Source organism: Somniosus microcephalus, chromosome 2 (genome assembly GCF_052327205.1).
Source record: "Somniosus microcephalus isolate GS21.2 chromosome 2, FLI_Smic_1.0, whole genome shotgun sequence".
NCBI classification, from domain to species: Eukaryota; Metazoa; Chordata; class Chondrichthyes; order Squaliformes; family Somniosidae; genus Somniosus; species Somniosus microcephalus.
In genome coordinates this window covers 188,172,135-188,460,492 of record NC_140988.1, presented here as the reverse complement: position 1 = coordinate 188,460,492, position 288,358 = coordinate 188,172,135, and positions in this window count along the sequence as shown.

Below are 288,358 nucleotides of genomic sequence, written 5' to 3'. Positions count from 1 at the left end.
GTCTTCTAGCGCTCCGTTCCAGCTGCCGGGGTATCGCAGTCGGTCGGACAGACTCGTCAGACCCCCTTCTCGCCTTGCCTTCTCTGTTAAAAGCAATTCTGGGGGGGCGCATGTGGCGGAACCACCAGAGGATTACGGATAATTGTATATAATTCCTTTTACAGCAATGTAGTACAGCTGGGGGCTGCACCTTTAATATATCTGTTAACTGTACTTGGGCTTCTTTCCTGTACTCCGCGTGATGACGTCATGCCGTCCGTCACGTGATCTCTCAACGGTGGGAAGAACATGATGATGTCAGAGCTTGGAACCTTCTAGCAGTTGAGCTAGGAACCTGCTAGCAGTTGAGCTCGGAACCTGCTAGCAGTTGAGCTCGGAACCTTCTGGCAGTTTCCAGAGAGGCTTTCAAGCAGACCAGACCTATTTGCATTGTATCCTACAGTTTCCTGTACAGCTTCGTTTGTTCATTAAATTTTATTGTTTTTGATTTTCTGAGTCGATCTCAATTCTTTGGCTAGGAACCCCAGTTCCTACAATGGTAGCTGCCTGGGAATCTTGTGCACACCTGCATAAAGATATTTTTGTGGTTGCACACCAGCTGCACATTGATGGAGTAGAAGCCTTTGTGGTTGATGAATCAAAGAATCATAGAATCATAGAAAATTACAACACAGAAGGAGGCCATTCGGCCCATCGTTTCTGTGTTGGCCAATAAAGAGCTTCCCAGCCTAATCCCACTTTCCAGCTCTTGGTCCGTAGCCTTGTAGGTTACGGCACTTCAAGTGCATATCCAAGTACTTTTTACATGTGATGAGGGTTTTTGCCTCTACCACCCTTTCAGCCAGTGAGTTCCAGGCCCCCACCACCCACTGGATGAAATAAGTTCTCCTCAACTCCCCTCTAATCCTTCTACCAATTAATTTAAATCTATGCCCTCTTGGTTATTGACCTCCTGTTAAGGGGAATAGGTCTTTCCTATCCACTCTATCTAGGCCCCTCATAATTTTATACACCTCAATCAAGTCTCCCCTGAACCTCCTCTGTTCCAAAGAAAACAACCCCAGCCTATCCAATCTTTCCTCATAGCTAAAATTCTCCACTCCTGGCAATATCCTCGTAAATCTCCTCTGCACCCTCTCTAGTGCAATCACACCTTTCCTGTAATGTGGTGACCAGAACTGTATGCAGTACTCTAGCTGTGGCCTAAATAGTGTTTCATACAGTTCAAGCATAACCTCCCTGCTCTTATATTCTATGCCTTGGCTAATAAATGAAAGTATCCTGTATGTCTTCTTAACCACCTTATCTACCTGTCCTGCTACCTTCAGGGATCTGTGGACATGCACTCCATGGTCCCTCTGTTCCTCTACACTTCACAGGATCCTACCATTTATTTCCTTGCCTTGTTAGCCCTCCCCAAATGCGCTTCACCAGTTTAAATTCCATTTGCCACTTTTCTACCCACCTGACCAGTCCATTGATATCTTCCAGCAGTCTACAGCTTTCTTCCTCACTATCAACCACACGGCCAATTTTTGTATCATCTGCGAACTTCTTAATCATGCCCCCTACATTGAAGTCTAAATCATTGATATATATACCACAAAAAGCAAGAGATCTAGGGCTAGATTTTCAGTTGCTTGCGCCAGCAGTTAGCGCCTTAAGAGAAGTGATTTTCGGGCGCTATTCGTGTAGCGCCCGGGCGCAGCGCAGTTTGTGCCCCGCCCCAAATTAAGTTGCACGTTAGCGCCGGCGCAAAGTTTAGCGGCCGCCCGGATGCGCGCGCAGAAAATGACGTCACATCCTCGTGCAACGCCCTTCGGCCGCCCCGAATCCAAACTTCAGTCGGACCGCCCCATTGTGCGGCTGGCGTCCAGAGCGTTTGTAAAATGGAACGCAACACACCCTGGGGAGCGCAAATTAAAGGGCACTCCTCCTGCACTATAAACGGCAGTCTGCATGTGCTGTGTGGAAGGATCCAGTGTGTTGTTGTGAACGGTGTATTTATGTTTCCCTCCTCCTCCTCCTCCTCCTCCTCCTCCGTAAAAAACACATGCACCCTTCCCCTTTAAGAGCTCACTGGCACCAGAGTGTCTGCCGTGCGCTGCGCCCGAGCTCGGGCGCTGCGCTCTGCACCGCCGGCTTAGCGCCTAAAGATAGTAGTGGAACGCCTCTTTTAGCGCTCCACCGACCTCTTAGGGCGAAGCCACTGAATTTCCGGCAACGGGGCGCTACTTTGGGGCGGGCGCTAAGGTTACCGCCCCAAAACTGTCTATACTGAAAATCTAGCCCCTCGTACTGAGCCCTGCGGAACCCCACTGGAAACAGCCTTCCAGTCACAAAAACACCCGTCAACCATTACCCTTTGCTTCCTGCCACTGAGACAATTTTGGATCCAACTTTCCCTTGGATCCCATGGGCCTTTACGTTTATGACCAGTCTGCAATGGGACATTGTCAAAAGCCTTGCTAAAATCCATGTAGACTACATCAAACGTGCTACCCTCATCGGCCATCCTTGTTACCTCCTCAAAATATTCAATCAAGTAAGTCGGACACAACCTTTCCTTAACAAATCCATGCTGACTTTCCTTGATTAATCCGTGCCTTTCTAAATGATGGTTAATACTGTCCCTCAGAATTTTTTCCGATAATTTACCCACCACTGAGGTTAGGCTGACTGGCCTGTAATTACTCAATAAATCCCTTTCTCCCTTTTGAAACAATGGTACAACATTAGCAGTCCTCCAGTCCTCTGGCACCACACCAGTGTTAATGGACAGAAAACAGAGAGTAGGAATAAACGGGTCATTTTCGGGTTGGCAGGCTGTAACTACTGGGGTACCGCAAGAATCAGTGCTTGGGCCTCAGCTATACTCAATCTATATCAATGATTTGGATGAGGGGAACAAATGTAATATTTCCAAGTTTTCTGATGATACAAAGCTGGGTGGGAATGTAAGTCGTGAGGAGGATGCAAAGAGGTTTCAAGGGGTTATAGACAGGCTAAGTGAATGGGCAAGAACATGGCAAATGGAATATAATGTGGAGAAATGTAAAGTTATTCACTTTGGTGGGAAAAATAGAAAAGCATGATTTTTTTTAAATGGTGAGAGATTGGGAAATGTTGGTGTTCAGACGGATCTGGGTGTCCTTGTACACGAATCACTGAAAGTTAACATACAGGTACAGCAAGCAATTAGGAAAGCAAATGGTATGTTGGCCTTTATTACAAGAGGATTTGAGTATAAGAGTAAAGATGTCTTACTGCAATTATATAGGGCCCTGGTGAGAGCACAACTGGAGTATTGTGTACAGTTCTGGTCTCCTTACCTAAGGAAGGATATACTTGCCATAGAGGGAGTGCAACAAAGGTTCACCAGACTGATTCCTGGGATGGGGCGGATTATCCAATGAGGAGAGATTGAGTAGACTAGGCCTATATTCTCTAGAGTTTAGAAGAATGAGAGGTGATCTCATTGAAACATATAAAATTCATACAGGGCTTGACAGGGTAGATGCAGGGAGGATGTTTCCCCTGGCTGGGGAGTCTAGAACCAGGGGTCACAGTCTCAGAATAAGGGGTCAGCCACTTAGGACTGAGATGAAGAGAAATGTCTTCATTCAGAGGGTGGTGAATCTTTGGAGTTCTCTACCCCAGAGGGCTGTGGAGGCTCAGTCATTGAGCTTATTCAAGACAGATATCGATATATTTTTGGATATTAAGGGAACCAAGGGACATGGGGATAGTGCTGGAAAGTGGAGTTGAGGTAGAAAATCAGCCATGATCTTATTGAATGGCGGAGCAGGCGCGAGGGGCTGAATGTCCTACCCCTGCTCCTATTTATTATGATTGGAAAATTATGGTCAGAGCCTCCGCTATTTCCTCCCTTGCTTCTCTTAACTGCCTGGAATACATTTCATCCAGGCCTGGTGATTTATCTACTTTCAAAGATGCTAAACCATTTAATATTTCCTCTCTCACTATGTTTATCTCATCTAATATTTCACTCTCCTCCTCAACTACAATGGCTCTTTTGCGAAGACAGACGCAACGTGTTCATTAAGAACCATACCCACGTCTTCCGCCTCCACACACAGGTTACCATTTTGGCCTCTAATAGGCCCATCTCGTTTTTTAGTTACCCTCTTGCTCTTTATGTATTTATAAAACATCTTTGGGATTTTCTTGATGTTACTTGCCAATTATTTTTCAAAAACTCTCTTTGCTTTCCTAATTTCCTTTTTAATTTCACCCTTGCACTTTCTATACTCCTCTAGGCTTTCTGCAGTATTTAGCTCTCGGTATCAGACATAAGCTTCTCTTATTTGCCTCTACACTGTATGCCCAGTGACATCCCGGGGGCTCTAGATTTGGGAGCCACTCCTTTTTTCTTTGCGGGAACATATTTGCTCTGTACCCTCACTATCTCCTCCTTGAATGCTATCCACTGCTATTTCACTGATTTACCTTCAAGTAGCTGTTTCCAGTCCACTTTTGCTAAATCAGATCGCAGCTTAGTAAAATTGGCCATTCCCCAACTGAAAACCTTTACTCCTGGTCTATTTTTGCCCCTTTCCATAACTACGCTAAATCTAAATGAATTGTGACCATTACCACCAAGATGCTCTCCCACTGAAACCCCTTCTGTAGTGTATGTACCTTGAAGAAGGAACTATATTCTGCAGCCCCTGTATACTGCAGTACCAGTAGTGACCACCCCTGTATATAAGCCTGTGCAGTAACTTTGTATAGTAGTTCCAGTTTTGTCTCCATTCAGTAAACACCTGTTATAACCAACTTCTGCAGTCCGTGTCTCAATTACACACGGACGTTACATTGGCGATGAACAGATCCGAACTTACCTACAGTTCTGCACCACCTCATGGGGATCCATCCCTGAAGCGAAGTTGTTCGAGGTCGAGGCCAGAAGGAAGAAATCAAAAAAAAAAGAAAAAAAAAACCAGAAGAAACGGGCATCGACCGTGGGCAACCGCCCTCTGATTCATCGAATTCGAAGATTTGCAGGAGAGGCTGTCGAGAGCGGGGCTTGGTTATCCGGTCTATGGTGTTCCAGCTAATTGGGCTGGTGGCAGGTAGTAACACTGATCCTCCCTGGGCTGCGGCAGGCTAGAGCTCGATCGGGTGGCTTTTCAACGGGGCCGAGCAGCATTGTCGGGAAGAGGAGAGAGAGAGAGAGGGTGGAGCACACAGGGCGCAGCCGGTGCTACGAAGCCAGGCAACGTACAGACCCGAGAAGAGGGAGGAAAGTGTCCCATAGGGACTGCTCTGACGACGGGAACAGTAATTAAAATAAAAGAAATTAGAAGCGCAGAAAGCCGCGAGGAGCTGCAGTTTGCCACGGGGACCGCGGAGAGCGGCATTGGCAGCAGCGCGGGGGGGAAGTGCGCGAAGACCATAGGGCATCGCCATCAAGGCATAAAAACGCCAGCAACAGCGCTGGCAGCAGCGAAAAAGGCAGAAAGCGCGGGAGGCGCCATCTTAATCCAGCGGGGAAGAAGGCAAAGCGCGGGAGGCGCCATTTTGTTCAATCGGGGAAGAAGGCAAAGCGCGGGAGGCGCCATCTTAGATCTCCAAGATGCCGAAGACTGGCAATATCACTGCCTTCGATAATGCAACAGAAGACTGGACCACATATGTGGAAAGAGTCGAAGTATATTGCAAGGCAAATGAAGTAGCCGATGAGAAAAAGGCATCGGTACGACTAAACTTAATGGGCAAAAGAACGTACGGCCTATTGCAGAACCTGATCACTCCAGTCAAACCGATGGAGAAGAGTTTTAACGAAATTGTTGATATCCTACAGGAACACCTAAATCCTACACCGCTGCTGATAGCAGAAAGATTTAAATTCCACAAGAGAAATCAGCATAAAGATGAGAGCAATGCTGATTACCTTACGGAACTACGCAAGCTATCAAAGCACTGCCAGTTCGGAGCAGAACTGGCAGATACCCTACGGGACAAATTTGTCTGTGGACTCCTGAGTGAAGGAACCCAGAAGAGGTTACTCTCAGAGAAAGAGCTGACGCTAGATAAGGCTTTCAGCGTGGCGGTATCGTACGAAGCAGCAGCAAGGGGAGCTGCGGAAATACAGCAAAAGCCACAGGAATACGGCGCCCATGAAATGACACGGGGATTTGAAAAATGTTATCGCTGCGGCAGAACAACCCATGACCAGAAGGACTGCTGGTTCAAGGACAAAACATGCAGGCAATGCGGAAAGATGGGACACATTGCACGAGTTTGCAGGTCCGGGAAGAAGACTAACGACAACAAAAAGACTACTAAGGAAAAGTACAGGAAAGTACAAAAGAGGACGGACAGTAGTTCCGAAGACCAGAAGAGCGATAGTGAATCCGGGAACAAGAGACTAAGCTGTCTCAAACTACACAACGTAATCACAAAAGAGGATCACCGAACCATTTGGGTCACCCTCACAATAGCAGGGTCCCAAGTCAAAATGGAATTGGATACAGGATCAGCCCTGACCGTCATGAATCGACGAGACTACGAGCGGCTATTCTCACACATACCCTTGAAAGACACATCCATTGTCTTGAAGACATATATGGGGCAGAAAGTATACCCCAGAGGGAAAATAAGGGTGCCTGTCGAATACAACGGCAAGGAAATACAGAAATTGTATCTGTACATACTGCAAGATGGTGGACCACCATTATTGGGACGTGAATGGATCAGAAAGATAAGTTTAGACTGGCACTCCATTCAGGCACTGACTGTGGCTGGTAAAAAGGATGATGACGTCACACCTGGACGATTGTCAAAAATCTTGGCTAACGCTAAAGAGGTATTTCAACAAAAACTGGGAACTCTTAAAGGCGTAACCGCCTCGATAAAAATAGAAGAGAATGCAATTCCCAAGTTTTTCAAAGCAAGACCGGTACCGTATGCAATTCGCCCAGCCGTCGAGGCAGAGCTGGAGAATCTGGAGAATGCAGGCGTGTTAACTAAGGTAGACTGGAGCGAGTGGGCGACACCCATCGTTCCTGTCATGAAGAAAACGTTAAACAATAAGTCTGAGGAGCCAAGGAAGGTTCGCATCTGTGGGGACTTCAAGGTGACTGTGAACCCAGTCCTTCACACAGTACAGTATCCTCTTCCGAGGATAGAAGATATTTTCGCCTCACTATCTGGAGGGAAACGTTTTACAAAAATTGACCTAGCGCAAGCATATTTGCAGATGAGGTTGAAGAATCCTCTAGAAAATATCTCACGATAAACACTCACAAAGGTCTTTACCAGTATAATCGACTGGTATTCGGAGTTGCATCAGCTCCGGCTATATGGCAAAGAGCGATGGAACAAGTCCTGCAAGGGATTCCGGGGACTCAGTGTTACTTGGACAACATCCTAGTGACAGGTGAAAATGACAGTGAACACCTTGCCAACCTAGAGCAGGTGCTCACTAGAGTAAGAGAACATGGGCTATGAGCCAATTGCCCCAAGTGCGACTTTTTAAAGAAACAGATATCGTATTGTGGCCACGTGATTGATGAAGAGGGGTTACATAAGTCCCCTGACAAAATTGAAGTGGTAGTTAAGGCTCCAGCGCCTGAAAATGTGTCGCAACTGAGGTCATTCCTCGGATTGGTGAATTACTACCATATGTTTTTGCCGAATTTGTCCACAATTCTGCACCCACTGAACGCCCTGCTGCAAACTGGAGTAGCATGGAAATGGAGCGATGAATGTAAGCGGGCCTTTCAGAAGTGTAAAGGCCTGATCACTTCAAGAGAAGTATTGGCTCACTACAACCCATCACTACCGATAAGACTGGCGTGTGATGCGTCTCCCTACGGCGTTGGAGCGGTACTGTCACATAAATCCCTTGATGGTTCAGAGAGGCCGATAGCTTTTGCGTCACGCTCGTTAACTGCAGCCGAGCGTAACTACGCCCAGATTGACAGAGAGGCCCTCAGCCTGGCGTGGGGGGTGAAGAAGTTCAATCACTACCTGCACGGACAGAAATTTACTCTACTAACTGATCATCAACCTCTTGTCTCCATTTTCAACCCTAAGAAGGGCGTCCCGATAATGACAGCACAACGGCTACAGAGGTGGTCCTTTTTCCTAGGGGCACACCAATATGACATCGAGTACAAAGGAACTAAACAGCATGGGAATGCTGATGGATTGTCGTGCCTAACGTTGCTGACGGTGGAAGAAGCACCTGCAGTGGATCCTGTGGAGATATTCCACTCGACCATCGTCGAATGTGTACCTGTGACAAATACAAACATAGAAAAGGAAACACGAAATGACCCGACACTCCAGGGTCTATGATTTAACGGTGAAGGGATGGCCAGCACATGGCGAACCACTGTTGCCAGCATTCTCGCCGAGAAGAGAACAGCTGTCAGTGTGCAGAGGAACCTTGATGTGTGGATCCAGAGTAGTAATTCCACCCAAATTGAAGGATAGAGTGCTCAATGAGCTTCATGAGGGTCATCTGGGAGGGGTAAAAATGAAGAACTTAGCCAGAGCATTTGTATGGTGGCCGGGCATCGATAGAGAAATCGAAGAGATGACCAAGAGCTGTACAGGATGCCAGAAGGTCCAAAACGCCCCACCACAAGCCCCTCTACATCCATGGGAGTGGCCCTCATCTCCATGGCAAAGGGTACACATTGATTTTGCTGGTCCATTTATGGACTCGATGTTTTTAATTGTGGTGGATGCACATTCAAAGTGGCCAGAGGTAATAAAAATGTCCTCAACCACCACAGAAAAAACTATCACAGTCTTACGAACCATATTCGCTAGAAATGGGCTGCCTGAACAGATTTGCTCCGACAATGGACCACAGTTTGTGTCTGAAGAGTTCCGGAGGTTCTTAAAGAACAATGGTGTTAAGCATTACACATCCGCCCCATATCATCCAGCCACCAATGGATTGGCTGAGAGGTTCGTTCAAACATTCAAGAAGGCTATCAAGGCAATGTGTAATGAAGACATACCCCTACAACACAAGGTGGATAACTTCTTGTTTGCCTACCGGAATGCGACACATGCGGTTACCAACCAAACTCCAGCCATGATGTTCTTCAATCGAAGACTAAGATGCCGCTTGGATTTGGTTAAGCCAAACATCAGAAGAGATGTGGAGAACAGGCAGTTTCAGAATATGAATGAAAGGCCAACCAGGAGTTTCAAGATAGGTCAACCAGTTTTGGCCCGGGACTACCGCACAGAGAAATGGCAGCCAGGAACGATCTGCACACGGCAAGGACCTCTAATGTATACCGTGGACGTTGGAGAGAGCATTGTAAGATGCCATGCTGACCAGATTCTAGAGTCATTGGAAAACGTCAAATCTACACCACGATCCTATACACCTGGTGATGAAACCGAAGTACCAATTGCATCTACCTCAGAATCGGTGATAATGGAAGCAGACGAACCAAACAACGACGTTGATCCCGAATCAACTTTGCCAGAAGAACCTGATACCCCAAAAAGGCGTTATCCGGACAGAATCAGGAAGCCTCCTCAAAGACTGAATTTATAATTGATTAACTTCAGCTAATGTATATAGCAACTGTAATTGTAAATATGTTATTTAATTATTAATCGAATGTTATGCACTGTTTAGCTAAAAGGGGAGGAATTGTAGTGTATGTACCTTGAAGAAGGAACTATATTCTGCAGCCCCTGTATACTGCAGTACCAGTAGTGACCACCCCTGTATATAAGCCTGTGCAGTAACTTTGTATAGTAGTTCCAGTTTTGTCTCCATTCAGTAAACACCTGTTATAACCAACTTCTGCAGTCCGTGTCTCAATTACACACGGACGTTACACCTTCCACCTGCCCAGCTTCATTCCCTAAAACTAAGTCCAGAACCATACCCTCTCTTGCTACGTACTGGCTAAAAAAGTTTTCCTGAATGTATTTTGAGAATTCTGTGCCCTCTATACCTATACACTGATTCTAGCTCAGTTAATATAACCCCCTCCTTTTTTATCCCCCTCTCTAACTCATCTGAAAACCGTATAACCAGGAATGTTGAGCTGCCATTCTTGCCCTTCTTGTATGATATCATACTTCCACACATCTGTCTGAACCCTCAGCTCATTTGCCTTATTTACTACGCTCCTTGCATTGAAGTATGTATCATTAAACACTGCCAAACCCCTTTGTTGTCTATTTTCTAGCCTTTGTTTCTTCTGCCCTCCAAACTCACTTACTAATTTACTACCTTCTGTTTCCAGCTTTGCTTCTCTCCCTTCTGAATATACACTCAGGTTTCCAGGCCCCTGTCAAGCTAGTTTAAAACCTCCCCAACAGCACTAGCACCAGCAGGCCTCCCTGCGAGGATATTGGTCCCGTCCCTGTTGAGTTGCAATCCAACCGGCTTGTACAGGTCCCACCTCCCCCAGAATCGGTCCCAATGCCTCATGAATCTAAATCCCTCCCGCCTGCACCATCTCTCCAGCCACGCATTCATCTGCGTTATCCTCCTATTTCTGTATTCACTTGCTCATGGCACTGGGATTAATCCGGAGATTACTACCTTTGTGGTCCTGCTTATTAATCTCTTTTCTTGCTCCCTAAAATCTGCCAGCAGGACCTCATCCCTCTTTTTACCTATGTCATTGGTACCGATATGGACCACAACCTCTGGCTATTCACCTCCCTGCTCAGAATGTCCTGTAGCCATTCATTGACATCCTTGAACCTGGCACCAGGGAGGCAACATTCCATCCTGGAGTCAAGTCTGCGGCCGCAGAAGCACCTGTCTTTTCCCTTAACTATTGAATCTCCTATCACTATTGCTTTTCTGACCTTCCTCCTTCCCCACTGTACAGCTGAGACAAAGATCGGACAAAGTCAACATGGATTTACAAAAGGTAAATCATGCTTGACTAATCTACTGGAATTTTTTGAGGATGTAACTGGTAGAATATATAAGGGAGAACCAGTGGATGTGGTGTATTTGGACTTTCAGAAGGCTTTCGATAAGGTCCCGCATAAGAGATTAGCGTGTAAAGTTAAAGCACATGGGATTGTAGGTAAGGTACTGACTTGCTTGGATAGAGAACTGGTTGGCAGACAGGAAGCAAAGAGTTGGAATAAATGGGTCTTTTTCCGAGTGGCAGGCAGTGACTAGTGGGGTACCGCAGGGATCGGTGCTAGGACCCCAGCTATTCACATTATATATTAATTATCTAGACGAGGGAACTAGATGTGATATCTCCAAGTTTGCAGACGACACAAAGCTGGGTGGGCGTGTGTGCTGTGAGGAGGATGCCAAGAAACTCCAGTATGATTTGGACAGGTTGGGTGATTGGGCAGATGCATGGCAGATGCAGTATAATGTGGATAAATGCGAGGTTGTCCACTTTGGTGGCAAAAACAGGAAGGCAGATTATTATCTGAATGGCAATAGATTGGGAGAAGGGAAAGTGCAACGAGACCTGGGTGTCCTTGTGCACCAGTCGCTGAAGGTAAGCATGCAGGTGCAGCAGGCGGTTAAGAAGGCAAATGGTATGTTGGCCTTCATAGCGAGAGGATTCGAGTACAGGAGCAAGGATGTCTTGCAGCAGTTGTACAGGGCCTTGGTGAGACCACACCTTGAGTATTGTGTGCAGTTTTGGTTGCCTTATCTGAGGAAGGATGTTCTTGCCATGGAGGAAGTGCAGCGAAGATTCACCAGACTGATACCTGGGATGGCAGGAATGACGTATGAGGAGAGATTGGGTCGATTGGGCTTATATTCACTGGAGTTTAGAAGAATGAGAGGGGATCTCATTGAAAATTATAAAATTCTAACAGGACCAGACAGACTAGATGCAGGAAGGATGTTCCTGATGGCGGGGGAGTCCAGAACCAGGGGTCACAGCCTAAGGATAAGGGGTAAGCCATTTAGGACTGAGATGAGGAGGAATTTCTTCACCCAGAGAGTGGTGAACTTGTGGAATTCTCTACCACAGAAGGCAGTTGTGGCCAATTCATTAAGTATATTCAAGAAGGAGTTAGATATATTTCTTAAGGCTAAAGGGATCAAGGGATATGGGGAGAAGGCAGGGACAGGGTACTGAGTTTGGATGATCAGCCATGATCTCATTGAATGGCGGAGCAGGCTCGAGGGGCTGAATGGCCTACTCCTGCTCCTATCTTCTATGTTTTCATTGCTTAAAAGCCTACATTTCGTTGTACTGCACTTGTGCACTAACAATGACAATAAAGTTGATTATTATTATTATTATTTTCTACGTTCTATGAGTTCTCTGGTGACTGATGAGTCCAATGCGGGACCTACAGTCTCTGTCACAGGTGGGGCAGATGGTGGTTGAAGGGATGGGTGGGTGGGGTGCTTGGGTTGATGTGCGCTCCTTCCGCTGTTTGCGCTTGGTTTCCGCTTGCTCCCGGCGAAGAGACTCGAGGTGTTTGGTGCCTTCCCGGATGCTTCTCCTCCACTTTGTGCAGTCTTGGGCCAGGGATTCCCAGGTGTCGGTGGGGATGTTGCACTTTTTCAAGGAGGCTTTGAGGGTGTTCTTGAAGTGTTTCCTCTGCCCACCTGGGGCTCTCTTGCTGTGTCAGGGCTCCGAGTAGAGTGCTTGTTTTAGGAGTCTTGTATCGGGCATGCAGACGATGTGGCCCGCACTTTAGGAAGGATGTGAAGGCCCTTGAGAGGGTGCAGAGGAGATTTACCAGAATGTTTGCGGGGATGGGGAATCTTAGCTACAAGGACAGGTTGGAGAAGCTGGATTTGTTTTCATTAGAGCAAAGGAGATTGAGAGCTGTTTTGATAGAAGTGTACAAGATTATGATGGGTTTGGATAGGCTAGACGGGGAAAGGCTGTTCCCACTAGTTGATGGTACAAAGACTAGGGGACACAGATGTAAGGTTTTGGGCAAGAGTTACAGGGGGAACGTGAGGAAAAACCTTTTTACGCAGCGAGTGGTGAGGACCTGGAACTCGCTGCCGATGGAAGTGGTGGAAGCGGAGACACTCAATATTTTCAAGGGGAGACTGGATAGGCACTTGAAGGAAATAAACTTGCAGGGCTACAGGGATAGAGCGGGGGAATGGGACTGACTGGATTGCTCTATAGAAAGCCGACTTGGACTCGATGGGCTGAATGGCCTCCTTCTGTGCCATTATGACTCTATGGCCTAGAAATTGGGTATAGCCCCGCTTGAGGCTTTAGAACTGGCGCTGCGCAAAGTTTATAGCCAGACGAAACTTATCGCTGCCTGGCGAGATATTGGGTTGCATCGCCCCCAAAGGGGATTGAGGCGCGAACTCAGACGTTGCACGGGGCTCCTAAGGCGCAAAAGTTCAGGCGCTACCCAATATCGGTGTGGACGGGCGCAGCGCAGGTGATCTTAATTACCGGAAACCACGAGACTTCCAGGCGCCGGCCGGCTCTTAAAGGGGTGGGTCAGTCAGCCTGAGCTGCTACACTCAACGCCCTGTAGGCCTCAGAATCGGCGCTCGCCCTTCTCTGGCGCAACAAACTTGGTGAGGATGCAGAAGATGAGACAGAGAGCAGAGCGCTTCAGCACTGAGGCTCTGGACCAGTTGGTGTCTGCAGTTGAGCGCCGTCGAGATGTTCTGTATCCTGACAATGGCAAGAGGCCGAATCAAAAGGCTTACCGGCGATCTTGGAGGGAGGTTTCTCAGAGGGTCAACTCCAACAGCATGGCGACCAGGACCCCTGTTCAGTGCAGGAAGAAATTCAACGACCTCACTCGGGTCGTTAGGTTGAGTGTTGGTTATGCAAACTTCTGATTCCCTCCATCTGCACCTAACTTCGAGGACCCTGTTGCCATGATGCCCCAATGGCCAGCTGTCAGCAAGCACCCATGGCCCTTTCTGGGCACACACATGGACATTTCACTCAAGGCCACATGTAAGGGCCCTTGCACAATGGGGGGCATGAGATGATCTCTCAAGGCATCATGTAAGGGCTCTTGCACCATGGGGGGCATGAGATGATCTCTCAAGGCATCATGTAAGGGCTCTTGCACCATGGGGGGCATGAGATGATCTCTCAAGGCATCATGTTACAGAACTTCCCCTTCTTTCCCCTGCAGTCCAAGCTGGCGACGATGCGAAAGGAGCAGCATCGAACCGGTGGCGGACCTCCACAAGTGGTCACTCTCACGGATCTTGAGGAGAGAGTGCACCAGATTCTTGGAGGACGTCTGTCTGGTCCTGTTACCACTGCAGCTGCCGACCCCATTCTCGACAGCGAGGGTAAGGCTCTCACCTTTTGCAGCTGTCTCCTTCCACTTGGTCCCCCCGCCAGCATGCTTCCTCAGTGTGCCGCAATCTGCCATGCCTTTCCGCCAACCTGTCCTTTTGCTAAAGCCACTCTTCCACCTCCCTGCTTTCAGATGATGCATCACCAACTGGGGCTCCACGCCCTGAAGCTGCCAGTGCCAGTGCCTCCGGAGGCGAGGATCAGGAGGAAGCCGGACCATCCGTTCCAATCTCAGGGGAGCATACACATGTACAGACTGGGGATAGTAGTTTCGTGGAGGGGCGGGGGGGGTGGTGCTCTGAGGATCAGGCAGTTGCCGGACCAAGCGGCATGCAGCAATGCAAGGGGGGCAAGGCAGGTAGTGATGACTGCTGCACAGAGTGCAGAGGAGGTGCATTGCCTGGCTGAAATGAGCACCCAGGCCCGGCTCAGGCACACTGAGCTGATGGCTGCAGTGGGGAGGATGCCTCAGTCAATAGATACACTGGCAAAGAGTGTGTTGGACTTCGGGGCAACAATGGAGAGGACTCTCCAGGGCTTCGGGGCAACAATGGACAGGGCTCTTCAGGGCTTCGGGGCAACAATGGAGAGGTCTGTCGAGGGCTTTGGGCCAACAATGAAGAGGACTGTCCAGGGCTTCGAGGCTGCTATGGAAGGGACTGTTCAGGGCTTCAGACAATCCCTGGAAAGGTCTGTGCAGGGCTTGTCCGAGGCAGTGGAGCGGTCAGCACCGGCCTTGTCTGAAGCAATGGAAAGAACTGTCCAGGGATTCTCCAAAGCACTGGCACCTGGCTCACAGGTCCTCACTGCTGCCACGCAGTCACTCGCCGGCCTCGACCACACCCAGATTGAGGCAACGCGAACTCTCACTGCAGCCACCCTATCTGCATCAGCTAGGATCACCCCGGACCCTTCCAGTCCCATACAAGGCCAGGAATCAGTGGAGCATGCGATTGTGGCGGATGAGCCGAGCCGGTCCCCTCAGAGAGCCAGTGTGTCATCCGACCATGGTGCAGGTGTCCTCTCTCGGCAGGTGACCATTGCACATGCCAGCGCTGGCACATCTGCAGTGCAGCTGCCACCACCTGCAGTGCACACTGCTTCCAGCCATGCTCAGATCAAACATCCTGCGTCCGCACCCTCCAAGCCCAGAGGTCGGCCAGGCCGTCCCTCAGGGGCTTCTGCACTTCCAGACAGTCAGCAGGCGTCCCCCAGCCTTCACCCCGCCACTGGGGTTCAATTACGTAGGAGCAGCAGGGAGGGAAGGGGCCGAGCGTGAAAGAGAAGTCGTTCTCCATCAAGGGGCCAGCAGTAGAGGGAGGTGCTGAGACGTTTCTTTGGCCAAAATCAAGGAGACCCTCACCTGTTGGAATTGTTGGAAATAGTTTGTTTAGTTTGGCGGCTTTGCCGAAAAGTTAACTGTTATTTTGTTAGTTATGGTTTCTGTTGACATGACGTTGTTTTGCTGTAATGAAAGACTTTTGTGACAATAAAGAGAAGTTTAAATGTGCTATGGTGTACGTGACTAATTACAGCGATGCTGGCCTTCAGAGGCTTTCAAACATCCAAAGTGCGCAGCAGTTAAGACACTCATCATTCCGCCAGAGGGGCCTCGATACGAGTCCTCATGAGCCTGTGATGGATGGCCCTTCCACTTTCAGGAGCCCTTCCATCTTCCTCCTCCTCCTCGTCCGCATGCTCCTCCTCCTCCGCCTGCTTCTCCAGGTTCAGAGGGAAGGTGATGAATTGACGCCTTCGCCTATAAAGGGCAGCTGTAACTTGCCGGATGCAGCAGTGGACTGCAACCTGAGAGATATTCGCGATGTCCCCAATGGCTCACTGAAAGGATCTGTTGCCATAAAAATTGAGGCCAACAAGTCAGTTTAGCGGCCACCGACAGAGAGGTCATGCACCGTAGACACGGCTGCAGATCCTCAGCAAGCAGGTGGCACAGCTCAGTAACAACGTCCATCCCGAATCGGAGCCTTCGCACACACTGCTCCTCTGACATGTCAAGGTATGACACCTGCTGCCTAAAGACCCTCGCAGCATACCCTCGGATTGGCCGACCTCCATTGCCCCTCCTCCTTCTGGCCAATCCCGGCCCTCTCTCCCGCCGTCTCTCTGCCCCTTCATAGTGTTCGGCCATGAGGCCGTCGCCCTCCAAAGCATCTCCCATTCCGATGCCAGTTGGTCAAAAGGCTGTTAGGTCTAGTGCTCCAACTGCTCCGGACAGGTTTGAGGGTCCCAAGTACTCTAATGCTAAATTCCCAAAACTCTGCTCCACAGTAGCTCACCAACTCTCTCCACCAACGATCGCTATGAACAGGCCAAGTGGCTGAAGCTTCTGTACTAGAGCTGTCCCCTTTAAATAGCGCCCCCCGACTCCGAGAAGTGCCTGCTAACGCTCCTTCGAACTGTCACTAATAGCGCTAGGCGTAAAAGCTCCGGGCGCCACCCAATATCTGCTCAGGCGCACCTAAAAGGCGTTGCACAGTGAAATGACGTCATGATCTGCTTGCGCTCGTGGGCACGCGCAAACACTTAGTGCAGGCGTTAAATGTATAGTCAATATGGGAGTTGTCGCTATCTTCATTGCGCCCGCCCCAACATCAGGTTACGCCCCAATTCTCGGTCTCTTTAGGCGCTAACCGCTGGCGCAAACAACCGAATTTCTAGGCCTATGACTGTAAATGCTGACAGTGTATCTGTTGGTCAGCTGCACCCTCATTTTTCAGAGTGTTATGTCCGTGTAATAATAAGAAAAGGACTGCAGAGAACGGAACAACAGGTGTTTACTCAACGTGGTTCAAACTGCAACTGAAACAGCAGATTACTACTTAGCATTATATACAGGTGTGGTCACTGCCGGTACTACAGTATACATGAGCTGTAGAAAGTAGTTCCCCCCTTAAAGGTACATACATTACAATTCCTCCCCTTTTAGATTAACAGTACCATAACACTCATTTAACAATTAAATATCAAACTAATTACAATTAACACTTTTAACATGCAACATTAGCTGAAAATAGTCTATTTATAAATTCAGTCTTTGGGGAGGCTTCCTGATCCTTTCTGGATAGCGCCTTTCTCGAGTGTCTTGCTCTTGGTGCGGAGGCGATTCTGGACCCCTGTCATCGGTTGGTTCATCAGCTTCCGATGCTACTGTTTCTGGGGTAGATGCTACCTGTACGTTGGGTTCATCACCAGGTACGTATGGGCGAGGCATGGGGTTGACTCGTTCCTGTGACTCTAGGATCTGGTCAGCATGGCGTCTCACGATGCTCTCCCCAACGTCCACTGTGTACATTAGTGGCCCCTGCCATGTGCATATCGTTCCTGGTTGCCATTTCTCTGTTCTGTAGTCGCGGGACAAGACTGGTTGCCCTACATTGAAGCTCCTTGTCGGCTTCTCATTGATGTGCTGGAATTGCTTACTCTCAACATCTCTTCGTGCATTTGGTCTGAGCAAATCCAGGCGAGATCTTAATCTTCGGTTAAAGAACATCATGGCCGGGGCCTGGTTGGTGACTGCATGTGTCGCACTTCTGTAGGCTAACAGGAAATTGTCCGCCTTATGCTGCAGTGGAATGTCGTCATCGTACATGGCCTTTACTGCTTTTTTAAAGGTTTGTACAAACCTCTCAGCCAATCCATTTGTGGCTGGATGATACAGCGCGGATGTGTAATGCCTTACCCCATTCCTTTTCATAAATCTTCGAAACTCTTCGGACACAAACTGTGGTCCGTTATCAGAGCAAATCTGCTCTGGCAAGCCGTTCCTGGCAAAAATGGTCCGTAGGACTGCAATAGTTTTTTCCGTGGTGGTGGAGGAAATTTTGATCACCTCAGACCATTTCGAGTGCGCATTCACGGCTATTAAAAACATTGAGTCCATGAATGGACCAGCAAAATCAATATGCACCCGTTACCATGGAGATGAGGGCCACTCCCATGGGTGTAGAGGGGCATGTGGTGGTGCATTTTGGAACTTCTGGCATCCTGAGCAGCTCTTTGTCAGGTCCTCAATTTGCTGATCGATCCCTGGCCACCACACATAAGCCCTAGCAAGGCTTTTCATTTTCACCCCTCCCAGATGACCTTCGTGAAGCTCATTGAGCACTCTCTCCCTTAACTTGGGTGGAATTACCACTCGGGATCCACACATCAAGGTCCCCTGGCATACTGACAGCTGTTCGCTTCTGGATGAGAATGCTGGCAACAGTGAGTCGCCATGTGCTGGCCATCCCTTCACCGTCAAATCATATACCCGAGACAGTGTCGGGTCATTTCGGGTCTCCTTCTCTACACCAGCATTAGTTACTGGCAAGCATTCAATTATAGTCGAATGAAATATTTCGACAGGATCCACTGCTGGTGCTTCCTCCACAGTAGGCAGTGGCAGGCGTGATAGCCCATCAGCGTTTCCATGCTGTTTCGTGCCCTTATACTCAATTCCATATTGGTGCACCCCTAGAAAAAGGGACCATCTTTGTAGCCGTTGCGCAGTCATCACCGGAACGCCCTTCTTTGGATTAAAGATGGAGACAAGTGGTTGGTGGTCAGTCAGCAAGGTGAACTTCTGCCCGTGCAGATAGTGATTGAACTTTTTCACTCCCCACACTAGGCTGAGGGCCTCCCTGTCAATCTGGGCATAGTTACGCTCGGCTGAGGTTAGTGACCGAGACGCAAAGGCTACTGGCCTCTCCGAGCCAACCGGGAATTTGTGCGACAGCACCGCTCCAATGCCATAGGGTGATGCATCACACGCCAACCGAATTGGTAGTGCTGGGTTGAAATGAGCCAACACCTCATTTGATGTGATCAATGCTTTGCTCTTCAGGAAAGCTCGTTTACATTCGTCACTCCACTTCCATGGTACCCCCGTTTGCAGTAGGGTGATCAGTGGGTGTAGTACGGTAGACAAATTCGGCAAGAACTTATGGTAGTAGTTCACCAGCCCGAGGAACGACCTCAGTTGTGACACATTTTCCGGTGCTGGAGCCTTGACTACTGCCTCAATCTTTTCAGGGGACTTATGTAACCCCTCCTTATCAATAACCTGGCCACAATACGAGATCTGCTTCTGGACAAACTCGCATTTGTGCCGATTAGCTCGGAGCCCATATTCCTTCAATCTAGTGAGCACCTGCTCCAGGTTGGCGAGGTGATCACTGTCATTTTCGCCCGTGACCAGGATGCCATCCAAATAACACTGGGTCCCTGGAATCCCTTGCAGGACTTGTTCCATTGCCCTTTGCCAAATAGCCGGAGCTGATGCTACCCCGAACACCGGCTGGTTGTATTGGTAGAGACCTTTATGAGTGTTGATCGTGAGGTACTGTTTCGAGGCTTCTTCTACCTCCATTTGCAGTTACGCCTGGGCCAGATCAATCTTAGTGAAGCGTTTCCCTCCAGATAGCGAGGCGAAAATATCTTCAATCCGCGGAAGCGGATATTGTACAGTGTGAAGGACTGGGTTCACTGTCACCTTAAAGTGCCCACAGATGCGAACCTTCTTTGGTTCCCCAGGTGTATTACTCAATGACCTCTTCATTACAGGAACGATGGGTGTAGCCCACTCGCTCCAGTTCACTTTGGACAGTACTCCTGAACGTTCCAAACCCTCCAGCTCTGCCTCGACGGCTGGGTGGATCGCATAAGGTATCGGTCTGGCCTTAAAAAAACTTTGGGCTTGCATTTTCCTCTATTTTGATCATCGCTGTTATGCCTTTTAGTGTTCCGAGTCCCTGCTGGAACACTTCTTGTGCGTCAGTTAGCATTTTTGACAGTCGTCCAGGTGTGACGTTGTCATCCTTTTTGGCATCTACAGTCAGTGCTTGTATGGAATGCCAATCTAGCTGTATCTTCCGGATCCATTCACGTCCTAGTAATGGTGGTCCTCCATCTGGCAATACATATATGTCCATTTTTGGTGCTTGCTTGCAGTTATATATAACGTTCACCCTTATTTTTCCTTTGGGGTAGACTTTTTGCCCCGTGTACGTCTTCAAGACAATCTTTGTATCTCTCAAGGGTATATGTGAGAATAGCCGCTTGCAGTCCCTTCGGTTTATGACTGTTAGGGCTGATCCTGTGTCCAATTTCATTTTCACTTGGACTCCGTCTATCTTGAGCGTGACCCAGATAGTTTGGTGATCCTCCATTTTGATCACATTATGTCGTTTCAGACAACCCAGCTCCTTGCTTCCGGAGTCTGTATCACTCTTCTGTTCGTCTGAACTACTCTCCGTCACCTTATGTACCTTCTTGTACTTGTCCTGTGGAGATTTCTTGCTGCTGGTTTTCTTTCCCGACCTGCAGACTCTTGCTATGTGTCCTACTTTTCCACACTGTCTGCACACTTTGTCCTTGAACCAGCAATCATTATGGTCATGTGTTGTTCTGCCGCAGCGATAGCACTTCACTGTTCTGTATGACATTTCATTTGTGCCATATTCTTGTGGTCTCCGTTGTATCTCTGCAGCGCCCCGTGCTGCTGCTTCATGTGATACTGCAATGCTGAAAGCCTTGTCCAGCGTAAGATCCTTTTCTGATAGAAGCCGTTTCTGGGTTCCTTCACTTTGAAGCCCACACACAAACTTGTCCCTTAAAGTATCTGCTAGTCCCGTTCCAAACTGGCAGTGTGTCGATAGCTTGCGCAGTTCTGTTAAATACTCAGCATTACTTTCATCTTTATGCTGGTTCCTTTTGTGAAACTTAAATCTTTCTGCTATCAGCAGCGGTGTGGGGTTTAAGTGGTCCTGTAGGATTGACACTATGTTTTCAAAATCCTTTTCTGCTGGCTTCTCTGGGGTTACTAGGTTTCATAGTAAGCCATACATTTTTGCACCCATTGAATTCAACAATGCCAGCACTTTCTTGTCATCTGGCACTTCATTCGCCTTGCAGTATACTTCTATGCGTTCGACATATGTCGTCCAGTCTTTGACTTCATTGTCGAACGCTGTAATACTGCCACTCTTCGGCATTTTTGGGTGTGGTTAGACTGGCTTAAAATGGCGTCTCGCACGCTTTCCTTTCTTCCCCGCTGTGACTTAAAATGGCGTCTCCCGCGCTGCTGCCAACGCCGCTCTCGGCGGTCCTCGTGGCAAATGGCTACGCCCTGTGGATTTCGTGCGCTGCTCCTGCGCTGCTGCCAACGCTGCTCTCTGCGGTCCTCGTGGCAATGGCAGCGCCTCGCGTTTTCCTGCGCGCCTCTCTCCCCCGTTGACGCTGCTCGGCCCTTGACCACCGGCTGCGCTCTGCTCTCTCTCGCCTCTCTCCCCTTTGACGCCGCTCGGTCCTGAACACCGGCTGCGCCCTGTGCGCTCTGCCCTCTCCCCCGTCGACGCTGCTCGGCCTTTTTCTGTGCCGCTCGGTCGGGCTCTAGCCCGTCGCTGTCCGGGAAGGGTCTGCGCAGTACCTGTTGCCAGCCCGTTTCGCTGGACCACCGTGACTGGAAAGCCAAGCCTGGCTCTCGACAGCCTCCCCTGCGATGCTCAAATCTCCGCTGGATGACTGGGCGGTTGCCCGTGGTCGACGCCCGTGCTTCTGGACTCGACCTTCTTCCACTGTTCTCCAGGAGCGAATCCCTGAGAGGTGATGCAGAGTTGCAGGTAGCTTCGAACTTGCTCATCGCCACTGTTATGTCCGTGTAATAATAAGAAAATGACTGTAGAGAACGGTACAACAGGTGTTTACTCAACGTGGTTCAAACTGCAACTGAAACAACGGATTACTACCCAGCGTTATATACAGGTGTGGTCACTGCCGGTACTACAGTATACATGAGCTGTAGAAAGTAGTTCCCCCCTTAAAGGTATATACATTACACAGAGCGAGCTTAGAACCCAGCTCTAAACTCAGTGCAAAGGCCCAAGTTCGCAGTGCGTGGCATTATGTCACCGTTGCACTCCAACTGACGTCACACTTTCCAGATTTGCATGTCCAGGGCCAGCACTGCTAACGGCAGTGCTATGGCTCTCACCAAAATGGCAACTGCCCAGTCTCATGCCAGAGGCGGGCATTAGAGCAGCGGCCGCCATTTTTTTCAGGAATCTGCCGGTAAAGGGTGGCGGTAAGTAGACCAATGTCTAGGCCTTAAGCGACACCCATGCTGATCTGATAGATCACAGCTCCAAATTAAAGATCAAGGCCTAGAAATTCAGTGGGCTTTGCGCCCAGTTACCGCCCAAAGAGGGCTTCTGCGCCAGTCTGCAAACTTCGGGCGAACTTCATTGACGCGCTAATTGCGGCGGTAGCCGTTAGCGCTGCGCCGCCACCGATGACGTCATCGGTGTGCGCAGCGCCCCGGTTCCGCCCCGACACCAGCCCGATCCCCATCTTCAGTAGCGGCCGCCTCTTCCGTGGCGGCCGCTAATAACATTCGGTGACCGGGTCCGTACAGCAGCCTTAGTGGGGCGCTTTAAGGTGGAGGTGCGGCCGGCCGCTTTTTCGGCGGCCGCCTGCCCGCACCTCCTTCCCCGGCCTCCTCCACCCATCCCCCGCGGCATTGCCGGCTGGTTTCCGGGAGCCCGGCACTTCTCCGTTGTGCCGGGCTCTTTTGCCGGCACTCGCGATCGGGGCTCCGGCTGCTGCAGGCACCTCCCCCTTAAGAGAGGGAGGAAGGCCTGCAGTACCGCAGCCTGCCGCTCCGCTGCGGGTGGCGCTGCGGCCACTAGCGCGCCGATATTCAGTTTCAGCGCCCCAAGCGGGGGCGGCCACACCCTTGAACAGCGGCCGTCCTCGACTTTGGGCGCTGAAACTGAATATCGGCTGGGCGCGAGTGGCTCCGCGCCCAGCGGTAAATTCTGGCCGCCAGCGAGCTGGCGGGGCTATAGCTAATTTCTAGGCCCAAATGTACAAACATCCAAAGTTGTGAGAGTATCCTTTCAGCACAAGTGCTGTGAACAAAACCTTTCACACAAGCAGGCAAGAAAGCAGCTGTGAGGTTTCAGTACTTATTGGAATATTTGCCTATCATGTCTTCAGCCCCCTCAATTGCCGTTGTTTTGTCACCTTGCTTCCTCTGGTGAGTTCCAGGAAGCCCGGGAAACCCATGCATCCACTGTTAAAACCCAAAACCCATGTTACTATTGCTGTAATTGACCTTTTAATATATTGAAATTGAGGGGGTTGCTCACACGCAGCCAAACCTGCTGCAGTTAAATGCGGAATTTGGTGGCTTGGAGCCGGCTTCCCAACATGCTGTCAATTTCTGCTCTTTTAACCGCCCCCCCAACCCGCACCCACCCACTCCCAAACCCACGTGCTCCTGCAAGTTAAAATTCACCCCATAGTTATGATAATGACTACAGTTGAAGGTTTTAGTCACATCTGAGGGTTTTAGAAGTGACTAAGAAAGTACTATAATGTTTATCAAGCCTTTGTCTTCATATGTTGTACTGCAGTAGTATCCAAGCCTGTTGTATTCATAGACCACATATATAACTAACGAGGAGCATAGGCCAGAAATAAAGTTAAATCCATATTGCCATTAATTTGTTGTTAATCTTGCTGTTCTGATTTCCCAAACGTTTAGGCCCACAAAATTCAAACTAAACAAACTAATGAGTAATCAATATAAATGCAAATAGAGCAGAGTTGCCTGGGGTTCATGGGTGGATTTTGAGGGTTTGTGGGCTGTATGTGCCCTACATGCAGACACCAAAGTGGAAAAAAGAAAGAACTTACATTTATATAGTACCTCAGGACATACCAAAGCGTTTCAGTAAATTTAATACTTTAGAAGTGTAGTTGTAATGTAGGGAATCACGACATCTAATTTGCTCACAGCATGGTCCCACACACAGCAAAGACATAAATGACCAGATAATCTGTTTTTAGTAACATTGTAACATTGATTAAGGAGGGACAGGTGATGGCAAGGGTACTGGGAAAATGCCACTGCTATTCATCAAATAGTGCCATGGGATCTTTTAAGTCCATTAAGAGGACATGCAGACCTCAGTTTATGGTTCCAGGTGGGTGGGGAGCGCACATGGCACCACAACTGTGTGCAACAAGCTGGATGGACCAGTTGGTCCTTTCCAGTCCTCCATTTTCATATATTTTGTATGTTCAACAACAACAACTTGCTTTTATATAGCACCTTTAATGCAGTAAAACATCTCAAGGCACTTCACAGGAGCGTAATCAGACAAGAAATCAAAGGGACAGTGGCAGCATGGATAAGAAATTTGCTAAAGGACAGAAAGCAGAGAATAGTAGTGAACAATTGTTTTTCAGACAGGGGGAAGTATACAGTGGTATTACCCAGTGGTCGGTATTAGGACCATTGTTCTTTTTGATATATATTAATGATCTGGACTTTAGTATACAGGGCATAATTTCAAAGTTTGCAGATGACACGAAACTCAGAAATGTAATAAACAATGAGGAGGATAGTAACAGACTTCAGAAGGACATGGGCAGACTGGTGTGGTGGGCAGACACATGGCAGATTAAATTTAATGCAGAGAAGTGTGAAGTGATACATTTTGGTAGGAAGAATGAGGAGAGGCAACATAAACGAAATGATACAAATTTAAAGGGGGTGCAGGAACAGAGAGACCTGGGGTGTATTTATAAATCTTTGAAGGTGGCAGGACAAGTTGAGAAGTCTGTTAAAAAGGCATTCAGGATCCTTGGCTTTATTAATAGAGGCAAAAGCAAGGAAGTTATGCTAAACCTTTAAAAAACACTGTTTAGGCCTTAATAACAACAGAAAATGCTGGAAAAACTCAGCAGGCCAGGCAACATCTGTGGAGAGAGAAATAGAGTCAACGTTTCAGGTCGAAACCCTTTGTCAAAACACTTGACAAAGGGTTTCGACCCAAAACGTTGACTCTATTTCTCTCTCCATGGATGTTGCTCGGCCTGCTGAGTTTTTCCAGCATTTTCTGTTGTTATTTCGGATTTCCAGCATCCGCAGTATTTTGCTATTTTACTGTTTCGGCCTTGGCTGGTGTGTTTTGTTTAATTCTGGGCACCACACTTTAGGAAGAATGCCAAGGCCTCAGAGATGGTGCAGAGGAGCTTTACTAAAATGATACCAAGGATGAGGAGAGTCTGTAGAAGCTGGGGTTGTTCTCCTTAGAACATAGAAGGTTAAAGAGGAGATTTGATAGAGGTGTTCAAAATCATGAACAATTTTGATAGAGTAAATAAGGAGAAACTGTTTCCAGTTGCAAAACAGTCAGTAACCAGAGGACACAGATTTATGATGATTGGCAAAGGAATCAGAGGCAACATGAGGAAACATTTTTTTACACAACGAGTTATTGTAATCTGGAATGCACTGCCTGAAAGGGTGGGGTAAGACGATTCCATTGATAACTTTCAAAAGGAAATTTTTAAATACTTGAACGTAAAAAAATTACAGGGCTATGAGGAAAGAGCAGGGAAGTGCAACTAATTGGATAGCTCTACCAAATCAAATCAAATCAAATCAACTTTTATTGTCATTGTTAGTGCACAAGTGCAGTACAACGAAATGTAGGCTTGCGGCTCCCGAGAGTGTACAATTTGGATTAGGACACTTAACATTTCAACATACATTTGTACATATATATTAGCATAAATATGACCATAATAAAGTGCATCGGCAGATGTGCAGGCTTTAGTGTTTATTTGTGGAGTTCAGTAGGATGACAGCCCTGGGAAAGAAGCTGTTCCTAAATCTGGTCGTACGGGTGCGAATGCATCTGTAGCGTCTTCCAGATGGTAGGAGCGCGAACAGACTGTGGCTGGGGTGGGTAGGGTCTTTGATGATGGACCGTGCCCTCCGTAGGCAGCGTTTCTGATATATATGTTCTATGGTCGGTAGCCGGGTGCCGGTAATGCGGCAAAGAGCCAGCACAGGCACGATGGGCCGAATGGCCTCCTTCTGTGGTGTCTCATTCTATGATTCTATGACATCACCTGAAAGGCAGCCCCTCCAACAATGCAGTACTGAGAAAGTGTCAGATTTTGTATGTTGTCAGCAGGCACTGAGCAATAATCTCCATTCTGTTGCCTGCAGAATTAAGATTATTGTCCACTTGCATTAATGAGCAGTTAATACAGAAAACTATTTTTCATAAGTGATGGATCTTGGTTATGATGATCAATTCAGCCGAAGGGTTCATTTCATATATGTTCACAAATAAAAATCAAAGGTGGTTTGAGACTGTTGATTTGCTCAAGCAATACATTCAACCTGTCTTAGCAGGAGAAGGATAATGGTTCTTTCTAATAAACCAGCAGGATAATGCCTTGTTACGCCATCTGTGAATCTACATTTATATGGCGTTTTGCTTGGAGGAGATAAAAATTTATAGACATTAAAGCCATTTTAATTCTGATTTGCTTTTCATTCTCAACATGGTACAGTGACGGCATTAATGTTCCAATATCATAAAGGAACAGAATGATTATAGATAGACTACACTTTAAAAGTAGCAATGATTTAAGTTCTGTATACCTCCATCCCTGTCAGCTTTTTCAATCAGTGCTTTTATTCTAATTTTCTCCCATCTTTTCCTGAAGCTGATAACTTTTGCTGGTTTACAGCTCCAATGAGCCCAGCAGCCCGTTGTTGCAGCACATGCACATGCTTTTTCTCCATTTATTGGGCCAGTAATTCCGGTCCCAACGCGTGAGTACGGACGGGGTACTCACGCGTGGGCCCGTTGGAAGTGCCGGATTTCAGCATGCACAGCGCATGCGCGGGAAACTGGCATTTCATGTCCTCTGAACCAAGGGGTTCAGAGGACGAACGCGTGCGCACAGGAGTCTGCGCGTGCGCGCTGAAATTCCTTTTTTTCCAGAGATTTGCGCGTGTGTAAGGGCCTCTCCTTTTTACAAATGTAAAAAAGAGACGTAAAGACTTCATTCTTTAAGGTAAGTGGTCTATTACTTAAAATTATAACATTTTTCCACAGCTTTATTGTTTTTAAGGACTTTACAGTAAGGTAAGTGTAGTTTTAGACCCGATTTTTTTTTAAATTATTTTTTTCAAAAATTTGATTAATTGTTTAAAATAGTTTTTAAAAGTTATTTATAGTTTATTTAATTATTGGGATGTTTTTTAAAAATTTTATTTAAAGTTAAACTAGTCTTTTGGGCGCCCGTACTTTTCATGAGTTTGACAGTTCTTACTATCAAACTCATGAATGAAGTTTCCCCTCCCCTGATTGGCTGCACAGTGCTCACCTGATCCCAGCTGGCATATCGCACTAACTACACCGCTGGATCAGGTAAGCACATCGCGCCGACATCTGACCCGGGCCAGTGACAGGAATTCCAAGCAGGCCCAGGCTTCAGATGTCAGCGCGCCGGGTGAGTGCACATCGGGGGCTTGCACGCGCGGCAAGCCCCCGAACCTAATTTCTGGGCCAATATCCTCAACAGTAAGTACTGACAGACTATACAGCCAATGAAGAGGCATCAAGGCTGACCTCAAACCTGATCACACCCTCACCTGATGTTCACACACACACAAAATTTCCAGCACAAGTTGGTGATCCAGTAGTGGAAAGGCCAGCTGACTTGTTCTCTCTAGCTCAAAGTAAATTAAGAACATAAGAACATAAGAAATAGGAGCAGGAATATGCCACTTGGCCCCTCGAGCCTGCTCCGCCATTCAATAAGATCATGGCTGATCTTGGGCTCAAAGCCACTTCCCCGCCCACTCCCCATAACCCTTCACTCCCTTATCTTGCAAAAACTTGTCTATCTCCACCTTAAATGTATTTAATGACCCAGCCTCCATGGCTCTCTGGGGCAGAGAATTCCACAGATTTACGACCCTCTGAGAGAAGAAATTCCTCCTCATCTCAGTTCTAAAAGGGCGACCCTTTATTCTAAAACTGTGCCCCCGCGTTCTAGATTTCCCCATGAGGGGAAACATCCTCTCTGCATCTACCTTGTCGTGCCCCTCAGTATCTTATATGTTTCAATAAGATCACCTCTCATTCTTCTAAATTCCAATGAGTATAGGCCCAGCCTGCCCAGCCTTTCCTCATAAGTCAACCCCCTCATCTCTAAAATTAACCTAGTGAATCGTCTCTGAACTGCCTCCAGTGCAAGTATATCCTTCCAAAACTGTACGCAGTACTCAAGGTGTGGTCTCACCAATACCCTGTACAGTTGCAGCAGGACTTCCCTGCTTTTATACTCCAACCCCTTTGAAATAAAGGCCAACATTCCACTTGCCTTTTTGATTATTTGCTGTACCTGCATGCTAACTTTTTGTGTTTCATATTAAGATAAATGCAGCGTACTTTTTAATGCCCAGGCTGAGATCAGCTAACATGGTGCAGACTGGAAATCAAACTTGGGACTTTCGTGCTGTATGGTTCAGAACCGCATCATTAAACTGTCACGGAAGCTAATTTTTCTGTGATATATATTTACACTGTTACTGAAAATTACTAGTTAATTTTCAATTATGTATTTTGAGGAAATGCCATATTTAAAGGACTATCATAGAAGTACCTAGGCCAAGTGAAACAAGTAAGGACAGTTTAATAAGGACAAGTGCATCATACCTAATCGGAGCTGTGAAACAAGATTTGTTTTGGCCTATATCAGGGCATGTCAGGGCAATTTGAAAGAACAAATTGTCGCAACTAGAACTTCAAATGACATTTAAAAATGTATACTGTTTTTCAAATCACTAAACAAAGTAAATTATGTTCTTAATTATAATTTTTCTTCAAGCTGCATGACAGTGAAATAACAAGGTAAATATCATAATTTGACTTCAGAGTATGGATGGAAAATTTTGCTCTTTCATATGCCTTCAGACTGCATACAACCAGTCTTCTGTAGCAAAGATTAGCTTCATTTCACTGGCTTCACCAATGGCAGCATTAAGGTGGTCATAAGCTGTTTGAAAGCTTTATTAGCTGAACACCATGCTAGAACAGAGAACAAAGCAGTTAGTAAAATAAATCTTAAAACAGTGCATGGTTTGAATTCATTACAATTTCTAGTTTACTCTCATTAACTGGGAGCCGTACAGGTTTGCACATTTTAACATGAAAATGGCCAGCCTTAGTGAATGCAAAGCTCGCAGTCTGCAAAAATAACTGTCTCCAGAGGCCTTTAAGGCTCTTGTTGAAATGAATGAAGTGACATGGCAAAAAGTGAAACTGCAGCAACTATCTGGCATTTGGCTCTCTTATGAGACTTGTTAGAGTCCGATAAGCATGTAAAGGAATATTTTAGTATTGAAATTCGCAAATTGATAATGGATGGTACTTCATTTCCCAGTGATCTTCCTTGTGTGTTTGATGAAGTGGTGGAAATCTTGCAGCTGCTTTTAGTTTAAAAAAGAACCCTGCTATTCCAGACAGAAGGAAAATGACAATCCTTAACTGCTGAAATTGGGAGTTAACTTGATTATGTTATCAGTTAGAAAAATAGCATTCAAATCGCTCAACTCTGCACTTACCTGCCTGATCAGTAATTTAATTTATTCTGCATATACGCTTAATAAAAGTTATTTTATGTTGTTTCTGGTCTTATCCTATTTTTCCATTTATTTGCCTTGTGTTTCTTTTCTAAAACCGTCCACTCTTTGTGCAGTTTCAAACTGTGAGGCCAGAACAGTCCAGGACAGAAACCTTTATGTTCAACTGCCAACTGGAGCACAATTTTCATCTTGATGCTTATGCCAAGACTAACCTATTGTGACTCCAGCACGGAAGCAATTGGAGTGTTGCTTCCTACAGAGTCAGTGCCATAAGCCTGTTTGACACTCTCTCATTACCCAAATGCCTTCCCCTCCATCCCAAAGATAAAGCTGGACCAAGATTAGGATAGGATGATGTGAGCACTGATGTTATTGCTCATACAATGCTAATCCCATCCAAAAATGAGGGAACCAATTTAAAGAAAAGCTCCTCCTCCCAGCAATACCAATGCCATGCTGCCCAACTTTAAGATTAAAATATTGAGCATGTTGCTCCCACTTTCTTTCTCCACGGCTGATTTCCCTCACTGCACAGACAAAGCGACTATCAGCGTGCAACAGACACTTCTGTGCAAAATATATTTTGTTAAGTAACTTCTGTTTTTATTTAGATAGTGTAACCGTATTGACATAATGCATGTAGAAACCAATGCGCTCTGGAATCAGTGGGGATCATTTTGACTGTGCGCTAGTGTAAAATGAGTGATAGCGAGTCGGCAGCTTGTTTTCATCTCTCCCAATTTTTATTTCCAGTGACTTCAATGGAACTTAAAATTGTGAGAGATGTAAAATTGGCTGCGGACTCGCTTTCACCCATTTTACACTGTCACACAAAGTCAAAATTACCCTCAATATGTTCTGTCAAGATGATATATGGGTCTCCCACCTACTTTAAGTACTCAATTTGGTTGGCATTTGAGGCCCTGATATTCTAGAGGGGGTTCTCTATGTCTCCTGCCATAACTCTGGTGGAATCTCCAGAGAAATGCCGGCGACCCTGTGTAACCTGAGTTACATCGGGTCTCTGCTGTTTCCCTGGGGGTTCTGCCAATCTCCTGGCGTGGATACAGTGGGAAACTGGGAGAACCCCTGTGGAATTTCAAGGCCTGGGTGTCTGAGCTTATAGATAAGCAAATAGAAGAAAGTTAGCCTTGAAGAAATAAAAAGTCACTGAGTAGTAAAGAAACCGCTCAGTGAATAAGATATTGTTTATTGAATAAATTGATTAAATGGAAAGAAAATCAAAGATTTTTGAAGTGCCAATCTTACTGCAAGATCTCCTGACTCAAAATGGCCGGATGACATAGTACATTGCAATGCTAATACAGTGTACCACAAAATAGTGGGATAGTTAATGCATCCCATTTCAAAGCTTTACATCTCAGTCAGTCTATCGAGAGAAAGATTACGTTTGCACATTGACTTTATGAACCCATTCTTTATGGAACTGATTACATTGACTGACTGAAGAGGAAGATCAGAGGCACTGAGCTACACTTGATGGTTCCAGGAAATTGAGAAATACAGAGAAACCCAAGAATATCAAAATTTTACATGCACTTATAATACCAGTGATGTATTACTTCAAACTGAACGTTCTTATTAGATTATAATGGATGAAAATTAAATCATATACAAGATGAATAAAAGGTTTAATTTTAAGTGATGTAATGTGAGTGATATACATTCATGACTCTTGGGGAGCAACTGAGTTCTGGACCCAACATTTCTGGGATGGTTTATTTTCCAACGCAGCTGATGCCCAATGCCCTCTATTTCTTCTGTTGACCTCTATTGAACATAAGAACATAAGAAATAGGTGTCGGCCATACGGCCTCTCGAGCCTGCTCCTCAATTCACCTCTTTACTAGCAATCCGACTTAACTGTTCAAATGAAGTGCGACTGAATATTTGAGAGCTTGTTCAGTCAACAAGAAATGACTGGAATTAAACTGGTAACTTATTGACATTTTCCAATGTTCTACAAAAAATAATGGAACACAGAAATATCAGCCCGGAATTTGCGGTCAGGACAATACAGCACTGGCGGCGTTTGTCGTAATTCTGCCTTTGAAATTGACCGTAACTTCGGGATTGGCGCATGTGCATGCAGAAATCCCAAAGTTGTGGTCTGTCAATGACAGCTCTGAAACTAGCCGAGCTGTGCGCACCCCCCCGTCCCCCAACAGAGTCGGCAATCAGTGAGATCTCTTAAATCATTGAAACTGACAAAATCTTCACCTTTTCCACAATAAGTGCGCTGTTAAATCCCCCACTAAACATTAGACCCCAAGGGATTAGGTGTAACTGGGGTTTTAACAGCGTATTGACTGCTAAACAAATGTTAAGGGCCTGGAAAACTAATTTTAATTTAATTAGCAGTGTGAAATTTGTCCATTTTAATAAAAATTACAATTTTTAAGAAACATTAAAAAATTGTTTTTTTTTTATGTTTGTTCTTCTTTATTTCAGGTTTGCCCTTTCGCCATGTGAGAGCCCTAATCTTTCTTTTGCTCTCTCTAACTATTTTTAAAAAGTTAGAATTTTAAGAGAGCGGAAGGAGCAGGCCTGGAGGGAGCACAGCAAGAGCGGAGCAGTTAAAAGGAGCGGCAGCAACTCAACAGAGGCAATTTTTGTAAAAGTGACGTTGGCACAAGGGAAGGAGCTGATTGGCGAGTAGCTGGTGAGTGTATTTTTTTTTACTTTTATAAGTTTATTTCTGCTAAGTTAGTTAATAGCCTATTAAATAGAAGGAAAGAGCTGAATGGTGAGTAACTGGGGAGTGTTTTTTGTTTTAAGTTTATTTCTGCTGGGTTAGTTTTTAGTCTATTGAATAGAGGCATGGCAGGGCAGCTCAGTCCCGTGGAGTGCACATCCTGTGCCATGTGGGAAGTCCTGGATGCTTCACGTAGCCTGGATGATCACATGTGCGGGAAGTGTCGCCAGCTACAGCAACTCGAACTCCGGATTCCGGAGCTTGAGCAGCGGCTGGAGTGACTGCGGTGCATCCGCAAGGCTGAGAATTACGTGGATAGCATGTTTCTAGGTGTGGTCACCCCACAGCTTAAGAGTATGCAGGCAGAGAGGGAATGGGTGACCACCAGGCAGAAGAGGGGGACCAGGCAGGTAGTGCAGGAGTCCCCAGTGTGCATCGCGCTCTGCAACCAGTATTCTGTTCTGAGTACTGGTGAGGGCAATGGTTCCTCTGGGGAATGCAGCCAGAGTCAAGTACATGGCACCACGGGTGGCTCAGCTGCACGGCGGGGGAGGGAGGAAAAAGAGCAGAAGAGCAATAGCGATAGGGGATTCGATAGTTAGGGGAGCAGACAGGCGTTTCTGCGGCCGTAGACGTGACTCCAGGATGGTATGTTGCCTCCCTGGTGCCAGGGTCAAGGATGTCACTGTGTGGCTGCAGGACTCTCTGAGGGTGAAAAGCCAGAGGTCATTGTCCATGTCAGTACCAACGACATAGGCAGAAAGAGGGATGAGGTCCTGCAGGCAGAGTTTAGGGAGCTAGGAGAGAGATTAAAAAGCAGGACCTCAAAGGTAGTAATCTCCGGATTACTTCTGGTGCCACGTGCTAGTGAGTACAGGAATAAAAGGATAGAATAGATGAATTTGTGGCTGGAGAGATGGTACGGGGGGGGGGGGGTGCTTTACATTCCTGAGGCATTGGGACATTTTCTGGGGAAGGTGGGACCTGTACAAGCCTGGACAGGTTACACCTCAACAGAGCCGGGATCAATATTCTCGTGGGGAGGTTTGTTAGTGCGGTTGGGGAAGGTTTAAACTAGCTTGGCAGGGGGATGGGCACCAGCATAAAGGAGTAGAAAAGAGGAATAAGATGCATAAAAGAGTGAGTGTGTTGGTTAGTACTAGAGAAGAAAGTAGTACTAGAGGCGGTAGTAGTACCATATTAGATAGGAGCAGACTAAGAAAGATTACAAAAAATTCAAAAGTGGGTTTAGAATGCATGTAGGTAAACGCACAAAGGGCAGGATTTTCATTGGGCCGTGGAGGCGGGATTGGAGGCATGTGGGGGGTTAAAATCTTGAAATCAGGGGACACGAACCCATCCCACCCCCAACCCGCCTCCATGCCAGTTTCAAAGGAGGCGGGTACCCGACCTGTGCTGGGAGCCGCCTCCCCGAGGCGGGAAGGGGATCAGTGCCAATTAACTGCCTGTTAACAGGTAGTTAACAGGCAGTTTTTAGCCTAATCCCTATTTTTATTGCTGAAGTGTGGGATTCCCGATGGCTCCAAACCACGCCAAGTTAGCGAGGCAGACCGTCGGGCTGAAGGGCTTGGAGGGTTCAAGATGTCCGGTGTTCAGGTGAGTGATGCATGCATGAGTGCAGAGGTAAGTGTGTTTGGTGTGTGTAAAGTGTTTAAAGAAGTTTAATTAACTTTATTTATCTTTACAGCCTTCCTTCAGATCTCGGGAGTCCCTCATCTCACCGGCACAGAAAGCAGAATGGCCGCGAGCTGTCAAAAGTTGCAGCATTCAGCTTTCTGTTCTGAAGAAATTTCTAAATCAGCCTGAGAGGAACGAATTAACTTGGAGTACAGATTGTCAGTGTTTTACAGCTTCAAAGAGCTGTGAAACGCTGATATTTCATCTGTCAAAAGTTTTTGACAGATGAAGTATCAATCTGTGACATCACCTGTTGCTGGGTGGCCCTTAATTGGCCTGCTGAGCCCGCTGGGTGGGCTCAACAAGGTCAATCAAGTGAAAATCGCGTGGGTTGGCCACAACTCGATGGAGGCAGAACTACAACCCCGCTTCCTACATGCCTCCAGTATCAAAATCCAGCCCAAAGTGTGCTGAATAAGGTTGGTGCGCTACAAGCACAATTAGCCGTTTGGCAATATGATGTTATGACAATAACAGAAATGTGGCTTAAAAATGGTGAGGACTGGGCACTTAATATTTAAGGGTACAAGGTGTTCACAACAGGTAGGGAAGGAAAAAAGGGAGGTGGGGTGGCAGTGCTGAATAAGGAAGACATTGTTGTGTTTGAAATGGAGGATGTTCTTGAGGGGACAAGTTAGAGTTAAGGAGCAAAAAGGGTATGATCACGCTATTGGGGGTAATCTATAAGCCTCCAAATAGTGAGAGGGAGATAGAGGAGCAAATCTGCAGGGAAATCACAGATATGCACGAGCTATAGAGTGGTGATATTGGGGGACTTTAATTACCCAAATATCGATTGGGATAATGCTAGTGTAAAGGGAAAGGTGGGGGAGGAATTTCTGAAATGTGTTCAGGAGAATTTCCATGACAAATATGTTCTTAGCTCAACTAGGAAGGAGGCATTGCTGGATTTGGTGCTGGGGAATGAGGTGGGCCAGGTCGACCAAGTGTCTGTGGAAGAACACTTGGGTACGAGTGATCATCGTATCATAAGATTTAGATTAGCAATGGAGAGGAGCAAGGAACAATCTAGAGTGGAACATCTAAACTGGAATAGGGCTAACTTCATGGGATGTGAAAGGATCTAGCCAAGGTAAAATGGAACAAAAGACCGACAGGAAAACCTGCAATGGAACAATATGTGATCTTTAAGGGGGAGATGTTCCAAGTACAGTGTAAGCTCGAGGAATAGTACCTCACCTTTTGATTAGGCACTTTACAGCCTTCTGGACTCAACATAGAGTTCAACAATTTCAAATCATAACCTCGGCCCCTATCATATATATATATATATATTTTTTATCCACTCTCTTTGCCTGTCTTTTTTTCTTCTCCCCCACATGGCAGCTGTCTTTCATTCTGCCAGCGCAATTTACACTTCATCTAGAGCCATCCTTTGTTTCTTAACCTGTCCCATTACCATCTCCTTTTGCCTTGAATATCTCTTAATGTCTCTTAAACTCTTCCACCTTCCATCCTATCACAGACCATCCCTTTTGTTCTTTCATCCCCTCCCCGCTTTCCCAGCCTCTTCTGTTGCTTAAAAATCCGTTCCATTTCCTGCTTTTTTCCAATTCTGACGAAAGGTCATCGACCTGAAACGTTAACTCTGTTTCTCTCTTCACAGATGCTGCCTGACCTGCTGAGTTTCTTCAGCATTTTCTGTTTTTATTTATGTTCCAAGTACAGGCTAGGTACATTCCAACAAGAGGAAAGGGTAAAGGAACCAATGCAAGGGTTCCTTGGTTGATGAGGGAGATGGAGAAGATGATGAAACAAAAAAAGAGGGTGTATGATGCATGTCAGGTGAAACCTTCAAGGGAGAACCAGACCAAATACAATAAGTTGAGAGGGGATGTGAAGTTTAAAATAAGATTGGCAAAGAGAGAATATGACAGTAGAATGGCGGTTAACATAAAAGGGAACCCCCAAATTTTCTACCGGCATGTAAACAGTAAGCGGGTAGTAAGAGGCCGGGCGGGGCCTATTAGAGACAAAGAAGGTGATATATGCTTAGAGGCACAGGGCAAGGCTAGAATACTCAATGAGTACTTTGTATTGGTGTTTACTAAGGAGGTGGATGCTGACAAAATATCAGCAGAAGTGGAAAAGGTAGAAGCAATGGAAGGGGTGTAAATTGATAGACAGGATGTACTAGAAAGGCTGGGTATGCTTAGAGTGGATAAGTCACCTGGTCCAGATGGCTTGCATCACAAGTTGCTAAGGGAATTGGGGGAGGAGATAGCGGAAGGGCTTGCCATAATTTTTCAATCTTCCCTAGATGCGGGGGAGGTGCCTGAGGATTGGAATGTGGCAAATGTGACACCATTGTTCAAGAAAGAGTGAAAGGACAAACCTAGTAACTACAGGCCAGTCAGTTTAACATTAGTGGTAGGTAAAGTTTTAGAAACAATAATCAAGGAAAAAATTAATGGGCATTTGGAGAGGTTTAAGCTAATTAAGGCGAGCCAACACGGATTTGTAAAAGGCAGATCGTGTTTGACTAATCTAATTGAATTTTTTGATGAAGTAATAGAGAAGATTGATTAAGGGAATGCAATGATGTTGTCTACATGGATTTTCAGAAGGTGTTTGACAAATTATCACATAGAAGGCTGGTTAAGAAAATTAAGGCTCATGGAATAGGTGGGTCAGTGGCAGCTTGGATAAGGAATTGGCTTAAGGACAGAAAACAGCGAGTTGTGGTAAATGGCTGTTTTTCAGACTGGAGGATGGTAGACAGTGGTGTTCCCCAAGGGCTGGGGCCACTGCTTTTTTTGATATATATAAATGACCTGGATATTGGAATACAAAGTAGAATTTCTAAATTTGTCGATGACACCAAACTTGGGGGTGTGGCAATCAGTGATGATGATATCAATTGACTGCAACAGGACATAGAAAGGCTAGCAGAATGGGCAGACAAGTGGCAGATGGAATTTAATACAGAGTAGTGTGAGGTGATGCATTTTGACAGAAGGAACTGGGAGAGGCAATATACACTTAATGGCACAGTTTTAAAGAGTGCGCAGGGACAGAGGAACCTGGGAGTTAATGTGCATAGGTCCCTGAAGGTGGCAGGACATATTGAGAGAGTGGTTAACAAAGCATATGGGATCTTGGGCTTCATAAATAGAGGTATTGAGTACAAAAGTAGAGAAGTTATGCTGAACCTTTATAAAGTACTGGTTAGGCCACAACTGGAGTATTGCATCCAGTTCTGGTCACCACACTTTAGGAAGGATGTGAAGGCCCTTGAGAGGGTGCAGAGGAGATTTACCTGAATGGTTCTGGGGATGGGGGATCTTAACTACAAGAACAGGTTGGAGAAGCTGGATTTGTTTTCATTAGAGTAAAGGAGGTTGAGGGGTGATTTGATAGAGGCTAGATGGGGAAAGGCTGTTCCCACTAGTCGATGCTATGTGAAGGAATAGCCATGATTCAGAGAAATATAAAATACTATGAACAGAATTCTGATATTATTAATACAGAATATACTGGGTTTAAAAGACACAAGTCTCAGCAGACAAGGCTGTGAACAGAAATGCAGGCTTCTGAGATAAGATCAGTTGATAACAAAGTTGGAAACAGGCTTTGAAATGGGAAAGGGATATTGACCAAGAAACTAAGACCCTATTGAAAAGCAAAGACTTGCTTCCAAAGAGTCTAGAGTTTGGAACAAACACAATGAGAATGCTCAGTTTAAGTGTTAAGAGCTAACACATTGGAACAGAAACACAAACATTAAAAGAGGCACATGCCTTTGAAAAATGACATCAAGTAAAGAAACATCTGCTGGTCAAATAGTTTTATGTTAAACTTGGATGACAGGAAACATGATTAAATATGCAACCAATTGAGATGGCTAAAAATGCATGAACCACCCTGGTCAAAGTGTCTTTAATTTAGATATAGTAAAAATCATACCAACAAGACTTTGAAGATATAACTTCAATAGAGGTACCAAGCAATTACATTGTTTTGTGTTAAACATGGACCACCACGGAGACTCAGCGCCTGTTAAAACCAGTAAAGCCAAAATTAAGAATTGAATGGAAAGCATTTTGTAAGAATGACATCAAACAGAAACCATAGCTGTCATTGTTTTTATGATGGTTTTTGGAACACCTAAAAGTAGAGAAATAATTATGCATGCAATAGTAGAATTGATAGTAAAATAGAAAGCATTCAAAAGTCGTATCAATAAAGACAATTAGCTGACATCAGCAGAGAACATCAAAGAAGAAACCACTGCTAAAAGAGTATAAAATAAGAGCTTTTCGAACAGAAAGTCAGAATTCGCTGAAAGGGCCAAGCATTTCTCAACTTTACAGGCACCATCTGTAAGTTTATAACTTTGAGTCTCAGGTAAATCAAGATATTGATTTTTGGCGGATGTTCTGGATTTAGAAATAAGTAAGAAATAAGAAATGTAACTAAGTAAAGATTTGAAAATAAGGATCTCTGAGAAATAAGGAATGTAAGCTAATTGTATTTTGAATTGTTAATGTTGCAACTGATTCAACAGATGTTAACTGAATGTCAGTTCTTAAATAAAATGATATATTATTAGAATTGTCTCAAAGAGTAAATTTGTATAGACTCGTGAACCCACAAATTCTGTACACTCTTTTGTAAGGAGTTGCAGAATTCTGGGGGGTATTCCAGACCCTTATAATATCCGGAAGGTTACAGTCTAGTTCAACTTATTAAAAGTATTATCTGGAGGATGGTAACATCTTCAGTCATTCCGTTCCTTTAGGGAGAGATAGCCTGAACCTTTAGACCCATTTAAGCGTCTTATGGAATTCGGCTATCTCTAACTTAAGTTGAAGGTGAACGTCTGGGGAATACGCCTGATCTGGGATAGCCCAAAAGGGCTAGGACTGTAATTATCCCTTTAGGTACAAGGACTAGGCGACACAGATTTAAGGTTTTGGGCAAGAGATACAGGGGGAATGTGAGGGAAAACTTTTTTACGCAGCGAGTGGTGATCACCTGGAACTCGCTGCCGACAGAAGTGGTGGAAGCGGACACACTCAATGTTTTCAAGGGGAGACTGGATAGGCACTTGAGGGAAATAAACTTGCAGGGCTACGGGGATAGAGCAGGGTATTGGGACTGACTGGATTGCTCTACAGAGAGCTGGCACAGATTCAATGGGCCGAATGGCCTCCTTCTGTGCCGTTATGACTCTATGGGGGAAAAATTCAGTATCGCCCCGTCTGGGGCGCAATTATCAGCCAGGTGCAAAGATTAGCACCTGGCGCTAATTATCACCTCCGACTGCAAACTTGGCTTTTATCGCCCCTGGAGTTGATTGGAGTGCTAAATCAGGCACTTCACACCTGTCTTAAGGCGCAAAGGCCGAGGAGCGAGGCGCTACCTCAGAGCACTGGCGGAGCTCACGTGATGTCAGTCAGCAATGGAACACAGACACAATGGCGCTGGCCAGTTCTTAAAGGGGAGGGTTCATCTTGCGCTCCATCCACATCCTGCTCATTGCAGCCTTGAATCGCGGCCTGGCGAGACCTGTTCATCAAATCTGCTGGAAAGAACAATGGAGAGACCCATGGAAAGAGCTCAGAGTGCAGCCCCCACAGTCTCTTCTAAATCAATACAAGGAAAGGCAAATCAAAATGAACCTGCAAAGTGCTGCTCAGTACCCAAAACTCCTTCACACAGCGTTGAATCTTCCCAGAAGTCTCTCTCTCTCAGAATGCGTGGTGCAAAAATGTCACCAACAAAAAAAGGCAGGAAGTGGTCGCCTTTAAATAGCGCTCCCCAGTCCCTTCCTGACTGCAGAACGCACCCCTCAACCTGTCGTTGCTAGTGGCAGGCGGTAAGGCAGGGGGTGCCACTCAATATCCAGTCCGGGGCACTACCGGGGTGTTGCAAACTCGACTGACGTCACGATCTGCCGACGCAGGGGATCGTGGCGGTAGTGTTTAGTGTGCCGCAAAATGTCTGGTTAATTTTGTGAGCAGCGCAAACATCGCTGCACACGGGCACTAGTTGCTTTGCGCCCCATTAGCACCCTCTTAAGACACTAACTGGAGGCGCAAACCAACTGAATTTTTCCCCCTATGACTCACCTCCTTGTTTGTGGTCTGTGAGAATTCTGCCTTTTGAATGGCTGCTTAGACAGCCTGTTGACATCACAGCAGTTTGAACAAGGAAACCCCACTACAGTTCGTTGAATTGAATTGAAGGTCGGAAAATCCAAAGTTCTCGACACAGGGATTGCGAGATCCTTGTGCGGAGCGTACTTCGGGGCCAGCAGTTAATGCCTTCGCCTCGCTGGTGACTGCAAATTCCAGGCCACTAAAATGGTCTTGGCAAAACCTTTTGGGAACTGTTTTTGTTTGGGGAGGAAGACAGTCACAAAATGTTATAATTTTCAGCACGATGATGCCTTGCACAAGTGACCCAAAAATGTATTTTCACACAACTCATTACTGTATTGTTCATTTTCAAACAAATGAAACAATGCCAGTATTTCATGTGATTCCAACTCTGTATATTTGGAATATTTTGTGCAATTTCAGGACTCTACTTTGACAGGATTTTAATGTGTTGGAAAAGGGTCATAGAAGAGAAACTAGGATGATGCTGAGACCTTTAGCTCAGAAAAGGTATGAGGAAAAATTCTCAGAACTAAACTGATTTTCTTTTTTTATTAGCAAAAAGAGGGGGAGCCTGATTCAGGTCTTTAAATGCTGAGAGGCATAAACAATATAAATGTAATCAGAATCTGGCTTAGACTGTGAACAGACAACTAAAGGACTCTATATAATGTTCAAGCTTCAAGCAAGACTAGAGATTGGGATAACTATATGCTGTCAATTCCGTGAAAATTAACTCATTCAAAAAGGAACTGCATAAATATTTGGTTGGAAAAGGATGGGAGGTTAACAGGGTAGGCTGAAACTGTCAAATACACCACAAGACTGTAAGATTCGCAAAATTTGCAGCACCCGGCGCCCACGTGACGACGGCAGGCTCCAGAGAGCACCAAGAGCGAACCCCGAACCCAACCACTGTTTTGAGTCTAGCAAACCCTTTTTATTGGTGAGCATGAATTCTGACCCCTCATAGATTAACCTAGTTAGGTATAGTGGGTGGGATAAGGATAAGGGGATTGTTAAGATAGTTGTTTTCCCTCGATGTGCCGTGTGTTCCCCATTCCCTGTATAAGTATAGTATTATTATGACTCTCTTGTAATTTTTGCCTGTAGAAGTGTACATCAATGATTTTCCATAAGATTGTATCAAGTTTTCCTCTTCAATAAAATCTTGGTTTTGTTTGCATCCAACCACCTGTCTACTCGAGTCTTCTCTGTATCGCTGCCTGTATCTAAGTCTGGTGTCTAGAACCCAGGGGGCGAGCGATTCGAACTGCTCAAGGAAGGTAGTCAGAGGCAAAGCTGACTGACCCGAACACGCCTGTGCAAAAAACCCCTGCAAGACACACAATGGTTCCTGTATTGGTGGGATGGGGTGGTGTAAATATTGTTTACGGTGGGCAACAGTGGAGATGTACCTATGATTAATATTCAGGAGGTCTGCTTGATTGTCATTGGGAATCAGGCAGTTTTTGTACAGACCTTTCTCTCAGCAGATTAAAAGGGTTGGATAGAGGGGAGGCGGTGGCGTAGTGGTTATGTCACTAGACTAGTAAGCCAGAGGCTTAGTCAAATGCTCTGAGGATATGGGTTCAAATCCCACCATGGCAGCTGGTGGAATTTAAATTCAATTCAATTTAATTCTGGAATTAAATGTTAGTCTTAGTAATGGCGACCATGATACCATTGTCGATTGTTCCAAAACCCATCTGGTTCACTAATGTCCTTTAGGGAAGAAAATCTGCCGTCCTTACCTGGTCTGGCCTATATGTGACTCCAGACCCACAGCAATGTGGTTGACTCTTAATGCCCTCTGAAATGGCCTAGCAAGCCACTCAGTTGTAAACAACCGCTACGAATAAGAATAAAACCGGACGGACCACTCGGCACCGGAAACGACAACGGCAAACCCAGCCCCGTCGACCCTGCAAAGTCCTCCTTACCAACATCTGGGGGCTTGTGCCAAAATTGGGAGAGCTGTCCCACAGACTAGTCAAGCAACAGCCTGACATAGTCATAATTACCGAATCATACCTTACAACCAATGTCCCAGACACCACCATCACCATCCCGGGGTATGGACAGACCCACCAGAGGTGGTGGTGGCACTGTGGTATACAGTCGGGAGGGAGTAGCCCTGGGAGTCCTCAACATTGACTCAGGACCCCATGAGGTCTCATGGCATCAAGTCAAAGATGGGCAAGGAAACCTCCTGCTAATTACCACCTACCACCCTCCCTCAGCTGATGAATCAGTACTCCTTCATGTTGAACACCAATTGGAAGAAGCACTGAGAGTAGCAAGGGCACAAAATGCCCTCTGGGTGGGGGACTTCAATGTCCATCACCAAGAGTGGCTCGATAGCACCACAACTGACCGAGCTGGCCGAGTCCTAAAGGACATAGCTGCCAGACTGGGTCTGTGACAGGTGGTGAGGGAACCAACAAGAGGGAAAAACCTACTTGATCTCGTCCTCACCAATCTACCTGTTGCAGATGCATCTGTCCATGACAGCATTGGTGGAAGTGACCACCGCACAGTCCTTGTGGAGATGAAGCCCCATCTTCATGTTGAGGATATCCTCCACTGTGTTGTGTGGCACTACCACCGTGCCAAATGGGACAGATTTCGAACAGATCTGGCAACTCAAAACTGGGCATTTATGAGGCGCTGTGGGGCAGCAGCAGAATTGTATTCAACCACAATCTGTAACCTCATGGCCCGGCATATCCCTCACTCTACCATTACCATCAAGCTAGGAGATCAACCTTGGTTTAACGAAGAGTGCAAGAGAGCATGCCGGGAACAGCACCAGGTATACCGAAAAATGAGGTGTCAACCTGGTGAGGCTACAACACAGGACTACTTGCATGCCAAACAACGGAAGCAACATGCGATAGACAGAGCTAAGCGATCTCACAACCATCGGATCAAATCAAAGCTCTGCAGTCCTGCCACATCCAGTCGTGAGTGGTGGTGAACAGTTAACAGGAGGAGGAGTCTCCAAAAATATCCCCATCCTCAATGATGGTGGAGCCCAGCACGTGATTGCAAAAGACAAGGCTGAAGCATTTGCAACTATCTTCAGCCAGAAGTGCCGAGTGGATGATCCATCTCGGCCTCCTCCCGAGGTCCCCAGCATCACAGATGCCAGTCTTCAGCCCATTCAATTCACTCCACGTGATATCAAGGAACGGCTGAAGACACTGGATACTGCAAAGGCTATGGGCCCTGACAACAGCCCGGCAATAGTACTGAAGACTTGTGCTCCAGAACTAGCTCCGCCCCTAGCCAAGCTGTTCCAGTACAGCTACAACACTGGCATCTACCCGGCAATGTGGAAAATTGCCCAAGTATGTCCTGTCTACAAAAAGCAGGACAAATCCGACCCGGCCAATTACTGTCCCATCAGTCTACTCTCAATCATCAGCAAAGTGATGGAAGGTGTCGTCGACAGTGCTATCAAGCGGCACTTACTCAGCAATAACCTGCTAACTGACGCCCAGTTTGGGTTCCGCCAGGGCCACTCAGCTCCTGACCTCATTACAGCCTTGGTCCAAACATGGACAAAAGAGCTGAACTCAAGAGGTGAGGTGAGAGTGACTGCCCTTGACATCAAGGCAGCATTTGATCGAGTGTGGCATCAAGGAGCCCTAGCAAAACTGAAGTCAATGGGAATCAAGGGGAAAACTCTCCATTGGTTGGAATCATACCTAGCACAAAGGAAGTTGGCTGTGGTTGTTGGAGGTCATTCATCTCAATCACATGACATCACTGCAGGAGTTCCTCAGGGCAGTGTCCTAGGCCCAACCATCTTCAGCTGTTTCATGACCTTCCCTCCATCATAAGGTCAGAAGTGGGGATGTTCGCTGATGATTGCACATTGTTCAGCACCATTTGAGACTCATCAGATACTGACGCAGTCCGTGTCCATATGCTGCAAGACCTGGACAACATTCAGACTTGGGCTGACAAGTGGCAAGTAACATTTGCACCACACAAGTGCCAGGCAATGACCATCTCCAACAAGCGAGACTCTAATCATCTCCCCTTGACATTCAATGGCATTACCATCGCTGAATCCCCCCACTATCAACATCCTGGGGGTTACCATTGATCAGAAACTGAACTGGACCAGCCATATAAATACTGTGGCTACAAGAGCAGGCCAGAGGCTGGGAATTCTGCAGCGAGTGTCTCACCTCCTGACTCCCCAAAGCCTTTCCACCATCTACAAGGCACAAGTCAGGAGTGTGATGGAATACTCTCCACTTGCCTGGATGAGTGCAGCTCCAACAACACTCAAGAAGCTCGACACCATTCAGGATAAAGCAGCCCGCTTGATTGGCACTCCATCCACCACCTTCAACATTCACTCCCTCCACCACCGGCGCACTGTGGCTGCAGTGTGTACCATCTACAAGATGCACTGCAGCAACTCGCCAAAGCTCCTTCAACAGCACCTTCCAAACCCGCGACCTCTACCACTTAGAAGGACAAGGGCAGCAGATGCATGGGAACATCACTACCTACAAGTTCCCCTCCAAGCCACACACCATCCTGACTTGGACCTGTATCGCCGTTCCTTCACTGTCGCTGGGCCAAAATCCTGGAACTCCCTTCCTAACAGCATTGTGGGTGTACCAACACCATATGGACTGCAGCGGTTCAAGAAGGCGGCTCACCACCATCTTCTCAAGGGCAATTAGGGATGGGCACTAAATGCAGGCCTAGCCAGCGACGCCCACATCCCATCAATGAATAAAAAAAAAGAATCCATGACAGGGTAGATTATGTAGGTCCTGTGGAAGGAGACAGCTTAATGGTCTTTTCTTTTCTCTATGATTGCTCAGAATCATGTTCTTAACAGTTAACAATGTGACCATTATGTGTATTTACATATTTCAATTAAGCAACAGCTGGTCACTTAGTGATATGAACTAAAAACAGAGAATGTTCTTTAAATTAATGCAGTAAACACAGAATACCTTTACATTCACAGTAAGTATGATGGGGTTTATATTTTAAGTTTCAGTTATAAGACTGGCTCTGATTTTCAAATCAGAGGGCCTTGACATTCTATTGCATAAGTAATATTACCTAAGAGAGTGGGACAAGTGGGAAGGGGATTAGTGCCAATTAACTTCCTGTTAACAGGTAGTTGACAGGCAGTTTTTAGCCCAATCCCTATTTTTAATGTTGAAGTGTGAGATTCCCGACGGCTCCAAACCACGCCAAGTTAGAGGAGGCGGATCGTCGGGATGAAGGGCTTGGAGGAGTCGAGATGTCCGGTGTTCAGGTGAGTGATGGGTGCATGAGTGCAAAGGTAAGTGTGTTTGGTGTGTGTAAAGTGTTTAAAGAAGTTCTACTAACCTTTACTTACCTTTACAGCCTTCCTTCCTTCAGGTCTCGGGAGTCCCTTATCTCACCGGCACAGAAAGCAGAATGGCTGCGAGCTGGCAAAAGTTGCAGCATTCAGCTTCCTGTTCCGGGGAGATCTCTAAATCAGCCTGAAAGGAAGGAATTAGCTTAGAGTACAGATTGTCAGTGTTTGACAGCTTCAAACAGCTGTGAAATGCTGATATTTCATCTGTCAAAAGGTCTTAACAGATGAAATGTCAATCTGTGACGTCAGCTGTTGCCGGGTGGCCCTTAATTGGCCTGCTGAGCCCGCTGGGCGGGCTCAACAAGGTCAATCAAGTCAAAATCGCGTGGGTTGGCTAGAACTCGATGGAGGCGGGACTACAACCCCGAAAGTTGTAGTCCCGCCTCCTACCTGACTCCTCAATGAAAATCCAGCCCATTATGCGCATTATTGCACAGTTTTAGTCATTACCAATAATAGCAGAATCAGCTGCACAGAACTGAGATCAATAGACCTATCCTTGTAACACTTGTACTGATAGAGTAATGCTGAGAGGAAGGCCAGCAGTAGCTGATATCACAGGCTTTAAGTGAAGCAGTCAAATGGAATAGCTTGACTTGCAAATGAACATTGGATTGTTTGAACAACAGGCTATGTAATGGTCATTTTGCATGTCATCAAGATTGCAAATATTTCACTATATTTTCTAAACTGTGTATTGTACGTCTGATCGACAATAATATCATTTTTGCAGAGATGTGGTCGAGGATCCAGTCCATTGCATGAATGAACAGGCTTGAAATCTGCATTACTCCAGATCTGAGGTAGAACCTCTGAAAACTTGTGGGCCTAGAAATTTAAATCCTAATGAGGTCGGCAACAGGGCTACAGGAAATGGGTTCACCAGCCTTATTACAGAGAATTACATAGAAATTACAGCGCAGGAACAGGCCATTCAGCCCAACTGGTATATGCCAGTGTTATGCTCAACACGAGCCTCCTCCCACTCTACTTCATTTCATCCTATTAGCATATCCTTCTATTCCTTTCTCCTCATGTACTTATCTAGTTTTAGCCTCAACTATTCCTTGTGGTAGCAAGTTCCATATTCTAACCACTCTCTGGGAAAAGAAGTTTTTCCTGAATCCCTAGTTTTGAACTCTCCACAAGTGGCAACATCTTCTCTACATCTACCCTATCAAACCCCTACATAATTTTAAAGACCTCTATTAGGTCACCACTCAGCCTTCTCTTTTCGTCTGTGTTTCTTCCTTGGATGATCAGACTGCTGTCATAGAGGCCCGGGGTTCCAGAGTGGAAAGCGTTATCGCTGCTGGCTTCAACAGACTCAGAAATTGGTAAGACAGAACCCTTAAAGAGGGGCTTTGCTGATCTCACTGGTGACATTAGGTGTACTCTCATGCAAATCAGTGGCCATGGCGCTCAGTAACATCTACAAGGATGGAGCGGCCATCAATAATGGTGCTGTTTCTAAAAACGGCAACACATTCAGACCCTCCAGCTAGCCCCTTCTAATGACGGCCCTGGTTCCAGTAGTAAACAAAACAGGAACAATGATGGAGCAAATGGCTTAGAAATTGTTCAAAGAATCTTCTTAATGGGCTCTTTAAGTGAACGTTCACATACAGCTCAGTCCCCGGCAGCGTGGACTCCCATTCTATGTGAGCAGGTAAGGCAAACATGCAGAAATGCCAGAAAATAGTGCAGATGACATCGTGGTGTCACTTTGGCCTTACTTACAAGTGCCAGCCCACAAACTGAGAGGTGTTTTCTGGGGCCCTAGGAATCACAATTGTGAAATTTGTCACAGCAAATATAGCCGGAGATCCAATGTAACGGATCTTCATCCCATTTTGCTGCTTGGTCACATCCACTTTGTGCCTGAAAATGAGCTATTGCCAAGCTGACAAAATCTATCTCAGTTTCTTCATGTCTCTTGCACCTCTATAAGGGGATGAATTTACTCTGTACATTAGAGCTGGCGCATACACTAATTTTCAAGCTTTGCACTCCTTAAGAATCATACGCAGAAGATGAGGCTCCCCTCCAGCAACGCAAATTTAAAAAATGAGTAAAGTAGTACTGACCTGCCTGTGTGCTAAAAAAATGTGCAAAAATTAATTCTCCTTTAATGTATAATCACCACACTAAGAGCAAATGAAACTCCTAAACAAGATTATCAATCTTGTGAAAACTGCTTCCAAATAAGGGTAAGGTTTTGCACTTGGGTCGATGCTTCCTGACAGCAGCGTTCACCTATGACTCCTTAGAGACAGCAATCTAGGCTGGATCAGACCCAGGACCTGGAAGTGAAAGTACAGTGTGCTCACCCACTACATCACCCAAAAAATTACATTTAGATTTTCTAGAAAAACGTATTAGATTTTACAATGTTTTCCAGCTAGCAAATCTGGAGCAAGGACAGTAGCCTTGCTTGCAGAGTCAACTATCACTTTGAGCAATCCTATAAATACTTAGCAACATTCCAATTTATGTAGAGTAAAACACACTTGCAGTGACACTTCATTAATTAAACCAATGCTGATGTCCCAAGTCATTTACTACAGAATGAGGTTCCTGTTATAGTACAATTACAATGACACCTTATTCATTTTAACCCCAGAGCTTATTTCTAGTGAATTTGCATACAGTGAAACCCATTGATAGTGGAAACAGTGTTGTCTCAATTCACTTGCTGCATAACTATATGCAATGAAACTTGTCTTATAGAAAAATTATGGTTGTGCCTTGTTATTTCAACTGACCTCATTTATAGACAAAAATCTCAGGTTATTAAAACGGTAGAATTAATGAGGCACAACCAGATTGTTTCCATTTCACCACTCATTTCCTACAACTTTATCCAGTCAGTGGAAGCTTAATTTTGCACAGGTCATTAAGTGCCAGCTGATGTTCTACTGAACATTGGCTGGATTATCCAAGTAAAATTACATTCAGAAAGTGCATTGTTGTTGCTGTCAGAATCTGAGGCTGAGGTTGTCAGATTATCGAAATGAAAGTCAGTTATATTTACTTGTTTCTGACAAATTTACATTGTACATCTTAGCAGAGGGTTTGAATAAAGTAGCACAATTCTGCTACCCATTTACAGTGAATGTCTGACACTAACCATTTATTTAGCCAATACGGTGCAGAAATGAACCTCATAAATTAATGGGAATTATTATTTCCAATCATAAAGTATTTAATTTTGGCCTATGTGCTAATTTATTCTCTTAATTACACTTTAAAAAAAAAATCAGCATTTGAGTTTAACGACAAAAGACAATCTTTGGATTGCATACTTGGGTCTGTGCTTTGTGTAAAGTGTACAGTCATTTCAGGCCTGGCTTACAACCTGAACAACTAGTGAAAGAAGCACTTTTTTTGGATTAGAGTTTTTGAATCAATGTCAAGAATTCAGTGATTTCAAAGCTGAGTTGACACTTAACTGTAACTGAACTTGAACTTGCTGCTTTCTCCGTTTTATCAAACTGTCAGTCAGTAATGTCCAATCACCCATCTCCTGACGTGGTGACATTCATTGCTGCAAACAAGAGTTCATTAAAGTCATCAAAGCAAATACATCCAGAATGATTTCACTTCAGCTTTGCTCACAATAGATTGCTTTAACACTTTTCACAGTGACTAAAAACTCTGTCATCCTAAATTTTTACTTCATGGAGATTACATGGTTTTGGAGTGGGATTGGGACTGGTAGTGTATATATTTGATGCACAAGGCATTGCAGTGTGTGAGACAGGCTAGATGGACTGTCAATGTTCATATGTTCAGATGCTCATCTACCAAATTAAGTCCAAATTAAACCTTGTGTGCACAAATTACAAAGCTAATCTTTAATGATGACAACAGGAAATGCTGAGTTCACATACTGCAATTCAATATATCAGAACTGAAGTAGTAACAAATACAGATATAGAAATTATATTAAATTCCATGGATATTTTGTTTTCATTCCGATTAGAAAGGTTTTATATTAGAAAGGCTTTATAAAAGGAGTTGCCTTAGCCTTTGCTATATCTCAAGTGCAGGATAACATCTGACCCCTTTCTTGTTGTCACATTCAAATGGAGTGCTTGACACAGCTGGATATAAACAAAAGCAATTTATTGAGATGCAAGAACAGCAGGTTAACTCTCAGTACAAGCCTGGTTACAAGCCAAGCTGCAAATTAGTCTGATATACTGTGCTGAAAGCAATCTCAACAATTCACAAAATCAGGCCTGGTTCATCATGCACCATTGTATGTACAGTTAAGCAAGGCAATATGAATCAAATGAAGGCTTCTATTTCCTACATAGTACACACCAAGTTAAAGGGGCTAGGCTGTAAGGGAAGTTACTCATTATGCCCAGTGTCACACCTTTTGGTTTGAGCTTTGTCTTGGGCCTTCAATAATCACATTGGCCCAGAAATTCGGGTCTCCACGGGTGAGTACGCATGGGGTACTCACCCGTAAGCCCAATGGAAGTGCCGGTTACCTGCATGCACTGCGCATGCGCGGGAAACCGGCACTTCCGTTCCCCTGAAAGCAGGGGTTCAGAGGTCGAATGCATGCGCGGGAGAGGCTGCGTGTGCGCATCGAACTTAGTTTTTTTTTTACAGGTTTTCCTGGGAGGGTAAGTCTCCAGAATTTACACATTTAAAAAGCAGGCGTAAGGCCTGCTTTTTACAAGGTAAGTGGTGAATTAATTAAAATTAAAACATTTTTTCCACAGGTTTATTAATTTTAAATACTTTAAAGCAAGGTAAGTTTATTTTTAGCCCTGTTAGAAAATAAAATTATTTTTTTCAAAAATTTAAATTATTGTTTAAAATAGTTATTTCATGTAATTTATAGTTCATTTAAAAAATGTGATTTAAAAAAAAATTATTTGAAGATTTAGTGATGTTTTGGGGCCGTAGTATTTATAAGTTTTGACAGCCCTTCCTGTCAATCTTATGAATGGAGCATTCCCTGCTCCGATTGGCTCCCCATGGCCCAAGTGATCCCAGGGGCCGCATCAAACTAACTGCGCCCCTGGGATACGCAAGCACTGTGCGCCGGCAGCTGGAGCAGGCCCCAGATCGGAATTCCACGCGGGCCCACAGCTCAACGGCCGGCGCGCAAGGTAAGTGCAGGTCGGGGGCTTGCACCCGCGGGAAGCCCCCGACCCGAATTTCTGGGCCATTATCTTACAGCCTGCTAAAAGCTAAAGAGCAAGAGAGAAGCCAGTAGGGAAACTACATTGCTTCCTCTTCAGGTGAGCACCTGAGCTACCAAGGAGAGTAATATCGCTTCATATATTTTACAGCATAAAGCATTGTTACTAAAGTCAAGGTTGGTGTTACTGGCAGCCCTGTAATGTAAAGGGTCCATGAGATTTATACACTGTTTTTTGTGTGGGATAGGAGGGAGAGAGACTGTTTCCTCTCTTTTCCCTGCAACTATTTTTGAACATTTATGCCTATTTCTTAAAATTCTATTCCCTCTTACAATGTTCTCAGCTTTATTAATGAATGTAATGTCCTCCACATAGTTTATTGTCTATCCACATACGGATACATGGCTGACTGAAATTACATCACAAGAAAAACCTTTCAGCATCAAAGTATTCAGAGTTTACTGAGTCGTTTGGATTCCATAGTATACCACATGCAAATTGTGAAATGTTAAAATACAACCAACTCCACATAAAGGTTAACGGCAGTCCAAACAGTAGAAGATAAGAACATAAGAATTAGGAGCAGGATTAGGCCATACGGCCCCTCGATCCTGCTCCGTCATTCAATAAGATCATGGCTGACCTTCGACCTCAACTCCACTTTCCCGCCTGATCTCCATATCCCTTGAAACCCCTAGAGTCCAAAAATCTACCTCTCTCAGCCTTGAAGATACTCAACGATTCCGCATCCACAGCTCTTTCGGATAGAGAATTCCAAAGATTCACAACCCTCTGAGTGAAGAAATTCCTCCTCATCTCAGTCTTAAATGGCCGACTCCTTATCCTGAGACTATGCCCCCTAGTTCTAGACTCTCCAGCCAGGGGAAACAATCTTTCAGCATCTATCCTGTCAATCCCCCTCAGAATCTTATATGTTTCAATGAGATCACCTCTCATTCTTCAAAACTCCAGAGAGTATAGGCCCATTCTACACAATCTCTCCTCATAGAACAACCCTCTCATCCCAGGGATCAATCTAGTGTAAGGCTCGCAAAATTATACAGATTCTCCCAAAGTAAGCAAAGAAGAGATATTGGACTGTTTGAAATAATTTTGGGCCAAAGAGAACCTAAAATCAAAACCCCTGGAAGATTTGGCTAGTTTAAAAGGCATGTTCAGGCCTGTGGAAAAAGCTGCAACAAAAGGAATGGGTTGGACACTGTGGAACAGACAGTTTGAGTATTTGAAAGGCCAGATTGTCTGAGAATGTTCTGGACTGTCCCAGTCATTCTACATAAAGACAATAAGCCCACGGAAAAGACTGTTCCCGCCAAAACCTACAGGGCCATAAGTACATGAATAATACAATACATGCCACTAGTCAACAAAGAGACCCTGGCCCCAACAGGAAAAGACAATCAAACAACAGTTTAAACCACTCAGAAAGATTTCCAAAACCACTTTGCACATTTAAACTGATTTTCGGAGCAATCCCGAAACCAGTTAAAGGCCAATTAAAAATAGATGAGACCAGCCCCGAAACTCGATGAGAATTTAAACCTATTAAAATTAATGAGCCCGCCAATATTAACAATAGGCCAGAGGAGAATTGGCGGTCAGATAAGCCAAGCCTCAAAACGGTATAATTAAGGTCTGCTTTGACACAGAAAGGCAGCTGAGAGACAAGACAGAAAAGAGAAGACAGTCAAGTCAGTTGAGGACACAGCTCAAGAGAAAGTTTAAGTTCAGTACAGGAGAGAGAAAGTACGGTTCAGACAGAGTACTACTCATTATCATCATCACCGTACACAGTCGGAGGATCGGAGACTTGAGGAAAGAAGAACAAAACAAAAAGAAAAGGAAATCACGGCAACCAAAGGCCTCAAGAAACCAACAACCAACAATATTAATACCAACTAGGTAATATTGGGCCACCGCGACCAACAAGAAACCAACCAACAAGAAGTCGAAAATTTGCAAGTTTGTTTCCACTCTACAAGCTAGTCTGACTTACCCCTGGGTAAGATTTGACACAAAAGACTCTAAAAACTATACCTAACCAAAGGAAATTGGGTACTTACCCGTTAAATGCAACTACGCATCCAACCGCATCAGCGGACAGGTGAAGACTGAAAACCCAATGCAGGTGCAATCTTCCACCACGTCCGGGGTATGGCAGGCCCCAACCGCCACAACTAAAGAGAACCCCAAAATCGCGAACCTCTACAATCTGTAAAGAAAAGTCGTTTGGTGAGCATTTCCTGGTCCTCTGGAAGTCAACCTAGTTAGGATAGTAGGATTGGGAGGGTAAAGTATTTTTGTCTATTGTCATCTCCCTCGCAGATTCTGAAGTGTAGAGTATAAGTTTTATTGTATTGTATATTTTTTCCTGTCTCAAAATAAAATCTAAATTCTTTTGAGCAACTCAGTTATCTGTTGCAATTTCATTACAACCCCAAATAAGTCCAAAGTCTAGAACCAAGGGAGTGGGAGTGATTCGAACCACTCAGAGTCAGAGGCAAAGCTGATCACACATACCACCCCTTACACTAGTGAACCTTCGTTGCACCACCCCTAAGGCATGTATGTCCGTTCTCAGATAAGGAGACCAAAACTGTGCACAGTACTCGAGGTGTGGTCGCACCAAGGCCCTGTACAATTGTAGTAAGACTTCCTTACTCTTGTACTCCAACCCCCTCGCAATAAAGGCCAGCATGCCATTTGCCTTCCTAATTGCTTGCTGTACCTGCATGCTAAATTTCTGTGTTTCCTGTACAAGGACACCTAAATCGCTCTGAACACCAACATTTTAAAGTTTCTCACCATATAAAAAAAATTCTGTTTTTCTATTCTTCCTACCAAAGTGAATAACCTCACAATTCCCCGCATTATACTCCATCATGATTTTCTACGTGCCCTGTTACCACTTCCATAATAATAGATTCCAGCATTTCCTCGACAACTGATGTCAGTCTAACGGGCCTGTAGTTCCCTGTTTTCTCTCTCCTTTCATGAAAAGCGGGGTTACATTTGCTACCTTCTAATCCAATGGGACCCTTCTAGAATCTCAGGAATTTTGAAAGTTCACAACCAATGCATCCACTATCTCTGCAGCCACCTCTTTTATAACCCGAGGATGTAGGCCATCAGGTCCAGGGGATATGTCGGATTTTATTCCCATTAGTTTGTCAAGTACTTTTTCTCTACTGATCTTAAGTACTTTAAGTTCCTCACTCTTATTAGCCCTTGGTTCCTCACTATTTTTGGTATGCTTTTTGTGTCTTCTACTGTGAAGACAGATACAAAGGGGGAAAAATTCAGTTGGTTAGTGCCTCCCATTAGCGACAGCAGCTGGCGCTAAAAGTGCACTGATGCAGTAGTGCCGGGCGAGGCAAATCCAGTGACGCTCGGCAAACCTGGAACCCCCATTGCGCCACCAGTATGAGTTACCGCCAGCGACTTCAAAGCCAGGCAGATCATGACATCAGTGAGTGTGCATCGCTCACTGGGTGCCTGAACTGCAAAATTCATTTTTGCCACCTACCTTAGCGTCTCAACCAGACAGTGACAGGGAGAGGAGGCATCAAGCAGGTGGAAGCCGGCTCCAGGGACGTTATTTAAAGGGACCATGAGAAATGAGTTGCAGCTGTCAATTTAGTGGAGTTTCAGCACTTTCTTGTCAGTTTGACATTGTGCAACAGCTTAATTCGGGAATTTAAATGTTCTTTAGTATAAGAAGTGTTGTGCTAACTATAAAGTAGATACATTTATTCTTAAAAAATATCAAAGTGCTATACATAGCTTACATTAATGGGTGCTGTACTGACAGTCAAACTGGCCCTCCAGGATCTACAACAGAGGGAGCGGAGGCAGTGAAAAAGACTGGAACATGTGGCCAGAGGGAGGAGGAGGGCCATCAGGGCTCTCAATAGGAGGCCTTATCTGCCGAGGGTATTCCGAGAGCACTTCGCCTACCTTCAATTAATCGAGGAGCAGTGTATTAGAAGGCTTCGTTTCACCAAGTTGGTGGTCACAGAACTCTGCCACCTACTGCAAACAGACCTCCAGCCTCAGATCAGGGCGACTACGGCTCTCTCAGTGGCAGTCAAGGTCACCATCGCCCTCAATTTCTTTGCCAGCGAATACTTCCAATCTGCAACAGGAGATATAGCTAACCTTTCGCAGTTTGCTGCCCATCGCTGCATCCTGGAAGTCACAGAGACTCACTACAGTAGGAGAAGGGATTACATTTCCTTCCTCATCATCACAGAGAAGCAAGACAAGTGTGCACGTGGCTTTGCCAGGATAGCGGGATTCCCCATGGTGCAGGGTGCCATTGACTGCACCTACGTGGCTTTGCGGGCACCACATAACAATCCTGACATCTTGTGTAACCGCAAAGGCTACCACTCACTTAATGTACAGTTGGTGTGCGACCACAGACAGCGAATCCTCAATGTGAATGCCCGCTATCCTGGCAGCAGCCATGATGTCTCCATCTTGTGCCAGACTGGTGTGCCAGCACTCTTCCAGCCTCCACGTCAAGCTCGCGGCTGGCTGCTCGGAGACAAGGGCTATCCTCTCTCCACCTGGCTCATGACTCTGCTCCGCAACTCCAACATTCTTGCACAGCACTCATATAATGAGAGCCATGCTTCCACCAGGAACATCATCAAGCAGACCATCGGGGTGCTCAAGCAACGCTTCTACTGCCTTGACCGCTCGGGAGGACCCCTCCAGTACTCAGCTGAGCGGGTGTCCCATTTAATAGTGGTCTGATGCATGCTCGACAACTTGGCCATCATGAGGGCCCAGCCCTTGCCACCAGAGATTGCGGGACCACTTCAGAAGGAGGAAGAGGGAGAAGAGGAGGAGGAGGACAAGGAGGAAGAGGAAGATGAGGAGGAAGAGGAACAGGAGCGAGGGAGGAAGCAGCCACTCAATCGGCCTTCCAGAAGGATGGTCCATAATCGCCTCATCAGACCGCGGTTCCAATAAATTAAACCCCAGATCCCTGTTGCTCACCACATCCCCATCATTCCATCCTGTCACAGGCCATATCACAGCGCAAAGCTGAAATGAGAAACAGCAACTATTCACCCTTGAACAATCCCTTAGTGCCTCTCGTTACTGTGTCTTTGCCTACTCTAGTGCTCCTATGAAGTGTTGGCCCAGTGGTTACAGCAGGGTTGGTGGAAGGCTGCTGAGTGTCCGTGCGGGAGGCTTCAGATGGCCTTGCAGGACGCCCTCGACCAGCTCTGGGCCTGGAAGGCCCGGCTGCAGACTGCACCACCTCAGGCTAGGCAGCAGCAGTCTAGGCTGGCTGGATGACAGGCAGCGACAAGGGCACTGGCAGAGTGGCAGTGGTGGGAGCAGGAGTGCTGTCATCCTGAGAGAGGACAGCAGATTCCTGCTTCACTGACCAACTGCCACTCCCCCAGCGCAGCACTTCAGCATCCCTAGCAATTTGTTGGAGCTCAGATTGCTGGACTGCTGCGACACCGTGAAAGCCCCGGCTGACGGTGGTAGACCCAGCCATGATGGCAGCAGTCAGAGCTTGCGTGGCACCAAGCTGAGACTGCATGAGAGCAGTCTGAGATTGGATGCCACCAAGCATAGACTGCATTACAGCACTAAGACATTGTGTTGCTTCTGCCTGTGCTGCAATGGAAGCTGCCAGATCTCCCATCACACACGGCATCAGGTCTGGGTCACAATGGTCTCTCCGGGTGTTGACCACCCTTTGCAGACTGGAAGTGATGGGCTCCATGGTGTGCGCAGAGCTCTGTGCAATGTTGGAGGTGGACTCCTTCATGCTCCTTATCATTGCCGAGAGGTTCTCGGGCACCCTTGCCATTGCACCTATCATCTCCGTGTGCATGCCCATCACCCTTCTTCTAAATGCCTCCCCATCGAGGCCCTCATCTGAGTCCTGTGCAGCAGAACTCGCGCGCGAACTCGCCCTCCGGGGAGCTGACTCCCGAGCTACCCTTTCCCCTTGGCTGTGCTGCAGCCCACTCATCCCTGGTGCCTCACCCTGTGCAGATCCCGCTACTATACCAGCCTCTAAAGAACACATAGTGCCAGTATCTGAACTGGTGTCTGCGGGTGAGACATGCAATGACATGGTGTGTTTTTCCTCCTCCTCTTCTCCCGCCTTGCTCTCTACGGTATCCTCAGGGACAGGCTGCTCAGTTGCTTGCTGATTATCTGATAAAGGCATAAGAGTCGGGTTAAGGTGAGGGGAGGGGTGTAGAAAGTGAGAAATGCATGCATACAGCATGATTAGCTAGAAAGTGCAAAATGCTTGTGGGGTGAGGGGGAAGTGGGATGTGAGAAGAAGGAGTAGGGATGAGCCACCTTGGCCTTCAAGAGAAAGGAAAGTGTGAGTGAGTGTGGAGTAATGAGTTTGGGTGATGTGCCTGCCATAGTTGAATAGCTGTCATTGTGTGCAAGCTGTGGGTGTGGGTGTTGGTAGGTAGATATTGTTGGTGGATGAGTGCTGGGGGTATGGTGCTTAGGAAGTGTGTGAAGAGGTATAGACTGTGGTATGTAGCATTTGTTGAAGCATTCACTCACCCTGACCACCCGAGTGAGGTCGTTAAATTTCTTCCTGCACTGTGTGTGGGTCCTGGGGACCACAGTGCTGCCCGAGACATGCTGCGCTACCTCCCTCCACATGGTGCAGAAGGCTTGCAGCAAGGGCTTCCTGCCACTTGTTGGGTAGAGCACCACCCTCCATCTCTCCACAGCGAACACCAACACTTCTAATGCTTGATTGCAGAATTTGTGGGCTCACTCTCTACGGCATGGATCTGCCATCAGTACAGTTGCTTGAGTCATCCGACTCCTTCTACTTGACCTGCTGCTGCTTGCTGAGGCAGTTGCACAGCCAGCAATGCTGAGAATGAGGTTCTGCAGCATCAATGATCCTCCCCTTTAAGAACTGGGAAAAGCCTGTTGCAATGATGCCTAGAATTAGACTGCACCTGATATTGGTTCACTGTTTGAGTGTAACGCCAATGAGCTTGGATTTTAAGGCATGAATTAGCGCCCCAATCATTTCTTTGAGCAGTGAGACTTAATTTTGCGTGCAATCTAAAGCATTAGCACCTGGTGCTAATTCTCCATCTTTTCTCATTTTACCGCCCATTCCTGGGCTATAATGAATTTCTAGCCCAAAATATTTGTTTAAAGTCTCTGCCATTTCCTTATTCCCCATTATAATTTCTCCTGTCTCAGCCTCTAAGGGACTAATGCTTCCTTTTGCTACTCGCTTCCTTATTACATACTTGTAGATGGTCTTACAATCTGTTGTTATATTTCTTGCTGGTTTACTCTCATTTTATTTTCTCCCTTTTTATCAATTTTTTGGTCCTCCTTTGCTGGTTTCTAAAGCTCTCCCAATCCTCAGGATGACTACTATTCTTCACAAAATTATAAACCTCTTTTAATCTAATACTATCCTTAACTTCTTTAGTTAGTCACAGATGGATCACTTTTCCTGTGGAGTTTTTATTTCTCTTGGAATATATATTCATTAAGAATTTTGGAATATTTCTTTAAATGGTTTCCAACGCTTATCTACAGTCATACCTTTTACTATAATTCCCCAATCTACCTTAGCCAACTCGCCACTCATACCTATGTAATTGGCTTTATTTAAGTTTAAAACTCTCATTTCCGATTGAAGTGTTTCACTTTCAAACTCAATGTGAAATTTTCTCATATTATGGTCACTCTTCCCAGAGGGTTCTTTACTATGAGATTATTAATTAACCCTGTCTCATTACACAATACAAGATCTAAAATAACTTGTTCCCTAGTTGGTTCCATAACATATTGTTCTAGGAAACTGTCTTGAATACATTCCATGATCTTGTCCTCCAGACTACCTTTGCCAATTTGAGTTGCCCAGTATATATGAAGATTAAAGTCCCCCATGATTATCGTATTACCTTTTTTACAAGCTCCTATTAATTGTTGATTACTACTCTGTCCAAAGGTATAGCTATTGTTTGGAGGCCTATAAACTACTCCCACCGGTGTTTTCTGCCCCTTGTTATTTCTTATCTCCACCCATACTGATTCTACTTCCTGATCTTCTGAGCCAAGATCCTTTCTCACTACTGTCCTTATGTCATCCTTTATTATCAGGGCTACCCCTCCTTTTCTATTCTGCCTGTCTTTTCAAAACACCAAGCACGCTGGAATATTTAGTTCCCAACCTTGGTCACCTTGTCTCTGCAATGGCTATTAGATCAAAACCATTTATCTCTATTTGTGCTATTAATTCATCTATCTTGTTATGAGTGTTTTGTGCATTCAAATCAAGAGCCTTTAATTTTAATTTTTTACTATTATTCCCTGCTTTCACCTTATTTAAAGATGCACTTTTAGCTTTAAACTCTCTGGCCTAGAAATTCATTAAGGTGCTGCCAGCTTTGCGGCCAGTTACCGCCTAAAGAGGGCCTCTGCGCCAAAAATGAGTTTGCGCTGATATTCAGCGCAGCGGTATTGGCGGCGGTAGCCGTTAGCGCTGCGCCGGCACCGATGACATCATCGGTGTGCGCAGCGCCCGGTTCCGCCCCGAAACCGGCCCGATCCCCATATTTAGTAGCGGCCGCCTCCTCCGAAGCGGCCGCAAACAGCGACCAGAAAACGGGGCTGTGCTGTAGCCTTAGTGGGGCGCTTTAAAGGGGAAGGTGCGGCCGGCCGCTTTTTCGGCGGCTGCCTGCCCGCACCTCCTTCCCCGGCCTCCTCCACCCCCCCCCCGCGGCATTGCCGGCTGCTTTCCGCTAACCCGGCACTTCTCCGTGGTGCCGGGCTCATTTGCCGGCACTCTGCAGCGGCGATCTCCCTGTTGCAGGCAGCTCCCCCTTAAGAGAGGGAGGAGGCCTGCAGTACCGCAGCCTGCCGCTCCGCAGCGGCTGGCGCAGCGGCGCCAAGAGCGCTGAAATTCAGTGTCAGCGCCCCAAGCAGAGGCGGGCACACCCTGGTATAGCACCCGGTTCCGAATTGGGGCGCGAACACTGAATATCTGACGATCGCTAATGGCTCCCCGCCCAGCGCTAACTTTTGGCCGCCCCAAAGTGAATTTCTAGGCCTCTGTCTCCTCCTGTCACACTCTGCTTATCTTGACCAAAATTGCTACATTGCTCCATTGCCTTGACTTTTCTCTTTAAATTTCCCCTCACCTGTCCCCCTCCACCCTTTTTAGTTTAAAGTCCTACCTAGAGCCCTAGTTATTCAATTTGCCAGGACGCAAGCCCCAGCCCAGTTTAAATGGAGACCGTCCTAATGGAACAGCTCCCTCTTTCCCTAGTACTGGTGCCAGTGCCCCATGAATTGAAACCCCTTCCTCCCACACCACTCTTTGTACCACGCATTTAACTATCTGATCTGCTTGCCCCTACACCAATTTGCGCGTGGCTCAGGTAACAATCCAGAGATTATTACCTTTGAGGTTCTGCATTTTAATTTTGACCCTAGCTCATCAAACTCTCTAAGCAGAACCTCATTCCTAGTTCTACCTATGTCATTGGTTCCTATATGGACCATGACAACTGGATCCTCCCCCTCCCACTCCAAATTGTTCTACAGCCGTGAAGAGATATCCTTAACCCTGGCACCGGACAGGCAACACAGCATTCGGAACTCCCGGCCACAGCTGGAGAGAACAGTATCTATCCCCTGACTAGACTGTCCCCTACCACTACAACATTTCTTTTGACAACCCCCCTCCCCAATTGAATGGCCTCTTCTACCTTGATGCCGTGGTCAGTTTGCTCATCCACCCTGCAGACTTTGCCCTCATCCACACAGGCAGCAAGAACCTCATACCTGTTGGATAAGGGCAAAGGCCGAGGCTCCTCCAACACGACACCTGGAGTCCCCTTACCTGCCTGAGTTGCAGTCACACCCTCTTGTCCCTGACCACTAACCAGACCTGTACCACTACCTAACCTAAAGGGTGTGACTGCCTCCTGGATCAAAGTGTCCAGACAAATCTCCCCCTCCCTGAAGCCCCGCAATGTCTGCACCTCGGACTCCAACTCAACAACTGAAGTTCCTCGAGATGCAAACACTTACTGCAGACGTGGTCGTCCGGGATCGCGATGCTCTCCACAAACTCCCACATGATGCACTTGCGGCACACCACCTGCATTGCCATCCCTTTATAACCTTATTTTATTTATTTAGTTAATGAAAATTTATGTATTTAATTAACTTAGCTTATAGTTTAGTTTTTAACTAATTACTCAATCTACTTTAAGTTCTAATGAAATTAAATATTTACCTGTAACACAAAGCCTGACAAGTATTGAAGGCAAAAAGCAACACCTCCTTTCCCCACTGCTCCGAATTGCCAATTTTAACACTGTTTCAAAGCACTCTGTTTAAGATCACTCTGTGCAGACCAGTAGTGCATCAAACTACTTCTCATTCACTTCCATTGCATTAGTAGAGTTCCTAATTGAAGCCTAATGTTTAAATACAAAATTAATCGACAATCATAAAACATTTCCCAATTTTAATCATCAATACCTTGAAATCACTTAATCTACTGAGAAATTCCTACTGGAGAGAACCATTCATTATAGAAATCAATTGCTTTTATGGAAAGCGTGCTGCATTGAATATTTTCTGCTGGTTTTGTTTAGATTAAATTGCTAAATGAGCAATTAGATTGACTGCGGTAGAACATAGAAACATAGAAACATAGAAGATAGGAGCAGGAGTAGGCCATTCGGCTGATCATCCAAATTCAGTACCCTGTTCCTGCCTTCTCTCCATATCCCTTGATCCCTTTAGCCTTAAGAAATATATCCAACTCCTTCTTGAATATATTTAATGAATTGGCTTCTACTGCCTTCTTTGGTAAAGAATTCCACAGGTTCACCACTCTCTGGGTGAAGAAATTCCTCCTCATCTCTGTCCTAAATGGCTTACCCCTTATCCTTAGTCTGTGACCCCTGGTTCTGGACTCCCTGACCATCGGGAACATCCTTCCAGCATCTAGTCTGTCTAGTCCTGTTAGAATTTTATAAGTTTCGATGAGATCCCCTCTCATTCTTCTGAACTCCAGCGAGTACAAGCCCAATCAACCCAATCTCTCCTCATACGTCATTCCTGCCATCCCAAGTATCAGCCTGGTGAATCTTCGCTGCACTCCTTCCATGGCAAGAACATCCTTCCTCAGATAAGGCGACCAAAACTGCACACAATACTCAAGATGTGGTCTCACCAAGGCCCTGTATAACTGCAGCAAGACATCCTTGTTCCTGTACTCAAGCCCTCTCGCTACGATTTGTAAATTGCCATATTTATGCGCTACTTATAGAAATTCTGATCCAAAAGTCAAAATAATACAAGCAGAAAATAAATCTTCCCAAACTGATTGTGTTTTTCATCATAAATTGCACAATGAAAAGATTTATCTAAATAGGCAGCATGAAATAATTTTGCAGGTGGTCCTTGGGAGATTTTAGGGATGCATTACTTGAAAATGAGGCTTGCAGAAGCTGGATCAAATGATGATGGAAATCACATTGAAACATCTCATTGCAATACAATTTTACTGGTGGGTTCCAAGATCGCCCGTCGTAATTTCGGTGGAAGATCAACTGAAACCCCCGAGAAACGGCTTAAATGGCCATTTACACCATTGTTCTGAGGTCTCCGTCGATCTCCCGCCGAAGTTAGAGCAAGTACCCCCGAGGACATTTGCAGGCTGTGTCATTTGCGAGTGATTGTGTGATGAAAATGATGTACGTTCCTTCTATCTTTTCTTCCTCTCCCAACAAAATAAGTCAGTGTTGCTTTGTTTAAAAGAAATTCTCAGTCAACATTTAAAAAAAAAACATACTGGCCTGGCCACCCAAATCAGATTCCTGCCATTTGAAACTGGAGCACTGAAGCATCAGACTTCTGTAGTCAGCCGTGAATTGCTATAACCCCTGCTGGTCATTGCTTTGAGTGGGGCAGTAGAGGATACTGGGCACTGAGAATCAGGACAGAAATATAATGGCCCTGAAATTAGGATCGGGAGCTTGCCGCGCGTGCAAGACCCGATCTGCACTCACCCTGCGCGCCGACATCTGAAGACCGGGCCTGCTCGCATTTCCTGTCACTGGCCCGGTTCAGATGTCGGCGCGATGTGCTTACCTGATCCAGCGGCGTAGTTAGTGCGATGTGCCGGCTGGGATCAGGTGAGCACTGTGCAGCCAATCAGGGGAGGGGAAACTCATTCATGAGTTTGACAGTAAGAGCTGTCAAACTCATGAAAAGTATGGGCTGCCAAAACACTACTTTAACTTTAAATAACATTTAAAAAAACATCCCACTGATTATATTAACTATAAATATGTTTTAAAAAGTGTTTTAAACAATTAATCAATTTTTTGTAAAAAATAATTTTTTAAAAAATAGGGTCTAAAACTAAACTTACCTTGCTGTAAATTCTTTAAAAATAACAAACCTGTGGAAAAAAAAATTCTACATTGTACTAAAAGCCCACTTACCTGTAAAACTAAATACTTACGTCTGGTTTTTCCACGCGGCCTTTACACTCGGACAACTGTGAAAAAAAAAAGGAATTTCACTGCGCACGCGCTGCCTGTGCAGTCGCGCACGTACTGCCTCTTAACCCCTTGGGTCAGAGGACAGGAAATGCCGGTTTTCAGCGCATGCGCTGTGCATGCTGAAAACCGGCAATTCCTCCAGGCACACGCGTGAGTACCCCGTCCTTACTCACGCGTTGTGCCCGGAATTACTGGGCCAATGCTTATTACAGAACCTCAGACGTTCCAAGAAGATGTCAGCTCTGACTGGGAAGGTGGGAGCGGAGGGATGTAAATACTAAAGCTAAGCTGTTCTTTTAGTTATTTTACTGTGAGTTTGTTATTATGGAGCTTTTCCTTAAAGTATTCCGTTAAAGTTTAGAAAATGGATGTCTTGTTAACAAAACAATGCTGCTTGACCCGCTCCACTTCGGTAGCGTTGAAGCAAAAAATAAATTTCCAGCCTAATATTTGCGACCCACCTTCTCCACCACCCACAATCTAAAATTCAGCCCTTAACTATTAGTGAAATAATAAATACGAAAGTCTGAATTTAAAAACAGAGATCACCAGCCGTAGGAGAAACATAAGGAAAAGCAGCTGGCATAAGTTTCTAATGTCTCAGGTAGGTAATAGAGCAATTAATATTTGTAACATTACGGTTGTCATGTCATGATGAGTTACCAGAATATACAGCATGGTACATCAAACTCTAGGAGTAAAGATCCCAGAATGACAGTGGTTGGAATTTTCATGCTGCTGTGCGTGTGGGATCGGAGGTGGGTTGGGAGTAAAAGTCATGAAAAATGGGAGTGCGTCATCCTGCCTCCTCGCGCCTTTAACTCGGGCATGTTTGCCAGCGCAACATGGACCCAAACGGCAGAGGCGGGCGACCTAATTTAGATCATTATTACGTTGTTATCAGACCTTTAACAGTATTTTTAACCAGAGCTTTTGAATTTCACTGGATGCCCACAGGAATCTCGCAGCTCGGGAACCATGTCTGTCAAGCTGAGGCGGAAGCTCAGTGGCCATTGATCAATGTCATTACTGCAGAGCATGGAAAGCACAATAAATACTTTCATATGACACCTGCTTACTTGCCTAAGGGAAAGGCTCTTGGTGAGTGCATTTTGAGCACAGATTTAGGTGTCTACAGTTTGCAAGTCTTTTCTGCAACTTCGGAAGCCATTCTCACCTCATTGCTACTAACTATCACACCATTGACAGATTGCTTCTCTGATCTCTACTTGACCAGCCATCTATTACATCAGCATGGGTGCAGTTTATACTGTCTCACCTTTGTCCTCAGATTCAGACCAGGATGAGCCCAACACCAGCAGCAGCAGGCACACCTGCAGCAGCAACAACAACACCACCAACCTTCTCCTCAACTACCTGATGCTCCACAGGACAGAGAGCATCAGCGCAGGGCTGCAGCGTGCTGGAGGCGATACCCCCAACACAGGGTATACAGGCAGAGAATGAGCCTCCTCAACATGACTGAGCAGCAGTACCAATGGAGGCTCAGGCTATCGCGCCAGGTCGCTGCAGACATTTACAGCTTGCTGGAGCAAGACCTGCAGCCCAGAGAAGCGGGTGGACATGCTTTACCAGTGGCTGTCAAAATCACCAGTGCCTTTAACTTCTTCGCCTCAGGTTCCTCCTAGGGATCAGCAGCAGACATTTGTGGGATCTCGCAGTCAGCCATCCATAGATGCATCACACAGGTCACTGATGCCATGTTTGACAAGTCAACCAATTATACCAACTTTGCTAGTGATGACGCCAGAGTTACTGAGCGGGTGCTGGGCTTTGCCACTCTGGCTGGCTTCCCATTGATGCAGGTCATCATCGACTGCACACATGTGGCCATCAGAGCACTCCATTATCACACAGGAGTCTTCGTCAACCGCAAATGCTTCCACTCCCTCAATGTGCAGCTGGTCTGCAACCATAGCAAGATCTTCATGCATGTGTGCGCCAAATTCCCTGGCAGTTGCCATGACTCTTTTGTCCTATACCAGTTCATCCTCCCTCAGCTCTTCACACCACCAAACAGACTTTCCAGCTGGCTGCTTGGAGACAAGGGCTTTCCACTGAAGACGTGGCTCATGACACCCTTGTGTAGGCCAAGTAATGAGGCCGATGAAAGACATAAGGAAAGCCACATGTCCACCAGATGTGTCATAGACCAGACAATAGGCATGCTGAAGATGCACTTCAGATGCCTTGACAGATCTGGAGGAGCCCTTCAGTACGCACCAGCCAGGGTCTCCAGAATCATCGTCGTCTGCTGCGCGCTGCACAACATATTGCAGCAACAGGGATTAGTGTTGCATCAGGAGCAAGGTGCATTTCGCACAGCCTCTTCAGAGGAGGAGGAGGAGGAGGAGCATCAGCTGGAAGAGAAAGAGGAGGAGCAGGAGGAACCTGAGTTCCAGATGCCAGCAGCACTGGAGCACATTGCTGCCCAGGAGGCATGGGATGGCCTCATCGTGGTCAGGTTTACTTAACTTCCTACATTACACTGATATGGCTACCACATGTTGTGCCAGTTCCCCCCACCCCAGCCCCCAGCAACACCATAAAGCATCCCTACAATGACCAAGCCATTCCTTTCACACTGACCCCCCCATTGCTGGAGGTAACGTTATGTCTCACCATTCACTCCAACTCACTAAGACACTTCCAAAGTAGCAGTCAAAAATGGGCATAACCGGAACGTGGTGAAAATAAATATTTTTATATGTGACATAACAGTAACGGAACCTTAACAAAAACATTTCTTTAAACACTCACGTGCTTACTCTTGTGCATCTACTTGTGTGTCATTTTTCATTTATGCGCGCTTCTATGAGGTGCAATCCTGGTGGCTTCAGCAGAGGTAGAGGCAGCCTGCTCACTTCCCTGCTGCGGCTGCATAGACACATTTGGCAGACATCCACTGGGGTTTGGAGCCTGTGATGGCTCTGCCAAACTCTGCTGCTCCTGTGACTGTGCAAGGGCAGATTTGGCCATCGTGATCCGAGGAGGCATCTGGAGCTCTGACTGAGGGGGAGGCAATGGGGGAGAAATGTGAGCACTTTGAAAGGAGCCCACACTTCCCTCTCACCTTTCACCATCATCCCTTTCATGGGCCAGCTGCACTTCCCTGCTAGCAAGGAGCTGGAGAGCACGTTGTTGCACAGGAGTGGGGACATGACGACCCACGTCTAGGTTGACATCCCTCCTAGAGAGGAGGTCTATGAGCCTCTGCCATCTGTCCTTTATAGACAGCATGTGCTCATGTGAGTTAGCTGCTGCATGTAGGTGGCCATCTTTTCCATGGAAGAGCATACAGTTGTCATCGCCTGCGACACGGTGGTGCTCATGTTGGAGATGGACTCCTGCATTCTTGGCACATTTGCAGACATCGCAGCCACAAAACCTGTCCAAGCCTCCTGCACTTCTACTTGCACCTCCAGGATTGCCCACTTTTTCGATGGCCCCCGAGGCTCAGCGTCTGCATACAGCTGAACAATGCTGGGAGCATCCTGGGGCCAATGGCGAGGAGTCTCCACTGCTGTCCCTGTCTCCACCATCTGCTCTTGCTTACTTGTGACTTGTGAGACACCAGGTGGTAAGGCTACTCTAGGTCGCGTAGGACCCACATGAGCTGGTGATCAGTCCGCAATGGTCTGGTGACAGTGCAGCCTCAGAATCTGGAGGCTCCTCTGAGGAGTCATCTTTCTCTTCTGGCTGAACAGTTGGGTGGGTGTGCTCATGATGGATCTGTGGGAGGGTAAAGAGACGATTTAGAAATGTTTCTTAAGAATGGCTGCCGATACCCTTATGCACATGTTGAACATTCACTGCCTGCTGACATCAGTCCCCATATGAGTATCTGCTCTATGCCATGTGGCTGTAGGAGATGTAATTCAGCCACCAGGTTCCTGAGAGGTCCCCATCTCTCCATCTCCCACCACCAGCTGCTCTGCAACCTCTGAGACCTCCAGGATGACCTCCTCTGTTGCTGTCAAAGTTTTTTAAAATTTGTTTATGGGATGTGGGTGTCGCTGGCGAAGCCAGCATTTATTGCCCATCCCTAATTGCCCTTGAGAAGGTGGTGGTGAGCTGCCATCTTGAACCGCTGCAGTCCGTGTGGTGAATGTACTCCCACAGTGCTGTTAGGGAGGGAGTTCCAGGATTTTGACCCAGCGACGATGAAGGATCAGCGATATACTTCTAAGTCAGAATGGTGTGTGACTTGGAGGGGAACTTGGAGATGGTGGTGTTCCCATGTGCCTACTGCCCTTGTCCTTTTAGGTGGAAGAGATCGCAGGTTTGGGAGGTGCTGCCGAAGAAGCCTTGCTGAGTTGCTGCAGTGCATCTTGTAGATGGTACACACAGCAGCCGCGGTACGCAGGTGGTGGAGGGAGTGAATGTTTAAGGTGGTGGATGGGATGCCAATCAAGCAGACTGCTTTGTCCTGGATGGTGTCGAGCTTCTTGAGTGTCGTTGGAGCTGCACTCATCCAGGCAAGTGGAGAGTATTCCATCACACTCCTCTCTTGTGCCTTGTAGATGGTGGAAAGGCTTTGGGGAGTCAGGAAGTGAGACACTCGCCGCAGAATACCTAGCCTCTGATCTGTTCTTGTAGCCACAGTATTTATGTGGGTGGTCCAGTTAAGTTTCTTGTCAATGGTGACCCCCAGGATGTTGATGGTGGGGGATTCGGCAATGTTAATACCGTTGAATGTCAAGGGGAGGTGGTTAGACTCTCGCTTGTTGGAGATATTCATTGCCTGGCAGTTCTGTGGTGCGAATGTTACCTGCCACTTATCAGCGCAAGCCTGAATATCGTCCAGGTCTTGTTGAATGCGGGCATGGACTGCTTCATTATCTGAGGAGTTGTAATTGGCACTGAACACTGCAGTCATCAGTGAACATCCCCATTTCTGACCTTATGTTGGAGGGAAGGTCATTGATGAAGCAGCTGAAGATGGTTGGGCCTAGGACACTCCCCTGAGGAACTCCTGCAGCAATGTCCTGGGGCTGTGATGATTGACCTTCAACCACCACAACCATCTTCCTTTGTGCAGGAGGTTGGGGGCCACCTCTGCATCTCTCTGTTATTGTGAGCTTGTTTCTCCTGCAAGAAGGGAAAGAAGAGATGTTTGAGTGAGAGTGATGGCATGAGTGTAGGGAATGTGTAGGTTACATCTTTGGAGGTTGACTCTGAGGGAGTGTGGTGCCAATGTCAAATGGCCTCCTGGTGTGGTGTTACTTGGTATGATTGCATTAGGATGAGGATGAGTGTGAGGGGTGGTTAGTCAGAGGGGGTTGTGAGTATGTACATGGAGAGAGAGAGATGGGTGGGCGTGCAAGGTATGTTGGTGTGAGGAATGATTTGCAGGAGCAGGCTTGGGAAGGCAGAGTGATGGGGATGTGATGAGAGGCACAGCAGAATGAAGTTGAGTGTGGCTTTGCACTCACCTTTCCTGATCTCATGAGATCACTGAAGTGCTTCCAGCACTGCACCCAAGTCCTCCTCACAACATCCCTGCTGTTCACCTCCTGTGCAATTTGGAGCCAGGCTCTTTTTGTCTCCTGGGGAGGTCTCTTCCATCCATCAGCAAGGAAGGGGGCCTCCCTGCGTGCTCTGACTCCTTCCACAAGAATATGTATGGAATCATCTGAAAACCTGGGTGAAGTCATCTCTGTAAGGCTGAGCAATAACCAATGGTGATATATCCTGCCTGTACACTCCTAGATGAACATTTAAATCCGATGTGGCTGCTTTAAATATCCCCACTGGAAATTAGTCCTTGATGACATCATCAGACCTGCACCATTTAATAGGGCCGGGAAACGTGCAGGCCTGCCTTAATAGGTGGCATTAATGGAAAGTCGCTCTGAGGAGCGGGATGATAAGAAGAACACGGTTCCGACCTGCCACGCCGACCGCCCGTACCCAACCCGCCCAGGTAATGAAAATTCCGGCTAACGTGTTATAACGCAGGGATGTAAACTACAGTAAAAAGGCATGAATCAGAGTGAAAATAGAGAAGAGGGTTACGGCGAGACACTTTGGCATGTATGCTGAAAAAACTGGTGTTAAACTCAGCACTTGAGTAGGGATAAGTCTCAGAGCTTGGTTGGAAAGTGGAGATGGGCAATTTCACTTGATATCCTTCAACAAAAAATTTACTGAAGATTTCAAGAAGGTATCAATGGGCATAAATATTATAGATATTGCTGGTGTATTAATAATTTTCTTGGGAATGATATACAGGCCTATATTTTTCAGGTCTTCCAGGTGGTGAGGACAAAAATCTATGCAAATAACTTCAACTTAGATTCAGAGCAACAAGCATCAGTGAAAAAATGTTCCATCCAAAGCAAAATCATGTTTAACAAATATATTAGAGTTTTTTGAGGATGTAATTAGCAAGGTAGATAAAGGGGAACCAGTGGATGTAGCATATTTGGATTTTCAAAAGGCATTCGATAAGTTACCACATAAAAGGTTGTTACACAAGATTAGGGCTCATGGGGTTGGGGTATTATATTAGCATGGATTGGTTAACAGACAGAAAACAGAAAGTAGGGATAAAAGAGTAATTTTCCAGTTGGCAGTCTATAACTAGTGGAGTGCCGCAAGGATCAGTGCTTGGGTCTCAGCTATTTACAATCTATATTAATGACTTAGATGAAGGGACTGAGTACTATGTATCCAAGTTTGCTGATGATACAAAGCTAGGTGGGAAAGTAAGCTGTGAGGAGGATACAAAGATCCTGCAAAGGGATATAGACAGGTTAAGTGAGTGAGCAGAAAGGTGGCAGATTGAGTATAATATGGGGAAGTGTGATGTTATTCACTTTGGTAGGAAGAATTAAAAAAAAGAATATTTTTTAAATGGTGAGAAATTATTAAATGTTGGTGTTCAGAAAGGTTTAGGTGTCCTCATACATGAAATACAGAAAGTTACCATGCAGGTACAGCAAGCAATTCGGAAGGCAAATGGCATGTTGACCTTTATTGCGAGGGGGTTGGAGTACAAGAATAAGGAAGTCTTACTACAACTGTACAGGGCTTTGGTGAGACTACACAGTTTTGTTCTCCTTATCTGAGAAAGGACATACATGCCTTAGAGGCGGTGCAACAATCACCTTCCCCACTGACCACAGCAGTCGACAGGAGAGAGCTTGTCGCTTTGCAGCAGTGGATGGCTTCCCTCATGTCCAGGGCATGATTGACTGTACACACTTGGCCTTTAGTGCACCGGAACACGAGCCAGCAGCTAGTCAACAGAGAAGGAGACCAGTCTATCAATGCACAGCTAGCGGCCCATCACAGGAACAACATCATGCAGGTCTGTGCAAGCTACCCAGGGAGATGCCACAATGCATATTTCCTGAGACAGACTTCCAGCTCCCCCATCCCCCAATATTTGATCCTGTGGTGTGTGCTGTCTTGGAAGTAGGACAATTTCTCTTTCCCCAATATTGCTATAATAATACAATCCTAAGCAAAAGGATGCTGGAATAGTTTGACTAACTAAATCATCTTAAAGCATTCTAACACTGGGGGACAAGAGATATCCTCTGCAGACCTGGCTGATGACACCCCTGCACAACCCGACCACTTCCGGGCAGCAAAATACAGTCTAATATAGGGCTAGGATCAGGAGTTGCATTGGCATTGCACGCATCATGTGGGCGATGCTGGGTTAAAATCGAGACATATCTAACAGATCTATATGGAAGTACCAGGTAGAAATGAAATAGCAGTGAAAGGAAAAGAAGAAGACGGCGCCTGCTCCCCATGCCAGATTTTCTTGCTTCTCTTTCCACCTGCCTCTGCCCCACCTCTCCAACTTCTTCACCACATGGGCGGTAATCTGTCACAAGGAATTTCACACTCATTATAGAACCAGTCTGATTTTCAACAACAAAATCGACTTGCATTGTATAATGTCCCGGAATTTGCGGTCGGATGATGGCGAACTGGCAGCATTCCCCGTCATTCCACCTTTGAAACTGACCATAACTTCGTTTCATGCGAATGTGAAAATCCCGAAGTTGCGGTCAGTCATTGCCAGCGCCAAAACTGGCTGCACTGCGCCCCCACCCCACACAGAGCCGGCAATCAGTGTAATCAGCCAAATAATTGAAACTGAGGAAAACTTCGGCTCCTCTGCAGTAAGCACGCTGTTAAATTCCCCACTAAAAGTTAGACCCAAAGAGATTAGATATAACTGGGATTTTGACAGCGTTATTACTGATAAACAAATGTTAAGGGCCTGTAAAACTATTTTTAATTTTGTGCTGTTTGAAATTCGTCCATTTTCATAAAAATTAAATTTTTTAAGAAACTTTTCAAAAATTATTTTTTAATTTCGTTTTAAAGTTTGTCCATCTTTATTTCAGGTTTGACTTTTCCCCATGTGAAAGCCCAATCTTTATTTTTCTCTCTCTAACATTTTTATAAAGTTAGAATTTTAAGAGCTTACTCACTTCCTTGTTCCCGATCAGTGAGAATTCTGCCTTTTAATTGGCTGCTTAGACAGCCTGTTGACGTCACAGCAGCTCGCACAAGGGGATCCCCATTAAGTTTGTTGATTTGAATTGAAGGTCGGAAAACCCAACGTTCTCAACACAGGGATCATGAGATCCTTGTGCGAAGCGTACTTCAGGGCCAGCAGCAAATGCCCTCCCTACAACGCTTACCGCAAATTCCGGGCCATTACCTTTAATGTAGAAACATGTCCCAAGTTGCTTCACAGAGATGTAATCAGGCAAAGGTGGGTGCCAAGCCAAAGATGATATTAGGAGATAAAAACAGAAAATGCTGGAAATACACAGCAGGTCAGGCAGCATCTGTGGAGAGAGAAACAGAGTTAACGTTTCAGGTCGATGACGTTTTGACCAGTTCTGATGAAAGGTCATCGACCTGAAAAGTTAACTCTGTTTCTCTCTCCACAGATGCTGCCTGACCTGCTGAGTATTTCCAGCATTTTCTGTTTTTATTTCAGATTCCAGCATCCGCAGTATTTTGCTATTATATGATATTAGGAGTGGTGACCGTTGATTTCAATGGAATGAAAATCAGGCGGGTTCTACAATGGGTGCATGATCCGTTCCATCAGATTAAAGGCCATGCAGTGAAGATGAATATTTATCTCTGTGTCGAGTCCTTTATTTCTTTGATGTCTCTCGTTAAGACTCCCATTGTGTCATTTTAATAGCACTTCTGCCACTTAAGCATCTGTTCTCCACTTAAGCAATTAACAGATCATTCTATTTCTTTGTGTGTGACTGTTTTCCTCTCTTCCTTCCCTTTATTCTACGGAGTGATTATTTGTACGAACAAATTTGAGTCTCTGTACATGCACACTGTATGGGAGCGGAGCCTAACCACCATCCCGCCCTCATCGAAACCGCGCCTTTCTGTGGAGAAGGTCAAGAGATCAGCGCGGGGAGAGGAGAGAGGGGACCGGAGGGGGAGAGAGGAAAGGAGATCGGAGGGGGAGAGGGGATCAGAGATGGGGAGAGGAGGGGATCGGAGGGGGAGAGGAGAGAGGGGACCAGAGGGGGAGAGGGGAGTAGAGTGGGAGAGGGGAGAGGGGATTGGAGGGGGAGAGGAGAGAGGGGACCAGAGGGGATTGGAGACAGGGAGAGGAGAGGGGATCGGAGGGGGAGAGAGGAGTGGGGTGAGGGGGTTGGAGGAGGAGAAGGGAGAGGGAATTGGAGGGGGAGAGAGGAGAGGGGATCTGAGGGGAAGAAGGGAAAGGGGATCGGAGATGGGGAGAGGAGAGGGGATTGGAGGGGGAGAGGAGAGGTGATTGGAGGGGGAGAGAAGAGGGGATAGGAGGGGAGAGGAGAGGGGAATGGAGGGGGAGAGAGGACAAGGAATCAGAGGGAGAGAGAGAACAGGGGATTGGAGGGGAAGCGAGGAGAGCTGCTCGGATGGGGAGAGCAGATCAGGAACTTGGGGGGGAGAAGGCCAGGAACTCAGGGGAGAAGGTCAGGATCTATTGGAGGGAGCAGATCAGGAACTTGGGAGGAGAAGGTCAAGAGCTTGAGGGAGAGAAGTTCAGGTGCTCGAGGGGGAAGAAAGTCTGGAACTTGTGGGGGGAGAAGGTCAGGAACTGGGAGGAGAAGGTCAGGAGCCCTTGGAGGGAGAAGGTCAGGAACTCGAGGGGAGAAGGTCACAAGCTCCGGCGGGGAGAGAAGGTTAGGAGCACGGGGGGGAAAGGTCAGGAGCTCGGGGGTGGGGGCAGAGGGAAAGTCAGGAACTCGGCGGGGGGCAGGGGAGGAGCACGTTGAGAAGAGTGGGGATGGGGGAAAGGTAATTCAGGTCTAATGGGGGGGCAAGGGGGGAATGAGAGCGAGAACATGTTCCAGGTGGGAAGACGGGTAACATTCTCCCCCCTCTGCTAGATGTGGATCATGCTATTCCCACCCCACCCCCTTTCCACCCGCACCACGTTCTCCCTCTCCTCCCCCCTAGAGCTGGATCATGAACGGTAGTGTGTTGATTTCTTGGAAAGCCTGGCACGTGTGTGGAAAGTGATAACATTGGACTGTGTAGGATTCGCAAAATTTCCACATTTCCCCAAGGTTATTAATAAAAGGAACCCTATGGACAATTTAAAAAGTGTACCCAAAGATGGTGTCCGCACCTCGTGACCAAAAGCCTGTAAGATTTTAAAAGCTTGGACTCTGCAGCTCAGAACAAGCAGCTTTGGGAAATCAAAACATAAAATGCATTTCTGTGAAAAGGACTTTTGCGTTTGAAGGGTCAGACAGCTAAGCAAACATTGAATATTCATTTTCGTCAAATTGGAACAGATCAACCCAGTTAGGCCTAAGCATGGAGCCATTAGTTTGTTCGCATAAATAATCGGAAACAGCTCAAGGAAGCCATCAAGGCTGGACAGGCCGATTAAAATGCATTAATGACAATACAGCCCGGACATCAGACCATTAGGTGCGATAAACGGCCATCTAAAACCAGTTACTTTTGATTGGTACAATCATTTAACACAGCCCGCCAAAAGTGAAACAATGGACTAACCTGATTTGGCGCGCAGATAAGGGCCATCGAGAGGAGTATAACTGTAGGCCCTTAGTAGCAACCGCTCTCTTGACTCTCGCTCTCTTCTCCTGACTCTGACCTCTCATCAGGCCTTGGGCTGCTGCCGCCCGCACTTGTGCCCTGGCCTCGTGGCGGGTTCTCTTCTCACTCCCTGCATTGGGTTTTTAACAGCCAAGGACATCCATACCAATTGCGGGTGGGGGACGAGACCCGAGTCCAAAGTCACCCAGGACACCCGGGCCACGAGAGAGGGCAGAGAAAACAAGGCGAGATGAACCGAGATGAAGAGTAAGGTAGACACGACAAAGAGCAGAGAAGGGCAGCAGAAGACACATTAATTAAGACCGAGCGCCGAGTTATATGCTGACACTCGGGGAAGAAAATATCTGAGGACAGTGAGACTAAGTTGGCTAGTTGAACACTGCAAATAAGCTGGTGTTAAATGCAGCTGTCCATGCCATAATGAATATACTGGCGTTCTAAGAATGGGTAGGAAAATCTAAGCAGTGACGACTGCCAACCGTCTCGTTGACGCAACGTTACTGCCGACGACCACCCGAGGGAGAAGAAGAAGAGAACCCATCGTGACGAGGCGACGACGGTAGCTGAGGATAAGAAAGGTGTGTCACAGCAGCAGCTCCAGCACCATGCCCTGAGACCACGTGGTGATGGAGTACCCCAAAGGACAAAGACCAGACCTCAAAATTCGCAATTGCTAAAACAACAGGCTGTGCTTTGGATTGGTGAGCATGAATTCCTGGCCCCTCATAGCATAATCTATTAATGTATAGGGGTGGGATAAGGATAAGGGGATTGTTAAAGTAATTGTTTTCCCTCGATGTGCCGTGTGTTCCCCATTCCCTGTATAAGTATAGTTATTGTTATATGCCTGTAACTGTTCTCTACCAGTAATTTGCTCATAAGACTGTGTTTTCGTTTCTGTTTTAATAAAATCTTGGCTTTCTTACACCAAACCACCTGTCTACTCGAGTCTTTCTGTATCGCCGCCTGTACCTAAGCCCGGTGTCTAGAACCCAGGGGCGTGGGAGCAATTCGAACCGCTCACAGGCAGTCAGGGGCATAACTGACTGGGTGCACGCGCCACCCACCACCCCCTACAAAAAATGGCGACCACGGCAGGACACCGGCAACAGGGCTGCGATACAGTAGACAATGGCCCAGAAATTCCAGAACGGGGCTTGCAGCGCGTGCAAGCCCCGTATTTACACTTACCCCGCGCTACTGCCGATCAGCTCCAGGGACGCCTGGAATTGGTGTTTCCAGAAGAAGAATCCCGGGCAGCGTATGACGTCACGCCGCCCAGGAGTGCAGCCAGCGCGAAGCCAGGAGCGTGCAGTGCAAGTGAGACACGCCCCTTGAGGTCTCAGTTTCACTGGACACGCCCCCAATGTTTCTGTCAAGCTGCTAACCATTTTTACATGCAAAGCAGCAGTTTAAATAGGTTTTTGGAAGTTTTTTGAAGATTTTGGTAACTTTTATAAACTTTTTAAAATGTTTACATTATTTTGAGTAATCTGAAGTAGTTTTAAACAGAATTAAAGCAATTTAAAGACTTTTAAAAGCCCTAAAAGAATTTTTTAAATTCCATTTATTTATTTAGCAATGTCGTCGTCATACGTGTCTTCACACTGTTCCCTTTGGGGAACTGTATGAAGTGGTGGAAGGATTTATGGCCATGATTAACGCTCATTCCGTGACCGTAACCATCTTTGAACCAGCCATTAGGGCGGTTAGTCCTATGGCGGGAGGGCTTTACGGGCTCCCACAAGCTATACAAGGAGGGGGGGCCACCCACACCCATGGACGCAAATATCCCACTGGATGTCAACCCAGAATTTAGAGCCGGTGCTCCGACTCCACTTGCCGAGACTGTCTGGAGCGGGGTTCGAAACCCTACCCTGATCTGGCCCAGCGGCGGGGATCCTACCGCTATGACAAAGGCCCAATCCGATTAGCAACGTGAAATGGCAGCATAGGGCTCCAGTCACGGGGAGGGAAAAGGCGCAGGAAACGTATGGGTGTCACCTTTTGTGCGGAGTGGGCCTTTTGCGTAGCAGTAAGCATCCCCGCCGCTGGGCCAGAAGGAGTAGGGTTTTGAACCCCACTCCAGACAGTCCCGGCAAGTGGAGTCGGAGCTCCAACTTTAAATTCTGGGTGGACATCCAGCGGGATACTTGCGTCCGCGGGTGTTGGTGGCCCCCCCCGTCAGATGGGCTGTGGGAGCCCGTAAAACCCTCCCGCCATAGGACTAACCACCCTAATGGCTGGTTCAAAGATGGTTACGGTCACGGAATGAGCGTTAATCACGGCCATAAATCCTTCCACCACTTCATACAGTTCCCCAAAGGGAACAGTGTGAGGATACGTGCGATGATGACCTCTTGCGCAATGCACCTCCTTGGACCCTCAGTCGCAGATGCGAGGGGGCAAGTCGTGCAATTGTTAAATTTTTCATTTTATTGACATGTAAAATGTTGGCCCAGTAATTCCCTTCCAAATGCGCGAGTACGGTTGGGGTACTTACGCATCTGGCTGGATGAAATGCCAGTTTTCAGCATGCACAGTGCATGTGGGGAAAACCGGCATTTCCTGTTCTCTGAACGAAGGGGTTCAGAGGCAGAACGTGTGCGACTGCACAGGCAGTGCGTGCGCAGTATAATTCGCCGCTTTCATTAATGCTTTCAGTGAGGTCAAGTCATTACAACTTACACATGAAAAAAGCATGGGTACAGTTGCTCCAGAGGCTGCGGAGGAAGATATTTATTATCGTGGAGCTTCTGAAAGTGTGTATGTCTGTATATATTCCTTTGCGTGTTATGTATATATTCCTTTACTTATGTGTATGAATGTATTATTTAATTATGACTTTCAGAGAAAGTAACTTATTGGAAAATCATAATTAAAAACATACATTCATACACATTAGTAAAGGAATATAAAACATACATACATATACGTAAAGGAATATATGTGGACATACATACATAACTCATTCTCACATTCCATTCACACAGCCACAATTGCTCCTTCTACCTACCGTTCTGAAAACCCTTTTAAAAAAAAAAAAAATTTTAACTTTAAAACTTACTTAAAATTTCTTAAAATAACTTCCCTCCCTTTCCCAAACAAAAATATTGCATTTCAGAAGCTCCACGATAAAATGTTTCTTCCTCCGCAGCCAATGAACCACTTTACACTTGCTTTTTTCAAGTGTAAATTCTGAGGACTTACCCTCACGGATTTCATGAATGAAATCTACGAAGTTCACTGCGCAAGCGCTGCCTGTGCAGTCGCACGCGCTCGAGGTCTGGAAATGCCGGCGTTCCCCGCATGCGCTGTTCATGCTGAACGCTGGCATTTCCAACGGCCAGATGCGTGAGTACCCCGAGCGCACTCACGCCTTTGGCCGCGAATTTCTGGCCCAATGGTTCGGATGAGGAAACCATGATGGAGGAAAGGATTTCTGATTATGTGTTTAGCACACGCGCCACCCGCCACCACCTACAACTGGGCGAAATGCGGAAGTCATGACAGTGTCACTATTCACTTCATTCCCAATAAACCTATTAACAATCCGTGACCCACACACAATCCCCCATCAGTCACCGCAGCTCTCAGCACCAGAGTGTTTAGTTTGATGGAGTGATTAGCGACAGTGTGGGTACTTCCTATTTTTGGTTGACCCGTGATGTCATCCTGTGCATGAGCCACTCGATGATGTCATTCTCAACGCAAGCTAAAAATCTACGGTTCTGCCAGTGATGTCACTTGCAATGACATCAACCTCGCCTGTTGTCGTTGAGTGAAATTCGCCTCACTAAACCAACCTGGCAGCTCAAATCATATAAAATAGTCACTGCTGTGGATTTCACGTCAAATCAGGCAACATTTACGGAAAGAGAAACAGAGTTAATGTTTCACGTTCTGATGAAAGGTCATCGACCTGAAATGGTAACTCTGCTTCTCTGTCCACAGATGTTGCCTGACTTGCTGAGCATTTCCAGCATTTTATGTTATATCACTCAACTGATAACTGGGAGGAGGTCGACAGGGCAGACCGCACGTGGCCGTGTGAGAGGTATCTTGCTCTTCTAGGTGACTCTCCACATTAGCAGGCAGATACCACTGTCAAGGCTGCACTGGAGCAGTTTCATTAGAGCAGCCTGCCTGTGACAATGACTGGATTAAATTACACATTGCAGAGATTTTGAATTACTCTCCAGCAGGCGGGATCAAATTACACATTTCAGACAAACTGTTGAGTGTGTCTTGTCCTCCAAGGGGACCAATCAGAAATCTGGTCCAACTCACTTGTGGTGCAAATAAATGCAGCCCTTGTTCTATCCCTTTTTAAATGCTATGGTGTGGAGATGCCGATGTTGGACTGGGGTGGACAAATGTAAGAAGTCACACAACACCAGGTTATAGTCCAACAGTTTTATTTGAAATCACAAGCTTTCGGAGCGCTGCTCCATCATCAGGTGAAGTGGAGAGATGCCTATAGACACAGATTATATAGTCAGAGAATAATGCCAGATGATTACAGGTAATCTTTCTAACTGCCATTTATCACACCTCGACTACTCCTCAGAATCGGTTTCATTTTTGGACACACGAATCTCCATCAAAGACGGACACCTCAGCACTTCACTCTACCGCAAGCCCACGGACAACCTCAGGATGCTCCACTTCTCCAGCTTCCACCCTAACCACATTAAAGAAGCCATCCCCTATGGACAAGCCCTGCTAATACACAGGATCTGCTCAGATGAGGAGGAACGCGATGGACACCTACAGACGCTGAAAGACACCCTCGTAAGAATGGGATATGACGCTCGACTCGTCGATCGACAGTTCTGATGGGCCACAGCGAAAAATCGCATACACCTCCTCAGAAGACAAACACAGGACACAACCAACAGAGTACCCTTCGTCATCCAGTACTTCCCCGGAGTGGAGAAACTACGCCATGTTCTTTGCAGCCTTCAACATGGCATCGATGATGACAAACACCTCACTAAGGCCATCCCCACACCTCCACTACTCACCTTCAAACAGCCGCCTAACCTCAAACAGACCATCGTTCGCAGCAAATTACCCAGCTTTCAGGAGAACAGCGACCACGACACCACACAACCCTGCCACGGCAACCTCTGCAAGACATGCCAGATCATCAACACAGATATCATCATCACACATGAGGATACCACCCACCAGGTACATGGTACATACTCATGTGACTCGGCCAACGTTGTCTACCTCATACGTTGCAGAAAAGGATGCCCCGGAGCATGGTACATCGGCGAGACCATGCAGACACTGCGACAACGGATGAACGGACACCGCGCAACAATCGCCAGGCAGGAGTGTTCCCTCCCAGTCGGGGAACACTTCAGCAGCCAAGGACATTCAGCCTCCGATCTTCGGGTAAGCATTCTCCAAGGCGGCCTTCGAGACACACGACAATGCAAAATCGGAGAGCAGAAACTGATAGCCAAGTTCCGCACTCATGAGGACGGCCTGAACCGGGATCTTGGGTTCATGTCATGCTACATGTAACCCCACCTGATGTAGGGTCATCCAGACTTGAGTCGTCATTGGCTTGTTCTCTCTACACAGATGCGGCCGGACCTGCTGTGATTTCCAGCAAAGTAAATGTTTTTTGTTTGTTTTTTGTTTTTCATACAGACCCCAGCATCTGCAACATTTTACCCCTTGTGACCCCACCTCATTGTTCTTTGATGTAATGTTTTCCTGACTGACCTGTTTGGACACCATTCACACCTTTGATTGCTGTGATTATCTCTCTGCCGAGGTGTGATAAATGGCAGTTAGAAAGATTACCTGTAATCATCTGGCATTATTCTCTGACTATATAATCTGTGTCTATAGGCATCTCTCCACTTCACCTGATGAAGGAGCAGCACTCCGAAAGCTTGTGATTTCAAATAAAACTGTTGGACTATAACCTGGTGTTGTGTGACTTCTTACATTTTTAAATGCTGTACATTGATAATATCCTCATTTCTGACAAAGGGTCCACACCTAAAAGGCTGACTTTTCTGTTCTCTCCACTAATGCGGCCTGTAAGATTTCGCAATAATAATAAGCAGAAGAGTACTGTAATGGACACTAAGTAGCTGTATTAAAAGAGCTGTATTTAAGTAACAGTGTTGTACTAAGCAAAAGAGTGCGGTAGTAAATGATAAGTGAACTGTGTTAAGCAAAAGTGCTGTACCAGGCATAGGTGTGTTGTATCGATTATTTTTAAGTTGTTTCTTTTTGTTTCAATAAATACTGGTCTGTTTTGCACCCAATCATGAGTCACGTTTTTCTGTCTACATCGCTACTGAATAAGTCCGGCGGTCAGAACCAGGAGTAGGGGAGCGATTTGAAACCGCACGGGGGTCGCTGGAGAAACTCCGAGGCTTCTGACTGGCCAGAGACAATAATCCCATCCCCGCTAGTAATTCCTACAAAATGGCGACCACGACAGGACCATCGGCAACGGTGTGCGATGTAGCAGATGATAGTTTGGGTCTGGAGAGAGCAGCAGTTATTGGTTTTCTTTTTATCCCACTGATTTGTTTGTGGTTAGGTGCCCGCAGGCTTGGGGAAGTTACCCGCAGGCTTTGGGAATCCAGAGCAGAGAGTTGAGATAGGGAAAGGTAGGTTGAAAAATACCAGGCCAAGATAGAGCACCTGGTAGTTCAGTTTAGTGAGGGCAAAAGACACACGAGGCATGAGTCAGAGTACCTGAAGTGCCTAGTTGCAGAGGCCAAGAGCAATGAGATGAGGGTGTGGGAGGAGAACGCTCGCCTCATACAAGAAATAAAAGAGCAGGAGGAAAAGGTCAGGGAGGTAAAGGCATCATATAAGCTGGCCTGCGAGCAAGGGTTTGAGGAAGCAGATCATGGCCCCTGTAGGGAAGAGATAGAAAGCTTTAAAGAGGGCAAAGGGGATGATATGTCTGATCAGCCTGAAAGCAGGTCAATCGGATTTTACCGTCAACCCAAATAAAACCGTCCCACAGGCAACACCCAGGAAAAGGCTGGTCAGGGAATCAGAGGTCCCACGACTGCCACCCGTGGCTCCGAGCTTTCAGGAGCTCTGGCAGCAAAGGGGGGTGGAGGATGAGGTGGTAGAGGAAGCACAGCAGGCCCCGCTAGGTAGGCTGGGACCAGGACCAATATACCCCCTCTGACAATGGAGGTACGGTCCGCCCGTTGATGAAGATGACCCAGGGGCCATCCAGAATCAGTTTGTGGTGCTGTATGGCACCCACCAGCTCAGGGACATGGTTAGCCACATCCCCAGGCTCACTATAAAGGGAGGCCCCTCTCTGCACTTCAGGGAGATAGAGCAAGCAGCTTGTGTTAATGACTGCGATGATGCAGAGCAAGCAAAAATGCTGCTGTTTTCCCTGGCAGGTGATCTCCTCCAGGCCCTATCTGGTGAGTGCAAAAGGGGGCAGAGGGATTATGAGGGTCTCAAGAATGAGGTATTGGAGGCCATGGGACTCAATGATGGTAGCCCGTTCGCTCGGGTGGAAAGAACGGTGCAGCTCCCAGGGGAGTCCCCGCAGGCATTCGCAGACAGGCTGTGGCCAGTCTACCAGAGCACATGCCCGGGAATGCCAGGGCGGGCAGCACTGGACCCAGTCCAATTGACTCACTGGCTCTGGTGTCTCATGACAAACAGCCTACCCCAGATCCAAGCCCAGGTCATGGCTTGGTTTGACCCCCAAAACCCCCAGACCACCGAAGAAGCGGTGATCCGCCGGCTCACAGTAGTCTTCAGGAACATGAGGTGTATCGAGGCTCCCCAACCCAAGGGAAGAGTCCATGAGGTTAAACCTGGGAGCCAGAGTAAGAAAGAGTCGCACCAGGAGGGGAACCAACCCTCTCAGGCTGGGTTAAATTGCTACGGGTGCAGGAAAGACGGTCACAGGAGAAGAGACTGTAAAAATCCTTGGAAGGACAAGGGAAAGGATCCCACAGCCCCAGCCCAAAAGGCAGGGCCAGACCTCCCTCCTGCAGCAATCGAGTCATTTTTACAGTCCCTATGGTCTCTTCTGACTGGCCAGGGGAGAGTAGCAGCCACCACCGGTGCGTTGACCCCATCTGCCCCACCTCTCTCCCAGCAATGACTAGAGGCAGCGCAGCCTGTTGACCTGTGTCCCTGCGAAAATGCTGAGGGGAACAGGCCCTATGTTGAGATGGGGGTGAAGATGGTGCAGGGAAGATATTCAGTGGACACTGGAGCCTCCAGCATGGTGGTCCACTTGGAAGACCTGACCAATTCACCCCGGTTTAACGAGGTCCCATCTAGCTTAATGGGACCCTCAGGGAAACAGGTAGCTGGGATTGAACCTGAGGACAGAAATCCCCAGCCCACAGCCGGTACAAGCTCACAGGCTGCACAGGCAGGTGCTGTGGCTTGTGTTAGGGAAGGAGCCATTCCTGACCAGTGTGAGTTGTTTAAGCAGTGGGACAGGGAAGGAGGGTTCTGGGACACCTGTAGAACAGGTCCAGCAACAATCTGGGATAAGGGGGGCACACAGGGGATAGCTTTGGCCCTGGACCAAAAGCAGGTCCAAGCCCAAGATTCCATCTTTAAAGCCACCCTGGTGAGGGAAAAGGATTTTGAACAGGATTACTGGCAGGCAGCCAGTTATATCAAACAATGCAGGTTGTTTGAGCTGGGGGCAGGGAAACAGGCAGCTGGGATGGTGCCTGAGAATAGAAATCCACAGCCTGCAGCATGCACACACACACACAGACTGCTAACGCAGGTGCAGTCGCGTGTCAGAGAGGAGAAGTCCCCCAGCAGTTGACCCGAGCAATTCCCCCTCTCTTGTGGGACTCCGGGAGGAGCTTGAACCAGGTTTTAGGCCTGAAGGGGAAGGCTCTCAGCCACCGGCAGCCGGTGGCAAGGGATTGCCTGTCCCCAGCCCAGGTTTAGGAAGGGAGGGACCCGAAGGAGGAGGTCCCAATGCCAGCAGGGATTGTGACCCAAGCTAAGGGTCTGCTCACCGGGGTAGCCCCACCAGCGACACTCCCTAGGAGGTCTCTTTGGGTACCCCAGCCCAAGAAAGTATGGTCACCCACTTTCCAGTGGAGTAGGGCGGACTCCCGAGTCAGGGAAAAGCCAAAAGGCAGAAGTCCCCAACCAGCAGCCATAAGCTGTAAGGGACTAGAAGTTGGAATCAGTCCAGCCACGCCGCAGGAAGCAGCCTGTGGCAGCCCAAGCAGGGATAAGGCTGACTGCCCGGAGATGGGCAGCGCTTGTATATAGCTTTGTGCAAGTAATGTGCAATAAAGGATTAAGGTAGTGCGTGTCAATTTTAGATTTCATATTGCAATTATTATTAGTGAATAAGTTTTGAGTATGGTACCATTCCAGAATTGTATTGTGAATTGAGGTGGGACCTGATCACACTCCCCCGAGCCAGGGGATCTGGCTAGATGATTTTTTAGTCTTTTCCAGAGTTCCCGAAGATACAGAGGACCATCGTGTTTTGGGTGATTCGAGAAAGGAAGCACCCCTAGTCCATGAAGGAAGGGGTCTGCAGGAAGCAGATGCCCACAACATTTAAACTGTTATTGGAAACTCAATTAAGATTAAGAATTTACAAAGCTTGTTAATTATTGTTTGGAGTTAAGGGTACAAATTGCATATGCCTATGAATTGTTATGTTTGCATGGTGAAAATTCAAGTTACATTTATGGCTGAAGAATAGTGCCATTTAATAAAGTGTCAGACAATTGCATTTTTTTTTAAATGGAAGCTCGTTTTCTTCCATTTTGTATTGTAGCAGATATGATGGCTTAGTGATAATCCCATTAAAGATGTTGTATCATGTTAAAAACTATGTCGCAAGTGGTGCAGGGGCATTGGACCCCTCTATGCTTGAATTATTGTGAATGCAAGTGGTGCAGGGGCATTGGACCCCTCTGTGTATTGATTATTTAATTAATCTTGGTTTTCTGTCGATAGATGCCTACCGTGTACTGTGATTCTCTCTGGGTAGGGGAGATGGAGGTGTCGGGGATCAAATATAGATCTAGATAAGTGTTAAGGGAAGGTTGTTTGTAGGGGGTCAGAAATTATTGCTCACCTTTGGACAGGATACTACAAGCAAGTTTTAGTATCCGATGGGGGACTGTAAGATTTCGCAATAATTTTGAAATTTTCTACAGTTCCGAAGATTGATTTTTGATTAAAGAATACCTGGGTAGAATATACCTTTAAAAATCCAGGAATCAAAATGGCCATCAGACCTTGTGGCAGAAGACAAAAGACAGTCTCTGTTCAAAGCATGGGCTGACAAAAAGGACTTGAAAGGCAACCTGTGTGTGTCTGTGAAAAAGGATAATCAAAGATGGCTGTCCGACCTCGTGGCAGAAGACAACACACAGTCTGTGTGCATATGAAAAGGGAAAATCAAAGATGGCTGACAAAGGATTTAGAAAAAAAAAACCAGCCCTGAAGCAATGGAGTGTTTAAACTGTCAATCAAAGGCAGTTTGGGGAGTTTCCCTGCAGGACAATCGATGTTTGTTTACAGAGAGTCTACAATGTTGACACAAAGGATTAACCACTTGAGACTGCCAATCAATTGCGGTTCCAGTGAACACAGGACAATCAGGTTGTTTACACTAACATTCAAGGGCTGTTTACTCAGCAATTAAGGAAATAGACATGTTTTTTCCAAACCAAGACAGATCTATTCAAACCCATCATAATGAATGGGGTTACATTCAAAAACCCATCATAAGGGAAATGGGTAATTCATCCAAACCCCATCACAGTCAATGGGGACAGTTTGGATCCCTTTTGTTCAGCCCAGGTACATCTGGATTTGGGCGGGAAGATTTCGGCCCCAAATGGGGTATAAGATAGCTTCTCAAGAAGCCATCTCCCTCTCTCTCTGCAACCTTGCCTCCGTGCCCCATCTACTACTCAGGAGCCCACCCAAGGGAGTGGAATACCAGCAGTTACTTTTAAACACTGGGGTATTTCCATTTTCAGGGTGGTGAAGAATCTAAGACCGCAAGGGCATGGAGCAGGCGTTTCACTGGTGAGCATAAATTTTCTGGCCCATTACAAGGCAACTTAGAATAGGTATTAAGGGGTGGGAATTAAGGGGAATCTTGTTAAACTGTAATTTTAGTCAATTTTCCCTCGTTGTGTCCGTTTTCTCCTCCCCTATTAAAACAGTGTTGTACTAAGCAAAATAGTGCTGTAGTAGACACTAAAGTGTACTGTGAGAAGTAAAGTGCTGTATTTAAGTAACAGTGTTGCATTAAGCAGAAGAGTGCTGTAGTGGACACTAAGTAGCTGTATTAAAAGTGCTGTATTTAAGTAACAGTGTTGCACTAAGCAGAAGAGTGCTGTAGTGGACACTAAGTAGCTGTATTAAAAGTGCTGTATTTAAGTAACAGTGTTGTACTTAGCAAAAGAGTGCTGCAGTAAACAATAAGTGAACTGTGTTAAGCCATAGTGCTGTACCAAGCATAGGTGTGTTGTATCGATTATTTTTAAGTTGTTTCTTTCTTTTTGTTTCAATAAATACTGGTCTGTTTTGCACCCAACCACGAGTCACGTTTTTCTGTCTACATCGCTACCGAATAAGTCCAGCGGTCAGAACCAGGAATAGGGGAGCAATTCGAAACCACATGGGGGTCCCTGGAGCAGCTCAGAGGCTTCTGACTGGCCAGAGACAATAATCCCATCCCCGCTAGTAAGTCCTACAGGCCTGACCTACTGAGTGTTTCTTCTTTTTGCTTCTACATGCAAGGATTTCAACATGGGTGAATAAAGCACAGCCCACTCCCAGCCCATCTCTCATTTAGTGATGGAGTTGAGTAATCTTGCCAAAGCTCCCCACTTGCTTTATTTGGTGCATTATCACTGTGCTTTAAATCCCATACCAAGAGAAATATTATCATAGAAACAGATAGGTAAAGAGCAGCTAATTCCACAAACAGCTCTATGTATTTTTTTAAATGTAAAATGTCTGCAATACCTTCTGTAATAAGAGTGATAATAAGGTTTGGCATAAAGTTTAGAATTGGAATGAATGGGCAGGATATAAGCTTTATTAACATATGCCCAGAAATTCAGGTCGGCGGCTTCCCGCAGGTGCAAGCCTCCAACCTGCACTAACCTTGCACGCCGGCCGTTGAGCTGTGGGCCCGCGTGGGATTCTGAACCTGGGCCTGCTCCAACTGCCGGCGTGCAGTGCTTGCATATCCCAGGGGCACAGTTAGTTTGATGCGTCCCCTGGGATCACATGGGCCATGGAGAGCCAATGGTAGCAGGGAATGTAGGGTTCTCAAAATTCCCACATTCCCCGAAGGTTATAGATAAAGGGACCCTGTATGGACAAGTCATTAAAAAAGGTACCCAAAATGGCTTCTGTAACCTCGTGACCAAAACGTACAGGATTTTAAAAGCAAGGCCCTGCAAAAGGCAGGCACATTGAAAACCTGAAACGAAAACTAACATGCATGAATCTCTGAAAGACTTTGTGAAGCCAGACAGCTAGGTAAACACAGAATATGCATTCTTCATCTTGGAACAGATCAAGTCAGGATGGGCCTAATCTTGAGGCCATTAAGTTTCTGCATACATAATCGGTAACAGCTCACAATAGCCACCAAGCTAGGAAAAGGACAATTAAATTTCATAAATAACAAACAGCCAGGATATCGGAGCCATTAAACCAGGAGACAACCACCCCAAAAGCCGTTAAAGTGGATGACCATAATCACTTTGGATGAGCCTGCCAAAAGTTAGATAAAGGACTGACCTGATTTGGCGCACAGATAAGGGATGAAGAACCGGGTATAATTGTAGGCCCACCGGTAGCCAAAGTCGCTTGCTCTTCACTCTTGCCTCTTGCCTCTTGCCTCGTGCCTCATCGCGGGCTCTCTTCTCCCTCCCCACGCCGCTCAACACCAAGGACGCCCATTACTACACCGAGGGCCGAACGTGGGAGGAGAACGAGACCCGATTCAATTACGCACAGGACATATGGGGCCACAAATGGGCAGACGAGACAAGACGAGATGAGACGAGATGAGAAAACCGGTAAAACCGATAAAGGCAGAGAACGGCAGCAGAAAGACGCGTTGGGGGACAAACGGCCTAGTTATAAGCTGGCGTTTGATGAATAAACTGGTGTTCGAAGCATGGGTAGTAAAATCATATTGACAATATAAACCGCCAACCGAGCCCCAACCGTAATAAAACCGTCGGCGACCAAACCGCCAGAAGAAGAAGAAGACCCATCGTGACAAAGTACCCAACGAAGCCGTTAACAGAGGAAAAGGAGGGTGCTTCACACAAACAACTCCATCACCGCGCCCTGTGACCACATGACAACGACGAACCTCAAAGGACAACAAGAGCGAACCCCAAAACCCACAACCAGTTAAATCAACAGGTTTCGAATTGGTGAGCATGAATCCCTGGCCCCTCATAGCTTAATCTGGTTAGGTATTGGGGGTGGGATAAGGTTAAGGGGATTTTAATATGTTTGTTCCCTCGATGTTCCGTGTGTTCCCCATTTCCACATAAGTGTATTGTTTTTATACACCTGTAATTATCCTAGTAATTCTCAGTATTGTGATTTTGTTTTGCCTTTAATAAAAATTACGGTTTTCTTGCACCGAACCAGTTGTTTACTCGATTTTCTGTATCACCGCCTGTACCTAAGTCTGGTGTCTAGAACCCAGGGGGTGTGGGAGCGATTCGAACCACTCAGAGACAGTCAGGGGCAGAGCTGACTGGGCACATGCCAAAAAAAAACCACAGGAATGCCCATTCATAAAATTGACAGGAAGAGCTGTCAAAACTATAAATACTATAAGCCCCAAAACATTACGAAAACTTCAAATAAATGTTAAAAAAAAAATCACATTTTTAAAATAACTATAAATTACATAAAATAACTATTTTAAACAATAATTTAAATTTTTGAAAAAATTAATTACATTTTCTAACGGGGCTAAAAATAAACTTATCTTTCTTTAAAGTATTTAAAAATAATAAACCTGTGGAAAAAATGTTTTAATTTTAATTAATTCATCACTTACCTTGTTAAAAACAGGCCTTGCGCCTGCTTTTTACATGTGTAACTCCTGGAGACTTACCCTCCTGGAGAAACCTGGAAAAAAAACGTAAGTTCCATGCGCACGTGCTGCCTCTCCGGCGCACACGTTCGACCTCTGAACCCCTTTCTTTAAGGGAACAGAAGTTCCGGTTTCCCGCGCATGCGCAGTGCATGCACAAAACCGGCACTTCCGTTGGGTCTACGGGTGAGTACCCCATGCGTACTCACCTGTGGAGACACGAATTTCTGGGTCATGATGTATTAAAGAATATGATACTTTATTACTATATCATGTGCTGTACATTGTGCATTGTATCATCTTATTTTGCAATGATAAAAATGTTATGAATCTAAGCATCCTGAACGAGTGTATAGTAAATGAGAAGTGAGGTCAGGATATATAAATTTAATCCAAGATTAGCATTAGCATGAATGATTGCATTAGAATTAATCTCATTTTCATAGATTTTTTTAGAAGTGTAACTGGATGATAAGGGCATTCAAAAGTCATTCAGTGCTTCATTTTTAACTCTTTGCCCTTTGTAGAAACAAAGGGGGAGATTTTCAAGTTGCACCCAAAATGGATGCAAAGTAGGCAGGACATCACCAGGAAGCAGGAACCATCTTCAGGTTTGTGCCTCATTTGAATTTGATGGACCAGCTGTCGGCAAGAATTGTTGTGTCCGTGTGTTGATAGAGACACTGAAGACAGGAGTTGGTTTGATAGGTGTTTACTAAACGAAGTCTGGAGGGGAACTAATGGATACAACACAATATACAGGCCTATATAGCCCGAGTGGCCATTACCAGCATTACAGTACACATGGGGCTCTTAAAGGCACATACACTACAATTCCTCCACTTTCAGCTAACCAGTACACAATATTTTAAGTAATTATTCATTACATGTTATAAGAAAAATAATATACACATTGCTGCAGTTAATTAATTATAAGTCAGTCTCTCTGGAGGCTTCCTGACTCGGTCCGGATAACGCCTCGGTGGTGTAGTAGTTTCTGGTGGTGTAGTAGGTTCTTGTGGCAAGGCTGATTCGGCTTGAATGCCAGTGTCGGGTTCATCGGTTTCCAGTATCACCGGATTGGAGGTAGATATGGGTATCTCTACTTCATCGTTAGGCATATAGAGTTGTGGTGTAGGTTGTCCCTTTTCGGATGACTCTATGATTTGGTCAGCATGGCGCCTTATTATGCTTTCTCCGATGTCCACGGTATACATCAGCGGTCCTAGTTGTGTGCAGATAGTTCCAGGCTGCCATTTCTCGGTACGGTAGTCCCGGGCCAAAATTTGTTGACCTATCTGGAAGGTTCTAGTTGGCCTTTCATTCATGCCTTGAAATTGTCGGTTCTCCACGTCCCTTCTGGTGTTGGGCTTGATCAAATCCAGCCGGCATCTTAGGCTTCTATTGAAGAACATCATGGCGGGAGTTTGGTTTGTAACCATATGTGTTGCATTCCTGTATGCGAACAAGAAGTTATCCACCTTGTGCTGAAGTTTTATGTCTTCATTACCCATGGCCTTTATGGCCTTCTTGAAGGTCTGGACAAACCTTTCAGCCAATCCATTGGTGGCGGGATGGTATGGGGCGGACGTGTAGTGCTTAACCCCATTGTTTATTAAGAACTTCCTGAATTCTTCGGACACAAATTGCAGTCCATTATCAGAACAGATCTGTTCAGGCAGTCCGTTCCTGGCAAATATGGTCCTTAATACTGTGATGGTTTTTTCCGTGGTGGTGGAGGACATCTTTATTACCTCCGGCCACTTGGAGTGTGCATCAACCGCGATTAAGAACATTGAGTCCATAAATGGACCAGCAAAGTCGATGTGTACCCCCTGCCAGGGAGATGAGGGCCACTCCCATGGATGTAGAGGGGCTTGGGGTGGAGCGTTTTGGACCCTCTGGCATCCTAGGCAGCTCTTGGTCATTTCTTCTATGTCTCCATCGATACCTGGCCACCATACAAATGCTCTGGCTAGGTTCTTCATTTTCACTCCACCCAGATGCCCCTCGTGAAGCTCCTTTAGCACTTTATCCTGGAGTTTGGGTGGAATCACCACTCTGGATCCACACATCAAGGTTCCTCGGCACACTGACAGCTGTTCTCTTCTTTGCGAGAATGCTGGCAACTGTAGGGGGTTTCTCTTGCTTGCTCTGGTCTCCTGCCAGGCTTCTTGCAATAATTACCCGTGAGTGGTTCGACCCACTCGCCCCTACGGTTCTAGACCTTGGACTTAGGTGCAGGGAGCTGTAGTGCAGAAAAACTCAATAGACCAGGTCGAATAGCACGAAATGGATGCCTTTATTGAACAGTTTGCAGCATTATAAAATACATGTCATATGCACAGATTAAAGCAACTACAAGCATGCACACATCTATAAACTTAACTCTATAGAAATGGGGAACACACAGCACATCGTGAAAGGGGTAACACATTACAATTACCCTTAACCCCCTCCCCTAAACCTAACTAAGTTTCGATTTGAGGGACTCGGGATCATGCTCACCACTTTAAGAATTGCGAAAAAGGCTTTGCAGCCTTTCGACACAGCTTTCCGTCGTCACGTGGGGTTGGAAGCTGCTGGCGCAGCTTGTTTTCCTCTTGGTTCTCCTGCGATGTAGGCAGCCGATACAGCCTTGGTGAGCGCTCGCCACGGATGGATCTGTTACCGATGTGATTTTTAAGAACTGGATGCACACTCCGGGACCTGAGTGTCTTCTTCTCCGGCCTGGGTCGTCGATGATCTCCCGACAAAAGTACCCGGGCCTCCCTTGTCGTCTTCCCGTCGTGGCCGGGCCTTGCCTGGCCGAGCCTCCCAAAGTCGCGGAACACGCAGCTGAACACCCCGCTGGACACCGTTTACCGAACCATGAACCGAACACGTTCCGAACCGAAAACGAGAGACCCCCTGGACTTTACTCAAACCACAGTTATACCTTTTGGAACATTCTTATCTCCCGCCAAATCATAGTCCTGTCTTTGTAATAATTTTGGCGGGCAGAACTCTCTGCAGGGGTGTTTTGTCTTCATAACGGGAGTCGGTGATAGCTTAACTGGCCTTCCTGGGCCGATAATGTCTTTGCTTTGTTACTGTAACTTGGTTTGTATATTGATCGGTCTGGAGATTGCCCTGGATGGCTGTTAAACGGCTTCTCTTTGTACAGTGTAATGGGTTAAAGCGTTCGTTCAATTGTCCAATTGTCCACCCATTTCTTGATGGGTCTCATCCTGCCACCCAAATCTGTCCTGTACTTATAATCTAATCAATATGTATGCTTAGTTCCATGAGTTTCGGCTTCCCGAAACTGGTTTTCGCGGGCTTTTAATGCCCTCAATCCACAAGCCTGTCTGGCTTGCAGTAACAGAAATTCAAATGGTCCCAGAAGCTGGTCACGAGGTCTGGCGGCCATTTTGTGTGCCCTTTTATCAAAGGTTTCTCTGTAAAAGCTTCTTTTGGTCAATAAAGCTGTTTTATTAACCCTATTTTCCTACGTGATTATTTAATGAAAATTTCACGAATCTTACAGTCCCTCCTGTGATACTGATAGCTTGCTGAAAGTATCAATAACCCTTGGTGAGCAAATTTTCCCTGATTCCCCACATGCAAACATTCCTGGTAATTAACTATCTATGACCCCCACGACACATGCAGTTCCCATTTCAGAAAAATTACATTGTGTACAGTTGGACAACCAGAGGCAGTACTACCTCAAACTATAACACATTCATCTTTCAGATGTGAAGGGGCCGATACCCCTTACACCACCTGCATACACATTTTGTTAATCAAAAATAGAAAACCGATCAACGGTTATAACACAACAGTATTCATACACTTAAATCATATAGTAACCAATACCAAGAGTGGAGGAACGCTTTATCCTTTAATACATAGCAGCCTAAGCGGGGTTCTCTTCACCCACTCGTACATAGCATTCTCTCCATTCTCCTGTGTTCTCGTGCCTCTGGAGGCGTTTGCCTCTCTTGCAATGCACGAACAGTAAATATATTACAATCAAAACCTGACACACTACTAGGATGTGGGATGCTATTCTAATCCAGGGCAGGATCTCTATATTAGTGAACAGGTCCCACCATGGTCGGGTGACTATGTCTAATATGTATTTCCCTATCTCCAATGTCTTCTGCTCTAGTGTGTAAAAATGCTTCTGTGAGACGATTACGGCTTTTAAAATCTTGGTAAGTTGTTCAGGGAGAGGGGGAATGACATAACCAAAATGCACAATGAATCGCTGCAAATCCGTGAAATTCTCTTTTACAGTGAGGTGAACAGTGGAAGGTACAGGAATGGGGACAATTCGCTGTTGTGCCACTTGAACTTCAGCCCTGGGTTTGAAACAGAAACTGCTGTCACTGACCGGACACCACCCGTGCTGTCCGTGGTGGTAGTGAGGCGCTGCACAGTATGTTCCACTTCCGATATATGCCACCTGCGGGGGCACATGGTCTTTTGCCATTGCCTCCATGGTGCAATTTACCGGCTTTGTGCTAGCGGCTCTGAACCCGCACTGTGGTTTTAAAAAGGCATTCAAGTGCTGGGGACACAGGATGATGTGTGCTCCCCAGCTTCGACACCCCAAGAGGTCGGTGCCTGTCATCGTACGCTCCCATCTGATGACATAAGGTGGGACCACTGCGTAACGAAGGTGCACATCCCCCTGAATGACTCCAATGTTCTCCACCCTGTATACCGGGGCGGGTTTTGCTGTGGGACCCAACACCGGCATCCTCACCACTATTCCCATGATAGTGTGATTCGAGCGTCCACAGTCCACTGGGACTGGGTACGCCTCTGCAGCTAGTCTGAGCTGGCACGGACTTAATGCGTTCTCAAAAGGGTGGAGCGCTTGCAAGTGCTTATTGCTGATCCAGGATGGGACCAAACCTTGTTTTAAATCCTCCAGATTACTGCGGCCCTCGCCCAGTAACCATGCCCCATATAGCACACAAGCCTTGTTCTGTGCAGCCTGATCAGACGCATTCCGATCCTCCCTAATGAGTGCATTTACCGTTCTAGCGTGTTTCTCCAGCTCAGCGATTATTTCTTTTAAGTGTAGTGTCATGGCCTGGTCCTCATGTAGCTCAGAACCCACTACCTTATTTTCGTTTGTCAGTATGCTCCTTAACTGGGCCTTTAGACCATTAATCTGTGTCTGCAGCTCCACGTTGTCTAGAGCGTTGACAACAGACGTCCCGGTACTAAAAGCAGTGAAGATGTCATTTACAGTCCCCCTTCTTTGCCTCCCTACCCGATCCAAAACTTCCTGTGGTGTGGTGTACAATTCGGCTTTGTCGATGTCGGCAAAGTCAAACTCATAAAATTGTCTGAACATCCTGGTTAACAGGACCTGGTACAATTGCTCCGTTTCCTTGGGACACCACTCCGGCAATCGTACCTCAGTGAGGTTTAAAATCACTGAGGCCACCGCGTAGTGTACCCCTTGGTACAGCATCTGACCGGTGGTTACCAATACTAAACCATTCCCGGGTCCCTTTGTGGTGGTGGGGCACCCTTCCTTCTGGGCTAGTGCTACCGGAATCGTGGGCAGGGGCTTGCGTGGGCGGGTGATGAGTTCAGTGGCGTTTACCGGAATCGGGGAGAATGGGACTCCGCACGCCTGGATGCTGACGTCCCACCTCATCCCTTTCCCGGCATCCTCCACTGCCTCTGGAAAAAGATGGATATGCCTTTGGGGCAAACGTACTTCGAACTCCACATGCAGACATATATCCCTTCATCTGGTTCCCACCACTTGTCCCAACACACACGTAATTGTCCGTGAGTCCCCGTAATTGTCCGATGGGTATTGTTACCCAGTCGCTCCCACTCGATTGTAGAGTTCTTCATATTCTTTCCCAGCTTTCGAAGCCACCACCATCTACTTAGTGGTACGTTCCCATTACACACCAAACAGATCCTCTTTCCCACGGTAACGCTGACTCTGGGTGCAATGATCCTCACCCGAGGGCACAGTAATGAAGTCTCTTGGTAGGCAAACCCGGATTTGCTGGAATATTCTGTAGAATTCGACCCCAGCCATCCTGGCCATCTCCCTTGGTGGAAGTAGGTGGCGGCTTCCTCAACCTCTCGCTTCCCCGTCCCATCCGTCGCGATGGGGGCTGTGTCCCCGGAGCATCCGAACACGACGACGTCCTTGGTGCGGCCTCGGTAGGCCAGCCCGCACCCGATCGCCGCGAGCACCACGAGAATCCTCTCCATTGTATTCCTGGTTTCTGTAACCGATAAGATGATGTAGCCAGGCTCCCAATAGGCGCTGGCCTAATTAAACGGACGCTCGGGTCCCTTGACCCCGCTTCCAAACAAACACACATACTGGGCAGACTTCGAAAACTACCTTTTAAAACACCCCCATCATCTTAAGCTTTACATGCCTTAAACTAACATTAAAATTACTTAACTTAACTTATCATTACCTAAACTTAACATGCCTAAACTTATGTACAGCTCCGCCCTCCTTCGGGCGGCCTACCTAATTCCTGTGAGGGCTGCAGCGTGCCACTCCCTGTGGCGGGGCTGCACTGACCTTCGGCTTTGATCCCCCGCAGCCTGTCACTGCTGGACGGGAATCGTGTCTTTCCTGGGCTACCCTGGATCGATGTTGGGGGAAGTAAGGAGGATCTGGCCAAAACTTTCTGGGCTGAGGCGTCCGAGCCGACCTACGAGGGGGCACCTTGGGCGAGGCTCCCAGGGCTAACGGACCGGGGACCGGGACCTCCACCGTCGCAGCCTGTGGTCCCACCACAGCTGCCGACTCCGGCTCCCTTCCCTCAGGCTCCGCCCCCCTGGGGCTGGGATCCGTGGCATCCGACTCCACCCCACCTGTCCCCACAGGTGGTGATTCTCTGCCCCCAATCCCTGCCTCCCCTATGCTCGAGTCAGGGGCGGGACCTTCGTCCTCCTCCTCCTCCTCCTCCGTGATCGGGTCAGGGGCGGGGTCGAGCTGTTCGGGCTCTCCCTCGTCCGAATCCCAAACTAACGGGGAGACCTCCCACTCCGATGGGATGACTCCTCCCCTCACGCAGGCTACAGTTCCAGCCTGTGTGGTCTGTGACCCTGTCTCAGGCTGAGGATTTCTGTCCTCAGACCTGGCCCCTGTTGTTGGCCCTTGTGCACCCGGCTTAAACAGTTTACACTGGTTAATGTGAAACCATTTAGTACGTCGGGGCACCTTCACTGCGTACACCATGGGGCTGGCCTTGTCTACAATGCTGTAGGGCCCCATGTACAGTGGTTCTAGACTCCCTACTCGGGCATAGTTCCTAACCATGACCTGGTCTCCGACTTCCCACTCTTGCTTCTTACGGGGTTCCAGCAACAGTCGATTGCCCTGATGCTGTCTCCCCATGTTCCCAGCCGTTTGCTCATAAACCTGTTTCAGGCGCTCCAAAAGGGTTTGGACGAACTTGTCCCGATTCACCTCTTGGAGCTGGCCCTCAGTGAGCACCGGGGCTAGTACATGGGTGGGTGTTCGCATGATCCTCCCAGTCATTAACTCGTGCGGGGAGTGCCCCGTACTTTTGGACTGGCTGGCCCGGATCCCCATGAAGACTAGAGGCAGGATCTCCGCCCACTTCTGGGGCGAGCCCATTGCCTCTTTCCTCAGCTTTTCCTTGAGGGTCCGGTTCATGCGTTCAACAATCCCGGGTGACTGGGGATTGTGCGCTACGTGCCACTTCCCTTCAATGCCCAAGAGCATGAGGGTGTTCTGCATCACTTGGTCAGTGAAATGACTCCCTCGGTCGGACTCAACAAACCGAGGGAGCCCCCACCGTGAGAACACTTCCCGGACCAAGATCTTGGCAGTACCCAGTGCCGTAGCTGTTCTACATGGGAAGGCTTCTACCCACTTGGTAAACACATCCACCAGGACAAGGCAGTACTTATAGCCTCCCTGGGCGGTGGGCAGGGGCCCTATGTAGTCGACCTGTATCGACTGCCATGGTCCCTCTACCCTCCTGATGTGCCCCATGGGCACCTTCCTTTTCTGGGGGTCTGGGTTGTTTGCAGCGCACACAAGACAGCTTGCACAGAACTCGCGGACATCATCTCGAAGTCCCGGCCACCATCCTGCCTGCTCTACCCGTTGCCAGGTAACCTCAGGCCCGGGGTGTCCTGCCCCTGGACCCTCATGGGCCAGTTGAAGGAATTCCCTCTGGTGCTGCTGCGGCACAACCCACTGTTCCTCCCGGAACAACATGCCTTCCTTGACGGAGAGGGCTGTCGTACTGTACGGACCCTCTACCTGCTTGCCCTCAGCAATAGCATTGAGGACTGTTTTCAGGGCGGAATCCAGGGTTTGGACGGTCTTTAGGTCTAGGGGCGGTGTCACCCCTGTGTTCCCTGGAGTCCCCTCCCTGCCTCGGATCGCTGCCACGGGTCCGGGTCCATAGGGGTCCCAGAAAATGCCGTTGCGGGCACCCTCCCTGGCTAGCGCATCCGCCTGCTGGTTACCCTGACTGCGGGGTTCTGCGGTGGAATGAGCCTTCACCTTGTGGATGAACACCTCCCCTTCCTCCCCCACTGCTGCCAGGATCTTTTCCAGCAAGGGCTTAACTGTTAAAGGTCGTCCGTCCGCGGAGGTATATCCGCGATGAGACCAAATGGCCAGGTATACCGTACACGAATTGCGTGTGAACATGCTGTCCGAGCGAATCGTGTATGGGGTTGGGAAGATCTCGGGGTGGGTAACCACGTACGCCACCGCGGACAGTTCAGCCTGCTGTGCGCTCATAGTGCTGGGGAGCCTAATCGCCAGGGCAATGTTTGCCGCGGGGTCATAAACTCCACACCCTGTGAGTCGTTCGCCAGCAGATACTGTGCTGGAACCGTCTACGTAGATCTCGCGGCCTGTGGGGTGTAGCCCGGTCCGTAAACCTATGTTGACCTCCCATACCCCTTCGACGGAACACCGATGGGCTGTTCCGGGATATACCAGGTTGGCCACGAGCTTCGGCTCGCAAAGACCTTTAACCTTGAGATCCATCTGGGAAAGGAGGAGGGTCCAGCGCGCAATCCGAGTGCTGCTTACAGTCCCATCCTTAATCCATCCATCCAGAAGCATCTTTGTGGGTGTGTGATGGGTGAGGAGAGTGATGGGAGAGGTTCCTGTGAAGATCGCTGATCTGTTCACAGCCCAATGCGTGGCCAGGAGATGCCGTTCGCAATTGGAAAAACTCCTCTCCACATCCGTAAGCACCCTGGAGGAGTAGACCACCGGCCTCAGCTTGCCGTGTCGCTCCTGGAGCAGCACGGCACTCAGGCTGTCTCCACTGGCGGCTACTTCCAGGAAAAACTTCTCCCCTCCACCTATGGCCCCTAGGGCTGGCGCGGTCTGCAGGTCCCTTTTCAACTTCTCGAATGCTGCCTGACAACCCTCGTCCCAAGACCACTCGACTCCCTTGTGTAAGAGTCGGAGTAGCGGGGCTGCTGTGGCTGCATAGTCCTCGATGAAGTCTCTGCAGTACCCGGTCAGTCCCAAAAAGGACCTCACACCCGTTACTGTGTTAGGAATCGGCAAATCTTGAACCGATTCCTGCCTAGCCTTATCTATGGCTCTTTCCCCGGCGCGGATGGTCAGACCCAGGAATTTCACCTCCTGCTGGCCGATCCGTGCTTTCTTTGGGTTTACTTTAAAACTCTTCCTTTCCAGTAGCTCCAATAATTCGGCTAATAGTGGGCCGTGCTCCTCCCTTGAATCCGCGAACAGGAGCAAGTCGTCCACATACTGCACTATCTGATTGGGCTGGCTAAATTCCTTTAAACTTCCTGCCATGCACTGATGGAAAATGCTGGGGCTGTTGTGGAAACCCTGTGGCAAGCAGTTCCAAGTGTACTGTTGCCCTTTAAAAGTAAAGGCAAACTTGTACTGATCCTCCCGCTGCAACGGAATGGACCAAAAACCGTTCGAGATATCCAGCACCGTGAACGTGGTCACGGATGCTGGAATACTCCCTATTAGGTCGGCAACTGCTGCTACCATGGGCGCGCAGGCTGGGATGTTACTGTTGAGGACTCTGTAGTCCACCGTGGCCCTCCATGAATTGTCCGGCTTCCTTACCGGCCATAATGGGGAGTTCACGTGAGTGGCTATCGGCCTCAACACGCCCTGCTGCACCAATGAAGATATTGCTGTCTCCATGTCGGGTTCTGCTTCCTTGGGGAAGTTATGATGCTTTTGGGGTCGGATCATGGGGTCCCCGTCTACGCTGACCTCAAACCCGGTGACCCTCCCACAGTCGTGCTTGTGGGTGGCAAATGCGGTCAGATTGTCCGACACAAACGCTTGCAAGTCCGTTGGGACGTCCGCGACCATAAGCTCGAGGTCGTAACCTCCTGACGGCTTCATGGTGCACAGGGTCCCCTTTCCTCCCTTCTCTGGGATCACGACTACCTTGCCTAACCCATTCTCGGCTCCCCAGAGACAGTGATTTCTAAGGTCCACGAGGATCCCGTGTTCCACCAAGAAATCAGACCCGAGGATGCCTTTACCACCCCCCTGGTTCCACTTCATCAGGATACACGTCCATGTGGTGTGGAGTGCTCCCAAATGAATGGAGAGCGGGATGGAGAATGCGCCAGCCTGTTCTTTGCCTGTGAAACCTGCTAATGAGAATGGAGCCTGGGTAGACAGAGGTGAGGCAAAAGGTTTAGCTGTGTGGATCACGGTACATGATGCCCCCGTATCCAACAGGTAACTACCTTTTTCCTTCTCTACCTCCATCTCCACAAGGGGTCTTCTCCACGCGTCATATCGGAGCGGACACAGGTAGATGGGCTGTGCGGGCTTTAGTCATTGGGGCGCTGCGGTTGGGGCTGGGGGAGCAACAGGGCCGTTGGCGACTGCCACCTTCCCCTGCGAGGTCATTAGAGACCGCATTGCCTCTAAAACCGGCTCGATCGCAGCGGGATGGATCGACACATCGGCTCCTTTCTCCCGGATGGGCGTTTGGGCTGGGGCTGAGGGACCTTTTCCCTTTAAATCCTTCCAGGGATTTTTACAGTCCCGGCACCATTGACCTTCCTTCCCACACCCGTAACAACTACTTTTGGCTTGGGGAGGGCGATTCCCCACCTGATGCCACTCTTTTTTAACAGGAGCTGCAGGCCTCACCTCATGCACCTTTCCCTTCGGGGGAGGCACTTCCCTACTCCTGCTGTTCCTGTAACCTATCGTGAGCTGATCAAGTACTATCTCCTCCGTGGAGCGGGGGTTATTGGGGTCAAACCATGTTTTGGCCTGCTCCCTCACCTGTGGCAAACAATTGGTGACCAGGCACCGGAGCCAATGAGCCCTTTGACCAGCGTCCAGCCCGTCCAGGGCCGGCCCGCTTGGGCAGCTGCGCCGATACACTGGCCACAACCTTCCGGCGAAAACCCGTGGGGGCTCTCCCTCTAGCTGTACCGTCCTACCCAATCGGAGGAACGGACTTCCGTCATCTTCCCCCATAACCTCCAGGACCTCGTCCCGTAAATCCTCATACTCCCTGTGCCCTCTCTTGCTCTCGTCAGAGAGACACTGGAGGATCGAGCTGTCCAGGGAGAACAGCAGCATTCTGGACTGCTCTCCCCCGTCGCAGTCATTAACTGCTGCGGTCAGCTCCACGTCCCTAAAATGGACGGAGGGATCTCCTGACTCGGAGAGTTTTGGGATGTGGCTTATCATTGCCCTTAGCTGTTGTGCGCTGTGGGGCATTACGATCTGATTCATGAGGTGTCCGTCATCGCCATTCGCGTTGTCCGGACCGAGCCTCCGGTGTCGAGCGGGACACATCGGTGCCGGCTTCGACCCTACTACCTGGGGTTGCTCTACCTCAGGAATCTCTTTGACTAACTCCACCGTTTCCTCCCCCACAACCCAAGACTCATCATAGCTTGGAGGTGCCGAGGGCTCGGTGGTTGGTACCCCAACTGCCTCTCACGGAATCGGTCTTTTGGATTCCCTGGCTAACTGTAGATGGCTCGCTGGTGGGTTTATGAGACACCCCAAGCCGTTTGCCTTTGCTAGGGCCGTTCTCAGGTCCTCTAGCTCCCTTTGGCAAGCGCTATGGTCGGCGTTCTCAGACCTATCCTCGATGGCCATCTTGTACGCTGCTCTAACTCCCAGAATACTCTCCTCCTGTGCCTTTACCTGCTGAGCTAGTCAGACACACCTGTCTCTTATTCTTCCTTCACTGGACTTGGCCTCAGTGACCTGACACTCCAAGTAATCTATCTTGGCCTCATGGCGATTGGTTACGAAGTGGCGTTCCTGATTCAGCGCGTTGAGCGATGCAATCAGTCTCTTTCCTCCCGCAACCTTTTCCTCTACTTCTGCTAGTAACCCTTTTATCTGGGCCGTCTGTGCTACAACGACTTGGTCCAAAAGCTACACTTGCTTCTTGTAGCACATCAGCCAGACCGCTTTTTCTACAGATCTTTTGTGCTCTTTGCTTTCTGTCCACCTGATGGCTGCGTCTAGCGGGCGCCTATCTCTTAATAGGTCGGATATCCACTGTTTTGTAAGGTTTACCTTCCCAAAAACATAATCCGCTATTCTCTCATCCATCACATTTCGTTCATTCAGACCTTGATCTAAAACACTACAGGGCCAGAAATTCAGTGGGCTTTGCGCCCAGTTACCGCCCAAAGAGGGCTTCTGTGCAAGTGTAAGAGGGTGCGCTGATATTCAGCGCTGCGGTAATGGCGGCGGTAGCCGGTAGCGCTGCGCCGACACCGATGACGTCATCGGTGTGCGCAGTGCCCCGGCACCGCCCCGCTTCCGGCCCAAACCCCATATTTAGTTGCGTCCGCCTCTTCTGCAGCAGCCACAAACAGCGATTGAAAAACGGGGCCGTACTGCTGCGCTACTGGGGCGCTTTAAGGTGGAGGTGCGGCCGGCCGCTTTTTCGGCGGCCGCCTGCCCGCACCTCCTTCCCCGGCCTCCTCCACCCCCCCCCGCGGCATTGCCGGCTGCTTTCCGCGAGCCGGGCACTTCTGCTTGGTGCCGGGCTCATTTGCCGGCACAATCCAGCGGCGATCTCGCTGTTGCAGGCACCTCCACCTTAAGAGAAGGAGGAGGCCTGCAGTACCGCAGCCTGCCGCACCGCATCGGGTGGCGCAGCGGCAATTAGAGCGCAGAAATTCTGTTTCAGCGCCCCAAGCGCGGGCGGGCCCACCCTGGAATAGCGGCCGGTTCCGACTTGGGGCGCAAAAGCCGAATACCTGACGGGCGCACCTGGCTAACTTTTGGGCGTTAGCCTGCTGGCGGGCCTTAACTGAATTTCTAGGCCGTACCTGCTGCCAAGGTCCTGCCGCGGTCGCCATCTCTGTAGGGGGTTTCTCTTGCTTGCTCTGGTCTCCTGCCAGGCTTCTTGCAATAATTACCCGTGAGTGGTTCGACCCACTCGCCCCTACGGTTCTAGACCTTGGACTTAGGTGCAGGGAGCTGTAGGGCAGAGAAAAACTCAATAGGCCAGGTCGAATAGCACGAAATGGATGCCTTTATTGAACAGTTTGCAGCATTATAAAATACATGTCATATGCACAGATTAAAGCAACTACAAGCATGCACACATCTATAAACTTAACTCTATAGAAATGGGGAACACACGGCACATCGTGAAAGGGGTAACACATTACAATTACCCTTAACCCCCTCCCCTAAACCTAACTACGTTTCGACTTGAGGGACTCGGGATCATGCTCACCACTTTAAGAATTGCGAAAAAGGCTTTGCAGCCTTTCGACACAGCTTTCCGTCGTCACGTGGGTTTGGAAGCTTCTGGCGCAGCTTGTTTTCCTCTTGGTTCTCCTGCGATGTAGGCAGCCGATACAGCCTTGGTGAGCGCTTGCCACGGATGGATCCGTTACCGATGTGATTTTTAAGAACTGGATGCACACTCCGGGACCTGAGTGTCTTCTTCTCCGGCCTGGGTCGTCGATGATATCCCGACAAATGTACCCGGGCCTCCCTCGTCATCTTCCCGTCGTGGCCGGGCCTTGCCTGGCCGGGCTGGCTTCCAAGCCGAATTCTTCTCGTCGTCTTCTTGTCGTGGCCGGGCCTTGCCTGGCCGAACCTACCAAAGTCGCGGAACACACGGCTGAACACCCCGCTGGACACCGTTTATCGAACCACGAACCGAACACGTTCCGAACCGAAGCTTGAAGTGTACCGACGTCTCCGAACCGAAAACAAGAGACCCCCTGGACTTTACTCAATCCACAGTTATACCTTTTGGAACATTCTTATCTCCCGCCAAATCATAGTCCTGTCTTTGTAATAATTTTGGCGGGCAGAACTCTCTGCAGGGGTGTTTTGTCTTCATAACGGGAGTCGATGATAGCTTAACTGGCCTTCCTGGGCCGATAATGTCTTTGCTTTGTTACCGTAACTTGGTTTGTATATTGATCAGTCTGGAGATTGCCCTGGATGGCTGTTAAACGGCTTCTCTTTGTACAGTGTAATGGGTTAAAGCGTTCGTTCAATTGTCCGCCCATTTCTTGATGGGTCTCATCCTGCCACCCAAATCTGTCCTGTACTTATAATCTAATCAATATGTATGCTTAGTTCCATGAGTTTCGGCTTCCCGAAACAGGTTTTCGCGGGCTTTTAATGCCCTCAATCCACAAGCCTGTCTGGCTTGCAGTAACAGAAATTCAAATGGTCCCAGAAGCTGGTCACGAGGTCTGGTGGCCATTTTGTGTGCCCTTTTATTAAAGGTTTCTCTGTAAAAGCTTCTTTTGGTCAATAAAGCTGTTTTATTAACCCTATTTTCCTACGTGATTATTTGATGAAAATTTCGCGAATCTTACACAACAGTGGTTCGCCATGTGCTGGCCATCCCTTCACCGTTAAGTCGTAGACTCGTGAGAGAGTTGGGCCATTTCTCGCTTCCTTTTCAATGGCAGAATTTGCTACTGGTAGACATTCCACTATGGTTGAGTGGAACATCTCCACTGGGTCTACTGTAGGTGCCTCTTCTATCATTGGCAATGGTAGGTACGATAAACCGTCAGCATTCCCATGCTGTTTTGATCCTTTGTATTCTATGTTGTATTGGTGTGCCCCTAAAAAAAGGGATCACCTCTGTAGCCTTTGCGCTGTTATAATGGGAACACTGTGGCGACACGCCACCACTGGACACAATCCGCTCACGGCGGTACGGACAGTTTAAGCAGATGCCCCCAACCGGGGGCCCTTTCCTCCAGCAACTTGTTTCCCACAGGGACAGGCTGCCGGAAGCACTTCCTGTCAGGGGAGTATTTAAGTCAGGCGCGGGCTCTTCCAGTTCCTGCTTTGCCATGAGGCTGAAATAAAAAGCTGTTCTAGTTTACTAGCTCTGGTCTCGACTCCCACGTTTGCCGCGGTATCTCAACACTGGTGACCCCGACGCTCAGGGCGAATCCTAAGCTAGCATGGCGGATGCAAACGCAGTCACGGTTAAATTACCAGACTTTTGGGAAAACTTGGCCGAAGCCTGGTTCGTTCAAGCCGAGTCCAGATTCCGGCTGAAAGGCATCACAGGCGACACCACGAAGTACGACTACCTCGTCTCCTCGCTCACGTACGCTACCGTCCCCAAAGTTTGGGCAGCGCTGCAGGACCCACCACAGACTGGCAAGTACGAACATCTGAAGGCTGCGCTCCTTAAAAAATTTCAAACGTCCTCTTACCAGCGCCACTGCCAACTCCTTGACCTCCCCGGTCTCGGTGACGCTTCACCATCAGACCTGCTTTCCCACATGCTGTCCCTCGCGGACGACAAGCCCCCCGGCGCCCTCTTTCGCACGCCTTTCATTCGGCAGCTTCCCGCCAGCATCCGCCCGCTCATTGTGGAGTCCGGCTCCACGGACCTGAATGACATAGCAGAAAAGGCCGACCGGCTGCTCTCTGCACAGTCCGCGCGCGACGTCACGCCCGACCTCGCGGCAACGACCACGCAGTCTCCCCGGCCCACCAGGCCCGCCCGCCCTACCACTCCGGGCCACTGTTACTACCACACCCGTTTTGGCACTAAGGCCCAATGCTGCACACCACCGTGTACCTTCAATTCCCCCCCCGCACCGGCCCCCGCGATGGCCGTGGGGCAAAAGGGGCCTCTACTGTACGTCACTGACGACAGAACCAACTGCCGATTTCTGTGCGACACAGGGGCCCAGCACAGCATCACCCCCGCCTCCGCCCTCGAAATCCAACGCGGCACACGAGATATCACGCTGGCCGCCGCCAATGGCTCGGACATCCGCACATATGGCACCCGCATGGTCACGCTCAACCTCGCGGGCCGCCGCTACCGCTGGGAGTTCCTCACCGCCGAGGTCCTCTGCCCACTCATCGGCGCCGACTTCCTACGCGCCCACGGCCTCCTTGTCGACATTCCGAGGCACCGCCTCGTCGACGCCAACACTATGGCCACCAACCCCGGCGCCTTTACCCCGGACCGTTCGGCCAGCCTGACGACCTACTGCCTCGCCAGGGCCGTGGACGACTACTCGGCACTCCTAGCCGAGTTTCCCACCCTCACCAACCCGACCTTTTCAGCCAAAGCCGCCAAACACGGGGTGGAGCACTATATCCCCACCACCGGCCCTCCAGTTTCTGCCCACGCCCGCAGGCTCAACCCGGCCAAGCTGGAAATCGCGCGGGCCGAGTTCGCCACCATGGAACAACTTGGCATCATCCGCCGCTCCAGCAGCCCCTGGGCCTCGCCCCTCCACATCGCCCCTAAGCCCGGCGGAGGCTGGCGCCCTTGTGGGGACTACCGCCGCCTTAACGACGCCACCACCCCCGACCGATACCCGGTGCCTCACATCCAGGACTTCTTGGCCCGATTGGCCGGACGAACCGTCTTTTCCAAAGTCGACCTGGTGCGCGGTTACCACCAAGTCCCCGTACACCCCGCGGACATCCCCAAAACGGCCGTCATCACCCCATTCGGCCTGTTCGAGTTCCTGAGGATGCCCTTCGGCCTCAAGAATGCAGCCCAGGCTTTCCAGCGCCTTATGGACTCGGTCCTGCGGGACCTGAACTTCCTATTCGTCTATCTAGATGACATTCTCGTGGCCAGCTCCTCCAAACAGGAACACCTCGAACACCTTCGCGTCCTGTTCGGGCGCCTAGCCCAACACGGGCTCATCCTCAGCCCGGCGAAGTGCCAATTCGGCCTAACCGAGATCGATTTTCTCGGTCACCACATCACCCCTGCTGGGGCCATCCCCCTGCCCAACAGGGTGCAGGCCGTCCAGCAGTTCCCCCGCCCCACAACCATCAAGGGCCTCCAGGAGTTCCTCGGGATGGTGAACTTCTACAACAGGTTCATCCCCAGAGCTGCAGCCCTCATGAAGCCCCTATACGACTCCCTCTGAGGTAAATCCGGCAAGATGGCCATAGCCTGGACCACTGACATGTCAGCCGCCTTCGATGCCACCAAAAACGCGCTCGCCGACGCCACTCTGCTCGCGCACCTGAGGGCCGATGCCCGGGTCGCGCTCACCACCGACGCCTCCGACCACGCGGTCGGGGCCGTGTTCGAGCAGTGGGTTAATGGCGCGTGGCAGCCACTTGCCTTCTACAGCCGCCAACTGCGCCCCCCGGAGGTCAAATACTCCACTTTCGACCGCGAGCTTCTCGCGCTCCACCTGTCGGTCCGCCATTTCAGGTTCCTCCTGGAAGGCTGCCCCTTCACCGTGTACGTGGACCACAAGCCACTCACATACGCGATGGCCAAGCACACCGAACCCTGGTCCCCTCAGCAGCAACGCCAGCTCGCGGCCGTGTCCGAGTTTACCATGGACATCCAGCACGTCTCCGGTAGAGACAACGTTTTCGCCGACTGCCTTTCCCGTCCCACCATCTGCGCGAATCACCTCACGGTCGACTACGCGCAACTAGCAGCGGCCCAGCTCACGGACCCAGACCTCCTCTCGGCGGCTACCAGCCTGCCAGGGCTACGCCTAGCCAAGGTCGCGCATGGGCCCGAAGCCACGGCAGTTACTTGCGACATCACACTCAGCCAACCCAGGCCGGTCGTCCCTGAAACCTGGCGCCGCCGCGTCTTCGACGCGCTCCATGGGCTCTCCCACCCGGGTTCCTGTGCGTCCATCAAACTCCTCTCCCAGCGTTTCGTCTGGCGCGGCCTCAGCAGAGATGTTCGGACTTGGGCCACCTCCTGCCTCGCCTGCCAACGGGCTAAGGTACAACGGCATACAAAAGCACCCCTGGGAGACTTCGAGGTACCCAGCCGCCGCTTCGAACACATACACGTCGACATCGTCGGGCCCCTGCCGCCATCGCAAGGCCAGACTTATCTCCTCACGATGGTCGACCGCTACACACGCTGGCCTGAGGCAGTGCCGCTGACCTCCACCACCACAGCCGACATCGCCAGGGTGTTCATTAACACCTGGGTAGCGAGGTTCGGCGTATCGGCCGACATAACCTCCGACAGAGGCGCCCAGTTCACCTCCGAACTCTGGACGGCCACAGAATGCAACCTCGGTGTGACGCTCCACCGAACCACGGCGTACCACCCGCAGGCCAACGGGCTTTGTGAACGCTTCCACCGGTCACTCAAGGCCTCACTCCGCGCCGGCCTGCAGGACAGTACCTGGACTGACCGCCTACCGTGGGTACTACTAGGCCTACGCACCGCGGTCAAAGAAGACCTCCAGTCCTCGGCAGCAGAGTTAGTCTACGGACAACCGCTGCGCGTCCCAGGCGAATTCCTTCCGGAGGCTACCAAGCCTTGGTCGGCCGACCAGCAGCGGCTCAACTTTTTCTCTTCCGCTCAGCAGTTCGCCCCACTTCCGGTCAACCGACACGGCGAACTCGCACCTCACGTTCCGCCAAATTTACAGCAGGCGCGCTTCATCTTCGTGTGACACGACGCGCACCGCGGGCCCCTGCGACCCCCCGTACGATGGACCGTACGAAGTACTACAAACCGGGGACAAGGTCTTCAAGCTGCGACTTGGCGACAGGGTCGAGACAGTCTCCATCGACCGGCTCAAACCAGCACACACAGAACCAGGGGAACAGATCCCCGTGGCCCGGCCTCCAACTAGAGGTCGTCCCACCAGCAAGCCAGCACAGCCGGCGGTGAACCGCCAGGCCCCGCCAACTAGACCAGCGATCACGCAGAGCCGCTGCGGCAGAACCATCAGACCACCATCACGACTCGTCCACTCCTCCTAAGCGGATTCTGGGGGGAGCTCTGTGGCGACACGCCACCACTGGACACAATCCGCTCACGGCGGTACAGACAGTTTCAGCAGACGCCCCCTTCCGGGGTCCCTTTCCTCCAGCAACTTGTTTCCCACAGGGACAGGTTGCCGGGAGCACTTCCTGTCAGGGGAGTATTTAAGCCAGGCGCGGGCTCTTCCAGTTCCTATTTTGCCATGAGGCTGAAATAAAAAGCTGTTCTAGTTTACTAGCTCTGGTCTCGACTCCCACGTTTGCTGCGGTATCTCAACAACACCCTTTTTAGGGTTGAATATGGAGATGAGGGGTTGATGGTCAGTCAACAAGGTAAATTTTTGTCCGTGTAGGTAATGGTTGAATTTCTTCACTCCCCATACCAGGCTGAGTGCTTCCCTGTCGATTTGGGCATAGTTATGCTCAGCTGAGTTCAATGAGCGTGACGCAAAAGCTATCGGTCGTTCCGAGCCATCAGGGAATTTATGCGATAATACTGCTCCTATGCCGTAAGGGGATGCATCGCATGCGAGTCTGATTGGCAGTGATGGGTTGTAATGAGCCAAAACTTCTTTGGACGTGATTAAGTCTTTGCATTTATGGTAGGCACGTTTACAGTCTTCGCTCCATTTCCAAATTACTCCTGTTTGTAGCAGTTCATTAAGAGGGTGTAGAAGAGTTGATAACTTCGGTAAAAATTTATGATAGTAATTTATTAATCCCAGGAACGACCTTAATTTTGAAACATTTTCAGTTGCTGGGGCTTTTATGACCGCTTCAATTTTTTCAGGTGACTTATGCAACTCTTCCTTATTAATTATGTGGCCACAATATGATATTTGATTTTGGAAAAATTCGCACTTGGGGCGATTTGCTCGTAGGCCCCGTTCTCTCAGCCTAGTGAGCACCTGCTCCAAATTGGCAAGGTGCTTGTTGTCGTTTTCTCCTGTTACAAGGATGTCGTCTAGGTAGCATTGAGTCCCCGGAATCCCTTGGAGGACTTGCTCCATAGCTCTTTGCCAAATAGCTGGAGCGGATGCTACTCCGAAAACCAATCGATTGTACTGGTACAGACCTTTGTGTGTATTTATCGTGAGATATTTTTTAGAGGCCTCTTCAACCTCCATCTGTAGATATGCCCGTGCCAAGTCAATTTTGGTGAAACGTTTCCCTCCGGATAGTGAGGCGAAAATACCTTCTATCCTCGGTAGAGGATACTGTACCGTGTGAAGGACCGGGTTTACCGTCACCTTGAAGTCTCCACAGATGCGAATTTTTCTCTGTTCTTCAGATTTATCATTATTCAATGCTTTCTTCATGACTGGAACAATAGGTGTTGCCCACTCGCTCCAATCTATTTTGGATAATACGCCTGCATTTTCCAAATTCTCCAGCTCTGCCTCGACTGCTGGACGAATTGCGTATGGCACCGGTCTTGCTTTAAAAAACTTGGGAATTGCTGCATCTTCCACCTTTATTGAGGCGGCGATGCCTTTCAAGGTTCCTAGTTTCTCTTGAAACACTTCTTTGGCGTTGGCCAAGATGTCTTTTAATCGTTCAAGTATGATGTCATCATCGTTTTTTTCCTTACTGGTCACTGTCAGTGCCTGAATGGAGTGCCAGTCTAAACGTATTTTCCTGATCCATTCACGTCCCAACAGCGGTGGGCCACCATCTTGTAGAATGTATAAATACAACTTTTGTATTTCCTTGCCGTTATATACAACAGGCAGCCTTATTTTTCCTTTGGGGTATACTTTCTGCCCCGTATATGTTTTCAAGATAATGGATGTGTCTTTTAAAGGTATATGCGGAAATAGCCGCTCGTAATCCCATCGATTTATGATGGTCAGAGCTGATCCTGTATCTAGCTCCATTTTAACTGGGGACCCTGCTATCGTGAGGGTAACCCAAATGGTCTGGTAATCATCTTTGGCAAGTACATTATGTAATTTGAGACAGCTTAGTCTCTTGTTTTCGGAGTCGCTATCGCTCTTCTGCTCTTTGGAGCTACTGTCCGTCATCATTTATACCTTTCTGTACTTTTCTTTATTGATTTTTTTTTTCCTGTCTGTGGATTTATTTTGTCCAGATCGGCATACCCATGCAATGTGTCCAATCTTCCCGCATTGCCTGCATGCTTTGTCCTTGAACCAGCAGTCCCTCTGGTCATGGGTGGATCTGCCGCAGCGATAACATCTCTCGAAACCCTGTGTCATTTCATGGGTGCCGAAGTCCTGTGTCTTTTGTTGTATCTCTGCAGCTCCTGTTGCGGCTGCTTCGTATGATACAGCCATACTGAAAGCCTTGTCCAGTGTTAAATCTTTTTCAGAAAGCAGCCTTTTCTGTGTTCCTTCACTTAAGAGACCACAGACGAATTTGTCTCGAAGATAATCTGCTAGTCCTGCCCCGAATTGGCAGTGTTTTGATAGCTTTCTTAATTCGGTGAGGTAATCAGCATTACTTTCATTCTTGTGTTGATTTCTCTTGAAGAATTTGAATTGTTCCGCTATCAGCAGCGGTGTTAGGTTTAAGTGCTCCTGTAAGGTATCAATAATTTCTTTAAAATTCTTGTTCTTTGGTTTGGCTGGAGTGATTAAATTTCGTAACAGCCCGTATGTCTTTGTGCCCATTAGATTTAGCAGTACTGAAGCTTTTTTTCCATCTTCTATTCCATTTGCAGTGCAATATACCTCCACTCTTTCCACATATGTGGTCCAATCCTCTATCTCGTTATCAACAGCATCAATATTGCCAGACTTAGGCATCTTAGAAAAGATATGGCGCTTCCCGCGCTTTTCTTTCTTTTCTGCAGAAAAGATATGGCGCTTCCCGCGCTTTCCCACCGCTGCTGCCGATGACAACGCTGTTTCCCGCGGTTTCCGTTCTTTTTTTATTTATTTATTTACAGTTGGAGACTCGTTCCCGCCGGACTTTCTCTCTAGGTCTGAACGCCGACCTGCTTGCAGCGCCGGCCGTCTCCCGAGTGTTCCCTCCCCGTCTGTCACTGCTTGCCTCCGCTTTCGCTGCTCGGCCCAGCTGTAGAGCCAGCCGCTGGAGCCCCAGCCTGATGCCCAGGAAGGATTAGCGCATTACCTGCCACCAGCTTGGCCAGCTGGTGAAACCACAGCTTCTTTCACTTTCTTGATTCTTCTGGACGCCAGAGGAATCGATGTCCTTGAGGTGCTGCCGAATTGCAGGTAAGTCCGTTTCCACTTGGTCGCCACTGTTGTGTCCGTGTGTTGATAGAGACACTGAAGACAGGAGTTGGTTTGATAGGTGTTTACTAAACGAAGTCTGGAGGGGAACTAGCGGATACAAAACAATATACAGGCTTATATAGCCTGAGTGGCCATTACCGGCATTACAGTACACATGGGGCTCTTAAAGGCACATACACTACAAGAATGATGCTGGAAATTAAACAACTCCCCAATGTGGCAGGGGTGGGGGCGGGGTGGGGGGGGCGGGTGGAGGGTTGTGGCTAGCCTGACATCAGTGGCAGCTATCCTTCCCCTCTTAAAGGGGATGTATAGTGTTTATTGTGGAGCTCAACTAAAGATGCTCTTTCTCCATTAGCTGCAGCAAAATGTCCAATGGGAAAAGACCCCAATTTTCAGATAGTTCCCTGGAGGCTTTAGTCCAGGAGGAAGACTATCCTCCTCCCATTAGATGGGAGAATGGTGCCCTGCCACCGTGCCAGACAGGGATGGTCTGAGATGCCAGAGCATGTCAATGACAGAACTTTAACCTCTTGGACCTGGAAGCAGTGCAGAAAAATAATTCATGATCTAATGGGCTACTACGGTAAGATTCCCATTCATAGCCTTCTTGTCGTTGTCAACACAGCCCTGCACCTGTTTACTGTAACAGCAAAACTGCAAATTTTGACATTCCCCCACTTCACATTCCTCTAATCCAACCATAGTAACACTCCTCAGTGTCCCTGCTGCCACTTCCACATTCTGCCACTGCCCTCACAATCATTTCCCTCTCTTGCACTCACCTGATGCTGCTACATAGCACCATCCAAACAATTCTGCTCTCACACACAGATGTTCATAGCTCTTCAGCAGGCCCCTCACTTACACAGTCCCCTTCCTCTTGCAGGACATACTTGCACACAATGCCAGAGAAAGTACCCACACTGCAGGATTGACACCTTCCTATCAAGTCCTCATGTCAATAGAAGAGGCAAGCATAGATACGCTGGCAGAGAGAGAGCCAGAGCTGCAGCTGATGTCGAGCCAGGAGGAAATGTGCCACAGCGTGCCTGGCCCTATCAACATCCATTTCTCTTAACACTTAACTATTCCCCTCATTCAATTTGGGTCAGAGCCTGACGTTACATTGAACAACCACTCTTTCGCTACAAGTCACCAGTGCCTCAAGCTACTAACCATTTTCTCTCTCCTCTCATTCTAGACCCTACAAAGTCCCAGCCCCATTGCCAGTAGAAGAGGAGGAGGACACTCCAACTGAAGATGCAGTATTACTACCCTTGCAAGCACCGGCTCAAACCTGACACCCTGTAACCTTTGGATAATGACTTAGAGGGATCAGCACTAGGTGATGCACCAAGCACAAGTGTTTAAAAGCAAGGGCAGGAGGAGAGGAATACCCAGGACACAGCTCAAAGAGTGGGGGAATTGAGGGCTGGCACAGAATGAAGGCAAACCTGGCACAGACCTGCATGATGCGCTACATGTCATCGCACACTAGCTGACCATTCAGCGAGTGACATCCTATTCATGTACACTTGAGGCCCTTCTATTGGAGCACGCAAGGCAGCGTGTGTGCAGTCGCTGATGCCCTGTGTAATGATATCAGCAAATAGTGATGGTATTTGCCTGTTTGATTATGATGCCTTACCAGCATGTTTGCATGTATTGATTTCTTTGTGGGTTCAATGACGAGACATTTATGAAAGAGAATGTCTTTTAATCTAAAGTCTGTTCAACTCTCTTTATACAGCATTACAGGAGACACCATGCTAGGGATCCATCTAGAATGAAACTGAAACTAAACTCAACTGCTTGTCTCTCACATGACCTCTGCTGGTCAGGCATAAGTAATCAATACATGCAAACATGCTGGTAAGGCATCATAATCAAACAGGCAAATACCATCACTAAGAGCATGCTTGTATACCGCACAACGCTGCTCGAGTGTGGTAAGTCACCAGCCCAACTCCTTATGGGACATCGGCTAAGGTCAAACCTACCCATCCCGGAGAACCTCCTGAAAACAAAAGAGGGGGAGAAAGTGAGGAAGTTCAAAGAGCAACAGAAAGAAAAGCAAAAGTACTACTATGACAGAGGAACACAAAACCTACCTGAACTCCACACTGGTGACCAAGTAAGGTTCAAAGACAAAACAAACACATGGACTCAGAAGGGAACTGTCCTGAGTGAAGTTCAACCAAGATCATACACCATTCAGACAGATGAGGGTGCTGTTCTGAGAAGAAATCGTCGAGATCTTCTCATGGGACCAGCCACAGCAAGTCAAAAGACTGATACTGTTGAACAACCTGATCACACAGCTGAGAAACCATCATCTGAGGCAACAACTCAGATTCAAGGACAATCAATCAGAAAATCCTCAAGACACGTGAAGCCTCCTGAGAGACTCATTGAGCAAATTTAAGGACTATTGTTATAGAAGGAAGTAATGTTATCTTATTTGTTCTTCAAGTTCTAGTGTATTTACATATTTCATGTGAACACACAAAGCAAGGTTAAAAAACCTTGATCATGATAATGATAATGTAAGTTCATTAAGTGTTACAGTTAAAATGCAGATGAATACAAAGAAAACATGTTGTTAGTTAAAAGTAAAATACTTTTGTTTTAAGAAAAGGAGATGTAATGATATCAGCAAATAGTGATGGTATTTGCCTGTTTGATTATGATGCCTTACCAGCATGTTTGCATGTATTGATTACTTATGCCTGACCAGCAGAGGTCATGTGAGAGACAAGCAGTTGAGTTTAGTTTCAGTTTCATTCTAGATGGATCCCTAGCATGGTGTCTCCTGTAATGCTGTATAAAGAGAGTTGAACAGACTTTAGATTAAAAGACATTCTCTTTCATAAATGTCTCGTCATTGAACCCACAAAGAAATTAGTACACCCTGCACCTGGGGAGCCTGAAATTCTGGAAAAGACCACAACCCTGTCTGCCTGCTTTGTGGCCTCCACTGGGGAGGGAGATGACATCATTGGTTTTGGTGAAGTGTGCATCCGTCACCTGCCTAATGCAGGCATGCACAGCTGATTGGCTGATGTTGCTAATGTCACCTACAGCAGCCTGGAATGACCCAGAGGCATAAAACTTTAGGGCCACAGCGACTTTCACAACCACAGGCAATGACGTATATGACCTTGTGTAGTGCTACAGTTGGAGCTGCAACAGGTAACATAGCTCTGTGAGGGACCTCCCTGGTAAACCAGAGCATCTTCATACACGGCTTCTCACCAAACTGCCGGCATGAAGTTTCATATTCTCAAGGGGGGTTAAGGTCTTCTGTGAGCTTCCCTCCTTTTGCCTTTTCTCTCTGCACCTGTGGGTCCCTGGACTCTAGTCCACTACTCTCTATGTCCTCTTCCAGTCACAATGGTTTCCAAGCACCAAACCCATAATGCCAACCTGAAGTATGCCAAAAGCTTCTGGTCAAAATTCAACTGTAGACTCAATAAAATAACTTTCTGAAACTATTAACCTCAGTTCTAGCAGACAAAATCCCCACCCCCAAAGCAAAATCAGCACACTAGCAGTCCAAATAAACTAACCAGCCATTTACCTGAGAGCAGCTGATGATTCATTTAACTATTGCGAGAAATAGCATCTTTCCAGCTGTTTAGAACATAGGAACAGGAGTAGATCATTCAGCCCCGCGAGCCTGCTCTGCCATTCAATTAGACCATGGCTGATCTGTATCTTAACTCCATTTACCTGTCTTGGTTCCATAACCATTAATGCCCTTGCCTAAAAAAATCTATCAATCGCAGTTTTGAAATTTTCAATTAACCTAGTCTCAACAGCTGTTTGGGGGAGAGAGTTCCAGATTCCCACTACCCCTTGTGTGACGAAGTGGTTCCTGACATCACCCCTGAATGGACTAGCTTTAATTTTAACCCTTGTTTTGAACTCCCCCACTAGAGAAAATAGTTTCTCTCCATCTACCCTATGGCCTACTCCTGTTCATACCCATGATTTCTGTGGCTATTGTAGAATTAACAATTAGTAAGCTAATGCAGTTTAAAATGGCATTTAGGTCTTTCAAGTAGTGCAGGACTCTATTTGCATGCTTAAATAGGTGCTGTAAAAAATGGCCCGACCCAAAATGGCATTGGGTAAATTTTTAGCACAGAAAAGGTGTGCTAGATTGCAACTTGAATTTTGGGGTAATAGATCATATTTTTTTGAAGGTAGAACACTCATGCACAAATTGAAAATCACCAAAAAGTTTCTGCAAAAGCTTTATGTTGGAAAATGTTTCGTATTGATTACATAGAGATAGGCCTGACCAGTGACAATGAATTACGTGATCCTTTTACAAATATGGAAGAACCATTTCTATTTCTTACATTGCATCCATGAGTTATGGGTCTAATTTATTTTCCCCCATTGGTGAATGAATGCCTCAAAATCATTCTGTTTATTCTAAGGCTGTATAGTTCCTGGCAGAATCTTAAATGCATCTTTAAATGAATGTTCTAACATTGCATGCAGCTGACTGTGGAGTGCTATTTTACGCCTGGGAATCTTCATTGCTGAATTTCACATAAGTGAAATCTCAATCTTGTAGACAGTCAAATTACTTGTCATGTTTATATTGTCATATTAAAAAAGTAAGAATAAAAACAAAATAAGAAAGTCAGGCCTAGAATTTGATTATAGCCACAAAACGGGCAGTGTTAAGGCCTAATGGGCTAGAAATGCGTCCCCTCAACTAAAACGTCAGCCGCTGCTCTTTTGCCAGCTGGTGGCGGGTCCTGCATCGTGGTGACGTCAATTGGCGTGCAATGCCGACTTGACATCACCAATGTGAACTTCACCCCAGCGCTGAATTCAGCACTGGATCCGAAGCACGCCAGACTGACAGAGGTGATGTCAGCACCTCTTAAAGGGACACACACATCTTTCAGGTAAGTTTGCATTTAAGCTTTTGGAATTTTTTATTTTATTGAAGTAGTGGCTTGCTGCAATACATGTTAAAAGTTTTTTAAGTGTGTAGGGAGTGCTGCTGGATGCTTGCAAGGGCTTGGATGATAATTGAAAGCCTTTGAGAAGACAGGAAATGCTGCAAATACTCAGCAGGTCAGGCAGCATCCGTGGAGAGAAAAACAAGGTTCATGTCTCTGGTTGACATGCTGCTGACTAGTTGAGTATTTCCAGCATTTTATGCTGTCATTTCAGATTTAGAGCATCCGCACGCTGAGGGAAGAGGAAAACACAGAAGAAGAAGAAGTTGAAGAGGAGGAAGCAGAAGAGGAGGAAGCAGACAGAAGGATGCATCTCAGACAGCCCCTTTGTGAATGGGATATCCAGGATGGAATCAGCCACCTGCGGTCCCAGTGATTGCAACCCCAATTCCTCTTTCAACATTAGTCCAAAGCCTTATCTGTTATTGACCATCACAGCGTCCTCTTGGCCACAATGATGAAATAAAAGCCACCACAAAGCAAACTTTCCAATCCAACTTTATACATCTATCCATCCAATGTGACATCAAGAAATCAACTCATCATCCTTATGCATTCTCTTAGTGACTGTCTTGTGTGTGCCTTTGCCTATCCTACTGATGTCATGCAGTGCTACCCCAGTGGCTGCAGCATGGCTGATGACTTTCTGTGGGGGACACTGAAAATGTCCTTGCTGGTTGACCTTGAGGAGCTGGTGGCTGGGAGTGTCAAATCAATCTTCTTCTTGTTCTTCTTCACTCTCCTCTCCCTCTTCTTGGTCACACACTGGCTGGGCAGGTTGCATTTCTTGGGTGTGTGAATTGAATAAGGCACAAGGGTGGAGTTGTGGTGACGGGAGAGCAGGAAAACATGAGGTGCATGTGAGAAGGAGGATAACGTAGGAGGACACCAGTATCTTTTATCCATTCAGCCCCACCACTGGCAAAGGGCTTAGCCATGCTCCTGTCAAGAATGGCCTGCACCGTCTCCTCCAAGGAGGTGAGGTGAGGCTAGGAATGGGAGATGTGCCTCTTGATTGTTGCAGATTGTTGGCAGGTGAGTGATTGCGGTGGGGGTCGTGCATTGAGCAGTGTGTGAGGCTGGTGGTGCAGTTGGTAGGAGGTGGCTTTTGAAGATGCATTCACTGACCTTGACCAGTGGTCTGAGGTCATGAAGCTTCTTTGGGCACTGGAGCCAGGTGATGGGGGCCACACAGCAGGCAGTGACAGCCTCCGTGATGTAGTCCCACATCCTTCTTTCTGGGGGGCATCCTGGCCCCTGTGTGAAAAGAATCTGTCTTGCAGTGTTGACCCCCTGTACAAAGCTGGAGTGCTGCTTGCCAGTCCCTAGGTGCCCCTTCCCTGGCTTGCTGAGCAATTTGTGTTAGTTTTTTTTTTTAATTATACGTTCACGGAAAGTAGGCATCGCTGGCAAAGCCAGCATTTATTGCCCATCCTTAGTTGCCCTTGAGAAGGTGGTGGTGAGCCGCCTTCTTGAACCACTGCAATCCATGTGGTGAAGGTACTCCCACAGTACTGTTAGGGAGGGAGTTCTAGGATTTTGACCCAGTGACGATGAAGGAACAGTGATATATTTCCAAGTCAGGATGGTGTGTAACTTGGAGGGGAGCTTGCAGGTGATGGTGTTCCCATGCACCTGCTGCCCTTGTCCTTCTGGGTGGTAGAGGTTGCAAGTTTGGGAGGTGCTGTCAAAGAAGCCTTGGCGAGTTGCTGCAGTGCATCTGTAGATGGTACACACTGCAGCCACGGTGCATCGGTGGTGGAGAGGGTGAATGTTAAAGGTGGTGGATGGGGTGCCGATCAAGCGGGCTGCTTTGTCCTAAATGGTGTCAAGCTTCTTGAGTGTTGTTGGAGCTGCACTTATCTAGGCAAGTGGAGAGTATTCCATCACACTCCTGACTTTTAGATGGTGGAAAGGCTTTGGGAAGTCAGAAGATGAGATGCTCGCCGCAGAATATCCAGCCTCTGACCTGCTCTTGTAGGCACAGTATTTATACGGCAAGTCCAGTTAAGTTTCTAGTCAATGGTGAATGCCAGGATGTTAATGGTGGGGGATTCACTGATGGTAATGCAGTTCAATATCAAGGTGTGGTGGTTAGACGCTCTCTTGTTGGTATGGTCATTGCTTGGCACTTGTGTGGCATGAATGTTACTTGCCACTTATCAGCTCAAGACGGAATCTTGTCCAGATCTTGCTGCATGTGGACATGGACTGCTTCATTATCTGGGGGTATGCGAATGGAACTGAACACTGTGTAGTCATCAGTGAACATCCCCATTTTTGACTTATGATGGCGGGAAGGTCATTGATGAAACAGCTGAAAATGGTTGGGCCTAGGACACTGCCCTGAGGAACTCCTGCAGTGATGTCCTGGGGCTGATCTCCAACAACTGCAACCATCTTCCTTGGTACTAGGTATGACTCCAGCCAGTGCTGAAGCAGTTTTCCCATTTTTTGAGGTTAGGAAGAGCTGAATATTCACATTTGGGACTTCTGTTAATTGTCCCTGAGGCACCATAGAGAGCGAGGTGGGAGAAGAGGAGGAGGAAGAACACACCACGTCACTGCATGACTCATCCGCAGGCACCAGCTCAGATGCTGGCACTACGCATTCTTCAGAGACTAGTATTGTAGCGGGATCTGCACAAGGTGAGGCACTGGGGACGTGTGGGCTGCAGTAAAGCCAGGGGAAAGTGTAGCTCCGGGGCCAGCTCCCCAGAGGACGAGTTCGTGTGCAAGTTCTGCTGCAGACTCAGATTAGGACCTCGATTGGGAGGCCTTTAGAAGAAGGGTGATGGGCATGCACACAGAGATGATGGGTGCAATGGCAAGGGTGCCTGACATCCTCTCAGCAATGGTAAGGAGCGTGGAGGAGTCCACCTCCAACATTGCACAGAACTCTGCTCACACATGGAGCCCATCATTTCCAGTCTGCAAAGGATAGTAGACTCCCAGAGGGACTATGGTGATCCAGACCTGATGCCGCATGTGATGGGCAATCTGACAGCTTCCATTGCAGCACAGATGGAAGCGATGCAACGACTTAGTGCTGTAATGGAGTCTATGCTCAGTGGCATCCAATCTCAGACTGCTCTCATGCAGTCTCAGCTTGACTCCTCTGACTGCTGCCATCATGGCTGGGTCTCCCACCATCGGCCAGGGCTTTCACGGTGCCGCAGCAGGCCAGCAATCAGTGCTCCAACAGATTGCTAGGGAAGTTGAGGTGCTGTCCCAAGGGAGTGGCAGTGGGTCAGTGGAGCAGGAGCCTGCTGTCTTCTCTCAGGATGACAGCATTCAAATAAAATAAAATCAACTTTTATTGTCATTGTTAGTGCACAAGTGCAGTACAACGAAATGTAGGCTTGCGGCTCCCGAGAGTGTACATTTAGATTAAGACATTTAAACATTCAACATACATTTGGCTTGTAATACATTAACATAAACATAACCATAATAAAGTGCATTGGCAGATGTGCAGGCTTTAGAGTTTATTTGTGGAGTTCAGTAGGATGACAGCCCTGGGAAAGAAGCTGTTCCTAAATCTGGTCGTACAGGTGCGAATGCATCTGTAGCGTCTCCCAGATGGCAGGACGGTGAACAGACTGTGGCTGGGGTGGGTAGGGTCTTTGATGATGGACCGTGACCTCCGTAAACAGCGTTTCTGGTATATGTGCTCTGTGGTCGGTAGCCGGGTGCCGGTAATGCGTTGGGCAGTTTTGACTACCCGCTGCAGGGCTTTCCGGTCATAGTAGCTACAGCTGCCATACCATACTGTGATACATTATTGCTCCCACCACTGCTACTCTGCCATTCCCCTGTCACTGCCTGTCATCCAGCCAGCCCAGACTACTGCGGCTGCCCATGCTGAGGTGGTGCAGTCTACACCCGGGCCTTCCAGGCCTAGACCTGATCGAGGACGTCCTGCAAGATCATCTGAAGTCACCCGCACGGACATTCAGCAGCCTTCCACCAGCCCTGCTGCAGCCATTGGGCCAACACTTCATAGGAGCACTAGAATAGGTAAAGGCATAGTAATGAGAGGCACTAGGGGATTGCACAAGGGTGAATAGTTAATATTTTTGTTCTAAACATGTGTTCACTGATTATTGATAAATTTATTAATTCACTTCGGTTTCTTTTGTGGTGCGTCTCATTTCAGCTTTGCGCTGTGATATGGCCTGCGACAGGGATGGAATGATGGGGATGTGGTTTAATTCATTCGAACCAGAGCCTGATGCAGTGATCATGGACTGCCCTTCCGTAGGGCAAACTGAGTGGCTGCCTCTTCCCTCATTCCTGTTCCTCCTCCTCTTCCTCCTCATCGTCCTCTTCCTCCTCCTCATCCTCTTCCTGCTCCTCTCACTCTTCCTCCTCCTGAGGTGGTCCTGCAATCCCTGGTGGCAAAGGCTGGCCAAGTTGTGGAGCATGCAGCAGACCACCATGAAATGGGACACCCACTCAGCCGAATACTGTAGGGCTCCTCCCAAGTGGTCAAGGAAATAGAACCATTGCTTGAGCATGCCGATGATCTGCTCGATGATGTTCCTGGTGGCAGCATGGCTCTCATTATATGAGTGCTGGGCAGGAATTTTGGGGTTGTGGAGGGGAGTCATGGGCCAGGTGGAGAGAGGATAGTCCTTGTCTCTGAGCAGCCAGCCGCGAGCTTAACGTGGTGGCTGGAAGAGTGCCGGCACACCGGTCTGGCGCAGGATGAAGACATCATTGAGGATTCGCTGTCTGTGGTCACACGCAACTGCACATTAAGTGAGTGGTAGCCTTTGCAGTTACGGAAGATGTCTGGATTGTTATGCGGTGCCTGCAAAGCCACATGGGTGCAATTAATGGCACCCTGCACCATGGAGAATACCGCTATTCTGGCAAAGCCACATGCACATTCGTCCTGCTTCTGTCTGGTGATGGGGAAGGAATTGTAATCCCTTCTCTTACTGTAGAGAGCTTCTGTCACCTCCCAAATGCAGCGATGAACAGCACAGTGCGAGATGTTAGCTCTGTCTCCTGCTACAGACTGGAAGGATCCACTGGCCAAGAAATTGAGGGTGACGGTGACCTTGACTGCCACTGAGAGTGCCATGGTCACCCTGATCTGAGGCTGGAGGTCTGGTTGCAGGAGGTGGCAGAGTTCTGTGACCACCTCCTTGGTGAAGCAGCTCCTTGGAACAAAGCTCCTCGCTTAATTGGAGGGGGAAGTGCTCTTGGAATACCCTCAGAGGGTAAGGCCTCCTGTTGAGAGCCCTGATGGTCCTCCTCCTCCCTCTGGACACATGTTCCAGTCTTTCTCGCTGCCTCCACTCCCTCCATCATAGATCCTGGAGGGCGAGGTTGACTGCCAGTACTGCCCCCATTAATGTAACCAAGTTTGAATTTTTTAAGAATAAATGTAGCTACGTTTTAGTTGCCACAACATTCCTCCTACAAAATAACCTTGAAATTATTGAATTAAACTGTTGGACTATATGAAACTTACAAGAAACCACTGAAACTCCACTAACCTAACAGTTGTGAATCATTATTCATGATCCCTTTTTAATAACTTGTCGTTTTTATTAAGAACAGCTAGCTTTTGCTAGACACTTTATTGAGCACATGTGGACTAGGTACAGTATCTGTAGAGGCATCCATCTTGACTACTGCCTTGTGGGTAGCCTGGTGCATTGTGGGTAGCCCACTCTTATATACATACAGCACCACCTAGTGTACAATTCCAGAATGACAGGTTACTGATCATTACATCCCCCTTTCTTTGAGGTTAAACAAAATCAGTATCAATCAATATCAATCAATCATAACAACATAAACATCTTCAATGTGGTTTTCTTTGTACTCAAAGATTAAGTCTATCAGGCTTTTTTACTTCACGTGTGGATCTTCTCAGCACAGGTAAGTCTGATGTGTTTTCATGAGAGCCTGTATGTGTATTTGTGTCAGATTGTTGTGGTGGTGAGTGACAAGATTCAGTTGCAGCATTGTCATTGATTTGCCCTTCGATAGTCTCTTGTGTTTTTAGGAGGGAACGGCGGTTCCTCCTGAGAATCTGTCCTTCCTCAGTTCTAACAGTGTATGACTGTGGTGATTATTTCCTATGTTTAATAAGAAGTATTGTGATTGGTGAATGGGGTGGTTGTTCTCTGTATTAGTAAGAAGTATTGTAATTGGTTGTTTGTTTCTACCTTGAGATATATGTTGTAAACTCATTGGTAGTGGATGTCAGGTGATTTGTGGTGGCCATCTTAAATTCAGTTCTCTCTAGTCATTGTTGGAGACTGGTGTTGAAAGATGTGCTACTGGGTTTTTTAAGTTAATAAAGCCTAGATTAGAAAGGCAAATCTATTCTTTATTTCAATTTATTAACTTTTTATCAGAATGGAGCGATATCTTCAACCGGAACGATTCAATGCTGACCCTAATTCTGCAGGAGTGGATGATAAATGGAAACATTGGTATTGTACATTTACAAACTTTTTGGGTGTGTTGGAACAAGAGTCTCTGAATAAGCTGAATATGCTGATCAACTACATTGCTCCGGGTGTGTATAAGTATATTTTGGACTGTAAAACTTACGAATTGGCTATTTCTACATTGGAGAAGATTTTTGTTGAACCAAAGAATGAGGTATTTGCACGTTACCTTCTATCTGCCTGTAGGCAGCAGGTGGGAGAATCTTTGGATACTTATTTACAAGCACTTAGGCACCTTGGTGCTAACTGTAATTATAAAGCCGTGACGGCCGAAGAATATAAGGAAGAATCGGTACGGGATGCTTTTATTAATGGACTACTGTCTAGATCAATTCATCAGCGGTTGTTAGAAAATAAGACTTTGGATCTCAAGAGTGCTTTTGAGCAAGCTTCTATATTGGATATGGCTCAGAGAAGTTCGGATTCTTATGCTCTTTCCAATCGGCCTGTGACTGTGGTTTCAGCAGTTCCGGACGAAAAGGAATTAAGTGGACTTAATGGGAGTGGTTTACTAGATTCTGAAATAGATTCTACTCCAACAGCTCCACTTTTTACTTCGGCGGCTGTTGCCTCTAGGATTCAGAAGTGTTATTTTTGTGGGAACGTCCGGCATCCTCGTTTGAAGTCTCCTGCCCGGGAGGCTGTATGTAGTAAATGCGGCAAGAGAGGTCATTACGCATGTGTTTGTAAATCATTAGGTTCAATTACCTCCTCTTCTGCGATTATTCAACCTGCAGAGAGGGCGTTTATTGCATCAATTTCTGCTGCATTTGCTCATGGCCTAAACAAAGCTATAGTTATGGCCCAAGTTAATGGGTTAGAAGTGAAGGCTCTCATAGATACAGGCAGTACCGAGAGTTTTATAAGTCTTCAGTTTGTGAAGGAAAAGTGTTTGAAAATCTTGCCTGTTACTTATCAGGTGTGTATGGCTCAGACGACCCTTACTTCACAAGTAGCTGGTTGTTGCCTTGTGAAATTGATTCTTCTAGGTAATACGCATACGGATATACGCCTATCTGTTTTGCCTAATCTTTGTGCGGATATTTTGATTGGTCATGATGTGCTTAAATTACACGAGAGTCTTAGTCTTTCATTTGGAGGGACTAAGCCACCCTTATCCATTTCTGGATTAACTTCTTTATCCATTTCTCCATTATCACTTTTTCCAATTTGATGCCGGAATGTAAGCCAATTGCTACCAAGTCAAGAAGGTATAGCAGTCAGGATAGAGAATTTATTAATTCTGAAGTCCAACGTCTTTTATTGGAAGGAATCATTGAACCTAGTTGTTCGCCTTGGCGGGCTCAGGTAGTTGTCACCACTAACGAGAGTCATAAGAAACGAATGGTGATAGACTACTCTCAAACTATTAATAGGTATACTCAATTAGATGCATACCCTTTGCCTAAGATTGATGAGCTTATCAACAAAGTATCTCAGTATAGGTTTTTTAGCACTATTGATTTAAAGAGTGCTTATCATCAGATTCCTATTGTTAAGAGGGATCAACCATATACAGTCTTTGAGGCTGGTGGAAAGCTGTATCAGTTTTGCCAAATACCATTTGGTGTTACTAATGGTGTTGCTTGTTTTCAACGGGCAATGGATGCTTTTATAAGTGATAACTCTCTCTCTGACACCTTTTCATATTTAGATGATATCACGGTGTGTGGGAAATCAAGGGTGGAGCATGATTCTAATTTGGAAAGATTCCTTCAAGCTGCGGAAAAAGTTGGTTTAACTTTTAATAAAGAGAAGTGTATCTTTTCGACTACTGAGGTAAATCTACTGGGGTATATTATCTCGGGAAATAAGATTAAACCAGATCCAGAACGTCTGCGACCATTGATCGATTTACCTTATCCTACTAATTCTAAGGCTTTGCAACGAGTTGTTGGACTGTTTTCTTACTATTCTAATTGGATTGCAAACTTTTTGCAGAAGATCCGGCCCCTTATACGGGTTACGACATATCCTCTATCATGGGAGGCCAGGACATGTTTTGATAAATTTAAAAAGGATATCCTAGGAGCAGTTGTGCATTCTATTGATGAGCAGGTTCCCTTTGTGATTGAGACGGATGCTTCTGATTTTGCAATTGGGGCTACTCTGAACCAAAATGGAAGACCTGTGGCCTTTTTCTCACGTACTTTGAACAATAGTGAAAAAAGGCATTCTTCAATAGAGAAAGAGGCATATGCAATAGTAGAAGCACTGCGTAAATGGAGACATTATTTATCGGGGCGACATTTCACGTTGGTAACCGATCAAAAATCTGTGTTCTTTATGTTTGATGTTAAACATTTTGGAAAGATCAAAAATGATAAAATAATGAGGTGGAGGATTGAGTTGGCATGTTACCATTTTGATATAGTTTATCGTCCGGGGAAGGATAATGTTGCTGCTGATGCACTGTCGAGGGCTTATTGTTCTGTGATTCACGGAGATACGCTTATTAATCTTCATAATGCTTTATGTCATCCTGGGGTTACGAGGATGATACACTTCGTACGCAGTAAGAATTTGCCCTTTTCAGTTGAAGACGTCAAGCGGATGACTTCATCATGTTCTATCTGTGCTCGGTGTAAACCGAATTTCTTTAAGCCTCAATGAGCTCATCTTATAAAGGCTACTTCTCCTTTTGAACGTTTGAGCGTTGATTTTAAGGGGCCTCTTCCTTCAACGACTCAAAATCGATACATATTTACTGTTGTGGATGAGTTTTCAAGGTTTCCTTTTGCTTTTCCTTGCGCAGATGTATCAGCTGCTACAGTTATCAAATGTCTGACTCAACTTTTTGTCATCTTTGGGATGCCTGCGTATATCCATTCGGATCAAGGAAGTTATTTTATTTCTTCCCAGTTGAAGGAATACCTTCAGAGTCGGGGAATTTCTACTAGTCGAACTACCCCGTATAACCCCCAGGGTAATGGACAGTGCGAATGATACAATGGGGTGATCTGGAAGGCAGTTATGTTGGCTTTGACATCCCGGAATCTTAAGAATACACAGTGGGAAATGGTACTGCCTGATGCCCTGCATTCCATTTGATCATTGCTTTCAACGGCTACTAATGTGACCCCCCATGAAAGGCTCTTTAATTACCCGCGGAGATCTACTACAGGATATTCGGTACCTTCATGGCTTACTATGCAGGGACCTGTGTTGCTTCGACGCCATGTTAGATTGTCAAAATATGATCCTTTAGTGGAGGAGGTGGAGCTGTTGGAGGCAAATTCCCAATATGCTCATATTCGATTCCAAGATGGGAAAGAAAGTACTGTTTCAATTAAAGACTTGGCTCCTTGTGGTGGCCAGCACTCTTCTGAGGATACTAATAATAGTCATGATTCAGATAATGTGGATGTTGTTATAGATACTACGAATGTTTCCAATCCTATTGCAGATAATTATACTTCTATAAGTCAGCCTTTGATGGATGTTCATGCCCGTCCTAGTTTACTTCCTGATGGGATTTCCAATCCGGAAACCGTTGATAATCGGGATATTGATAGCCTGACTGCAGAAGATACTTCGGTGCCTCCGGGTGTGGAAGGGCAAGGAATTTCACCAAGGTTAAGAAGGTCGACACGAACAAGATATCCGGTCGACTGATTGAAAATGGACTTTTAAATTGATAGTAATGTTTTAAAGTTGTTGAAATATTATATTTGTATTTTAGTTGTAAATGAATTAATTATAAATTGTAAAGGTTATTTAGGTTGGAGCATGTTTTAAAAGGAGGGGTGAATGTGGTGATTATTTCCTATGTTTAATAAGAAGTATTGTGATTGGTGAATGGGGTGGTTGTTCTCTGTATTAGTAAGAAGTATTGTAATTGGTTGTTTGTTTCTACCTTGAGATATATGTTGTAAACTCATTGGTAGTGGATGTCAGGTGATTTGTGGTGGCCATCTTAAATTCAGTTCTCTCTAGTCATTGTTGGAGACTGGTGTTGAAAGATGTGCTACTGGGTTTTTTAAGTTAATAAAGCCTAGATTAGAAAGGCAAATCTATTCTTTATTTCAATGACCTTGGTCCTACTTCCTCAAGAACTGTAGCTTTCCATTTCCATGCATCTGGATCTTCAATCCTGACAACATCATCCCTTGTCAATGGTTTCAGAGTTTTGGATGACTTGTCATAGTAGGATTTCTGTTTCAGCTTTAACAGTTGAAGTCTCTGTCTCAGTTCCTTACTCTGCTTTTCTTTTGCACAGCAGGGTAGCGTGGTAGGCAACTTGCGACCCATTAGGAGTTCAGCAGGTGAAGAACCAGAGTCTAAAGGTGAGGCTCGGTAGCTCAGCAGGGCGAGATAAGGATCAGACTTGCTTTCTGTCGCTTTCTTCAGTAGCTGCTTGAGAGCTTGAACACATTTCTCTGCCTTACCATTCGACTGAGCATACAAAGGACTGGATGTGATGTGTTGAAAGTCATAATGTGCTGCAAACTGTTGCCACTCCTTACAGTTGAAGCACAGACCATTGTCGCTAACGGCAATCCTGGGAATTCCATGTCTGGCGAAGATGGATTTCACATGCATTATGACACTGCTTGCTGTGGTGCTTGAGAGCAGCACCATCTCAGGATAGTTAGAATAGTAGTCAATCACTATTAGATAGTCTTTACCATTTAAATGAAAAAGCTCCATACCAACCATTTGCCATGGTGCTGTTAGTATGTTAGCTACTATCATTGGTTCCTTTGCTTGTTTGTTTTGGTGTTTCTGACATGTCTCACATCTGCCTATCGTGTTCTCAATGTCCTTATTTATGCCAGGCCAATAAACAGTGTCTCTTGCTCTCCTTTTGCATTTTTCAATTCCGAGGTGTCCCTCATGAATCCTTTTGAGCATGTCTTGATGTAGAGCCTGTGGAATGACTATTCTGTTCTGTTTTAGTAATAGTCCACTTGCCACACTCAATTCTGACCTTATGTGAAAATATTTTGGACAGGAACCTTTTGGCCAACCATGATGAATGTTCTCTATTACTGTTTGTAACACTGTATCTTTTACTGTTTCTTCTGCTATTTGCTTTGATTTTGTGTCTGACACGGGCAGCGCAGCAATGACCATACTCACATGAACATCCACGTCTTCTTCAGTAGAGCTCACATGACTCATTGTGGGTGCTCGGGATAGTGCATCTGCTTACACTATGTATTTGCCTGGTGTGTAGATCAGTTCAAAGTCATATCTTTGCAGCTTCATCATGAGTCGTTGAATCCTTGGAGACATCTCATTCAGGTTCTTTTTTATGATGGCAACCAGTGGGCTGTGGTCTGTCTCAACTGTGAAGGTGGGAAGTCCACATATGTAGGCATGAATCTTTTCTAGTCCAACTACCAAGCCTAGACATTCCTTTTCAATCTGGGCGTATTGACACTCAGTATCAGTCATAGACCTGGAGGCATAGGCAACAGGCTTCCAATCTTTACCCTCTGCTTGTAGCATGACCGCACCTAGGCCATCTTTTGATGCATCCGTTGACACTTTGATTTTTTTTGTTGGGTCAAAGAAGGTGAGTACAGGTGTGGTTGTCAGCACTGTTTTGAGGTATATCCACTCTTGTTCATGTCTTTCTGTCCATGCGAACTCATTTGTTTTACGTAGCAGGTCTCGCAGACAGGCTGTCTTGGCTGACAAGTTAGGAATGAACTTTCCAATGAAGTTTATGATCCCCATGATGCGTAGCACTCCTTTTTTGTCAGTGGGTCGGGGCATTTTGAGTATGGCGTTTACTTTTTCCATATCTGGCTCTATTCCTTTACCAGATGGATTATCTCCTAGGAAAGTGACTTCCTGGACGCCAAACTGACACTTGGCTTTGTTGAGCTTCAGTCCATTCCGGTGTATGCTCTGTAGCACTTTAGTCAGTCTCTCATTGTGTTCTTTCAGTGTGGAGCCCCAGATGATGATGTCATCAACATAGGTCTGAACTCCTTCCAGACCTTCAATTATGTGTTCCATCGCTCTATGAAAGATTTCAGATGCAGATATTATCCCGAAAGGCATTCTAAGGAAACAATACCTGCCAATTGGTGTTTTGAAGGTACAGTATTTGGTGCTCTCTTCATCCAGTTTTAGTTGCCAAAATCCATGTGAGGCATCGAGCTTTGTAAAGTATCTGGCACTTGACATTTCACTGGTGATTTCTTCTCGCTTGGGAATCTGGTAGTGGTCACATTTTATGTTTGCATTTAATTCCTTTGGATCCATACATATTCTTACATCATTGTTCTTTTTCTTTACACATACCATGGCTACCGACCATAGAGAACATCTATCAGAAATGCTGTTTACGGAGGTCGCTGACCATCATCAAAGACCCTACCCCCCCAGCCACAGTCTGTTTGCCCACCTGCCATCTGGGAAACGCTACAGATGCATTCGCACCCGAACGACCAGATTCAGGAACAGCTTCTTTCCCAGGGCTGTCATCCTACTGAACCCCACAAATAAACTCTAAAGCCTGCACACCTGCCAATGCACTTTATGATGTTTATGTTAATGTATTACAAGCCAAATGAATGTTGAATGTTTAAATGTCTTAATCTAAATGTACACTCTCGGGAGCCGCAAGCCTACATTTCGTTGTACTGCACTTGTGCACTAACAATGACAATAAAGTTGATTATTATTATTGTGGAGTTAACCCAGTCTGTTGGCTCTTTAACTTTCCTGATGACTCCTAGTGTGGTCATTCTGTCCAGTTCATTCTTGAGCCGGTCATGCAGGGGTGCTGGAACTCTTCGTGGAGCATGTACCACTGGCTGAGCATCCTCCTTTAGCTGGATCGTGTAAGTGAATGGTAGAACTCCAAATCCTTTGAACACATCCTGGAAATTATTCACTACAGAATCCATTGAGTCATCTGGTCTGCTTATGGCACAGTTTATACGGTAGACTCTCTTGACCAGTTCTAAGTCCTCACAAGCTTTGTCACCCAGTAGTGAATCAAGTCCTTCAGCCACAACAGAAAACATGAGATGATGCACTTTGTCTTTGACTGTCACTTTAAGTCTGCATACACCTAAGCTATCTATTTTCTGTCCATTATAGTCCTTCAGTAGTACTGACTTTTTCTGTATTTTGGGCATTTCTTTCATATTGTTAATGTCACTCATACTGATTAAGTTTGCTTTTGCCCCAGTGTCTAGTTTCAATCTAACTAATGCTCCATTTACCTGCAGTGGGATCATCCATTTGTCCTCTTTTACTGCATTAACTTTATGTTCAGCATTGTTAATTCCTGAGGGCTGCACATTTTCTGTATCCTTTTTGATTTTGTCACATGACACCATTCCTACAAAACATGTCTCACTTAAATCAGTGTCCTCAATCACATTAACTCATTGCCCTTTCTTAGTTTTTACTTTTGAAAAGCATTGTTTGGCAAAGTGATTTTTTCCATGACATTTTGTGCACATTTTTCCAAACGCTGGACATTGTTTTAACTGGTGTTTGTAACCACAGCGTTTACAATTTAAAATTCCTTCCTCCGATTGCTTTTCATTTCTGTTCTGCCCATGTTTCTTCCCCTTGAAGGACACAGCACCGACAGCAGCATTATCACTCATTACAATCGCATCATTATTGATTTCACTGAAAGTCTTCGCGTGCTTTCGAGCTAGCTCGCTGGCTTGGCATATTTTCACAGCAATTTCCAATGTTAGGTCGGTTTCTCTCAACAGACGTTCCCTGACTTTTTTTATCATGAATACCAAACACAATCTGGGCACGAATCATGGATGCTTTCAGCTTAGAGAAATTACATGTCTGTGCTTTCAGTTTCAGATCAGTCATAAAGCTATCAAAAGTCTCATTTTGCTCCTGTGACCGAGAACAGAAGATGTACCTTTCATAGGTTTCATTCTTTTTGGGAGTACAATGTGTATCAAACTTCTTTAGCACATCGTCTAATTTTTCTCTGTTCTGCTCTGGATTAAATACAAATGTATTAAATACCTCTGTCGCCTGTGGGCCTGCAACCGTGAGCAGCAACGCTATTTTCCTTGCGTCTGGCTTCGTACTGTACCCGATGGCAGCAATGTAGAGTTCGAATTGTTGTTTAAAAGTCTGCCAATTGTAGTCGATATTTCCTGTGAGTTTCAAACGCTCTGGTGGCTTCAAATTCTCCATGTCGCATTGCACAATATTCAGCAGATCTTACCAATCCTGGTACCATGTTATGTTCATTAATAACTAGTTGTTTTTATAAAGAACAGCTAGCTTTTGCTAGACACTTTATTGAGCACATGTGGACTAGGTACAGTATCTGTAGAGGCATCCATCTTGACTACTGCCTTGTGGGTAGCCTGGTGCATCATGGGTAGCCCACTCTTATATACATACAGCACCACCTAGTGTACCATTCCGGAATGACAGGTTACTGATCATTACACTCCTCCTCCCTCTGGACACATGTTCCTGTCTTTCTCGTTGCCTCCGCTCCCTCCATCATAGATCGTGGAGGGCGAGGGCGACTGCCATTACTGCCCCCATTAATGTAACCAAGTTTGATTTTTTTAAGAATAAATGTAGCTACTTTTTAGTTGCCACAACATTCCTCCTACAAAATAACCTTGAAATTATTGAATTAAACTGTTGGACTATGTGAAACTTACAAGAAACCACTGAAACTCCACTAACCTAACAGTTGTGAGTCATTATTGATGATCCCTTTTAATAATGTCACTGGAGCTAGCTTCCTGCTGCTTCACACCAGCTCTCCCTGTCACTGTCTAGTCCAGGCGCTAAGGTAGGTGGCGATAATCAATTTCACAGGTCAGGCAGTCAGTGAGCTTTGCATATGCCCTGACATTACGATCCACCTGGTGTTGAGTCTTCCGGCGATAACTGTTACCGGCGGCGCTATGGGGGGGGGTGGGATTTGGCATGTGGTGCTGGATTCACCTTGCCCCAGTGATAATGCTCTAGTGCCCCATTAGTGCCATCTGCTGGCGCTAACTGGAGGCACTAAGGGGTACAAATTTTTCTCCCAATATTTTTTAAACTAGCACAAAAGATCATGGATGATGGTTTCTATGGAAGATCAGCTGACATTGGGACAGAGATGGGTGATGTTATAGAGATGGAAGTAGAAAATCTTTGTGATGAATAAGATATGGGATTGGAATGTTCAGCTGAGGACTGAACAGGACACCAAGATTGAAAACAGTCAGTTTTCACCTGAGGCAGAAGCTGAGAATGAGGTTCAAATTGGTGACAAGGTACGGAGTTTGTGGTGAGGCTGAAGATGTTGGCTTTGGTCTTATCAATATTTTACTGGAGGAAATTGTGGCTTATCCAGCATTAGATGTCAGACAAGTGCTCTGGCAACATATAAACAGTGGAGTAATTGAGAGAGGTGGTAGAGAGGTAGAGCTGCGTGTCTTTAGCACACATGTAGAAGCTGACCCCAAGCTGTGCAAAATGTTGCCTGGTGCAGCATGTAGATCAGGAAGAACAAGCGGCCAAGGATAGATCCTTGGGAGACTCTGGATGTAATGGTGGTGGAGCTGGAAGTAAAGCCATTGCTGGAGATCCTCTATCTACAATTAGATAGTTAAGATTGGAACAAAGCAAGGGCAGTTCTACTGAGCTAGGCAATGGAGGAGACATGTTAGAGGAGGATGGTGTGGTCGAACGTGCCAAAGGCTGCAGAGGGATCAAGAGGATGAGAAGGGATAGTGCACATGGTCACAGAGATTTCATTTGTGAACTTTGTCAATGCTGTGGCAGGAGCTGAAAATTCATTGGAGAGATTCAAACAGGGAGTTGCAGGAGAAATGAGCACAGATTTTGGAGGTGACAACAAATTCAAGGACTTTGGAGCGGGGCAAGAGAGAAATGATTAAGAAAACAGTGGCTATTGAAGAAAAGAAGTTGGGGATTATCTTTGCCCTCTAAGATGATCCTGGAATAGTGGACAAGGGGAATAGAGTGAAGGTGAGGGAATGGTTGAGCAAATCAACAGCTGCAGAAGTATTGTTACAAATAGAAGGCCAATGTCTATGGACTTTGGAAGTACAGTTGTAATGACGTAAGGGAGAATTTTTCTGGGGGAAGATGTAGGAGGAAGTGGTTTTGAAAGGAATAGCAGGATGTTATGTTGAGGTATACATGGAAGTGATCAGAGATGGACTTGTCAGTGGGAGTAGAGTGGCCATGGGAGATGATGAGGTTGAGGGGATGGCCGTGAATATGGATAGGAGAGTTTATATGGAGGGAGGACAGGCGGGCAAGGAATTCAGAAGGATCATTAATGGAAGCTCAGCTGGAGATTGAAACCACCGAGGATGAGGAGTTACTTAGCACAGAGGCTGAGAGGGGAAATAAGGGAGGATTTCTCAGGGCAAAATTCAGGGTGGGGCTTGGGAGGTGGCTGTAAAAATTAGAATTTTAAAGGAGTGGAACAGTGTGTCATTCTGGAAGGAGGAGAAGGTACCAGATGCATTGGGGTATGAATTGGGGGTGGGCAAAGTACCTGAGAGGGTAAAAATGGAAGGTGACATGACTGGGTATAGGATGGGAGGGGAAGGGGAGAGAAAATAAGCAGACAAATAAACTTTTTTTTAAGCTATGCTGTGCCTAGACTTTTCCCTATCTGATCTACTACTCACAGTACTGCCAAAAATATACAACCCAATCCTTTATTTTATCCTCATTTCAGCATAAAAAATCAAATGTTTAAATGTTCAAGTGTCTTCCCAGTTGGTAAAGCAGATTGTGGTTGCTATTTTGCTTGGCAGCTGTCAGTATTGAGTGGGTGGAATAGATTGTGGACCGTGCAATATATATTCCCATTTGTTTATTTCCTTTTTTATGCACACTGATTGCCGCTGAGATATGTGGGTGGAGTAATTTCCTAATGAGGTCTGGAATCTAGCTATGAATGGTGCTTAAATGTACAGAAAAAAAGGCCAAGAATAAAGTTGACATGAAAAACTGGCATCCAAGCACCTTGGCAAATCGAATGGTGCACCAGTATTGCAGCACTCCTAACCCCACCTCAAGCTATAACATTTGCTCCCTAATCACTGGTACCAAAGAGAAAGATAAAAATCAGAAGCTGCCACTATTCAATATTTACAGCTACTGCCAGGTCAAAAACCAGGGTCGTAGCACTAGTCCAGGTGGTAGACTAGAAATCAAATCATGTGGCGCCCACTTTTCAAGCGTGAAATATAGAAACATAGAAGATAGGAGCAGGAGTAGGCCATTCGGCCCCTCGAGCCTGCTCCACCATTCAATGCGATCATGGCTGATCATCCAAATTCAGTACCCGGTCCCTGCTTTCTCCCCCTACCCCTTGATCCCTTTAGCCTTAAGAAATATATCCAACTCCTTCTTGAATATATTTAATGAATTGGCCTCTACTGCCTTCTGTGGTAGGGAATTCCACAGGTTCACCACTCTCTGGGTGAAGAAATTCCTCCTCATTTCTGTCCTAAATGGCCTACCCCTTATCCTTAGACTGTGGTTCTGGACTCCCCGACCATCAGGAACATCCTTCCTGCATCTAGTCTGTCCAGTGTCAGAATTTTATAAGTTTCAATGAGATCCCCTCTCATTCTTCTAAACTCCACCGAGTACAAGCCCAATCGACCCAATCTCTCCTCATACATCATTCCTGCCATCCCAGGTATCAGCCTGGTGAATCTTCGCTGAACTCCCTCCATGGCAAGAACATCCTTCCTCAGATAAGGCGACCAAAACTGCACACAATACTCAAGATGTGGTCTCACCAAGGCCCTGTACAACTGCAGCAAGACATCCTTGTTCCTGTACTCAAACCCTCTCGCTACGAAGGCCAATATACCATTTGCCTTCTTAACCGCCTGCTGCACCTGCATGCTTACCTTCAGCGACTAGTGCACAAGGACACCCAGGTCTCATTGCACTTCCCCTTTAACCAATCTATTGCCATTCAGATAATAATCTGCCTTCTTGTTTTTGCCACCAAAGTGGATAACCTCACATTTATCCACGTTATATTACATTTGCCATGCTTTTGCTCAATCACCCAACCTGTCCAAATCATCCTGGAGTTTCTCGGCATCCTCCTCACAGCACACACGCCCACCCAGCTTTGTGTTGTCTGCAAATTTGGAGATATTACATCTAGTTCCCTTGTCTAGATCATTAATATATATTGTGAATAGCTGGGGTCCAAGGACCGATCCCTGCGGTACCCCACTAGTCACTGCCTGCCACTCGGAAAAAGACCCGTTTATTCCAAATCTTTGCTTTCTGTCTGCCAACCAGTTCTCTATCCAAGTCAATACCTTGCCCCCAATCCCATGTGCCTTAACTTTACACGCTAATCTCTTACGCGGGACCTTATCGAAAGCCTTCTGAAAGTCCAAATACACCACATCCACTGGTTCTCCCTTATCTATTTTACCAGTTACATCCTCAAAAAATTCCAGTAGATTAGTCAAGCACGATTTACCTTTTGTAAATCCATGTTGACTTTGTCCGATACTGTCACTGTTTTCCAAGTGCTCTGCTATTACATCTTTTATAATGGACTCTAGCACTTTCCCCACTACTGATGTCAGGCTTACCGGGCTGTAATTCCCCGCTTTCTCGCTACCACCTTTTTTGAATAGTGGGGTAACATTAGCTACCCTCTGTAGGGGTGTGGTGTGGTTGATGCATGCACCCACTCAGTTATGCCCCTGACTGTTGGTGAGCGGTTCGAATCGCTCCCATGCCCCTGGGTTCTAGACACCGGACTTAGGTACAGGCGGCGATACAGAAAGACTCGAGTAGACAGGTGGTTTGGATATATGAAAACCAAGATTTTATTGAAATAGATATTAACGCAGTTTTATGAGAAGTTACTAGTGTAAAATTACAGGTAAATATAAAATAACTATACTTATACAGGGTCTGGGGAACACACGGCACATCGAGGGAAAACAATTATCTTAACAATCCCCTTATCCTTATCACACCCCCTATACCTAACTAGATTAAGCTATGAGGGGCCAGAATTCATGCTCACCAATCCAAATTCTGCTGAATTCAAACAACGATGGGGCTAGGGGCTCGCTCTTTGTGCTCTCTGGGATCTGCCGTCGTCACGTGGTCTCGGGGCGCTGCAAGGGCGTCGTCCAGGTACACGTACCCCAAGGTTAAAGTCTTTGCTTGGGTACTTTACCTCGCAGGAATGATGGTTCCTCTTCCACGGACGGCAGTTGGAGTTTGCATGAAGATACTCGCAGGTCGGCTGGATTGAAGGCCCGATTATTCGAAGCATTCTTCAATCGCCTTCCTAATTCGTCTCGTCTCATCTCACCACCTCGCCTCGTCTCGTCCCGACTCGTCTGGCCTGGTTTGTCCGTGTCCGCCTGGTGCAATGCCGGGCGTTCCTGATGGGCTGGGGAAAGGCACGGGCGGTGGCCAGGCGGTAAGCGCGGGACGAGGGAAGAGCAGCAGCCACGAGGGTGAGGGGCGAGAAGGAAAGAGTGAGAGCCAGAGAGAGAGATTGCTACCCGGGACCTTCAGTTATACTCCTTCGGATGACCCTTATCTGCATGCCAAATCAGGTTAGTTCATTGTCCCAATCTTGGCGGGCTAGTTTAAATAATTGTAGCAATCTAAACTAACTGTTTTTAGATGGCCGGTTATCACACCTAATGGCCTGATGTCTGAGCTGTATTGTTATTAAAGCATCTTAATCGGCCTGACCAGCCTCGATGGCTTCCTTAAGCTGTTTCCGATTATTTATGCAAACTGCTTGATGGCCTTAAGTATAGGCCTAACTGGTTTTGATCTGTTTCCGATCTGGCTTAATACATATTCAAAGTCATGCTGTCTGCTTTTCAAAATACAAAAGTCCTTCTTCACTGAAACTGCATTTTAGGTTTTGATTTCTCCAAAAGCTGCTTGTGTCACAGAGTCCAAGCTTTTAAAATCTTACAGGCTTTTGGCCACGAGGTGCTGACACCATCTTTGGGTACCCTTTTATAAAACGTCCACGCAGGGTCCCTTTTATTAATAATAACCTTTGGGGAACTGTGGAAATTTTGCGAATCCTACACCTCCAATCCATGGGTACTGTTCCAGATTCCATCGAATGTTGGAAGATGACAAGCAATGCATCTACTATTTCTAGGGCCACTTCCTTAAGTACCCTAGGATGTAGATTATCAGGCCCTGGGGATTTTTCGGCCTTCAATCCCATCAATTTCCCAAACACCATTTCCATACAAATACTGATTTCTTTCAGTTCCTCCCTTTCATCAGAACCTATGTTCCCCGACATCTCTGGGAGGTTATTTGTGTCCTCCTTTGTGAAGACAGAACCAAAATATGTATTTAATCGGTCTGCCATTTCTTTGTTCTCCATTATAAATTCCCCTGAATCTGACTGCAAGGGACCTACGCTTGACTTCACCAATCTTTTTCTCTTCACATATCTATAAAAGCTTTTACAGTCAGTTTTTATGTACCCTGCAAGCTTACTCTCATATTCTATTTTCCCTTTCTTAATTAATCCCTTTGTCCTCCTTTGTTGAATCCTAAACTGCTTGCAATCCTCAGGTTTGCTGCATTTTCTGGCCAATTTATATGTCCTCTCCTTAGATCTTATGCTATCCCTAATTTCCCTTGTTAGTCACGGTTGAGTCACCTTTTTTGCTTTATTTTTATGCCAAACTGGGATGAACAAATTTTGTAGTTCATCCATTCGGTCTTTGAATGTTTGCCATTGCCTATCCACCGTCAACCCTTTGAGTGACATTCCCCAATCAATCCTACCCAACTCGCACCTCAGACCATCGTAGTTTCCTTTATTTAAATTTAGGATCCTAGTCTCTGAGTCAACTACTTCATTCTCCATCTTAATGAAGAATTCAATCATATTATGATTGCTCCGACCCAAGGGGCCTCGTACAACAAGATTGCTAATTAATCCTTTTTCGTTACATAATACCCAGTCTAAGATGGCCTGATCTCTGGTTGGTTCCTCGACATATTGGTCCAGGAAACCATCCCGTATACACTCCAGGAATTCCTCCTCCACGGTATTGTTACTAATTTGGTTAGCCCAATCTATATGTAGATTAAAGTCACCCATGTTGACTGTTGTGCCCTTATTGCACACTTCTCTAATTTCCCTTTTAATGCCATCCCCAACCTCCGCATTACTGTTTGGAGGTCTATATACCACTCCCACTAATGTTTTCTGTCCCTTGGTATTTCTCAGTTCTACCCATACAGATTCCACATCATCAGAGCTAATATCCTTCCTTACAATTGTGTTAATCCCTTCATTAACCAGCAATGCTACCCCACCTCCCTTTACTTTTTGCCTATCAATTCAATTCAATTCAATTCAAATCGCTTTATTGGCATGACAAGTTACATCTTATGTTGCCAAAGCATCAAAAAACATTCATGTTTGTACACAAAAATACAGATCTATCCATACAGTGTATAAACAGATATATCCCTGAGTGTATAAATATACTTTCATATAATTTATAGATACTCTTTTCTTATATTTAGTGGTTGTCCCTCTGTTTATGGCAAGCTGTAACATAGTGTGCCGCTAGTGTTACACAATTTCTCTCTTCCCCTAGTAGGTATGGGAGTTTTTGGTCGTCCTTCAAATTTTTGAATTCCGGGCATATTTTTGTGAATTTTGGGTAGAAATTCTCCCTTATGCCCTGATATTTTCTACAAGCTGTGAGGAAGTGCATCTCTGTCTCCACCACTCTCTGACTGCAGTGAGAGCATATCCTGTCCTCTCTTGGTAGCCGGGTCTGCCTGTGTCTACCTTTTTCGATCGCCAGGCTATGTTCACTAAGTCTGTACATTGTCAAGGTTTTTCTCAGTTTGCTATCCTTTACCATGGTCAGGTAATCAGCCATGTTGTATTGTCTGTTTAGGGCCAAGTAGCAATTGAGTTTGCTTTGGGTTTTTGTTGTTTCTGCCCAATATGACAGATATTTTTCCTTTTGCTTAGCGACGATTGTGTTGGGTCGAATTCTTTGTGTTACGCTGTCACTGTCCTGGGGCTGGTTATTGTTAGTAGTGTTAGTAGTTACTTCACTGAGTCCCAGGACTAATTGACTGAGGGTATTCTTCTTTATGGTCCTCTCTTGGCATTTCAGGGCTTCGTAATGATAGCATTGGGGGTTGCTCATTTCTAGGTGTTTCCAAAATTTGGTGGCTCTTTTTTGGATAGTGATTATTAATGGATATTGGCCTAGTTCTGCCCTGCATGCATTGTTTACGGTTTTCCTTTGAGTCCGGAGGATACTTTTACAGAATTCTGCATGTAGGATCTCAATTGGGTGTTTGTCCCATTTTGCAAATTCTTGTTGTGTTAGCGGTCCCCGCACTTCACTGCCATAGAGTGCAATTGGTTCAATTACTGATTTGAAAATTTTGAGCCAAATGCTAATTGGGATTTCTATTTGGATTGATTTTTTAATGGCATAGAAAGCCCTTCTTGCTTTCTCTTTCAGTTCATTCACAGCCAGTTTGAAATTTCCCGTAGAACTGATTTTTAAGCCCAAGTATGTGTAGTTAGTGGTTTGTTCAATTTTGGTTGTTCCTAGTGTGAAATTTATTTTGGGTCCCTGATGTCTGGATCTTTGCTGGAACACAAGGACTTTGGTTTTTTGGGGATTTATTGTCAGGGCCCAAGTCTGGCAGTACGACTCCAGCAGATCCAGGTTCTGCTGTAGACCCTCCTTAGTTGGTGACAGCAGAACCAGGTCGTCTGCATAGAGGAGGAATTTAACCTTGGATTCATATAGGGTGAGGCCGGGTGCTGTAGATTGTTCAAGTAGTTTTGCCAATTCTATCTTTCCTGAATATTGAATACCCCTGGATGTTCAGTTCCCAGCCTTGGCCACCCTGGAGCCATGTTTCTGTAATCTCAATCAAATCATATTCGTTTACCTCTATTTGCGCAGCTAATTCATCCACCTTATTACAAATGCTCCTCGCATTAAGACACAAATCCTTCAGTCTTTTTTTTTAATGCTCTTAGACCTATTAGAATTATTATTTACTGTGGTCATGTTTGATTTAAACCGTTGATTTCTCTGACTGCCACTTTTGTTTTTCTCCTTCCTATCTTTTGCTTTTATCCTTGTTTCCCTTTCCTCTGTCCCCCTGCTCAGGTTCCCAACCCCCTGCCATTTTAGTTTAAACCCTCCCCCAGAGCACTAGCAAACACTCCCCCTAGGACATCGATCCCGGCCATGCCCAGGTGCAAACTGTCTGGTTTGAACTGATCCCACCTCCCCCAGAACCGGTTCCAATGTCCCAGGAATTTGAATCCCTCCCCCTTGTACCATTGCTCTAGCCACATATTCATCTGAAATATCCTTCTATTTCTACTCTGACTAGCACGTGGCACTGGTAGCAATCCTGAGATTACTACCTTTGAGGTCCTATTTTCTAATTTACCTCCTAACTCCCTATATTCAGCTTTTAGGACCTCATCCCGCTTTTTACCTATATCGTTGGTACCTATATGCACCACAACTGGCTGTTCACCCTCCCCTTCCAAGATGTTCTGCAGCCGCTCTGAGACATCCTTGACCCTTGCACCAGGGAGGCAACACACCATCCTGGAGTCTCGTTTGCGGCTGCAGAAATGCCTATCTATTCCCCTTACAATAGAATCCCCTATTACTATAGCTCTACCCCTCTTTTTCCTCCCGTCCTGTGCAGCAGAGCCACCCCTGGTGCCAGGAAGTTGGCTGCTGCTGCCTTCCTCTGATAAGCCATTCCCCCCAACAGTACTCAAAGTGGTGTATCTGTTTGAGAGGGGATGTCCACAGGGGACCCCTGCACTGCCTGCCTGCGCCTACTACTCTGCCTGTCCAACCTTTGCCTGCGGTGTGACCAACTGATCAAACGTGATATCCACGATGTCCTCAGCCTCGCAAATGGTCCAGTATGTATCCAATTGCAGCTCCAGCGCCTCAATGCGGTCTGCCCGTAGCTGCAGCTGGATACACTTCCTGCACACATAGTTGTCAGGGACACAGGAAGTGTCCCTGAGTTCCCACATAGCGCAGGAGGAGCATACCACAGCACCGGTCTGTCCTACCATGACTTACCCTTTAATTCATTGCAATTAAATTAAATCAAATCAATCCCGCCAATTACACTACAGTTAAATGGTATATTTAAGGGCCCTGGTTTATAAACAGTCCCCGCTACACCACAGAGACTTTAGAAACTATAAACCACAGTTAAAGTTTAAAAGGAGAGAAATACTCACCAACCAATCACTTACCTGCTTTCTGGTGATGTCACCCTTCAATTACTTTTTACTTCTCTCCCTCTCTGAGATTGGAGATTAGTACGCTCTGAGGCCTACCTGGTCTCTGGCTCCTTTAAAAGCCTTGCTCCGCCGCCAAAATTCCTCCTGCTGATGCTCTGAGGCCTACCTGGTCTCTGGCGCCTTTCAAAGCCTCGCTCCACCGCCGAAATTCCTCCCGCCGCCGCCGCTGATGCTCTGAGGCCTACCTGGTCTCTGGCGCCTTTTAAAGCCTCGCTCCGCCACCGAAATTCCACCCGCCGCTGACGCTCTCATGGGCACCTAAGGTACCAATATGATGGGCGGCGCACCCAGCCTGCACTGCAAATGCATTGCCCGGCATATTGAATTGGGCTTTTAGGGCGCACACTGAAAATATTCAAAAGCCTCATTATAATATTAAAATATGGGTCCTACAATTGTTCCATGACCTTTTTGTGAAATTGGTCTGCCCCAGCGCCTGACTTTCCACGCCATAAAATTGGCCAGCAACTCATGCTCCTAACATGTCAGCAATAACCCTGCAGCAGCATGACTTAAAAGGCTCATCCCCTCTGTACAGGTTAGTTGCTGGTTTACTCTGTTAGGTTGCTGGCCAACTTCTGGGGCTATTTTCTCCATTCCATCACTAACTGGTGAGTTCTGGGAACAATATTTGTTGGTACTGGACTGCTTGACTACCTTGCAAATATTTCAGTTAACTCACTTAACTCATCGATGGTCTTTTAGGTCTGCCTTATGAGCTGGAGTAGGAGGGGGAGTGGCAAAGATGACAGGAACGAGCAGGAGCAGCTGGGAAAGAGGAAGAAGGAGGGTACTGTACAAGGGGCCTTATCCACAGCAGGTCTTCAGGGGACACTTTTTCTATCTCAACCTGACCGAGGACCAGCTTGTGAGGCACCTGCGCTTCACCAAGGAGGCTGTAATGGAACACCTGGCTCTCCAAACCAGGGCAGCGACAGAACTGCCTGTAGCTCTCAAGGTCACTTTTTGACACGGGGTAATTCCAGGATGCAGCAGGTGACAATCTTCCCACCACCAGATATCTTATTCAGCAGACCACTGTTACCAGAGGCTCTATCATGGTGGTTCATGGAGCTCATCAGTCACTTCATGGTTGACAGCTTGGTCTCCATGTTCTGCACACAGGTTGCTGGACTCCTCTATGGTCTCAGCAATTGTGGGTAAGCTCGATGACAGGCTGCCCAATATACCTAGCATTTCCTTGTGTATGCCCATCAGCCTTCATTGGTAGTCTGGGCCTCCAAGTCAAAATCTGAGTCCTCTGCAGCAGAACCAGCATGTGATCTCTACCCTCCGGTGATCTGGCTGCTGTGGCATCCTATCCCCCGTGTCAAGTTCCTGCACATTTTGTTTGTTTAGGAAAGAGTATTTACGAGAATGTGATGCACATGCATAATACCACCTTTAATGAAATGCACAAAACAGCAGAGAACTGGTAGCTTTATATTTAACTCCAGTAAGCAGACAGCAGGATCGGAATTTTCCAGGTGCCGAGCGTCCGGGTTGGGGGCAGGTTGGCAGTAAAAGCCCCCCGAAATTGCCAACGCATCAGGAACCCGCCGTCATCCCGCCACCTCGCGCATTTAACTCGGGCGACCTCAGTCAAGTAATTAAAAGCTTGTTGCGAGACCCTTAAGAGGGTTTTTAACACCAGCTTTTGGTTGTCGCTGCAGGAGCATAGGATTCACGCACCTCGAGAACCTCACCTGTGAAGGGGAGGCGGGTGCTCAATGGCCATTGTGTGAGTCCATTCATTGAGAGCATAAACAGAGGGACAACCAGTAAACCTAAGAAAAGAGTATATACAAATTATACGAATGTATATTTATACACTCAGGGATATATCTGTTTATACACTGTATGAATAGATCTGCGTTTATGTGTTCAACCATAAATGTTTTTCGATGCTTTGGCAACATAAGATGTACCTTATCATGCCAATAAAGCGATTTGAATTGAATTGAAAATTGAGAGCTGGTAAAAACACAGATATAGTCCCACATTACGCCTCATTACTTGCCTGATGAAAAGGCTCTTGCTGACTCCATTTTGTGCACAGATTTAAGTGAGGTTGAACCCCTCATTGGGGGGAATTTCAACCTGAAAAAATGGGTGGGTTGGGGTTGGAGGGGGGAAGTTAAAGTATTAAAAATCTAAATCCCGACCACAAACTGCCTCCAACCCGCCTCCAATTTTCGGCTTTCACTCAGACGGGATGGCGGGCAGGCAGCCAACCCACTGCCAACAGGCAGGTTGGCACTTTAAATATGATAATAAGGCCCTGAAGCCTCTGCTTTAACCTGCTGTGCAGATTTTACTGCAGCCAGCCAGGAATCCCAGGCCTTGGGATTCCCAGTAGCAGCAGCGAGGTGAACACAGCCTCGCTGAGCAATCCTTGTGGGCCAGGAGCAGGAGTGCTTGCTCCCAGCCCCCCAGTTTCTCCCATCATCAGCCTGCCCCATACAAACACCACCCCCTCACCGGGGTCGGGGATTGGACCCTACCCGGTGATTGGAACTCCCCCCCCCGCCGGAGTCGGGGATCGGACCCCACCAGAGCTTGGAACCCAAATCTCCCACCCTCTCCTGCCCCGGGATCAGACCCTGCCACTACCTGTGGTTGTAGCCTCCCATCCAGAGTTCCCCGCCTGACTGACAGGCTGGCTTTCAGTCAGGCTGGCATCCGGGCGGGGAACGTGCTCGTGACGTCACACTCATGTTGTAAACTCCACAGCGTGTGGGAAAACACGGACTTCCGGGTTTCCCGCGGTCTGCCAGCCCACCTCCTCCCCTCCCCCCCCCCCCCCCAACAATCCCACCCCACTCCAGGCGGGTCAGAAACTTCAAAATTCTGGCCATTATGTTACTGTCTTTTTACTAAATATTGTCGTTACAGTTGCCATTCTGAGTCTCGTTTTGTCAGTCTGTAAAGATAATGTACAACTGGACTTGCCAAGGAATAGCACAGTCTTGAATTTTAGATGCACTGAGTATTTAAGCAGAAGAAGATTTGATCATTACAGTGATACTTCTGCAGCATTATTATTCAGGACCTCACATCAATAACCAATAGAGCAAATAGACCTCCAACCATTCCAGTAAGGATGTGTTCTGGTATCAATAGGTCAAATAGCTCACAGGCATGTTATCTAGTGATCAAACAAAATTAGATTTCTGAAACGACATGGAGCCCTTGTAAGCGTTACCATGTTATCTTAGACACGTTCCTACCAGCTACTGGGAATCCCGAGGCCTGGGATTCCTGGCCGGCCGCAGTAAAACCTGCCAAAAATTAAATTAAGCAATAAAACCCTTATTAAAGTACACAACAGTTAATAATAGGCTTGTTTGGCTAAAGGGAATTCTTCAGCTCAGAATTTAGATGAAAAGTTTAAATTAGCTCTCCTGTTTATGAACATATTTCTTAGCCAGTGTTATAACAGCAGACGTAATTACTTTAAACAAAAGCAATAACCAATTTAATTTGCACCATTTAATGTGACTTGGTGTGATAAATGCTAACTAGGATTTTCATAAGCACACAAAGTATAGCTAGTTTGATTCTGCTGACTCTTCTATACTGAAAACATTTGAAATAACAATAAAAGGTTTTTCAAATTATAAAGAATGAAAGAACAAACTTGCATTTATACAGCACCTTTCATAACCTCAAGATGTCCCAAAGCACTTTACAGCCAATTAATTACTTTTGAAGTGTAGTCACGGTTGTAACGTAGGAAAATGCACCAACCAATTTGTACACAGAAAGATTCCACAAACAGCAACGAGATAAATGACCAGATAATCTGTTTTAATGATGTTGGTTCAGAACATAGGAACATAGGTACATAGGAACAGGTGTAGGCCATTTAGTCCCTCGAGCCTGTTCCGCCATTCACTGAGATCATGGTTGATCTACGATCTAACTCCATATATCAGCCTTTGGCCCATATCCCTTAATACCTTTGGTTAACAAAAATCTATCAATCTCAGATTTAAAATTAACAATTGATCAAGCATCAATTGCTGTTTGTGGAAGAGAGTTCCAACCTGGTGCCAACATGGTGCATCATGTGGCAGTCAGGGTGTACAGCGTCAAGTGAAATAAATCTGGCCATGGTGAGGCCATCCCTGGCCGCAATGTGCTCGGGTGCTGATGCTCTGTGTCCTGTGCAGCATCAGGTGATTGCGGAGAAGGTTGGTGCTTTTGTTGGTGATGCTGGTGTTGGGGCTGATCGTGGTGAGATTCTGAGGACCAAGGTGAGATATTTTCAAGGGCACCGATGCTAATGGAATAGATGGCAGCTGAAGTTGAGATGACAGAAGTGATCTGTCAATGGTGAGAGAGGTTGCTCCAAGGAGGTGACACTGGATAGAGAGTTTGCTCCAAACACTTCAAATCTCCATAAAGCTGAAAAGTGTATTCCAAATCCTGAAGGCTCCAGCCTCTAAGATTGGAAATTGAAATGTGAAATGGTAGCTTTTACACCACTTTTGCAGCTGTCAACTATTCACAGCAATGGAGAGTCATTGAGAACCGACACACTTACCTGACATGATCCCTGAGCACCGGGAACCTCGTCAAAAACATGGAAAAATCGTTAGGACCTTTTGAAATGCTGCTTAAATACCTTTAAACAGCTTCTTAATTATCTCAATTGCCTGACCCGTCGCTTAGTGCCGGGTCTGCAAACCGCAGGCAGAGCCGACTCTTGGGAAATTAACAAGGAGGCGGGTTCAGAGCAGACTTCCGTCCCACTGTCAATCACTGCTATTTTGACAGTGGACCAGCCTCCGAACCCACTCTCGGAGCGCCGGCAAAATTCAGCCCTCTATGTGCGTCATTCTACAGTATCCCCATGCATATTTAGCATTTTAAGCCCTGTCAGGTTGCAAGAATGGTGTGGAGATGCCGGAGTTGGACTTGGGTGGACAAATGTAAGAAGTCACACAACACCAGGTTATAGTTCAACAGCTTTATTTGAAATCACAAGCTTTCGGAGCGCTTCTTCAGGTGAAGTGGAGAAATGCATAAAGACACAGCTTATATAGTCAGAGAATCATGTCAGATGTTTACAGGTAACCTTTCCAACTGTCATTTATCACACCTCGGCAGAGAGATAATCACAACAGTCAAAGGTGTGAATGGTGTCCAAACAGGTCAGTCAGGGAAACATTACATCAAAGAACAATGAGGTGGGGTCACAAGGGGTCAAATATTGCAGATGCTGGGGTCTGTATGAAAAGCAAAAAAACAGACAAAAAACATTTTTTTTTGGCTGGAAATCACAGCAGGTCCGGCCGCATCTGTGTAGAGAGAACAAGCCAATGTCGACTCGAGTCTGGATGACCCTGCATCAGGTGGGGTTACATGTAGCGTGACATGAACCCAAGATCTCGATTGAGGCCGTCCTCATGGGTGCGGAACTTGGCTATCAGTTTCTGCTCGACGATTTTGCGTTGTCGTGTGTCTCGAAGGCCACCTTGGAGAATGCTTACCCAAAGATCGGAGGCTGAATGTCCTTGACTGCTGAAGTGTTCCCCGACTGGGAGGGAACACTCCTGCCTGGTGATTGTTGCGCGGTGTCCGTTCATCCGTTGTCGCAGTGTCTGCATGGTCTCGCCGATGTACCATGCTCCGGGGCATCCTTTCCTGCAACGTATGAGGTAGACAACGTTGGCCGAGTCACATGAGTATGTACCATGTACCTGTTGGGTGGTGTCCTCACGTGTGATGATGGTATCTGTGTTGATGATCTGGCATGTCTTGCAGAGGTTGCTGTGGCAGGGTTGTGTGGTGTCGTGGTCGCTGTTCTCCTGAAAGCTGGGTAATTTGCTGCGAACGATGGTCTGTTTGAGGTCAGGCGGCTGTTTGAAAGCGAGTACTGGAGGCGTGGGGATGGCCTTAGCGAGGTGTTCGTCGTCATCGATGACATGTTGAAGGCTGCGAAGAACATGGCGTAGTTTCTCCGCTCCGGGGAAGTACTGGACGACGAAGGGTACTCTGTTGGTTGTGTCCCATGTTTGTCTTCTGAGGAGGTCTATGCGATTTTTCGCTGTGGCCCCTCGGAACTGTCGATCGACGAGTCGAGCGTCATATCCCGTTCTTACAAGGGCGTCTTTCAGTGTCTGTAGGTGTCCATCGCGTTCCTCCTCGTCTGAGCAGATCCTGTGTATTCGCAGGGCTTGTCCATAGGGGATGACTTCTTTAACGTGGTTAGGGTGGAAGCTGGAGAAGTGAAGCATCGTGAGGTTGTCCGTGGGCTTGCGGTAGAGTGAAGTGCTGAGGTGTCCGTCTTTGATGGAGATTCGTGTGTCCAGGAATGAGACTGATTCTGAGGAGTAGTCCATGGTGAGTTTGATGGTGGGATGGAACTTGCTGATGTTATCGTGTAGTCTTTTCAGTGATTCTTCGCCGTGGGTCCATAGGAAGAAAATGTCGTCGATGTATCTGGTGTATAGCGTTGGTTGGAGATCCTGTGCAGCGAAGAAGTCTTGCTCGAACTTGTGCATGAAGATGTTTGCGTATTGGGGTGCAAATTTGGTCCCCATGGCTGTTCCGTGTGTTTGGGTAAAGAACTGGCTGTCGAAGGTGAAGACATTGTGGTCAAGGATGAAGCGGATGAGTTGTAGGATGGCGTCTGGAGATTGGCTGTTGTTGGTGTTGAGTACTGAGGCTGTCGCAGCGATGCCGTCATCGTGGGGGATACTGGTGTAGAGTGCCGAGACGTCCATCGTGGCGAGGAGTGTTCCTGGTTCAACTGGTCCGTGGGTGCTGAGCTTCTGTAAGAAGTCTGTAGTGTCACGACAGAAGCTGGGGGTTCCCTGTACGATGGGTTTCAGGATGCCCTCGACATATCCAGAGAGGTTCTCACACAGGGTTCCGTTGCCTGATGCGATAGGACGTCCAGGTGTGTTGGCTTTGTGTATCTTTGGGAGGCAGTAGAAGTCTCCCACACGGGGAGTACGTGGGATGAGAGCATGTAGGATGCTTTGAAGGTCTGGATCGAAGGTTTTGATCAGTCTGTTGAGTTGGCGGGTGTGTTCTTTGGTCGGATCTGCGGGTAACTGTCTGTAGTGTTCCTGGTTGTCCAGTTGTCGGTATACTTCTTTGCAATAGTCCGTTCTGTTCTGTATGATGATGGCACCTTCTTTGTCTGCTGGTTTGATGACGATGTTGCGGTTGGTCTTGAGAGCGTGGATGGCGTTGCGTTGTGCTCGGGTGACATTCTGGACTGTCTTGTGAGTGCGGCTGATGAATCTGGCGTTGATGCATCTCCTGACAGCTTGAGCATACATGTCAAGCTTAGGGCAGCGACCCTCCGGAGGGGTCCAATTTGACTCTTTCTTCTTCGGTTGCTGCACTGCGGATCCCTCTGTCTGCTGTTCCGGATCATTGATTGTCTCATTGGGTTCGCTGCTGACATCTTGGGATTTGTGGAAGAATTCCCGGAGCCTCATTCTCCTGATGAATTCCTCTGTGTCTGCTGCGAGACCGATGGGGTCCATTTTGGTGGTGGGGCAGAAATTGAGCCCTCGGCTGAGAACTTCAATTTCGTCTGGTTGAAGGGTGTGGTCGGACAGGTTGACGATGGATTTCCCTGTGGTTTCAACCGTGGTACCGGGGGAGGCTTGGTTGCTGCTGCTGGTGATGCCAAGTTTCTCAAGCTTCCTGTTCTTGGTGTGCATGTAGGTAGCGTAGTTCCGTTGCCTTGTTTGTTTGGCGGTGTCTCGTAGCTGGTCTGCTGCGTCCTGAGCACAGGCTGAGAACATGGACTCCATCTCGGTTTCGAGGTTGCGGCATCTGCTGTAGAGCTGGTGTACGAGATGGTTGAGGAGTGTGCGAGAGGTACGACGGCAGAGTCTCTCAGCGTAGTCTGTGTTGTAGGTCGACTTGAGTGGGTTAGTGACCTGTAGTCCTTTCGGGATCTTGTCTGCTTTCTTGCATCTCTGTAGAAACTTGATGTCTGTGTCGATATGCGTGATCTTCTTGGAGATCCTCTCCACTTTGAGCCGGCAGTTTGTGGTGTCGATAGTAGCCATGGTGTGGAGATGCCGGAGTTGGACTTGGGTGGACAAATGTAAGAAGTCACACAACACCAGGTTATAGTCCAACAGCTTTATTTGAAATCACAAGCTTTCGGAGCACTGCTCCTTCTTCAGGTGAAATGGAGAAATGCATAAAGACACAGCTTATATAGTCAGAGAATCATGTCAGATGTTTACAGGTAACCTTTCCAACTGCCATTTATCACACCTCGGCAGAGAGATAATCACAACAGTCAAAGGTGTGAATGGTGTCCAAACAGGTCAGTCAGGGAAACATTACATCAAAGAACAATGAGGTGGGGTCACAAGGGGTCAAAATATTGCAGATGCTGGGGTCTGTATGAAAAACAAAAAAACAGACAAAAAACATTTTTTTTTTGGCTGGAAGCAAGAAAGCTTTGCAAAGGCGAACAAGCAGAACTGGCTCCGCTGAGTAGCATTGCCTTGGCACCTTTTTCCACATTTTCGGCCGGGTCCTCTGGGTGGTGCAGAGAGTAGGGCTGCGATTTTCTGAGTGGAGGTGAGTTGGAGGCGGCCTTGATGTTGGGCTGATTAAGCCCGTCGTTCGCGCTACCCGGCCCAACCAGTGGGCTCAGGTCTGCTGCTCGCCTCTGCTAGTTGTATTTAAGGGGCCCATGCAGCCTTGTTGTTTCTGCTCAATGCTATTCTGCTGCCTCTAGGTGTGGCACTTCTCAGAATGACTGCTGCAATACCTAAGGCATCTCCCAGATTTGATGAAGACTCCCTCCATGCTCTTGTGAAGGGAGTGACAGGGCACCAAGAGGTACTGTTCCCCTCAAATGGATGGAGGAAGCCTCCTCAGCAAACCACGGCAGCCTGGCTGCAAATTGCTGAGGAGATGAGCGCCAGGTCTTTGTGTGCTCGCACCTGGGTTCAGTGCTGGAAAATGTTCAATGACCTGAAACGCACAGCAAAAGTAAGTATAACATCACTCTTACCTTCAATTTGCTCCCCATTTCCTCTCATCACCGACACTCTGCATTGTCAACCTACACCTGCACATCCCACTTTACCCTTACATCCCTTGCACCCTTAACCATCCCTCTCTCTCTATGTACACAATCACTTCACCATTCTACTATGCATCCCTCACACTCGCTATCACTGTTATGCAATGACAACAACTAACAACGCATAGGGAGGGCCCTTGATATTGGCACCTCACTCCATCTTTGTCTCCCTATAAACATCTATGCTATGGATTCTCTACACTCACTCCAACATTCTCACTCAAACTCCACTTGTGTCCCTCATTGCAGGAAAAGAAAGCCCACAATAACAGGGACAGGGGCAGGACAGGAGGAGGGCCATCTTCCATTGCCCAGTTGACCACCGCTGAGGAGGCTGCTCTGGACATCCTCAGAGGTGCTGAGGACCTGGAAGTGGGGAACGGTCAGATGGGCACAGTAGAGCAAGCTGGTGACAGAATAGATTTGCAGGCCTCTCATTTAGATTGCATGAGTGACTGATATGGCATCTGATGTTCATACAGATTGAGTTCTGATCATCTGCACAATTTGACGTGCCTGCTGTGTTAATATCACATGTCTAACTCATGCCTTTACTCCCCCACAGGACCATCACGAGCCCTCCTCCCCACTATCCAGGAGGAAGAGCCGAAAGACACCTCAGAGGAAGCTGCAACCTCTGAGGGTGCAGTGTCAGCAGAATTGAGCGCACGCAGCACCAGCGCAGAGACGCACATCTCGGTGGGTCCTTCGTGAGATAGAGTAGTGCTGTCACCTGATGTATCACAGCTCACAAGTGAGCATCAGCAGATGGTGGAGACAGGGACAGCAGTGGAGAGCCCTCATCAGAGGCTGCAGGGCACTCCTAGCTCTGCTCAGCTGCATGTGGACCCTGTGCCTCTGGGGCCATCCAGAAAGAGAGTGGTGCTGGAACTTCAGCAACAAGTGCAGGAGTCTCTGACAGGTTTTGCATCGACGGTAGCTGCGAGTGTTCAGAGAATGGAGGAGTCCATCTCAAACATAAGCAATGCAATGGTGGAGGCAATGGCGCATCAACGCACCACCATGGATAGGATGGCAATCTGCGTGGAAAGGCTGGCTACGGCCATGGAGGAAATAAGTCACCACAGTAAGGAAAACATGGTGACTATTCAGAGTAGACAGGCATCTTTGGAGGAGTGATGGGCAGCTGTTGAGCAGAGAGGCCAGAGCTTCATTTGAGGAGGACTGCCAGTGCAGATACGGGTCCTCATGGCCCCCCTGAAGTGCAGCAAGGTGCTCTCCTGCCACTTGCCCGCACTGAGCTGCGGCTGACCCATGAGAGGGATGTTGGTGGTCGACAACAAGGAAGTGTGGGCTCCTCTCCAAGTGATCACACTCCCATGCCATTGCGGAGCCCTCGGTCGGAGCCCCAGATTCCTCACCCAACTGACATGGTCGTCTCAGCCGCTGCACAGCCGCAGGAGGAGCGGACTGTTGCCGAGCCCTCCCAGGCTCCCAAACCCAGAAGACACCCGCCAAAGGTGTCGAAGCAGGAGCAGCATGAAAGTGAGCAAGGTGCCTCCACATCTGCTGAAACCACAGGGGAAGCACCACGTAGAAGCACGTGTAAGAGAAAGTTAACATACAAATAGTCACAAGGGTAGTCACTTGGGTGTTTTGATGTGATACAAATTTAAGATTATCTTCGTCATTGCCCTTGTAATAAATAAATGCAATGGGAAACATTCAGAGTTGGCCTACGTGTGCCCAGAAATGGAAGTGTCACAGTGAGGTGTGTAATGTGTAATGTGTGCGCATTTCATCTGTAATGATGGTGGTGAGAGTGACAGGAACCCAGTTTATTGTGCAGATGGTGTTTGTGTGTTAAAAAGGTGGCAGCCACATGTGTTTGCTTCGTAAACTTAAGCAAATCTAGCATGGATTATTGCATCCCTTGCATCACAGCCAGCAATGTGCTCGTGTGCTGGTGGAACTGGCACATCCGCCTCCGCAATGTCCTCCTCCTCCTCTGAGGAGGAGGAGGAGGAGGAGGCTGTGCGCTGAGCCACTTGTTCCTCCGGCAGCGGTAAGCCATGCTGCAGTGCGATGTTGTGCAGTGCACAGCAGACCACGATGATTCTGGAGACCCCGGCTAGTGAGTACTGTAGGGCTCCACCTGATCTGTTGAGGCATCTGAATCGCATTTTGAGCAAGCCGATGGTTTGCTCGATGATGGCTCTGGTGGAAATGTGGCTGTCATTGTAATGCTCCTCAACTTCGTTTGATGGCCTCCTTAATGGCGTCATTAGCCACGTCTTCAGGGGATAGCCCTTGTCTCCAAGTAGCCATCCGGAAAGTTGGGTTAGTGGATTGAAGGAAGAGCTGAGGCACACTAGACTGCCACAGGATGAACGAGTCATGGCAACTGGTAGGGTACTTGGCGCAAACATGCATAATGTTCTTCCTGTGGTTACACACCAGCTGGACGTTAAGGGAGTGGAAGCCGTTGTGGTTCACAAATACAGCTGGGTTGTGATGGGGTGCCCTAATGACCACATGTGTTCAGTCTACAACTCCCTGCACCCTTGGCAAGCCTGCCATATTTGCATGCGCAGTTACATTTCCTTCATCCATGGAGAAGTGGATTTAATTAGGCACCTTTGCAAAGAGGGCATCGGTAACCTGTGTGATGCAAGTGTGGGCGGCCGACTGGGAGATGCCGCTGATGTCTGCTGATGATTCCTGGAAGGACCCTGAAGCAAAACAGTTGAGTGCGGTGGTGACTTTGTCAATCACTGGTAAGGGGTGTCCAGCCGCTCCTCTGGGCTCCAGGTCTTGGTGCAGCATTGCACAGATGTCAGCAACGACCTCTCGCGAAAGTCTCAGCCTCCTTTGTACTGCTGCTCACTCATGTTGAGGAAGCTCCTCCTCTGCCTGTAAACCCTGTGTTGGGGGTAACTCCTGCGGTGCGGTGCTACCCTGCGCTGATGCCCTCTGCCTTGTGCAGCATCAGGTGGGTGAGGAGAAGCTTGGCATTCCTGTTGTTGGTGCTGCTGTTGTATCTCATTCTGCTGCCGCCGCGGCTGCTCTTCCTCCGAATCTGAGGACCAGGATGAGAGGGTGTAAATAGTTCCCATTCCGCTGGTATATATCTCAGTTGAGGAATAGATGTTATAAGCGCTCAGGCAATGTGGAGAGAGGGTTTTCCAAGGAGGTCACAGTGCATATGGATCTCAGCTTAACCACTTACAAGCTCAATAGACCTGCAAAAAGTGTTCCAACACCTCAAAAAACAAAGTTCTGTCATCTGAAAGTCAGCCATGTTACAGGTCTGCTTTTATGCTGCAGGTGCAGCTGTCAAGAATTCAGGTACTTGCTGAAACTGGCACCATCAGCTGGCGTGTTTTGCGAACGGCGTGGAACACACTGAAAATGTCGTAAAATGGGAAGAGCCTTTTAAAATGGGATTATGTAGACAGTTAACAAGCTGTTAACTGCTTTAAATGCTTGTCCCACCGCTTGGTGGTGGCTCTTATCCAGACTTGGTAAAGTTGCGTGGAGGTGGGTTGATGGCGGGTTCGGGACCCACCGTCAATCAAAATGAATTTAACCTCTGACCCGCCTCCAAACCCGCCCTCAATGCCGGCAAAATCGTGGCCCAAGTATCCGCTCAGCTATCTCCTGCCAGACATTTTGTATTACCCTTCCCTGGGCAGAGTGCCACTGAATTCCAACCAAAACAACCCACTTTTGTCTCACTGAATAGATCAGCAACTCAAGGGCATCTCCCTCAAAAACTACCTGTGTGGTTTCAGGAACCCTCCATTGGTGCAAAATAGTTTGAATTTTTATACCCCGTCCTGAAACTGGATCTGCATTCAGATGATTCATTCATTTGAATTATAAAATGTTTCTGTTATTACTTTAAGCAATGTATATTATTTGTAGGTAACGAGAGGAAACCTTCAACTGTCTTCCGGTTGAAACATTAAACTGAGGCCATGCCTGTCCTCTCAGGTGGATGTAAAAGATCCCACGGCACCATAGAAGGATATGCTGAAGGGCGAGATGAAGTAGAGTGGGACAAGGCTTGTGTGGAGCATAAACATCGGCAAAGACCAGTTGGGTTGAATGTATTTACCGCACAAAAACAAGACAATGTAATTTTATTTTTTTAAGAAGACGTTCTCTTCACTATGCTCATCACTGCATTGGCAAACTATTTTTGTTGATTTTTAATGAGATCACACCATCTTACAAAGTTTCTTATGTTCTGCTTTTCAGTGTAAAATGCAAAGCAAATGACTACAAGTAATTGAAAGATGCTGCACACTCAGCATCATTACATTGAAAAATACCTTAATTCACAGTGTTCACAAGCTTGTGATCTGCCAGTCTTTAATACAGGTAACAATTTGCAATTAGATTTCTTGTTTGCAGTCATTGTCCTACGCTATGGTCTTCCAGCTGTAATTTTAATTTTCCTACAAATTCTATAATAATTTGGCCCAGAAATTCGGGTTCCAACGCGTGAGTATGCACCGGGTACTCACGCGTAGACTCAATGAAAGTGCCGGTTTCGTGCATGCACTGCGCATGCGTGGGAAACCAGCACTTCCGTTCCCCTGAAAGAAGGGGTTGACAGGTGGAACACGTGCGCCGGAGAGGCAGCGCGTGCGCATCGAACTTACGTTTTTTTTGCAGGTTTCTCCGGGAGGGTAAGTCTCCAGCAGTTACACTTTTAAAAAGTAGGCGCAAGGCCTGCTTTTAACAATGTAAGTGGTGAATTAATTTAAATTAAAACATTTTTCCACAGGTTTATTATTTTTAAATACTTTAAAGAAAAGGTAAGTTTATTTTTAGCCCCGTTAGAAAATGAAATTAATTTTTTCAAAAATTTAAATTATTGTTTAAAATAGTTATTTCATGTAATTTATAGTTATTTTAAAAATGTGTTTTTTAAAAATTTATTTGAAGTTTTAGTGATGTTTTAGAGCTTATAGTATTTATAGGTTTGACAGCTCTTCCTGTCAAACTTATGAATGAAGCATTCCCTGCTACCATTGGCTCTCCATGGCCCACGTGATCCCAGGGGATGCATCAAACTAACTGCGCCCCTGGGATATGCAAGCACTGCACACCGGCTGTAAAGTCTGTGGGTTGTACTGTTAATAACGACACAGACTTCAGGAGTAACAAACAAACAGGTCTTTACTATTCGAAGGTCAGGGCGAATCTGCCCCAGCAATCCTGCCACAACACTTATATACTGGTGTGGTCACTGTCGGTATTACAGTATACAGAAGCCAAACAAGTAGAGCCACACCTAAAGTAGTTCTCTTAAAGGTGAACGGTTACATACAATAGTTTCCTTAAAGGTAGACGGGTACATACACTACAATCCTCCCTTTTTAGCTTATTACTTACAGAGTCCCATTAACATACATATCTTCAACTTCATATAAAACACTTTACAGATATAATCTCGGTGGGAAACAGTTCACAAAGTCAGTCTCTGCGGGAACAGTTCACAGATTCAGTCTCCGATCTTGACTTGGTCCGAACAACATCTCTTTGGTGTAGCCGGTTCACATGGATAGTGTGACTCCTCCATAGCCTTTTCCTTGACGTAACAGCTTGAACTTTTGTCCTGTTGAACCGGCAGTGCCGACTTTTATAACCAACTGGCTGTCTTGATAATTTCCCACATTTCAACTAATTTAGCTCCTTTCGTAGGTCCCCTCCTGAGCTGGTAGAAGTGATAATATTTTAGATAGTTATTGTCTTCTGCCTCTTCTTTTTCTTTTCTGCCTTTTTGAGACTCTCGGGGCTCCTTTCTCGGCTGCCAGCTGTAGCGCCACCAACTCTCTATGTTCCTTAGACCTTAAGTGTTTCATCCTGATTTCAGCACTTTGGGAGTTTTCCTCACAAACTGGGCAGACCAGATCCTCGTAATATTCAGTGTCACTCAACAGGTCATGGTAATATTCGGGGTCGTCCTGAGTTAGGCCAGCGAGAGGGCCTTCTACTTCCTCCTTACCCATCTGGATGTTAGCCGACTGTGGTTCCTTCCCTAGACATCTTTCTTGAAAAGACTTCCTCATACATTCATATTCATCACGCTCTTCCTGGGTTGTCTGCCATTCCTTCACTACTGTCCTCATTTATGAGTTCAATACCTTCCCTTCCATCGGGGATTGCGTTATCCGGCTATTTACTCCTTCTACTGGAGTAGCTGTTTCCCCATTCTTCTGTTCAATTTGACGTAATTCAGCGTCCTTTTGGCATCCTTGTAAAAGCTGTGTTGCCACCTCAGCTATCTCCATCCCTTTTGGAAGCTCCGAATTCCTTCCCTTTGAAGCCTGAAGCTCGTGTTCCCCTTGTGGAGTCTTGTCACTCCGCCTGTGAAGGAGTTGGCTAGTCGTTAACTCTTCCCCGGGGACACTGTGGATCAGCTTCTTCTCTATTTCATCCACCTTTCCCTCTGGTGCTTGGGTTTTAAGCGCTCGAAGAAGTTGCGCCTTGATGCTCTCTAGCTCCAGTTCAGGGGCCATTCTTCCAGTCTCTGTTTCTCTTCCAGTTGCCTTTCCTTCCACTGCCCGGATTCCCAGTTGACTATGTTCTTCAAGTTGTTGAACCCTGGTCATTTCCGCCTCATATTTGTCTTGGGTTTCCTTCAGTACTTTTATGAGTTCTTGAACCTCTTGGATTCCATGTTCTGCCATGTCTTCCACCTCCAATTTTTCATCGATGGATGGAATCTCTACCGATGAGTCTGTCTTGGCCTGGAGCTCCTCAAACATTTCCTGCATCCTTTGGACTTCTTGCTCATGTTCAACCTTTAGTTGCTCATATGCTTTCACTAAAACTAGCTTTTCGGAGGTTGCCGAGTTAACCCCCTCCAGAATTGTAGCCTGGGCCTGTTCATACTGTTCTTTCAATTTCTTACACTCTGCTTGTAAGGAGTCGTAGAGAGGAACTGGGATAAAATCCTGGCTGCCTGAAGATTCCTCTTCATTTGTTTCGTTCTGCAAATATTCTAACTCTTGAACAGCATCAGGGAGATGTGATCGATACTTAGCCATGATGGCCCTATGGTCGCTCTCAGCTTGAGCTAGCTGCCTCTGTTGTCTTTCCAGGTTCTCCCATTCGGTGTCCCAGAATTGTTCCATTGTTTTCATCTCTTGTACGAGACGGTAACTCAACTGTTCTAATTGTTGTTGTATTTTGCGATACGTTTGAGTCCGGGCTCTGTGTTCTTCCGTCGTGGATAAGTCCTTAACTTGGACAGGCTCAGAATTCTCTGTAATCCTGGAGTTCTGCTCTGAAGCTTTATCCTTCTCGGTAGCATAAGCCTTTATGCCTGTCTTCGTTTTCTCCACCATAGTCGGCAAGTCCATTTCAGCCTTGTCTTCCATATTTGAGTTAGTCTTATCGTCATCCGTTCCAGAATCTGAGCTGATTGCTCGTACCGAGTCCTCACTCGTGATGGCTTTTAGATAGTGCCATTCCATGTCTATTTTCTTAATCCACTCCCGTCCTAGAAGTGGTGGTCCTCCCTCAGGTAATACGTACAAGTTCATTCTTGGGTGTTCTTTACCCCTCTCTCTCACCTTGACTCTTATCTTCCCCATGGGGTATACTTTATGCCCTGTGTATGTCTGTAATACGAACTTGGTATTCCTTAAGGGTATGTGAGAGAATAGCCGGTGGTACTCCCTTCGATTGATGACTGATAGAGCTGATCCAGTGTCCAACTCCATTCTTACTTGGACTCCAGCTATTCTTAGCATGACCCAGATAGTTTGTAGATCAGCTTCCCTCCCCACACTGTGAATTCTCAGACTACCCAGCTCCTGGTTGTTTGGGTCTGAGTCTGAATTCTGTTCGTCTGAACTCTTCTCAGCCACCTTGTGTACCTTGCTGTACTTTTCTTGTGGTGGCTTCCTTTGGTTGTTGGTCTTCTTCCCTGACCGGCATACCTTTGCGATGTGACCCAGTTTGCCACATTTCCTGCATTCTTGGTTCTTAAACCAGCATTGATTCTGGTCGTGCATTGTCTTCCCACAACGATAGCATTTTGTTGTATTCGAGGTAATTTGGTCCACCCCGAGTGCCGCCGCCTTCAGCTGCATTTCTGCCGTTCCTTTCGCTGCGGCTTCGTGCGATGCAGCTATAAGAGCAGCCCTGTCTAGTGTGAGGTCGTTCTCTTCCAGTAGTCGCTTTTGCGTCCCTTCTTTGGACAATCCACATACGAACTTGTCTCGCAGTGCCTCTGTCAGATTCCCTCCGAACTGGCAGTATTTCGCCAGCCTACGCAGTTTGACCAAGTGCTCCGCGTTACTTTCGTCTTTCCTCTGCGTTCTTGCATAGAATTTGAAACGTTCAGCCAGCATCAACGGTGTGGGGTTCAAGTGGTCCTTCAGCACAGCCACAATCTCTTCGAAAGTCTGATCCGCCGGTTTATCTGGTGCTATTAGATGCTTCAAGAGCCCGTATGTTTTTGCCCCCATCGAGTTTAGCAATGTTATCGCCTTGTCGTCTTCCTCTATTTTGTTGGCTTCACAATAAATCTCTATGCGTTCCACGTACGTTGCCCAGTCTTCTATCTCAGAATTAAAATCGTTAATATTCCCTCGCTTAGGCATCTTTCTTTCCTTGGGAGCAGCACAAGTATTTCTTTAAGTATTCTTATTTATTTGTTTATTTCTAAGATGGCGGTTTTTCCCGCGAAAATGGCGGTTTCCCGCTCTTTCCTTCTCTCTCCGCCCACTTCAATGGCAGTTAAGATGGCGGTTTTCCCGCGAAAATGGCGGTTTCCCGCTCTTTCCTTCTCTCCCCGCCCACTTCAATGGCGGTTTCTCGCTTCTGTCGTCTTCTCCGCCTAATGGCGGCTTCCCGCGTTTCTTCCCTGGTGGAAGGGGTACGCTTTCCCCACAGTGGACAGGTTCAGCCGCTGGCTGGCTTCCGCACAGCTCCCCTTACTCGGCTCTGTCTTTCTCTCCCGCTCGCACGGCTCTACCGGCGCTGGGTACACCCCATTCACGGATAACAGTTCAGCCGCTGGACTGGCTCTCGCGCAGTCTCTCTCCCCTTGCTCGGCTCTGTCTCTCTCTCCCGCTCGCACGGCTCTACCGGCGCTGGGTACACCCCGTTCACGGATAACAGTTCAGCCGCTGGACTGGCTCTCGCGCAGTCTCTCTCCCCTTGCTCGGCTCTGTCTCTCTCTCCCACACGTTCGGCTCTACCGGCGCTGGGTACCCCGTTGGCGGAGAACAGTTCAGCCGCTGGACTGGCTCTCACGCAGTCCCTCTCCCCTTGCTCGGCTCCGTCTCTCTCCCACACGTTCGGCTCTACCGGCGCTGGGTACCCCGTTGGTGGAGAACAGTTCAGCCGCTGGACTGGCTCTCGCGCAGCCTCCTTTGGTCGGCTCTGCCTCTCCCACACGCCCGGCTCCCGTTCGCCTCCCAGCCCTCACGCAGTCCGGTGCTTCCCTCCCCGGCTGCGGCTGAGTTTCTCTCTTCCCGCGCCTGCTCCCGGTCTCAGCGCTTCGTGGCTTCGGTCGCTGCCCGGCTTTTCCCGCCGATCGCGGTCCGGCTATCTCACGACGCCGTTGGACCCGACTTCCTGACCAGCTCTGCTCCCCTTCGACCGTGGTCGAGTGCACAGCCCTTATCCTCCGGATGTCGTTAAACTTTCCCCTACTCACAGTCTCCGCGGCCGCCTTGTTTCCTGCTGATCGGCTCACTCCGCACTGTGGTAGAAGGGTAGTCAGTGCCTGTTGCTGATGGAAGCTTTTGTTGCTAAGTCTTCTTCCTTTCTATTGCTGCAGCCTCGTGTTTTCTCCCAGCATAACGACGAGGGCGGTTGCCTCTCTTCGACGCTCTTTAGTTGCTTTGGTAGTCTTGCCGCAGGGTACGATCGGACTCGTCGCCACTGTAAAGTCTGTGGGTTGTACTGTTAATAACGACACAGACTTCAGGAGTAACAAACAAACAGGTCATTACTATTCGAAGGCCAGGGCGAATCTGCCCCAGCAATCCTGCCACAACACTTATATACTGGTGTGGTCACTGTCGGTATTACAGTATACAGAAGCCAAACAAGTAGTGCCACACCTAAAGTAGTTCTCTTAAAGGTGAATGGTTACATACAATCGTTTCCTTAAAGGTAGATGGGTACATACACTACACCGGCAGTTGGAGGAGGTCCAGGATTGGAATCCCACGCGGGCCCACAGCTCAACTGCTGGCGTGCTAGGTAAGTGCAGGTCGGGGGCTTGCACCCGTGGGAAGCCCCCGACCCGAATTTCTGGGCCAATATGAGTGCAGCATGGAAAGTAAGAAAAGAATACCCTTTAGATGTCTGTTGTCCAGGCAGAAGCTCACCATTCATATGTAATGAATGGCAAGAGCAGAGGTTCAGGCACAACAAGTTGGGTTGATGTCCCGCTGCGCACAGTTCCAACCTTGCAAACATTCAAATTAAAATTTTCACTCTCAAGAATACGGTGTGTATTTCTGAGAGAAGATTTCTTCTGGTCACTATGTGTTAGCAACATCATGGGAAGACTTCCTGTGTTCAGTGTGCTGAGTAAAATTGTAAAAAAAACTGTAAAACAATGGGGGGAAAATTTGCTACCTTAATGCCTCCTGTTAGCGCCAGCAGATGCCGATAACGGGGCACTGATGCCGGGATGAGGCAAACCCAGTGCCGTACAGCGTATCCGCCCCCCCCCGCCCCCCATTGCGCCGCTGGTACTGCCGGGGACTTCAATGCCATCCAGATCGTGGCATCACTCACTGGCTGCCCAATCTGTAAAATTGATTGTCGCCACTTACCTTAGCGCCTCGACCAGACAGCAACAAGGAGAGCTGGCGTGCAGCTCCAGGAAGCTGGCTCCAGCAACGTTAGTTAAAGGTATCAGCATTAATCACTCCCAGCTGTCAGGGCAGGTTAGTTTCAATGGCTTTTTGCCAGTTTCACCCACTCAAACAGTTTCTATGAGTGATTTCAAGCTTCTTTTGTATCAGCAGTTTTCTGGCAACTACAAATTAGCTACATTTATTGTTCAAAGATTCAAACTGCTGCACTTGGCAACATTAATGGGGGATGTACTGGCATGCCACCTCCCCCTCCAGGATCTACGGTGGAGGGAGCACAGACAGCGAGAAATACGGGAACATGTGCACAGAGGGATGAGGAGGGACATCAGGGCTCTCACCAGGAGGCTTTACCATCCGAGGGTATTCTGACATGCTTCTCCTACCTTCAATTAAGCAAGGGGCAGTGTATTAGATGGCTCTGCATCACCAAGGTGGTGGTCACAGAACTCTGCCATCTCCTCCAAACAGACCCCCAACCTCACACCAGGGTGACTTAAACCCCAGATCCATTTTGCTCACCACATGCCCATCATACCATCCTTGTGTCATGCCATATCACAGCATCCTCCTGGTTGCAAAGGTGAAATGAGAGACCACAAAATATTGCAAACTCCATTAATAAATATATGCATAAACATATCACACATATCACATTCATTCTAATAACTAATGACCCTTGTGCTTGCCATAGTTGAATAGCTGTCATTGTGTGCAAGATGTGGGTGTGAGTGTTGGTGGGTAGCGATTGTTGGTAAGTGAGTGCTGGGGGTGTGGTGCTTTGGGCAGTGTGTGAAGCTTGTGGTACAGATGGTGGTATGTAGCATTTGTTGAAGCATTCAATCACTCTGATCACCCAACTGAGGTGGATCTGCCATGAGCACACCTGCTTCAGTCCTCCGACTCCTTCTCCTTGTTGTGCTTCTTGCTGAGGCAGCTGCACAGCCAGCAATGTTGCGAATGAGGTGCTGCAGTATCAACAACTTGCATTGATATAGCACCTTTAACATAGTAAAACATCTTAACGTGCTTCACAGGAGCGTAAACAAACAAAAATATATCTTTAAGCAACTTAAGTGCATTTTCAAAGAAAGAAAAGATTTAATGAGATTCAATCAAAAACAAACTTGCTGGGCCTACTGGCCTTTTCCTGTTCCTGGAAGTTCTTGTGTTATGCCATACAACAGGCCCAATCCTGTGGAGCTCAAAGTAGCAGTTTAATGCTGGATATGCTGGAGTGTTAATAGCACCCTTGCCTCTGTCCTTAACCTTTCTGATTACTCCAGTACCAAATACAGTTACGGTCATGGAAGGAATGTTCACATCACAGCCCATCAGATTGTTCATCAGCCGGCGAATCCAACCACTACTTCACAGTATTCTCAAGGGAAGAGTACGAAGATATAAAAATAACAACAACTCCAGTCATTGGGCATATAACGTAGGTTGACACTGCAGCGTGGCACTAAATAATGCTGCACTGTTTTCCTTTGGTGGACACATGAAGAGAAGCATGTTAAAGATCCCAGGACCGTCTTTGAAGAGTAGGGAATTTTCAATCATTCTTCCCTGTATTCTACTCTAAACCAACACTACCATGTTATATAAATGCATATTATTGTTGATGTCGCATTAACTGATCATTCATCTCATTCCTGTTTGGAACCTAGGTGCCATGTTTGCCGACACAATACTTCACTTCAAAATAATTTATTGGATCTGAACCACTTTGCGAAGTCTCTGAGAGAAGTGAAAAGGCATTTTATAAACTGAAAGCCCTTTAAATTCAAGCTTGCTGTTAGAGTTGGATTAATTACATTAATTTTAGGGAGGAAAATCATGGGCAGCATATATGAGATTTTTCAATATGCACTCTGAGTGGTTAAGGCTCCATACTAGGAGCGTGCAATTGGGAAATTTATTCTTAGCAGCACAGAGAGATTTTATAATATCTGTGATATTTTGACACAGAAGATATTAATCACAGTTGTTTGATGTTCTTCATATTCGATACATTTTCTTTATATTGATGCACTTTCACGTACATAAATGGGGGAGTTCTACACATTCTATGCAGAGAAAGAACAGGCACATTTAACTTACATGTCCGCGACCTCCTCTGAGGAGTCTTCTTCCTCCTCTGGCTGGGGCACACTTGATGGGCCTGTGGGAGATTGAAGACATGAATTAGAACTGTTAAGATAAGAATGTTTGAAGTGACCATTATGCACATGATCATATTTCACTGGCTGCTGACATCAAGTCAACATGAGTGGCTGTTGTATGCCTTGTGGCTGCGTGATATTTAATTTTGTCATCAGGTAACTGGGAGTGCCCCCGCTCTTCATCTCTCACCACCAGCTGCTCCGCAATTCAGCTTCTCTCCAATGCTTCCTCCTCTGTTGCAATCAGTGGTGTCATCACTGGAGGGCCAACCCTGGTTTCCTGCCTCTCCCGGGTGTTCTGGGCTCTCTTCTCCTGCAAGAAGGAAAACAAGAGACCTTTGAGTAAGAGTCATGGAATGAGTGGTTGGGATGGATGAGTAAAATCTGTAGAGGGTTACTTTGAGGGAGAGGTGTGACATTGCATTAAGATGAGAGTGAGTGTAGTGGTGGATGGTCAGATGGGGATGTGAGTAGGTGCATAGACAGAGAGGGTGAGTGCACCTACAAGGTAGGTTGGTGTGAGGAGTGATGTGCAGGAGTAGGCTTGGGAAGACAGAGTGAGGGGGTTGGGGTGACATGCACATCAGGATGTATTTGAATGTGGCATTGCACTCACCTTTCCTGCCCTCATGAGGTCATTAAAGCACTTCCTGCACTGGATCCAGGACCTGCCTACCACACTCCTCTTGCTCACTCCTCCCGAGATCTCCAGCTATGCCTTGGTCTGGGCAGCTGGCCTCTTCTTCCCATCAGCAGGGAATAGGATGACCCTGAGGACCCTGATTCCTTGGAGCAGGAGTTCCAGGGAGGCATCTCTGAATCTCGGGGCAATTTTTTGTCGTTGAGCCTGCATTTGTTATTATACAGCAATATCAAATTCTTTACCAACAACCAACTCAGTATTACCAAAATCCACTTTCTCCTCAAACAACCTCTCTTTCACCTCCACCAACCTTCAACTGTCATCTGTGCATTGCTTCTTTAAATACCTCAGCTGAATTGGAGCCATACGTGACATCATCATGCCCGCTCATGCTAATTGATCGGGAAACCCGGAAGCCTGATTCAATTGCACTGGTTTCTTTAAAAAGCCATTGCAAAATGTCCCTCTCAAACTTCTGAGTTCCCGAAGCGACCACGGCACCCCGCTGCCTGCGCATCTGGAAGGTAAAAAATTCGGCCTCAGTGTCAATTAATGCTGAATAGCAGGAATTTTTCTTGTGCAGGCTCATGACTACTGGGAATTATATTAAGACTGCCTTGACCCATTTTATTCAGGGCACTTCTAGTCAGCAAAGTGAAAAGGCTTTTCTCCTATCTTTATTTTTAATTGTTTTATTCATGCACAGGATGTGGACTTCACTGGCAAGGCCAGTATTTATTGCCAATCCCTAATTGTCCTTGAGAAGGTGGTGGTGAGCTGCATTCTTGAACCCCTGCAGTCTGTCTGGTGTAGGTACTCCCACAGAGCTATTAGGGCCTGAGTTCCAGGATTTTGACCCAGCGACGATGAAGGAACAGCAATATCTTTCCAAGTCAGGATGGTGTATGACCTTGAAGCAGGACTTTGAGGTGGTGGTGTTCCCATGTGCCTGCTGCCCTTGTCCTCCTAGGCGGAAGAGGTCGCGGGTTTGGGAGGTGCTGTCGAAGAAGCCTTGGCGAGTTGCTGCAGTGCATCTTGTAGCTGGGACACACTGCAGCCACGGTGCATCGGCGGTGGAGGGAATAAATTTTTAAGCTGGTGGATGGGGTGCCAATCAAGCGGGTTGCTTTGTCCTGGATGGTGTTGAGTTTCTTAAGTATATTTGTATGGGCTGTATTGTAGCCACAGGTGATGTACAGTACACTGACAATACATGTTTAGTCCTCTTGCATGTGCAGATTGCTGACATTACAGACCTATAGCCTGAGATGTAAAAATTAGTTACATAATTTGTTCTGCAGCTGACAGTCAGCTCCAGGGGCTGTGCAATAATTTGCTCAAAAAATAACTGTTGTGTATGTACCTTTAAGAGAATAACTGGTCTCAGACTGCAGTACCGGCAGTGACCACCCCTGTATAAAAGGCGCTAGAGAGCCTCTGTTGGTTAGTTTTGTTTATGCCTTTCACCAGTAAAGTTCTGTTTGTTTTCTCTCCTGCTAGTCCGTGTCTCAATCATTCACGGACTTAACACTGGCGACGAGTTAGAAACGAACTTACCTGCAACTCAGCAGCAGCTCCGACAACATTGTTGAAGGTCGGAGCCAGAAGAAAGAAAAAAAAAAAAAATAGGCCATTGAAACTCGAGAAACGGGCGTCGACCGTCAATCATCGATTTCAAAACTTGCAGGAGAAACTGCCTAGAGCCAGGCTGGGTTCCTCGGTCCGTGGTTTCCCAGCTAATCGGGCTGGTGGCAGGTAGTGCTCTGATCCTTCCTGGGCTGCGGCGGGCTGAAGCTCGATCGGGTGGCTTTTCAACGGGGCCGGGCAGCGAGTCGAGAAGCAAGGAGAGAGAGAGAGGGTGGAGCATACAGGGCGCAGCCGGTGTTTCGAAGCTGGGCAGCGTTCGGACCTCAGAAGAGGGAGGGAAGTGTCCCAGGGGGTCCGCTCCACGACGGGAAAATAATAAAAGAAAAAGAATACGCGCAAGAAACCGTGGAAAGCAGCGCTAACAACAGCGGGGCAGAAGGCAAAGCGCGGGAGGCGCTATTTTGTTAAATCGGAGAAGAAGGCAAAACGCGGGAGGCGCCATTTTAGATTTGCAAGATGCCGAAGACTGGCTGTATCACTGCTTTTGATAATACATTAGAGGACTGGACCACATATGTGGAAAGAGTCGAGGTATATTTCGAGGCAAACGATATAGCGGAGGGGAAAAAGGCATCGATATTGTTAAACTTAATGGGCGCTAGAACGTACGGCCTATTGCGGGACCTGATTACTCCAGCCAAACCGAAGGCGAAGAGTTTTAACGAAATTGTTGCTGTTCTTCAGGAGCACTTAAAACCTGCACCGCTGTTGATAGCAGAAAGATTTAAATTCCACAGGAGAACTCAGCACAAAGATGAGAGCAATGCTGAGTATCTTACGGAACTACGCAAGCTATCAAAGCACTGCCAGTTCGGAGCAGGACTGGCAGATACCCTACGGGACAAATTTGTCTGTGGACTCCTGAGTGAAGGAACACAGAAGAAGTTACTCGCAGAAAAAGAGCTGACGCTAGATAAGGCTTTCAGCGTGGCAGTATCGTATGAAGCAGCAGCCTGGGGAGCTGCAGAAATTCAACAAAAACCACAGGAATACGGCACCCACGAAATGACACGGGGATTTGCAAAATGTTATCGCTGCGGCAGAACTAACCATGACCAGAAGGACTGCTGGTCCAAAGACAAAATATGCAGACAATGCGGGAAGATTGGACACATTGCATGAGTTTGTAGGTCTGGGAAGAAGACCAGCGACAACAAAAAGGCTACTAAGGAACCGTACAAGAAAGTACAAAAGATGATGGACAGTAGTTCCGAAGACCAGATGAGCGATAGTGAATCCGGAAACAGGAGACTAAGCTGTCTCAAACTTCACAATGTAATCGCAAAAGAGGATCACCAAACCATTTGGGTCACTCTCACGATTGCAGGGTCCCAAGTTAAAATGGAATTGGATACAGGATCAGCGCTAACTGTCATGAATCGACGAGACTACGAGCGGCTATTTTCACACATACCCTTGAGAGAGACATCCATCGTCTTGACGACATATACGGGGCAAAAAGTATACCCCAAAGGAAAAATAAGGGTGCCTGTCGAATACAATGGCAAGAAAATACGGAAATTGTATCTCTACATACTGCCAAATGGTGGACCACCGTTATTGGGACGGGAATGGATCAGGAAGATAAACTTAGATTGGCATTCCATTCATGCAATGACGGTGGACGGTAAAAAAGATGAAGACGTCACTCTTGGACGATTGTCAACAATCTTAGCTAACGCCAAAGAGGTATTTCAACAAGAACTGGGCACACTTAAAGGCGTAACCGCCTCGATAAAAATAGAAGGGAATGCAGTTCCCAAATTTTTCAAAGCGAGACCGGTACCATATGCAATTCACCCAGCCGTCGAGGCAGAGCTGGAGAATCTGGAGAAGGCGGGCGTGTTGTCTAAGGTCGACTGGGGCGAGTGGGCGGCACCCATCGTTCCTGTTATGAAGAAAACGTTAACCAATAAGTCCAGAGAGCCAAGGAAGATTCGCATCTGTGGGGATTTCAAGGTGACGGTGAACCCTGTCCTTCGCACAGTACAATATCCTCTTCCAAGGATAGAAAACATCTTCGCCTCGCTGTCTAGAGGGAAGCGTTTTACAAAAATTGACCTAGCACAAGCATATTTGCAGATGGAGGTTGAAGAGTCCTCTAGGAAGTATCTCACGATAAACACTCATAAAGGTCTTTACCAGTATCATCGATTGGTATTCGGAGTAGCATCAGCTCCGGCGATATGGCAAAGAGCGATGGAACAAGTCCTGCAAGGGATTCCGGGGACTCAGTGTTACTTGGACGACATCCTGGTAACAGGTGAAGATGACAGTGAACACCTTAACAACCTAGAACAGGTGCTCACTAGACTATGGGAACATGGGCTGCGAGCCAACCGCCCCAAGTGTGAATTTTTAAAGAAACAGATATCGTATTGTGGCCACGTGATTGATGAAGAGGGGTTACATAAGTCCCCTGACAAAATTGAAGCGGTTGTTAAGGCCCCAGCGCCTGAAAATGTGTCGCAACTGAGGTCATTCCTCGGGTTGGTGAATTACTACCATAAGTTTTTGCCGAATTTGTCGACAATTCTGCACCCACTGAACGCCCTGCTACGAACGGGGGTAGCATGGAAATGGAGCGATGATTGTAAGCGTGCTTTTTAGAAGAGTAAGGACTTAATCACTTCGAAGGAAGTATTGGCTCACTACAACCCAGCACTGCCAATCAGGCTGGCGTGTGATGTGTCTCCCTACGGCATTGGGGTGGTACTGTCACATAAATTCCTTGCTGGTTCGGAGAGGCTGATAGCTTTTGCGTCACGCTTGTTAACTTCTGCCGAGCGTAACTACACCCAGATTGACAGAGAGGCTCTCAGCCTAGTGTGGGGGGTGAAGAAGTTCAATCACTATCTGCATGGTCAAAAATTTACTCTACTAACCGATCATCAACCTGTTGTCTCCATTTTCAACCCTCAGAAGGGCGCACCGATTATGACGGCACAACGGCTGCAGAGATGGTCCCTTTTCCTAGAGGCACACCAATATGACATCGAGTACAAAGGAACTAAACTGCATGGAAATGCTGATGGATTGTCACGTCTACCATTGCCGACGGTGGAAGAAGAAGACCTTGCAGTGGATCCAATGGAGTTATTCCACTCGACCATAGTCGAATGTCTCCCTGTGACGAATGCAAACATAGAAAAGGAAACACGGAATGACCCGACACTATCACGGGTCTATGATTTAACGGTGAAGGGATGGCCAGCACATGGCGAACCACTGCTGCCAGCATTCTCGCTGAGAAGAGAACAGCTGTCAGTGTGCAGAGGAACCTTGATGTGTGGATCCAGAGTAGTAATTCCACCTAAGTTGACGGATAGAGTGCTCAATGAGCTTCATGAGGGTCATCTGGGTGGGGTAAAAATGAAGAGCTTAGCCAGAGCGTTTGTGTGGTGGCCGGGAATCGATAGAGAAATCGAAGAGATGACCAAGAGCTGTGCAGGATGCCAGAAGGTCCAAAACGCCCCACCACAAGCTCCTCTGCATCCATGGGAGTGGCCCTCATCTCCATGGCAAAGGGTGCACATTGATTTTGCTGGTCCCTTCATGGACTCGATGTTTTTAATTGCGGTGCATGCACATTCAAAGTGGCCAGAGGTAATAAAAATGTCCTCAACCACCACGGAAAAAACTATTACAGTTTTAAGAACCATATTCGCCAGGAATGGGCTGCCTGAACAGATTTGCTCTGACAATGGAACACAGTTTGTGTCTGAAGAGTTCCGGAGGTTCTTAAAGAACAATGGTGTTAAGCATTACACATCTGCCCCATATCATCCAGCCACTAATGGATTGGCCGAGAGGTTTGTCCAAACATTCAAGAAGGCTATCAAGGCAATGTGTAATGAAGATATACCCCTACAACACAAGGTGGACAACTTCTTGTTTGCCTACCGGAATGCGACACATGCGGTTACCAAGCAAACTCCAGCCATGATGTTCTTCAATCGAAGACTACGATGCCGCTTGGATTTGGTTAAGCCAAACGTCCGAAGAGATGTGGAGAACAGGCAGTTTCAGAATATGAATGAAAGGCCGACCAGGAGTTTTAAGATAGGTCAACCAGTTTTGGCCCGGGACTACCGCACTGAGAAATGGCAGCCAGGAACGATTTGTACACGACAAGGACCTCTCATGTATACCATGGACGTTGGGGAGTGCATTGTAAGACGCCATGCTGACCAGATTCTAGAGTCACTGGAAAACGTCAACTCCACACCACGATCTGATACACCTGGTAATGAAATTGACGTTCCAATTGCAGCTACCACAGAACCGGTAATATTGGAAGCAGATGAACCAAAGAACGACATTGATTCCGACTCAACATTGCCAGAAGAACCTGATACCCCAAAGAGGCGTTATCCAGACAGAATCAGGAAGCCTCCTCAAAGACTGAACTTATAATTGCTTAAACTTAACCAATGTATCTAGCAACAGTAATTGTGATTGTAATTCATTATCATTAGTTGTTAAATGAATGTTATGTACTCTTTATCTAAAAGGGGAGGAATTGTTGTGTATGTACCTTTAAGAGAATAACTGGTCTCAGACTGCAGTACCGGCAGTGACCACCCCTGCATAAAAGGCGCTAGAGAGCCCCTGTTGGTTAGTTTCGTTTATGCCTTTCACCAGTAAAGTTCTGTTTGTTTTCTCTCCTGCTAGTCCGTGTCTCAATCATTCACAGACTTAACAATAACGGCATGTGAACGACGCACGCCCTTATTAATGTGAAAATCAGCCAGCAACTTATGGCAAGGAAGAGATACCCCGTGAATTGCAAATCGCCACAAGTTGCTGTCCGACATACACTGCTCCGTCATTAGCTTTGTGAAAAACAGCATCTCACCCATACATTGCCCGTGAGTTTCAGAAGTTGCTGCATTTGCACATTAATTGTCCATTAAACTTGCCATAGAAAGTTATGTATGGTAATTAATAACATAAGTATTTTTTTAAATTATTAATTGTTATGTACTGCCCAAAAAGTGAGCAATTAAAAGTGTGGCATCTCATTCCTTCAGGTAGTAAAATGTTGTTGGAGATTTTAAAAATATCAAATTTAAAATTTTTTCTTACTTTTCCTTTCTGTCACTTTTTTCTCTCTCTCTTAATTCAATCTTTATTTCTCTCTCTTTATTTCTCTTTCTGTACGTGATTTGGCATTGAATTCACCCACTCTAATTCACCCTCCTTCTCAGTCCTTCCGCTGTTTATTTCTCAATCCTTTAATCTTATTGGTTAATTAGCTACACTATTTGTTCCATTGTTCACCAAGGTCCCAGATACCCTGTTGCCCTCACCGCACCATTATCAGCTTGCACTTCCAGCAACCTTGTGGCCAATTTTTTTTAAACTTTAATGTGTACAAACAAGTCTAACCAATGGGGCTCGCTGCGAGATTCCCCACTCTGGCAAAATCTGGGCCATTAAATGTTTCTGAGAACTATAGGTACTAGTTTGAATCTGACAGAGAAAGAGATTGTTTTCCATTCCTTTTCACTGATTGAAGATATTTTATGCACTATTTCTACACCTCTGATTGTATGTTACAGTTTCATTGATACTGTTTCTCCTGTGTTTCTGAACGGAAATTTAATTTCAGAAGAGATTGAAAAAGCAGTGCAAAACCTCATCATATGATCAGTTAATGACATTCGGGAAAAAAATAGAATGTGACAACTGAGCCATGGTGTAGACGCAGCATTTTGGTGACATGTCGCTTTGTGTTGTGAGCTAGTTGGGCAACAATGCAGGATCGGCATTAGGGCTGTTCAACCATGGCAATTGCATGGGTCCCAAGCCAGTCAGGGGCCTGGTGTGGATCCAATGAAAGTACGCCTACACTCCATGGAACTCGCTGACGTGCAATACAACACTGAGCACAATCAGGAGGATTATTTAATTATTAAGCTGATTCGTTGCCATCTATTAAATAGGCTGCCCGCCTTTACATTGTTAAAAAAATATTTGCCTCTAGTAAAGGAAGCGACAGGTACTCTGTCCCAGCGGAAGACGTTAGTGGAGGTCTGTACCAGGCGGGAGTTGTAATCCAGGGACAGGGCGGAGCAGGCTCCAATCTCAGTGCTCGCTTTCTCACCCACCCCACTCACCCTTCCACAGCCATGCTTGAAGTGGGAGAAGGAGAAGACAAGATTCAGTTCTTACGAACTGCAAGTACCACTCAATTATTATATAAGACTTCACTGCAGCTAAAGCACGAGAAGCTAGTTTCTGAGTTGTCATATGGCTCATAAACTACAATAACATTGGTGTTTCAAGTCCTTTATAATTGTTGAATGTCATTTATTCTTGTGTTGTCTAACTATTATAATTTTGTCAACTATTTTTATGTTACCCATTGCAAACATGTCCTTTCATGGTTGTGATTAGAATCACCGTCAAGTAAAATATAGGTGTCCCAAACCATATCATTGCATGGGCCCCCTCAAGGCAAACAGTGCCCCTGCAGTAATCTGAACAAAAAGACTAAGGGAGAAAAATTTGTGTGTGCCAACAGAATTGCCAGTGTCACCGGCAACTCAAGTTAACGACCACAGGGCTACCGGTGAAAAATTTATGCTGGGGGTTGGCGATGTGGAGCACAGCACTAACTTCCCATGCAACGCTCTCCTGGTGGCGTTAATGGAGGCCTCCGACCCGAAGTTCCCGTCCACAGCCGGCGTTGCTGCTTCTTACAGCCCGTGGAAGCGAGGCTGTGGAGTTCGCAAGGCATTGTGGGCAATTAAAGGGGCTATGAATTAAAGGGGCAATGCATTCAAAACTAATAAAAATTACAATGCAGTGAATAAATGCAGCTTTCAGATCCTTACTGACTATCAATAAAAAATTTACCATTAAAAAGAAGTCCTAAATGGGATTCTTTGGCACTTAAAGCTGAATTCCTTTCCGAACCTCAAAAAATGGAAAAAGTGCTTCAGCACTAACACAAATGGCTCAGCAAGCCAGGGAAGGGGCACCCAGGGTCACACACGCAGCACTCCAGCTTTGTGCAGGGGTGTCAACGCTGCAAGAGAGGTCCTCTACCTACAGGGACCAGGAGGCCCTCAGAAAGAACAATGGGGGAACACATCACCGAGGTCGTCACTGCCACCAGTGTCACCCCCACCACCTGGCTCCAGTACCCAAAGACCACTGGTCAAACTGGTGAATGCATCTTCAAAGGCCGTTTCCTACCAACTGCATCACTAGCCTCACACACTTCTCAATGCATGACTCCCCCACAATCACTCACCTCCCAACAATCTGTACCAATCATGAGGCACATCTCCCATTCCTAGCCTTACCTCACTCACTTGAAGGAGATGGTGCTGGCCATTCTTGGCAAGGGTATGGCTGAGCCCTTGGCCAGTGGCTGGGCTGAAAGGATACAAGATGCTGGTAGCCTCATACATTATCCTCCATCTGGCATGCACTTCTTGCTTTCCCGCCCTCCCCTCACTGCAACTCCAGCCTTGTGCCTTCCTCATTCCACACACCCAAGAAATGCAGCTTTCCCAGCCAGTGGTTGGCCAAGAAGAGGGAGAGGAGATAGAAGAAGAAGAAAAGAAGATGAAGAAGAAGAAGAAAAAACACAGCCACTCGATTTCACAATTCCAGCCAAGGTCGACAAGCAAGGACATTTGCAGTGTCCCCCACTGAAAGTCAGCAGCCTTCTACCAGCTATGCAGCAGCCACTGGGGTAGCACTGTATGACATCAGTAGGATAGTCAAAGGCACACACAAGACAATCACTAAGAGAATGCATAAGGGTGATGAGTTGATTTCTTGATATCATATTGGATGGATAGTTTAAGTTGGAATGAAAAGTTTGCTTTTTGTTTGCTTTTATTCCAGCATTGTGGCCAAGAGGATGCTGTGATGGTCAGTAACAGAGGGAAGCTAAGTGTGAGACTAATGTTGAAAGGGGAATTTGGGTTGTGTTCACTGGGACTGCAGGCAGATGATTCCATCCTGGATATCCCGATCACAAAGGGGCTGTTTGGGATGCATCCTTCCATCTGCATCCTCCTCTTTTGCTTCTTTCTCTTCTATGTCTTCCTCTTCCCTCTGCAAGTGGATACTGATCTGAAATGACAGCATAAAATGCTGGAAATACTCAGCAGGTCAGGCAGCATCTTGACCTGAGACGTGACCTCTGTTTCTCTCTCCACGGATGTTGCCTGATCAGTTGAGTATTTGCAGAATTTTCGGTTTTCTTGGAGGCCTTCCTTTACCATCCAAAGCCTAGCAAGCATCCAGCAGCAACCCTACACAATTAAAAAAACTTTTAGCATCTATTGCAGCAAGCCACTACTTCAATAAAATAAAAAAAACAGTCCAAAAGCTTAAATGCAAACTTACCTGAAAGATGCGTGTCCATTTAAGAGGTGCTGACAGCGCCTCTCTCAGTCTCTTTGCACGCTGGATTTCCCTGGCGTAGTTATGACTTAGCGCTGAACTCAGTGCTAGGGTCGAAGTTGGCCGTGGTGACGTTAAGTCCGCATTGCACACCTACTGACGTCACCAATCCGCCATTTTTTTTTGCAGGGAGCTAATACTTACTGGCAGCGCTACCGGGATGATGAAAATGGAGGATGCCACTCTTTCTCCATTTTCTGACAGTAACACGTGGCGTAAAGCCCCCAAATTTTTTGCCCTAACAGTTAGCCCCTAGAGCTTGAAATAACTGAATACTTGAAGGGAAAAATAAATGGGGTCTGTGTGAGCGCAATCGGAGGCCGGCCAGGTGGGAAATTTGAAATATGTTGGAGCAGATCAGGAACCCACCGTCATCCCTCAACCACACGCCTTTCCCTCGGGTGTGTTTGCCAGCATGGCAGCAACCCGAACAGCAGAGGCGGGCGAGATAATTTAAATCATTAAGAGGTACTTGTCAGATTCTTAAGCGCCTTTTTCAGCCTACTTTTCAAATTTCCCTGGATGACCACGGGAATCACATCTGTCAACCTGAGGTGGGAGTTGAGTAGCCATTGATCCAGCTGATTAGCTGACAGCATGAAATGTACTATAAAAGCTCCCACCTCACAGCTGATCACTTTCCTCAGGCAGAAGCTGTTGTTGACAGCATTACCAGCACATATTTAACTTTCTGGAGGCTGCAAGTTTTTCCAGCAATGTCACCATCCAGTGTCACCTCATTGGTAGAACCTATCACACCACTGACAGATTGCTTTTCTCATCTCTTCTTGACCTGTCATCTATTACGTCAGCATGGGTGCCATTTATACTGTCTCACCTTGGTCCTCAGAATCGGACCAGGATGAGCCCTACACCAGCAGCACCAACCACAACACCACCAACCTTCTCCTCAACCACCAGATGCTGCACAGGACAGAAGGCATCAGCGCAGGGCTGCAACGTACTGCAGGCGATGCCCCCAACACAGGGTATACAGGCAGAGAATGAGCTTCCTCAACATGACTGAGCAGTTGTGCTAAAGGAGGCTCAGGCTATCACAGCAGGTCGTTGCAGACATTTGCACATTGCTGAAGCAGGACCTGCAGCCCAGAGGAACAGGTGAACCCACCTTACCAGTGACTGTCAAAATCACCAGTGGCCTCAACTTCTTCGCCACAGGCTCCTTCCAGGGATCTGCAGCAAACATTTGCAGCATCTCGCAGTCAGCCGCCCACAGATGCATCACACAAGTCATCGACGCCCCCTTTGACAAGTCAGCCAATTATATAAACTTTGCCACTGATGAAGCCAATGTTACTGAGCAGGCGCTCAGCTTTGCCACTCTGGATGGCTTCCCAATCGTGCAGGGCATCATCGACTGCACACATATGGCCATCAGGGCACTCCCACATCACCCAGGAGTGTTTGTCAACCGCAAGGGCTTCCACTCCCTCAATGTGCAGCTGGTCTGGGAAGATCATAATTCATGTGTCTGCCAAATTCCCTGGGAGCTGCCATGATTCTTTCGTCCTGCGCCAGTCCACCCTCCCTCAGCTCTTTGCTCCTCCAAACAGGCTTTCCGGCTGGCTGCTTGGAGACAAGGGCTATCCACTGAAGACATGGCTATGACACCCTTGAGGAGGCCAAGCACTGAGGCAGAGGAGAGATATAATGAAAACCACATTTCCACCAGATGTGTCACAGAGCAGGCAATAGGCATGCTGAAAATGCGATTCAGATGCCTTGACAGATCTGGAGGAGCCCTTTAGCACACACCAGCCAGGGCCTCCAGAATCATTGTGGTCTGCTGCACTCTGCACAACATAGCACATCAGCAAGGATTAGCGCTGCATGAGGAGCAAGGCAGTGAATGCACAGCCTCTTCAGAGGAGGAGGAGGAGGAGCATCAGCTGGAAGATGAGGAGGAGCAGGAGCTGAAGGAACCGGCGGGCCAGATCCCACCAGCACCCGAGCACATTGCTGCCTGGGAGGCCCGGGATGGCCTCACCATGTCCAGATTTCGTTAACTTTATGCACTACACCCATATGGCTGCCACATGCTGCGCCAGGTTAGCACCACCCTACAGCAACACCATAAAGGATGCCTCCAATGACCAAGCCATTCCTTTCACATTGACCACAATTGCTGAAGGTACCATTATGTCTCAACGTTCACTGCAACTCACTAAGCCAATTCCAAAGGTGCACACAAATTTGTCCAAGACCGGAAAGTGGTGAAAATAAAGATTTTTATGTTTGACAGCACATTAGCGGAAACTTTACATAAACATTGAATAAAACACCCGAGTGGCTACCCTTGTGAATCTACTTGTGTGTCATCTTTCTCTTATGCGTAGTTCTACGAGGTGTTACCCCACATGTGACTTCAGCAGAGGTAAAGGCAGCCTGCTCACTTCCCTGCTATGACTGCTTAGATGCTCTTGGCAAACGTCCTCTGGGTTTTGAGCCTGTGATGGCCCCACCAAAATCTGCTTCTCCTGCAACTGTGCAGGGGCAGACTTGGCCATCGCTGTCTGAGGAGGCATCTGGGGCTCTGACTGAGGGGGTGGCAATGGGGGAGAAGTATGAACTCTTTGAGAGGAGCCCCCATTTCCATGTCCCCTCTCACCATCATCCCTCTCATGGGCCAGCCGCACTTCCCTGCTAGAAAGGAGCTGGAGAGCACCTTGCTGCACATGAGTGGGGCCATGAGGACCCACATCTACACTGACATCCCTCCTAGAGAGGAGGCCTATGAGCCTCTGCCATCTATTCGCCATAGAGACCACGTACTACTGTGAGTAGCACATTAGCTGCTCCATGTAGGTGCCCACCCTATCCATGGAAGCGCCTACAGTCCTCATCGCCTGTGACATGTTGGTGTTCATGTTGGAGATGGACTCCTCTATTCTCTGAACATTTGTAGACACTGTGCTCACAAAACCTCTCAATGCCTCCTGCACTTCTTGCTGCACCTCCAGGATCGCCCTCTTTCTGGATGGCCTCTGAGGCTCAGCATCTGCATGCAGCTGAGCAGAGCTGGGAGCATCCTGCGCCCTCCAGCAAGAGTCTCCACTGCTGGCCCTATCGCCAACCTCTGCTCTTGCTCACTCGTGAGTTGTGAGACACCAGGTGACAATATTGCTCTATCTCACGTGGGACCCACTGAGGTGTAAGTACTTGCGCTGGTGCTGGGTGCGTATATGTCTGGTGTCGGTGCGCCCTCAGAGGCAGGAGGCTCCTCTGAGGAGTCATCTTCCTCTTCCTCGACAGTTGGGGGGGGGGGAGGTAGTGGTGGTTGATGGACCTGTGGGAGAGTAAAGAGATGAGTTAGATGAAGAATGGCTACCGATACCATTATGCACATGATGACCATTCAATGGCTGCTGACATCAGTGCACATATGAGTGACTGCTGTATGCCATGTGGCTGTATGAGATGTAATTCTGTCACCAGGTGGCTGAGATGTCCCCCTCTCTTCATCTCCCACCTCCAGCTGCTTGGCGACTCCAGATACTTCTAAGGCAGCCTCCTCTGCTGTTGTAAGGGTGGCAAATGATGAAGGGCCACCTCTTTTGCTCTCCCTCTCCCTTTTATTGTGGGCTCTCTTTTCCTGTAAGGAGGGAAAGAAGTGAAGTTTGTGTGAGAGTGATGGAATGAGTAAGCAATGGATGGGTTAGATCTTTAGAGGGAGACTACAATGGAGTGGGGTGCCACTGCCAAGTGGCGACCCTTGTGTGTTGTTAGTTGGTATGATTGCATTAGGATGAGGGTGCGTGTGAGGGGTGGCTAGTGAGATGGGGATGTGATGAGAGGCACAGCAGGATGAAGTTGAGTGTGGCTTTGTACTCACCTTTCCTGATCTACTGAGATCATTGAAACATTTGCGGCACTGCACGCTGGTCCTCCTGACCACATCCCTGATGTTAACTTCCTCTGCAATTTGGAGCCAGGCTCTTTTTGTCTCCTGGGGAGGTCTCTTCTGCCCATTCAAAGGGAAGAGAACCTCTCTGCATGCTCTGACTACTTCCACAAGCATATGGAGAGAGTCATCGGAGAACCTGGGTGCAGCCCTCTGTCTCTGTGCAGTCGTCTGTTGAACTGGTTGCAGCAGTCGATTTGTTCAGTGTGCTGCCTGCACACTCCTAGATGAACAGTCAAATGCAGTGTGGCCATGGCTCCTTTAAATGTCCCAGCTGAAAACACGTCATGGATGACTTCATCAGACCCACACCATTTAATAGGGCCGGGTAACACGCAGGGCGGACTTAATAGCCCCCTAGGTGCAAAGTCGATTTCTGGAGAGGGATGGAAGCAACAGCGGGGTCACGACCCGCCATAGCGACCACCCGCACCCAACCCGCCCAGGTAAACAAAATTCCGGCCAAAGCTCTTCTCTGTATATGGACCACTACAGTGCCAGACAGGATCTGTGTAGACTCGGTCCCAATTTTAACTCCAGGTGGATTCCCCACTCAGGCCTGAGTTAAAGGCCTGAATATTAATCGGGAGGTGGGGTGGGACCGGGGGCAGGGGGGGCGCTTGGAAGCATACGGGAAACCCAAATTCAAGAACTGATTTGCATTGGAAACCTCTGTATCTCACCCGCAGATTGAGAGGCTGGCTGGCTGTGAGCAAGTAGGCCTGCGACACTAGGCCGCAGAGAGGAACGAGGGAGGGATCGCGTGGGGGCCAGGGAGTGATCATTGGAGGGCCGGAGGAGCGGTGGGGGTGGGCCAATTGATCATCGAGGGGCCAGGATCAGCTGATGACCAGAGAGCCAGGAGCAGCACGGTGGTGGGGGGGCGGCACGGAGCAGCATGATCAGGGGACTGGATGAGATCATCGCGTAGGGGCCAGAGGAGCATGGGGCGTCTTGTGTATGTACCTTTAAGAGAGAACTGTTTTACAGCTCCTGTATACTGTAGTACCGGCAGTGACCACACCTGTATATAAAGCCGGAGCAGGCTTCAGTATTTCAGTCATGAGACTACTCTACTCCAGTAAATACCTGTTGATTGTTAAGTTACAGCATCCGTGTAGTTCTTGGGGAAACATCCTATTTAAAGAATCACGGGTCTAACAGTGGCGACGAGTGTCGATTCGAATCTACCTGCAACTCTGCATTTCCCTTCGAGGATTCGCTCCGGGAGGGCGGTGGAAGAAAGTCGAGGCCAGAAACACGGGCGTCGACCACGAGCAACCGCCCAGTCGTCCGGCAGAGAGTGAACATCGCAGGGGAGGCTGTGGAGAGCCGGGCTTGGTTCCCCAGCCACGACGATCAGCAACAGACTGACGACAGGTACAGCGCAGACCCTTCCCGGACAGCGGCGGCTGGAGCCGACCGACGGCAGAAAAAAAGCCGAGCAGCGTCGACGGGGTAAGATAGAGGGTGAAGCGCACAGGGCGCAGCCGAGGGTTGAAAACCGAGCGGCGTCGAGGAAAAACAAAACGGAGAGAGAGAGGGTAAAGCAGCAGCCGGGTTCAGGACCGAGCGGTGGAAACGGGAAAGGCGCACAGAAAAAAAAAAGCGCAGAGCACAGCCAGGGCTCAAGGGCTGAACAGTGTCCACGGGGAGAAGAAGGGAGAGCGCAGGAGACGCCATTGAGCCGCGGAGAAGAAGGAAGAGTGCGGGAGACGCCATTTTTAGAAGCTGCTGCGGAGAAGAAGGGTGAGCGCGGGAAGAAAGGAAAGCGCGGGAGATGCCATTTTGTGCCAGCGGAGAAGAAGTGAAAGCGCGGGAGATGCCATTTTTGACAGTTAAACTACACCCAGGGATGCCGAAGAGTGGCAGTATCTCTACGTTCGACAATGAAGTCGAAGATTGGGCAACATATGTGGAACGTATTGAGGTGTACTGCAGGGCGAATGAAGTGCCAGATGCTAGGAAAGCACTGGTTTTGTTAAATTCCATGGGTGCAAAAACTTATGGGTTACTGCGAAACCTAATAACCCCAGAGAAGCCTGTGAATAAGAATTTCAAAAGCAAAGTAGAAATCCTACAGGACCACTTAAACCCCACACCGCTGCTGATGGCAGAACGATTTAAGTTCCATAAAAGGAGCCAACACAAAGACGAAAGCAATGTTGAGTACTTAACGGAACTGCGCAAGCTATTGAAACACTGCCAGTTAGGAGTGGGACTAGCAGATACGTTAAGGGACAAGTTTGTGTGTGGGCTTCAAAGTGAAGGAACCCAGAAACGGCTTCTATCAGAAAAGGATCTTATGCTGGACAAGGCTTTCAGTATGGCAGTATCACATGAAGCAGCCGCAAGGGGCGCTGCAGAGATACAACGGAGACCGCAAGAATATGGCACCAATGAAATGTCCTATGGAACAGGGAAGTGCTATCGCTGCGGCAGAACAACACACGACCAGAAGGATTGTTGGTTCAAGGACCAAGTGTGCAGACAATGTGGAAAAGCAGGACACAAATCAAGAGTCTGCAGGTCTGGGAAGAAAACCAACAGCAAGAAATCTCCACAGGAGAAGTACAAAAAGGTACACAAGGTGATGGACAGTAGTTCAGACGAACAGAAAAGTGACACAGACTCCGGAAGCAAGGAGCTGGGTTGTCTGAAACTACATAAGGTAACCAAAATGGAGGACCACCAGACTATCTGGGTTAAACTCAAGATAGACGGAGTCCAAGTGAAAATGGAATTGGACACAGGATCAGCCCTAACAGTCATAAACCAAAGGGACTACAAGCGGCTATTTTCACATATACCCTTGAAAGCTACAGAGATTGTCTTGAAGACGTACACGGGGCAAAAAGTCTACCCCAAAGGAAAAATAAGGGTGAAAGTGATATACAAAGGCCAGGAAATACCTAAAATGGACTTATATGTATTGCCAGATGGAGGACCACCACTGCTAGGACGTGAATGGATCCGGAAGATACAATTAGATTGGCATTCCATACAGGCACTGAAGGTTGAGGCCAAAAAGGATGACGACGTCACACCTGGACGACTGTCAAAAATGCTAACTGACGCAAAAGAAGTGTTCCAGGAGGGACTCGGAACACTAAAAGGCATAACAGCAACGATTAAAATAGAGGATAATGCAAGCCCAAAGTTTCTTAAGGTCAGACCAGTGCCTTATGCGATCAGACCAGCCGTTGAAGCAGAGCTGGAAGGGTTGGAACATTCAGGAGTACTGTCCAAAGTAGACTGGAGCGAGTGGGCTACACCCATCATTCCTGTAATGAAGAGGTCGTTGAGTAATACGCCTGGGGAACCAAAGAAGGTCCGCATCTGTGGGGATTTTAAGGTGACAGTGAACCCAGTCCTTCACACGGTACAATATCTGCTTCCACGAATTGAGGATATTTTTGCCTCGCTATCTGGAGGTAAACGCTTCACCAAAATTGATCTAGCCCAGGCGTACTTGCAAATGGAGGTAGAAGAAGCCTTGAAACAATACCTCACGATCAACACTCATAAAGGTCTCTATCAATACAACCGGCTGGTGTTCGGGGTAGCATCGGCTCCGGCTATTTGACAAAGGGCGATGGATCAAGTCCTGCAAGGGATTCCAGGGACCCAGTGTTATTTGGACGACATCCTGGTCACGGGCGAAAATGACAGTGATCACCTCGCCAACTTGGAGAAGGTGCTCACCAGATTAAAGGAATATGGGCTACAAGCTAATCGCCACAAGTGCGAGTTTTTCCAGAAGCAGATCTCGTATTGTGGCCACGTCATCGATGAAGAGGGGTTACATAAGTCCCCTGAAAAGATTGAGGCAGTAGTCAAGGCTCCAGCACCGGAAAATGTGTCACAACTGAGGTCGTTCCTCGGGCTGGTAAACTACTACCATAAGTTCTTACCAAATTTGTCCACGGTATTACACCCACTGAATACCCTACTGCAAACAGGGGTGCCATGGAAGTGGAATGACGAATGTAGACGAGTTTTCCAGAAGTGTAAAGAATTGATCACATCAAAAGAGGTGTTGGCCCATTTCAACCCAGCACTACCAATTCGTTTGGCATGTGATGCATCACCCTATGGTATTGGAGCCGTGCTGTCGCACAAATTCCCAGACGGGTTGGAGAGGCCAGTAGCCTTTGCGTCTCGGTCACTAACCTCAGCCGAGCGCAACTATGCCCAGATTGATTGGGAGGCCCTCAGCCTAGTATGGGGAGTAAAAAAATTCAACCACTATCTGCATGGGCAGAAGTTCACCTTGCTGACTGACCACCAGCCACTTGTCTCCATCTTTAATCCTAAGAAGGGCGTTCCAGTGATGACTGCACAACGGTTACAAAGATGGTCCCTGTTTCTAGGGGCAAATCAATATGAAATAGAATATAAAGGCACGAAACAGCATGGAAACGCTGATGGGCTATCACGCCTGCCATTGCCTACTGTGGCGGAAGCACCAGCAGTGGACACTATCGAGATATTTTATTTGTCAATAATTGAACGATTGCCAGTAACGAACACGGATATAGAGAAGGAGACCCGCAATGACCCGACACTGTCTCGGGTATATGATTTGACGGTGAGGGGATGGCCAACACATGGCGACTCACTGTTGCCAGCATTCTCATCCAGAAGAGAACAGCTGTCAGTATGCCAGGGGACAGTGATGTGTGGATCCCGAGTGATGATTCCACCCAAGTTAAGGGAGAGAGTGCTAAATGAGCTTCATGAAGGTCATCTGGGAGGGGTGAAAATGAAAAGCCTTGCTAGGGCTTATGTGTGGTGGCCGGGGATCGATCAACAAATCGAGGACCTAACCAAGAGCTGCTCAGGATGCCAGAAGGTCCAAAATGCACCACCACATGCCCCTCTACACCCATGGGAGTGGCCCTCCTCTCCATGGCAACAGGTGCATATTGATTTTGCTGGTCCATTCATGGACTCAATGTTCTTAATTGCAGTGGATGCTCACTCGAAATGGCCTGAGGTGATAAAAATGTCCTCAACCACTACAGAGAAAACGATTGCAGTCCTACGGACCATATTTGCCAGGAACGGCTTGCCAGAGCAGATTTGCTCTGATAATGGACCACAGTTTGTGTCCGAAGAGTTTTGAAAATTTATGAGAAGGAATGGGGTAAGGCATTACACATCCGCCCCGTATCATCCAGCCACAAATTGGATTGGCTGAAAGGTTCGTACAAACCTTTGAAAAGGCGATAAATGCCATGTGCGACAATGAAATTCCACTGCAGCATAAGGTGGACAATTTCCTATTAGCCTACAGAAATGCGACACATGCAGTTACCAACCAGACCCCGGCCATGATGTTCTTTAACCGAACGTTGAGATCTCGTCTGGATTTGCTCAGACCCAATGTGCGAAGAAATGTTGAGGATAAACAATTCCAGCACATCAATGAGAAGCCGACAAGGAGCTTCAATGTAGGACAACCAGTCTTGGCCCGTGACTACCGACCAGAGAAATGGCAACCCGGAACGATATGCACAAGGCAGTGGCCATTAATGTACACAATGGATGTCGGGGAGAACATTGTGAGACGCCACGTCAATCAGATCTTAGCGTCACAGGAACGAGTCAACCCCATGTCTCGAGTACCTGGGGATGAACCCGACATACCGGTAGCATCTACCTCCGAACCAGTAGCAGTGCAACCCGATGAACTAACCGACGAAAAGGGGCCAGAATCGCCTCCACACCAAGAACAAGAACCTCAGGAAAGGCGCTATCCCGAAAGGATCAGGAAGCCGCCCCAAAGACTGAATCTATAAATGAACTATTTTAAGTTAATGTTGCATGTTAAAAATGTTAATTGTTAAATGAATGTTATGGTACTGTTAATCTAAAAGTGGAGGAATTGTTGTGTATGTACCTTTAAGAGGGAACTGTTTTACAGCTCCTGTATACTGTAGTACCGGCAGTGACCACACCTGTATATATAGCTGGAGCAGGCTTCTGTACTTCAGTCCAGTAAATACCTGTTGATTGTTAAGTTACAGCATCCGTGTAGTTCTTGGGGAAACATCCTATTTAAAGAATCACGGGTCTAACAGGGCGGAGGCCTCGTGGGGGGGGGGATTGGAGGCTGGGGAGGGATCGGAGGCCTCACGGGGGGGTCTCCGATCATGGGGGGAGCGGGTTAGGCAGGTACACTTACCTCCTGGATCCATCATTCTTCTTCTTACTTTAGCTGATGAGTTTCACAAGGCCTGCAAAACCTGGCCAGCTACAGTTAAATTTAAAATGCGGGTTAAATCTGAGGCACGCCAGCCTCATTATAATATTTAAGTGGGAGGTCCACCTCCTGGGAATGGGTTGGCTGCCTGCCCCCTACCCCCACCCCCCATCCCGCCTCCATTAAAACCAGAAGTGGGCGGGTTGGAAGTGGGTTGGGGTCGGGATTCAGACTTTTAACCTCCCACCTGACCCCAACCTGCCTGGTTTTTGGGTTAAAATTCCCCCCTTAATTACAGTCAGGTCTTAATGATGTCATCAGGCTGCAACATGCATATTTAAAGAAGGACCCTGTTTGCTCCGGGCACGTGTCCTTGCTTCCTGCTCAGGAGATTAGGCTAAAATTGCAGATTGCGATCATGGCGGCTTTCTGACAGGTAAGGCCAATTTTAACTGCCCACCCGTCAGGTTTCTCCTGGTGAGTAGGGCTAAATTTGCCGCCAATGTGGGAGGTGATAGGATGGCTCGACACTTTAGGATAGTAGGGTCTGGGTTTGTATTCACCTGGTGAGCTACTGCCCCCATTGTTCAAAGGAAGGACAATCCGAATTTCCTTATTGAAATTTTGGGAGGACAATTAAAGATGCAGGCTGACCCAAATTCCAATGTTTATGCCATTGGATTTGCCTGCTTGAATTTGGTGTGATTGACGATTTGAAAAACTCTGTTCTCAGGATTGCTCACTCAGTGACTTTATAATTTTAAAACAGACTTTTCCAAAAAGCCAGTCCCATCAAATTTAAACAGACAAACGCAACAGCCTAAAAAGTAATATGTAATTTGCAATTGAAATGGAGCAGACTGTAAGATGATAAGTCATTGAGGCTCACGAGTCCAAGTTCAGAATAAGTTGATGCTATTCATTAATTCCTTAGATGCACTTTTCATGCACACTGGCAGCATTCATAACAAATGCATTAATGTGTTTTCATGAAATTCTTTGTTATATTAAACTTTAAATAGCAGTCAGAACAATTTCATATGCATATGTCAGCCCATTCATTGCTAAAAATTCGCAGGATTTCAAACCAAGTGATTTAATTTTTTGTCATATTTATTCTGAAAATAACAGGACATGCATACATATGGAACTTACATGAAATTTAGTCTATTTGTAAAATTGAATAAATAGTTTCGCTCAAAGATATAAATAATGACACAAATCTTGCTGGAGCGGGGCATCTCACAGTGTACATCATTAGTTAAACTTTCTTTTGCACCCTTCAGCTCGAAGAATTGTTCAAATTGTTCCCTTTCTGGGCCAGAGAGGTTGATTGGCATTGCGTTAACAATTATCATGTCATTTAAAAAGGTACACACGCTGTTAAGTTCCAGTCCTAACGTTCTGCGACAAGTTTAATTGGCAATTAATGTGCAAATTCAGCAAGTTCTTAAAAATAATGGGGAGGCTAAGGGCAAGGCACCGTTTGTGCAAAGCAAATAACGAAGCGGCGTAAATCAACCAGCTAGTTCTGGAGATTCGCAACTCACGCCGTATCTATTAATCTCCTGAACTTGCTGGCTGATTTACACACTAATAACAGCATGCGTCGTTAATACGTCATTATTTTTCCAGGAAGATCCAACCCATTGGCCTAGAAATTCAGTATAGCCACTTTTGCGGCGGTAAAGTCAGGCGGCCGCTAAAGTTTGCGCCCGACGCAAAGTGGAGGCCACTTCGCCGATATTCAGTAGCTTTGGCCAAGGAGTTTGCTCGAGCGCTAAAACTGGAGATGCACGGCTATCTTTAGGCGCTAAGCCGGCGGTGCAGACTGATACCGCCGAGGCCGGGCGCAGCGCAGGTGCGGTCATTTCTTGATTGACAGCAGACACCCTGGCGCCGGCCAGCTCTTAAAGGGGGAAGGGTCGACTTGGTCTGCTGCCACGCCCTGGATACTGCAGTCCTCCAGCTAGGCCTAAACACTGCTGCTGGAGAGAAATAGCGCCAGGAAGGATGCAGAGGGCCCGTGAGCGAGCGCAGCGCTTCTCTGCCCATGATTTAAAGGTGCTGGTTAGGGCTTTGGAGAGGAGATGCCATATCTTGTTCCCGGACAGTGGCAAGAAGCCTGCCACCAGGGTGTACAGGAAAGCCTGGAGGGATGTCGCCCAGAGGGTCACAGCCACCTGCGATGTCCCCAGGACTGGTGTCCAATGCCGGAAAAAGTTTAACTACCTCACTCGGATTGTCAGGGTGAGTATCCTTTCCAGTGTCCTCCTCATCCTTGCATGTGCACCTCACATTATGAGCAAAGGGACCTCAAAGCCCTAATGGCCAGCCCTCATCCAGCAGCTATGGCACTGGCATGAACATCAATTGCACTTTCTGCACTTTACACACTGGCCAAGCTATTCGACCATGGGAGGCAGTGCATACAGCAACAGGGCACCACACTGGCCAAGCTATTCGACCATGGGAGGCAGTGCACACAACAACAGGGCACCACACTGTACTTAGAGGCTGTCCTTTCTCTTGCAGGCCAAGCTGGCCCAGAATCTGAGGAGCTGGACTGACGCCGGGGGAGGCCATCCCCAGTTCCAGCAGCTCAGTGACCTGGAGGAGCGCGTGGGTCGACTCAAGGGTGGCCGGCTGATTGGCCCCGTTGCATGTGGAGATGCCGACCCTGTGCTGGGCCCCAATGGTAAGGACATCACCTTTTGGACCTCTCTCGTTCCCCTTGCGCTTCAGATCTACATCCTTTGCCACTGTCCGACCAATGCGCTGAATGCCACCACTCATGCCTCCCTCGCTGACGCCCTGTCCTCACTCTAAAGCTACTCTTGTGCCTTCCTGCTTTCAGCTGGTGAGGAGGAGGTCCCTGAAGCTGCCAGTGACAGTCCCTCGGAAGAGGAGGACGAGGAGGAGCAAGAGGAAGGCGGCCCATCGGGGGAACCCTCATCCGCGCCAGGGGACGGCAATGGAGGGGACAGTCTTCCCTGGAGGAGAGCCAGGGGGAAGTGTCGGAGGGGGGTGTAGCTCCTGTGCCCAGTGGCGTCCAGCCACGCGGGAAGGGTCGGGCAGCTCGGCGGCCTTCTCCTCAGAGGGGGGAAGTGTTGCAGGGGAGTGTAGTTCCTGTGCCCAGTGGCGTCCAGCCACGCGGGAAGGGTCGGGCAGCTCGGCGGCCTTTCTCCCCAGAGGGGGGAAGTGTTGCAGGGGAGTGTAGTTGCTGGGTCCAGTGGCGTCCAGCCACGCGGGAAGGGTCGGGCAGCTCGGCGGCATTCTCCCCAGAGGGAGAGTCCGGCCTCCAGTCCGGAGACGGTCCTCGCCCAGGAGGTGCGCCTCCTCGATCAAATGTCCGCGGACTCGGATCGCCGGCACACCGAGTTCATGGGGGTTGTGGCACGGTTGCCTGAGGCCATCGAGTCCCTGGCTCATAGTGTGTCCGATTTCGGGGCCTCACAGGCCAGGGGTTTCGAGCAACTCGGGGCAGCACAGGCCAGGGGTTTCGAGCAATTCGGGGCAGCACAGGACGCGAGTCGGGCCGAATTCAGGGCAGCACAGGACGCGAGTCGGGACGACTTCAGGGCAGCACAGGCAGCGAGTGGCCAGTTGATCAGTGGTGCCGTGCAGTCACTGGCTGGTCTGATGCGGGCACAGACCAGGGCAGTACGGGCACTCACTGCTGCCACACTCGCTGTGTCAGCCAGGCATCGCCAGGGCACCTGCCGCGCTGCAGCAGCACAGCGGTCTGGCCTTCAGCAGATTGCTGCGTTTGCTGCAGTGCCAGCCCGGCCGAGTGCCAGTGTCTCAGGTGAGCAGCGAGCGCCTGGCATCAGCCAGCTTGCCCCCATTGCTGCAGCCGCCACTGCCACTCCCCCAGTGAAGCTGCCACGAGCTGCTGGAGAGACTGATGCTGCCCAGCCACAGCTGCAGCAGTCAGCAGCCGGCCCCTCGAGGGCCAGAGCTCGTCTAGGCCGACCCCCAAGGGCATCTGCCGTCACGCCATGTGCCCCTCAGGAGCCTTCCCCCAGCCTTGCAGCACCCACAGGGCCCAGGTTGAGGCGGAGCAGCAGGTCGGCCAGGGGCCGGAAAAGGCTGGACAAGGGCTCGCCCTCTCGGCACACAAAGTAGAGGGTGTTGCCAAATGTTTTTTTATATGGGGGTGGTTGTGTTGTCTATGGGGGTGGTTGTTTTGGTAAGGCCGAGGATGAAGGCCATTTGGATGGAAAAGTTTTGTTATTCCTCCCCAGGTTGTGGGAGTGAGTCATGTGTTTGACTGTTTTTTGGGGGTGTTGTCTGTTTTTGGGTTTCATGTGGGAAGGGCCCTGAGTTTGTTCAATAAAGCTTTTTCTTTATTCAGCTTGTCCATGTTTGATGTTTGAAGTGGTTGTTGCGTTAACCGGCTGAGGGCTTGCGGAGCGGCTGCATTCATGTGCCTTCATTGCCACAAGCCATTCCCTGACAGGGGGCCTAGAAGTGTCGTTCAATAAGCCGCCGACGGACGGCCCTTGGACCTTGTGGCTCCCTCCTGGGCTGGTACTCCTCCTCCTCCTCCTCCTCCTCCTCATGGTCCTCCTGCTCGTCCTCCTGAGGTGGTGGTCCAACGTGAGGTGGCAGTGCCTGAGTCCTGCGGATAGCCAGGTTGTGCAGCATGCAGCAAACGACGACGAACTGGGAGACTCTATCCGGCGAATACTGCAGAGATCCGCCGGAGCGATCCAGGCAGCGGAACCGTTGCTTGAGGACGCCAATCGTTTGCTCTATGATGTTCCTTGTGGCTTGATGGCTTTCGTTGTATGCCTCCTCAGCAGGGGTCCTGGGCGCGCGGAGCGGGGTCATGAGCCATGTACACAAAGGATAGCCTTTGTCCCCAATAGGCCATCCTCTTGGGGGAGGCTGTGCCTGGAACATGTCAGCCACAGTAGTCTGGCGCAGGATAAATGCATCGTGGCTGCTGCCTGGAAAGCGGGCATTGACAGCTAGGATGCGCTGCCTGTTGTCACACACCAGCTGTACATTGAGGGAATGGTAGCCCTTCCGGTTGCGGTAATCCTCGGCATTGTCGATAGGTGCCCGCAAAGCCACATGCGTGCAGTCAATGGCGCCCTGCACCATGGGGAAGTCCGCGATCCTCACAAATCTGACTGCACGCTGCTCCTGCCTCTCCAGGGTCATGGGGAAGGAGATGAATTGGTGTCTCCTTGTGAAAAGGGCATCGGTGACCTGCCGGATGCAGCGATGCACGGCGAACTGGGATATGTTAGCTATGTCCCCAGCAGCGGCTTGGAAGGAGCCGCTTGCATAAAAGTTCAGAGCCACCGTGACCTTCACTTCCACCGACAGAGACGTCCTGCACATCAGCTGTGGACGCAGATCTCTGTGAAGCAGCTGGCAGATCTCTGCAACCACCTCCCTTCTGAAGCGCAGCCTCTTAACACACTGCGTGGCAGTCATGGTGAGATAGGACACCTGCTGGCGGTATTCCCTGAGTGGGTAAGGCCTACATTGCAGACGCCTGATGCCCCCTCTGCGTCTAGGCATGGCTGCCCCTCTCACACAGCGTCTGCGAGCCCTTCGCACATAATGCTGGAACTGAGGGTTTGCACCCCATGCAGCCCCCATAATATACTGGCAAACAATGAAATCACAATGAGGCAAATTTCCAAGCTCTGGCCAGAAGCCAAAAATACCTCTCCTATGTTGGGCCAAATCAGTAAGGTCTCTTCCTTGGTCTCTGTCCAGAAATCCATTGCACAAAAGTCATTGCAGCAAAATGGCTGGCCTTTATAGTTCAGTGTAAGTGCCCTTTAATTAGCGCTCCCCGAGGCCCGCAGGGCCTCTGCCGCGTTCCACTTCACAGTTCTTAACACCGCCACGCCCACATTGGGCGGGCGCGACTGAAGTTCCAGTTTGGGGCGCACAAACAGCGTTGCACGACAAAATGACGTCATAAGCTGCACGCGCAGCTGAGCGCGCGCAAACACTTTGCGCCGGCGCTAAATGTCTACTGAAGTTGGGCGTAGGCGCAGATCATGCTGCGCCCGGCCGCTAAGTGCCTAGCGCTCGAAGTCTACTCCTCTTAAGGCGCTAACGGCTGGCGCACGCAACTGAATTTCTAGGCCATTATCTTTTCATGTAAGATTAGACAATGCATAAATTTCAATTAACTGCATAAGTTAAAACTATTTATGATCCTAATGAGTCTTGGAGCTGAAAGTGAGCTCGTTTCAAGGCAGCTTTTCAAAATGCAACCTTTCTGTGTGCTGATCCTACTCATAATTTTAACATCATGCCGTGCATTATATTTTCCATGCTGAATAAACATGCACTTATTAATTTACCACATTACAACATTGTGGTCTTACACTCTGCGAGAGATATAAAAAGAAGTTTATATGAAATCAAGTATTCCTTGATTCTATTAGCATGCAATAAATAAATGATCTTCCAGAACTCGATAGACTCTGGAACAGTACCCATGGATTGGAGGGTAGCTAATGTTACCCCACTATTCAAAAAAGGTGGCAGAGAAAAAGCGGGGAATTATAGACCGGTAAGCCTGACATCGGTAGTGGGGAAAATGCTAGAGTCCATTATAAAAGATGTAATAGCAGAGCACTTGGAAAGCAGTGACAGGATCGGACAAAGTCAACATGGATTTACAAAAGGTAAATCATGCTTGACTAATCTACTGGAATTTTTTGAGGATGTAACTGGTAAAATAGATAAGGGAGAACCAGTGGATGTGGTGTATTTGGACTTTCAGAAGGCTTTCGATAAGGTCCCGCATAAGAGGTTAGCGTGCAAAATTAAGGCACATGGGATTGGGGGCAAGGTATTGACTTGGATAGAGAACTGGTTGGTGGACAGAAAGCAAAGAGTTGGAATAAACGGGTCATTTTCCGAGTGGCAGGCAGTGACTAGTGGGGTACCGCAAGGATCGGTCCTAGGACCCCAGCTGTTCACAATATATATTAATGATCTGGACGAGGGAATTAGATGTAATATCTCCAAATTTGCAGACGACACAAAGCTGGGTGGGAGGGTATGCTGTGAGGAGGATGTTGTGAAATTCCAGTACGATTTGGACAGGTTGGGTGACTGGGCAGAAACATGGCAAATGCACTATAATGTGGATAAATGTGAGGTTATCCACTTTGGTGGCAAAAACAGGAAGGCAGATTATTATTTGAATGGCAATAGATTGGGAGAAGGGGAAGTGCAAAGAGACCTGGGTGTTCTTGTGCACCAGTCGCTGAAGGTAAGCATGCAGGTGCAGCAGGCGGTTAAGAAGGCAAATGGTATGTTGGCCTTCATAGCAAGAGGGTTCGAGTACAAGAACAAGGATGTCTTGCTGCAGTTGTACAGGACCTTGGTGAGACCGCACCTTGAGTATTGTGTGCAGTTTTGGTCACCTTACCTCAGGAAGGACATTCTTGCAATGGAGGGAGTACAGCGAAGATTCACCAGGCTGATACCTGGGATGGCAGGACTGACGTACGAGGAGAGATTGTGTTGATTAGGCTTATACTCACTGGAGTTTAGAAGATTGAGAGGGGATCTCATCGAAACCTATAAAATTCTGTCAGGTCTGGACAGACTAGATGCAGAAAGGATGTTTCTGATGGCCGGGGAGTCCAGAACCAGGGGTCATAGTCTAAGGATAAGGGGTAAGCCATTTAGGACTGAAATGAGGAGGAATTTCTTCACCCAGAGAGTGGTGAACCTGTGGAATTCTCTGCCACAGAGGGCGGTGGAGGCCAGTTCATTAAATATATTCAAGAAAGAGTTGGATATATTTCTTGAGGCTAAAGGGATCAAGGGATATGGGGAGAAGGCAGGGACAGGGTACTGAATTTGGATGATCAGCCATGATCTCATTGAATGGCGGAGCAGGCTTGAAGGGCCGAATGGCTTACTCCTGCTCCTATCTTCTATGTTTCTATGATTTTCAAATAATATTTTCCATCATAGCTGTAGCATGAACAGAATTCAGTATTTATTCTGAAGTAAATGACCTACGACCTGTGGTTGCAGTGATGTTCACCAGGACTTACCGCTGGGCGGCTGGAGCAGCCCCACAGTAGGGGTGCCAACTCTGATTGGGCATATTCCTGGAGAGTTCATTACATGACCTCCCGCCTCCAACCACCCCACCCAGTCAAACAGACTTTTTCCCTAATATGTGCAATATTTTTATAACTAATAAACAACATTGTTTCAATGCCACTATGATTTTTCTCCCGGGTTGTCTAGGAGATTAATCTTTAATTCATGGCGGGTTGACAACTCTACCACGTAGTCACGTGGTGGGACCATTTAAAATGGAAATCTAGGTTCTATGACTGTAAGATACAGGAGCCCGTTTCCTAATTTTGGCCCAACCTGGCCAGGTCGTGCCACCCATGCCAGCATCAGGTGGCCTTGTGGACAAAGAGGACCCAAAAGGTAAGCAAGTATCTCTTAATTTTGGTGAGGCCGAAAAGAGTAGTAGTGCTCTTCCAGGCCCCATAAACAGCCTGGCTGCTGCCACTCCGGTTCACCACCCCCCCCCCGAAGATCATCTACCTCATCTCCTCAGGAACCAGAGTCTGGTCGAGCCGTCTGATAACGTGGTTCCCCCGAAATGCTCGATTTAAAGCCGCAACCCACCAACCTGATGCAAATGGGGCCCAGTCCTCAAGATTGATCGGTCCTCAGGGAGGATTACTAGCCAGCCGACTTGTTTCATGTACCGATCTGGGGGAATATCTACCCCAATGATGTTTCCTTCAGGAGAATGATCTTATGAAATGACTGCTGCACTTGTGACAATTAAATTCCATTACCAAGTTTCTACTGTATCATTCGGCCCATCGAGGAATCAGCCTGTTCAATATAATGTTAAATGCTTATGATATTGAAGTTTAATCATTTAAATGCTCCTGGCAATAATTCTAATCAACACACATATCGGGGAAGAGTCCCTCTGGTCAGTGACATTGTAAGGATGCTCCATTTAGGCATATTTACACAAAAGGTAGTGGAGATCTGGAACTCGCTCCCTCAAAGAGCTGTTGAGGCTAGGTCAATTGAAAATTTCAAAACTGAGATTGATAGATTTTTGTTCAGCAAGGATATTAAAGGATACGGATCCAAAGCAGGTAGATGGAGTTAAGATACAGATCAGCCATGATCTAATTGAATGGTGGAACAGGCCTGAGGGGCTGAATGGTCCACTCCTGTTCCTATGTCACTATGCTTAACGACCAGAACAATTCTTCCTACTCTGCATTAAATCAACTATTTCTGTCACTTGTTCTGACACTAACAATGTGTAATGAATAACAAAAATGTCAAAATAATTTTTAAGGATAGCAATTTCTAGAAAATCTTCATGACATACCTTAATGCTTAACTCTGTACTGTTTCAGTGGGAATTGGTGCTTGAGAATGTGAGGGTATGGATCAAGAGGAATTAATTGCAGTGCATTTGTTGGAAATAGTAACAAGACAATACAATTTCTACTATTGTATTCACTAACAGCAGTTAATTCTTTAGGTTATACTAGTGAATTTCTAACACAAAACATAACATAAGGATAAAGATCAGCTAACTGTGCAGAATTACTTTTATTTTATCTGAGGTCAGGGGTTGTTGGGGCATCACAGTCCTTGATTTTATGAACCACAGACTCCTTGTGAAATTGGATTCCTTGCGATGATTTCCATAAAATAACCCAGAGCAAATCACATCAAGGAAAGAAGGACTTTACATGACAGAGAAAGATTTACATCAGGCTAATAAGTTACAAAGTGTATGAAATGTGCTTTGAGGTATGGCTTTATGTAATGACAGTAAGTACATAATGAAAAAATGTAAATGAGTTACAGTGAGTTGAAAAACAAATTACTTCTCTTCCACAGCTAAAAAGAACAAACACTAATGAAAAAATAAAATATATGTAACCCTAGTACTATTGAGTCAATATAAATGTTAAGAAATTGCTTCAGATCATGTTCACATTAATATATTTTGCAATCAAAAAAAAAATTGACAAGCATAATTCTTCCTAGTTTGAAACCATAATGGCCGGGAAATTTCTTGAAGTTGCTCCTGCCCCGTCAATGCTACTTTGCCGGAAGTACAACAAAAATGTGGTGTACATGCAAGAAAGGGTATTCCAACCGCACGTCCGGTGAAGTAATGCCAGCGGAGCAGGAGAAGTTCCAAGGAATTTCCTGACCAATGTTTTGAATTTTATTTTCATCCTCTGTGCAATATAGTGACAAATTTTATATTAATACTATTTTACTGAACTAGTCAATCATCTAAATAATCCTCCTCGACTTATCTTAATTTGCTGACATTTTTCCTTTAGCTTTAACCCCTTTACTTATCTCCTCTAGGAACATAAGAAATTTAGGAGCAGGAGTGGGCCATTCAGTCTCTCGGGCCTGCTTCGCCAATTAGATTAAGGCTGATCTGCACCTCAACTCCATTTACCCACCTTTGTTCCATATCCTTTTATACCTTTATGTAACAAAAATCTATCTATTTCAGTCTTGAAATCTTCAATTGACAGCATCCATTGCCCCTGGGGCGAGAGTTCCAGATTTCCACTATCATTTGCATGAAAAAGTGCTTCCTGATTTCACTCCTAAATGACCGAGCTCTAATTTTAAGATTATGTCCCTTTGTTCTTGATTTCCCCACCAGAGGAAATAGTTTCTTCGCATCTACCCTATTGAATCTTTTTGTCATTTTAAGCACGTTAATCATATCTGCAGAAATTTTGCATGCTTGGGCCAATGTGTAATGTCATTTTAGAATTACATAGGACATACAGCACAGACTGTAGGAGTTGCAAAATTTCCCCTATTTCCCTGAAGATTGAAAAATATTGGTCCACATCGCGGATGAAGAATTGCGTGACCTGAATTGTCTCAACATCAGGACTTTAAGATTAAAATGGTACCCTTTGAGTTTCGAACTGTGCAAATTGCAGAGGGGTCTGAAAATGGCATGGACAACAATGGAATCATGGAGCTCTGTGGAAAATATTCACACACATTGAGACAGTACATCTTAATAAAGTCGTTCCCTGAAGTTTGGGCAATCACAAAAGGTTTTAAAATGGCCACAGAAAGCAATGGCCAAAATACTGGGGCTTAAAAAAAAGCAGCTCGAGAGGTCTGTGTGTATAAAGTGGGAGGAGCTACAGTGGCAGTCAATGACCTGCCAATCAAAGGGAGGTTCCCTTTGAAGCACTTGAAGTTGTTTATTTACTTAAGCAATTACCCACATGAGAGAAAACCGCAAAACAATCGGCTATGTTTACACAGCCATTCAATGCACTCACAGACAAATGAGAGATTGAAACCCTGGAACGGATTTTGAAAGGCAACAGTTTAAGCATTGAATGGGTTTTTGAATCACCCAACATTCTGGACAATAGGGCCTTGCATTCCCTTTTGTTCTAGCCCAGGTGGGCTCGGGATGTGGGCGGGAACATTTCGGCCCCACAGTGCAGACACACTAACCCAGTCCAACCACTTTGAGTTAGCCAATCACAGCTTTTCTCTTGTGGATTGGAACTTTTTGGGTGCGAATTTTCCAGACAGGCAAACAGCAGGGGGGGGGCTCACCAGGTATATATGATAGCTCCTGAGAAGCTATCGCTCTCTTTACTTCCTGGGACCACAGGTGAGCCTCTCTCTCTCTCTCTCTCTCTCACTTCGCTGGACCACAGGTGAGCCTCTCTCTCTCTCTCTCTCTCTCACTTCGCTGGACCACAGGTGAGCCTCTCTCTCTCTCTCTCTCTCACTTCGCTGGACCACAGGTGAGCCTCTCTCTCTCTCTCTCTCTCACTTCGCTGGACCACAGGTGAGCCTCTCTCTCTCTCTCTCTCTCTCACTTCGCTGGACCACAGGTGAGCCTCTCTCTCTCTCTCTCTCTCTCACTTCGCTGGACCACAGGTGAGCCTCTCTCTCTCTCTCTCTCTCTCACTTCGCTGGACCACAGGTGAGCCTCTCTCTCTCTCTCTCTCTCACTTCGCTGGACCACAGGTGAGCCTCTCTCTCTCTCTCTCTCTCTCACTTCGCTGGACCACAGGTGAGCCTCTCTCTCTCTCTCTCTCACTTCGCTGGACCACAGGTGAGACTCTCTCTCTCTCTCTCTCACTTCACTGGACCACAGGTGAGCCTCTCTCTCTCTCTCTCTCTCTCTCTCTCTCTCACTTCGCTGGACCACAGGTGAGCCTCTCTCTCTCTCTCTCTCTCTCTCTCTCACTTCGCTGGACCACAGGTGAGCCTCTCTCTCTCTCTCTCTCTTTACTTCCTGGGACCACAGGTGAGCCTCTCTCTCTCTCTCTCTCTCTCACTTCGCTGGACCACAGGTGAGCCTCTCTCTCTCTCTCTCTCACTTCGCTGGACCACAGGTGAGCCTCTCTCTCTCTCTCTCTCTCTCTCTCTCACTTCGCTGGACCACAGGTGAGCCTCTCTCTCTCTCTCTCTCTCTCTCTCTCTCTCTCTCTCTCTCTCTCTCTCTCACTTCGCTGGACCACAGGTGAGCCTCTCTCTCTCTCTCTCTCTCTCTCTCTCTCTCTTTACTTCCTGGGACCACAGGTGAGCCTCTCTCTCTCTCTCTCTCTCTCACTTCACTGGACCACAGGTGAGCCTCTCTCTCTCTCTCTCTCTCTCTCTCTCTCTCTCTCACTTCGCTGGACCACAGGTGAGCCTCTCTCTCTCTCTCTCTCTCTCACTTCACTGGACCACAGGTGAGCCTCTCTCTCTCTCTCTCTCTCTCTCCAATTCCAATTCCAATTAAAATGCTTTATTGGCATGAAAGTTTACAGAGAACCATATTGCCAAAGCTTACATAGCAAAAAGGTACAGTTTTCCAACATTCTGTAGGTGTCAATCGATTTGACATTTGTTGGGTACATACAATATTACTTTTAAACAATATTAATTTTAAACAGTCTTTGTACTTCATTTGGTACGTTCAATATTAATTTTAAACAGTCTTAATTTTAAACAGTCCTCAGGTTGTGACATGTCTCTCTCTCTCTCTCTCACTTCGCTGGACCACAGGTGAGCCTCTCTCTCTCTCTCACTTCACTGGACCACAGGTGAGCCTCTCTCTCTCTCTCTCTCTCTCTCTCACTTCGCTGGACCGCAGGTGAGCCTCTCTCTCTCTCTCTCTCTCTCTCTCTCTTTACTTCCTGGGACCACAGGTGAGCCTCTCTCTCTCTCTCTCTCTCTCTCTCACTTCACTGGACCACAGGTGAGCCTCTCTCTCTCTCTCTCTCTCACTTCGCTGGACCACAGGTGAGCCTCTCTCTCTCTCTCTCTCTCTCTCTCTCTCTCTTTACTTCCTGGGACCACAGGTGAGCCTCTCTCACTCTCTCTCTCTCTCTCTCACTTCGCTGGACCACAGGTGAGCCTCTCTCTCTCTCTCTCTCTCTCTCTCACTTCACTGGACCACAGGTGAGCTTCTCTCTCCCTCTCTCTCTTTACTTCCTGGGACCACAGGTGAGCTTCTCTCTCTCTCTTTACTTCCTGGGACCATAGGTGAGCTTCTCTCTCTCAGTTCAGTTCAGTTCAGTTCAAATGCTTTATTGGCATGAAAGTTTACAGAGAACCATATTGCCAAAGCTTACATAGCAAAAAGGTACAGTTTTCCAACATTCTGTAGGTGTCAATCGATTTGACATTTGTTGGGTATATACAATATTACTTTTAAACAATATTAATTTTAAACAGTCTTTCTACTTCATTTGGTACGTTCAATATTAATTTTAAACAGTCTTACTTTTAAACAGTCCTCAGGTTGTGACATGTTGTTACATATTTAGCCCCAAGGTATGGTCTGTCTCCTTCTCCTAGGACTAATCTCAATTTTGACAGATCATCCAATTCTTTGAAATCTGGGGTTGTTTGGCTTAGCTTGTTGAATAATATGTTTCTTGATGTGTTGAATTTTTCGCATTTTAGGAGGAAATGCATTTCTGTTTCAACCTCGCCAGCCAGACATTGATCGCATATTCTATTCTCTCTAGGCTGCCAGGATTTCTTGTATCTGCCTTTTTCAATTTCCAGTTGGTGGTCGCTTAGTCTGTACCTGGTGAGGGTCTGTCTCTGTTTTGTGTCTCTGATGGTCGTGAGGTAGTCTGCCAGTTTATATTCTCTTTTTAGGGCCCGGTAACATTCTAATCTGCTTTGGTTTTCGGTTATTTTGTTCCAATGTTCCAGGTAGGTTTCTTTGCATTTTTTAATGATTTGGTTCACTCGGATTGGTGTTTGGACGGCTGTGTTGGTCTGGGGCTGGTCAGGGTCCGGCTGAGTACTTAGTTTCAGTAGCAGCTGACTCAGGGGACTCTTTTCTGGGTTTAGCTCTTGGGTCTGAAAGGCTTTGAAATGAAGGGTGTCTGGGGAGCTAGATTTGAGGTGATTTAGGAAGTTTAGTGCTCGTTTTTGGATGTTTATTATCAGTGGGTATCTGCCTAGTTCGGCTCTGCATGCATTTGTTGGCGTTTTTCTTTGGGTGCGAAGGATGCTTCGGCAGAATTCTGCATGTAGGGCTTCTATTGTGTGTTTTTCCCATTTAGTGTAGCTTTGGTGATTTAGCGGGCCCCATACTTCACTACCGTACAGTGCAATGGGCAGGATTATGCTGTCAAAAATTTTGAGCCAGATTTTGATTGGGATTTGGATGTTGTAGAATTTTCTTTTTATTGCATATAGGGCTCTTCGGGCTTTTTCTTTTAGTGCATTCACTGCTATGCTGAAGCTCCCTGATGCTGTAATAGTTAGACCAAGGTAGGTGTAGCTCATAGTGTGTCCTATAGTGGTATCACTGAGGGTAAACTGGTATTTGTTTTCCTGACATCTGGGTCTTTTCTGAAAAATCATGATGTTGGTTTTCTTTAGATTTACTGTTAGAGCCCAATTTTGGCAGTATTTGTCGAGTAGGTCTAGTTGTTGCTGTAATCCCTGTTCTGTGGGAGACAGCAGAACCAGGTCGTCCGCATAGAACAGGGACTTCACTTCTCCATCCAGGAGACGGAGACCTGGTGACTCGCTTTGCTCCAGCATGTCTGCTAATTCATTTATGTATATGTTGAACAGGGTCGGGCTCTCTCTCTCTCTCTCTCTCTCTCTCTCTCTCTCACTTCGCTGGACCACATGTGAGCAGAGTTTCTGACTCCTCAGCAAAGCAACCTAGTAAGGAGTTGGGGGATGGTAATTAAGGGGATATTGCTAAGATTGTTTAATCAACATTGTAGTCACTTACCCCTCATGTTTGCCGACTGCATTCCTCCATTTAAGCAATTTTACTGTAATTACTGTGTTCGTGTGGTATAGTTTGATATTTGATTATAGTTTCTTTTAGTTAATAAAGCTTGATTTTTCTCTCATCTAGACCATTTGTCCGTTTTAATATCATTAATTATAAGTCCTTCAGTCAGAACTGGAAGGTGGGGTAATGATTCGAAACCGCTGTTTGAAAATTGGTTTATTGGAAATTGGTTTACAGTGTAGCAGCAGGCTGCCTGACCAGGTGAATTACCGTAAACCAGGTGAAAGATTGGAATTGGTCAGAGTGCAGGCAAAGGCTGCAAGACCAGGGAAATTAACTTAAACCAGTTAAAAGATGCCCCCCTTACACAGACACAGGCCATTCAGCACAACCAGTCCAAGCCGGCATTTATGTTCCACTTGAGCCTCCCCCCATCCTTCCTCATCTAACTCTATCAGCATAACTCTCTATTCCTTTCTCCCTCATAAGCTTATCTAGTTTCCCCTTAAATGCATTTACACAATTTGCCTCAACTACTCCCTGTGCTTGCTGACCTACATCGGCATCCAGTTAAGCAATGCCTCTATTTTAAAATTCTCATCCTTGTTTTTAAATCCCTCCAAGGCCTCAGCCCTCCCTATCTCTGTAACCTGCTCCAGCCCTATAACCCTCTGGGATATCTGAGCTCCTTCAATTCCGGCCTCTTGCACATCCCCGATGTTAATCATTCCATCGTTGGTGGCCATGCCTTCAGCTGCCAAGGCACTAAGTTTTGGAATTCCGCTCCCCCATAAACTTTTCCGTCTCTCTACCTCTCTTTCCTCCTTTAAGACGCTCCTTAAAACATAACTCTCATCTGTCCTAACATCTCCTTATGTGGCCCAGTGTCAAATTTTGTTTGATAACACTCCTATGAAGTGCCTAGCTACATTTACTATGTTAAAGGCACTATATAAATACAAGTTGCTCTTGTTGTTGTTGTTGTGGTTGTGAGTTCCACATTCTCACCACTCTCTGGGTAAATAAGTTTCATCTGAATTCCCTATTTGATTTCTTGGTGATTATCTTATATTGATGGCCTCTAGTTTTGCTCTTCCCCACTTCCAGAAATTTAGCTGGACCAGCCACATAAATACTGTGGCAACAAGAACGGGTCATAGGCTGGGTATTCTGTGGTGAGTGTCTCACCTCCTGACTCCCAAAAGCCTTTCCACCATCTACAAGGCACAAGTAAGAAGTGTGATGGAATACTCTCCACTTACCTGGATGAGTACAGCTCCAACAACACTCAAGAAGCTGGACAAAGCAGCCCGCTTGATCGGCAGCCCATCCACCACCTTAAACATTCACTCCCTCCACCACCGGCGCACCGTGGCTACAGTGTGTACCATCTACAAGATGCACTGCAACAACTCGCCAAGGCTTCTTCAGCAGCACCTCCCAAACCCGCAACCTCTACCACCTAGAAGGACAAGGGCAGCAGGCGCATGGGAACACCATCACCTGTAAGTTCTCCTCCAAGTCACACACCATCCTGACTTAGAAGTATATCACCGTTCCTTTATCATTGCTGGGTCAAAATCCTGGAACTCCCTACCTAACAGCACCACACCACACCACCTACCTTCAACACAAGGACTGCAGCAGTTTAAAAAGTTGGCTCACCACCACCTTCTCAAGGGCAATTAGGGATGAGCAATAAATACTGGCCTTGCCAGCGATGTCCACATCCCAGGAACAAATTTAAAAAAAGTGGAAACACTCTCTCTGTGTCTACTCTATCAAAACCTTTCATAATTTTAAAGACCTCTATTAGGTCACCCTCAGCCGTCTCTTGACCCAGCCTATTCATCCTTTCCTGATATGTATAATTTCGCAGTTCTGGTATCATCCTTCTCAATCTTTTTTGCATCCTCTCCCATGCCTCTATATCCTTTTTATATAATATGGCGACCAGAACTGTGCACAGTGTGGTCTAACCAAGGTTCGATACAAGTTTAGCATAATTTCTCTACTTTTCAATTCTATCCCTAAGGAAATAAACCCTAGTGCTTGGTTTGCTTTTCTTATGACCTTTTTAACCAGCACCACTAATTTTAGTGATTTATGTATTTGTACTCCCAGATCCCTTTGCTCCTCTACCCAATTTAGATTCTTATTTTTCAAGTAATATATGACATCCTTATTTTTCTTTCCAAAATGTAATAACTCACACTTATCTGTGTTGAAATTAATTTGCCAATTATATGCCCATTCTGCAAGTTTATTAATGGATTCTTGTAATTTTTGAAATCCTTCTCAGTATTGACATACCTTAATACTTTTACTGACAAATTATTAAATATTTGTATAAGTGCCTTTGCTATCTCTTCTCTAGATTATTTTAAAATGCGTGGGTGCAATCCATCTGGACCAGGGGTTTTATCCTCTTTCAGTTTGATTAGTTTATTTAATATCTCTCCTCTTTTAACTTTAAATGCGGTTATATCATTTCTAATTTCATCTTCCAATGTCATGTCTTCTTTTTCTTCTCCTTAGGCAGTCCCTCTGAACCGAGGATGACTTGCTTCCACGCTAAAAATGAGTTCTCAGGTGACTGATGAGTCCAATGCGGGACCTACAGTTTCTGTCACAGGTGGGACAGACAGTGGTTGAAGGGGCGGGTGGGTGGGGTTCTTGGGTTGATGTGCGCTCCTTCCGCTGTTTGCACTTGGCTTCCGCTTGCTCCCGGTGAAGAGACTCGAGGTGTTTGGCACCTTCCCAGATGCTCCTCCTCCACTTTGTACGGCCTTGGGCCAGGGATTCCCAGGTGTCGGTGCGGATGTTGCACTTTTTCCAAGAAGGCTTTGAGGGTGTTCTTGAAGCATTTCCTCTGCCCACCTGGGGCTCTCGTGCCATGTTGGAGCTCTGAGTAGAGCGCTTGTTTTAGGAATCTTGTATCGGGCATGCGGACGATGTGGCCCATCCATTGGAGCTGATCGAGCGTGGTCAAAGCTTCGATGCTGGGGATGTTCGCCTGAGCGAGAACACTGACATTGGTGCACCTATCCTGTCTCTGAAGCATACAGGAGGGCGGGTATAACTATTGCTCTGTAGACCATGAGCTTGCTGCTGGGCTTGAAGTCCTGGTCTTCAAACACTCTCTTCCTCAGGTGACCGAAGGTTGTACTGGCACACTGAAGGTAGTGTTGGACTTTGTCATCGATGTCTGCCCTTGTTGACAGTAGGCTCCCGAGGTATGGAAAGTGGTCCACGTTGTCCAAGGCCTCGTCGTGGATTTTGATAATCGGGGGGCAGTACTGTGTGGCAGGGACAGGTTGGTAGAGGACCTGTGTCTTACAGATGTTTAGTGTAAGGCCCATGCTCTCATATGCTTCGGTGAAGGTGTTGACGATGGTTTGGAGTTCAGCCTCAGAGTGTGTGCAGACGCAAGCGTCGTCTGCATACTGTAATTCGATGACAGAGGATGGGACGACCTTGGATCTGGACTGGAGGCGACGGAGGTTGAACAGTTTCCCGTTTGTTCTGTAAAGGACACTCCATAATCACTCACGGTTGGCGGTGTCGAAGGCCTTTGTGAGGTCAAAGAAAGCCATGTATAGCGGTTGGTGCTGTTCCCTGCATTTCTCTTGTAGTTGACGCACGGTGAAGATCGTGTCCATTGTGTCCCTTAGTGGGCGGGATCCGCATTGCATACCTTAAAGTGGATTTTAACTTTTTAAGATACAGTGATCAGTTCACTTCAGTCCACATGAGGGTACCATGGAACATGTGGACTGAAGTGAACTGATCACTGTATCTTAAAAAGTTAAAATTCACTTTAAGGTAAATGAAGTGTAGATCCTTAGTAGGAAGCCAGTGTAGGTTCTCCATTTTGCCCCCAATGGGTTAATATTTATATCTTTCCCTCAGGATTCAGGCCGTGCCAATATTTCATGGATGCAGAAATAAGGGGTGCAATGGAGTTTAGTTGAACAGCTCAGTTTGATCCAAACAAGACTGAACATCTCATATCCAAGTGAGCCACTGAAACATGAAAGTGACATTATTGGTAATGACTGGTTACCACAAAAAAGAAGCTTTTGACAAAGACTTCTCTCCACATCAGCAAAGGCTGCCACTTACAACTCCCATTTTTACAGCAGTTCACTGTTCTGTGTTAAATTCATTCAAGAGCTTTTTTCCCAACTAAGACTATTCTGTCCCAGTGCATCAATGTAAGCCAGCAAACTTCAGATTGCTTTGATTCAAATGGACTCAAATCACTATGGTTTCATTGTATAAATGAAATAGCCTTGGTTCATATATTTGCACTAAAACTAGTAGCAGTAACTAAAACAGTAAAATTCATCAAAGTCCATTTTTTTCTGGCTACTGCCCTGTTTACGTCTATAAGGAAAGCGGTAGCAAGATGGAAATCAGGGTAACAAATATCTGCTTACACTGCTAGAGGCCTGCCTATTCCGATTTTCAAGCTGATCTTGACTAGAAACAGGCAAAGGCCTCATATCGTCAGGATCCCCAATGTCATTTTCATGTCAATCAGCGCTGCCACCAATACTTCCTCAACTTGCCTAGCATGGGCTCCACAGGTCGGGAAAAGGCCATTACAGTGTTATTTAATGAGATACTCACCAACTCTCATGTAAAACACTGCTGGTAATTTAAGGTGGTTTTTGGCTACTCAGGTTATTTTAAAGTAATTGCTGTACAACATTCTGAACTCTTAAGAGGCATTTTTCTACATTGGAATCTTTCTTGCAATTCCACTGTGGGCAGAGGAAGAGGAGCAGCAGCAACAGGAGGAAGGAACAAACAGAGCTGCGATTGCAGGGAGACCAGATAGAAGGAGATGTGCTCACAGGAATCCTTACCTTCCCAACAGTCTGTAGGCCCAGGACAACATATCTTATCTGAGGAGCAGTATATTAGGCTGTGCTTCTGTAGGGAGGCTGTTAGAGTTGTGTAACTTCCTGTAACAATTCCTTTGGGCAGGATTTTCCCTGCGGAGGCAGGATGGTGGCGGGAGAGCTGGTTGGCGGGTTCCGGTCCCGCTCCTGTCTGCAGCTGCTCTCTGAAAATGATTTTCCATAGATTGGCCTTGTTAAGCCCACCCTACGGGGTTCCTGGCCAATTAAAAAGAAGCAGGTCTGATGATGTAATTTGATGATGCGTCATCAGCCAGTTTCCTTAAAGGGACCATGGCCGCATTGATTTTGACAGTTGTGCAGTCAGTGCTCTGCAGCATTGAGGTGCTGCAAACACTGACAAGCACTGCACAAAGGTGCACGGCTCCACCCAGGCTCATGCATGACGCTCTCCATATGCTTATGTAGGGAGTCATAGCACGCAGGGTGATTCTCTTCCCTTCCCATGGGCAGAAGAGACATCCCCAGGAGATTAACGCAGTCTGGTTGCACATTACACAGGAGGGCACAAGTAGGGATGTCGTCAGGAGTTCCTGACTTTGAAATCTTTATTTTCAACACTTTGCCTTCTTGGACAGATCTGTGTGCACTTTTGGAAGTGGCTTAGTGAGTTCCGATGAATGGTGAGACATAATGATACCCCTCCCCCGCTCCCTCCTGCTATTGTGATGCGTGTGAAAGGAATGGCTTGGAGATTGTAGGGATGCTTTATGGTGCAAGTGTGGGATGGTGTCAACCTGGTGCATGATGTGGCATCCAGGGTGTACAGCATTAATTGAAGTAAATCTGGTGTAGGGGGTGGTGGGATTGGCGCGTGCGCCCAGTCAGTATGCTCCTGACTGTGAGCGGTTCGAATCGCTCCCACGCCCCTGGGTTCTAGACACCGGACTTAGGTACAGGCGGCGATACAGAAAAGACTCGAGTAGACAGATGGTTTGGATGTAAGAAAACCAAGATTTTATTGAAATAGAAATTAACACAAACTTATGAGAAGTTACTGGTATAAAATTACAGGCAAATACAAATGACTATATACTTATACAGGGAATGGGGAACACACGGCACATCGAGGGAAAACAACTTTCTTAACAATCCCCTTATCCTTATCCCACCCCCTATACCTAACTAGATTAAGCTATGAGGGGCCAGAATTCATGCTCACCAATCCAAAATCTGTTGAATTCAAAAAGCGGTGGGGCTTGGGGTTCGCTCTTTGTCCTCTCTGGGGTCTGCCGTCATCACGTGGTCTTGGGGCGCTGCAAGGGCATCGTCCAGTTACAAGTACCCCAAGGTTAAAGTCTTTGCTTGGGTACTTTACCTCGCAGGGATGATGGTTCCTCTTCCTCAGGCGGCAGTTGAAGTTTGCATGAAGATACTCGCAGGTCGGCTGGATTGAAGGCCCGATTATTTGACGCATTCTTCAATCCTCTCCCAATTCGTCTCGTCTCATCACCTCGCTTTGTCTCGTCCCGCCTCGCCTGGCCTGGTTTGTCCATGTCCGCCTGGTGCAATGCCAGGCGTCCCTGATGGGGTGAGCAAAGGCACGGGCGGTGGCCAGGCGGCAAGCACGGGACAGGGAAAAAGCAGCAGCCACGAGGGCGGGGATCAGGAGGCAAGAGCAAGGGAGCAAGAGAAGAGAGAGATTGCTACCCAGGGCCTTCAGTTATACTCCCTCGGATGGCCCTTATCTGCGCGCCAAATCAGGTTAGTTCATTGTCCCAATCTTGGTGGGCTAGTTTAAATAATTGTAGCAATCTAAACTAACTGTTTTAAATGGCCGGTGATCGCACCTACTGGCCTGATGTCTGAGCTGTATTGTTATTAATGCATCTTAATCGGCCTGTCCAGCCTCGGTGGCTTCCTTAAGCTGTTTCCAATTATTTATGCAAACCGCTTGATGGCCTCAAGTATAGGCCTAACTGGTTTTGGTCTGCCTATGATTTGGCTTAATGCATATTCAAAGTCCTGCTGTCTGCTTTTCAAAATACGAAAGTCCTTCTTCACAGAAACTGCATTTTAGGTTTCGATTTCCCCAAAAGCTGCTTGTGCCGCAGAGTCCAACCTTTTAAAATCTTGCAGGCTTTTGGCCATGAGGTGCGGACGCCATCTTTGGGTACCCTTTTTAAAATGTCCACGCAGGGTCCCTTTTATTAATAGTAACCTTTGGGGAAATGTGGAAATTTTGCGACTCCTACACTGGCCATGGTGAGACCATCCCTGGCCTCCTGGGCAGCAATGTGGTTTGGTGCTGATGCCCAGTGTCCTGTGCAGCATCAGGTGATTGCGGAGAATTTTGGTGATGCTATTAGTGATGTTGGTGTGCCTGGTGATGTTGGTGTTGGGGCTGGTCATGGAAGGATTCAGAGGACCAAGGTGTGATTTTTTCAAGGGCACTGATGTTGCTGAAATAGATGGCAGCTTCAGATGAGATGACAGAAGCGATCTGCCAATGGCGAGAGAGGTTGTTCCAATGAGGTGGCACTGGACATACAGTTGGCTCTAAACACCTGCAAGCTAAAGAAATCTCTATATGTCTTACAAATGCAGTACCCAACAGTTTCTGAGCTCTGAAACTGAACAGCTGCAACATGGTATCCTTTATACCACTTCTGCAGCTGTCAGGTTATCAGATAAATCAAAGCAGACTCAACTCACGACAGGGTGAGCTGGCGTGTTCCCCGAGCAGTGGGTAACCCATGGGGGAGCACGTAAAATTACAAGGTAGGCTCAAAATAGCATTAAATTGGCTGTTAACAAGCCATTTAATTACTTAAATAGTCTCCCCCGCCGCTTGGTGTCGGGTCAGTTCTACGCAGAAAGACCCGACACCTGGGAGACTCGCATGGAGGTGAGTTGACAGTGGGTTTCCTACCCGCTGCCAATCTTTGCTATTTTGACAGCGGACCTGCCTCCAAACCTGCACTCTGAGCACCGGCAAAATTCAGCGCTTTGTCTCCGGCTCCTTCCAGGCTGCAATAGAGATATGCATAACAGTTAGTCTGCAGTTCATGCTTGCATTAAGCAGGTGACAGATGCCATGTCCCCTTCATCACTTTCCCCATGGACAACTGGAAACACCAGGTTGGGGTTTGAGGTTCTCGCAGATTGCAGGATTTCCCCCAAGTCCAGTACGTCATTGACTGCACCCACATCACACTGCGGGACCTTTCAATCGAGCCCACTGCTTCCCCTCTACTAATGTGCAACTGAAGTTTGATCACCAGTAGTGCTTCATGCAAGCCTGTGTCCACTTTCCTGGTAGATGCTTTTCTTTGCAGCCAATCCTCCATCCCCCACTCTTTGCCCTCTTACAGCAAGTGAGAGGCTGGTTGTTGGATGACAAGGGCTGCCCCCCGTATGCTTGGCTCATGACTCCTCTCAGGAACCCACAATGATTGGCCATATGGCATTACAATCAGATTGATAGAACCACTAGAGCCTTCATCTAGCAGACCATTGGAGTCCTCAAGCAACAATTCCACTGCCTAACAAGTCTGGTGGCTACCTCCATTACAGCCCACAAAGACTGTCTTGTATGATAGTGGTATGCTGTATGTAAGCAGCAAAATTAGTTTTGGCAGCTCACCTGTTCTGTTTAAATCAGACTTGGCCACTAAAATCATTTAAGCTTCCCACCAACATCATTGAGCTGGCAGAGCAGACACCCTACCCACTGCCCACCTGCCATTTGTTAGCTGGCACCAGAATTGTTGTAAAAAAACGATTGACTAATGCCCTTCAGGGATGGACCTGCCACTCTTTCCTGCTCTAGCCAACCTGACTCCAGTCTCACACTATGTGGTTGACTCTAGCATCAGTAATTTCCAGTGGCAGATCATGGGAAACCCTGGAGAAATTACGGCAGGAGACCAAGTGAACCCCCATGTAAATTCTATCCCTTAATTCCTCAGGGCAACTTGGAATGGACAATAAATACTGCCTTGCCAGTGTCACACACATCCCAAGAACAAATTAAAAAAATATTGCAAATCTTTCAATGCTGATTTTTTTGGCAGGCAATACTGTGAGATATTAGCACTGGTACGCCTTGGAACATTTTGCTACATTAAAGACGCGAGATAAATGAAAGTTGTTGTTGGTATACCTGGAGCTATGGGGTACATCAAAGAGCACAGGATTGAAATGTAAAAGTTGCTGAATTTCCAATATTCAGTGGTATGCCATCTTTTAATGCCTTCCTTGCTCATTGTTATATTAGTATTCAGTCTGCAGAAAGAAACTGCTTCCAATTGGTCTATCAATTGAGCACTCCAGTGAAGAACAACAGAAGAGGAATACAATTAAGGTTGAGTGTGGATCTGGGCCCATTTACAGTGCCAATCCAAATTTGGTCAAAACCCAACTTTGCTCTTTAAAAGCTCAGTTCTGGTAAGAATTCAGTTACTGTTCCCTTTTCCACTCAAAATAGTGCAGCATCTCTTTTCCTTCACAGTATCACACATGAATATTCAAACAGTTTATTTTTGTTAAATTGTATTAAGGCTTTTTCTGCTGATTGGATAGAGAGCAGCAGATGCCGTTTTCTCTGCGCCAAAACTACACTTCAATGTGCTGAATCTTCAGTTACATTTGGTTCTACATGTTACAAAGTTTCCCCATGAGAATCACATATAATAATAAATGACTTCCTTTTAGTGCTGCTCTCTTGTTATGGTCTCCTACCTTGTGCAAGCGGCAAATGTCTTGCCCCCAAAAAACTATTTTATCATTTTATGAAGAAAACTGAATTCAATTAAGCCTGCGTTAAGCAGCACTTGTGTTTGGTCAGGTCAAATTGAAATGTCCAAATCAGCTTTGCCTCTGATTTTTGGCCAGATTTACATTTTTCTGTGCCATGTCTTCCAAAAAAGCTACATGAACGACCAAAAGATCTTCACAGAAAACACAGAACGCTCCCTAAGCAAAGCAAACATCTATTACCATCTGTCCTCACACAAACACAGAGAGCTACAAAGGAAAAGCTTTGCTTGCATGCAAAGTTTAAATTGTTATGAGAGGTTCCTTTTTGTGTGACATGCCAAATATATGTAAGTAATTGTATTGTGCAACTTCCATTTCTGTGGAATTAAGTAGTATTTTTCCATATTCTCTTAATTCATTCTTGAGATGTGAGTGTTGCTGGCAAGGCAAACATTTATTTGCCATCCCTAGTTACCCTTGAGCAGGTGTTTCTTTTTGTTCATTCTTGGGATATAGGCATCGCTGGCAAGGCCAGCATTAATTGCCCATCTCTAGTTGCCCTTGAGAAGGTGATGGTGGACCTTCTGCTGCTGTCCATGTGGTGAAGGTGCCCCCACAATCCTGTTAGGGAGGGAGTTCCAAGATTTTGACCCAGTGACTTTGAACAAGCGGCGATATATGTCCAAGTCAGGATGGTGTGTGACTTGGAGAGGAATTTGGAGGTGACAGTGTTCCCATGCACCTGCTGTCCTATATTACATACATTCACATGTTTAAAAGATGTCAGTATTGTGGCATAAGGTATTGGCTTTCTAACATGCCAGTAGCACAGCATAAAAGACCAGACCCCACAGTGCAGCTCCGGGGAAAGCGCCCTGCGCATCTCACAGGCTTCCCGCCCAGGAATGAAAATGCCCCCTATCTTCTCAGTGGCCATCCAGGCATTTATACCTTTCCATGATTCTAGGTAACTCTTGAATGCTTTGATTCCATGTTTCGCATGAAATAGAAGAGAGTTGTAATACGCCAACCATAAAATAGATATTTAATTGCTCGAAATCATTAACTTATGTTTAATATTGCAACTATTAATAAATCACCATAATAGTTATTATATTTTAATAAAGCTGCAAAAGCAAAATTATAATCACTTTATAAATGTCACATTTGTAATTTTTCAATTTTCAATGATAATCTTCCAACAGTAAGCACCTAACTCCAACTGACCTGAAAGGTACTCAAGACAAGTATATTGAGGACACTGCATCAGAAACACAATTTAACTTCTTATTTAATGTGCTGGTTTAAATATCCATCTTCCTGAAATGTAATACTCTGTATAACTGTAGGGGGTTTCTCTTGCTCATTCTGGTCTCCTACCAGGCTTCGTGCAATAATTACCCTTGAGTGGTTCGACCCACTCTTCCCTACGGTTCTAGACCTTGGACTTAGGTGCAGGGAACTGTAGTGCAGAGAAAAACTCAATAGACCAGGTTGAATAGCACGAAATGGATGCTTTTATTATTAAACAGTTTGCAGCATTATAAAATACATGTCATAAGCACAGATTAAAGTAACTACAAGCATGCACATATCTATAAACTTAACTCTATGGAAATGGGAAACACACGGCACATCGTAAAAGGGGAAACGCATTACGATTACCCTTAACCCCCTCCCCTAGACCTAAACTAAGTTTCGACTTGAGGAACTCGGGATCATGCTCACCACTTTCAGATTCACGAAAAGGGGGTTCGCAGCCTTTTGGCACAGCTTTCTGTCGTCACGTGGATTTGGAAACTTCTGGCGCAGTTTGTTTTTCTTACGCGATGAAGCAGCAGATACAGCCTGCCGAAGAACTGGATGCACCTTGGAGACTCTGCTACCGATGTGATGTTGTAGAAATGGATGCACATGGAAGGTCCGTTACCGAATGGGATGTTGAGGCACTGGAGTGCTAGGCCCGGAGTGTCCTTTTCTCCGGCCTGGATTGTCGTTTTTCCCGAGGGTGTCTTCTCCTTCGGCCTGGGTCGTCGATGATCTCCCGACGAAGGTACCCGGGCCACCCTCCTTCGTCTTCCCGTCGTGGCTGAGCCTTGTTTGGCCGAAGAGTCCGTCCCGAAGCGTTCTCAAAAGAAGAGACGTCCTGAATCGAATCGTAACTACTGAATCGTATTCCCGAAGCGTGAATCTGAAGCGAAGCGCCCTGATGGACCTTTCAATCCACAGTTATACCTTTTTGGGACAGCCTTATCTCCCGCCAAATCATAGTCCAGTCTTTGTAATATTTTTGGCGGGCAGAAATCTCTGCAGGGGCGCTTTGTCTTTGTAACGGGAGCTGGTGATAGCTTAACTGGCCTTCCTGGGCCGATAATGTCTTTTTCTTTGTCACCGTAACTCGGTTCGTATATTGATCGGTTTGGAGATTGCCCTTGATGGCTGTTAAACGGTTTTCCTTTGTACAGCAAATGGGTTCATTCAATTGTCCGCCCATTTCTTGATGGGCCTCATCCTGTTACCCAAAACTGTCCTGTACTTAGAATCTAATTAGTATGTATGCTCAGTTCCATGAGTTTTGGTTTCCCGATACTGGCTTTCGCGGGCTTACTGTCCTCAATCCACAAGCCTGTCTGGCTTGCAGTAACAGAAATCAAATGGTCCCAGAAACTGATCACGAGGTCCGGCGGCCATTTTGTATGCCCTTTTATCAAAGGTTTTTCTGTACAAGCTTCTTTTGGTCAATAAACTGTCTTATTAACCCTATTTTCTTGCGTGATTAATTACTGAAAATTTCGAATCTTACATAACTGATGCTCCCTGATGGTTTAGAAACATTGTAAAAGTTATGTCCGAATAAAGACTTAAATTGGTGCTGTAATAACTAGTTGCTTTTATTTGTGGGCCCTCTGGAACATTCCGTCAAGGAATAACAAAGTAATACAAGAGAAGAAATTGGAGTGTAATTGCTACAATGTGCTGACTCCCATCAGGGACCATCTAGTGTTCAGTTAACAACATGCAAGTACCATCAATATCAATCGGGACCATTCGGTCTGTGATGACACTGAGCAGCAGCATCTCTGACATGGCTTTTTTTGCACTCCCCCTTTAATGGCGACTGTAGTTTAGAAATAATTGATTCCCATGTATTGGTTCTAGAATGAATAATACTGAGGAGATCAGTTCCAGCTATTCCTGATGCAAGCAAGTTATGATTTTTGCAAATTAAGTTTGACCTTAACATGAATCTATAGTGTCCATAGTAATTAGCATATTACAAAGCTTGCATTTTTACATTAAGCAAATGTAGAATTAATTTTCTTGACTGCATGCGAAATTTCATATGACTAATGAATGGCACTTTAAAGAGCAATAAAACAAGTTCCTGCACTCAGCTGAAAACAAAACTCATGTGCACCATAGATTTTGCCATTGTTACTTTACAAAGAATTTCTTATTTGAACCAAGCCAGAAAAGAATGCCACTTGACTTTTTTTCTGTTAAAGCCAGATTTATTCTGTTACCCGTTATTATTTTTGTACCATATATATTCATTAATCTAAATTAATTTATTCTCATTTTTCATTTGTTTTGACTGAAAATCTGTGTGTGGGGCCCATCCGTAAGTGCCGAGATGTGTCTGCCTGGGATCTCCACTGGTGACCCTGCTAAAGTTCATACTGACAGGGGAGTGTCAATAATTAACATGACACTAGTAGATGGTGGCAGGGAAGGGTCAATAATTACCATGACAATGGCAGATGTCTGTTACACTACGGGTACATTGTAAGGTACCTACAATATTACAAAGACTGGGAGGCACAGGGCAAGCAGCAGGGCCTGTGGGGAAAGGATGCCAGTTCTCCCTGCCCGGGAAAGAAATACAAGTATCCCTATGGCCCCTTTGTGAGGAGATTATATTCTAGTTAAAAAAAAACTTACTTTCGGATGCCTCTTTGTGGGTTTAGCATGCAATCCCACAATCCTGCTTCCACCAACTGGAAGGTCAGGGAGATTGGAACTCTGAAGATTGTAGTTCCCACCCCCATATTTACACTGCTAGCCTTTTTAAGGGGTGGACAGAGACTGGCGTAGAAATTCAGTATAGCCACTTTTGGGGCGGTAAAGTCGGGCGGCCGCTAAAGTTTGCGCCCGCCGGAAAGTGGAGGCCACTTCGCCGATATTCAGTAGCTTTGGCCAAGGAGTTCGCTCGAGCGCTAAAACTGCCGTTGCACGGCTATCTTTAGGCGCTAAGCCGGCGGTGCAGACTGATACCGCCGAGGCCGGGTGCAGCGCATGTGCGGTCATGTTTTGATTGACAGCAGACACCCTGGCGCCGGCCAGCTCTTAAAGGGAGAAGGGTCGACTTGGTCTGCTGCCACGCCCTGGATACTGCAGCCCTCCAGCTAGGCCTAAACACTGCTGCTGGAGAGAAATAGCGCCAGGAAGGATGCAGAGGGCCCGTGAGCGAGCGCAGCGCTTCTCTGCCCATGATTTAAAGGTGCTGGTTAGGGCTTTGGAGAAGAGAAGCCATATCTTGTTCCCGGACAGTGGCAAGAAGCCTCCCAAGAGGGTGTACAGGAGAGCCTGGAGGGAAATCGCCCAGAGGGTCACAGCCAACAGCGATGTCCCCAGGACTGGTGTCCAATGCCGGAAAAAGTTTAACGACCTCACTCGGATTGTCAGGGTGAGTACCCTTTCCAGTGTCCTCCTCATCCTTGCATGTGCACCTCACATTATGGGCAAAGGGACCTCAAAGCCCTAATGGCCAGCCCTCATCCAGCAGCTATGGCACTGGCATGAACATCAATTGCACTTTCTGCACTTGACACACTGGCCAAGCTATTCGACCATGGGAGGCAGTGCATACAGCAACAGGGCACCACACTGGCCAAGCTATTCAACCATGGGAGGCAGTGCACACAACAACAGGGCACCACACTGGCCAAGCTATTTGACCATGGGAGGCAGTGCACACAACAACAGGGCACCACACTGTACTTAGAGGCCGTCCTTTCTCTTGCAGGCCAAGCTGGCCCAGAATCTGAAGAGCCGGACTGTCACCGGGGGAGGCTGTGCCCAGTTCCAGCAGCTCAGTGACCTGGAGGAGCGCGTGGGTCGACTCATGGGTGCCCGGGTGATTGGCCCCGTTGCAATTGGAGATGCCGACCCTGTGCTGGGCCCCAATGGTAAGGACATGACCGTTTGGATCTCTCTCGTTCCCCTTGCGCTTCAGATCTACATCCTTTGCCGCTGTCCGACCAATGCGCAGAATGCCACCACTCATGCCTCCCTCGCTGACGCCCTGTCCTCACTCTAAAGCTACTCTTGTGCCTTCCTGCTTTCAGCTGGTGAGGAGGACGTCCCTGAAGCTGCGAGTGTCAGTCCCTCAGAAGAGGAGGACGAGGAGGAGCAAGAGGAAGGCGGCACATCGGGGGAACCCTCATCCGCGCCAGGGGATGGCAATGGAGGGGACACGTCTTCCCTGGAGGAGAGCCAGGGGGAAGTGTTGCAGGGGAGTGTAGCTCCTGTGCCCAGTGGCGTCCAGCCACGCAGGAAGGGTCGGGCAGCACGGCTGCCTTCTCCCCAGAGGGGGGAAGTGTTGCAGGGGAGTGTAGCTCCTGTGCCCAGTGGCGTCCAGCCACACGGGAAGGGTCAGCCAGCTCGGCTGCCTTCTCCCCAGAGGGGGGAAGTGTTGCAGGGGAGTGTAGCTCCTGTGCCCAGTGGCGTCCAGCCACGCGGGAAAGGTCAGCCAGCTCGGCGGCCTTCTCCCCAGAGGGGGGAAGTGTTGCAGGGGAGTGTAGCTCCTGTGCCCAGTGGCGTCCAGCCAAGCGGGAAGGGTTGGCCAGCTCGGCTGCCTTCTCCCCAGAGGGGGGAAGTGTTGCAGGGGAGTGTAGCTCCTGTGCCCAGTGGCGTCCAGCCACGCGGGAAGGGTCGGGCAGCTCGGCGGCCTTCTCCCCAGAGGGAGAGTCCGGCCTCCAGTCCGGAGACGGTCCTCGCCCAGGAGGTGCGCCTCCTTGATCAAATGTCCGCGGACTCGGATCGGCGGCACACCGAGTTCATGGGGGTTGCGGCACGGTTGCCTGAGGCCATTGAGTCCCTGGCTCATAGTGTGTCCGATTTCGGGGCCTCACAGGCCAGGGGTTTCGAACAACTCGTGGCAGCACAGGCCAGGGGTCTCGAACAATTCGGGGCATCACAGGACGCGAGTCGGGCACAATTCGGGGCATCACAGGACGCGAGTCGGGCCGAATTCGTGGCATCACAGGACGCGAGTCGGGACGACTTCAGGGCAGCACAGGCAGCGAGTGGACAGTTGATCAGTGGTGCCGTGCAGTCACTGGCTGGTCTGATGCGGGCACAGACCAGGGCAGTACGGGCACTCACTGCTGCCACACTCGCTGTGTCACGCATGCATCGCCAGGGCACCCGCCGCGCTGCTGCAGCACAGCGGTCTGGCCTTCACCAGATTGCTGCGCTTGCTGCAGTGCCAGCCCGGCCGAGTGCCAGTGTCTCTGGCGACCAGCGAGCGCCTGCCATCAGCCAGCTTGCCCCCATTGCTGCAGCCGCCACTGCCACTCCCCCAGCAAAGCTGCGACGAGCTGCTGGAGAGACTGATGCTGCCCAGCCACAGCTGCAGCAGTCAGCAGCCGGCCCCTCGAGGGCCAGAGCTTGTCTAGGCCGACCCCCAAGGGCATCTGCCGTCACGCAATGTGCCCCTCAGGAGCCTTCCCCCAGCCTTGCAACACCCACAGGGCCCAGATTGAGGCGGAGCAGCAGGTCGTCCAGGGGCCAGAAAAGGCTGGACAAGGACTCGCCCTGTCGGCACACAAAGTAGAGGGTGTTGGCAAATGTTTTTTTATATGGGGGTGGTTGTGCTGTCTATGGGGGGGGTTCTTTTGGTAAGGCCGATGATGAAGGCAAATGTTTTTTTATATGGGGGTGCTTGTGCTGTCTATGGGGGGGGTCCTTTTGGTAAGGCCGAGGATGAAGGCCATTTGGATGGACAAGTTTTGTTATTCCTCCCCAGGTTGTGGGAGTGAGATATATTTTTGACTGTTTTTTGGGGGTGTTGTGTTTTTGGGTTTCATGTGGGAAGGGCCCTGAGTTTGTTCAATAAAGCTTTTTCTTTATTCAGCTTGTCCATGTGTGATGTTTCAAGTGGTTGTTGCGTTAACCGGCTGAGGGCTTGCGGAGCGGCTGCATTCATGTGCCTTCATTGCCACAAGCCATTCCCTGACAGGGGGCCTAGAAGTGTCGTTCAATAAGCCGCCGACGGACGGCGCTTGGAACTTGTGGCTCCCTCCTGGGCTGGTACTCCTCCTCCTCCTCCTCCTCCTCCTCATGGTCCTCCTGCTTGTCCTCCTGAGGTGGTGGTCCAACGTGAGGTGGCAGTGCCTGAGTCCTGCGGATAGCCAGGTTGTGCAGCATGCAGCAAACGATGACGAACTGGGAGACTCTACCCGGCGAATACTGCAGAGATCCGCCGGAGCGATCCAGGCAGTGGAACCGTTGCTTGAGGACGCCAATCGTTTGCTCTATGATGTTCCTTGTGGCTTGATGGCTTTCGTTGTATGCCTCCTCAGCAGGGGTCCTGGGCGTGCGGAGCGGGGTCATGAGCCATGTACACAAAGGATAGCCTTTGTCCCCGATAAGCCATCCTCTTGGGGGAGGCTGTGCCTGGAACATGTCAGCCACAGTAGTCTGGCGCAGGATAAATGCATCGTGGCTGCTGCCTGGAAAGCGGGCATTGACAGCTAGGATGCGCTGCCTGTGGTCACACACCAGCTGTACATTGAGGGAATGGTAGCCCTTCCGGTTGCGGTAATCCTCGGCATTGTCGATAGGTGCCCGCAAAGCCACATGCGTGCAGTCAATGGCGCCCTGCACCATGGGGAAGTCGGTGATCCTCGCAAAGCCGACTGCACGCTGCTCCTGCCTCTCTAGGGTCATGGGGAAGGAGATGAATTGGTGTCTCCTTGTGAAAAGGGCATCGGTGACCTGCCGGATGCAGCGATGCACGGCGAACTGGGAGATGTTAGCTATGTCCCCAGCAGCGGCTTGGAAGGAGCCGCTTGCATAAAAGTTCAGAGCCACCGTGACCTTCACTTCCACCGACAGAGACGTCCTGCACATCAGCTGTGGATGCAGATCTCTGTGAAGCAGCTGGCAGATCTCTGCAACCACCTCCCTTCTGAAGCGCAGCCTCTTAACACACTGCGCGGCAGTCATGGTGAGATAGGACACCTGCTGGCGGTATTCCCTGAGTGGGTAAGGCCTACGTTGCCGACGCCTGATGGCCCCTCTGCGTCTAGGCATGGCTGCCCCTCTCACACTGCATCTGCGAGCCCTTCGCACATAATGCTGGAACTGAGGGTTGGAACCCCATGCAGCCCCCATAATATACTTGCAAACAGTGAAATCACAATGAGTCAAATTTCCAAGCTCTGGCCAGAAGCCAAAAATACCTCTCCTATGTTGGCCCAAATCAGTAAGGTCTCTTCCTTGGTCTCTGTCCAGAAATCCGTTGCACTAAAGTCATTGCAGCAAAATGGCTGCCCTTTATAGTTCAGTCTAAGTGCCCTTTAATTAACGCTCCCCGAGGCCCGCAGGGCCTCTGCTGCGTTCCACTTCACAGTTCTTAACAGCGCCATGCCCACATTGGGCGGGCGCTACTGAAGCTCCGGTTTGGGGCGCACAAACGGCGTTGCATGATGAAATGACGTCATAAGTTGCGCGCGCAGCTGAGCGCGCGCAAACACTTTGCGCCGGCACTAAATGTCTACTGAAGTTGGGCGTAGGCGCAGATCATTCTGCGCCCGGCCGCTAAGTGCCTAGCGCTCGAGATCTACTCCTCTTAATGGCGCTAACGGCTGGCGAACGCAACTGAATTTCTAGGCCGGAGCTGGCCAGGAATTCCTGCACATTGGAAGGTATAAATACACATCACATTTATATGGAATTCTGGGATATCTGAGTCCCAACTTAAATCCCAGCCCTTCTGACACACTCCTGCCAAAGCAACAGCGGGAGTACATTAGCAGGGCCAAGAGTTTTGGGCCTTTTATGTTTAAAATCTAAAGTTACCTGTTCTGTATCTCCACTGACCTCTACTTGATTAGTTGAAAAAAGATGACAAATAAAAGTTTTTAAATTAAACAAGAAACTGCACATTAGAATTTGACTGGCGTGGACCTTTAGAGTGAACAAGTCGAACTCCAGTTTGCTTTTCAGACTGCTTTTTGCAAACACGAAGCTTTTGATGAGATATCCTTTCATGACTTGAGGGAATAGACTCTGCCAAAATGAATCAACTCATTGGCAGCAGTTGAAGGCTAAATGAATTGAATTAATGGTAACAAAGAACTGTTTGAATTTGATGTCGACAGCTTGTAGTAGAGTTTAAAATATCAAAATATGGCTGAATTACTCAAATTGATTGGATCCATCCCCTCATAATGGCTAAGTTAGTGTTTTTAGATCATTGACTAGTGGGCCCGATTTTAACTCCAGGTGGATTCCCTGCTCAGGCCTGAGTTAAAATTACAGTCGAATCTCAATGATGTCATCGGGCCACAACATACATATGTAAAGAAGGACCCTGTTGGCTCCGGGCACATGTCCTTGCTGCCTGCTCAGGAGAGCTGGTTAAAATTGAAGATGTTGCGATCATGGCAGCTTTCGGACAGGTAAGAGCCAGGGCAATTTTAACTGTACACCCGTCAGGTTTCTGCTGAGTGAGTAGAGTTAAAATTGTCTCCAGTGATCATTTATTACTGCCTTGAAACCATATTGGAATGTGTATTATGGTGTTAACATTGTTGAAAGTGTCCTTACTGCTTAGATTGCAAGTTTCCATGTGTTGTTGAATTGCAGACAGTCCAGATTTAAGCCCTTTAAAATACATAGTATAATTTTTCTACTCAAAGGTGACCATTTTACACAAATATTGTAATATTCTTGAGCTATTTCTGTTAATATGTTCTGCAATAAGATGCTGATGAAAATACATAGCTGTCGCATAATTTGATGCCAAGCTTCAAATCATAGTTCCACAAAGTCTATAATCAGAGAGAAATAATATATTCAAAAAAGAATAGAAGGTCTCATTATGTAATGTGAACAAAGTTGTGAGCTGTCTTTATGTTACTCGCTAAGGAAATAAAAAAAGTAGTAAATTATTCTTAAAACGTAGGCTTAAAAAAGACTTTTTTCTTGAGCAGCTACTGTCTTGGAATTAAAATGGCATTTCATTGTATTTGCATGGTTATTTGTTAATGTGTTTTGATGCAATGGGACCTCTCACATTGGGGGGTAATTTTAACCTAAGGAAAGGGTGCATTTGGAGCATGGGGGCAGTTAAATTGTTAAAAATGGGATTCCCGACCTGATCCCACCTCCAACCCGCCTACTTCCAGTTTTAACGGAGGCGGGACGGGAGGCGAGAAGCCAATTCTCTCCCAGGGAGAGCAACATCAAGTTAAATATTATAATGAGACTGAAAAACTCTTTTTTAACCTCCATTTTGTTTTTAACTGCATGTGGACGGGTTTCACACAATTCATGAACCCGGCAGTTAAAGCATGACGATGACTGCTGCATACAGGAGGTAATCCCTTTACACCTACCTCCTGGATCAAGGGTCCCTGCCCAACATCCCCCCCCCCCGCAATCAGAGACCCCACCATGGGGCCTCCAATCACTCCCCCAAAGGCCCCCCCCCCACAACGATGATGCTGAGGCCGGCCACGATCCTCCGGTGGCTGGCCCCAATCATCCGGCCCGCATCCTCTCTCCCCACCCCCATCTCGGCTGTTTGCCCGATCCCGGGTCCTCTCCCCCACCCCAATCTCCGGTCCTCTCCCCCCGACATGATCCCCGGTCCTCTCCCTCCTCCCCCCCCAATCCCTGGTCCTCTCTCCCCCCCCGATCCTTTCTCCACGGGACTCTCCCTCCTCCCCCACAATCCCTGGTCCTCTCTCACCCCCGCCCCCAATCCTCTCTCCCCAGTCCTCTTCCTCCTCCTCCCCCAATCCCAGTCCTCTCTCCCCCCCTCGCGAACCCCTGTCCTCTCACCCCTCCCCCTGATCTGTAAGGGGTTTTAGATCACAGAGGTTTCTCTCTCTAGAGGCCTCTCTCTCTTGCACAGTAAAACCGTGAGTGGTTCGACCCACTCGCCCCTTAGATTCTGTACTCTGGACTTTGGGGCAGGAACTACAATGTAGAGAAAACTCTTATAGACCAAGTTTGATGAAACAAAATGAAATTTTATTGCATATGAAAACACAAATCAAATGCAAGCAAATAAGAGAGTACATGGGAGGGAAAAACACAAACAAATCATAACGACACAATACTAACTAAGGCACATACAGGCATATTATACTCTACAAAAATCATCATGAAATAGGGAAACACACGGAACATCGAGGGATAACAACTCATGTTAATTATACCCTTAAATGTCCACCCCCTTAAACCTATCTAGATCTGATTATGGAGGGCCAGAAACATGCTCACCAATCCAACTAGGAAGTGCAAGGTTTTGAACCAGTCTGCGTTTGGTCCTTTCAGGCATCCTGTCTCCTCGTGGATCGTGGAGCCCCAGCGAGCTGCGCCTCACCTCTCTCCTGAGGTGGGGGTCGGGGGCGGCTGGACACCGGCTGGCCTGGGTGTCGGTGGGGTCGGGGATCGTCGGCTCGACCCCGGTCAGAGGAGCCTTGGGCTGGCCCCCATCGTCTCCAAGGTTCTTTCTGTAGTTTAATTTTGTCTCTTCACCCGAGCCTGGAGAGGGCCTCTCGTTTCGTCAACAGCCCGGGGTTGGTCGATGATCTCCCGATGTTTTACCCCGGGGCGGGACGCCGGTTCGAACGACCGTCTTGATGGCGGCTTGGTCTTCTTCTTCTTCCTCTCGATGATGGAGAGGAGTCACGCTGATCTTCTCCCAAAGCAGCTCCTCTTTTCCCAGCTCAAAAGCTGGACAAACCTGCAAGCTGGAAAACTGATGAGCGTTGTCTGTGTCTCCTTCTCTACCCTACCCGTGTGTTCTCACAATTATACTTCTTTTCCAGAAGCCCTTATCTCGCGCCAAATCAGGTTAGTCTTTGTTTAACTTTTGGCGGGCTTGTTGCACAACGGGGTAGTTATTATATTTTAAACTGTTCTTGGATGGCCAGTAACGGCCCATCTCTGGTCTGGAATGACCTTCATTGTTTTTAATGTCCTGGTGATGTCCTTAACGGGCCCTTGATGCTCTTCTCATGAATATGAAACTGTTCCCTTTTGTCTGGGTCAACATTTAGATGGCCTTTATCTACAGGCCGATCTTGACTGGATCTGCATCCAATCTATATGTATATGTGGGTGTCTGGTTTCGTTCTCTCAGAAACGGCTTCCAGAACTTACTTTGGGCTGAATCCACAAAGCTGTCTGAGGATTTGCAGGAACCATTTTAAAATGTCCCAATAAGTTGATCACGGGGTCTGGCGGCCATTTTGAATGCCCCTTTTTCTGGGCTTCTTTTAAAAATAGTCTTTAAAAATCATGGCCTCCTCTTCCATTCGACCCTTTATAATATAAAGTACAATTTTGCGAATCCTACAGATCCCAGGTCCTCTACCCCCACCCCGATCCCAGGTCCTCTCCCCCCCCCCACTGATCCCCAGACCTCTCTCCTCCCAATTCTCTGCCCGCCCCTCGATCCCCGGACCTCTCTCCTCCCAATCCTCTGCCCAGCCCTCGATCCCTGGTCCTCTCACCACCCACCCCAATGCATGATCACTGCTGTTCAAAAAGAATGCATATGCACATTTCGAATGAGGACAGGGTCAGCCTCAGCTGTGAAGCCCCCATGATCAAATTGCCTGACAACACTCACTGCCTAAGCTCACAGATATAACATATAACCATGTGAGTGATTATAGCCAACACCCAAAGAAGAGAATCCCAGCAAGACTTGGCCAGAGAGGTAGGAGAAAATAGAAGAGAAAATGGAAGAAAAAACAGACTTTAAATAAAATAAATCGAAGGCTTGAGAAGCAAGAAATGCACAGTTATCTAATTAACACAAAAATCATTTACAGACCTGCTTTTAGTTATATTGGAACTCGCTTACCCCAAGTCAAGACAGATAGAAAATGATTATCTATAACCGAACATACCGTGAGTCACTATATGAGGCACAATTTAGAATGAATAGTGTAATGTATATACCTTTAAGGGGGGAACTATCTTTTACAGCTCATGTATACTGCAGTACCGGCAGTGACCACACGTGTATATAGCACTGAGTAGTAATCTGTACAGATCAGTTCCCGTGTGAGCCACGTTGAGTAAACACCTGTTGTACCGTTCTCCTGCAGTCTGTGTCTTATTATACATGGACACAATGTTGGCGACAAGGCAAGTTCAAACCTACTTGCAACTCTGCATCACCTCCCGGGGATTCGTTCCTGGAGATCAGTGGATTGGAGGTCAAGGCCAGAGACTCGGGCGTCTACCACGGGCAACCACCCAGTCATCCAGCAGAGACTCGAGAATTGCGGGGGGGGGGCTGTCGAGGGCTAGGCTTGGCTTTCCAGTCGAGGTGGTCCAGCGAAACGGGCTGGCAACTGGTAGTGCGCAGACCCTTCCCGGACAGCGGCAGGCTAGAGCCCGACCGAGCGGCACAGCAAAGAGCCGAGCAGTGTCGATGGGGGAAAGAGAGAGAGGGCAGAGCGCACAGGGCGCAGCCGGTGTTCAGGGGCCGAGCAGTGCCGAAGAGAGGGAGAGAGAGATGCGCAGAAACCCGCGAGGTGCCGCCATTGCCACGAGGACCGCCGAGAGCATCGTTGGCAGCAGCGCAGGAGAAGCACGCAAAACCTACAGGGCACCGCCATTGCCACGAGAACCGCCGGGAGCGGCGTTGGCAGCAGCGGGGAGGAAGGAAAGCGCGGGAGACACCATTTTAAGCCATTGGGAGACGCCATTTTAAACCACACCCAAAATGCCGAAGAGTGGCAGTATCATCGCATTTGACAATGAAGTCGAAGATTGGACTACATATGTCGAACGAATAGAGGTATACTGCAAGGCAAATGAGGTGTCAGATGACAAGAAAGCATCGGCATTGTTAAATTTAATGGGTGCAAAGATGTATGGTTTATTACGAAACCTAGTAACCCCAATGAAGCCAATGGAAAAGAGTTTTGAAGACATAGTAATGATACTACAGGAACATTTAAACCCCACACCGTTGCTGATAGCAGAAAGATTCAAGTTTCACAAACGGAACCAGCATAAGGATGAAAGCAATGCTGATTATTTAACAGAACTGCGCAAACTATCGAAACATTGCCAGTTTGGAGCGGGACTGGCAGATACCTTAAGGGACAAGTTTGTGTGTGGGCTTCAAAGTGAAGGAACCCAGAAATGGCTTTTATCTGAAAAGGACCTTACGCTGGATAAGGCTTTCAGCATTGCGGTATCATATGAAGCAGCAGCACGGGGCGCTGCACAGATACAACAGAGACCGCAAGAATATGGCACAAAGGAAATGTCATATGGAACAGAGAAGTGCTATTGCTGCGGCAGAACAACACATGACCAGAATGATTGCTGGTTCAAAGACAAAGTGTGCAGACAGTGTGGAAAAGTAGGACACATAGCATGAGTCTGCAGGTCGGGAAAGAGAACCAGCAATAAGAAACCTACCAAAGAAAAGTACAAGAAGGTACATAAGATGACGGAGAATAGTTCAGATGAACAAAAGAGTGATAACGACTCTGAAAGCAGGGAACTGAGTTGTCTGAAAGTACATAATGTGATCACAATGGAGGATCACCGAACCATTTGGGTCACTCTCAAGATAGCAGGAGTCCAGGTAAAGCTGGAATTGGACACAGGATCAGCCCTAACAGTCATAAACCGATGGGACTACGAGCGGCTATTCTCACATACACCCTTGAGAGACAAAAAAATTATTTTGAAGACGTACACGGGGCAAAAAGTCTACCCCAAAGGAAAAATAAGGGTGACCGTTATATATAACGGTAAGGAAACACCAAAACTAGACCTGTATGTATTACAAGATGGAGGACCACCATTACTGGGACGTGAATGGATCCGGAAAATACAACTGGATTGGCATTCCATGCGGGCACTGACTGTGGCTAACAAAAAGGATGACGACGTCACACCTGGGCGACTGTCAAAGATCCTAACTGACACAAAAGAAGTGTTCCAGCAAGGACTCGGAACACTAAAAGGCATGACAGTGACGATTAAAATTGAAGAAAACGCAAGCCCAAAATATTTTAAGGCCAGACCGGCACCTTATGTGATCCGCCCAGCTGTCGAAGCAGAGCTGGAGAGCATGGAACGTTCAGGTGTACTGTCCAAGGTAGACTGGAGCAAGTGGGCTACACCCATCGTCCCTGTGATGAAAAAGTCATTGAGCAGCACGCCTGGGGAACCAAGGAAGGTTCGCATCCGTGGGGACTTTAAGGTAACAGTGAACCCAATCCTTCACACCGTACAATATCCACTTCCACGGATTGAAGATATTTTCGCCTCGCTATCTGGAGGGAAACGCTTCACTAAGATTGATCTGGTCCAGGCGTATCTGCAAATGGAGGTAGAAGAAGCATCAAAAAAATACCACACAATCAACACCCATAAAGGTCTCTACCAATACAACCGGCTGGTATTCGGGGTAGCATCAGCTCCGGCTATTTGGCAGAGGGCAATGGAACAAGTCCTGCAAGGGATCCCAGGGACCCAGTGTTATTTGGACGACATCCTGGTCACAGGCGAAAATGACAGTGATCACCTTGCCAACCTGGAGCAGGTGCTCACCAGATTGCAGGAATATGGGCTCCGAGCTAACCGCCCCAAATGCGAGTTTTTTAGAAATCAGATCTCGTATTGTGGCCACGTTATCGATAAAGAGGGGTTACATAAGTCCCCAGAGAAGATTGAGGCAGTAGTCAAGGCTCCAGCACCGGAAAATGTGTCACAACTGAGGTCGTTCCTCGGGCTGGTAAACTACTACCTAAGTTCTTGCCAAATTTGTCTGCAATACTACACCCACTGAACACCCTACTGCAAACTGGGGTGCCATGGAAGTGGAGTGACGAATGTAGGTGAGCTTTCCAGAAGAGCAAAACACTAATCACATCGAAAGAGGTATTGGCCCATTACAACCCAGCATTACCAATTCGGTTGGCATGTGATGCGTCACCCTATGGCATTGGAGCGGTGCTGTCGCATAAATTCTCGTACGGCTCAGAGAGGCCAATAGCCTTTGCGTCACGATCACTAACCTCAGCCGAGCGTAACTACGCCCAGATTGACAGGGAGTCCCTCAGCCTAGTGTGGGGAGTGAAAAAGTTCAATCACTATCTGCATGGGCAGGAATTCACCTTGCTGACTGATCATCAGCCTCTTGTCTCCATTTTTAATCCGAAGAAGGGCGTTCCTGTGTTGACTGCGCAACGACTACAAAGATGGTCACTTTTTCTAGGGGCGCACCACTATGAGATTGAATATAAGGGCACGAAACAGAATGGAAATGCTGATGGGCTATCACGCCTGCCACTGCCTACTGCGGAGGAAGCACCAGCAGTGGATCCTGTCGAAATATTCCATTCGACTATAGTTGAATACTTACCGGTAACTAACGCTTGTATGGAAAAGGAAACCCAAAATGACCCGACACTGTCTCGGGTATATGATTTGACGGTGAAGGGATGGCCAGCACATGGCAACTCACTGTTGCCAGCATTCTCGACAAGGAGAGAACAGCTGTCAGTGTGCTGGGGGACCTTGATGTGTGGATCCCGAGTGGTAATTCCACCCAAGTTAAGGGATAGAGTGCTCAATGAGCTTCATGAGGATCATCTGGGAGGGGTAAAAATGAAAGGCCTAGCCAGGGCTTAAGTGTGGTGGCCGGGAATCGATAAACAAATCGAGGACCTGACCAAGAGCTGCTCAGGATGCCAGAAAGTCCAAAATGCACCACCACAGGCCCCTCTACACCCATGGGAGTGGCCCTCATCTCCATGGCAACGGGTGCATATTGATTTTGCTGGTCCATTCATGGACTCAATGTTTTTAATAGCCGTGGATGCGCACTCGAAATGGCCTGAGGTAATCAAAATGTCCTCCACCACCACAGAGAAAACTATTGCAGTCCTACGGACCATTTTTGCCAGGAATGGCTTGCCAGAACAGATTTGCTCTGACAACGGACCACAGTTTGTGTCCGAAGAGTTCCGGAGGTTCTTGAAAAAGAATGGGGTAAGGCATTACACATCCGCCCCGTATCATCCAGCCACAAATGGATTGGCTGAGAGGTTCGTACAAACCTTTAAGAATGCAATAAAAGCTATGTACAATGACAACATTCCGCTGCAGCACAAGGTGGACAATTTACTGTTCGCCTACCGGAATGCGACACATGCAGTCACCAACCAGGCCCCGGCCATGATGTTCTTTAACCAAAGGTTAAGATCTCGCCTGGATTTGCTCAGACCAAACGTACGAAGAGATGTTGAGAGTAAGCAATTCCAGCACATCCATGAGAAGCCAATAAGGAGCTTCAATGTAGGGCAACCAGTCTTGGCCCGCGACTACCGAACAGAAAAATGGCAGCCAGGAACGATATGCACACGGCAGGGCCCACTAATGTACACAGTGGACGTTGGGGAGAGCATCGTGAGACGCCATGCTGACCAGATCCTAGAGTCACAGGAACAAGTCAACCCCATACCTCGCCCATACGTACCTGGTGATGAACCCGACGTACAGGTTGCATCTACCCCAGAAACAGTAGCATCGGAAGCTGATGAACCAACCGACGACAGTGGGCCAGAATCGCCTCCACACCAAGAGCAAGACACTCGGGAAAGGCGCTATCCAGAAAGGATCAGGAAGCCTCCCCAAAGGCTGAATATATAAATAGACTATTTTCAGCTAATGTTGCATGTTAAAAGTGTTAATTGTAATTAGTTTGATATTTAATTGTTGAATGAGTGTTATGGTACTGTTAATCTAAAAGGGGAGGAATTGTAATGTATATACCTTTAAGGGGGAACTATCTTTTACAGCTCATGTATACTGCAGTACCGGCAGTGACCACACCTCTATATAGCACTGAGTAGTAATCTGTACAGATCAGTTCCTGTGTGAGCCATGTTGAGTAAACACCTGTTGTACTGTTCACTTGCAGTCTGTGTCTTATTATACACGGACACAACAAATAGCAACAGCTTTCTGAGATCAAAAATTGTGCCTACATCTGGTAATGTTGTTTATTTACTTTTTATTCATTCCCTCCTCCCATTTCCATTTGATGCCACTCGAGTTGTTTATAAGCTGCAGACTGTATTCACAGTGTCATTTGAATGTGAGTAAATTGGAAAACACTTCATGGTTTCCATTTGTAGGCACCTAAAACCTTCATTTAAAGTTCACTTATCCAATGTAATGTCAGTTATAACATTGCTATTCCCCATCTCCCAATTATTCTTTGGATTTTTCCCTGAGCAAGAGAATTGTGCTGTAAAGCAACATCCTTAAAATTGCAAGTGATTGTTATTTCCAAAGTTCATTTGCTTCCCTATATCACACAGCAGTATGCCAGTTCTTGCATTTTTGTTCTTTTCATCTTCACTTTCATCGGTGCCAGACAGTCACTAACTAATCAACTGGGCCTGTACAATGGCTTCTGGACAAAAATAATATGAAGTAGGAACCATTAAACTCTCTGCAGGCATGTTACCAAATTTTACGTGCAAGATTACAGGTACAAGTCAAGTGCAGTGAAAGATTTTCCAAAATAAATTCAGGTTTGTATCGCTATGACTTTTGATTCCCTGTAATTTGGTAAATTGTTGGAATGGACGACATGCACCACAAGATACATAAGTTAATTGTGTGCAGTTTGGAATTTAACCACAGTAAACTGCTAAAATGATTGAACTAACAAAAAATAATAGTTACCTAACAGAAATATAAATTCATTCACCTATGTGGAGCTGAGAGTATTCATAAATTATTTCAAGATCTTGGTCATTTAAAGGGGAAGTGTCTTCATGAACAGGCATTTGATAAATGTTTTCTTATTTTGAGGAAGGAGAAGAAGAGACACCTATTATTTTTGTCATACGTGATGTGAATACCACCACTTTAAGTACTTTGTGAGCAGGTTTTTTTATCTCCTTTTCTTCCCTTCAGGCCTGTTGTTTCAGCTCCCCCATTGATTTTCTGCTCTATCTTGGTGATTTTTTTTGCTTCTCAGTATTTTTTAGTGTTTCTCCTCTCTGACTGGCAGTTTCTTTCTAAACAACAACCCTGTCCCTGCCTTAGTCTCTTATGTCGTTTTGTGTGAATGAACAGAAAGAGAAACTGGAGATATGTAAATAAACCTCTGTGAATGTTATGCCTCTGTTGCCAGTAGAATGCTATATACTGTATATTAACAAGAGGACAGTTGATAAGTTAGGATATAAAGATATCTGAACTCCACAATATTATTTATTTCAGGCTTAGATGCTTTAAAACAATAAACACCTGCAATTGAACAAGAAAGATTTGGTTTTGAAAGTATAAGACCTTAAAAACATGTGAAAGGATAGAAAACATAGGCAATTTGGCCTTTCAAACCAGTTATTTCTGGAGAAAAAATAGAATCTACCCTATCATGAACTCTACATATTTAATCTCTTAAAAGAAAGTTTTATATATTGAGTTAAACAAAACTGATTGGGAAAATAAGAGGAGAGAAAATCCCTTTCAAGGTCTTGCTTTTCACAGGTACAAATTAAATTAATTTAATTTGATTTAACTCATCCCTAATCTATTATACTGTAGCACTTTGTAACACAAAAGAATCTGACAAGCAGATATATAATTAGTGATTATTATACTTGCTGTCCTCTGTCCTAAATAAGGCATGGGGGAAAAATGTGGTTGGTTAGCGCTACCCGTTAGCGCCTCCGGGGCACTAGGAACTTAGCGCCGCTCGCAAAATTGACCAGTCGTTTTGCGCTGGCGCTAAACACTCCCGCCACGATCTCCTGCGCCTGCAGATCGTGACGTCATTCGAGCGTGCAACATTCCGGTAGCGCCCCGGACCGGATATTGAGTCGCGCCCCTGCCTTAGCGCCTGCTGCTAGGAACGACAGAGGGGAATGTTTTCAAGTTGGGAAGGGGCTGGGAGGGGCGTTATTTAAAAGCGGGAGCTTCCTGCCTTTTCTTGTCGGGAACTTTTTTGGAACATGCAGGTTGAGAGGGAGAGAGACGTCTGGAGAGATTGGACGCTGTCCTAAGGAGTTTTGGGTCCTGAGCACCACTTTTGAGGTTAATATTTATTTCACCATATTTACCATATTTAGAAGCTTTTATGGGGGCTGCACTAACTCAGGGCGTCGTCGTTCAGCTTCACCTTCAGAGGCAGCAGAGGCGCAGAGAGAGAGTGGCAAACATGGCCAGAGGGAGGAGGGCCAACAGACCCCTGCACAGGTGACCTTACCCTCCCAGGGTATTCACAGAATCACAGAAACCCCACAGTGCAGATAGAGGCCATTTCGGCCCATCGAGTCTGCACCGACACATATCCCACCCGATTCCCGTAACCCCTACACCAACACATATCCCACCCTATCCCTGTAACCCCATGTATTTAATCCCCCTAACACTAAGGGTCAATTTATCATAGCCAATCAACCTAACCCGCACATCTTTGGACTGTGGGAGGAAACCGGAGCACCCGGAGAAAACCCACGCAAACACGGGGAGAATGTGCAAACTCCACACAGACAGTCACCCGAGGCCGGATTCGAACCCAGGTCCCTGGTGCTGTGAGGCAACAGTGCTAACCACTATGCCACCGTGCTGCCCCGTATTCCGGGAGCAATTCTCATATATCCATATATCTAAGGAGCAGTGTTTCCGAAAGCAAGGAGGTGGTCACTGAGCTCTGCCACCTCCTGCAACCAGATCTGCAGCCTCAAATCAGGACCAGGTTGTCTCTGTCGGTGGCAGTGAAGGTGACAGAGGCTCTGAGTTTTTATGCCAGTGGCTCCTTTCTGGCTTCTACTGGGGACATAGCGAATATCTCCCAGTTCGCTGTCCATTGTTGCATCTGAAGGTGACAAATGCTTTGTATAAAAGGAGACGCCAGTACATCTCTTTCCCCATGACCCGGGACAAACAGCGCAAACGCGCAAGTGGCTTTGCTAGGATAGCGGGCTTCTCCGTGGTTCAGGGCACCATTGACTGCACACATGTGGCTTTGCGGGTACCTCATGAAAATACAGAGGTGTTCCGAAACCGCAAGGGCTTCCACTCACCCATGAGCTCAGTGTGCATGCTCAAGGCTTGGGTATTCATGGCCGCAATATCAAGGTTCTCTCCAAGTCCTGTACAGCAGAACTCGCGTGCCTACTCACCCTCGGGAGAGACGGTCCCCGAGCGTTGCTACAGCCCACTGGGTCCAAGAGCTTCACCCTCATCAGACCCGAACCCCCTACTCCCCTCTAAGGAAGGCGTGGCCCCAGTGTTGGATGTGTCACCCTCGGGAGATGCAGGCGGTGAGGCTCTGGCTTCCTCTTCCTCCTCCTCTGGTGCACCGCTGCCACTGGCAGGCTGAGGGACGGGATGGTCAGCTGGTGGTTTACTATCTGAAAGCAGGAAATACAAGAGTGGCTTTAGCGTGAGGGCAGGGGGCAGGAGGGGAGCAAGGACTGGAGACAGTTAGTTGGATGGAAAGTGTAAAAGGCTGGTGTTGTGAGGGGCAAGTGATATGAGAGAGGAGAGAAAGCTAATGAGCATACCAGTGACAATGAACAAGCGGCGATATATGTGCAAGTCAGGATGGTGTGTGACCTTTTCACCGGCTACGGCACCTAAGACCTGGCTGGCAACAATCCGGTGCACACTGTCCTCCAACTCAGTCAGTGGGTGTAGGGCCACCAGCCCTCCTCACATGCATTGCAGCTCCTGTTTGTTATGAGAGAGCTTGGCCTGCAAGAAAAAGGACAGCGTCTGAGTTAGTGTGCAGCCATGTGTCTGGCATATGTGCCTCCCATAGTTGAATAGCCCTTAATGTGTGCAGCCATGTGTTTGTCTGATGTGCCTCTCTTAGTTGAAGAGCCATTAATGTGTGCAAAGTGTGGAATGTGCATGTGTTTGTAAGATTCGCAAAATTGAACATTGTCCTATAAGGGTCTATTGGCAGAAGAGGCCTTAATTTTGAAGACTGTTTTAAAAGAAGCCCAGAAAAAGGGGTACACAAAATGGCCACCAGACCCCGTGACCAGCTTTTTGGGACATTTTAAAATGGTTCCTGCAGTCCCCAGACAGCCTTTGTGGATTCAGCCCACAGTAAGTTCTGGAAGGCCGTTTTGGAGAAAACGAAACCAGACAGAACCCCATACATATGGATTGGATGCAGATCCAGTCAGATTGGCCTGTAGATAAAGGCCATCTATATGTTTACCCAGACAAAGGAAAACAGTTTTATATTCATAGGGGGAGCATCAAAGACCCATTAAAGGCATCAAGAAGACATTCAAAACAATACAAGGTCATTCCAGACCAGAGATGGCCATCACCGGCCATCCTGAATGCAGTTTAAATATAATAACTGCCCCGTTGTGACACCAGCCCGCCAAAAATTAAACAAAGACTAACCTTGATATGGTGGGAGATAAGGACCTCGATTGAGAAGTATAATTGGGGGTCCCGGGGAAAGACAGCAGAGCGCCCAGACAGTCAATGACACAGGGGATCCATCGGAGATTCATGAGGAAGCTTGTAGGTGTTTCTGGAAGATGAGCACGCTTAAGCCTCGTAGCCAGAGAGAGGATCGGTAGCAGGAACGCCTCGGTCATTCCTGAGTCAAGAAGGTGGTTTGAGTCTGCGTTCGGCCTCCGGGGTATTCGTCGGGAGATCATCGACCAAAAACCCTGGGCCGCTGCCAAAAACGAGGAGAAAGTCGAGGAGAAGAAGAGAGGACGAAACGCCCTACAACATCGGGTGTCGGAGCACAGAAAAAAAACGAGCTGTGAACGAAATGAGGGTCCGCTCATCTTGCTGAAGTAGAGGAGCCATCAGCTTGAGCAGCCCGCTGCTCCTACAGCCCAACGACCACGTGGAGACAGGGCGCCTGAAAGGATCAAAACGCAGACCTGTTTCAAAACTTTGTACTTTCCAACTGGATTGGTGAGCATGTTTCTAGCCCCTCACAATCTGATCTAGATAGGCTTAGGGGATGGGAATTTAAGGGGTAATTTTAACAATGAGTTGTTATCCCTCGATGTTCCGTGTGTTTCCCCATTTCATGATGACTTTTGTGAAGTATAATATGCCTGTATCTATCTCAGTTAGTGATGTATTATGAATTTGTTTTTCCCTCCCATGTACCTTTTATTGACTTGTATTTGATTTGTTTTTCTCTATGCAATAAAATTTCATTTTGTTTCCATTAAACCTGGCCTATAGAGTATTCTCTACATTGTAGTTCCTGCCTCAAAGACCAGTGTCTAGAACCTAAGGGGCGAGTGGGTCGAACCACTCAAGGTTTTACTGTGCAAGAGAGAGAGGCCTCTAGAGAGAGAAACCTCTGCGATCTAAAACCCCTTACAGAAAATGGCGACCACGGCAGGACACTGGCAGCAGGACTGCAATGTATTAGACCCAGGTTTGAATGGTCGAAATGTTATTGATGAGAGGATAGCGGATTATGTATTTGGCAAGAGAAATCTCACTAAGCAGTGGATTTCCGATCTCTTACTGGATGGGCGTCCGGTAGACGCAGCCATCAGGTGGACAGAGAGCAAAGAGCATAAAAAGTCAGTGGAAAAGGCAGTGTGGCTGATGTGTTACAAGAAACAAGTCCAGATTTTGGACAGAGTCGTTGCAGCACAGGCAGCCAAGATCACAACCCAGGCAGCAGAAATAGAAGAAAAGGCCATGGGTGGGGAAAAACTCATCACAACACTTCACGCGCTGAATCAGGAACGCCAAGTTGTAGCCAGCCAACACCAGGCTGGAATAGAGTACCTGGAATGCCAGGTTACTGAGGCAAAGATCCATGAAGCGAGAATACGGGAGAAAAACGCCCGCCTCGCACAACAGCTAAGAGTGCAGGAGGAGAGAGTAGTAGAGGTTAAGGCACCTTACAAGCTGTCACTTGAGCACAGGTTTGAGAGCGCTGACCCTGGCCCCTGCCAAAAGACCATAGAAGACCTAACAACAGCCTTGGTTAAGGCAAAAGGCATGGTATGCCGCGTAAGCCCAAAAGCAAGTCACATAGACTTTTTGCAGGAATCCAAAAATCTGATTCCTTGTGAAGTAGTTGTGGCACCAACCACTGGACCCTCAGCGCCACCGAGCTACAGTAAGGTTTGGCCCGAAGGAGGGGTGGTAGAAGTGGAGGTAGCCGAGGTGGAGCAGGAGGAGGAACAACCCCTGGTAGTAAAGCCGGAGCCGGCACCAATGTGTCCCACTCGGCACCAAAGTTTCGGTCCCACCGCCACAAATGGCGATGCAGGACCCCACATGAACCAGCTCGTGGTGCCCCACAGTGCCCAACAACTCAGAGCGATGATAAGCCACCTCCCAAAACTCTCAGAGAAGGGAGATCCCTCAGTCCATTTCAGGGAGATAGAGGAGACAGCCGCCATCAATGATTGTGATGATCTTGAACAGGCAAAGATGCTGCTCTTCTCCCTGGATAGCACAATCCTTCAGTGCCTCACAGACGAGAGTAAGAGGGGATGAACAGGGTATGTGGAACTCAGAGATGAGGTCTTGGAGGTTCTGGGAGTGGACGACGGTAATCCATTCCTCCGTGTGGAAGGGACTGTGCAGCTAACTGGAGAACCCCCGCGGGTTTTCGGAGAAAGGCTGTGGCCAGTGTATCGGCGCAGTTGTCCGGGCATGCCTGAACGGGCCGCAATGACCGCCGAACAGTGGGTTCATTGGCTCCGTTGTCTGGTTGCTAACAGCTTGCCCCAGATAGGGACCCTAGCCAAATCTTGGTTTGACCCCCAAGGTCCCGGTATCACGGAGGAGACAGTGCTCCGACAGCTTAACATTGCTTACAAGAATTGTAGAAGTCAGGAGGCACCTCCCTCTAAGGGAAAAGTGCATGAGGCAAAACCCGCAGCCCCAAGCAAGAAGGAGTGGCGTCAGGAGGGGAATCGCCCTGCCCAAGCCAAGCTCAATTGTTACGGGTGTGGGAAGGATGGACATTGGCGCAGGGACTGTAAAAATCCGTGGAAGGATAATAAGGGAAAAGCTCCCGCAGCCCAAGCCCAAGCCCAGACCGCCGCCCTAGCATGAGTCCAGGTCAAAACCACAGCCCCTGTCCCAGAAAAGGGAGCCGGTGCAGCTATGGATCCCACTGCGATAGAGTCAATTTTAGAGACATTGCGGTGTCTTATGATCTCGCAAGGGAAGATAGCAGCCACCACCGGTCCTGTCGTTCTCACAAACCCGACCGTTTCACCCCAATGACTAGAGCCAGCACAGCCTGTCGACCTGTGTCCTCTAGAAAGACATGCACAGTAAGAGACCTCCTGTAAAATGGAGGAATACCTGCGGTGCCAGGTTGCAGAGGCTAAGTTAGTTGAGCAGGCTTTAAGGGAGGAGAACGCTAGGTTGACAGCGAGGGCTGGCAGTTTAGAGGGTCAGCTAAGGGCTTGTAAATGGTTTCATATAAATCAGTGCAAACTATTTAAGCCCGGTGCAAAAGAAACAACAACTGAAGCCAGGTCTGAGGTTAAAAATCCTCAGCCTGAGGTGCACGATGAGTCGCAGACCACACAGGCTGGATCCGCAGCCTGCTTGAGGGGAGGAGCTATCTCGCTCACCTGGGAGGTTTCCCCATTGGCCTGGGACTCGGACGGGGAAGAGCCCGAAGACCAGGGCCCTCCCCCTGATCCGAACGCCATCGGGGGGGAGCCTGAACAGCTAGGCCCCACCTCTGACATGATTCTGGAGGAGGTGGAGTCGGAGGACGGAGGTCCCGCCCTCGATTCAAGCTTAGGGGAGGTAGAACTTGGGGGCGGAGATTCTCCACCTGTAGGGACAGGTAGGGAGAAGTCGTCTGCCACAGTCCCAAATCCAAAAGGGGCGGAGCCTGAGGGAAGGGAGCCGAAGCCGGCAGTCGTGGTGGTGCCACGGGCTGTGAGGGCTAAAGTCCCAACCACAGGTCCACTCGCTAAGGGAGCCTTGCCCAAGACACCCCTTCGCAGGTCATCTCGGACGCCTCAGCCAAGAAAAACCTGGCCAGATTTCCCCTACGTCAGCAGACACCGACTTGGGAAGCCCCTGGAAAAACGCAGTCCCCAATTGGCAGAAAAAGGCTGCGGGGGACCCAAGCTACAGGTCAGTGCAGCCCCGCCACAAGGAGCGGTGAACTGCAGTCCAAACAGGGATTAGGCAAGCCGCCCGGGGACGGGCGGCGCTGTACATAAGCTTAGTTAAGTTTAAGTTTGGTTGTTTAAGTTTAAGGTGTGTAATTTTAAAGGTGATAGAATGTATAAGTAGTAGTTTGGAATCTGCCCAGCATGTGTGTGTGTTTTGGATCAAGGTCGAAAGATCCGATCATGCCCTCACCTAGGCCAGAATCTCTCGGGAGCCTGGTTGTATCGTTTAATTTGTTACAGGAACCAAAAGGATAATGAAGGGGATTCTCGTCGCGTTCGCGGTGATCGGGTGTAGCCTGGCCTATCGGGGCTACACCAAGGACTCCATCGTGTATGGGTGTTCCGGGGACACAGCCCCCATCGCGACGGATGGGTCGGGCGCGCGTGACGTTGAGGAGACAGCCACCTACTTCCACGAAGGGAGATGGCCAGGATGGCTGGGGTCGAACTCTACAGAATACTCCAGCCAGTCAGGTTTCGCATACAGAGAGACGTCTCTAATGTGTCCCAGGGTGAGGATCATCATGCCCAGAGTCAGCGTCACTGTCGGGAAGAAGATCAGTTTAGAATGCTATGGACATGTTCCTTTGGACAGATGGTGGTGGTTGCGCAAGTTGAGCAAAACCATGAAGAACTCCACAGTCAAGTGGGAGAGACTGGGTAACAATACCCATCGGACTATTACGGGGACTCATGGGGGATTGAGTGTCTGTTGGGACAAATGGTGGGAACCAGATGAGGGGATTTACATCTGCATGTGGGGTTCAGAACGCGTCTGCCCCACAGGCGTCTCCATCTTTTTCCAAAGACAGTGGCAGGATGCTGGGAAAGGAATGAGGTGGGACGTCAGCACATGGGCGTGCGGAGTCCCATACTCTCAGATCCCAGTGAATGCCACTGAGCTCATCACCCGCCCCCGCAAGCCCCTGCCCACGATTCCGGTAGCCAAAGCCCGCAAGGAAGGGTGCCCCACCACTACCAAGGGACCCTGGAACAGATTGGTATTAGTGCCCACAAGTCAGGTGCTGTACCAAGGGGTGCACTACGTGGTGGCCTCGGTGATTTTAAACCTCACCGAGGTGCGATTGCCATAGTGGTGCCCCAAGGAAACGGAGCAATTGTACCAGGTCCTGTTAACAAACATGTTCAGACAGTTTTATGAGTTCGACTTTGCTGATGTCGACAGAGCCGGATTATACACCACACCACATGAGGTCTTGGCCAGGGTAGGGGGACAAAGAAGGGGTACAGTAAATGATATTTTTACAGCCTTTAACACAGGGACTTCTGTCATCAACACTCTGGATGACGTGGAGCTGCAGACCCAGGTTAATGGCTTAAAAGGGCAGTTAAGAAAGATACTGATGGACGAGAATAAGGTAGTGGGTTCTGAGTTACATGAGGACCAGGCCATGACACTACACTTAAAAGAAATTATAGCGGAGCTGGAGAAACACGCTAAAACGGTAAATGCTCTCATCAGGGAGGATCGGAATGCGTCAGATCAGGCTGCGCAGAACGAAGCGTGCGTGCTGAACGGGGCGTGGTTACTGGGTGAGGGCCGCAGTAATCTGGAGGATTTAAAACAAGGTTTGGTCCCCTCCTGGATCAGCAATAAGCACATCGCAGCCCTCCACCCTTTTGAGAACGCATTGAGTCCGTGCCAGCTCAGACAAGCTTCAGACGCCTACCCAGTCCCAGTGGACTGTGGGAGGTCTAATCACACCATTATGGGTATAGTGGTAAGAATGCCGGTAATGGGAAAAACAGCTAAACCCGCCCGGTATACAGGGTGGAGAACATTGGAGTCATTCAAGTGGGTGCACACATTTGCTACACAGCGGTCCCACCGTACGTCATTCGATGGGAGCATGCAATAACGGGTACCGACCTCTCGGGGTGCCGGAGCCGGGGAGCACACATCATCCTGTGTCCCCAGCACTTGAATGCCTATTCGAAACCACAGTGCGGGTTCAGAACTGCTGGCGCGAAGCCTATAAATTGCACCATGGAGGCAATGGCACAAGGCCATGTGCCCGCACAGGTGGCATATATAGGAAGTGGGACATACTGTGTCACCACTGCAGTGCCCCACTACCAACATGAACAGCACGGCTGGTGTCCGGTCAGTGACAGAAGTTTCTGCTTCAAACCCAGGACAGAAGTTCAAGTGGCCCAGGAGCGAATTGTCCCCATTCCTGAACCTACCACTGTTCACATCACTGTTAAAGAAAATGTCACCGATCTGCAACGATTCATTGCACATTTTGGGTATATCATTCCCCCTCTCCCTGAACACCTCACCAAGATACTAAAAGCCATTGCTGTTTCACAGAAACATTTTTACACGCTGGAGCAGAAGACGTTAGAAATAGGGGCAGACATATTGGATATAGTGACCCCACAGTGGTGGGACCTGTTCACTAATATAGAAGTCCATTCTCGGATTAGGATAGCCTCCCACATCCTTGTAGTGTGTCAGGTTTTTATTGTGATTTATTCACATTTGTACATTGTAAGAGGGACAAGCGTGTCCAGAAGTATGAGAACAGAGGAGAGTGGAGAGAGCATTATGTGCGGGTAGAAGAGGAGACACCCGTTTAGTTTTGCTGCTATGTATAAAGTTAAAGTTTCCCTCCCTCCTCTATTTTGATAGTATTCATGTCTGATTTAGTGTGTATTTTTCTTTCTTTATGGTATTTTTATTGAAGTTTTATTGATATATGTTGCTATTAATAAAAGAGAATATGTATGAACCAGGTGGTGTAGGGGAATTAGGCCCCCCTCCATGCCTGGAAATGTGTGTGTCAGATTTTAATTCCAATGTATTGCCATCTATAGATGCTTAATGTACACTGTAGGATTTCTGAAATGGGAAATACATGTGTCGTGGGGTCGTAGATAGGTAAATACAGGGGATGGTTTGATTGTGGAGAGTCAGAAAATTTTGCTCACCCAGAATTATGATACTTCAAGCAAGTTATAGTATCATCAGGGGGACTGTATGATTTGTAAAACTGAACATTGTCCCATAAGGGTCTATTGGCAGAAGAGGCCTTAATTTTGAAGACTGTTTTAAAAGAAGCCCAGAAAAAGGGGCACACAAAATGGCCACCAGACCCCGTGACCAGCTTTTTGGGACACTTTAAAATGGTTCCTGCAGGCCCCAGACAGCCTTTGTCAGTAAGTTCTGGAAGGCCATTTCGGAGAAAACGAAACCAGACAGAACCCCATACATATGGATTGGATGCAGATCCAGTCACATCGGCCTGCAGATTAAGGCCATCTATATGTTTACCCAGACAAAGGGAAACAGTTTTATATTCATAGGGGGAGCATCAAAGACCCATTAAAGACATCAAGAAGACATTCAAAACAATACAAGGTCATTCCAGACCAGAGATGGCCATCACCGGCCATCCCGAAAGCAGTTTAAATATAATAACTACCCCGTTGTGACACCAGCCCGCCAAAAATTAAACAAAGACTGTTATGTTCATTAATAACTAGACATTCTTATTATGAACACAGCTAGCTTCTAGCTAGTCATTTATTCCGTACACGTTCTCTAGGTACAGTATCTGTAGAGATGCAGCATGTGTGCTCCTGTGTGTAGGCTGCCATCTTGACTGTTGCCTTGTGGGTAGCCTAGTGCCTCATGGGTAATGTAGTCTTAATATATATACAGCTGGGTAGTGTAGCCTTATACATACAGCTATATACAGCTCTACGGCTCCACCTAGTGTCCACTATAGAATGACATGTTATTGATCGTTACATCCCCCTTTCTTTGAGGTTTAACAAAATCAATATCAATCAACTTTCAAGAAAACAATAAAGATAATATCAGTAACACTTTTGTTAGTGCTCTATAAACATAAACATTTTCAAAACAGTCAACACATTTTCAAAGCTTTACATTGTACTCAAAGATTAAGTCTATCAGGCTCTTTTACTTCACGTGTGGATCTTCTCAACACGGGTAAGTCTGATGTGTCTTCATGAGATTGTTCTGGCGGTGAATGACAAGATGCAGTTGTGGCATTGTAATCAATCTGCTCTTGTATAGATCGAGGTCTCCTTGCGATCTTTGCTTGGAGAGGGTTTCAGTGTTTCCTTCACTCTTCATGCTATAACTCTCAATGTAGTCAATGCACTCTCGAAAAAATGCTGGCAGCTGGATCCCATCATACAGCATAGTCCTCTCAGCAGCCTCGGCTAATGGAACACCAAAGATTGGCCTGAGGAAAGAAGAAGTATCCACCGGAACTGCTTCCTGCTCTGGTGCAGGCTTCTTCTTTTTCTTTTTCTCTTTCCACTGCTTAACAACATCTGCTGCGGTTATATCTTTGGACTTTTTCTCCTTGTGTTTTTCCTCTTTGTGCTTTTCTTCTTTTGGCTTCTCTTTGACCTTAAAGTCTTTTTCTTTCTTCTTGGAGAAACTAGGCTTTTTGAAGACATGGATACCCTTTGGCCTTTTCATCCTTGATGGGCTCTCTGCTTCATCACCTGAGTCACCTGGTCTGCATATGGCACAGTTTATACGGTAGACTCTTTTGACCAGTTCTAAGTCCTCACAAGCTTTGTCACCTAGTATCGAATCAAGTCTTTCAGCCACAACAGAAAACATGAGATGATGCACTTTGCCTTTGACTGTCACTTTAAGTCTGCATACACCTAAGCTATCTATTTTCTGTCCATTATAGTCCTTCAGTAGTACTGACTTTTTCTGTATTTTGGGCTTTTCTTTCATATTTTTTATGTCACCCATACTGATTAAGTTTGCTTTTGCCCCAGTGTCCAGTTTCAATGTAACTAATGCTCCATTTATCTGCAGTGGGATCATCCATTTGCCCACTTTTACTGCATTGACTTTATGTTCAGCATTTTTTGATATCATCACATGACACCATTCCTACAAAAAATGTCTCACTTAAATCAGTGTCCTCAATCACATTAACTTGTTGCCCTTTTGTTGTTTTTACTTTTGAAAAGCATTGTTTGGCAAAGTGATTCTTTCCATTACACTTTGTGCACATTTTTCCAAACGCTGGGCATTGTCTTAACTGGTGTTTGTAACCACAGCGTTTACAATTAAAACTTTTATCCTCCGATTGCTTTTCATTCCTGTTCTGCCCACGTTTCTTCCCCTTGTAGGACACAGCACTGACAGCAGCATTATCACTCATTACAATTGCATCATTGTTGATTTCACTGAAAGTCTTCGCGTGTTTTCGAGCTAGCTCGCTGGCTTGGCATATTTTCACCGCATTTTCCAAATTTACTTCGGTTTCTTTCAACAGACGTTCCCTGACTTTTTATCATGAATACCAAACACAATCTGGTCACGAATCATAATAATAATTCAACTTTATTGTCATTGCACAAGTACATGAACAACGAAATGTGATCTTGCAAGCTCCCATGACTGGGAAAAGCAAAGCCACTGCGTCGGTGCACGCCACCATTCCATTTCCACCATTCCGACAATCTTCAGCCCAACACCCGGGCCTGCTCACCAGCCGCCCCTTCTCGGGGCCCCTTCCGTAATCTTCTGCACCTGGTCTTCCCTGATGGTCACTCCTCCAGGTACTAACCAGGCCTGGCTCTGCTTAGTTTCAAAGCCTTGCCAGTGACCCTGTCCCTAGTCCCAGGAACAGGATGATTTCAGTTAAGAGAAATTACATGTCTGTGCTTTCAGTTTCAGATCAGTTATAAAGCTATCAAAAGTCTCATTTTGTTGCTGTGTCCGAGAACGGAAGATGTATCTTTCATACGTCTCATTCTTTTTGGGAGAGCAATGTGCATCAAATTTTTTTAGCACATCTTCCAATTTTTCTCTGTTCTCCACTGGGTTAAATACAAATGTATTAAATACCTCTATCGCCTGTGGGCCTGCAACCATAAGCAGCAACGCTATCTTCCTTGCATCTGGCTTCATAGCGAATCCGATGGCTGCAATGTAGAGTTCGAATTGCTGTTTAAAAGTCTGCCAATTGTAGTCGATTTTTTCTGTGAGATTCAAACGCTCTGGTGGCTTCAAATTCTCCATGTCGCTTTTCACAATTTTCAGCAGATCTTCACCACCCTGGTACCATGTTATGTTCATTAATAACTAGACATTCTTATTATGAACACAGCTAGCTTCTAGCTCGTCATTTATTCCGTACACGTTCTCTAGGTACAGTATCTGTAGAGGTGCAGCATGTGTGCTCCTGTGTGTAGGCTGCCATCTTGACTGTTGCCTTGAGGGTAGCCTAGTGCCTCATGGGTAATGTAGTCTTATACATACAGCTATATACAGCTCTACGGCTCCACCTAGTGTCCACTATAGAATGACATGTTATTGATCGTTACAAAGACTAACCTTGATATGGCGGGAGATAAGGACCTCGATTGAGAAGTATAATTCGGGGTCCCAGGGAAAGACAGCAGATGCCCAGACAACCAATGACACAGGGGATCCATCGGAGATTCATGAGGAAGCTTGTAGGTTCTTCTGGTGGATGAGCACGCTTAAGCCTCGTAGCCAGAGAGAGAATCAGTAGCGGGAACGCCTCGGCCATTCCCGAGTCAAGAAGGTGGTTTGAGTCTGCGTTCGGCCTCCGGGGTATTCTTCGGGAGATCATCGACCAAAAACCCCGGGCCGCTGCCAAAAAACGAGGAGAAAGTTGAGGAGAAGAAGAGAGGACGAAACGCCCTGCAACATCGGGTGTTGGGGCACAGAAAAAAAACGAGCTGTGAACGAAATGAGGGTCCGCTCATCTTGCTGAAGTAGAGGAGCCATCAGCTTGAGCAGCCCACTGCTCCTACAGCCCAACGACCATGTGGAGACAGGATGCCTGAAAGGATCAAAACGCAGACCTGTTTGTAAACTTTGTACTTTCCAACTGGATTGGTGAGCATGTTTCTGGCCCCTCACAATCTGATCTAGATAGGCTTAGGGGGTGGGCATTTAAGGGGTAATTTTAACAATGAGTTGTTATCCCTCGATGTTCCGTGTGTTTGTCCATTTCAGGATGATTTTTGTGAAGTATAATATGCCTGTATCTATCTCAGTTAGTGATGTATTATGAATTTGTTTTTCCCTCCCATGTACCTTTTATTGACTTGCATTTGATTTGTTTTTCTCTATGCAATAAAATTTCATTTCGTTTCCATTAAACCTGGCCTATAGAGTATTCTCTACATTGTAGTTCCTGCCTCAAAGTCCAGTGTCTAGAACCTAAGGGGCGAGTGGGTCGAATCACTCAAGGTTTTACTGTGTAAGAGAGAGAGGCCTCTAGAGAGAGAAACCTCTGCGATCTAAAACCCTTTACATGTGTTTTATGAGATGGCCATAGGTCTTGGATGAGTGTTGGGCTTTTGGGTTTTTAAACCATCTGGGCACAGAGTGAAGTTGCGATGGAGGGATGTAGAGGTATTAGGTTGTTGAACGTCTTCTGACACTGAGCGTGAGTCCTCGGCACCAGGCTCCTTGAGGACACGTGCTGAGCCACCTCCCTCCACACTATTCGGTACTCCCAGGGCAATGGCTTCCTGCCACTCTCTGGGAACAGCGCTGCCCGTCGCCATTCCATAGCACCAACCAGAGCCACCAAGGCCTGGTCGCTAAAGCGCCGAGCTGTCTCCCTGGGCCTATCTATCAGTACTTTCAGCACAATGGTGGTTTAGATCTTTCCAGCACGAGAGTCAATGCTGCAATGAGCGGGGTGTGGCTGGGTAGCAAGATAGCCCCTCCCCTTTAAGAACTGGATGGCACCAGTTTGGGTTTCATGGTAACTGACATCGCCTGAGCTTCGGTAGTGCTCTGAGGTAGCACCTCGCTCCCCGATGTTAGCATCTTAAGGGAGGTGTGTAACACTTGATTTAACGCTCAAATCACCTCCAGGGGCGATAGAGGTGAATTTTGCAGTCGGAGGCGATAATTAGCGCCGGGCGCTAAACTTTGTGCCAGGCCAATAATAGCGCCCCAAAATGGGCGATATCTAATTTTTCCCCGCTATGTTAATATAAGTTGTTGTGGTTGTTGCAGAGTGAGTGGAGAACTACAGACCTCCATCTGAATAGGTGTTGCATAATGATGTGACATCAATCATTGATCAGTGAAATCAGACTGATGGGTTTCTGTTGGGTGAGGTTATGAAGCCATGTGGAGCAATGGTGGGTGAATGGAGTTGAGGCACAGATCAGCCAGGATCTCATTGAATGGTGGAGCACACCCGAGAGGCTGAATGGCCTCCTTCTGTTCCTATCTTCCTGTAACAGTTTTTTTGCAGGAGTGGACACAGATGGAAATAAGGTTGGAAGGTGGTAGGGGGTTACGGGTGATAAAATGAATGGTCAGAGATGGCCTTATCAGTGATTGAGACCATGCAAGCAGTGAGGTCAGGAGCGACGGCAAAGTAGAGGGGTGGATGTGATGGGTAGGGGCTTTTAAGGGACAACAGGAGGGCAGTAAAATCAGAAGAGAAAGGACAAGGGGAGTTGAGAGGAAGATTGAAATGACTAAGGATGAGAAGTCACTGAGTGCAGAGGCTGAAGGAGGAAAGCAGGGAGGATATGTGGGTGAGAAATCTGGGGTGGTGGGCAATAGATAACAAGGATTTTAAAGGAGATAAGAGTGGAACAAATTTCACAACGGGCCGCTCTGATGTCACAACGGGCCACTCTGATGTCACAGCAAATTCCTGATGACATCATTAAGCACTTCAATCCCTGACACATGAAGATCCCAATTTGGGGCAATTCTGCAAGAAATGTCTGTCCGATACTTCCTTTTCCACATCTTTTGTTACAAGTACTTTGAGTGTCTGTGGTTCTTTATTAGGAACAAACAGTTGCTCAATCCAATATGGCTGCCAAGGGTTGGGAATGTTGCCTTGTCTGTATGGTCTGTATCTGAGGTCTGGGCCTTAACACCCAGCACCCACCTTAAACTGCCACAAAGAGCTGGCAGGACTTATATGGGCACATAACCCAGGGCCACATCACAACCGAGGGCTTATGCAACCTGGCCTCACAATGAAAACCATGACAACACAGAAACCCAGGGCTGGACAAAATACAGCAAAGTGCTACAAACTGTGCATTTCTGCATGAGATGGATGTTGTGATAGAGGTAAAGGGGTCGATTTTAACTCAGGTGCGGGGAATTGGCGGGTTCCCCGAATGTACTGATTCCCACAAGATTCTAAATGGGTCTGTGAGATTGATGCAATTTTAACTCAATTGGCCAATTGATTTCCAGCGTGTGCGAAGCCTTGGCAATTGAGTATTTCCAGTCAGAAAGTCGCAGAATATGACGTCATCATTGCTGTTGCTTTTAAGGTCCACAGCAAGCCTTGCTTCCTCTGCAGGCTCCCAAACTTCACCATTAAGATAGCACAGGAGACTGCAGGAGCAATGGCCAGCGGGATGGCCAGATCTGCCCCCAAATTTGATCAGGCTTCACTCCAGGCATTACTGGATGGTGCTAGGGCCCACAGGGAGGTCCTGTTCCCTTCGTAAGGGAGGAAGAGGCCTCCCAGCCAGACCAAGGCTGTGTGACTACAGGTGGCAGGTCAAGTCAACTCCTTGGGGCTCACACGAAGAACGTGGTTGCAGTGCAGGAAAAGATTCCATGCCTTCTTTGCACTGGAAAAGTAAGTACTGCATGAAGTTTCCATCACCCTCAATCTGATCCACATTGCCTTTCCTCACCAGCACTCAGCTTTACCAATCTCTTCCTGCACATCCCACTTGACACTCACATCCATGCACCCTTACCCATTCCCTCTCTCTCTATGCGCACATTCACAGAACTATTCAACCATGCAGCCCTCACACTCCCTCTCACTCTGATGCTTTGAACACAACTGACTACACACAGGGAGGGCCTTTGGTCTTGCAACCTCACTCCATCTTTGTCTCCTTCTAAGTATCTATGCCATGCAATCTCTGCACTCACTCCTTCATTCTCACTCAACCTCCACTTGTCTCCCTCATTGCAGGAAAAGAGAGCTCACAACAGGAGAGAGTGAGCCAGGACAGGAGGAGGGCCGCCCTCATTAGCCCAGCTCACCCCCTGGGAGGAAGCCGTCCTGGAGATTGTCGGGGCTGACAGAGATGCGGAAGTTGGGGAAGGACAGACAGGTGCATCCCCGCAAGCTGGTGACAGAATAGATTTCCATCTCTCTCATTGGCATTGCATGAGTCGCTGATAATTATTCTGAAGCTACATCATATGGACTTATGATCATCTGCAAAATGCAATGTGCATGTAACCTTGGCAGCACATCTCTAACTTTTTCCTTCACTCCCCCACAGGACCATTGAGAGCCCCCGTCCCCACTGTGCAGGAGGAAGAGCCTGAGATTCCAGACTCCTCAGAGGAATCTGCAACCTCTGAGGGCGCAGCGCCAACAGAAATAAGCGCACCCAGCACCAGCGCAGACACTCACACCTCGGTGGGACCTTCAGGACATAGAGTAGAGTTGTCACCTGGTGTACCACAGCTCACAAGTGAGCATCAGCAGATTGTGGAGACAGGGACAGCAGTGGAGAGTCCTCGTCAGAGGGCGCAGGACTCTGCCAGCTCAGCTCAGCTGCATGTCGACCCTCTGCCTCTGGGTCCATTCATAAGGTCAGCGGTGATGGAACCCCAGGCACAGATGCAGGAGTCTCTGGCAGGTTTTGTCTCTAGGGTCGCTGTGAGTGTGGAGCGAATGGAGGAGTCCATAGCGAGCATGAGCAGAGCCTTCGTGGAGTCATTGGCGCATGAACGCATCAACATGGAAAGGATGGCTAGCTACATGGAACTGATTGCTGCCCTTGTGGTAAGGCTGGCTACGGTAGAGGAGAGGAGGGCTACGGCCATGGAGGAGGTTAGTCGCCAGGGTGTGGAAAACATGGGGAGTGTTCAGAATAGAATGATATCTCATGAGGAGCGATGGGCATCTATTGAACAGAGAAACCAGATCTTCATGGAAGTCCTTCTGAGTAGGACTGCCATTGCAGATACGGGTTCCCATGGCCCCCATGATGTGCAGCAAGCTGCTCACAAGCCACTTGCAGGCACTGAGGGGGACCTGACCCATGAGAGGGAGGTTGGTGGCAGACCTCAAGGAAGTGGGGGCTACTCTCCAAGCGCTCACACTTCCATGCCACTGCAGAGCCCTCGGTCAGAGCCCAGCCAGAGTCCACACCCAACGGAGAAAAAGGTCTCAACCCCTGCACAGCCGCAGGAGCAGCAGACTGCTGGCGAGCCCTCACAGACTCGCCACCCCAGAGGACGCCCACCACAGGTGTCGAGACAGGAGCAGCAGGAAAGTGAGCAAGGGGCCTCCACATCTGCTGAAGCCACAGGGGAACCACTATGTAGGAGCACGCGTAAGAGGAAAATAAAGCACCAATAGTCACAAGGGTAGTCACTTGGGTGAAATGCTGTGTATTTTGTAAAAATGCCATCAGTTTGTTTTTCATAAAAATTCTGATGGCAACTTCTGCAGTTGTGGCGTGTGTCATTTCGCGAATGGGGCTGGAGGTCCTCTAATGCCAAGAGGGGAAGGAAAAAAAGGCCTCCCATGCTTCTGGTAGATGCCTCAATTGAGGAAGCGCTGAGTGAGGGTGGCGAGCGGGGTCTCGCAGGAGGTCACACTGGAGAAGTGTGTGAGGCACCAACCTTCCACAGGTGTGGTTAGGCCTGGTAAAAGTTGCCCCAGACCTGAGACAACAAAGTCCTGCCACCTGCAAATGATGACTGATCAAATATCCTCTTTAATGTTGGACCTGCAGCTGATAGTCAGCAAGCCTAGTGTTCACGCCAGGTTTCACAGGCGTCATCCCCACCAGGCATGTTTCACGTGGGAAAAGGGTTAAACAGGCAAGCGCCTGTTAAAATGGGATTATAAAGGCCAATCAGTGCTGTTTAAGGGCCCTAAAGACCAGTCCCGCCTGCTGCAGGCGGGACTGATTCGGGACCATCAGACACACCTAGGTTAAAATGGCGTGGAGGCAGAAACCAGGCAGGGGGGGTCCCGACTCCCAGGTTTTGCGTATTTAACCCCCCACACGCCTAAAATCCCGCCTGGCGGCTGCGTTAAAATCAAGCCCAAAGTGTCTCAGGCTAAAATCACAAATGGACAACCTACTTAACTAGCTCCACCAGCAGATTTGTGTTTCGCTGGGGTCTACTGATGATCTTGTTCTTAAGAACCAGACTGCGATCCTTTGCTCTTTCAGAGTTCTGGCCCCAGCTTATGCAGACAAAATGGTGGAATTTCTCCTATCTCAGTTAGAGAACGCTGACCAATAAATGAGAGTAGAAACACTCACTGTACTAAAGCATCTCATCACATCGGTCTCATCGCACTTGGAGAGGAAGAAGGCTCAGATTGTGGCTGCAATAAAACCAGTACTTCTAGACAAGAGCAGCAATCAGGAGAAGAAGCTCATTGCCCAGGTAATATGTGTCATGGCCCAGCAAGGTTACCTTGAGCCCAAGGGAGGAAAGGCAATGGTGCAATTCCTCATCCAACAATGTGCGGCACCCGTTGGTTCCGGGACCCTGGTACCACCCAATCATCAGCCAGACCCAGTAACAGATGAAGAATTAGTCACACTGTGTGAAAGAGTGATGTGTTTGATCACAACTGCAGTGAAGATGGAGGATGTCCTTTGGCCATCCTTACTGGAGTTTGTCACTATGATCCAGTACACCAAGGCTTTAACAATAATCTGCAGTTGTTCAGCACATATTGGGAAGAAGAAACTGCGAGTCTACTGAAAGTCCTGAGTCTCCATGTCCACTCAGAATCAATGAGGTGGTGGGAAGACGAGCTGGCACCATTAGTTGACCATTTACTGGAAAATTCAGAGGAGTCTCTGTCCCAATCGGAATGGGAGAATAAATTATTGGTGGTCTTGTGCCTAGCTTTAAATATGATTGATGACGAGGAATGGACATGTCAGCTCACTGATGAAATATCAAAACAGTTGAACACCAACCATCATTCCCCACAAGAGAAGGGCTTTCTATATAAATCTCTTGCGTCAGTGCTCCGCCAGACCCACACTAAGAACGTAAGGGAGGAGCTTCACCAAATGCTACTGAGTGTTGTAAGGGGTGGTATTGTGTGTGGTTTGGTCAGCTTCACCTCTGACTCCCTTGAGCAGTGCGAATCGCTCCCACTCCCTTTTTGTTCTAGACTTTGGACTTATTTGGGGGTTGTAATGAACTTGTAACAGACACCTGGGTTGGTCAAAAGAATTGAGATCTTTATTTTGAGACAGGAAAATATACAATACAATAAAACTTATGCTCTAAAAGGGTAGGGAACATTCGGAATATGCGAGGGAGAATTACAATAGACAAAATCCCTTACCCTCCCAACCCTACTATCCTAACTAGGTTGAAATCCAGAGGACCAGGAAATGCTCACCAAACAACTTTCTTGACAGATTGTAGAGGTTCGCGATTTTGGAGTTTTCCTTAGTTGTGGCGGTTGGGGCCTGCCATACCCCGGACGTGGTAGAAGACTGCACCTGCGTTGGGTCTTCAGTTTGGGTTTATCCGCAGATGCGGTTAGCTGTGTAGTTTGGATGTATCGGGTAAGCACCCAATTTTCTTCGGTTAGGCTAAGTTTTAGGGTCTTTTGTGTCGAAATCTTACCCAGGGGTAAGTCAGACTAGCCTGTAGAGTGGAAACAAGTCTTTGATTTTGAATTTTCAGTGGTTGGTTTCTTGTTGGTCGCGGTGGCCCAGTATTACCTGGTTGGTGGTAATCTTGGTAGTTGTTGGTTTCTTGGGGCCTTTGGTTGCCGCGATCTCCTTTCTTCTTCTTTACTTCAAGTCTCCGATTCTGATGATGATCCGTTGAACTGTACTGTGCTCTCGCTGACTGTGCTGAACTGAACTTGAACCAACGTCTGAACTGCACTGAACTGATTCACTGAACAAACAGGCCTCAATTATACTGGTTTGAGGCCTGGCTTATCTGACCGCCAAATCTCTGGTTTCTTTGTTAAGTTTTGGCGGGCTCGTTATTTTTAATATGCTTTAAAACTTTAACGAGCTTCGGGGATGGGCCATCTACTCTTAACGAGCTTCGGGGATGGTCCATCTAACTTTAATTGGCCTTTAACTGGTTTCGGGATTGCCTTGAAACCAGTTTAAAAATGCAAAACATTTGCAAATCTCTTTCATTGGTTTTGGACTGCTGTTTAATTGTTGTTTCCTGTTGGGCCATGTTCTTTCCTTTGTGTTGCTGGGGGCATGTACTGTTTTATTCATGTTCTTTGTGGCTCTGCGATTTTCGGCGGGAACAGGTTTTATTGTCTTTATGTAAAGGCTGAGGTGGCCCAGGACATTCCCAGATGGCCCAATATCCAAACACGGGGGCCCGCCCCACCTTCCCTGTGTCACTGCTTTTTGCAAGTCTGAACATGCCTTTTAAACCAGTCATATCTTCCTGGGGTTTTGATTTTTAAATCCCTTTGGTCCAATATTTCCTTCAAACAGTCCAATATCTCTCCTTTCTTCCTTTGGGGGAAAATGTGTAATTTTGCGATCCTTACAGTGTGCAGCACAGTGAGAGTGCAGAGAGAGAGGGAGCAGCCGTCGTCATTGGTTTCTGTGCCATGGCACATTTTGACGATATGCTCAGTAGCCTTGTAGGTTTCGCAAAATTTCCACATTCTCCCAAGGGACCCTATGGACAATTTAAAAAGGGTACCCAAAAGATGGCGTCCGCACCTCGTGACCAAAAGCCTGTACGATTTTAAAAGCCTGAACTCTGCAGCTCAGAAAAAGCAGCTTTGGGAAATCGAAACTTAAAATGCATTTCTGTGAAAAGGACTTTTGTGTTTGGAGGACCAGACAGCTAAGCAAACAATTGAATATGCATTTTTGTCAAATTGGAACAGATCAACCCAGTTAGGCCTAAACAGGAGGCCATTAGTTTGTCCGCATAAATAATCAGACACAGCTTAATGAAGCCATCGAGGCTGGTCAGGCCGATTAGAATGCATTAATGACAATACAGCCCAGACATCAGGCCATTAGGTGCGATAAACGGCCATCTAAAAACAGTTATTTTAGATTGGTGCAATCATTTAAAACAGCCCGCCAAAATTGAAACAATGGACTAACCTGATTTGGCGCACAGATAAGGGGCCATCGAAAAGAGTATAACTGTGGGCACTTAGTAGCAATCTCGCTCTGCTGGCTCTCTCCTCCTGACTCTGAACTCTCGTCTGGTCTTGGACTGCTGCCGCTCGCTCTCGAGTCCTGGCCTCGTGGCGGGTTCTCTTCTCGCTCCCGGAGTTAAGTTGCAACCAAGGACATCCATACCAATAGCAGGGGAGGGGAACGAGGCCCGAGTCCAAAGTCACCCAGGACACCCGAGCCAGGAGAGAGGGCAGAGGAACTGAGGTGAGATGAACCGAGACGAAGAGTAAGGCAGACCCGACAGGAGCAGAGAAGGGCAGCAGAAGACGTATTAATTAAAAAACCCGAGCGCCGAGTTATAAGCTGACGCTTGGGGAAGAAAGTATCTGAGGACAGTGAGACTAAGTTGGTTGGGCGAACCCCGCAATTTAGCTGGCAAGCCCTTGTCGAACACTGTACTGCAGGTGTCCATGCCACAAGGAATATACTGGCGTTTGACGCTTGGGTAGTAAAATCTAAGCAGCGAAGACTGCTAATGGTTTCATTGACGCAACAGGAACAAGGATATCTTGCTGCCATTGTACAGGGCCTTGGTGAGGCCACATCTTGAGTATTGTGTGCAGTTTTGGTCGCCTTATCTGAGGAAGGATGTCCTTGCCATGGAAGGAGTGCAGCGAAGATTCACCAGGCTGATACCTGGGATGGCACGAATTAAGTATGAGGAGAGGTTGGGTCGATTGGGATTGTACTCACTGAAGTTTAGAAGATTGAGAAGGGATCTCATCGAAACCTATAAAATTCTGTCAGGCCTGGACAGACTAGATGCAAGAAGGATGTTTCTGATAGCCAGGGAGTCCAGAACCAGGGGTCATAGTCTAAGGATAAGGGGTAAGCCATTTAGGACTGAAATGAGGAGGAATTTCTTCACCCAGAGAGTGGTGAACCTGTGGAATTCTCTGCCAAAGAAGGCAGTAGAAGCCAACTCATTAAATATATTCAAGAAGGAGTTGGATATATTTCTTAAGGCTAAAGGGATCAAGGGATATGGAGAAAAGGCAGGAACAGGGTACTGAATTTGGATGATCAGCCATGATCTCATTGAATGGCGGAGCAGGCTCGAGGGGTCGAATGGCCTACTTCTGCTCCTATCTTCTATGTTTCTATGTTTCTATGTTACCGCCAACGACCGCCCGAGGGAGAAGAAGAAGAGAACCCACCGTGATGAGACGACGACGGCAGCTGAGGAGAAGAAAGGTGTGTCGCAGCAGCAGCTCCAGCACCGCGCCCTGAGACCACATGGCGACGGAGTACCCCAAAGGACAGCAGCCCAAAATCGCGATTGCTAAAACAACAAGTTTTGCTTTGGATTGCTGTGCATGAATTCCTGGCCCCTCATAGCTTAATCTAGTTACGTATAGGGGTGGGATAAGGATAAGGGGATTGTTAAAGTAATTGTTTTTCCCTCGATGTGCCGTGTGTTCCCCATTCCCTGTATAAGTATAGTTGTAGTGTTACATGCCTGTAATTGTGTTCTCTGCCAGTAATTTTTCTCATAAGACTTTTCGTTCCTATTTTAATAAAATCTTGGTTATCTTACACCGAATCACCTGTCTACTCGAGTCTTTCTGTATCGCCGGCTGTACCTAAGTCTGGTGTCTAGAACCCAGGGGCGTGGGAACGATTCGAACCGCACACCAACAGTCAGGGGCATAACTGACTGGGCGCACGCGCCACCCGCCACCCTCTACAGAAAATGGCGACCGGAGCAGGACACCGGCAACAGGGTTGCGATACAGTAGACAATGGTTCGGATGAGCAAACCATGATGGAGGAAAGGATTTCTGATTAGTGTTTAGCAAGGTGAATATCACTAAGAAGTGGATCACCACTCTGTTCAGGGCTGGGCATCCGGTAGATGCAGCAGCTAAGTGGACATAGGGAAAGGAACACAAGAAGTGCTTAGAGAAGGCAGTTTGGCTGATGTGTTTCAAAAAGCAAATCCAGCTTTTGGACAGGCTCGTTGCAGCACAGGCAGTCGAGTTAAGGGAGTCAGCCCTGGAGATCCAGGATAAGGCTCTCGCGGGGGAAAAGTTATTAGTAGCTGTGGTAAACCACTGTATTGTATATTGCCACCTCTGGGTGGCGCTGTGTATGGAGGCATGCCTCAGCTGACTCCACCCACCACTGTGTGGGTTTCGTTCAGACTTGTTCAGTCACTCACGAAGAAGCATGGTCTCTTCTTAGCTAATAAAAGCCTTATTCATCTCTTCTTTCGACTCATCATCTCTTCTTCGACTCATCACCTTTTATGAAGTAATTGATAAGCGTATCAATTTTATTAGCTAAAAGTTAAATGGCGACACCTGAGGAGCAACAACAGCAACGGATACAGCAGACATTGCTGAGAGCCCTCAGACCACCACGCCTGGACCTCGACCCTCAAGATGTGGGTGCATCAGCCAAGTTTGAACACTGGCTGAGCTGCTTTGAATCCTTCCTCGCAATCTCACAGGTTACAGAGGAGGATCACAAACTGAAAATTTTGACCGCCCAGGTGAGCCATCAAGTATATATGCTAATCCGGGACTCTAATACGTACGTGGCGGCCCTCGAGCTACTAAAAGGGCAATATACGCGCCCAGTGAACACAATTTACGCCCGACACCTCTTGGGATCCCGCAGGCAGCAACCGGGAGAATCGGTAGGGGCATTTGCACGGGCGCTACTGGCACTCTGCAGAGACTGCGATTGTAAAGCGGTAACGGCTGTGGAGCACGCGCAGGGACTCGCCTGTGATGCCTTCGTCAGGGGCCTCCAGTCAGACCACACCCGGCAGAGACTGCTAGAAAGCAAGGAACCCGACCTGAAGACGGCCATTGCCCTTGCGCTCTCGTTAGAGGAGGCCCACCGAAACCTCGAGGCATACCCCCGTAACGGCGCCGAGACATGGCAATCGAAACCGTGGGACACGGGACCGCCGCCCCCGGCACCAACCGCTGCAGCGACCCAACCGAGACAGCAGCCTCCGGTAAGAACTGCTTCGATGCCCAGTAACCAGGCCCAAAAATGCTATTTCTGTGGCCAGTTAAAACATCCCAGAGCGCACTGCCCAGCTAAGACAGCTACCTGCTCGGGCTGCGGGAAGAAAGGCCATTACGCTAACGCCTGCAAGGGGAAGCCAGCCAGCAGCGCAGCGTGCGGGCCGTGGGAGCAGCCATCTTATCCGCCATTTTGTGTACCCCCGGCCGCATGGCATCCGCCGCCATCGTATCCAACGCACTCAACCGCCATTTCGTCACCGGAACCGACCACCGTCTCGGCGGATGACTATAGTGACTCACTAAGCCACATACTGGCCTCCGTGACGCTGGATCAAGGCCACCCTCACCATCTATCCAGCTCCATGATGGATATCGCGGTAAACGGCCGCGCCACCAGTTGCCTGATCGACAGCGGGAGCACAGAGAGTTTCGTCCACCCCGACACGGTACGTAGCCACTCCCTCACGATTCTGCCAACGCACCATCGCATTTCTATGGCGTCCAAGTCCCAGTCAATGGACATCAGCGGCTACTGTGTGGTGACCCTGTCAGTAGGGGGCACTGAATATCAAAAATTTAAACTGCTAGTCCTGCCCCGTCTTTGCGCTGCCGTCCTGCTAGGGTTGGATTTTCAGTGCCACCTTAAGAGTGTCACACTAGCATACGGTGGACCCCTCCCCCCACTCACAGTCTGCAACCAACAACTTTTAAATCGCCCGCTGCAAACCACCTGCAGCCTTTCCACATTAAAAGTCTCCCCCCCTCCCCTGTTCGCTAACCTCACCCGCGACTGTAAACCCATCGCTACCAAAAGCAGGCGGTACAGTGCCGGGGACAGAGCTTTTATCAGCTCTGAGGTGGAGCGGCTCTTGAAGGAGGGCATTATCGAAGGTAGCACTAGCCCCTGGCGAGCCCAGGTTGTAGTCGTTAAAACCACTGCAAAACGCCGCATGGTAATCGACTACAGCCAAACCATAAACCGGTACACCCAGCTGGACGCGTACCCCCTCCCTCGCATATCTGATATGGTCAATCAGATTGCGCAATACAAAGTATTCTCCACCATCGACCTTAAGTCAGCGTACCACCAGCTGCCCATCCGCCATGAGGACCGCCAGTATACTGCCTTCGAGGCAAACGGCCGCCTCTACCACTTCCTTAGGGTCCCCTTCGGCGTCACCAACGGGGTTTCGGTCTTCCAAAGGGAGATGGACCGAATGGTTGACCAGAACGCGCTGCGGGCAACCTTCCCCTATTTGGATAACGTCACCATCTGCAGCCACGACCAGCAGGACCACGACGTTAATCTAGCAAATTTCCTCCGTACGGCCCAACGGCTGAACCTAACGTACAATAAGGAAAAATGTATGTTTCACACCAAGCGCCTGGCCATCCTCGGCTGCGTGGTGGAGAACGGAGTCATCGGGCCCGACCCCGACAGAATGCGCCCCCTAATGGAGCTACCCCTTCCCCACTGCCAAAAAGCACTGAAGAGATGCCTGGGGTTTTTCTCCTACTACGCCCAGTGGGTGCCCCTCTATGCAGACAAAGCCAGGCCCCTCATCAAAGCCACCTCCTTCCCCCTGACACCAGAGGCGTGTGCAGCCTTCACTCTTATCAAGAACGATATCGCGAAGGCCGCAATGCACGCGGTGGATGAGTCCATCCCCTTCCAAGTGGAGAGCGATGCCTCCGACTTCGCCCTAGCCGCGACCCTTAACCAGGCGGGCAGACCCGTGGCCTTTTTCTCAAGGACCCTCCAGGGCCCCGAGACGAGACACTCCTCCGTCGAAAAGGAGGCCCAGGCTATTGTAGAAGCGGTGCGTCACTGGAGGCATTACCTGGCCGGGAAACGATTTACCCTGCTCACTGACCAGCGTTCAGTAGCTTTTATGTTTAATAATAAGCAGAGGGGTAAAATCAAGAACGACAAGATCTTGAGGTGGAGAATCGAACTCTCCACCTACAATTATGATATCTTGTATCGGCCAGGGAAACTCAATGAGCCCCCAGATGCCCTATCACGTGGTACATGCGCCAACGCGCAGAGTGATAGGCTGCAGTCCCTCCACAATGACCTCTGCCACCCGGGGGTCACCAGGTTTTTCCATTTTATCAAATCCCGTAACCTGCCCTACTCCATCGAGGAGGTCAGGACCATGACCAAGAGCTGCCAAATCTGCGCCGAGTGCAAACCGCACTTCTATAGGCCGGACAGAGCAAGCCTGATCAAGGCCACCCGCCCCTTCGAATGCCTGAGCGTCGATTTTAAAGGGCCCCTCCCCTCCGCTGACCGCAATGTGTACTTCCTCAACATAGTTGATGAGTACTCCCGTTTCCCCTTTGCCATCCCTTGCCCAGACATGACCAGTACCACGGTCATCAAGTGTCTGAATGACATCTTCGCTCTGTTCGGGTTCCCCAGCTATATACATAGCGACAGGGGCTCATCGTTCATGAGCGACGAACTTCGGCAGTACCTGCTAACAAGAGGTATCGCCACGAGCAGGACCACCAGTTACAACCCCCGGGGGAACGGCCAGGTGGAAAGGGAGAACGCGACGGTTTGGAAGGCAGTCCTCTTAGCACTAAAATCTAAGGGCCTTCCGACCTCCCGCTGGCAGGAGGTCCTCCCTGCAGCGCTTCACTCCATTCGGTCACTGCTTTGTACTGCCACTAATGCGACCCCTCATGAGAAAATGTTCGTTTTCCCCCGGAAGTCTACATCGGGAACCTCGCTACCGGCATGGTTGACTTCTCCTGGGCCCGTCCTACTGCGGAGGCACGTGAGGACGCATAAAACGGACCCCCTGGTCGAGCGGGTGCACCTCCTACACGCCAACCCCCAGTATGCCTGGGTGACATACCCAGACGGGCGGGAGGACACGGTCTCCATACGAGATCTCGCACCCTCGGGTACCCCTGAATTACCACCGTTATCCCCCTTACCACCGTTATCCCCCTTACCACTGTTATCCCCCACCACCCCTCCCAACCCAACCCCTGCAGACGGCATGCCAAAGCCCCAGGAATCTTCGCCAACCACCCAGACACCAGATCCGACGTCGGATGCTGCAACACCACCGCCGCCACCACGACGATCAGGACGTCAGACAAGGCCTCCTGATAGACTTAACTTGTAGTACCCTTCACCCCGCCGGACTTCACATTAAACAAGGGGTGAATGTGGTAAACCACTGTATTGTATATTGCCACCTCTGGGTGGCGCTGTGTATGGAGGCATGCCTCAGCTGACTCCACCCACCACTGTGTGGGTTTCGTTCAGACTTGTTCAGTCACTCACGAAGAAGCATGGTCTCTTCTTAGCTAATAAAAGCCTTATTCATCTCTTCTTTCGACTCATCATCTCTTCTTCGACTCATCACCTTTTATGAAGTAATTGATAAGCGTATCAGTAGCTTTGCAGGCTTTGAATCAGGAGAGAGTGCATTTAGTGGGAGAACACAAGGCCCAGTTGTAATGCCTACAGTGCCAAGTCACCAAGGCCAAGGGAAATGAGTTAAGGTTGTGGGAGAAAAACGCCCGCTTGGCAAGTCAGATTAGGGAACAGGAAGAGAAAGTACAGGAAGTAAAAGCCGCTTACAAGCTAGCGAGTGAACAGCGGTTTGAGGAGGCAGACCACGGCCCCTGTAGAGAGAGGATAGAAAATCTGAGCCGGGCCTTCCGGAAGGCAAAAGGCATGCCAGGCAGATTTTATGGGGAACGAGGGGAGGACAGTTCTAACGTCACCGGTAGTGTTTAGGGATGACCCGGTTGAGAGAGAGGAGACCACACGGCCATCACCCGTAGCATCAAGTTTCAGCGAGGTTTGGCAGCAAGGGGGGGTGGAACCGGAGGTGGAGCCAGAGGTGGAGGCGGAGGTTGAGCAAACCCCGCCCGAGAGGCCGGAGCCGGGACCAATGTGCCCAGCGCGGCATCGGAGGTTCGGCCCACCCGCCAATGGCGACAATGAGGGACCCCTCCAAAACCAGTTCGTATTACCCTTTAACATCCAACAGCTTAGGGTTATGGTCAACCATATCCCGAAGCTCTCCGAAAAGGGAGACCCCTCGATCCACTTCAGGGAAATAGAGCAGACCGCCAGCGTCAACGACGGCGATGACGCTGAGAAGGCCAAGATGCTGCTATTCTCCCTGGAGAGTAATCTCCTGCAATCCCTCCCTGACGAGTGTAAAAGGGGCAGAGCGGGTACGAGGAGCTTAGAGATGCAGTTCTGGAGGCCATGGGGATGGATGAGGGAAGTCCATTCTCCTGCGTGGAGAAGAAGATCCAGCTCCCAGGAGAAACCCCGCAGGCTTTTGCAGACCCGCTGTGGTCGGTGTACCGGAAGGCTTGCCCGGGGACGCCGGACCGAGCGTTCCTGAACAGGGATGCCCTGGCCCATTGGCTCCGGTACCTGGTGGCGAACAGCTTGCCACAGGTCCGGGACAAGGCAGAAGCCTGGTTCGACCCCAAAGATCCCCAGACCACAGAACTCATGGTAATTAGGCAGCTCACTCTGGCCTATAAAAACGGTAGGGGAGCTGATGCACACCCACCCAATGGAAAGGTGCATGAAGTAAAACCCGGACCGGGTAGGAAAGAGTGGCACCAGGAAGGAAGAAACATCCCCAACATGAAGACGAATTGTTACGGGTGTGGGAAGGACGGTCACTGGCGGAAGGAGTGCAAAAACCTTTGGAAAAATAACAAGAGAAAGAATTCCATAGCCCCAGTCCAAAAGGCGGAGGCAGGAATCACTCCCGCAGCGGTCGAGTCATTTTTGGATGCAATGAGGTCCATATTGACTGGTCAAGGGAGGGTAGCAGCCGCTACCGGTGCTCTGACCCCATCAGCCCCATCCAACTCACAGCCCTGACGAGAACCAGCGCAGCCTGTCGACCTGTGTCCTTTTGAAAACAATGAGGGGAACAGGCCCTGTGTTAAGATGAGGGTGGAGACGGTGCGGGGGAGATATTCGGTGTACACTGGAGTTTCCAGCACAGTGGTCCATTCGGAAGACCCGGCCAATCCACCCAGGTCTAACAAGGTCCCATTTAGCCTAATGGGATCTACAGGGAACGAGCAGGCTGGGGGAATGGCCAAACATTTGGCCATAGTTTTAGGAGCCCTCCCTACCACATGGAAGGATAACCAAGGTACCCACGAGGTGGCCGAGCAGAGAGCTAGGGAAGGAGAGTTATGCGATCCCTGTAGAGCAGGCCCGGTAGCCACAATCCAGGACAAGGGAGGCACACAGGGGGTGGCTTTGGCCCCGGACCTAAAGCAGGTCCAAGCCCGAGATCCCGTCTGTAGTGCCGTCCCGGTAAGGGAAGAGAACGGGGACTCCCTGGAAGGCCCGCTCGGGGCAGCGGACGAGGTTTTAAAACAGGCGGCTGGTTATATTAGCCAGTGCAAACTGTTTAAACCCGAAAGGGGAAAACAGCCAGTTGGGGTAAGGTCTGAGGATAAAGATCCTCAGCCTGCAGCAGGAGCGAGTCCACAGACTGCACAGGCAGGCGCTGTGGCTTGCTTGAAGGGAGGGACCATCCCGCCCATCGATTGGGACACTTCCCCACTCTTCTGGGATCCAGATGAGGGGGAGGGACCTGAGGGCGAAAACCCTGCCCCTAACCCAGGTGTAGAGAGGGAGGGACCTGAGGTCAAAAACCCCGCCCCGGACCCAGACATGGGACCTGGGGACGGAGACTCTCAGCTCACAGCAGCAGGCTGCGAAGAGTTACCTGCCCCTAGCCCGGGTTCGGGAGAGGTCAAGCCTGGGGGAGCAGCGGTTCGGGTAAAAGGCCCATCAGCCAAGAAAGCCTCACCCGTCAAAGCCCCTAGAAGGTCCCCACGGATGCCCCAGCCGAGAAAGCCATGGTCACCAGCTCTCCAGTTACCAAGGGTCGCCCCTCGAGTCAGGGAGAGGTCCAAGGACACAAGTCCTCAGCCAGCAGCCACGGGCTGCGAGGGACCAACAGTGAAGGACAGCACGGTCACGCCGGGGGTAGCGGCAAGCCGCAGTCCGACCAGGGATTAGCCTGGCCGCCCGGAGACGGCCGGCGGATGTATATAGTTATGGTTTAAGTTTAATTAAAGTGTAATTATTCAGCTTAAGTTTGGGTGTTTTTGATTTAAGTTAAATAAGGTGATGGGTAGTTTTATGTAAGTAGTCTGTTAAGACTGTGGATGTTTGGGTCGAGGTCGCGGGACCCGGCCATGCTTCACGAAGCCAGAGAATCTCTTGGGGACCTGGATGCAGGTTTTTACATCTTTTGCAGAAAGACTTTCGGGATGGAAGGGATCATGATCCTATTTGCCCTGATTGGGATGAGCGCAGAGAGACGGGGCGACGTCCAAGACTCCCACATCTACGGGTGTTCGGGAGACAGAGTGCCCCTAGCGATCGATGGGAGCAGTGAATGGGATGTGGAGGAGACCGCCGTCTACGTTCATGAGGGAAAGTGGACAGGATGGCTGGGGTCCAATTTGTCTCAGTGCTCCAGCCAAACCGGATTCACGTACGGGGAGGCCTCCCTCCTGTGCCCCAGGGTACGAGTCGTTACCACGAGGGTCAGCGTCACCGTTGGAAAGCGAATATGTTTGACGTGTAAAGGACACATTCCTCTGGATAGGTGGTGGTGGCTCAGAAAGTTGAGCAAGGACATGGGGAACCCCGAAGTAGAGTGGGAACGGTTGGGAAACAACACCCATCAGACTATTACAGGGACTCATGGAGGATTAAGCGTGTATTGGGACAAGTGGTGCGAACCGGATCAAGGGATTTATATCTGTATGTGGGGGTCAGAGATGGTCAGCCCCGCAGGCATATCCATTATTTTCCACCGGCAGTGGCAAGAGGCTGGGGAGGGGATGAATTGGGATACCAGCCGGAAGTTGTGCGCAGTCCCATTCTCCCCGACCCCAGTCAACGCCACTGAGCTGGTAACCCGCCCCCGTAAGTCCCTGCCCACGGCGCAGGCAGCGAGGTTATCCAGGGAAGGTTACCCCACCACCACCGAGGGACCAGGGAATGGGTTGGTACTAGTCCCCACCGATCAGATGCTGTACCAGGGGGTACACGACGTGGTAGCCTCCGTGATTTTAAATCTCACCGAGGTACATTTACCGGAGTGGTGCCCCAAAGAAACAGAGCAGCTTTACCAGGGCCTATTAAAGGACATGTTCAAGAAGTTTTACGAGTTCGATTTTGCCCATGTGGACAAGACCAAACTGTAAACCACACACCGAGAATTTTTGGGTAATGCAGGGAGACAAAGAAGGGGTGTATGGAACGATGTTTTTACTGCGTTAAACACTGGGTCCTCTGTCATCAACAGTTTAGATGACATAGAGCTCCAGACCCAGATAAACAGTTTAAAAACAGAGTTAAAGAAAATATTACTGGATGAGAACAAGGTAATGGGCTCGGAGTTGCACGAGGACCAGGCCATGACGGTCCATTTAAAGCAGATCATAGCCGAGTTGGAAAAGCATGCAAAGACGGTAAATGCTCTCATAAGGGAGGACAGAAATGCTTCTGACCAGGCTGCGCAGAATGAGGTGTGCGTATTATATGGGGCGTGGTTACTGGGCGAGGGCCGCAGTAATCTGGAGGATTTAAAACGGGGTTTGGTCCCCTCCTGGATTAGCAACAAGCACCTCGCAGCCCTCCACCCTTTTGAGAATGCATTGAGCCGGTGCCAACTCCGGCTATCCTCCGAAGCCTATCCAGTCCCCGTGGATTGTGGGCTGCCCAACCACACAATCATGGGAGTAGTAGTTAGAATGCCGGTCATGGGAAGGACAGCCCGACCCGCACCGGTATACAGGGTGGAGAACATTGGAGTCATTCAAGGGGGTGCACACATTCGTTTCACAGAGGTCCCGCCTTACGTCATTAAGTGGGAGCACGCTATGACAGGTACGGGCCTCTCAGGGTGCCGGAGCCGGGGAGTACACATAATCGTGTGTCCCCAGCACTTGAATGCCTATTCAAAACCACAGTGTGGGTTCAGAGCTGCTGGCGCGAAACCTATAAATTGTACCATGGAGGCAATGGCACAAGGCCATGTTCCCCCACAGGTAGCATATATAGGAGGTGGGACATATTGTGTCACCACCGGCGCGTCCCACTACCAGCATGGACAGCATAGCTGGTGTCCGGTTAGTGACAGCAGCTTCTGTTTTAAACCCGAGGCAGAAGTTCAAGTGGCCCAGGAGCGAATTGTCCCCATCCCTGAACCCTCCACTGTTCACCTCACTGTGAAAGAGAATTTTACGAACATGCAGAAGTACGTAGCGCACTTTGGCTACGAAATTCCCCCTCTCCCTGAACACCTTACCAAAATACTCAAAGCCGTTATAGTTTCGCAGAAACATTTTTACACTCTAGAGCAGAAAACAGTAGAGATAGGGTCTAAGATATTGGATATTGTGATTCCACCCTGGTGGGACATTTTCAATAATATAGTGTTCCCTTCGTGGATCAGACTGGCTTCTCACATTCTCGTGGTTTGTCAGTTAGGGATAGTGTTGTATTTAGTTTGTATTCAGTGTAAGGGAAATGGTCAGTGGTCAGAATTCTGAAACCAGAGGATCTGGAAGGAACATTATGTAAAGGTGGAGGGAGATACGCCGGTTTAAGTCTTTTTCCCTGTATTTTGATTAAAGGATTGTTGCTTTATTTGTATTTGTTATTTTTAACAAAGGTTTTTTTTTGTGACGCTGTTTAATAAAGATATGTGTACCAAGTGGTGCAGGGGTGTTGGACCCCCTCCATGCTTGGATGTGTGTAAAGCCTGTAATTTTATCCTATGTATGCTTATGTACACTACATTTTCGCAGAATGGGAAGTGCATGTGTCGTGGGTATATTAGGTAGGTAATTACAGGGGAAGGTTGACTATGGAGGGACAGAAAAATTTTGCTCACCTTAAAAGTATGATACTTCAAGCAAGTTTTAGTATCACAGGGAGGAGTGTAAGATTTGCAAAATTTCTACATTTCCCCGAAGGATGTTATTAATAAAAAGGGACCCTGTGTGGACTCTTTAAATCAAAAAGGGTACCCAAGATGGCGTCCGTGCCTCGTGGCAGAAAGCCTGTGAGATTTTAAAAACTTGGACTTTGCGACGCAGGCAGCTTGTGGAGAAATCGAAACCAAAGCTGCAGTTTCTGTGAAGAGAGACTTTGCATTTTGAAAACCAGACAGGACTTTGAATTATGTATTAGATCAAATTGGAGACAAATCTAAACCCAGTTAGACCTATAGTTAAGGCCATCAAGCAGTTTGCATAAATAATCGGCAACCGATTAAGGAAGCCATCATGGCTGGACAGGCCCATCAAGGTGCATTCATAACAAAACAAGTTCATTATCGGGCCGGTAGATGCGATTACCGGCCATCTTACATCCAAACCACCTGTCTACTCAAGTCTTTTCTGTATCGCCACCTGTACCTAAGTCCAGTGTCTGGAACCCAGGAACGTGGGAGCGATTCATACTGCTCATAAACAGTCAGAGGCATAACTGACTGGGCATACGCACCAAACCACCATCACACGCCACCCCCTATAGGCCTGTGCTGCCTCAGGTGGGTGAGCAGCAGCCTGTCGCTCCTGCTGCTGCTGCTGTTGCTGGTGCTGCTGCTGTTCCTGGTTCTGCTGCTGCCGCGCCTGGTGCTGGAGGTCCTCTAATGCCAAGAAGGGAAGGAAAAAAAGGCCTTCCATGCTTCTGGTAGATGCCTCCGTTGAGGAAGCGCTGAGTGAGGGTGGTGAGAGGGGTTTTGCAGGAGGTCACACTGGAGAAGTGTGTGAGGCTCCAACCTTCCACAAGTGTGGATAAGCCTGGTAAAAGTTGCCCAGGCCTGGCACAACAAAGTCCTGCCACCTGCAAATGATGACTGATCAAATCTTCTCTTTAATGGTTGACCTGCAGCTGATAGTCAGCAAGCCAATAGTGCTCACACCAGGTTTCACAGGCGTGATCCCCACCAGGCGTGTTTTACGTGGGAAAAAGATTAAACAGAAAAGGGCCTGTTAAAATGGGATTATAAAGGCCAATCAGTGCTGTTTAAGGGCCCTGAAGACCAGTCCTGCCTGTTGCAGGCGGGACTGATTTGGGACCATCAGACACGCCTGGGTTAAAATGGCTAGGTTCCCGACCCCCAGGTTTTGCAATTTTAACCCCCCACCCGCCTCAAAGCCCGCCTGACGGCTGAGTTGAAATTGAGCCCGTCATTTCCAAATGATTGCCCAATGACCAGCTGGGCAACGTACTCTTCATGGTCTTCAAAGGACTCTCCGACCAACACCCCAGCTGTTCCAATGCAGCTGCTGTTCTCGTGCAAACTACAATTAAACTACAAGAGAGTGAACTTGGGGACCAGGACTCGGAGATAATTGATGCGCTGAGACTTGAATTGCAATCAATTCCTTACGAACAGGTGAAACTTTCAGTTCTGCGCAGTGTAGCCATTCTGGCCTCACACAACACAGCAACAGTTGTGTCCTGTCTCCTCACCTACCCCGTCACTTTGGACAAGTAAGTCAGTGACATGTGGCAATCATTGGTTGAGGACACAGAATGTGCCATGAGAACAATGGGAGAGCTGCTGGACACACTGAAAAAGCAGTTGCCTATTGGGATGAGCAGAACCTGTTCCGTCAGTGAGAATGCACCAGAGTATTCAACCCTTGAATCCCTGGCTGCCGTCTTTGGGCTGCGACAGATGATAACTAAGCCCAAGTCGGTAAAAGCAATGACTGCATTATTCCCAAAGTTATTCAGCGCCCTGCTCATTCATTGCAACTCTTCCATTCATGTTTCTTTGCTCAATAGTTTTGCTCCTGGTGATAAATTCAACCAGAGACAATTCTCAGCTGCGTTTGAAACACCTAAATGTAGAGATCTGTGTGTGAACTGTGTGAGGACACTAAAGGACCTGCTGGCTCGGACAAACAATACAGATGTAGCTACTTACATGGTGAACAGTGGAGGATGTGACCAGATGAGGAACCTCCGCATATTTTACGAGGGGGTTGCCTTGCTGGCCAGAGCAATGGTGCGATTTGCTGGCATCAGCCTGCCTGGCATTGTGGAAGAGCTGGCAGTTCAGATTCATACCATCCAAGAGTGTCAGGCAGTCACCGTGGCTTCCTTCTTTGGAGAGCTGTTAAAATCTCCACTGGTTTCACAGCTGCAGCTCACAGACACATAAGAACATAAGAACATAAGAAATAGGAGCAGGAGTAGGCCAATCGGCCCCTCGAGCCTGCTCCGTCATTCAATAAGATCATGGCTGATCTGATCCTAACCGCCAATCCACTATCACAGAACCATCTCCTGAATATAACAGAATTAGACACACGAAATAGGAGCAGGATCAGGCTACACGGCCCCTGGGCCCGCTCCGCTACCCACAGGGCCATGACCGATCCGAACCTAGACTCATGTCCAAATTCCTGCCTGCTCCCCGTAACCCTTAATTCCCTTTACTTCTAGGAAACTGTCTATTTCTGTTTTAAATTTATGTAATGATGTAGCTTCTACAGCTTTTTGGGGCAGCATATTCCATGGACCTATCACCCTCTGAGTGAAGTAGTTCCTCCTCATCTCAGTTTTGAAAGAGCAGCCCCTTATTCTAAGACTATGCCCCCTAGTTCTAGTTTCACCCATCATCGGGAACATCTTCCCCGCATCCACCCGATCCAACCCCTTCACAATCTTATATGTTTCAATAAGATCGCCCCTCATTCTCCTGAACTCCAATGAGTAGAGTCCCAATCTACTCAACCTCTCCTCATACGTCCATCCCCTCATCCCCGGGATTAACCGAGTGAACCTCCTTTGTACTGACTCGAGAGCAAGTATGTCCTTTCTTAAGTATGGACACCAAAACTGTACGCAATATTCCAGGTGCGGTCTCACCAATACCTTGTACAACTGAAGGAATACCTCCCTATTTTTATATTCTATCCCCCTAGCAATGAAAGCCAACATTCCATTGGCCTTCTTAATCACTTGCTGCACCTGCATACTAACCTTTTGAGTTTCGTGCACCAGGACCCCCAGATCACTTTGTACTTCAGTACTTTCCAGTTTCTTGCCATTAAGATAATAACTTGCTCTACGATTTTTCCTGCCAAAGTGCATAACCTCACACTTTCCAGTATTGTATTCCATCTGCCAAATCTCTGCCCACTTACTTAGCCTGTCTATGTCCCCTTGCAGGTTTTTTATGTCCTCCTCACTCACTACTTTCCCTCCCATCTTAGTATCATCTGCAAACTTTGATATGTTACACTCGGTCCCCTCCTCCAAATCGTTAATATAGATTGTAAAGAGTTGGGGACCCAGCACTGACCCCTGCGGGACACCACTGGTTACTGATTGCCAGTCTGAGAATGAACCATTTATCCTAACTCTCTGCCTTCTGTTAGATAGCCAATCCTCTATCCATGCCAGAATATTACCCTCAAACACGTGATTTTTTATCTTAAGCAATAATCTTTTGTGTGGCACCTTGTCAAATGCCTTTTGGAAGTCTAAATACACTGGCCTAGAAATTCAGTTGGGCGCGGCAGCCGTTAGCGCCTTAGGAGGAGTAGATTTCGAGCGCTAGGCGCTTAGCGGCCAGGCGCAGCGCGATCTGCGCCTCGCCCCAACTTCAGTACACATTTAGCGCTGGCGCAAAGTCTTAGCGCGCGCCCTGCTGTGCGCACACATCGTGACGACATTTGCTAGTGCAACGCCTTTTGTGCGCCCCGAACCGGAACTTCACTCGCGCCGGCCCATTGTGCACCGGGCGGCCCGAGCGACTGTGAAGTGGAATGGTACACAGCCCAGCCGGGCCGCGGGGAGCGCAAATTAAAGGGCACTTACCCAGCAGTATAAAGGCCAGCCATTTTGCAGCATTCACTCTTGTGCAACGGTTTTTTGGACAGAGACCAAGGAGGAGAGTTTACTGGTTTGGACCAACACTTGGACAGGTATTTTTGGCTCAGGCCAGAGCTTACCAATTATCTTTGCCTTCATTCAGAGCTCAGTGTTTGCCAGCATATAATGGGGGCTGCATTGGGTGGCAACGCTGAATTTCAGCCTTATGCCAGAAGGGCTTACAGACGCCGTGAGAGAGTGGCAGCCCTGGCTAGATGCAGAGGGGGCAACAGGCATCGCCAACTGAGGCCTTACCCACGCAGGGTATACCGCCAGCAGACCTCCTATCTGACCATGTCTGCCGCGATGTGTGTTAGGAGGCTGCGATTCCATAGGGAGGTGGTTGCAGACATCTGCCGGCTGCTTCAGAGAGATCTGCAGCCACAGCTGATGCGCAGGACATCTCTGTCGGTGGCAGTGAAGGTGACGGTGGCTCTCAACTTCTATGCCTCCGGCTCCTTCCAATCCGCTACTGGGGACATCGCGAACATCTCCCAGTTCGCCGTGCATTGCTGCATCCGCCAGGTGACCGAAGCCCTTTTCAGAAGGAGACATCAATTCATCTCCTTCCCCATGACCCTGGACAAGCAGCAGCAGCGTGCAGTGGGGTTTGCAAGAATAGCGGGCTTCCCCATGATGCAGGGCGCCATTGACTGCACGCATGTGGCTTTGCGGGCACCTCTTGAGCATGCTGAGGATTACCGCAACCGGAAGGGCTACCATTCCCTCAACGTACAGCTGGTGTGTGACCACAGGCAGCGCATCCTAGCTGTCAATGCCCGCTTTCCAGGCAGCAGCCACGATGCCTTTATCCTGCGACAGACAACTGTGGCTGACATGTTCCAGGCACAGCCTCCCCCAAGAGGATGGCTTATCGGGGACAAAGGCTATCCTTTGTGTACCTGGCTCATGACCCCGCTCCGCGCACCCACGACCCCTGCTGAAGAGGCATACAACGAGAGCCATCAAGCGACGAGGAACCTCATAGAACAAACAATCGGCGTCCTGAAGCAACGGTTCCGCTGTCTGGATCGCTCCGGGGGAGCCCTCCAGTATTCGCAGGATCGAGTCTCCCAATTCGTCGTCGTTTGCTGCATGCTGCACAACCTGGCTATCCGCAGGACTCAGGCACTGCCACCTCACGTTGGACCACCACCTCAGGAGGAGGAGCAGGAGGAGCATGAGGACGATGAGGACGAGGAGTACCAGCCCAGCAGGGACGCACAAGGTCCAAGGGCCGCCCGTCGGCGGCTTATTGAACGTCACTTCTAGGCCCCCTGTCAGGGAATGGCTTGTGCCAATGATAGAACATGATTGCAGCCGCTCCGCAAGCCCTCAGCCGGTTAAGGCAATAAACACTTCAAAGATCAAACATGGACAATGTGAATAAATAAAATGCTTTATTGTACAAACTCTGGGCCCTTCCCACATGAAAACCAAAAACAGACAAAACCCCCAAAAAACACTCAAACACATTACTCGCTCCCACAACCTGGAGAGAATTAACAAAATAGGGCAACTAAAATGGCCGTCATTCTCGGCCTTCGTCAAAAACAAATATCACATCATCGGCCTTCAAAAAACAAACATCCAATTCTCGGCCTCAAGAAACAAACACAAATGGCCACACATTCGATTATTTGGCCCGCTAGGGCGATGCCTTGGCCATCTTTGGGTGGCCCCTGCCCGCCCTGCTGCTCCGCCTCAAAGTAAGGCCATTGGCTGCTGCAAGGCTGGGGGCAGGCTCCTGAGGGGCACATGTCGTGACGGCAGATGCCCTTGGGGGTCGGCCTAGTCGAGGTCTGGCCGTCGAGCGGGCGGCTGTTGATTGCTGCAGCTGTGGCTGGCCAGCATCAGTCGCTGCAGCAGCTCCTGGCAGCTCCACTGGGGAACTGGCAGTGGCGGCTGGAGGAATGGGGGCAAGCTGGCGGATGGCAGGCGCTCGCTGGTCGCCTGAGACACTGGCACTCGCCCGGGCCAGCACTGCAGCATGCGCACCAATCTGCCGAGGGACAGACCGCTGTGCTGCTGCAGCGCGCCGGGTGCCCTGGCAATGCCTGGCTGACACAGCGAGTGTGGCAGCAGTGAGTGCCCGTGTTGACCTGTTCACTGACCGCATCAGAGCAGCCAGTGACTGGACAGCACCACTGATCACCTGGCCAGTCGCTGACAGAGCTGCCCCGAATTCCGCCCGACTCGCTGCCTGATCTGCCCGGTATTCCGCCCGACTGGTGGCCTCTGAGGGCCCGAACTCGGCCACACTCCGAGAGAGGGAATCGATGGACTCAGGCAACCGTGCCACTGCCGCCATGAGCTCTGTGTGTCGGCGCTCCGAGTCCGCGGACAAGTCTTCGAGGCGTTCCATCTCCTCAGCGAAGAGCATCTCCTGACTGGAGGCCGGACTCTCCCTCTGGGGAGAAGGCCGCCGAGCTGGCCGACCCTTCCTGCATTGCTGGAGGCCGCTGGGCCCAGCAATTGGACTCCCCTCCGACGCTTCCCCCCTCTGGGGAGAAGGCCGCCGAGCTTCCACCCCCCTCCCGCCTTTCTGCAGCACGCAGGTCACAGGAGCTCCCCTCCCCTTCGACACTTCCGCCACGCTGCCCTCCAGGGAAGACGTGTCCCCTACATTGGCCTGGGTGGCCGCAGCTGAGGGTTCCCCTGATGGGCCGCCTTCCTCTTGCTCCTCCTCCTGCTCCTCTTCGGAGGGTCTGTCACTGGCAAGTTCAGGGACCTCCTCTTCACCATCTGAAAGCAGAAAGGCACAAGAGTAGCTTTAGAGTGAGGAGAGGGCGTCAGTGCGGGATGCATGAGTGGTGGCATTCAGCGCATTGGTCGGACAGTGGCAAAGGATGTAGATCTGATGCGCAAGTGGGACGAGAGAGGTGCAAAAGGTGATGTCCTTACCATTGTGGCCAGAACAGGGTCGGCATCTCCACATGCAACGGGCCCAATCACCCGGCCACCCATGAGGTGCTCCACGCGATGTTGCAGGTCGGTGAGTGGCTGGATATGTGGTCGGCCTCCCCCGGTCACAGTCCGGCTCTTGCGATTATTTGCCAGCTTGGCCTGCAAGAGAAAGGACGGCCTCTAAGTACAGTGTGTCGCCGTGATCTTGTGTGCACTGCCTCCCATGGTGGAATAGCTTGGCCAGTGTGTCGCCATGATCTGGTGTGCACTGCCTCCCATGGTGGAATAGCCTGGCCAGTGTGTCGCCATGATCTGGTGTGCACTGCCTCCCATGGTGGAATAGCCTGGCCAGTGTGTCGCCATGATCTGTTGTGCACTGCCTCCCATGGTGGAATAGCCTGGCCAGTGTGTCGCCATGATCTGGTGTGCAATGCCTCCCATGGTGGAATAGCTTGGCCAGTGTGTTAAGTGCAGAATGTGCAATTGATGCTCATGCCTGTCCCATAGCTGCTGGATGAAGGCTGGCCATTAGAGCTTTCAGGTCCCTTTGCCCATAATGTGAGGTGCACATGCAAGGATGAGGAGGTCACTGGAAAGGGTACTCACCCTGACAATGCGTGTGAGGTCATTTAACTTTTTGCGGCATTGGGCACCGCTCCTGGGGACGTCGCTGTTGGCTGACAGCTTGGTGGCGACATGCCTCCAGGCTCTCCTGTAGACGCGGACCGTCGCCTTCTTGCCATTGTCCGGGTACAAAACATGGCGCCTCTTCTCCACAGCAGCAAGCAGCACACTCAGATCACGCTCTGAGAAGCGCTGCGCACGTTCACGGGCCTTCTCCATGTCTTCAGGCGCTATTTGGGTCCAGCAGCAGTGTTCAGGCCTAGCTGGAGGGCTCCACTATCCAGGGCGTGGCAGCAGACACAGTCGACCCTTCCCCCTTAAGAGCTGGCCGGCGCCAGGGTGTCTGCTGTCAATCACGAGATGGCCGCACCTGCGCTGCGCCCGGCCTCGGCGCTATCGATCACCACCTCCGGCTTAGCGCCCAAAGAGAGGCGTCCAGCAGCAGTTTTAGCGCTCGCCCGAACTCCTAGGGCGAAGCTAATGAATATCGGAGAAGTGGCATCGATTTGGCGGCGGCTGCAAACTTTAGCGGACGCCCCACTTTAGCGCCCCAAAAGTGGCGTCAATGAATTTCTAGGCCAGTACGTCCACTGGTTCCCCTTTATCCACCCTATATGTTACTTCCTCAAAGAACTCCAGCAAATTTGTCAAACATGACTTCCCCTTCATAAAACCATGCTGAATTTGTCCTATTAAATTATGATTATCCAAATGTCCTGTTACTGTCTCCTTAATAATGGACTCCAAAATTTTACCTGCCACAGATGTTAGGCTAACCGGTCTATAGTTTCCAGCCTTCTGTCTACTGCCCTTTTTAAATAAGGGTGTTACATTAGCAGTTTTCCAGTCTGCCGGGACCTTTGCCGAGTCCAGGGGGTTTTGGAAAATTATTACCAATGCATCCACAATCCCTACCGCCACTTCCCTCAAGACCCTAGGATGTAAGCCATCAGGTCCAGGTGATTTATTCGCCTTGAGTCCCATTATTTTACCGAGTACCACTTCCTTAGTGATTTTGATCGTGTTTAGCTCCTCCCCCCCCTTTAGCCCCCTGTTTGTCCAGTGCTGGGATATTCTTAGTGTCTTCTACTGTAAAGACTGAAATAAAATATTCATTCAGTGTTTTTGCCATCTCCATATTTCCCACCATTAATTTCCCGGTCTCATCCTCTAAGTGACCAACATTTACTTTAGCCACCCTTTTTCTTTTTATATAACTATAAAAACTCTTACTATCTGTTTTTATATTTTTTGCTAATTTACTTTCATAATCAATCTTCCCTTTCTTAATCAATCTTTTTGTTATTTTTTGCCGTCTTTTAAAGTTTTCCCAATCCTCTATCCTCCCACTAGATTTGGCTACCTTATATGCCCTTGTTTTTAGTCGAATACTATTCTTAATTTCTTTACTTAGCCACGGATGGCTGTCTTTTCTTTTACACCCTTTTCTTCTCAGTGGAATATATTTTTTTTGGAAGTTGTAAAATAACTCCTTAAATGTACACCACTGATCATGTATCGTCTTACCCTTTAATCTATTTTCCCAATCCACTCTACTCAATTCCGCTCTCATACCTTCATAGTCTCCTTTATTCAAGCTTAGCACGCTTGTTTGAGATCCAACCTTCTCACCCTCCAATTGAATATGGAATTCAACCATGTTATGGTCACTCATTCCAAGGGGATCCTTTACTAGGACATTTTTAATTAATCCTGTCTCGTTACACAGGACCAGATCTAAGGTTGCTTGCCCCCTGGTCGGTTCAGTTATATACTGCTCAAGAAACCCATCCCTAATACACTCAATGAACTCATCCTCAAGGCAGCCCTGCCCAATTTGATTTGTCCAATTAATATGATATTTAAAATCCCCCATAATTATAGATGTTCCCTTATTACAAGCCTCAACTATTTCCTGATTGATACTCCGTCCAACAGAGTTGCCACTGTTCGGAGGCCTATAGACTACGCCCACTAGTGTTTTTTTCCCCTTATTATTCCTTACCTCCACCCAAACTGTTTCATTCTCCTGATCTTTTGATCCAATATCATTTCTCTGTATTACAGTGATTCCTTCCTTTATTAACATAGCCACCCCACCTCCCCTTCCTTCCTGCCTATCCTTCCTGATCGTTAAATAACCTGGTACGTTTAATCCCCAGACATTGTCACCCTGCAGCCATGTTTCTGTAATGGCCACAAGATCATACCCATATGTAGTTATTTGTGCCATTAACTCATCTATTTTGTTACGAATGCTACGTGCATTCAGATAGAGAACTTTCAAAGATGTTTTGTGACACTTAGTTCCAGCTTTTGCCCTTTTTATTACTTTACCTTTTACTCCATACCTTCTGCCCCTTCCTGACACGCTCTGGTTTTTAATTTCCCCACTGCTACCTAAGTCTATGACCTTCTCTGTTGTCATTTTTATTATTTGCTCTCTAGAAACCTCCCCCCCACTAGTTAGTTTAAAGCCCTCTCTACAGCCCTAGTTATATGATCCGCCAGGACTCCAGTCCCAGCACTGGCCAAGTGAAGCCCGTCCCAACGGAACAGCTCCCTCCTGCCCCAGTGCTGGTGCCAGTGTCCCAGGAAGCAAAACCCATTTCTCCCACACCAGTCTTTGAGCCAGTCTCTAATTTTATTTGTCCTAGCCAAATTCGCTCATGGCTCAGGTAATAATCCAGAGATTATTACCCTTGTGGTCCTGCTTTTTAATTTGGCCCCTAGCTGCTCAAACTCCCTCAGCAGAACCTCCTTCCTTGTCCTATCTATGTCGTTGGTACCAACATGGACCACGACAACTGGATCCTCCCCCTCCCACTCCAAGTTTCTCTCCAGTCCAGAGGAGATGTCCTTAACCCTGGCACCGGGCAGGCAACACAGCCTTCGGGACTCTCACTCTCGGCTGCAAAGAACTCTATCTATCCCCCTAACGATACTATCCCCTACCACTACAACATTTCTTTTAACTCCCCCCACTTGAATGGCCCCCCGCTCCACGGTGCTGTGGCCAGGTTGCTCATCCTCCCCGCAGTTCCTGTTCCCATCCTCACAGGGAGTAAGAGCCTCGAACCTGTTGGACAAGTGCAAGGGCTGCGGCTCCTCCAACACTACCTCCTGGATCCCCGTACCTGCCTCACTTCTAGTCACACCATCCTGACTCTGGCCACGGACTACATCTGAATTAATTAATCTAATTGGTGTGAATACCTCGTGATACACAGAGTCCAGTTAACTCTCCCCCTCCCTGATGTGTCTCAGTGTTTGAAGCTCGGACTCCAGCTCTTCAACGCGGAGCCGGAACTCCTCGAGCAGCCAACACTTACTGCAAATGTGATCACCGTGAGCATCAATGCTGTCCACCAGCTCCCACATATTGCAGCAGCAACACATCACCTGATCTCCCATTCTATGTAATTAATTAAATTTATTAATATTATTCTTAAATACCCTCTGCCCTGATTCTAGATGGTGAATATCACACCTTAGAAACTGTAAACCAAAGAGATTTAAGCTTAAAAAGGGAGAAATACTTACCAACCAATCACTTACCCGCTTTCTGGTGACGTCACACTTGGATTACTTTTTATCTCTCTCCTTCCCTCTGAGTTCCAAGATTGGAGATTGGTAAACCTACCTGGGTCTCGGGAGCCTTTATACAGCCGCTCAGCCCGCGATTCCCGCCGATTCTCGCACTGAAGCCTACCTGGGTCTCTGGAGCTTTATACAGCCGCTCAGCCCGCTATTCCCGCCGATTCTCGCACTGAGGCCTTACCTGGGTCTCTGGAGCTTTATACAGCCGCTCAGCCCGCGATTCCCGCCGATTCTCGCACTGAGGCCTTAACTGGTCTCTGGAGCTTTATACAGCCGCTCAGCCCGCGATTCCCGCCGATTCTCGCACTGAGGCCTTAACTGGTCTCTGGAGCTTTATACAGCCGCTCAGCCCGCGATTCCCGCCGATTCTCGCATTGAGGCCTTACCTGGGTCTCGGGAGCCTTTAAACAGCCGCTCAGCCCGCGATTCCCGCCGACACTCTGGTGAGCACATTGCTAAGGTGTTTGTGTGATGGTCGTCCAGTTGCCCAGTTGTTGTGTGTCAGGGGCCTGGGCAGCATTAAAATTGGAGCCAATCACTGGTCTCATCAAGTGATGGGCACAATGCTGATTCTGCTGGGGACCAAGGAGAACCAAAAGGAAGTGCTAACATTTGATGTTCTGTCGTGCCTCTCCAAGAACATAAATAAATTGAGAGGGAGCACCTTCCAACCCTTTGTAAAGAAAATCCTCACCAGCATTCAACCACCCTTTGATAACGAGTGTGATCTAGTGCGGCTGAAGCAATCAGCATGTTGGGGAACTTGACCAAATGTGGAACCGGAGTTTCCAGAACCTTCTTCTACCAACTGATTCATTCCAACCTTGTGCATTTGTTGCTGCACCTGGACGGAAAGAGTGAGGAGGTTACCAGGTCTTGCAGTTCATTGGATCGGCCGATGCTTTCTCATTAATCAAGAACTATCTGAGGGAGCCTAACGGGAACTACATGGATCTCCTAAGGGACCTTTCACAACAGTTAGTTGAAAATTTCCCCAACAGGATCACTTACTATGCCATGGATTGCCAGTCCTTCCTCCACAACCCCCAGGAGCAGCTCTGAGCATGTGCAGCGGCCTTTTCAACTTTACTTCTCCAACAGTCGGAACATGCCCAATCCGCCCGGAAGCTCATCTGGTGGAACAGCTGCCTAAAGAACTGCTGCTGCCAACATCAGAATGAAGCCTAAACACACAGGCCCTGATCATCCTCCACCACCTCATCTTTGCATCAAACTGATCAATTTTCCAACATGATTTGTAAATATGAAAATTCAAGAATCTATATATATAAACCGGTATGTCTCTCTGTCTGTCTCTCTGTCTGTCTCTCTGTCTGTCCAGCTATAAAATCAAAAGTTATAGAGCGTACCTACACATATGTTATATCAAAAGAAAGCTTATCATTAGGGGACTCTCATAGGCATATTTACTTTTTGGTTGGACAAAAATTGTGCCGACGGTATACGAAAAACGTTCAAAATTCCGTTCATTATCCATTCATTAGCATCGAGTGACGTGAAGGTTGACCAATTGTACAGTCCAGCGACCCGACGGTCGACCAATCGCTGCGTCATGGGGCGGGTTCATTGCGTGTGTGGGCGGGCCATCCTAGAGTTGAGTGACGTGATGATTGACCAATCCTACACTTCAGTGACCTGATGGTTGACCAATCGGTGCATGCGTGGGCGGGCCTAATCATTCTGAACTGAGGTGAGTGTCAGCCATCTTGATTCTTAACTATTCATTTCTTTTTCCCATCGAGGTTTTATCTTTTAAAAAAAAAATACAAATATTTCGGCCATTTCCTCCGCACATGCATTGGAAATCAACTTTTTAAAATTTTTTAAAAAACCCAGGGAGCGCTTTCCGACAAAGACGTCGCGGTTTTCATTCGGAGGCAGACGGGGTTGGGGGGGAGAACGTTTAATGGATTTTTCCCCACTTTAATTACCAACTTTTAAAAATTTTACTTCAGTTTTTTCCGAAAAATATAAATAAACTCTCTGTTCATAGCTCCTTATTTCTCTCGGGGTTTTATCTTTAAAAAAAAACATTTCGGCTCCTTCTCCTCATGTCACCTAGCAACAGTAACCAGGGAAGCCTCAGTCCAACGTGACAAGGAACGACTACAACTACCAGCATGCTGTGTGCGTGCTGCATATGTGCATTCAGGGTGTAACTGGGCGTGCTCCGACTCACTCGCTCCCTCCCTCCAGTCCCAGGTGGCGTCTCAAGCCCGAGACACAGAGCGCGGTCGCGCAGGCCCAGCCGCAATTGGCGATCTTCAAGCCGGCTCGGGAGGGCGGGAGGTGGGGCACAGGAGGGGGGGAAGGGTTACCCCGGCAACCAGGCCCGGCCGTCTCTCACAGCCTCAAGCCGGCTCACGCACGTTCCCGGGGCTTGGCTCCATTTGCGGCCGCGGGCCACTCGCCCTCTCTCGCTCCTTTCCTCTGTCTCTCTCTCCTCCCCCACTTCCCTCTCCCCCTCCCCCCCACTCTCCCCCTCACCCCCTCTCCCCCCTCCCCCTCCCTCCCCCCTCTCCCCCCTCTCCCCCTTCCTCTCCCCATCCCCTCCCCTCTCCCCTCTCCCCCTCTCTCTCCCCCTCTCTCTCCCCCCTGCCTCACCCTCTCTCTCCCCCCTCCCTCCCCCTCTCTCTCTCCCCCCTCCCTCCCCCTCTCTCTCTCCCCCTCCCTCCCCCTCTCTCTCTCCCCCTCTCTCTCTGCCCCCTCCCTCCCCCTCTTTCTCTGCCCCCTCCCTCCCCCTCTCTCTCTCCCCCTCTCTCTCTCCCCCTCTTTCTCTGCCCCCTCCCTCCCCCTCTTTCTCTGCCCCCTCCCTCCCCCTCTCTCTCTCCCCCTCTCTCTCTGCCCACTCTCTCCCCCTCTCTCTCTCTGCCCCTCCCTGCCCCTCTCTCTCTCTCCCCCCTCCCTCCCCCTCTCTCTCTCCCCCCTCCCTCCCCCTCTCTCCCCCTCTCTCCCCCTCCCTCCCCCTTCCCTCCCCCCTCTCTCCCCCTCTCTCTCTGCCCCCTCCCTCCCCCTCTTTCTCTGCCCCCTTCCGCTCCCTCTCTCTCTCCCTCTCCCTCCCCCTCTCTCTCTCCCCCTCTCTCCCCCTCTTGCTCTGCCCCCTCCCTCCCCCTCTTTCTCTGCCCCCTCCCTCCCCCTCTTTCTCTGCCCCCTCCCTCCCCCTCCAACTCTCCCCCGTCTCTCTGCCCCCTCCCTCCCCCTCTCTCTCTCTGCCCCCTCCCTCCCCCTCTCTCTCTCTGCCCCCTCTCTACCCCCTCTCTCTCTCCCCCCTCTCTCTCTCCCCCCTCTCTCTCTCCCCTCTCTCTCTCTCCCCCCTCTATCTCTCTCCCCCCTCTCTCTCTCTCCCACCAGTCTCTCTCTTCCCCCCAGTCGCACTCTCTCTTCCCCCAGCCGCTCTCTCTCTTCCCCCCAGTCGCTCTCTCTCTTCCCCCAGTCGCTCTCTCTTCCCCCAGTCGCTCGCTCTCTTCCCCCCAGTCGCTCTCTCTCTTCTCCCCAGTTGCTCTCGCTCTTCCCCCCAGTCGCTCTCTTTCTTCCCCCAGTTGCTCTCTCTCTTCCCCCCAGTCACTCTCTCTTCCCCCAGTCACTCGCTCTCTTCCCCCCAGTCGCTCTCTCTCTTCTCCCCAGTTGCTCTCGCTCTTCCCCCCAGTCGCTCTCTTTCTTCCCCCAGTTGCTCTCTCTCTTCCCCCCAGTCGCTCTCTCTCTTCCCCCCAGTCGCTCTCTCTTTCTCTCTCTTCCCCCAGTCGCTCTCTCTCTCTCTCTTCCAACAACAACATGCCCTCAAAAAACCTTTGGCACCGCCGGGCACTCCAGCTAGTTGTAAATAAATAGATATCCTGTTGTTGGAACTCTCGGTCGATCTTCAAACAGTGCAGTTTCTGAGTGTAAACATACTCACACACACACACACTCTCACACATACCCTCACTCACCCTCACTCACACACACCCTCTCACACACACTCTCACCCTCACACACATTCTCACCCTCAGACACACACACCTTCTCACAAACACTCTCACCCTCACACACACACACACACCCTCACACACACACTCACACCCTCACACACACACATACCCTCACACACACACACTTTCACCCTCACACACACAGACTCACCCTCAAACACACCCTCACCCTCAGATACACACATACACTCAAACACACACTCTCACCCTCACACACACACACACACACACTCACCCTCACATAGAAACATAGAAACATAGAAGATTGGAGCAGGAGTAGGCCATTCGGCCCCTTGAGCCTTCTCCGCCATTCAATGAGATCATGGCTGATCATCCAAATTCAGTACCCTGCTCCTGCCTTCTCTCCATGTCCCTTGATCCCTTTAGCCTTAAGAAATATATCCAACTCCTTCTTGAATATATTTAATGAATTGGCCTCTACTGACTTCTTTGGCAGAGAATTCCACAGGTTCACCACTCTCTGGGTGAAGAAATTCCTCCTCATCTCTGTCCTAAATGGCTTACCCCTTATCCTTAGACTGTGACCCCAGGTTCTGGACTCCCCAGCCATCGGGAACATCCTTCCAGCATCTAGTCTGTCTAGTCCTGTTAGAATATTATAAGTTTTATGAGATCCCCTCTCATTCTTCTAAACTCCAGCGAGTACAAGCCCAATCGACCCAATCTCTCCTCATACATCATTCCTGCCATCCCAGGTATCACACACACTATCTCACCCTCACACATACACACACCCTCACACACTGTAAGGGGTTCTCCTCTTTTGAGGTCGCAGAGGTTTTTCTCGCCAGAGGCCTCTCTCTCTCTTTTGCACAGTAAAACCTTGAGTGGTTCGACTCACTCACCCCTTAGGTTCTAGACACTGGAGTTAGGTGCAGGAACTACAATGCAGAGACCAAGTTTAATGAAACAAAATGAAATTTTATTGCATAAGGAAAAACAAATCAAATGCAAGCACATAAGAGGGTACATGGGAGGGAAAAACAAATCATAACAGTACAGTACTAGCTAAAATAGATACAGGCATATTATACTTTACAAAAGTCATCATGAAATGGGGAAACACACGGAACATCGAGGGACAACAACTCATGTTAATTATACCCAAAATGACCACCCCCTTTAACCTATCTAGATCCGATTATGAAGGGCCAGAAACATGCTCACCAGTCCAGTTGGAAAAGTATAGGCCTAGAAATTGGATCTCAGCGGGCCTGGGCTTCAATATGAGGGAAGGTCAACTGTTTGACCACTTTCCAGAGGTCTCTTCTAGACAATTACCATTTTCAGATAGTGTTTTTCTATAGGGCTGCTGCCCTCTTGTCTCGTCAACGGCCCGGGGTTGGTCAATGATCTCCCGATGGTTACCCCGGGGCGGGATGCAGGCTCGAATTGCCTTCTTGATAGCTGCTTCATCTTCTTCAATGGTTAATCGCTGATCTCTCTCATCGCTCGTGAATGCTCCGATGGCTACGATGGCTACCGAGCGCTACGATGGCCCCCGAGCGCTACGATGGCCCCCAATCGCTACCCCAGGTGTTTCCAATTATACTTCTCAGATGAGGCCTTTATCTCCCGCCAAATCAAGGTTAGTCTTTGTTTAACTTTTGGTGGGCTTGTTGCACAACGGGGTAGTTATTATATTTAAACTGCTTTTGGGATGGCCGGTGATGGCCATCTCTGGTCTGGAATGACCCTACATTGTTGTGAATGTCTTCTTAATGTATTTAATGGGTCTTTGATGCTCCCCTTATGAATAAGAAACTGTTTCCCTTTATCTGGGTAAACATTTAGATGGCCTTTATCTACAGGCCGATCTGACTGGATCTGCATCCAATCTTTATGTATGTGTTAATGCCTGGTTTCGTTTTCTCAGGAACGGCTTCCAGAACTTACTGTGGGTTGAATCCACAAAGGCTGTCTGGGGGCTGCAGGAACCATGTTACAATGTCCCAATAAGTCGGTCATGGGGTCTGGCGGCCATTTTATATGCCCCTTTTTCTGGGCTTCTTTTAAAACAGTCTTTTAAAATCAAGGCCTCTTCACAGAAATCACAGAAATCACAGAAACCACACAGTGCAGATAGAGGCCATTTCGGCCCATCGAGCCTGCACCGACACATATCCCACCCGATCCCCGTAACCCCATGTATTTAATCCCCCTAACACTAAGGGTCAATTTATCATAGCCAATCAACCTAACCTGCACATCTTTGGACTGTGGGAGGAAACCGGAGCACCCGGAGTAAACCCACGCAAACACGGGGAGAATGTGCAAACTCCACACAGACAGTCGCCCGAGGCTGGATTCGAACCCGGGTCCCTGGCGCTGTGAGGCAACAGTGCTAACCACTATGCCACCGTGCTGCCCTTCTGCCAAAGGACCCTTATAGTACAATATTAACTTTGCGGATCCTACAGTCCCCCCTGATGATACTATAACTTGCTTGAAGTATCATAATTCTGGGTGAGCAAAATTTTCTGACTCTCCATAATTAAACCATCCCCTGTATTTACCTATCTATGACCCCATGACACATGCATTTCCCATTTCAGAAAACCTACAGTGTACATTAAGCATCTATAGATGGCAATACATTGGATTTAAAATCTGACACATTCGCTTCCAGGCATGGAGGGGGGCCTAATACCCCTACACCACCTGGTTCATACACATTGGCCTAGAAATTCAGTTGCGTTTGCGCCCACTTATTGGCTATAAAGTGGGTTGCGCCTAAAGTTTTTTACCGCCCGAAATTCAGATGGACCCTAACATCGGCGTTAGCCGGTAGCGCTGCGCCGGCACCGATGACATCATCGGTGTGCGCAGCGCCCCGGTTGCAATGCTATTCCAGCCCGATGGCCAAATTCAGTTGCGGCCACCTCGCCCGTGGCAGCCGCAAACAGCGTTTGTGAAACGGGGTCTTGCAGCTCCGAAAGGCCGGCGCATAAAGGTGGAGCGGCGGCCGGCCGCTTTCCCGGCGGCCGCCTGCCCGCACCTCCCTCCCCGGACTCCTGCACCACCCCCCCGCGGCAGTGGTGTCTGTGTCCCGCGAGCCCGGCACTTCTCCGTGGTGCCGGGCTCATTTGCCGGGGGAATTCACCGGTGATCTGACGGCTGCAGGCAGCTCCTCCTTAAGAGAAGGAGGAGGCCTGCAGTACCCCAGCCTGCCGCACCGCATCGGGTGCCGCAGCAGGAGCTGAACGCCTGAAAGTGACATTTAACGCCCCTAGCGAGGCGGCCAAACCCTGCAATAGCGCCCGCCGCCGTCTTGGCCCGTCGCAACTGAATTTTAGGCGGGCGCTACGGGAATCCTGGCGAGCGCTAAATTTCGGGCGCAAATGACCTGGCGGGGCCATACCGAATTTCTAGGCCATTATCTTTTATTAAGAACAACTCACTTAATGAATTTCAATAATAAAAATAAAGTACACACAAAATACCCATGAACGAACCTCAAACATAGAGGAGGGAGGGAAACTTTAACTTTATACATAGCAGCAAAAATCTAAACGGGTGTCTCTTCTTCTACCCGCACATAATGCTCTCTCCATCCTCCTCTGTTCTCATACTTCTGCGAATGTCTGACCTTTTTACAGTGTGCAAACAGTAAATAAATCACAATAAAAACCTGACACACTACAAGGATGTGGGAGGCTATCCTAATCCAAGAAGGGACTTCTATATTAGTGAACAGATCCCACCACTGTGGGGTTACTATATCTAATATGTTTGCCCCTATTTCTAACGTCTTCTGCTCCAGTGTGTAAAAATGTTTCTGTGAAACGACAACAGCTTTTAATATCTTGGTGAGGTGTTCAGGGAGAGGGGGAATGATATATCCAAAATGTGCAACGAATTGTTACAGATCGGTGAAATTTTCTTTGACAGCGAGGTGAACAGTGGAAGGTTCAGGAATGGGGACAATTCGCATTTGGGCCACTTGTACTTCTGCCTTGGGTTTGAAGCAGAAACTGCTGTCACTCACCGGACACAAGCCGTGCTGTTCATGTTGGTAGTGGGGCGCTGCAGTGGTGACACAGTATGTCCCACTTCCTATATATGCCACCTGTGGGGGCACATGGCCTTGTGCCATTGCCTCCATGGTGCAATTTATAGGCTTCGCGCCAGCTGTTCTGAACCCACACTGTGGTTTCGAATAGGCATTCAAGTGCTGGGGACACAGGATGATGTGTGCCATCCGGCTCCGGCACCCTGAGAGGTCGGTACCCGTCATTGCATGCTCCCATCAAATGACGTAATGTGGGACCGCTGTGCAGCAAATGTGTGCACCCCCTTGTTGTATCCGTGTGTTAATGGAGACACAGAATGCAGGAGTTGGTTTAACAGGTGTTTACTGAACAAAGTCTGGAGGTGAACTAACAGATACAAGACGCTATACAGGCTTATATACCCGAGTGGTCACTACAGGTATTACAATACACAGGGGCTCTTAAAGGTACATACACTACAATTCCTCCCCTTTTAGATAATTAGTACATAACATTTTAAGTAATCATTAATTAACATGTTTACAAGAACAATAACCTACACATTTGCTGCAGCTAATCAATTATAAGTCAGTCTCTCTGGAGGCTTCCTGACTCGGTCCGGATAACGCCTCGGTGGTGTAGTAGTTTTCGGTGATGTAGTAGGTTCTTTTGGCAAGGTCGATTCGGCTTGAATGCCAGTGTCGGGTTCATCTGGTTCCAGTATCACCGGATCGGAGGTAGACACTATGGGTATCTCTGCTTCATCATTAGGCGTATAGAGTTGTGGTGTAGGTTGTCCCTTTTCGGATGATTCTATGATCTGGTCAGCATGGCGCCTTATTATGCTTTCTCCAATGTCCACGGTATACATCAGTGGTCCTAGTCGTGTGCAAATAGTTCCAGGCTGCCATTTCTCGGTACAGTAGTCCCGGGCCAAAACTTGTTGACCTATCTGGAAGGTTCTAGTTGGCCTTTCATTCATGCCTTGAAATTGCTGGTTCTCTACCTCCCTTCTGATGTTTGGCTTGATCAAATCCAGCCGGCATCTTAGTCTTCTATTGAAAAACATCATGGCGGGAGCTTGGTTTGTAACCACATGTGTTGCATTCCTGTACGCAAACAAGAAGTTATCTACCTTATGTTGTAGTTTTATGTCTTCATTGCCCATGGCCTTTATGGCCTTCTTGAAGGTCTGGAAAAACCTTTCAGCTAATTCATTGGTGGCGGGATGTTATGGGGCGGACGTGTAGTGCTTAACCCCATTGTTTTTTAAGAACTTCCTGAATTCTTCGGACACAAATTGCGGTCCATTATCAGGACAGATCTGTTCAGGCAGCTCATTCCTGGCAAATATGGTCCTTAACACTGTGATGGTTTTTTCCGTGGTGGTGGAGGACATCTTTATTACCTCTGGCCACTTGGAGTGTGCATCAACCGCGATTAAGAACATTGAGACCATAAATGGACCAGCAAAGTTGATATGTACCCTTTGCCATGGAGATGAGGGCCACTCCCATGGATGTAGAGGGGCTTGTGGTGGGGCGTTTTGGACCTTCTGGCATCCTAGACAGCTCTTGATCATTTCTTCGATGTCCCCATCGATTCCTGGCCACCACACAAACGCTCTGGCTAGGTTCTTCATTTTCACCCCACGCAGATGCCCCTCGTGAAGCTCCTTTAGCACTTTATCCTGGAGTTTGGGTGGAATCACCACTCTGGATCCACACATCAAGGTTCCTCAGCACACTGACAGCTGTTCTCTTCTTTGCGAGAAGGCTGGCAACAGTGGTTCGCCATGTGCTGGCCATCCCTTCACCGTTAAATCGTAGACTCGTGAGAGAGTCGGGCCATTTCTCGTTTCCTTTTCAATGGTAGAATTTGTTACTGGTAGACATTCCACTATGGTTGAGTGGAACATCTCCACTGGGTCCACTGTAGGTGCCTCTTCTACCGTTGGCAACGGTAGGCGCGATAAACCATCAGCATTCCCATGCTGTTTTGATCCTTTGCATTCTATGTCATATTCACAGAAATCACAGAAACCCCACAATGCAGATAGAGGCCATTTCGGCCCATTGAGCCTGCACCGACACATATCCCACCCGATCCCCGTAACCCCTACACCAACACATATCCCACCCTATCCCCGTAACCCCGCGTATTTAATCCCCCTAACACTAAGGGTCAATTTATCATAGCCAATCAACCTAACCCGCACATCTTTGGACTGTGGGAGGAAACCGGAGCACCCGGAGGAAACCCACGCAAACACGGGGAGAATGTGCAAACTCCACACAGACAGTCGCCCGAGGCCGGATTTGAACCCAGGTCCCTGGTGCTGTGAGGCAACAGTGCTAACCACTATGCCACCTAGGAAAAGGGACCACCTCTGTAGCCTTTTGCGCTGTCATAATGGGAATGCCCTTTTTAGGGTTGAATATGGAGACGAGGGGTTGATGGTCAGTCAACAAGGTAAATTTTTGTCCGTGTAGGTAATGGTTGAATTTCTTCACTCCCCACACCAGGCTGAGTGCTTCCCTGTCGATCTGGGCATAGTTACGCTCAGCTGAGTTCAATGAGCGTGATGCAAAAGCTATCGGCCGCTCCGAGCCATCAGGGAATCTATGCGATAATACCGCTCCTACGCCGTAGGGGGATGCATCGCATGCCAGTCTGATTGGCAGTGATGGGTTGTAATGAGCCAACACTTCCTTGGACGTGATCAAGCCTTTGCATTTATGGAAGGCACGTTTACAGACTTCGCTCCATTTCCAAATTACTCCCGTTTGTAGCAGTGCGTTAAGAGGGTGCACAACAGTTGACAAGTTCGGTAAAAATTTATGATAGTAATTTATCAATCCCAGGAACGACCTTAATTGTGAGACATTTTCAGGTGCTGGGGCTTTCATGACCGCTTCAATTTTTTCAGGTGACTTATGCAACCCTTCTTCGTTAATTATATGGCCACAATATGAAATTTGTTTCTGGAAAAATTCGCACTTGGGGCGATTTGCTCGTAGGCCCCGTTCTCTCAGCCTAGTGAGCACCTGCTCAAATTGGCAAGGTGCTCGTTGTCGTTTTCTCCTGTTACAAGGATGTCGCCTAGGTAGCATTGAGTCCCCGGAATCCCTTGCAGGACTTGCTCCATAGCTCTTTGCCAGACAGCTGGAGCTGATGCTACTCCGAAAACCAGTCGATTGTACTGGTACAGGCCTTTGTGTGTGTTTATTGTGAGATACTTTTTAGAGGCCTCCTCAACCTCCATCTGTAGATATGCCTGTGCCAAGTCAATTTTGGTGAAACGTTTCCCTCCGGATAGTGAGGCGAAAATATCTTCTATCCTTGGAAGAGAATACTGTACCGTGTGAAGGACCGGGTTTACAGTCACGTTGAAGTCCCCACAGATGCTAATTTTTCTCTGTTCTTCAGATTTATCATTATTCAACGTTTTCTTCATGACCGGGACTATGGGTGTTGCCCACTCGCTCCAATCTACCTTGGATAACACGCCTGATTTTTCCAAATTCTCCAGCTCTGCCTCGACTGCTGGACGAATTGCGTATGGCACCGGCCTTGCCTTAAAAAACTTGGGAATTGCCGCATCTTCCACTTTTATTGAGGCGGTGATGCCTTTCAAGGTTCCTAGTTCCTGTTGAAACACTTCTTTGGCGTTGGCCAAGATGTCTCTTAATCGTTCAGGTATGATGTCATCATCATTTTTTTTCTTACTGGTCACCGTCAGTGCCTGAATGGAGTGCCAGTTTCAATGTATCTTCCTGATCCATCCACGTCCCAACAGCGGTGGACCACCATCTTGCAGAACGTATAAATACAACTTCTGTATTTCCTTGCCGTTGTATACAACAGGCACCCTTATTTTCCCTCTGGGGTATATTTTCTGCCCCGTATATGTCTTCAAGATAATGGATGTGTCTTTCAAAGGTATATGCGGAAATAGCCGCTCGTAATCCCGTCGACTTATGACGGTCAGAGCTGATCCTGTATCTAGCTCCATTTTAACTGGGGACCCCGCTATTGTGAGGGTAACCCAAATGGTCTGCTAATCTTCTTTGGCAATTACATTATGTAATTTGAGACAGCTTAGTCTCTTGTTTCCGGAGTCGCTATCGCTCTTCTGGTCTTCGGAGCTACTGTCCGTCATCATTTGTACCTTTCTGTACTTTTCCTTATTGATTTTTTTTCTGTCAGTGGATTTTTTGTTTCCAGATCGGCATACACGTGCAATGTGTCCCGTCTTTCCGCATTTCCTGCATGCTTTGTCCTTGAACCAGCAGTCCATCTGGTCATGGGTGGATCTGCCGCAGCGATAACATCTCTCGAAACCCCGTGTCATTTCATGGGTACCGAAGTCCTGTGGCTTTTGCTGTATCTCTGCAGCTCCTCTTGCTGCTGCTTCGTATGATACAGCCACACTGAAAGACTTGTCCAGTGTCAAATCTTTCTCAGAAAGTAGCCTTTTCTGTGTTCCTTCACTTAGGAGACCGCAGACGAATTTGTCTCGTAGAGAATCTGCCAGTCCTGCCCCGAATTGGCAGTGCTTTGACAGCTTTCTTAATTCGGTGAGGTAATCAGCGTTACTTTCATCCTTGTGCTGATTCCTTCTGAAGAATTTGAATCGTTCCGCTATCAGCAGCGGTGTTGGGTTTAAGTGCTCCTGTGGGGTATCAACAATCTCCTTAAAATTCTTGTCCATCGGTTTGGCTGGAGTGATAAAGTTTCGTAACAGCCCGTATGTCCTTGCGCCCATCAGATTTAGAAGTACCGATGCCTTTTTATCATCCTCTACTTCATTTGCTGTGCAATATACCTCCACTCTTTCCACATATGTGGTCCAATCCTCTATATCACTATCGAAAGCAGTAATATTGCCAGTCTTAGGCATCCTGAAAATCAAAAATGGTGCCTCCCGCGCTTTCATTTTTTCCCTGCCAAGAAAAAATAGCACCTCCCGCGCTTTCCCGCCGCTGCCGCTGCTGACAACGCTGTTCTCCGCGGTTTTTATTTACACAGATATTTTTAATAGTTGGAGACTCGTTCCCGCCGGACTCTCTGGGGCTTTTCCCTCCCTCTGCTTGGTCCGAACGCCGACCTGCTTTGCAGCGCCGGCCGTCTCCCGAGTGCTCCACCCTCCGTCTCTGTTTGCCTCCGCCTTCCGACTCGCTGCTCGGCCCCGCTGCAGAGCCACCCGATCGAGCCCCAGCCCGCCGCCCAGGAAGGATTAGTGCAGTTCCTGCCATCAGCCCGGCTAGCTGGTGAAACCACAGTTTTGTTTTGTGTTTTTTTCTTCGACCTTCGTCTGAGGAATCGATCTCCTTGAGGTGCTGCCGAATTGCAGGTAAGTCCATTTCCAATTCGTCGCCACTGTTGTGTCCGTGTGTTAATGGAGACACGGAATGCAGGAGTTGGTTTAACAGGTGTTTACTGAACAAAGTCTGGAGGTGAACTAACAGATACAAGACGCTATACAGACTTATATACCCGAGTGGTCACTACAGGTATTACAGTACACAGGGGCTCTTAAAGGTACATACACTACACCCCTGATTGACTCCAATGTTCTCCACCCTGTATACCGGGGCGGGTCTAGCTGTCTTTCCCATCACCGGCATTCTTACCACTATACCCATAATGGTGTGATTAGACCGTCCACAGTCCACTGGGACTGGGTAGGCCTCTGAAGCTAGTCTGAGCTGGCACGGACTCAATGCATTCTCAAAAGGGTGGAGGGCTGCGAGGTGCTTGTTGCTGATCCAGGAGGGGAGCAAACCTTGTATAAATCCTCCAGATTACTGCGGCCCTCACCCAGTAACCACGCCCCGTACAGCACGCAAGCTTCGTTCTGCGCAGCCTGATCGGATGCATTCCGATCCTCCCCGATGAGAGCATTTACCGTTTTCGCGTGTTTCTCCAGCTCAGCAATAATTTCTTTGAAGTGTAGTGTCATGGCCTGGTCCTCATGTAACTCAGAACCCACTACCTTATTCTCACCCATCAGTATCTTTCTTAACTGTGTTTTCAAACCATTGATCTGGGTCTGCAGCTCCACGTCATCCAGAGTGTTGATGAAGGAAGTCCCTGTGTTAAAAACTGAAAAAAGATCATTTACTGTACCCCTTCTTTGTCTCCCTACCCTGCCCAAAACCTCATGTGGTGTGGTGTACAATCCGTCTCTGTCGACATCAGCAAAGTCGAATTCATAAAACTGTCTGAACATGTTTGTTAACAGGACCTGGTACATTTGCTCCATTTCCTTGGGGCACCACTCTGGCAATCGTACCTCCGTGAGGTTTAAAATCACCGAAGCCACCGCGTAGTGCACCCCTTGGTGCAGCACCTGACCTGTGGGCACTAATACCAATCCTTTCCCGGGTCCTTTGGTAGTGGTGGGGCACCCTTCCTTGCGGGCTTTGGCTACCGGAATCGTGGGCAGGGGCTTGCGGGGGCGGGTGATGAGCTCAGTGGCATTTACTGGGATCTGAGAGTATGGGACTCCGCACGCCCATGTGCTGACGTCCCACCTCATTCCTTTCCCAGCATCCTGCCACTGCCTTTGGAAAAAGATGGAGATGCCTGTGGGGCAGGCGCGTTCTGAACCCCACATGCAGGTGTAAATCCCCTCATCTGGTTCCCACCATTTGTCCCAACAGACACTCAATCCCCCATGAGTCCCCGTAATAGTCCGATGGGTATTGTTACCCAGTCTCTCCCACTCGACCGTGGAGTTCTTCATGGTTTTGCTCAACTTGCGCAACCACCACCATCGGTTCAAAGGAACATGTCCCGTGCATTGCAAGCAAATCCATTTCCCGATGGTGACGCTGACTCTGGGTGCGATGACCCTCACTCGGGGGCACATTAGGGAAGACTCTCGGTATGCAAACCCGGACTGGCTGGAGTATTCCATCGAGTTCGACCCCAGCCAACCTGGCCACCTCCCCTCGTGGAAATAGGTGGCTGTCTCCTCAACGCCCCGCGCGCCCGACCCAT